The sequence below is a fragment of the Setaria viridis genome, chromosome 6, assembly GCF_005286985.2.
Source record: "Setaria viridis chromosome 6, Setaria_viridis_v4.0, whole genome shotgun sequence".
NCBI classification, from domain to species: domain Eukaryota; kingdom Viridiplantae; phylum Streptophyta; class Magnoliopsida; order Poales; family Poaceae; genus Setaria; species Setaria viridis.
In genome coordinates, this window is record NC_048268.2 from 4,899,184 (window position 1) to 5,140,053 (window position 240,870).

A 240,870-nucleotide genomic window follows, 5' to 3' on the forward strand; every position below is an offset into this window, starting at 1 on the left:
GCCGAGTGCTCAGATCTACGGCACTCGGCAAAGTTAAGTCGGGATTTTTTATTTGAAGCGAGGCCGAAGGGAGTGGGCCCGTGCAACTAGTTTGTCGAGTGCACCCAGAAAACACTCGGCAAACTACCATTTTTGCCGAGTGTTTTCTGGGTGCACTCGGCAAACGTTACATGAAATAACGTATTTTAGTGACCTTTTTCTAATATACTTGTTCAAAATCGTGTCAAAATCACTCAAAAATTGTTAAATTAGTTTTCTACCGATATTATTCCATTATTTCATGCAGTTATAGCTCAAATTCCATTTATATCTAATAAAAATCTATAATTGCATTTAATCAATAAAAAATATCAAACGCATCCGAAAAAATTCCAAATTTTGACATGAACCAATCTGTGTTGTATGTTGCCTATACAAAAAGATTTGAAGGCACTCCTTAATTCAAGTGTCACTTGGACACCAAATCTTATTGGCTCCTTTCTAACTTCTATGAATCCTTCCACGAGATTAGTCAGTTTCTAAGCATCATATGTCAGAAATTGGGCGAAACGTTCCCAATTTTTTACCACAGCCTACACACATAATATAATGACATCTTGACAAATCTTGTGATTTTCAGATTTCGTTTGGTTTTTTTACAATGTAACAACCATTGAACCACAGGTTCGTGGTCCTGTTTTTTAAAAACAATGTTCAAAATTTCTTTTCATTTTCTGGTTGAGACCTCAATCCGGTCTCCATAATATGAATATGATTTTTTCACTGATTTCAATCCATTATTTCAAGTACTTGCAGTTAAAATTTGACTTCAATCAAAAAATTCCTATTAATGCAAACAAAGCATTAAAAATCCCAAACAGACCCGAAAATAGACCAACTTTTAATATGTATAACCAAATGTCCTACGTGGGGAGTAGAAAAAGTGTGGAAGCTGTTGGAGGGAAAAAAAAAATTTTGCCGAGTGCCGACAAAAACACTCGGCGAAGTGTTGGGTTTGCCGAGTGCCTATGGGACGGCACTCGGCAATGTGTTGAGTTTGCCGAGTGTCTGGACGAGGCACTCGGCGAAGTTTTGAGTGTGCCGAGTGTGCGCGGTTGGCACTCGGCGAATCACACTTTGCCGAGTGTCGAACGGCAAGCACTCGGCAAAGGTCTAACGGCCGGCCCAACCTGGTACCGGACGACGCACGTGCGACGCACGCGCTGTTGATTTACCGAGTGTGTCTTCTTTGCCGAGTGTCGAGGAGTGGTTTGCCGAGTGCCTGTTTTTTGGCACTCGGCAAACCTCCTTTTTGCCGAGTGCCATATGTTCGCCGAGTGCCTCATTGTATACACTCGGCAAAGACGGTGTTTGCCGAGTGCCCGAAAAAATGCACTCGGCACACGTTTTACACTCGGCGAATTTACTGTTTCCGGTAGTGATGGTGGCTCCTAGCTCTGAGAGAGCTTTAGGAGCTAACATAGTATAGCATTGGATTTTCCCCCCTATTTTTTCATAGCTTAACTAAGAAGACATGCCCAACAATACCTAGTGACTCCTTTATTTGCAATGTCGTAGATAGAAAAACTGAGAAAGTTCATCAGTCCAGCAAAACAAGAAACACAAACGCAGAAGAAACAAAGTTTTATGGTTTTACAGTGAATAATACCTACCACAACTGTAAAAATATTTGGCGAAAAATACGAGGTTACCATATATAGGCCCTACTTGAGAGAAAAAGTTCAATCAACACGCCCGTTGCAACTAAACAAAATACTTGCCGCTACTGCTTAAGCTTGGTTGCCCAAGATAGGTGTAGCGAAATTGCAAGCTTGACAAGTCACAAAAATTTTCTACCGCGGGGGTTAATTATTTGTAACCTCACGCAGATATAAAAACTAAGAAGGTTCATCAGTCGAGCAGGAGTTCCAATAACATAGAAAAGCAGAGGAACTCACGTTCACCCCCGGCCCTTTCTCCAAGTTTCGCAGAAAACAGCACAAATTTCATGTAAATTTCACACAAAAGTTTTCAGGTGCCATCGCTTACCGTATTATATTAGGAACAATTCTCATATGGTAACTTCGTGGATGCTCCTACGCATCTCGGCGAGCGGTTGGCGATCCGACGGGCCACGTCGCGTCTCTCCAGGGACCGGCTCGATCCGACGGCGCGGAACCAGCCACCGAACCGGCGCGTTCCGTACGGGCCCAAGCGTATATCAACAACACATCGCAGGTCACGGGACGTAGCAGCGAACAACGAAGCCTTTTGTTTCTGTTCTCTACGTGCGTGAAGGATGGAGGAGGAGGAGGCCAGCGGCGACGCGTCCGGGAGCGGCGGCCAGGCGGCGCAGCAGGACAGCGTGCAGAGCGTCTCCGGCGTGACGGAGGCGGGCACCAGCGGCAATGCGGCGGCGGCGGCTGGGGAGAAGGCGCGGCGGCACGGCGGCGAGGACGACGGGCCGCTGACGGTGGTGGAGAAAGCGGTGGACGACGACGGCGACGTCGACTGGGAGGTGACCACGGCTGCCGGCCGCGACGATGCGGTGGCTTCCTCGCCGGTGAGGCGCACGGCGGCGAGGCTCGGGTGGCTGCTGCTAGGGTTTCTCGCCGGCGCTGCCGTGGCCGCCGCGGTGCTCTTCATGATGCGTCACGAGTCCCAGGTGACGTGCACGGTGGTCCCAACCTGAAGATGTACGACGTGTACCTTCAGGTGTGCTAACCTTGTTGATTGCTTAGTGGCAATTAAACACCAAAACATGTATGATGTTGTGATCAAATTCGAAACTGTTTTAGTAGATGCCTTTTTGCATGCTCAGTGATTTTACTTTGTGGGTCAGATGCATCCTTGTGTGAATTTGCTGCGCTTGAAACTAGAACATGCAAACATTTGTCAAATTCATCAGACTGGCAACAGGTTGACAATTGTCAATGGGTAGGAAACACCCCAGTAAAATGTGAGATCATCAGAAAGAATAAAGGTTATGGTAAACGTGACAAGAGTCGCAGCAGTTAGGCTTAAAAGCAAGTCTACCAAATCCAAAAAAAAAATCTCAGAGAAAGTATGAACCACCATAATGTACACAAATCAAAGCTTCTAGGAGGGGGGCTGCTGTTGTTACACGTTAGAACAGGCGCTCCGTTTAGGAGCGAAAACACAAGGGGCGGTATGCATATACCGCGTGTAGGTATCCTCTCATGGGAGTATAGCTCTGCTTACTGCTGGAGACTGCTGCACCCTACTATGTCCTCTTGAGGATGTAGCCGACGACGATGCCCAGCAGGCCCACGACGAGCAAGAAGGTGATGGAGAAACCGCCGCTGTTCTTGCTGCTCTCTTTCCGTAGAAGCTCCTGATTCAGAAACAGAATTTTACGAGTATGAGAAGACCAGATGATTAAGTTACCACACAAAATATGGTTAGTTATATTTCTTGTCTTTATGGCAGGGAATTTCTTGTTATCAGTGTAGTATTTTCTACGAATGCGAAACAAGTCATTCATTCAGATAACAGTAGATGTGTAGTTGCATGAATATTGGATCAGAGATATATTCCCTCCATAGCAGGGCCTTCCAAATTTTTATAGTCATCGCATGTTATTAAAGCACAAAATAATTAACCGACCAGAATAACAGATCACACACGGCTCAACACAGACCACTATAACTCACTGGATCTGCTTGATAAAATTATAAAATTCCCCCTCAAACGCAAATGGGCAATAGTAAGTCCCAGAGTTCTAAGAGTGCAGATCTTAGTTTCTTGAATCAAAATTGAGTAAATATCTAACAGGAGCATTCAGCTCAGCTTGCACAAAAAACTGGTGATATTGGCAATGTTCAGTTTTTAGGAACAAGAAAGATTTCACTTCAATAGTTTTCGATGTTTTTTCTTGTATGACATTGATGATTAGAGAAGCAAATGAAAACTATGCGATGGTAGCTGCAATGGACAATGCCACCTCAAGTAATCTTCGTCATGTAAGTGGAAACACAATAATGACAAGCTTAAAAAATTGTCACAAACTGCAATACTAATTCAGGACCACACATGTCTGGAGAACTTACCAGCTCTTGCCGTAACTTCTGGTTTTGCTGAATAGCAGACATCTTCTCCTCAGTTAACTTGGAGATCACAGAAGTTGCCTAGCAATCACGAACCAGAGTGAATTCGTCAAACCACAAATTTTCACAAAGTATGTTACAACTTAGAAACAAACTAACAGACAAATTAGGTACTGTATTTTCGCTTCTGCTGTCAGGAATCAAGAGACTAGACATGAAGAAGCAAAGACTGTTGAGATCAGACACGTTACATCTTCCGACTTGTTACTAATAAGATGAAGCAAATCATGTCAAAGAGCAACGATCATACACAGCAAGATGGTTCATGTGAATAAGGAATCATGAAGGTGTCGGGTTTTGAAAACTAGCATAGGATGCATTGCATATCCTACCTACCGTTAGACTAGAGCTATTTAGTTCCTGACTTCCTAAAAGTACAGAGTTCAGTGATAATGATGCTTATTATTTTCAACTATTCAAATTGGATACAAGAAAATCTCAGAAAACCATAAATTCGTTTTGGTTAGAAAATGTGATATAAATTTCATCTAATACTGCATTATTTAAGACCAAATCGTACGAGCAGCGGTGCAGGTAGTGTTTATGGTCCTAGATCTAAACATCAGAACAAGATCTAGTGGCCATGGCCACCTAATGAAACAAATAGGTTTCTTATAGTATCAGTGATATTGATGTTCATCAGGCATAATTCATAATCATTTGCAATTTGCAAGACAATATATGCCTCCAAATTTCAAAGGATCATCAACTACAGAGATTCATCATGGATGTGTAGATCAGTTCTGTAGATGACTTCATCTCCAATCTTTCTTTCTAATTAAATCATGAATTGTATGTATTAACTGGTTACTGGTTAGTCAGGGCAAGACTAAGAAGAGCATATCATATAACGTAAATACTATTGATGTGCAATTAACCAGATGATCTTGCAAGTTGCAAGCTTTTTAATTTAATAGCAGTGATTGTCAACACTGTTTTAAAGGCGACAAGGCAACCTTGGAAATCTTTGCACGCCTTATCGCCTAGGCGAAAAGGCGGACCGGTTTCCCAAGGCGAGCTGGGTCCGCCTGGACACCTAGGCGACGCCTTTAAAACACTGATTGTCAAATAAAGAGGCAACCATAAAGGTCAGGGAAAAGCTACCTCAGAGGACTTCTCCTTGGTTGTGTCAGCGGGTGATCTAGATACCTAAAATTTGCAAACTGATTAGAAATAGCAATTCACTAAACCATCAAATGAAAACCCTCAAAAGGCTGACAAAAAATCTGGATTAAACAAAAAATTGAGATAGATCAGTGTCTTACAGATTGTGACATCGCGGAATGATTGATTCCATTTTCGTGTGCAAATGAATGAGCAGAACTCCCTAGTTCAGAGTCTTCAGGGATTGGACTGGGCGTAGTTGTTGGCACATAGACCACACGCAGCTTGAATTCATCGACAACTTTCCCTGGCTCCTTATTGAACTGTTGTCATGAAAGCACATAGACATAAGACAACACGAGCAAGAAATGTATGCATGCAGCAACCTGGTGGAAATAAAACCAACCAAGAGTGCTAGAGTGCTTACCATTGCCGCATTAATGTCTTGTGCTGTTACTCCATTCTCAGCTGCAACACTTTGAACTAGGAACTTATCCTTGCACTGCATGTCTGGAGGAGGCTCCTTCTGCGCTTGCATTGTCACTAACAAGTAACAATGAACAAAATGTTAAGTACACACATACAAGTATAAATTTGAGTTAAGGTAAGCGGACCTCCTAGTACGAGGCTATTGTTTCATGATGCTATGGATTGGGAGCTACCTGTAACATCACAAGTCGACCCTGGTGATACAACACCGATATTAGGGCGCACACAGTACTGCTTTGGGTTGGTTGTTTTGACCTGCAAGTCATAGATGAGAAGTAAGTTTTACATTCTAATAGGGCAACCTATATGAGCGATCAAACAGTGACATTTGACAATAAATTACCTTGAATGCTACATAATGGTCAGTCTTATTGGTGAGTTGCATGGAGCATGAGCTCTGCTTCATTATTTCAACTGCATGTACAGGAAAGTTCAGGCACATCAAGAGTGGAATACATACTACCAGTTTAATCAGCAAAAATTCAATAGAAAGACACATCAAGAAGAATAAATACTAGCAGTGTAATCAGCAAAATATTCAATAGAAAGACCTAAGATGAACAGACTGAACAGACAAAACCACAGCTCCAGCAAGTGCTAAATTAACACATTGTGACGCAGTTCAAGCTCATAAGCAAGAACACACACATTTTCTTTACCGAAACGAACAACCACCAGATTGTTCAATCCAAAGCACTGAAAGCAGTGCCAAGATATGCAGGCAAATTTCATTTGACGCGACTGCATGAAAACAAACAGAACACGCCGATACGGTTACAAAGCAAGCCTTTTTGCAAGATCCCAAGCTCCCCGGAGCCAAAAGGCCCAAAACGATGGCTCACATACACAATGCGCATTGGAAGCGTGAATCAGGAAACGAACAAAATCTAACCCACTCAAACCCCAGTAGAGGAACAGATCGGTACACTAATAACCCCCAACCGCATGAGGAGCCTACTTGAAAGAAGACACTCTCCTCTTCTTCACAATTCTAAGCCCGAAGGCCACTCGACCAATCAAGCCGATCAGAACCAAAAGCCCATCCACGAAGCATCATGGAGCTCGTTTCCGTCCCCAGGATCCCAGCTTTCAACAAGATCCATAAGAAACAAACAGTCGCAGCAACTTCCCGACATGATCCAGACGACTCGATCTGGAGGCGAGATCTAGGAGGACTTACAGGGGAATGCGAGCTCGGAGGGCTGGATCTCGAGGAAACTCCCGCTCCCGCCGCTCATGGCTGCCTCCTTGCTTGCTCCCTGATCCAAGGATCCCTCCTCCTCTCCAAGGAACCGACCGAGCAAATCAAGAACTCGGCCACGAATCCGACCCTAAAAATGCTTTCTTTGGCTTCCCACGGAATCAAATGGGAGAAAGCCAAGAGTAATTCGGCGGCCGCTGATCGAGGGGAACGAGGGGAAACGAAATCCCCAAGAAATGAGCGAAAAGATGGGAGATTTCGGCCGCCCTCTCCTGTATCGCTGCAGTCCGGGGCATAAAAAGGTTGCACGAGAAATGCGTTTAGAAATGGGATCGTGCTCCCTGGATGAACTGGCCTGCAAATGACGGTTGTAACCTCGGTTGGTGGCAGCAGTCTGGGTGATGGTGAGTGTGCGAAGGGGAGGGTATAGATGTCAATGCGGCTGAGCTGGGCGAATCCGTGACGTGGTGGTTTTATGGCGTGCGCAGATGGCTGCCCAATGTGCAGGTACAGGTAGGAACAGGCATTTGCTTCACTGTGCTGCCTTCAATTGCATATGCATCATCATTTCATTTTGCTGTCTCGTTTCCAACCAATAGCAAATCACCTGATGCACGACTAGGTTCTTCTTTTTTTTTTATAGCTTCTACCTTGAGCTATTAAATCTAGATGAAAACAGTGGATTATTGCAGTATGGAACTTGTTTGTTTCAACTAGCGGATTGTAACAGAATATACAAACAACAATTCGCAATTATTAAGCTAAAACAAACAAGCTCGGTAATTGAGCATTTTATCCGAATAAAGAAAATATTGTTAAAAGATTCAATAAAGTTTATATAGCTTTTAGAAGCTAAGGCTGCCGTGGTTTGGGATCCCACCACTATCTCAATGGGCATGGTGCCTCTGGTGTTTGACACGTGACCTCCGTCCCAAATTATACGTCATTTCGATATTTTAAAGTTTATTGATTTTGTTATGCACCTATACATATTATATATCTGAACTTAGAAAAAATAAATAATTTATAATTTAGGAGTGCAGAAAAATGGGTTCGAAGGAAACCCACATAGATAGCATTCTATGATGTGAAAATGATTTGTTTGGAGCTTAATTATGCCTATATATACTAACTAATAAAAGTTAGTACTTGGTCTATTCCTTCGTACTAAAATGGTCGATGAATGGTTTGTAGGATCATTCTTCACAATACGGATAAGAAAAGCGAGCTCGGATCACTCTTTATAGTCTGAGGCTCAAAATACTCTTTAATATGACAGCCACTTTTTATGCATCGCGATTCCAAACCCTATAGACAGGAGGATAGATTCTTTTCTCGGGTGAATAAAGTGTTGTTTATATTACCAATATAATACATGCTCAGAATATGTACGATAAGAACAACAACCAATTTTGTATAGAGAAATTATAAAAAGAAAATTGTAACTTCAACGTGAATGCAAACTCGAGCAACACGCATTTAGTAAAACCCATTTAGCGGATTGCTCGAGTTCGCATTCAGGTTACTCAATTTTTAGCACTGGTGGGTACACTCGGAAGCTCCTATGTAACTTGTGGAAGCTGGTTAAGCTTCCTAACTTTAAAACCCATTAGGTCCAACTAAAAGTCTAAATATTTTATAGTATAGATTCAATATTTTTTGAAAACTAGATCAACATTTTCAAATGGTAGATTCAACATTTTCTAAAATACTTATCAACATTTTGTAAAAATATATACTACATTCAACATTTTTCACCTTCTATTTCAACATCCCAAAAGAACAGTTTCAACATTTTCCAAATCAATGATCAACATTTTCGAATTTTTATGTTTTGCTTCTTCCTCCTCATCTCCGGCGACAGCGGCGCAAGCCAGCAACACCATCGGACCGCACGCCGGTGAAGCACGTCGGCGGGCCTGCGGGCGGAGCATGGTGGTGGGACGGCACGAGCAGCGCCAGCGCTGAGGCACTAGGCGCGTGGAGCTCAGGCGACAAATGGCGCTTGGAGCCCATGCTGCACATGGCGTGTGGGAGCGGCGGTGCCCGGGCAGCAATAGTGGCTTACGCTCGACGACGGTGGCACGGTAGCGCACGGGGCCGATGGGGAGTCGGGGTAGTGCGGGCGTGCGCAGGTGCTGAGCCGGCGGTGGTGGCCAGGCATGGGGCGGAGGTGTGCACTGGAGGAAGTTAGGGTTAAGAAGGTGTGGAGATACATCCAACGGATAATATTACGGGCACGAATCTCAAACAATGGAAGCCATACAGGTTTTCCGGGTACACTCAGCCCATATCCAAATCGCAAATCACACGCACGAAAAGACAAATGGCCCAGCTGTGCAAGCCCATCTCGGCCCACCTGCGCTGCTATTAAATCGAGGAGCCCCAACTGCATCCCCAACCCCGCCGCCGCCGCCGGAGAAGCTCGAAGCTGAGCCGCTAGGGTTTATCGCCGCCGGCCAGATCACACGCCTAGGGTTTTGCCGGCACCGTTTGCGCGAGAGAGGAGAGGAGGAGAGCGAGGATGATACGGCGGACCCAGCGGACGCGGCGGGAGTACCTGTACACCAAGAGCCTCGAGGGCGCCGACCGTGTGCAGTTCGAGAAGAAGCGCCGCATCCGACAGGCGCTCGAGGAAGGCAAGCCCATCCCCACCGAGCTCCGCAACGAGGAGCACGAGCTGCGGAGGCAGATCGACCTCGAGGACCAGGAGCGTCAAGGTGCGTTGTTGTTCCCGTATCCCCCATCCCTTCCATGCCATTCCCACTCGAGCGAGTGGAATGCAGTGTTCCAGTTCGTTTGCTTGTAGGGAGATTTGTAGTCTTTTGTGTCTAGCTAGCTAATGATGCTGTTCCTCTGTTGTTTGTGGTTGGTGATTGGGTGCTGCAGTTCCGAAGAGCATCGTTGATAATGAGTACGCGACTGCCAACATCCGGGAGCCGAAGATAATGTTAACCACGTCTCGCAATCCCAGCTCGCCCCTGATTCAGTTTGTCAAGGTATGTTTTGTGTTACTGGATACAGATACTCTCTGGGACTTGAAAACTGTGCATTGCATTCAATTAATCGACCTTTTTGGTTCTATTTTTAGGAGCTGAAGGTTGTCTTTCCCAACTCACAAAGAATAAACCGTGGTGGTCAGGTATAGTAGTGTGGCATCAGCTACCAATTTACCATGATATCTTTCTTTTGTTCATCCATGTGCTTGTCATGCATTCTTTGCAAGAAGATATTCTTGTTGTCCATGGTGTTTAGTAGTGGTTACTAGTGAACAATTGAACATATTGCGTGCAGAATTCATTCGTTGTACTGTATAGTACTGTCTAGTTTTTGTTGTCTTAGTTATTGTTCTTTGCTTCTTAGTGTGCTGTTCATTCTTTTGGCAGGTTATATCAGAAATTGTTGAGTCTTGCCGATCACATGATATTACTGATCTTATTTTGGTCCATGAGCATCGTGGTAAACCTGATGGGTTGATCGTCTCTCATCTACCACATGGTCCAACTGCTTACTTTGGATTACTCAATGTGGTAAGTGTGCTTATCCTTTTTAGAGTTGTATGTTGAGCTGGTGTGGTGGTGCCTAGTGGCTAGTGCAAGTGCACAAAATGAGTGACCACACTTGGTTGTATCCTGAGGCTTTGCTTTTGTGTGCAGGTGACTCGGCATGACATTAAGGACAGGAAGGCAATGGGTAAAATGTCAGAAGCTTACCCCCATTTAGTACTGGACAACTTCTCAACCAAGGTATATACATTGTTTCATGTTAACAGTTATTATTTTGCCTTTATCATGGTGAGCTCTTCACTATGTGTGCTTGAAAAGTTAAACCAGCATTTCAGAGCAAGGTAAGCGACTTAAATAGCTAGGAAGTAGGATGAAAATGCTTAAGTGGGGGGCTACGACGGTGTTTTCTGTTGCATCTTATTTATTCTTATTGGCATGGATCCATGTCCATTACGGGGCATCCATACAGGAACTGGAGGCTGCCATGATGATACTTTCCAACCTGAGAACTTTCTCATCCCCCCCCCTGCCCCCCCCCCCCCCCCCCCCCCCCCCCCGTCCTCTCTCTCTCTCTCTCTGGGGATATATCGCTCTCATGCACGCGCACACACACACACACTCAGTACTCAATTGTGCTAGCATTGACAGCTTCTTGTTAAGTGTTCAGTGCTAGTATGATGATGTTGTTGTTGTAGTTGATGATATTCATTTGAATAATAAGATGCTGAGCTCCTCCAGTTCCATAGTCTACTGCTATTTCGTTTTTCCCTTGGACATGTTTTGCTGCTGTTCCCAAGCAAGTTTGCTGCTTTGTTTCATTTGGCTTTGTTGCACATTGGTTAATTTAACAATAGTTTCAGTCCAATATGTTGCTGCTCAAATAATGTTGAGCGCTACAGTTTTTGGTTTCCTTACTACTTTGTGTGGCTGCAATGATGGACTTCTCGTTAACCTGAGACATACTATGAGGATAGCATCTATCCATTCAAAACTATAACTGAGCAGCATCGATATTATTCAAATATACAGCATGCAGAACATTTTTGTAACCTCCTTTTTGTTCAATATGGGCCTTGCATCCTGGCATGTGCATGCGTATGTATAGTGTTGGAGGTTTCAATGATGTCTTTCTCGTTAACCTGAGCCATGTTCTTTCCATGAAAGACACTTGAATCCATTCATAACTCAAGACTGAGACCTCCACTCTCAATAGTTTGCTCTGTTTCCCTATTGTTATTATTTGGTCTTTTTTGGTGACTACAATGTTAGTTTCAGTTTTAAATCAAACACAATTGCTTGTGAATCTCCAAACAAGGTTGCAATGATGTTTGTCTGTTAACCTGAGATTGCATGATATTCGTTCTCGTTACAATGTTGGAGGTTGCAATGATGTCTTTCTCATTAACCTGAGACATTTATTCCATGAAAGACATTTAAATCCATAACTCAAGGCTGAGAACCTCCACTTTCGCGTTCCCCTTTTCCTTTCTTTTTTGGGTGGGGATGTGATTTGTTTTCTCCGTTCCGTTTCTTTCAGTTCAAGGTTTGACAAGATTCAATGTATAATTTGTGTAGAAGTTGGAGGTTGTGATGATGTTTTTCTCGTTAACCTGAGCTGTAGTGCTGTACTTACTATTGTGAAGATAGTCTTATTCCATTCAAACCTAATAAACTGAGCACCTCCACCTCCATTTGTTTCTTGATTTAGCTCGAAATGCTTCGCGTGATTTTATCGTTACTTTCTGCCTTCTTGGAAGCGCATGCAGAAATATCATATTTGACTCGTGAGCTTGAGTCATTCTGGATCCTGGTTCATTGCTACGCTAGGTACTACCTCTGTTCTCAAGTATATGTATGTTTAGGCGAAGATAGCTAGTTCATTTCTGAACTATATAACTTGTCCTAAATGTCATATATTTAAGAATGGAGGGAGTACTAGATTGGATGTAGGAAAAGTGGCTTGTTTTTCTGCACTTACGTCTTTCTGTTCTATGTCTAGCATTGCATGCCGTGCCTGCCTGCCATCTAACAGTTTGATAACCTGCTTTTTTTGGCAGATTGGTGAAAGGACTGCTACTATTCTGAAGCACCTCTTTCCTGTGCCAAAGCCAGATTCAAAGCGAATAATTACTTTTGCTAATAGAGATGACTACATTTCTTTCAGGTCCATATTTCACTAGTTTGATATAGAGTACTACTTAGTGGTGTGCTGTGCTTCATCAGAATGTTTTATGCACAAGACTGACAGAGCTCTTGCTATGTTATAATGCAAGGCATCATGTCTACGAGAAACCAGGTGGTCCCAAATCGATCGACCTGAAGGAGGTTGGCCCCCGATTTGAGCTGCGGCTGTACCAGGTGACAAACACATCTCCATCCAGTCATTACCAAGGCTTTCATCGGCATAATAATTTTTGCTGGTGCTAACATGTTTCTCTTGTCTGACAGATCAAACTAGGTACTGTGGAACAAGACGAAGCGCAGAGCGAGTTTGTGCTGCGGCCTTACATCAACACTGCCAAGAAGCAAAAGACGCTTGGCTCGTGAATTGAACTTAGCGTGGTTTAGTTGATAACCTGCACCGCACCTCAGTACAGCAATTTTTTGTTTTTGGCCCTTCAACCTTTACTGTAATAGTAACATCAATGCGTAGGATCATGTGTCCTGTGTTCTTCCCCCGATTTGGGCCCCCAGCGACTATAGCATCCAGTGAAGTATTCAAGATGAGTTGTTGGGTGAGATATGTGAAATTCCCTGGAATCACTCGTAGTCGTTATTAATAGTTGGGCTTATAATCTCTGACCTTGTTTTGTTGAGCGGTTATAGCCGTTTGCCCAGGTTACGCTCTTCCGTTGCCGCCATAGCAACTACGCTTTTTTTTTTCTTTCGCTGCCGCCTGGCTCGTTGGCCGTTGCTATTGCTACCACCATTGAGATAGTTTGTTACCGTAGCCTATGTTGGTTGGTATAATGGTATCTCACCAGAAAACTGGTTGTCGTCAGCAACGAAGCATGTGAGCCCAACGGCAACTGCCGGGATTCTGCCGACAAACTGGTTGTTCCGTCTAGGTGCATAAGGTTGCTGGACATCATGGCCGGGAGACTTCCAGTAAGCCTGTTATTCCTTAGGATCACCGTCGTATGCCGCCCCACGGTCCACAGAGCCCCTGGCAGTCTGGCACCTTGCCGGAGAGCTGAGTATCGCCTAGGAACAGTACGTCCAGAGTGGCGCAGTTGGCAAGGCCTACTGGGATGGAGCCGTTCAAGCGATCGCTCGAGGCTTCGAGCAGGTGGAGCTTGCCTCCGGCGCAGAGTCCCTCTGGGATCACACCAGTGAGCTCGTTGTCACGCACATGAACATAAAACAATCCTGGTGAGTGCTTCCCAAGCTCTGACGGTAGAGTGCCGGTAAACCTGTTATTGCTCAAACTCAACCATGTGAGGTTCTTCAAGTGCCCGAAGACTTCTGGGATGACTCCAGTAAGCTTGTTATCCGAGACGTCGATTTGGGTCAAGCTCATCGCAGCAAAGTCATCAACCATCATGTTTCCGATGAGGTTGTTGTGGTCCAGATACAAAATTTGCAAATTCCTGAGCCTCCAAACTCCGATAGGAATGCTTCCTGTCAATGAGTTTCTCGAGAGGACCAGTTCCTCCAACTCTGCCATGTTCACTAGGTAGCTTTGGAACTCGGCGACGAGGCTACAATTCCTTGCATGTAGGCTAACTAAGTTAGTCAGGTTCTTGAATGATGCTGGCAGCTCGCCTGCATCGAAAAGGTTGTCCGACAGCCACAATGCCGTAAGATAGGAAAGGTACCGGAGCCAGGATAGCGACGCAGGGATGGTGCCACTGAACTCATTGCCGCCGAGGTTCAGCGTGTGGAGGTTCGCCCTGAGGCCGTGGCCGATGTCATCGGGGAGCTCACCTCCGATGTGGTTCCAGGACAGGTCCAGGTACCAGAGTGATCTGCAGCGGTAGAGCGCTGTCGGGAATGCCCCGGTGAAGTGGTTGCTGTCCAGCTTGAGATGCCGAAGATTCCGGAGCATGGATAGCTATAGGGACGTCGGGATGGTGCCATTGAAGAAGTTGATGCTGAGGTCCAGCATGTGGAGGTTCACCCCGAGGCGGCGAGGCCGTAGCCGATGTCATCAGGGAGCTTGCCTCCGATGAAGTTCCAGGACAGGTTCAGGTACCGGAGCGACCTGCAGCCATAGAGCGCCGTCGGGAACGAGCCGTCGATGATGTTGTCGGAGACGTCGAGGTGCACGAGGCTGGAGAGGCCACCGATGGCATCCGGGATGGGCCCTATGATTTTGATGCGGGCGAGGTGGAGCCTAGTGACACGCCCAGCCAAGTCGCACCCGACGCACGGCCAGTGACAGTGCGAGCCGGCCGTGGCGGCGCTCCGATCCACGCGGTGGTGGTGCAGGATGCAGGCTACGATCACAATCACGAGGCAATAAGCGCGCTGGCGGCGAGGTGTCGCCATTGCTTGGACACTGATGCTGACGGGCTGGAGGTGGTTGGCTTAAAAAACGGAGGAGTCACTGTATACTGGCCGTGGTAATTGGGAGCCTGAGGGCCGGTCTACGGAGACTAGGAGACTGCAGGTCGGTCGCCGGAGACTTGGGACACTAATGGTTTGTCGGTCGTCATCGGAGACCTTTGTTTCTCCGACGGGCCCTAGAGCCTGAAAAAACAAGGCGACTTAAGTAGTTGTGGGCCTGTGGGCTGAGCGGCAGCTTGAGACACGGCTCTACTGGTGGCCACGGTGAGTACCAGCTACCCTCATGCCTTTGATCAGTTACCAGCGGTGGTGCTGGTACATGCCATTTTATTGCTGTCTGCAAAACATGTAAAATGATCCCACGTCATCTATGCACGAGAGTTTACTAGATTGGATCATACGAACTTAAAACTCGAGTTTGCTACTTTACTTTACTAGGGAGAGTAGATCTTGTTTTTCTACCCGTAGATTAGCCATCTTTCTATTCCGCCTTTGCAGAGCATTGCAACCTCTGTCTGCCTCTGCCATCTACAGAGCAGTCTGATAACCTGCTGTTTATTGCCAAAGACTGATTCAAAGCGAATGATTACTTTTGCTAATAGAGATAACTACATTTCTTTCAGGTCCATATTCCACTATGTAGTATTCCATGACTAGAAGATGTAGGGCGCTACTCTGCTGATGTGCTCTGCTTCAACAGAAGCTTTTATGCAAAAGACTGACGCAGCTGTTGCTATTTTATAATGCAATGCATCATGTCTACGAGAAACCAAGTGGCCCCGATTTGAGCTGCTGCTGTACCAGATGACACACACCTCCATGCCTCCATCTGTCATGATCAACAACGCTTAATAATTTTTGCTACTGCTAATACGTTGCTCTTGTCTGACAGATCAAACTACGAACCCTGTGGAAAGAAACGAAGCGCAAAGCGAGTTTGTGTTGTGCAGCCTTACATCAACACTTCCAAGAAGGACGACTAGAGACTCTTGGCGCGTGAATTTGAATTGAAGTGGTTTGGTTGATAACCTGCACTGCACCGCAGTATATCTTTTTTTTTGGGGGCCAGCTGTTATAGCATCCTGTGAAGTTTATAAGCTGTTTAGAGTTGAAGGCTTATTTGGGTGAGAGATGTGAAGTTTCTGAACTAGAGATTTATGATTTTGTAAATTTGTGAAATAAATCACTTGTATTCGTGATGAATTGATTGTTTAATACACATTAAAATAGGGGATAGCTTTGGCCAGGTTGAGTCGCTGTAGTAGCGGCATGCCGTAGGCCAGATTGGTGGGTATCTCACCAGAAAATAGGAGGTTCTCAGCACTCAAGTGCAAGAGCGCAAAGGCTACGGTTGGAATTCTGCCCACAAACTGGTTGTTCCTCCATTTCTTCGGCCGCGGTGGAGGCGGGAATAGAGTGCTGTGTCCTTGACGAGCTGTCTAAAGTAAACAAGTTTGGGATCGGTCATTTTCAGTTTGCGAGAGTGATGGTCTCTGTCGCCAGAGACTGGAACGCTGCAACTTACCACATGTGTCTTGTATGAGCAATTTGTCTCCACCCTAGTTAAACTAAAAGCCACAAGCGTAAGCCTTGGAACTCTTGAATCTGAGCCGAAGTTGGGAAGGGATAAACAATCCTTGATATCACATCCGAGGAGAGATGAGACAGTTCAGAGAGCCTCAAAGGAGAGTCAGAGTGGGAAACCAAGAAAAATGAGAACTACATTAATATATACAATACCACATAAATACACTATCAATACATATAACATATTTTGTTATGCTCGGCATCCCCACAGGAGGCGCAGGCAGCAGCCCCAGGCGCCTCAGGGGGACTAGCCCAGTTAGAATCTGATTAGGAGAAGAAAGAGATAGAGTTGGTTTAGGTCTTTATTTGGCCAGGGAGTAATCAGTTATGATTTGGGTGATATATAAATCCAATTGTACTAGGGGATTAATCAAGCAATAATATCGAAAGGGTATTGTTGCCCAGCTCTCCTCTCTCCCTCTCGCCTCCCAGCTGACACCATGCGACAGCACAGCGCCTCCCCGTCGCCCCTGTTTCAAGCAGAGAACTCTTGTCTCTCATCGCTACTTCCTGCGCAATAGGCCACGCTCTACCAATCAGGTATCAGTGATGCCAGGCGCCGATTCCTTGAAGGGGACAGCACCGCCGCTTCCGCCAGTACCCAGCCAGATGGGGGCGACTCCATCCTACTCGCCATTCAACGCCAATTGGCTGACATTTCCAAACAGCTAGCCGCCCAACACCTTCGCATCGCTGAGGTGGACAACTGCCTCACCGATTCTACCTCTCTTCAGATTGCTCGCCCGTTTGGCATGCCCAATGATGGCAGTCTGCCGCCGCCCACTCTCACCACTGCCGCTTCCGCTGTCGCTCCCACAAGTTATGTGCCTCCACCTACGTGTTCCCAGCAAGCCTCCATCTTGAACATCAAGTTCCCCCCTCATCATCACCTATGCCACACTTGCTGCCGCTGCCACTGCCACTGCCTTCCACCGTCAATCACCTTCCTATCCTAGGTCCATCGGTCGCCGAGGCGACCGTTCCTTGCTTCCACAAGCTGGAGTTTCCCACCTTCGATGGCAAGGAAGATCCCTTTGACTGGCTCAGTCGCTGCGAGCAGTTTTTTCACAGCCAACGCGCCTTGGAGGAGGATAAAGTCTGGCTGGCATCATATCACATGACGGGGATGGCCCAGACTTGGTAATTCATGTTGGAACGCGACTCTGGGCCTCCGTCGTGGTTGGATTTCAAGGAGCAACGCTTCGGTCCACCTTTTCGGAGCAATCCCTTGGGCGAGTTGGCGCGGCTGCAGTTCCGCTCCATGGTGGCTGAGTACCAAGAGTGCTTCCTCGCTCTTCTGTGCCACGCTGATCGTCTGGCGCTTCGTCAACAGGTGCAACTCGTCACGGCTGGCCTTCCAGAGTGGATTCGCATCGATGTTGAGCTCCAGAACCCCTGGGACCTGCAAGTGGCCATGTCCTTGGTCCGGGCTTATGAGTGTCGTTCCCTCGCACCGGAGGATTCTACACCGAGCTAGCCACCTCGCTTGTCAGGCTGGCCTTCCTTTCCCGCCCCAGCGGCTTCGCGCAGCACTGCCCTGACATCTACACCAGCAGCGTTGTCTCCTCTGCTGTAGGACGCCTCTGCCTCACCGCGCCCATTCCATCGGTTGTCCCCAGCCGAGCTCCTAGAATGCCGCAAGTAGGGCCTCTGCTATAACTGCGCGCCTCTTCTACATAGAGGTCGCAGACTACAACGATGAGGGAGGGACGGAGTTCCCTGATTAGGACACAGATGACGCCACGCCGATCATCTCCCTCCATGCATTCATGGGCATCTGGACCGAGGATACGATGCAGCTCCACATCGAGTACAAGGGCACGGTCTTGCGCGCCCTTCTCGACTCCGGCGCCACCCACAACTTTGTCAACAGTGCCGTCGCTTGTCACCTGGGCATGCCCATTCGTACATACGGGTCTGTGCGTTGGCATGGCTAACGGCGACAAGATTGCCTGTGAAGGTCGCGCCTAGGACGTTCCTGTCACCATCGGCATGGAAGCCTTCTTCATCAGCTACTACGCCATTCCATTGGGCTCCTTTGATGTGATTTTGGGAGTGGAATATCTCCGCACTTTGGGCCCGATCTTGTGGGACTTTGATAATCTATGTATGTCTTTCTGGCGTGGTGACCATCGGGTGTTTTGGAAAGGAATTGGATTTGCTCGGGATGACATTCAGGAGCCCGCGGTGCGTGCTGTCAGTGGCGTTGGTGCTGATTTGATGGATCGCCTGTTGCTGGAATTTGGCAACGTGTTTAATGAACCGTCGGGACTGCCTTCGACACGCGCCTATGATCATCATATCCACTTGTTGCCTAGCATAGCTCCGGTGGCAGTCCGGCCTTGCAGATACCCACAGCTTCAGAAGGATGAGTTAGAGAAGCAATGTCAGACGATGTTGGAACAGGGCATTATCCGCCCGAGCACCTCAGCATTTTTAGCGCCTGTTTTGCTTGTGAAGAAGCCCAATGCCACTTGGCGTTTTTGTGTGGATTATCGGACAATTAATTCAGTGACTGTCAAGGACAAGTTTCCTATTCCGGTGGTGGATGAGTTACTGTATGAGCTACGAGGTGCCCGTTTCTTCACCAAGCTGGACCTCCGTTCGGGCTATCATCAAGTCCGTGTCCATCGGACGACATTGAGAAGACGATGTTCCGTACACACCATGGTCACTTTGCATTCTTGGTGATGCTGTTCAGTTTGACCAACGCACCAGCGACCTTCCAAAGTCTCATGAATGAGGTGCTTCGGCCGTTTCTTCGCCACTTTGTTCTTGTGTTCTTTCACGACATCTTAATCTACAGTAATACTTGGGTGGAGCATTTGCAACATGTTCGTGCCGTCCTCGCCGCGCTCCGCGCCAACTTCCTATTTGCAAAGCGCTCAAAGTGTTCATTTGGAGCTACGTCCGTCACCTACCTTGGCCATGTCATCTCGGGGGACGGTGTGGCCATGGATGCGGACAAGGTGGCAGCCGTAACGACTTGGCCGACCCCACGGTCGGCTCGTGGCCTCCGCGGGTTCCTCGGCCTCGTGGGATATTATCGCAAATTCATCAAAGATTTTGGGATCATTGCCAAGCCATTGACTAAGCTGCTGCCCAAGGAGGGTTTTCTATGGTCAAATGAGGCCGAAACAGTCATGTCCGCATTGAAGAAGGCGTTGTCCACATCTCCTATTTTGCAACTGCCTGCATTTGACAAGGAGTTCCTGGTGGATTGTGATGCTTCAGGGTCTGGGTTTGGTGCTGTTTTGCACAGGGGACCGGGCCTATTGCATTTTTCAGCTGGCCGTTTGCTGCTCTTCACTTGAAAATTGCAGCATATGAGCGAGAATTGATTGGGTTGGTCCAAGCTGTGTGCCAACATTGGAGGCCTTATCTTTGGGACCGCCGCTTCACCATCTGCACCGACCATTACAGCCTCAAATACATGTTGGACCAGCGCCTCTCTACTATCCCTCAGCACCAATGGATCAACAAACTGTTTGGTTATGATTTTGCCATCGAGTACCGCCCAGGCCGTCTGAACACGGTGGTTGATGCATTGTCCCACCGGGATGCCCCAGAAACAGCGGTACAGGTGATTTTTGATCTGTCCTTTTAATTATTGGCTGACATCAAGTACGATACCGAAAAATTAGAGGAGTTGCATACAGCCTGCGAGGACATACTTGTTGGCCGGCTAGGTGATCCTTGGAGTGTACAGGATGGATTGGTTCTGTATGGTGGCCGCATCTTTCTTCCTAATGGGTCCGAGCATGCCCGCATGGTCATGAAGGGGTTCAGAAGACTCTCCAGCGGCTGCGCACTGATTTCCATATTCCCCATGACCGCCGCTTGGTCCGGGAGTTTGTTCGGTCCTGCTCCACTTGTCAACGAAACAAGATAGAAATATTACAGCCAGCAGGGCTATTGCAGCCACTAAAGGTCCCCTCGCGTGTTTGGGATGATATTGCCATGGATTTCGTCGAGGGGCTGCCCAAGGTGCACGGGAAGTCTGTCATCCTTACTGTTGTGGACAGATTCTCCAAATATGCGCATTTCATCACCCTAAGCCACCCATATACTGCTGCCTAGGTGGCCAAGGCATTTTTTGAGGAGATTGTCCGGCTGCATGGTTTCCGGAGTCCATCGTTAGTGATCGTGATCCTATTTTCACAAGTGCTATGCGGAAGAATTGTTCAGATTGGCCGGTGTGAAATTGAAGATGAGCATGGCATTTCATCCACAAACCGATAGGCAGTCCGAGGTGGTCAACAAGACGATTGCTATGTATCTTCGGTGCATCACCGGTGATCATCCTCAAGCGTGGGTTGCTTGGCTGCCTTGGGCAGAATACTGTTACAGCACGTCATTCCATTCAGCCCTTCGGACATCCCCGTTTCATGTGGTGTACGGTCGACCACCTCTGGTCATGGTACCGTATTCGCCAGGTACAGCAGCGCTACCCGCGGTGGAGGAATTGCTGCAGGAACGCGACATATTCATAGCTGAAGTCCATGATCGCTTGCTGCAAGTACAGGAATACTCCAAGCGCTACTACAATGACCATCACAGGGAGTTGGAGTTTGTTGTTGGTGATTGGGTATGGCTGCACCTTCTTCACCGCCAAGCCCTGTCCTTGGTTGATCGCCTGAAAGGCAAGTTGGGGCCCCAATATGCAGGGCCATTCCAGATTGTGGAGTGCATTGGAGAGGTTGCCTATCGGCTGCACCTTCCTGCTGGTGCCCAAATCCATGATGTGTTCCATGTCGGCCTCCTCAAGCGGTTCCATGGGGATCTGCCAGTACAGACGCCTCCACTTCCTGCATTGGAGAATGGCCATTTCCTCCCCTTGCCGGCAAAGGTCCTCCAAGCTCGGGTTCGGCACGACATTTGGGATGTTCGTGTTCAGTGGGCTGGCATGGATGAGAGTCAGGCTACTTGGAAACCACTGGCGCAATTCAAGGAGTCCTACCCGGAGTTTCAACTCGAGGACAAGCTGTTTGCCGAGGCGGGGAGAGATGTTATGGTCGGCATCCCCTACAGGAGGTGCATGCAGCAGCCCGAGGCGCCTCAGGGGGACTAGCTCAGTTAGAATTTGATTAGGATAAGAAAGAGATAGAGTTGGTTTAGGCTTTTGTTTGGCCGAGGAGTAATCAGTTAGGATTTTCCTGTTATAGGTGATATATAAACCCAATTGTACTAGGGGATTAATAAAGCAATAATATCGAAAAGGGTATTGTTGCCCAGCTCTCCTCTCTCCCTCTCGCCTCCCAGTTGACGCCGTGCGACAGCACAGCGCCTCCCCGTCACCCCTGTTTCAAGCAGAGACCTCCTGTCTCTCATCGCTACTTCCTGCGCAATAGGCCACACTCTACCATATTTCATGGTGGATAATGAAACTAAGGGGACTAAAATTTAATCTTCTCACATCGAATGTTTAGGCACTAATTAGGAATATTAAATATAGGTTAATTATAAAACCAATTGCACTGATGGAGGCTAATTCGCGAGACGAATCTATTAAGCCTAATTAATCTATGATTAGCACACATTTACTTAGCATCACATTGTCAAATCATGGACTAATTAGGCTTAATAGATTCATCTCGCGAATTAGCCTCCATCTGTGCAATTGGTTTTATAATTAGTCTATGTTTAATACTCTTAATTAGTATCTAAACATTCGATGTGATATGGAGTCCGTGGAACCAAACACCCTGTAGATGTTATTTTTTTAATAAAATTTATTAAAGTTAGATAAGTTTAACCAATAATTCGGAAAAGATGAAGTATAATAATGTTATAGACACCGCTGATATTACATCCAAAATATCACAACTTTATAAACCATTTTAGTACGTAAGCTTTAAAGTTTGTGCTTGACTCTGCCGGTCGATCAAGGAAATTTGACGATTGAGTTCACATTTTGGTCGGGATAATTTTTCCAATGGGCACAAGACTGAAACACGGCGACTAGACCAGTGGGAGACCTGACCGGCCAGTGCGTTCCAGCTAACTTGCACTCGCAGCTCAGGACCTGCCTTTTGAGTTGGATATCACGTAGGAGTGCATGCTGTACCATATGTGTCTGAATGTTTCTATCTTAAACTACATAAGATCTGAAAACATCTACTCCCTCCGTTTCAAATCGTAGGTCGTTTTGGATTTTCTAGATGCATATATGTTTGTATGCACCTAAACATCTATGAAACTTGAAAAGTCAAAACGACCTACAATTTAGTAGGATCCCTCCGTTTCAAATCGTAGGTCGTTTTGGATTTTCTAGATGCATATATGTTTGTATGCACCTAAACATCTATGAAACTTGAAAAGTCAAAACGACCTACAATTTAGTAGGATGGAGGGAGTAATTGCAACCATGCCAAATATGCTCAATAAGACAATAACCCATGATATTGCTTCCAAGGAATGATGGTTTAAGAGATTCTCAAGAAGAGCGTCAGCATGGAAAACCAGAGGAAATTGAGATGTTGGGATCTAGTAGTGATTACTTAGGAGTCTGATTTGCCACTGTTAAGACGACACAGGAAATGACATTGAGTCAGTTGCACAACCGTAAGATGCATGTAATTGATCAAGAATGCAAAGGGAAATTCACCAGATCGGGATGAAAGGAATTTATTTGCTAAGCTATGTCAGGTTCCTGTAAGTTTTCTGCCTTTTTTCTCTCTCTCTACAGAAGGTTCCTTTTTTCCAGTCCCGGCTGCAATTAGCAAAAACATTACATGGGCAGGCAGAATTTTGCCTAGCCGAGCAAGCAAATCTCTTCCATGAGGAAATGAAGGCCGGGTAGCCTGCTCAACAACAACAGATCCATGTTCAACACAAGTTACCAAAGAATGAAGATCAACATCCTTATTTGCATCGGGTCTATACTATACTAACAGGCTGGCAATGCCTCCATGGCCATCCATATCTGATACCATTCAGTTCATGATGACAATGCCGCCTTCTCCGATGCTCTATTCCTCGTGCAGTGCTCCCCTCTTCTTCTTTAACAAGAGGATGATGTGCTCCACAGCGAAGATGGTAGTGCCCCATCGTTTATAAATGGCGTGTCCAGATGGGTGCTGGCTGCTTGAACCTCTGCTACTGCAAGAACAGGCTGCTCATGTTTCAGTAAATTCCCCGAATATGTCAGGGCAACCGTCCCAGCGTCCCTTCTCTCTTGTTTCCCAGTATCCGCCTTTGTAGCGGTACGTCCCATCCTCGTTGTCTTGCTCGAACCACTGGGGCTTCCATCCATTGTCTTGAAGTTTCGTGGACTGCAACAGGAGGGCAAGTGATTTACGCAATTGGACAGACTTCTGTGAAATTTACTATGCAAGACCCTAACTGTGCCAAATTTTACAGCGAGAGGAGACATGTATGATACCATTCTTTGACGCCGTTCCAACCTCAACTTCTCAGCATTCGCCTTCTCATATTCGCCATTCTCTAGGTGGCGCTGATCTGGTCTCAACCGTGAATCAGTAGGTGGAAGTTTTTCCTATATCCAGGAATGGCCAAGCAATTAGGGCAAAAAACTTAATTATGGGACACTTGTATGACAATCACATTTATATCCATACCTGCAGCCCTGGAGTTAACTCATTCAATGTGATCGCGAATGAAGACAGATTGTATCGCGTCGGATTAGGAGCAGGTTTGTTCTTTTCCCACAATAGTGAGGCACCTTTCAGTTGATCAGCGCTTCTCACCTTGAAAGTATCAGAATTACTATAATACATGCTTTCATCCCACTTCCCGATTAAATACGAAGCTCTGTTCCCACCATTATCCTCTACAAAGCCTTGTACCTGTGGACAAAGTGCATGCAAAAGATAAACATAAATGCAGAGTGTATGAAAGACACAAACATAATACTAAAAGCAATTATGTCAGACATTAAAGAGGAGGATATAAGTCTATGTAACCTAAGTACATAACGAAATTTACTTCTGTGCAATGGCCAAAACCCCAGAAAATGTACAACCAGCAAAAGAACAAACCACTTGAGAAGATTGATGCCATGTTCTTAACATAAAGTCAAATGGATGCCAACTCCAACAACTGATATTGAGACCTCAGACAAGGAGTTTGAATTCTTGCAATAAAAACAGAAGTTTCTACAGTCACACTAGAGATTCTTCTTCACAACTATGCCTTTTGTTAAAGGTATAAAAAAATTGAAACCTAAAAACACAAGTGTGTATTTCCCTCAGTTTCTTTGGCAGATGTTGAACATGGCAATCATCCAGACTCTTTTTATGTAAATGCCAAAAGTACAAAAATGGTAATCAGTGAACCACATATTGGTCATAACTCATAAGGCAATGTACTGAAGAGGAAAACATGTGGGTTCCAGTTAACAGTAGTAATACTTGAGTTAACACTTAACAGTACAGAAGAAAGGAGTTAAGTGAAACATACTAGGTGAGGATTCCGGTCAAGAAGTGATGGCTCTTTGAATTTAAGTTTACATGAATACTGACGATTCCCTTTTATGTGCATGGTTCCATGGTGGCTGCAGTACAACTTCCCTAGAATGAGGTTGTGAATAGTTGTTGTAACCTGAAAAGACATTAGTATGTGAAAACAGAATTTAGTTATGGGAATAAATATATAACATCAATAAAAGATTTTGGCGTCCCTAGTTGTGCTACACACCTTGTTCCATTGGAAGATTTCACCATCGTCAAATTCTACAGTCAAAATGCCAACTGGTTCAACTTGAATTGACTGCCCCCAAAACTTGGATTTGAGATTGCTGTCGCCCCAGAATTTCCAACCCTTGCCTTCACAGTGGCAGGCAATCAGCATTGGATGATGACTAACCTATTGGTGGAAATGTTGAACAGCAACGTGATGAAATTAAAAGCCTCCAGTGCAAAGTATCACATAATAAGATGGATGATCAATACAAGGTAAACAGTAGCTTTTATTAGAAATCACATGACTTTGGATATGCATATATCAGCTTTCCATGATATGAACATAAAGAAAAAAAAAGGTGATAAAAACATCACTTTCTTTGTAACTATGAAAAAAGTTTCTCACTATTCCTTCCCTCAGAGACCGAGACACCTTGTTGAATAAGAAGAACAAAGAGTCCTTAACTAACCTTTTCTGCAAAAAACCGAACTCCTCTATCAGGGTAATCAGCTTCGTACGTCTCTCCTAACAATGGATTGAATGGTTTGCAAGGTCTTGCAACAGATGAAGCATAGCCAGAGACCGCAAAAGCAGCTACTTTGAGAATTCTCATGAGGCTGTTCCCCTAGATTTCAAATATATAAGATATAAATGAGCAAGATCCTTATAAGATAGTAACATACACAATATTAGAAGCATGACATATATTGATACACAGAACTGCAGCATTTCCCAAACTCACAAGTGATACTGAATTATTGATACATCATAACTGAACAAAACTAACATGTATCAAACTATAATACTGTGAAAACACCTTTCACTTTTGGAAGAGTATGATGCATCAAGAAGACTTATATGATATACCAGGCAGAAAATTTTTTATGGGTTCGGGCAGATATAACACATCTAGTTTTAGCATTCCTCACAATCACATTTGCAGATTGGATTTGTTGATTTGAACTGTGATGCGGTACTGAGCAAGTAAAGGGAAACAGATGAATGTCCTAAGTAAAGGGAAACAGATGAATGTCCTAGACATGCAATACCAAAGAAATGAAAGTGATCTTACCATTTTTCCGTATTGATAGGCCTGATCCAAGAGGTATGAATATTCCAAATCTTCAAAGCACTTTTGAAGGGATGAGAGAGGTTCATTGAAGTAGACTGGAAGGCAAACTCGTGTCAAATCCTTTCCAACACTATCTTTAATAATGGACCACAGGCTGATCCCTTTCTCTTTCTCAGTAGGCTCTGGTAGTCTAGTCCTTCGTCTAATTTGTGGTAACCTGTCACTAGAATCTTGTGTTTGGGTATCCACAACTTCCTGATCACTTAGCATGGTTGAAGATCTGTTGCCTGATTCTATGAAGTAGTCTACAGAATCAAAGAATGTAGATTCTTCTTCACAGATCAATTCACCTCCGTCGTTCTTTTCAAACTCATCAGATTCCGTTGTGCTATATTCTGGGAAAGAACAACCATTGTATCATTAACAAAATGCTAATTCTTAGGAAATAATGGTTGGAGTTCAAAATTACTCAGGATACTTGAAACAAAAACATGAGAAGATTGAAAGACAGGCACCAGTATGTGCTAAAATCATACCGCTAAAATTTCCGTGCCGAGAACTAGAAAAGTCATTCCTTGTCAACGCCTCCTGTGCTATACTTCCATCTTTACCTTCCTGCACAAATATGTGTGTAATACACTATGTAAAATTCCTGCAGGAAAAAGAGAGTAACCATTCAAGGAGTAACCTTTGCAAAATTGCGTAACTATTTCAACATGAGATCTACTCATTTGCAGGAATTTAACAACCCACAACATAAAAACTGTATTTTTACTTTCAGGCATTAAGTTGGTTCCTGCTACTTGTCACTTTTATACAAAGTCATGAACACATACAAAGAACGTATGCACCTGCTCTTACCTCAAAATGGTGTCTGCAGGACCCGAACAAGCTTAAGTAATCCTCATAACGTCGCTTCAGTTGCTTCCGGTAGCTTGAGAACTCAGAAAGTACAATCTGTTCACATTCCTGTATAAGATTCTCGTTCAGATCCTCCTGATGCATTCGATCTCGAAGCCTTGCAGTAGAAATCGAAACATCGCACTGCACGAAAGTTACTCTCCCACTGAGTGACCCGAGAGAATAAACACTTCTTGCCAGGATCAATGCTTCAATCCAGGCAACACGATCATCTTTCGAATCCGTCTTCAAGTGAAGCGTCTTTGTGGGGGAAAATATGTAGAATCTCCTATCGTCAGACTTACTCTCTCGAAATGCTGACACCTAGAAACATAGTAACTCATTAGCTGCCATATATTTGAAACTGGGTAGCCTTGCACATGAAAATGTCTAGGACTTTCCATGTGCAACATTATCCACCGGCATATGAAAAGCATACGCATACACAGATTAATATCCATAATATTAACAAGTAAGGCCCCAAAAAAAGAGGAAAAGACGAAAAAACATACTGGAATCTGTTCAAAAAAAGAGAGATTTAAGAACCTGGAATGATATTCCCCAAAAATTTCATCCAAATGAGTTCGTCCCTTCAATTTCAACTGAAGGGTCAGGGGAAAGGCAACAAAAATGAAATCTACCAATAGAAAATAAGGGGGCAAAGAAGGATCTCAAGAAACCAAGAAAACAGAGCCAAACTAAAACCTACCTCAATCAAACAACCTATGCTGTTGTTGCAGATCCACAGACCCCCATGATTCAATCTGACATAGACCACAGGCCCTCCGTTTTATTCCCTCTCCTAGGCTCCCTCTCTCTATGTGGCCACTTGGATGGACTGTACATGCTTTAATTCTTGGGACCCATGGGCAAAGGCCATGAAAAGACCCAGTGATAGTACTAACACTGGGAGTTCAACAGCTAGTAAAAGCCTTGTGGAAAAGCAACCCCTGGAGCAGTACAAATCAATAATGCAAATTCCAAAAGTATCCTCAGAGCATATCCTATCCTGTAATCACATTAAATAATTCAGCTTATCACATAGCATAGATCACGTACACATCCATATGGATGAATCCTATCATACAGCGTTTTTTGGGTTAAAAAAGTGTGCACAGTAATAAGACAGCGACTAACTGATAAACTTGGTTGTCCTAATCGATCTTGATCAATAGAATGGCAACAGAGTCCCCATCCTTTTCAGAAATGACAACAAGGTTTGGAATTTAGACAAAATCTGCCAAAGGATCAGGGCTTTACGTGCAAAGATGTGCCTGACCGCGTGACAGAGAAGGGTACGGCCCTTTTGGAAATACTAGTATCAGGCGATAAAAAGGAGGCCATTTGTTCGTTTATAGCTAAACTACTAGATTCTGCTAAATTTAGACAAGAAACGGTCTTAGGACCACTAATCAGGTGGTTAATCAGTTGATTAATTAACCCAGCCTGTTAATGCTAGCACCATTGAATGGATTAGAGGAGATGATGATCTGAGCAACAAAATGGACAGGATTGAATGATTTGTCACGGCAATGCACAGACAAGGAGAAGGATGGAATGGAATGAATGCGAGTATCCTGGCAAAAGGAAAATAGAAAAGAGAGGTCACGTCATTTCGATCCAGCAATGTGACGATGTCTCCCACCTACCATTCCATCATCATGAGGCAGAACTCGATTCCCCATGAAGGCAACGAGATGAATTCCCCATGAACATATTCAGAAATCACAACACGGGAAGAAGAAGAAAGCGCACAAATTCAACGGGAGTAATCGCGGTGAAAGGTTAAAGTTAGCCATGAATTGCATTCACCGAACGAGCACTCACAAATGTGCGGAGGAAACTGTTGAGAAAAGAGAGGACGAAATCGAGAAACGGAATCCGCCCCACCGGAAGGCCCGGATCACAAGAACCGGACGAGAGGGGGAGAGGGCGAGCACGGACCTTGAGGCTTACGACGCCGGCGGGCTTCTCGGTGCGGCGCGCGCCGCCGATCCTGGAGCCGATCAGCCTGACCTCCCCGTCCCCCTCCGCGGCGCCTGCGCCCGCGTCGGCCCGAATCTTGGAGTAGGACAGGACGCCGTCGCGGAGGGAGAACCAGCGCTCCCGCCACCCGCGGCCGTAGTTGGTCCACTTGTGCAGCACCCCCTCGACCGCCACCGCCGCCCCCGAAGCCGCGGCGGCGGCCACGGCGGGGTCCGGCGCCAGCGGCAGCGTCGGCGTGGCGTCCCCCGGCAGCGGCGGCGCGGCGGAGAGGCAGCACAGCGCGCTGTAGTGGTTGTGGTGGATTCCGTACCCGCGGCCGCTCCCACCGCGGCTGCTCATGCTCTGCGTCATCCCGCTACCGGCGCTCGACGGCGGCGGCGGCGGCGACGGCGAGGGGACGGCGGGGCGTGGGGGAGGGAAGGGACGCGGGGGAGAGACGCGAGTTTCGCTCGCCTCGCCACGCTTTATTTTTAGGAGCGGTTGGTCGCTATTTATCTGTGGGGCCCACTTCCCCCTGGGTGCTCTCCCTCTCCTGGTTACAAACAGACCGGGCTTTATTTGGGATCTTTTTGGGGTTTTTTTCCGGTTCTTTGTTCTGGCCTGGCCTCTGTCTACAAAACTGCAACGACCACCACATTGGCCCTTTAATCCACTAACTGATCCAGTCTGTCTGGGCTGATAAAAGGGTTAGTTTGTCATCTCATCACATCTCTTTGCATGATAAAGATTTTTTTTTTGCAAATCACATTGCATGATAAAGATTAGGAATTGTCTATATCAATATATGGTACCATGGATAGTGATTTATATATTTCAATCAGACATTAGATAATGTTAGGTTGGTGTGAGATCGTTGCACATGTTTATTTGGAAAAAAAATAGGTGACAATGAGATATTTTTTTGCAAATAATCGTTTTTAAACTATTTTTCAATATGTAGAATGTTTTGACAACAAATTAAATATAATCATCATGAGAGCTTGCTAATATAGGCCACCTAGTAATAGATATTTTATAAATTTACATACAAGGTATTCGCCACGACATCATGTAGATGTTTACATGTTTTGTGGATGTAAAGTGAGTTCTTTGCAATTATATTTGATTGGTTTTCTTGGAACCTAGTGTAAACATCTAATGGAGATTTAGTAGGTTGCGTGCACGTATAAATTTATTATTGTTGCTTTGTTTTTCATGACGCTTTGCTATCATATATGAATAGTTTTGCGACCTTTAGGTGAACTTTCTAGAGATAGGTCCACATAGCATCACAAACTTCACAGCTTCACACTCCCCATTTGCTTCCACTGACTTATTTTTAGCACCCATCACATCGAATGTTTAGATACTAATTAGGAGTATTAAACGTAGACTATTTACAAAACCCATTACATAAGTGGAGGTTAAACGGCGAGACGAATCTATTAAGCCTAATTAGTCCATGATTTGACAATATGCTGCTACAGTAAACATTTGCTAATGATGGATTAATTAGGCTTAATAGATTCGTCTCGCTGTTTAGCTTCCACTTATGTAATGGGTTTTCTAAATAGTCTACGTTTAATACTCCTAATTAGTATTTAAATATTCGATGTGACACGTGCTAAAAATAAGTCAGTGGACGCAAACGCCCCGAACATGAACTAAAAGTTTCTTCCTTTATTAGCTAGTGACACCCTCGAGCTGTAAAACCCCTTTCTTCAAAAAAAAACATAAACTGATTCAAGCATGGTCGTTTGAACAATGAGGACAAAAAGGACTATAGGTTCTTTACTCAGATATTAATACATTTCTATGTATTATGTAGTGTTTGTAATTTTATTGTTCATACAAGATAGAGGTAGACATTAAAATATGTTTTGTTTTGGACAATTTTAGTTTTATCATAACTTTATTTGTGGAAATGTTGGTTCTGAATACCGTGGTGCTATGGTTATATTATGTTTATAAGGTATGGTATGACTTGGCACGGTCTTCCAAATAACACTTTGACCATTTATTTATATTATATTATATTATTTATGGTTATAAACTTATAATCATTGTAAAGTATATTTGATTATGAATCCAACCATTTACATTAAATAAAAAATTAATAGTCAAGTTATTGGTCAAAGATTGCAAAGTTTGAATCTTGATATGCGTGTGCGCTTTATAAATAAAAATGGAGGGAGTATGTGCTATTTTGCCTATTTATGGGTCATAGTGCAGATCTTATTTTTCTTGGGAAATTTTGTCTTGTATACTTTTTTTTTCCTTGCAATGTACTTTCATTGGTATATCTTCTTACAACTAATACTTTAGAAAGGAGGCAAAAACAAAGGGAGTAGAAGTTATGTGTAAAGACATGAACCCTGTTTACCAGATGTAGGAGCACATGATGATGTCATAGGGATCAGGAGTGATTCACATGCTATGACTAGATTTAGTGGGCCTTAATGCATAGTTAAAGTGTACTGGTAGTGATTTAAAAAAGAAGAAGGATGTACCAGCTGATAGTCTATAGGCAGTAGCTAGTGGTGAGAGCAGCTTCCACTTAACCCTTTGGGTTTGTTTTGTGGTTGCAAGAAAGACAGTTGCTTCACTCCAGACGTGTGCTACCTAGGACACCATGTAGTGCCCACTTGCTAAACCATACATTATAATACATGTGAGCTCTAACAAAGTTAGCTACAGCTAAACTTGGAATTGAGAGGACCAATAGTATTATAATCAATAAAGTTAGGGGGTGTTTGATACTAGGTGCTAAACTTTAACAGTGTCACATCGGATGTTCGGATGCTAATTAGGAGGACTAAACATGATCTAATTATAAAACTAATTGCAGAACCCCTATGCTATTTCGTGAGACGAATCTATTAAGCCTAATTAATCCATCATTAGCAAATGGTTACTGTAGCGCTACATTATGAAATCATGGACTAATTAGGCTTAATAGATTCGTCTCATGAATTAGACTCCATCTGTGCAATTAGTTTTGTAATTAGCATATGTTTAATACTCCTAATTAGTATCCAAACATCCGATTGACATGTGCTAAACTTTAGCATGGGGTATCCAAACACCCCCTTAGCTGCAGCTTAGGATTATATATGAAATCCAAGACAAAAAAAAAAGAAAATGTTTCGCATATGAAACAAGGTTGAGTTTTTTATTGCTTCAAAATCTAGTTGTACTTCCTTAGAAGCCAAATATCAACTTTTGAAGGGCTTTAGTATAAATTGTGAAACAAGGCAACACACACCACTCAGTTTCTAATTCTGTTTCTTAGGTGTTGTTAGAAAATGAAGTCTTTGGTAGTTTTGCTTAGAAGATATCTTTTCGCTTTTCATCGGTCAAATCAAAATGTCAGGTCCACTAGCGGTGGCACGTGTGCGTGTCTGGTGTGCCCCGCTTGACCAGCAAGCCTCCTCTTCTAGGCTTAGGTGCCAGCAGGTACCCGTGCTTAGGAAACTATATATCTCTCACTGACAATGCGGACCCATGCTTGGGGGTCCCAATTGTTGGTGTCAGCTCAAGTTCTTGGTGATGGAGCAGTCAGTACTGTACATGGAAAATGCCCCGGTACACTTGGAATAGTTATACCACACCTTTAAAAGAAAAGAATAATCTAATACTAATAGTGATGTGGTATAGTCCACCTCATAATCTTATGAGTGATTGTCTCGTAAGAGAATACTAGTCTCTTTCCAATAACAAGGCTTATACGGACCAATGTAACTGGCGTTAGATTTGAATTCACAAGAACTCCCTGCTGTAATATATTTTTGCAGCGAATAAGCCCAAGTTTAAAACTCAAAAAGTGGAAGGAGAGAGTAGACATGGGAAAAATATGCAAATGAAGCGTCCACCCTTGTGCATTTACTGTAGGCTCTAGCTTGTTTCACATTACCATTTTCTTTACAATATAAAAAACAATTTGCAAAAATGCACTCTGAGGAGGTGTTTGTTTCCTTAGTCCCTCCTAAAATTTCTGTCACATCGAAGTTTAGATACTAATTAGGAGTGTTAAATATAGACTAATTACAAAACCAATTGTACAGATGGAGACTAATTTGCGAGACGAATCTATTAAGCCTAATTAGTCCATGATTTGACAATGTGATGCTACAGTAAACATGTGCTAATGATGGATTAATTAGACTTAATAGATTCGTCTCGTGAATTAGCCTCCATCTGTGTAATTAGTTTTATAATTAGTTCATATTTAGTCCTCCTAATTAGACTCCAAGTATTCGATGTGATATAAATTTTAGTCTGGACTAAAGATCCAAACACCCCAGCATGCTAATCAGTCTACCTAGGAAACAGTTGAGTCGGACCTGTCTCCCCATTCGCATCACTTCAACCATAGTACACGTTGCCTTTGGTTTGCAAGACGCGTGAACGTAGCACTATGACTGATTGGACGGCTGACAGTACTGCCACGTCACATGCACACGAGATCCTATCGGGGCGGTGTGTGGATCCCACGCTTGACTGCAGTTCCGAAGTGTCAATCTTTTTTTTTCCGAATCACTCCCGTATACGCTCTCGTCCCTGCAAATTCACGTACGCAACTCTACCCCTACAAGCACATTCGAACGATCGAGCTGGCAAATCCTAGAGATTGATGAAATCACCACTTGCGCCTCCTTGAGATTGAGGAAGTCATCATTAGCACCTCGCTGTCGACGGGCACGTCGCCTACCACTGAAAGAATAGCGCCGGTTAAATTCTGAAATAAATCTATAAAAATGAAAACACCCGTACCGAGTCGAGGACTCAAACCCTGGTGAGCAGGTTCCACTACAAGCTACGCTCAGTTCGCTCCAAAGTATCAATCTTGACAAGCCAAGCAATGTATAATAAATCTTACCGATGAATCTCTCAAATTGTACCATTTAAAAAACCACTATATTATGTTAATGTTTAATAGTTGTTCATAAACAATTTTTTTATTATGAGTCATTATTTCAGAAAAAAGTGAGTCTCTGGTAATATATGACGTTTAGGAGAGCCAAAGTTCAATCATCACATATTTAAGAATGGGTGTAGTATTAATTTAGCCATTGTAATATAGAAGTAACTTGCCGTAGTTAGGTGATTAAATATTTTATAATTACTATACGGGACATGGCCGTGCTACACATAAAAACTGTTCACTATTTGTGAGTGAATGGAGCGCAGTGTACAAATTACGAACTGATTAATGCTCTACAGGAGAATAGTTTTCGTCTTTACCTGCTTACAATATGAGAGAGTGATGAGTTTATTCTTATTTTATTCGGTCTTGGATCCAATCACAGCTTACATAATTAATTGGAGGATGGTACGGGTAACCAACCATTGAATTGGTGAACACGGAGTTAAGTAGTAGTCCTTGGCCCACGTGTCAAGAACATAAAATAAGTAGACAGGTAAATGTCAATTATTCACTTTAATGTTCTCTTTTTTCATGCATGTCTATGATCTCGCGAGTATATGTTTCGAAATGTGGCAAGTACCGATTCATAGAAAGAAAAAAAGAAGAAATTTGATGAGTACTCACTCCGTCCTAAATTACAATTCTTTTGACTTTATATATTTAGATGTATATCAAAAGTTATGTATTTAGAAAGGTAAAAAAAAATTATACCTACTATGAGAACTGAGAAGCGAGTGACAAACAATTCCCGCTATAGTGAGTCAAACGACACTCATGTTTTTCCAGCAATTTCACCGGTGGCTCCTAACTTGTGTGGAGTTCTAATTAAGATCCACATACTATAAACTTACACAGTTAATTACAGATAGACGAAGGCTGATTTAAACTAATTTGAACCTATTTGAAAACATGAGATGAGTTCCCAATAGAGTTTATGCATTTAAATGAGAATCCGAGACGAATCCGAGACAATCACCCATGAAATCAACCAGAGTACATTTTTTTTACAAACTCCTCTGCTGGTAGTGTTTCTTATGATGCAATCTGCCCACTCGGATTTGAATTCTCGATTTGATATGGGTGCTTACTTAATCTGCGTTATTTTTAGTCGGAAGGTTGTGTGCGTGTATTTAGGTGTCATGTGAACATTCGTGCCCTTATTGTGTTTTGTAAAAGAAAAGGAATAATTTTCTTCTTTCATTCAAATAAAAAGGTGTGTAAAATGGGGCCCGCTGGGGAGACAATGTGTGGGTGGCTGTGTTGGAAGCCTATCATGTCACCTTGGATCGACGCACCAGATGTTCCCTCCGCCCACATCAGCTCGGGGCACCGCGGCGCTTCGAGTCGAGCGATAAAGCCCCGCCATGGTACGGACTCCATCATTTTACTTGAATTTGTTACGTATTTGTTTATTTTCTCCATAGGATCCGAAGACTTCTCAAACATTTACCTACCCATCGTGTCTCAGAGTCTCACGTTCTCTTACCTTTAGCAAATCTTGCGTGCACTGTAGACGAGGTTCATATTGCAAGAAAGATGAGATAGATAATTCCTGGCAGTGACCCAGACATGCTCAATTTTTTTTTCTAAGGAACTACTTCCACATCTCGAGGTGAATGACCATAATGTAGGATTATAGTATATACTAAGATACGTACTGGAGTAATTAATGTGAAAAAGTATCCATTCAAATAGAGTAATTATATGAAAGAACATGGATTGAGGTATGAATCCAGATGAAAATTACATGGCTGCAAGGAAATTGAAAAGGTTGAGGGACCGAGCGGAGTTCTAAAAACCAAGGCGTTCCGGTGGTGGTGGTGGCTGGTGAGCTAGAGACAAAGGCCCTATTTGTTTCAGCTTTTTCGAGTAGCGATTTTCTGAAAATCTAGGCTCTGAAAAGCTGTTGTTCACAAAATCTGCTGGAAAGAGAAGCAGAGTGTTTGACAACCTGATTCTATATTAGAAGATTATCTGTGCTGAGTGTGTCGTGACTTGTATGCCCCTGAGGGTGATAATACCTTGTTTAGTTGCTAAAAAAGCAGAGAATGCAATAACTACATTAATGCTTGACATTACAGGTTCATTAATTTTTAATGAAGGCATCAATAGTCATTACTAGAGCCTATTATACTCCCTCCTCATATGTCGAAAATAACAAAAGCAACTACATGAGCAATCATGCTACCAAAGCCGCAGCAATGGAATCTCGCAAAACACCCATGTCATTGTCATCCGGCAAGGGCCGAGGTGGCGTCAGGCGGCGGAGGCCGAGGCTACACCGGCCACAAGGCCAGGCGGTGTCAGGAGGCCGAGGCCGCGTCGGCCAAGGGCCCTGGCGGTGCGCCGGCGCACGGGCCTCAAGGGGCAACGGCGAGGAGCGGGCTCAAGGGGGTGAAAGCGGCGGAATGGAGGAGCTGCTCGTCCCCGGGCGGCGGAATGGAGGAGCCGCTCATCCCTAGGGTGTGAGCGAACCCTATCCGGGTATTTATATGATGACAGTTTTCGTGTAAATACGTGTGAACTTCAAAGGAAAATTGGTAATTGATCCCGCAGAATCGGCGGGATTTTTTCCCGAGCGACGAGGCGGACGATTCCGCGGCCACAGTGTTTCGCTCGATGCTGAGGGAATCGATTCCCGTAGAAGCGAACCAAAATCAGATCATTTAGGATGGTTTGCTAGATTAAAATGACTAGAATCGCTCTAGAATCCTATCAAACACGCTCAAAATGTGGTCACAACGAATGTTTAGATTCTTACGGAATCCCTCTAGAATTGAGAAGAAACCTGTTTCCATCTTGTGAAATTCCTTCACCTATCAGAGAATACCAATCCATTCATATGGAACTGAGAATCAATCCAGAAGATCCTGTTTGGCAAAGCTTATTTATCTGCCTCTCCACAATAGCTGCCAAAAAAGTGAAGGTTCTGCCTTAGAAGTCAGAACAAACAAAATATATTCTTCACCAGTTTTCCAGCTTTTCCAATAAAATGGATTCTGCATCATCACAGAATGCGCCAAACAGGACCTTATGCTTTTTCACCCCTTTTTTCTTCCACTTTATTACGTGGATATTTTCTAATTCCTGTGATATAAGTTCCTGCGTTCCAAACATCCATTTCTATCAATTTTCTATGTTTTTCCTATCCTCTATTTTGCTACCACACTCACATTCCATTCCTACCTTTCTTCCCATTCCTATATTTTCTAATCCTTCGTTCCAAATAGGCCCTAAGCTGCCAAAAGTGAAGATTCTTCCTCAGAAGTCAGAACAAGCAAAATATATTCTTCAGCACCTTATCAGCTTTTTCCAATAAAATGGATTCTGCATCACCACAGAACGCGCCAAACAGGTTAAGCTTTTTCAACCCTTTTTTTTTCCCTCCCACTTCAGATCCTCCGTGGACCGTAGTGGTGGACTGATGGTACGGATGGCGCAGGTCTCAAGTCAAGTCTCAAGTACTCAACCTGTGCAGTTCTCTCGATGCACACAAAAGCATCGGCACTACGCATTCCAGTTGTTAATCCCTCTCGGACAGTCTCAGGGATGCATCAGCGCATGATGACGCATAAAAATGCAGGATTAGAGTACAAGACACCGTTGTTAGTTGCTGCTGGTGGAGTACTTAACTATAATTCGTGCGATATCATATCATATTTGTATCCTGCAGCACCAGCCGGGCGTGCACGTGAGGACGGACGGTAGCGCCGCTCGAGACTTGGAGCTATCCGGTGGTTTTCGCCGCAAGGCGCGGCCTTTGTCCGGCCGGCCGCCGGCAATCTCAAGGGTCAAGGGCCAAACAATGTTGCCGGGAGTAGCCTGGCACCCAAGATTCGCAAAGCTAACCAGCCGATCCAACAAGTTCTTCGAGCAAAGCCTGATTAACAAGCACAAACCAACCTCTAAACAGCTTTGATTAGCAAGCGCAAAGCAACATCTTCTAATTTCTAAACCCACTCACCTTCCACCAGTGGCGTCGCTTTAATCCCCTGGGCTAATCAATCACCCAGCACCACCGATCACCGACCGGTCCAGTCAATCAACAACGCATGCCATTGAGATAGAAAAACATGGGCGAAACATCACAGCTAATCCAGTGGGGGGGCCGGTTCGGTCAAACAGCATCATTGATAGCAACCCACAAGGAACACGCAGGTCACCCGACCTGGAATGTCTGTCACCGCAAAGTACCGGGGAGACGGCCAGTCAGCATGTGTCCTAATAACACCAGGATGGATTACATGTTTCGCAGGTCGGATCAGGGCTCCTGTCGGGGGAGAAGCAGATGAGGGGGCGGTTGTGGGGGAGCGTGTCGATGATCAGCCTCCGCGCGCCTCCCTCCTGGTTGCGTCGTGGAGGATGTCGATGTCCACGCCGTCCTGCGGGAGCAACACGTACCGCACCACCGAGCCCCTGATGAAGCAGTTCCGCACCGATAGCTGCCAGAAGGAAAACGAACAACCTTAACAGCATGATCAGCATCAATAATTTCCAGTACTACTTTCTACTACTAGATGTTTCCAAGAGATTGGTTGATCAATCGCAAGGGGCACACCAAACAGGTCACCACAAGAATTATATTCAACAGACAATAAGTTGTATGCTACCTGCAGAACATGGTATAGGATAGGAATATCTTAGTGTTGCTTAGCTTTGGAAATACTTCAGGCATATTCTATAGATGAAAGGCACACCTCAGCAATACAGTATACTACAAGTATACAACAAAAGAATACAGTTCCCAATATACACCCATCTGCAGAGATAAAACTGAGTTGAGTTCTGCATTCCACAAGCCAACACACCCTACGTTCCTATAACAGTGCCAACTGATAGATCCAACATAACAGACCCATGAGTTTGCATGCCAAAAAGAAAAGCCAGGACATATATCAACTTCACAGTGTTAGTTTAGCAACCACAAGCTGATTGAGCAGCAACCCACATGAGCATGGTTCTCATATAACAATATGCAGTTTTATCAGTAGCTTGCATTGCAATTAAATGGCTGACAAAATTCAAATGCAGGGTCACACTAATAAGACCTGAACTATCATGATGTAAAGGAGTCAAACCACTGCATCTCATATTCATTTCACACATGCAACTACATGAAGGGAACATTATTAATATAACTTACATGTATATGCATAAGACTTCATCACTAAGTTACTCGACAGGATGTGAGTTTTTACACAAGATAAGTCCAGTGAACATGAATGCTCCATTTTCTTCCATGTGCTGCATTTATGGCGCTATTATGTATGTCTGAATGTGGACACCATCCCTTACCCATGTACTGAGTTCCAACAGTAAAATTTCAAGGTCAGACTGCTACAGAGTGAAGAGCTTGTAACTACTAGTGCAAGGCTACCACAACAATGCTAGATCAGCACAAATTGATCAGATCGATCTACTCACATGAGAAAAGGAAAAGTCAAACGTATCAACCTTTTTTCTTTTTTTTGATACCTTAATATTACTTGTATTACCACGAAGAATAGAAAGGTATAGTCTATATCTTGTACTGGTGACTGTTCTATCTATATCTTACAGGGGAATTAAAAGGTTTTAGAATCTCATGTGCAAGCATTAGCAAACATTGCGAGAACATATTAACTTGTTTGCATGTCCATTGGCGAAGGGTTCATTGATCATTACATTCAGAATCAAGTGGATAGCCTTAGAGGATGAATTCAGAAGTTTAGACAACCAGAAATAGATGAGTCACCGACACAGCTAGCATGCCCCCACAATCTTCCTTCTATCTATCTTAACAACATTCAACAGAACTGAATTCATCGTATATATGATTATACGAGTACAGGCATTGCCATTGGATCTATCATACATATTTTCAATTCTGCAACTTTTGGACTATAGTTTAGGAACAGAACCTTTATATACAAACTAACAGAGTTTCGTAAATTTACAATGCAAAACAAGTAGACACATGCTAGACTAAATCATTCTACATATGAGGATATGAAGGTCCTGTACACAATGCAAAAGTTAACTATATATGAATTCTTCCATGGATTCGTGTTGATGTTATGTATGCATTAAATGCATGGACACTGAACACCACTATATTACCCAAGCAGAGTTCTGACGGTCAATAAAGGTAAGTCTTCTACAAGTCAACAGCAAAGCTATGCTATTAGACTAAGGCTGCCACAAGAATGCTAGATTAGAAATATGATGGTCTTGTACGCAGTACAACAGTTAAATAGATATGAATTCTTCCATGGACAAATTTGTGGTGTTGTTCTGTATGTCTGGAACCTGCAAACCATCAAATTACCCAAGCACTAAGCGTGCGTTTGGTTCCAGGGACGAAGTGGGATGGGACGGGACGATCCCACTTCGTCCCGCGTTTGGTTTGGAAACAGGTGGGACGGGGACATATCTACGAGGGAATATACCCTCCAGATGCGGGATGCCCCCGTCCCACCAAAACGAGCGGACGGGGGCATCCCACTTCGCCCCCGTCACATGTCGTCTGCCGCCGTCCGCCGGTATGCGTCGGACAAGACCGGCAGAGCTCCCCATCGTAGACCGGCGGCCACCGGCGGAGCTCGGGCGAGCCACCAGCGAAGGCGAGCCTGAGCTCCACAACCACCGAAGCTCCGCGGCGGCCGCGGGCCAGCTCCCCCACGGCCGGCACGTGCGAGCTGGAGAGTTGGAGCTACGCGGCCACCGCGAGGGCGAGCATGGGTGGCGGCCACAAGAGAGCGGAGGGGGCGAGCTTGGGTGGCGGCCACCAGAGGGCAGAGGGGGCGAGCTTGGGCGGCACGGGAGGCGGCCACCGAAGGGCGGAGGGGGCGAGCTTGGGCGGCACGGGAGGCGGCCACCGAAGGGCGGAGGGGGCGAGCTTGGGTGGCGGGGAGGCGACCACCGGATGGCGGAGGGGGTGAGTTTAGGTGGCGGCCACCGGAGGGCGGAGGGGGCGAGCTTGGGCGGCAGGGAGGCGCGGGAGCTTGACCGACAGAAGAAGAGATAAAGCCGTGTGGGGAAGAAGTAAAAATGAGAATGACATGTGGGAGTCCCACAACCGACAGGTGGGTCCCATACAATATTGTGCCTAACGGTGTGAAATGAGCATCCATACCATCCCTTTCGATCCCTCGTACTAAACAAAAAATTGGGATGATTCCATCCCTCTCAACCAAACACGAAACGTGACTGTTGGATCCCTAAAAACAGGGACGGGATCGTCTCATCCCACGTTGTCTCCAAACCAAACGCACCCTAAGTCATGCACAGTCAACCTTTAAGGTAAGTCTGTAAAGTCATGTGCACAACTATGCAATTAGTGTAAGGTTGCCACAAGAATGCTAAATTAACATCAAAACATCCCTTCTACCCTTTATTTGTACAACATAGGAACCTTCCACCACACTACCGAAGATGCTGGAAAAGTGTAAGAAACTGCTACTGCTATGGCCTTTGCCTGCAGTTCCCAATTCCCCTTAAGTCGATATTGGATGGCATAACCAACCAAGGAAAGAGCAGCAATCGAGTAGACTACAAACTCTAACCGATAAAATCAAGCTGAAAGGCATGAACCTGTACTAAGTACTGACATAGTATCAACTAGACACATCAGCAGGGCATACCATATGGGGATATTTGCCCTGGTCAACAACTCGAGTGTTCTCAAGTTTGATGTTGAGGTACTACCGTACTGTCAGCTGAGTGGAGCGCCCTGCGAATCACCAGGTGGTTTGGATGCCCTGACAACCTTCCATCTATCTATCTAAACATCGTTCTACTGATTTCGTCGTATATTAAATAGAGGCAATGCAATTGGATCCATCATATTTATTTCACTTATGCAATTTCTGGACCATGATTTAGGAACAGAACATTTATATATATATAAATGAGTTATGTAAAATTATGATACAAAGTTCATCGCAAAAACAGTCAGGCATATGCTAGAAGGGCTCATTAAGACTAAATCACTGAACATATGAGACTGAATATGTGAAGGTCTTGTACACAATGCAAAAGTCAATTAGAACGAATTCTCCATGGTAAATTCGTGGACACTGAACACCATCAAATTACCCAAGCACTGAGATCTACTCCCTCCATCCCAAAATATAAGGCGTGGTCAAACTTGGTACAGTCTCCAAAACTAACATTTGACTCTTAATATCTCCCATAATATAATATTTATAGTAACGAAATTATAGCCATATTACAGTACTTTTAAATATAAAATTAATGATATTATTTTTGTAAGACAGTTTTCATTATACAAGATTAATTGTTGGTAAGTTTGAATCTTAAATTACGCCTTGTATTTTGTGATGGAGGGAGTAACAGTCAATACCAAGGTAAGCATTCTACAAGTCAACAGCACGGCAATGCAATTAGACTATGGTTGCCACAAAAATTCTCAACTAGAAATATGAAGGTCCTATACCCAATACAGCAGTCAGTTAGATATTATTCCATGGACAATTTTGCAGTGTTGTTCCGTACGTGTGGACACAGGATACCATCAAATTACCCAAGCATTAAGTTCTGAACCGTCAGTCTTGAAGGTAAGCCTGATAAAGTCAAGAGCACAACTATGCAATTAGTGTAATGTTGCCACAAAATGCTAGATTACCAGCAACATGTCCCTTCTGGCATTTATTTGAACAGCATAGGAAGGTTCTACAACATTACCCAAGATGCTGGAAAAGTGGAAGTAACTGCTACTGCTTTGGCCTTTCCTGCAGTCCCCCAGTTCCCACTCCTTGTTCGGTTGCACAGGGGTTGGCAAAGATTGGCACGGAATGGAAAGGAATATGCTCAATTCCCTGCCAATCCCTCTTAATCCGTGGCAATCCACATCAAACCAAACAAGACCCAAACTCTTTAACTGATAACACTAGGCTGAAGCGCAAGAACCTGTACTGACATAGTACCAATTAGACACAGAAGCAGGGCCATACCATGTGAGGATACTTGTCCTGGTCAACAACTCGAGTGTTCTCGAGCTTGATGTTGAGGTACTGGTCAACCGAGTGGAGCGTCCCGCGAATCGCCAGGTCGTTCTTGAGTTCCACCGTCACCTCCTTCCCCACGAGCTCCTTGAAGTAGGAGAAGAACAACTGCAAAAGAAAAGAAAACGAGGAACCATCGATAAGGGCACGTAAGAGACACCAGGACCAGAGACGAACGATCTGCGTGCGCAACAGAGGAATCACCATGGCGGCGGCTTGAGGACTCTCGCGGCTGCCGGCTTAGCTGACCCCCTGAAAAAATAGCAAACAAGGCAACAAAATTAGCACCCAAATTAGCAAGGGCGCAAAGGCCGCCTCCTCCCCTCCCCACTTCCCTCCGTCGTTTGCTCAACGAGACGAGACAAACCAATCGCAAACTAATCCGCGTAAAATCATCAGATCTCGTAGGAAATAGGCATGGGGGGTTCAGCTAAACCCTAATTGTTTGGATTCGATTCCTCGTGCTAGCAAGACGTAAAATACTGAGGCTTACCAGAGAGGGAACGGCGGGAGAAGCCCAATACAGCCCGGATGGATCCCTGCTTCGCGCTGTAGGGAGAGGCCGGCGACGACGAGTAGGGCTCGAGGATTCCGGATGCGGGCGGCGCGTCTCGCTACGACGGAGAGGGGGCGGGCGGGCCTGTTCGGCGGCGGTGAGTGGAAAAGCGAGGGAGGAGGGGGGTTAGCCGGTTAGGGCTGGTGAGAGAGAAGGGTTTCTTTCCGGGGCCGTCTGGGTGTTCATGAGACTGCAAGCGGGGCCCGCTCGTCAGTTAGGAGGATGGTTTAGGGGAAATTATTATTTTCTTTAGCATTAATTAATAATTGATGATAATCTATCAGTTTATCTACTTAAAGTTTTGGTTTAGTATATATTATATAAGAAGTTTATTAAACCACATTTTTATTTTGTCCTGCGAGACCTACATTATTAGGATGTCATTGCTAGAAGGCAATTCTTTAGGAGATAATTCCTTATTTGACATTAGAAGATGACTTAATTTCTTCCTTGGTTCTGAAAATTTTTTTGTCCCTTATATGACAACGAGTTCTAACTTTCATTCTTTTTTGACATTTTCATCATTTTTGTTAGCTAAGTTGGACAAAATGACTATCGAATCACCTCCAGAAATTTATGAAACTTTTTGTAATGATAAAATAAATGAATATGAACCCCATATTCTTAAAATACATGTGTACCTTTATGATTTTAAAATTAAAATTCACCAAATTATGCTACTTTTATAAATTATCTGAATTTTAAAGGCACCAAAACAGTTATAAAAAATTTATAAAAATAACTAGTATTTCTCACGCCATATGCAACAACTTATTAAATTATTTTCTAGCATAAGTTATACGGATAATTATGAAGAACGGGAAGTTTGAGAAATATTAGAACCTCATAATTTTTTATGTAACTTATGGTGAAAAATAATTTTATAAGTGACTAAATCTCATCTACAGAAGCAACAATTCCACCGCTGACAAATCCACATTGGCAACGTACTCCTACCTATTCAGACTTCAGATGGAGTCCCCCTTTAGGAATCCTTCAGAGTTTACCTTTGATTTGGCACATTCCTTGAATTTGCATCCCAAAGGCGTGAGTCGGATAGTGGAAGAACTCTGATCTGATGATTCTTGACAGTTCACCGAATCAACAAATAGGTTTCTAGAAATTGGCATAGCGACCTGGACCTTCATGATTCCTTTCAAACATCGGCTTCGGCATATCGCAACCTACAGATGTGAGCTGATCCTGACAGTTTAGATTTGACCAGTCAAATCTTTGATGTTTCAACAGATTGTACACCTAATTAGTTTCTTTAGAGGGTGAAAGAAGACAACTATAACAAGGCCCAGCTCCATTCCAGGTGTAGACGTGCAGTACAGGATGGATTGGTCGAATTCGATTAACTAAGTAAACACAGTAAACAGATAAGCAATTCACTCGAGTCTGCCTAAGGCACCACCGGAAACAGTCAATTTGCTGAGTCTGCTTAAGGCACTACCGGAAACAGTCAATTTGCCGAGTCTGCTTAAGGCACTACCGGAAACAGTCAATTTGCCGAGTGCCAGGGAGTTTGTCGAGTGCAATCCTTCGAGCACTCGGCAAATAATTTCTTTGCCAAGTGCTACGCGAAAAATACTCGGCAAAATAATTGCACTCGGTAAACTCCCTATTTGCCGAGTGCTAAAAAAACACTCGGCAAATCTACATCGTTGCCGAGTGTCCCAGATCCGGCAAACAAGATCTTTTTTGAATTCAGAAAAGAAGAAAAAAAAATTGCCGAGTGCTAGATCTGGGACACTCGACAAAGCTTCTATCCTATATCAACTCCTGATCCACACCCTCTTCTCCCTCCTCCCTCCCCTCCTTCTCCTACCACCCCCTCCCTCCCACTATCCCCCGGCACCGCCACCCCCTCCCTCCCACCTCCCCCGCCGGCCCCCTCCTTCTCCCTCCCCTTCCTCCCTCCGCCGTCGGCCCCCTCCTTCTCCCTCCCCCTCCCCGTCCCCACCGGCGAGATCCGACGACCAGGCGAGGAGCGGCGATGAGATCCCGCCGGCTGCGCCCGGCCGCCCTTTCCCGCACCTCCCCACTATGTGCCAGGCTTCGGTGCTTCGGGCTCGAGCGGCGGTCAAATCCGAGCGGTAGCGACGACGGCTGAAGGGGAGGGGGCTCGGCGGCGGCTGGAGGGGAGGAGGCTCCGGCGACATCCAGATCCGGGCGGCGGCAGCAGCTCGAGGGGAGGGGGCTCGGCAGCTGCGCGCTCGGGGTGGATGGAGCTCAGGTGTAGAGAGGGCTCGGCCACCATGCAGCTCGAGGGGGCAAGACGAGCTCGTCGAAGGTGAGGCCGGCAGCAGACATGTAGGTGGTGGCAGCAGCAGGCGAGGTGGCTAGGTTTTTTTTATTTTTTTTAAAAAATCTTTGCCGAGTGTTAGTTTAGCACACGGCAAACTCTTTGCCGAGTGCTCAACAAAACACACTCAGCAAAGAGCTCTTCGCTGTTAAAATTTTTGCCGAATGCCCTTTGCTGAGTGTAACACTCAGCAAAGGGTTTACCGAGTGTTTTCGTGGCTTTGCCATGTGCCCTGGGCACACAGCAAAGCTCCTGTTCCCGGTAGTGAGGGCATTAGCATCATGTGTGTACATCAAAGTCAGATGAGTTGCAAAAATGCCAAAAAAAAATGTTGTATTGTTCAAACTGTTTCCACATGGCATTGTTGACATGGAATTAGGTATTATAGATCACTCCATCCTCTCATGGTAGACATTCAGGACATAGCTGTTGAGGAGGTCACCAAATGTCTTCGTGGAGAATTTTTGCACCACATGGTCCCGTGCTTGTTTACCCATCCTGAGCGCGAGGTCAGGGTCATTCACAAGTTTCAGCATGGCTTTTGAGAATTCTGCGGGGGATGGATCACACAGAAACCCTGTAACTTCATTCACAACTGTTTCCACTGGGCCACCGCTGTTGCATGCAATGACAGGCTTATGGGCCGCCATGGCTTCAAGAGGGACAATGCCGAAATGCTCATCCTGGATAAGTATCGGAAACAGGCTTTTTAAAAAAAAAATTCAAAAAAATGCTTAGCTTAGTCCTATCACAGCTAGATACTTACCTTTGGAGTGTACAAAACACAAAGGCAGTTGGAGAGAAGCTCATTTCTTTCAGACGTTGAGCACGACGTTACAAATTTAACCTGTCCAGATACCCCTTTAGTCACCGCCAATCTTTTGAGCTCCTCAAGGTAATCAACATTTTCCTTGAGACGCTTATCATAGCCACCTAAATGAGCACGGTAAGAAATCAGCATAGCCGATAATCTGGCATTGTTAACCCAAGATGGAGTAATATTGAGCCTGCAACTAAAACGAAAAGAATATATACACAGAAATCACCTGCTACTGTTAAAGTTGCATCTTGCAAAGCACCACCAGAACGGAGCAAAGCAAATGCTGAAATGGCTAGATCAAGATTCTTCTTCCTCTCAAATCTGTTAATCGATAGGAAATTCAACCTGTACAAAAGATGGTAGTTTATTTTAGCTGCACCTGAACATGATAAGTTGATGACATCTGCTTATGTATGCAAAAATTTGAATTAAGTGAAACCTAAGTCAGTTATATACAAGCATGAAGTTACTTATAAGCATGAGGTTCATGAAACTGCTCAACAGATACAGCTGGATATAGAACACCAGGCTCAATTCCTCTAGCATGTACGGCACGAAAGGTCCTTGCAAAGGTTGCTGCAGTGAACTTGCTGTTGACCAAAATCAAATCTGCCATACCTGATATATGTAAAGGAATAATCACTTACAATTAGAAAGCTGCTGGATGTCAAGATGTACAGTTAAGCAAAGGAAACGAAAACAAGCATAGTGATACGATTCTAGATGTGGAGGACTATACCAGTAGTGTACTCCTCAATCATGTCAATTGGCTTGCGGTATAACCTCCTAAGCATGGTAGTATGTTGTGCAAGCAAAAGATCAGGGAAATGACAATAGAACACTATCTGGAGATGCAACAAATAAACTGTTAACATGATAGAAGAAACTAGAGAGCACTAAGCATTCCGAACAAGAGATTGATACCTTGGATGATGCCTTTAGTTTGAGCAGTGGAATCACAACAGAAACTTGATCTACCAATATAACATCAAAGGAGGGCCACCAGAGTAGCACACAGAGCGCAACAAAAATGCATCGAAGATAAGCACAGACAGCATGAAAGCGGTAAAACACATGGCGGGGCAAGAAATCTCCATAAACAGTAACTGGAAAAGAACCTGGAAAACATGCAGAGGAAAACCATGTAAAAATTATATTGCATAAGCTACATTTTACCATACACATAATGTTGTAGTATTTGCCAGGATTAAGGAACTGAGTTTGCAAGGGAATGACTTCGGACTTAAACACCAGAATCCAGATCACAAAGTCCACAGTGTGTAAAAACAAGGAACATAGGAAGCTAATGGAAATATTAAATAAAATTACAGGGATAGGGTATCAGCAAAATAAGTGCAGAGGCTTACCAGAAACAGTCTCCTCAAAGCAACGGTTTTTATCATGATGTGATGTGAAAACATGAACATCATGTCCATGGGAAGCAAGCTCACAAGCCGCATCAACAATCAATCTCTCAGCACCACCTTCACAAAAAGATGATGAAAGTGTGGTCATAGTTTGGTTATACTGCAACTGCTGCGGCAAGAAGTTTACTGAAATTGTTCTTTAAACTTTCAAGTGTGTGCTGCCCATGCTTCATATCGGCAAAATTGCTTCCCGCGGCAAGCTAATTGAATTGCGTCACCACTCCACTAGAAGTATCAATTAGTACATATATGAAGCATAAGTGCAAAACTTAATCTTCCATCAACACAGTGAGACAACCAGCGTCCAGCGCTTGTGCAAAATTGAGAATCACCAAAATCTCTAAACCGGCTTTGCTCTCTTGCAGTAAAAGCCAAAAGTGTTTCTTCCTGGGAAGTGGCCCGATCTACAAAATAATTCTATCTAATGCGAGATCTTAGCCTCAAACTGGACAGCGCGAGTAGGAAACCGAGGATCAGGGGGCTCGACTGGGAGAAGGAGAGGGGGGGGGGGGGGGGGGGGGGGGCTTACCGATTCCTAGATCCGGATGGATGACGGCGACTTTAAGCTTTTTTGTCTTCGTCCCCGACGGCGACAAGACGCCGGCACCCCCTCCCGCCGCAGCCATCTCCTCTGTCCGACTAGCGCTGTCGTTGAGGACCAGGACCAGTGATTGCTGCACACACGAGAAAAAAAAAGGATAACGAAGAGCCTGGCCCAAGGGAATTAAGGGGATAGATCCAAATTTTTCTTCACCAGTTAATGGGCTTCTTTAGTGATGGCTACAGATTAGCTGTGTGGGCCAGTTAATCTTGCTTGCACTATGCCAGAATCAATGTAGTGTAGGCTTATTAGACAATACGAACATAGTTGAATCTTAAACAAATAAATTAACAATGTAGTGTAGGCTTACTTCATATTAATCTAGTAATCAAAATGGAGAATGTAAACTTTGAAGCAACATTTAACTCAGAACAAAGATGATAAACAGAGAAATAAGAAGAGAAGAGGTACCTGACAGTAGTGGTTGGCAGGCTGGAATGGCCAATCTAGTAGTCGTTCAGCTTAAACCAAGCATAACAGGTACATGCAACAAGAACTAACTATCATTTTTTATAAAATCAGACAATCAAAAGATATGCAAAGAAAAATGCAACAAGAACTAGCTCTCTCAATTGTTTGTGTTGTATCAGGATATCTTTTTTAAAAATAAATGAATGTAGGATTATATCTTGGTCTGTATCTGTACCTTAGCACTGCTTGCATACACACATCATGACATCAACAATAAAAAATATATATGACAGTAGTGAAAAAACTCACAACAGCAATACAACATAGGAGGCAGTACATGTTGCGTATCTCTAACGCAGCCAAGAACAAACAGGCCAGAAAATCTAGTTATCACTCAATTATACATCACTGCAATGCATTTCCCACTGACACATATTTGGCCATCAGAATTGAAGTATGCTAACAGATACAAAGCATCACAGGTACATGCAAAAAGAACTAACTACAGGATATAAAATGATTAAGCTGCTCTAAAACACTATATCTGCAATTAAACGCACGCAAAACCACTAACTTGACAGCACAACAGCAGGCTTCCTATGTATGCATTGCTCAGACAAGGTGGCCTAAATGTTCACACTAACTTGACGGTCACAACAGCAGAAGGATTCACATTCTGTAAACAAAGCAAAATCACAACGTGCTTGATCAGACTATCAACCACATATAAGCTTCTCAAAGACAATATATAAACAGTATCTCTAAAATAAACAGTATCTCTAAACTCAACAAGATAGGAGAAACGCTCTTTACCCAAACAAAGGGAAATAAGCTTGTAATGTATTTCAGGACAGTCATCTCTCCTGTGATTACTGAATTTCAGAACAGTAATGTATTTTACCATAAAAAAATGCAGAATCTGTTCAAAGTTGATAACTGTGGTGGATACATTCAGGTACTGGGGTAGTATGAACAAAATGGTGGAGACTTTCAGATGACAAATCCTCTTTCCAAGGAAAGGTAATAAACAGAGTGGCACTTTCTGTTTACATGGAGGGACTGACTTTCATGCTGTAATGGTTGGAATCAGGAAGGAGCTATCTCAGTTATCCGTAACAATCAGGCAATGAGGCAACCAACAAATTAGCATACATCAATTTTTTAAGCACCTGTGCAAATCCTTAGCATATATTCAGAATGGCAGATGGGTAAATGGCTTCAGAAGATATTCTTATTTATCATGGCTCAACCAAAGGATTCCAGAGAGTCAACAGTTTAAGCAAGAATAAAATCAATACCCTAAAATCAAATAATCTTGTGATCTTGCAACAGACAAGCCATGGCGAGGGGGAGATACCAGTAGTTCACACCCCCAATGCACATGAATTTCACAAGAATTCTGCAATTCGTCCATATCAGTGTGAAATTATTTCACCCAAATTAGCCCAACTGCACCGCAACAGAAACAAAATGCCACATTGTTTTGGACACTGGAATGATCTCTAAAATGAAAGTTTGACCATCAATTCCTCCTGCAGTATATTTGTAGAAAACAATAGAATAGATTTGCACCTGTGCCGCCTGGATCCGCCGCCGGGAGATGAATGGGCCGGAAAGGGGAGCACCAGAGTGGGGAGGACGGCCGCCGGCGACCAATCACCGGGCGGAGGTAGCACCGCCGCCAACCCCCTTTTGCGCCGCCGCCGGGAGAGGAGGGAGTCGGAGAGGACCGCCGCCGCCTGGAATCAACGCCGGGAGGAGAGGAAGCGGCCGGAGAGGGGCACCGCCGGTGGGGCGGCGAACCCTAGCGGTCCATCCCGTGCGCGCGCGTGTTCTGTCGCGGGGAGGGGGAGGAGGCCACGGGAATTTTGACGAACCGGTAAGCTCTCGCAACAGTGGGTAATAATGGGTAATTTTGATGAAAGCTGGGACTCCGCGGCCGGTAGAAGCACGGAAGGTGCTGCGAAAATTGAAAGTAGGAGGAGGGTGTGGTTTCCATCCCTTTGGGCCGCAGACGAATGGTTGGGCTGTACAGTTACATCTGCATATATCTTAAATTTAGATACAATCTTATCTTTACCTTCCTACCAACATTTGTGGATTTACATTGTCACGTGTGTTTGCAAAAAGTTGCTTTTGTATTTACATTCCTGGAGAAATCCTGCAAATAAAAAAGCCGTGCTTTTGGTAATTCTGTGATTGGATAAAGAAAATGAATAATGCTTTTGTGTCATTCGCAGTTACTTCTGTTGCAGCGTGGGGAAAAAATGTTGAATGATTTCTATCTTGGTTTTGCACTGTAGTCAGAAAAATTTTAGGGCATGATTGCATAAGGCATAAGGCAAATTAGCCAAAAGTTATATACTTTTGTTGGTTCAATATAGCTACAGTTTTCTTCTGGGCCTAAAAGGTGAAAATGGGTAAAAACAATAAGCATCCCAAAGCAAGATTTTTTTTTAACGAACCCCAAGCACTTTTTTTTTGTTTTTAAACGAGCCCAAAAGCACTTTCTGTTCTAGTGTTCTGCTCAGAGTTAGATATAAGGGGAAAAACAGACAAGGGACAAACACCTATAGCAGAAGTGCACAGTCTAATTGTGGCGGAACCACCTCGGATTAACTTGATTAAACAGGGTTGAGCCGCCTAACATGCGACACTCCTGCCTAAACCGAGTTAATACGAAGCGCCGTCGGATTTCATCCGATTTCACCACTTAAACAGGATCGCGTTCAGCAAACCCACCCAAAGGTGAGCGGTTACAGAGAATACAACAAGTCCACTGAGTTAAACAGTCTTACTCAAGAGTTCGGTCATAAAATTTTAACATTAGAGTTTTAAAACAAAAGAACAACAGAAAACACTAGCGGAAGACTTCGTCGGGGTCGGACATCCTGGGCGAGGCTAGCCAGAACATCACTGAGTCCTCTCCTCGCCGTCCGAGGAGGGGTCCCACTCGACCGTCCAGCCTGGCGGGAGCTGGGACGGCCAAGCGCCAACAAGGGAGGGGTCGGGAACTGCAACTTCACCTGAAAAACAGGAGCCACAACAAGGCTGAGCTACTAAGCTCAACAAGACTTAACCGGGGAGGAGCCAACTACTCTCCCAACTAGACATGCAAGGCTTCTTGGCTGAGGGGTTTGTTTTGCCAAAAGCACTAAGTAACCTATTTTCAAGTTTTAGCTTCGGTTCTAGATTTACTTACCAGTCTAAGTTGTGCAACCTATTCTAAGCAAACATCGAGCCAAACAAGTTATATATAAGACAACATCATTGCCATCATCAGATTCCTCATTTACTCAGGGTGACATAGCGATCAAGAAGTCTCAAACTGTGAGAGGCAGACGAATCGATTCGAGTTCTTTAACCATGCATGGTGAACCTAGCCCCACGACATCCGCGCACCCGGAGGTCGCTTCCTGTGTCGGCCTTCCCCATCGATCCCCTAACCCGTGTCGGGCCCATTTCCTTTGGTGCAAGGTTCCACAGGGAAACTCCGTTCCAAGAACAATGGGGCGACCGCTCACGTCTAGGTTCAATCAGGTACTAGGCTTCCTCATCCCATACTAAGTATGAGGCTAGTACTTTCAAACACTTGATCACGAACACCACCACTGTCGGGCCTTAGCAAGTTTTCATAGACAGACGGGCAACCATCCAACCACCAAAGAGTTACCAAACCCTGCCCATCCATCGTCCTTATAGTTGTAACAGGAGAGTAAACATGCAACTCCTACAACTCGCGAGTGACAGGAGATCACTCGGCTTTTACCGTCTCCTATTTAAGCAATGCAGCTACTCGGTCCAACAGCTAGTGTTCATATCAAGGGTTACTAAGTCATGCATCTAGGGTTTCACACAACTCCTATACGTAAAAGCACAAGATGCTATTCGGAAGGCATGTGCAAGTCTGGCAAAACACGTAGGTTGGTTCATGCGACCGGGGCTTGCCTGCAAACAAAGAGGGCGGAAACTGCTCGACTTCGGGGGCGGCTTCGACTTCAGCGGGCGGAAACTCGGCTACAGCTTCTTCTTCGGGCGCCGGGTGCAGCTCGTAGAAGCCGTCAGCGAGATGCAGCTCTACACGGATGCAATGCAAAGGTTAGCTTAAACGTTTTGATTTGACAGCAACACTGGCTCTCCTGAGCCCAGAAACTTGCGACAAAGAGCAGGAGTGGGAGACTGTTTTAAGAGAGCTGATGCTGATCAAGAGGTAAGGGTAGGAAGGAACTAGTGGTCTGATCCTTGAACTAGAGGATGTGATAACTGGGATCCTCAGACGTAGGCGCTGAAGGGTTCCCACGTTTTACACTTACACCCTCAAGTTTAAGAAAAGATCACAGCCAGGCCCTTGGGCGAGGTGGACAAGGGTCGGCAAAAAGACAGGGTCGGACGAGACGGAACTGGGGTCGGGCGGGTAGGAGGGGTCGGTCGAGGCGGACTTAGGGTCGGCACTCACCTTCTTCTTGAAAGGAAAGCTTGGGGTCGGGAAGAGGTAGACTCGGGCACTGAACTAAAGCTTTGAGCAAGGATTAAGGCCGGTGGTGCTCCGGCGGCGGTGCTTCTCGCAGATCGCAAGAGAGCTCTTGCACAGCACAAGGAGCACGCTGCTGGTGACTTGGATGAACTGAGAGGGAACTGGGAGAAGAACTTCTCAAGATTGGGCGGATGGCGCTAGGAGCTTGAGCAGAGAGCTAGAGGAAACTACGGGCAACAACAGCGGAGGGGACTCCGGCGACGGGCATTCCTTTTATAGCTGCGGGAGCAGAGGAACGGAAGCGTCGCGGAGAGAGAGAAAAGGGAAGCGGCGCGAAGGCCGGGGAGAAGCAATGGAGTGCTCTGTCGTGGCGGCGATTGAGCAAACCGGGCGGTGCAACAGAACTCCGGGGGTGACGCCAGCGATCATTGCGCTACTCCGTCAGAGCGGCGTAGGCGCGGGTAGACCGGTAGTTGAGATTTTGGCTGAAAGCGGGCGTCGCCGTGCGGAAGAGGTGATAGAAGCGACCGGTTAAACGGCGCTAGGATCGAGGGCGCACAGGTGGAGAGAGCAAGCGGACGCGGCGCGGGGGAGAGCGCGGAACAACAGATTGTCGGGCGGCGTCTGACAGAGCGGGGAAAGGGACTGTCGCGGCCGCGGTCGGGGTTGGCGGTGGGGGAATCGTCGTGTAGCGACGAACGGGCGGCGCAACTGTTGCTGGAAAGGACGGAAAAGACGGGCGACATCGGTCTTCGGGGCCGGGATCTGGTATCGTGATGATGGGCGCGGGGAGCGAGGCTCTGCAGATAGGGGTGCAGAGGGCTTCCGCTGCTATTGGGGAAAAAGGGCGCGGGAACCCACTCGGTCGCTTGCTGGAGACAAAACTGAGCGGTGGCGTCGGAGAAGGCGAGCCACGCGGCAGGAAGGCTCTGAGGCAGCCATGCAACTCGAGTGCGGCTGACGCGGGGGATCTGGAAAAAGGATCTCACGGGTCCACCTGGGAAAAGATCTGACGGTTGAGGAAGATTAACAGGATCCGACGGATGGCTGAACTCGCTGGGGTCGGGAAAAAGGAACGAAGCGGTCGGGGTCGGATCTCAGGGGTCGGAACTGGCGGAAGACTGAGCACTTAAGTGCGATCGACAGAACAACTGACGGAGGTTTAAGGGCTGAGATCAAACCTTAACTGGGAAAGATTAGGGGTCGGTCGTTACACTAATAAGATCAAAAATAGGAAGGGAAAAATACTGCACTGAAATACTATCTATTACCTAGATCAACAGAAGTTTGGACTAGGCGAGCATACCTTGGCGGCCTCTTCTCCAAGCACTCCTCACTTTGGGAGAGAGACGGCTTGATTAAAGACAGCCTGGCTGCCAGAGCCTCCTCAAATGGAACAGTCCCTGTCATTGCTCTGGCAACAAAAAGGCAATGTCAGATCTTATGACGATATTAACAAACCATGAATAAACGCACATGATGGGTCAGTTTCCGACTTTTTTTTTAAGATTCTCGCAAACAGGCTTCTAATGGAAACATTTCAAAATCTAGACCCTTACCTTAGCGATATCACGCTGACGCCAAGCTTACACGTCTCGACGTTAAAGGATTTGATGCCAAGGTCGTTGCGCCATCGGTGACGTGGGTGCTGACATGGCAGGGGGCTTGGCGCCAACATCGATGGTGCCAAGCTTGGCACCATAGATCTTGGCACCGTAGATCTTGGTGCCGAGCTGTTACCCTATAGCTCTTGGTGTTTCGAATGAAACAAGTATAATTATTCCGAGGAGCATTCAATAAACCACACTGTAGTTTAGCTGGTTAGGACGTGCGCATCTTATCCCAAAGGGGTTCAAACCCCAGCATTGACGCCGCCCAGTGCCCAAGCAAAAAAATTAAAAACTCTTAAAAAATGTAGCAAAAAAGATTCAATGCTGGGTTCGAACCAGACCTTTGGGATAAGATGCCCACATTGCAGTGTGGTTTGTTGCATGCTCCTTGGAATAATTATACATGTTTCATTCGAAACGCCAAGAGCTATGTGGTAACAGCTCGACGCCAAGATCTACGGCACCAAACTTGGCGCCATCGACGCTGGCACCAAGCCCCCTGCCATGTCAGCACCCACGTCACCGACGGTGCAACGACCTTGGCGCCAAACCCTCTGGCGCCGAGACGTGTAAGCTTGGTGCTAGCGTGGATGGCGCCAAGCTAAGGGTCCAGATTTTGAAATGTTTCCACCAAGGACCTATTTGCAAGAATCTTTAAAAAAAGAGCTAAAAAGCAAAAAAAAGTCAGTCAGTTTGGATCTAGTTCTAAACCCTGAGAACTTCTAGGGGGTTATATGAAAAAGAAATAAGACACAAGGAATAGACACTAGATTTCTTGTAGCTTCAGGGGTGGTAGCGCTCCGGTGGGGAGAAAATTGGCGACAGGGCCTGCAGCATGCGTGCGGCTCGACGAGGGTGTCCTTGTGGCTTCACCCTCTATGCCCCTGGGCGGCGAATCGGGCAGACGGAACTCGGGTGGCGGCTCTACTCTTCGCGGTGGCTTGGTTCTTTGTGCGCTCCGAGCTCAGACAGCGTGATTCGACGACGGCATGGGGTGGAGGAGTTGCCTGGGGACTTAGTGGTTCTTGTGCCAACGATAGCTTGCTCTACGCGTCTCTAGGGAGCTGGTCCAGGTGGCGGCGCTGTGTGAGAAAGGTGAGACGGCAGCGGCGCGGCAGAGGCACGGGCGAGGCGAGCAGCAAGATGGGGCACGGGCTCGGCCTCTGCTACTTATTGGGCGCACGGGGTACGAGGATGGTCGGCAGCGGTGCAGGCGTGACGTGCCCGGAGGCTGGAGAGAAGCTGCGATTGCGGGATGGGCTGGTGGATTAGGCCCAAGGGACCGACGGGCTGGAGCGGGTCGGGTTGGATGCGGCCCGGTACACAAGGATTTTAGGGTTTTTCTATATCCCGGAGTATAATTTCCAATGCATAAACAAGTTCAGATTATTCTAGATAATATTTTCAAAGCACAAAAAATATCAAAAAATTCCAAACGTTCTAGGAAAAATCCTAGAGACAATTTGGGATATGAGGAGTCCAAATAAAATATTTGAGCTCGTGAAATGATTCTAGAACCTTCCAAAAATTGGATTTAGCTCTAGAAAAAATGAGAATAAATTTCAAAAAATCCAAAAAAATTCTCAGAGAAACCTAATCACCATCTAAATGTATTTTAAAACCTTTGGACTTCAAAAAAACTCACACAAAACCATTTTATTTAATTCAGAAAGACAATCAACTGTTTTCCTATACTAAATTTCCTGTAAAGAAAATAAATATTTGGGAAAATTTTCAAAATATGGGAAAGGATGAAGTTAAGGAGCGACGGGCTGCGCGTAGGAGTCAGCATGCGACCTCGACACCCTCTCATTTTTCTCGTCCAATCCAATTATATACTGCAAAGTGTCCCTAAGAACAAAAGCGTGGCACAAACTGTGCAATGCAAGCAATCCGATTGGTATGGACGTCTGACTTGGTCATGATGTCAGCGAGGAAAAATTAAGTCTATTTTATTTAATTGCTTGTAACTCTCTTGTACGGTATCCATTTTTAAAACCGTTTGCACTATTATGTTTCTTATGATGAGATCTTCAAAATAAGATCAATGTTGAATATAGTTTAAAGTTGTTTTATGCTACTGTCACATGTATACTAGCAACTTATATATCAAGTATGTAGCAACTTATATTAAACAAACTAACCTACAGACTAATTGACAACTTATATATAGAGAAAATTTAACAAATTATGCAGAGACCATGTATCAACTTATTTATGAACTATGTAGCAACTTATGTTGCATGTCTAATATCATGATCAAATTTATATACAGACAAATGTAACAACTTAGGTAAAGGCTATGTACACAACTTATGTGCAGCTAAAATAACAACTCATGTAAAGATAACGTGGCAACTTATATAGATAATTCATGTAGGTGATGGCATCGGGTTCAAAATTATTCTTGTAGCAACTTATATGTAAAGCTTGTTTGGAGCTTTGAACGTAAGTTGCTACAAACTTAATATAGAAGCAGCTACTATACCGTAATATAAGTGCCACTGCGTAAAATTAATTGAAAACATATGCATCATAGATCTTGTTTCGTAGATCTCATTGTAACTAACAGACTGATGCGATCAGATTTGAAAACGAACACTCCATATGAAAATTATCGCATTTCAAAAATTCAAGCACAACAATAAAACATAAGTTGCTGTACATATCACTCCAGCTCACACGATACGTGCTTGTTAGCTGTTGCCTAAGTAGCCTATATATGCATCTCCAATTAGTTAAAGCCCACCTTAATAGCTCACGATACAACAACTCACACGTGGTCTCACAGGGTCGCGTGCTTGGCACTAGCGTGATCACACGCGCCGTAGCTTTTTCCTATAGGAAAATCATTATTTAATTGTTCTCTTTAATCACGTCCAATCATATCCTGAAATCCAAAAATTTCAGGGTGTGACAACAAGATCGTCTCTTCCAGCTGGCTCCCCACGAAAACATCAACATCAAGTCAAGAAATCGGAACAAATCCTGGTCCATCAAGCATTCAAGCCCACGCGAGTTTTTGGCTGGGCCAAATGGTGGTGGAGCCAATTATTTTTCCAACCGATTGAGCGGGAATCAAAGCTGCGAAAACCAAAAATTCCCCATCCAACTTCTTCTATCTCCCCGCCCAGATCCGTGCTTCGGCAGCCTTCCCTCGTGGTCCCTCCGCTCCTCACCATCCACCTCCACTGTTCCCTCCTTGGCCGCCCGCGGTCCCTTCTCGTCGCCCACCTCCGCCCAGTTCTCCTACGCCGACGAGTCACCCCTGGAAGGTGGCACCCGAACAGGCCCCGACCCTCCTCGCGCACCTGAAATAAGGTGAGATGTAGAATGCTTAGTATGAAGGCAAAATGACTGGGTTTCTTAGATTACTTCAATAGTTTGGTCATGTATTTGTGATCAGCTGTTGTCGCAGTTTTGTTTCTCTTCTTTTCCTAATTCATCTTGCTTTTGTGTCCAATATATTATCTTGCAAGAACTGTAAGATTGGTTGTTTTAATTGTTAATTTAATGTAGCGAGCGTCACATTATCGATGCATGCAAGAATTCTGATTTGAATGAAGGATGACCTGGCAGCAACTACTGTTTTTAACTGGCGCGGCGTTAGCACGCCTGCCATACTAGTATTATCATGGTCAGCATGTATCGTATCGTATGGCCACCTCGATCAGATCGCCTCGTCCATGCCCACTTTACGCTTTTATATCATCTGCCTTACTACGACTTGCGTACCTATACAATTCATTTTGTTTTTTTAAATCTTCACGACTTGATTTTTGGATAAATATTTTAATTCGAAGGTCGACATTTTTCGCAACGTCTTATAGCTGGCTACGTAGTTGAAATGGTGAATAATTATATTTTGGCGTGGTGCTACCTGCCATGTGGTAGTATAATAGAGTAGAAATCTCTAAGTTCGTCTGAGACGCCATAGCGTATGGTTTGCTATTCAAATTCAACCACGGCGCTAAATGTTGCAGTGCCATGAGAAAGGATCCATTTTTTTTTACAATTATTTCTTTTCAAAATTCAGAATGTGAAAGTTGTTATCGGCGATGTGCATGCATGGCAGCTGATGGGTACGGTGGGGTTGCGCCCCGGGCTGCCTGCATTGTCGTCTCGTGTTCGTCCCCGATTGCATAATTGCGTTGGGCCATTGGCCGCCGATCGCCTGCCGCCCGTGACCCGACCGATCGATCGCGCATCACCATCACGTACACGCATGCATGTACAGTGCGCTGCTCGTCAGCTTCCTTGGTCAGAGGCTTCGTTTGCTCGTCAGCTTCCTTGGCCAGAGGCTTCGTTTCTCCAGGCTGCAGCGGTGACGACATGGATTCATTCCGTGGCCATAAAAAGAGTGTTAGCGCCTCTTAGGCGTGATGCTTATAAACTCCGAAACCGTCGACTCCCTCGATCTCCTTTCTCATGCGATTCACCGTACCTTTCCCAACCGACGTGTGCGTCGTCGCTAGATCTGGACGTACTTGCTCTAGCTTTACCAACAATCTCTAATTCTACCCAGGTTCGTATTCATATGCTCTGATGACCACTTATCACGAACTTAAAGTTGGTCGACCACTTAAAAGAAGAACCGAGCAAAACCAAGGGATCTTTACCTTTCAACACATCATAACCATGTATAAAACCGGTGCCAAAAGACTGCATGGGGTACAAAATAAAAGTGGCAAGTAGACCTGACCATGAAGACTGTATAAGGCGTTGCAGTTGTAGGAGTCATGAACCTCGTGTAAAATTTTACTAAGACCACACAGTAGGGCAGTAGGCAGAAAATTCAAGTTCAATTTTTCTCTTGGCGCCTTTCAAAATTTATTTATTCCTATTCACATTCCCAGATTATTCGTCGGTTTCAGTGAGACATTTGTCCGTTGCGTGTTACATCCTAGAATTTAGAAGTAAAACTGAAAAGCAAAAGAAACCGTGTGCAATCATTAAAGCACGAGTTACTAAATTAATAGACCTTTCGAACCTATTACCGAAAACCTTTACAATATTGTCCATCTGGACCTTTACTAATTTTCATTTTTCTTCCGGTTAGCCGGCTGTTACTCTCTTCACTGTCAATGAAATAAGCACAATCTCGTACCGTTCGTAAAAAAAAATTCATGGCATAAGGAACTTTAGATTCATTTCATATATTTTCATGCAAAGCTTCAAATCAAGCATGGTCCAAAGCTCTTAAGCCTCGTCCCGCAGCAACACTTAGGTGATGTTTGGATACGAGGTGCTAAACTTTAGCAGGGTCACATCAGATGTTCAGATGCTAATTAGAAGGACTAAATATGAGCTAATTATAAAACTAATTGCACAGATGGAGTCTAATTCGCGAGACGAATCCATTAAGACTAATTAATCCATCATTAGCAAATGGTTATTGTAGTACCACATTGTCAAATCATGGACTAATTAGTCTTAATAGATTCATCTCGCGAATTAGACTTCATCTGTGCAATTAGTTTTGAAATTAGACTATGTTTAATACTCCTAATTAGTGTCCAAACATCCTATGATAGTTCCCAAACAACCCCTTAACCGCTACTCCATAGATAGTGATTATTTTTCCATATAAATAAGCAGCTTATAATCCTGAGAAAAGGACTAAACAACCATTTGCGACCATAATAAATTTGGGCAAACAAGCTACCATAGCATTATTATCGACTCATTCTCATCCCGGTCTCCTTCACTTTAAACATGTTATAAACTTATCCCAGACTGCCTCCAAGCATACTCAAACATGAAACTGCAAAAGCCTGCTAGATACCCAGTTCAGACTCTTTACATATTTGCTCCCTCCAAACAAACTCTTGAAACTCCAACAGTAGATGGTGATACAACAGCATTCGGTTTTCTTACACCATGAACTGATCAGAGCTGCTGTCGTTTGTCCTGTCAGGCTAAAGAGATGTGCACCGAAGGTGCATCAGACTACAAGAACTATAAAAATGCCGTTAGCCTTCTTTCTTTACAGCTCAAATCAGTGAACATACATGAACATATCAGGTAAACTGCTGAAGCACCGCGTTCTATGGAGACCTTAAACCTGCGGGTTCAGGGAGTAGAAGGCCCATCAGGCAGTTTTGTCTTCCTCTTCCTGCCAAGGATGGTTGCCTTTTGCAACCTCACACCACCAGCACGCCATTTCTTGAAAGCAGCCATTGATTCCCTAGCAGATTCAAACACTTGACGAAAACATAACGAGTCTGTCAGTGTATTACAGAATTTTTTTTTGTAGTTTGTTGACAATAGCAGGAGGACAAGTATAACATGAGATGCTTGCTTACCGCGAGTTTCTTCTTTGGTAAGGCGTGGTACAAACTTGGGCACTGTCATTGTGGAAGAACTGTGAGACTTGCTTAGAACCTCTTTGTACCGACTGGTGAATGCATAGCGCAAGAACATGCCAATGCTCTTGTCATTCACCCTGTAAATGTGAAAACACAGGAAAGTAGGCAAAAGTACTGAGACTTTTTTTTTGGGAGTGTAACACAATCTCCTTAACCATAAGGAGGCACTGATATCCCAATTGAAATGGCTCGTTGTGGGAATAAACTAGCCATTTTCATGTGACAACCAAATATGCACTAGTATTAACATTGAAGCCATGGGTCTCAACATTCTATAACAGTTTTAACATCCATAGGGCAACCTGACTAGGCATCCATGAATACCAGATTATGATAACATAGTTAAACATGTGTCCGTAAAAAGCTACATTACATCATGGGAAAGGGAACGACTGAAAATTGCTCGAGGTTTCAGACTGCCAGAATGACTTAAGCAGTATATATGGCGCATTTCAAAACTGTAAGTTACTATTAATAACTTTGGCAGGGATGTTTGTCAGGTTACGCTGAAATTTGGTACATACAATGGTAGTTGAACAGTAGACCAGTGGTATCAATCATAGAATCAGCAGTGAAGTAGTTTCAACATATAGAACCAACACTACAGAGGGACTGGTGGTAACGATGATAAAATCAGCAGTGAACCTTTTTCTGTCATATAGAATCGAACTGACAATGTATGTCTCTGAAGGGAAATGCATCAGGTAGCTAGGCAACTGAAATGGATATTCTAATATAAGTCAATTACTTTTCAATTCCAGGACCACGGGACATTGCTTTTGTAAGAATACAAGCAAACATGTCTTTTCGGGGGAATAGATTGATGTAATCATTGAAACACTCAAACATCATAGGGAACATAACATAGTATACTGTCATATAAAATACAGCCAAATGAGCTCTGATCCCACCAAAGTAGATCATTGTAAGCGCCCATAGGATGATCCTTAACCACAAAATTGCAACTTTTACAGTTAGCTTAACCTGTCTATATCAATGTTCATCATATGACAGTTGGTACGCATAGAGAATCTGAATATTCTGATTAGACAAGCCAAAAACTATTGGGTGCAAAATGATCATGTGTATTTCAAAACTAATTAGGTTACATTCAGTTTTGAACAGAGTACACTAATTAGAAGCATTAGATGTCAGTCTCAAACTTTGGAGAAGTAGACGCTATGACTGCATTGTCCTACTCATGAATTAACTGTTTTTCATTGCCTACACTTAAGTACCATGATTTTGTAAGAAAATACTAGTGAACATGTACTTTTCGGAAATGGATCGATGTAATTATTGAAACAATCTGACAACACCAATGTCCTAATTATTTTACCCAATCAGACACATGAGGATTGGTCAGCAATCAAGAGATAAGTAGATTGAAATGTTTCATAAGATAAGGGATTAGATTTGCATGTTGGTTAGACGTCTCAATGTATAAAGCTGCCCAGTGTGGTAGGTTTGCTGCTCCTCAAAGTTTCAGTCAGGTCAAAGCCTCCTGACTTCCTGTCATGGCTGGGTAGGAACACCAACATTGCAAGGAGGGTGATCCATCACCCTGAACACTCACTACCCAATCTGATTCAAGCCTAATAACCACTTTCTTCACTGATCCCTCCACCATGCCATATCATTTGTCTTTTCTTTTTCCTTAATGAAACACTTGAACAGTTCTGGACTTCGTGGCTTTGTTTCCCACTTCTCTTGATGAAACACGTGCCATGCATGTTCTCGACAATTGTCCTTTTCCTTCCCTTAATAAAGGGGACCTCAGGATCTTTTGTGGTTAGAAAAAAAAGGATGCAGCACACTGAGCTTGAAGTCACCGAGCTATTTTGAACAATCAAGAGTATAAAAGCAATATTTTTTCTGTGACAACAACAATGCTACTTGAACTTGAAACAGATCATCATGTTTCCAAGAATTCCTAAGGAATTTATAATGGAACTGATGGCCATAAGAACATTAAACATTGGAAGCAAAGATACTGAAAGCACATTTGTTCAGATCCTGCACTACCGACTAACCCAAAAGTCTAAGCTGATGATGAAAGGTAGCAATTCAATTGTACTTACGTCTAATCCACTTGTATTAACACAAATGCCATATTTATGTAATGCAAATGAATGGGTGTTCTAATAAGCATATTATAGAAACAGTTCAATGAAAGAAAGGAACCGAGTATTTCAAAAGAACATGCAAATAAACTGAGAAAACCATGAAATCTAATGGTATGTATTACTAGATTGGTGAAGAAACTTACAAAGGAACAATCTTGCATCCTAGCTCATAAAAGTAGGGGCAACGAACCCTCAAGTCCACACAGGCGGCATCGGCTTGGATCTCTTTTCGAGTTCTGCAGTATTATGATAAGAAATTGAGACAGTAGCATTCAAGTTTCTGAACAGAATACTGCAAAACCTGTGTTTCATACTCTAGTTTTCAATTGCCAAAACTCATCCATTCAGCAAAAATCAAATACTTGGGAGCCATATGAATATTCAGTATAGTTGCAAAAGGACTTCCCCTCACGAAGGAGCCATATGAACAAATTTGTTCATTGCTCCCTCCGTCCCAAGTTAGGTCGTTTTCACATTTCTAGGTTCATAGCTTTTGCTATTAATCTAGATATACACCATGTTTAGATACATAGTAAAAACTATGAATCTAGAAATGTCAAAACGACATACAATTTGGGATGAAGGGAGTAAGTAATAAAAGAAAGGTTTGCAAATATTATTGTTTAGTGTTTACTATGGAAAACTACAGTAGGCTGCAGTGGAGGCAAGAAAAGCCTGATCCTTTCATTTAGTTGTCAACATCAAATTCCATATATTTTTCTCAAAGAAGAAATACTCCATACAATTCCGTACTTTGCTGTTGCAAATATTGAAGGATTTCTGTGTATGCAGTAATGCAACAAAAGAGACTGAAGAACCTACTTCTGTGTGTAGCATGGAGGAGGATTCATTGACACAGCTTGTTCCAGAGACAGTAGCCCATGCGCAAGCCAAAACGGGAGGTCCACCTTGGCACCCTTCTCTACCTGAATATAGAAGGGGTAAGACTAAAATCCTCTTTTATAGTAGAGAAGCATTCCTATTAGTATTTTTGTAAAATTCGTCCACGATGAAAAGCATCAAATTCCCAGTTGGGGTTCATGACAAAAACTGCAGCCAGGCCAACAGGAATTAAGAATAGATACAGTATTCCAACCAGTTTAAACAAATCAAAGAATAGATAAGACACATCTCAGTCTCAGCTAACCATTATTCAGCAACTGCATAAATTCCCATTCAGGAACTATCAGGACATAATAAGAAATTGTTCCACATGTCTAAGCAGGTGTATATACCTAGCACAAGAAGCATCAACCCACAAAATTCAACGGGCAGACACTTACAAAGTTACTTTCAGCGCCAGGATCTAGCAGGCCAACACCATTTGCAGTTACTTGGAAAACAACTGAAATAGGCTGCAGGAAGAGCAGAAACATATACTCAGCACACATACACAAGCATCATGTAAGAAGAGAAGAAAAAAAAGCAGGTATTACCTCATCCTCCATGAGGATATCATCGATGTCGTAATAACCCGGCATCTGACCAAGAGTGCAGGATCACAACTACTTACTCCTAATTCTGCACCACCAATTTGGATGTTGTCAATGGCAATGGAAAGTAAATTAAACTGGATATACTGCAACGCGAACTTGCGGAAGAAAATATCACCTCGATTGGGCGAATCAGTTCGAAGGCTCACCTTTGCGTCAGCTATGAGTAATTTTGAGAGAATATTCCTCAAAATTTTCTGAGAGAAGCAAAACGAATTTCGAGGCTTACCTTCTATGCAGCACGGATACGGATACGTGGATATGGATATTTCTTAAACAACCCGATACGCGGATACGTTTTAACTATTTTTTTAATAAATAAATAACAATGCATATTAAATTGCAAAATAGATGTTCAAATTCAACATGGAGACATTTAAGGTCTATTACACTGAGAATAACATGATAGCAGGTTCTAATTTAGGAGAGGATGGGAGCCTGGGACTGCAATCAATCAATATAAACTCATATCCAGATTCTGGAGATTGGCCAATTATCATCACGTTACCTCCTACTTGCAATCTATATGGTACTATTCTCCAAGCAATTGTACTTGAACCAGTTAAGTATTGAAAAGAAAGGATAATCAACAACTGTGCAATAGCCAACATTATAAAGATCACACTGCCCCTGAACTTAATCCACCATCCATGCTTGCATGGGCCCTTATTCTGTAGACTATGGATTATACTTCCAAATTGCCTGGATACACTACACAGAAAATGTAAATCTCTATGCACTTTACGGATGCTATGCTACCATTACTGGGAGGAACTCACGGTTCACGGGAGGCCTGCACTACCACTATCAGAGGAAGTCACGCACCTGAACAGGGGCTGGGGCTCCTTACGCCGGAGGCCGACGGGAGTAATCACGGGCGGACGGAGGCCGACGGGAGGCAGCCTGCAGCCGGCGGGAGGCGGCCTCGCGGCCCGTGGCCGCGGGAGGCGGACGGCGGCTGGCAGGAGGCGGCCTCACGGACGGCGGCCAGCGGACGGCGGCCGACGAGAGGCGGAGGCGCTGCGTCAGCCGTCAGGTCGAGCGGGAGGATGCGGCGATGCGCTGCGTGAGGCGGCTGCGCGTGGGAGAGCCGACGCCCGACGGGTCACGGGAGTAGGGCAGGAGGTGGGATGTGCTGTGATGTTGGGCCGGCTGGGCCGAATCCAGGCGCGGAAACGTTTCCGATACGAAGTTTTCGGCCCATTTAATCGGGGATACGTGGATACGCCACGGATATGTATCCGGGGCGTATCCGTATCGGATACGTATCCAATACGGGATACGGTCCCCAGGTGGAGTATCCGTGTTTCGTAGCTTAGTTCAGGTGCGCGAGGAGGGTCGGGGCCCGTTCGGGTGCTGCCTTCCAGGGGCGACTCGTCGGCGTAGAAGAACCAGACGGAGGCGGGCGACGAGAAGGGACCACGGGTGGCAAAGGACGGAACGGTGGAGGTGGATGGTGTGAAGCGGAGGGACCACGAGGCAAGGCTGCCGGAGCACGAATCTGGGCGGGAAGATAGAAGCTAGATGGAGAATTTTTGGTTTTCGCGGCTTTGATTCCGGCTCAATCGGTTGGAAAAATAATCGGCCCCATAGCCATTTGGCCCAGCTAAAAACTCGCGTGGGCTTGAATGCTTGATGGACTAGGATTTGCTCCGATTTTCTGACTTGATGTTGATGTTTTCGTGGAGAGCCAGCTGGAAGAGACGATCTCGTTGTCACACCTTGAAATTTTTGGATTTCAGGATATGATTGGATGTGATTAAAAAGAACAATTAAACAATGATTTTCCAGAAAAAACTACGGCTCGTGTGGTCGCGCTGGTGCCAAGCACGCAACCCCGTGCGACCATGTGTGAGTTGTTGTATCGTGGGCTGATTAAGGTGGGCTTTAACTAATTGGAGATGCATATATAGGCTACTTAGGCAAAAGCTAACAAGCACGTATCGTGTGAGGTGGAGTGATATGTACAACAACTTGTGTTTTATTGTTATACTTGAATTTTTGAAATACGATAATTTTTATATGGAGTGTTCGTTTTCAAATCTGATCGCATCAGTATGTTAGTTACAATGAGATCTACGAAACAAGATCTATGATGCATATGTTTTCGATTAATTTTACGCAGTGGCAACTTATATTACAGTATAGTAGCTGCCTTTTGTAGCAACTTACGTTCAAACCTTCAACTCCAAACAAGCTTTACATATAAGTTGCTACACGAATAATTTTGAACCCGATGCCATCACCTACATGAATTATCTATATAAATTGCCACATTATCTTTACATGAGTTGTTATTTTAGCTGCACATAAGTTGTGTACATAGCCTTTAACTAAGTTGTTACATTTATCTGTATATAAATTTGATCACGACATTAGACATGCAATATAAGTTGCTACATAGTTCATAAATAAGTTGATACATGGTCTGTACATAATTTGTTAAATTTTCTCTATATATAAGTTGTCAATTAGTCCGTATGTTAGTTTGTTTAATATAAGTTGCTACATACTTGATATATAAGTTGCTAGTATACATACAATATTTGGTATTTCTGTCATTTAAATAAATTTATGTGTGCTTATCGAAACTAATTCTAAGTTGTATGTGTACCTCCAATAAAATTTGAAAAACTGCAGAAAATTTATATTTATGCTCATATGTGTACCTCCAACAAAATACCAGCTGATTCTAGATTAAAAGAAATACCAACTGTTCATGTGTTCTTCGTTCCAAATCTGTTGAGCCAATCACGTGCTGCCATCTCGTGGGCCGGCTCCTATTTTAAATAAGTAAAAGAGAAATCCCGTAGTGTGACGCGAATGGAGAAGTGGTACGGTGCAGTGGTGGTAATACTTGTGCCGCTTGAGCCCCAATTCCCAGGTTCGATTCCCCTTTGACACGAAAATATTCGAAAAAAAGGGTGATGGCCCGGCTTCGAACCGGTGACATCCGGCGAAAAGAGACCGGCGCCCGTAGGGTGAGGTTCCGTAGGCCTTCCTTGGCCCGGCGGAGGAGTCTCGTACACGCGCGCAAGCGCCAAGCGGCCTAGTGGGTGGACTCCAGTGAGGCAGCGACGGCAATGGGTCCTCCTCGGATGTCGATGTGGTCGTGCCGAAGGCCGAAAACGTTGAGGTGGTAGACTAATGATGATAATTCTAACAGACAGCGTGGCACTCTACCACGAAAACCGATTGTTTATTAAACATGGAAGAATTAATGAAGAACGCAGCAAAGTCTCCATGTTTACACTATCTCCTTAACTTCGATGTTTTCGCCAAGTTTTTGCTAAAAGCATGCAACGGAGGACTTGTCTGGTACGGAGCTGGGTTCGACAAGATTGTTTGTTTAGGCCATTATTGTGTTTTTATTTCAGATCAAATATGAATGTATAATAAGAGTAAAATGCACTAGAGTTCCATTAATTTATAGGTGTGACACTTAGGTCCATCGAAATGTATTTTTTAGTCCCTAAATTTTTTAAGCTGATAAATGATGCAGTGGCGCTGGCTAAATTTATTGCCTGCTTAAATCGATTCACCGATGCTTGATTGAATCCCGCGTCTCTGGAATGAAGACACGCAAGTGATTTGGTGTTCCTGTAGGATTCGTTGTTATGCATTTCTCAAATTGGATGTTTCGCATGCTACCGGCGAGATTTTATAAAAGGAAAGGAGAGGCCCTCAACAGAAATCCTCCCGAGTCATGCTCGTCGTGGTGGTCAATGGTGTCGTGATGGCCGACATGGTGGGTAAGAATGCCTGCTGCGCTTTGGATTGAGCGCTGCCGTCGTGGCCCGTGGTGGCGGCGCGTGGGCGAGCGTAGTGCGCACGCGCACTCGGTAGCAACGGCGCCACTACATGGACCTCGCGACTGACAATGGCCGGCGATTGAGGTGGCGTTGATGGAGCTCGCAGCTGAAGACGAAGGGCGGTCACGGCGCTCATGACGTGCTCGACCACCTGAGAGGGAGGAAAGAGAAAATATCCTGTCAGCCTTAGGTGGTCACGTGGAGGGTATGAACCTAGTTGACACGACATAAAAAAAACTATGGACCTAGTTGACACAACATAAAAAAAATGATGGACCTAAAAATGCACTTTTGAAACATATAGACCTTAAAAATATACTTTTGAAGTATATGTTGATGGACCTCTGATGCATTTTACTCTTCTAATAATATAGTTTGTGCGAACAATTGTTCCGATATCCGGTACGAGGACACGGACAACAAGAAGCAACAACAACTTTTATTATCACAAGCGGGCAAACGCCTAAGATGAAGATGCAAGGAAGACAGCACAGAACGATGGATCTAAGATCTTTGATCAAAATTTACACCTCAGCATTTCTTCAATTACCATCGAACGGTTCTCAGGTACACCATACATTCATCGATTCCTGGGTGAAATGAAACCACATGACCCAACACGATTCACGAGTCCAGCGAGATCCGCCACTCAACAAGTCATCTATATTTGAGATTAACTCGGTATAAATTGAATGTCCATCCGTTCTCAAACAAAGCTCAAATTCCTCAGCAAAATGCATACAGAACTTAACGCAACGGAACGGTGGCAAGTACACCAAGAACCAACAAAATAGGGGCCTACAAAGAAAATGCCGGGTGCTTCCTTCGTTCCAGGAGCAGGGGGGCTTTGAAAATCAAACACCGAGCTCTTCCTTTCCTAGCTGCAATTAGTGTCTGGTAGAAGGGCGGGAAGCTGGATCAAACTGGCTGGCACATGGCAACGTGTGCTCTCCTAGAATCTGAATTCTGGATCAACGTCCATCGCCCACCCAAACTTCGCAACAAGTGATTTGTTGAAAATCTGTCAGCAAAATCAGTATTCAGTAGGGAACAGGTTTCGTAACTGTGCCTTCTCAATAGGGAACTTAGAGAAGAATAAATGTTATCCCAAGAATATACCTTCTCTATAGGGACTTCATGGCGTTTGCACCATGCCACAGTAATTCTAGGATCAAGGTAGTTGATCTTTGACGTTCCAAGTGCAACTGTCTTCAGATCCTCTTTTGTCTTCTTCTCCATCTCCATCTTCTCAATCTTGGTTTCAATTGCTGCAATCTTCTTTTCAATCCTGCAAGTGGATTTTGTGATATTGTCGACCTGCTCTTCATTTATATATACAAAATAAAATAAAAGGTGTGACTGAGGTCTTACGCATCAGGGGCCAAGTTCCTCTTTTGCTTCCCTTCTTTATCATAGCCCAGAGGCTTTCCTTTCTTCGCTTTGCTCAAGTCAACTTTTAACTCATCTCTCTGGGCCTGGAGAAGAAAAAAAATTATGGAAAAGACTTCCAAGAAAAAGCCATGGTAGAAGCATGAGTTGATAACTTGAGGCAGAAAGCCAACCTTTAGATCATCAATCCTTTCATTCAGTCTGGTCATCTGGGACTCATGTGATTTTGACACACTACGTTGATGGTTACAGATTATGGCAACCTGAGAACATGAGAAATGAAAGTCTAGTGTCATGAAGAGTGATGATACAAGTACCCTTTTTTTCTTTATTAACTGATCATACCTCTTTGTTTGCTCGCTGATATACAGCGATTTTTTCAAGAAGAGTTCCATCTTCTGTTTCCTTGTGCAACTGTAATGACAGCAAACACACATATGTTAGCTCACAATATATCATCATAACATAACATGGTAGTCACATGAAAATAACATATCCACACAATCTTAACAGAATGTTAAAAATCATACAAGTGTTAAAAATTGAAGATATGGCAACCTATGTATAACACTGACCAACTACTTATTTGCAGCTAACTTGAGCTGCACAAACAGGTACAATTATAAACACTGATATTAGAAGAAAACAATAGAATAGATGCCCCTAAATTGTCTAGCAGAAAACAAAATCCAACATGTACTTCATACATCTCTATGCGTCTGTGCAAGCCTAAATAGTTCTAAATAATAGGGAAACCTGGTAGAATTCAACTTGGGTTCAACTTACAATGCCATCCAATGTAATAGAAGCATTATATGTACGGAACACTTTTGCAGTAAGCCCAGGCATTAGGTCCTTCAGGTGAGCGTTTAGCCTAGTTGTATCAAGCTGGTCAAAGAGATCTTTTCCTGGTTTCTTACCTACAAGACCAGAAGTATGAGGGCAGAGATAGCGGAGGTTTAAAACAAATGAAAAAGAAGAGGAGAATAGTAGAGAGATACCAGCACGGAAACCCTCAATTGCCTTGTACACAAGCTCTTCAACCTCTACGGTGTTAAAATATCTTATAGAATCTTTACCCAGAAAGTCAAACTGTAGCGCTCATGCAAAATTGTATATTCAGAAAGCATCAGAATTTAGTAGTCATATAATCATATTGAGAAAACATGCTGAATATTGAAGATCAATACCTGGATCTTATTTGGGGGCAAACAAGTAACATTATCAACCTTCAGCGTACAGCAACCAACAGTATCAGCTTCATCTTCATCCTGATAATGATTGAAAATAGTAAATAATACAAACTCATGTTGACGTACTTTGAAGGGAAAAGCCAAATAGTAATGCAACAAAATTATGGCAGAAAGATGTATGCCAAGGAAAAGATGTATGCAACAGAACTCATGTTGGCATACTTCAATGATGAAGCTAAAATAGTAATAATGCAACAAAATCATGTAAAATTGCAGTGGCCAAAGCACCTCAGCTAACCCTTCGTAAAGCAGCCTTTGATGCAAATTTTTATTTTTTACAATAGTTTGTTGATGCAGATGAGATATTGCATAAAATCAATCATACCTCTCTAAGCTGAATAAAAAAAGAAGCTATGCACAAATTTCACATGTAAGAAACCAAATTACCAACAGAGACATCACCAAATACATGCTTATATTATAGAATGAAAAGAGCATCACTCATGGCTACTGAACGCAGGTTCCAGTAGGATAATACCTTTTCATTGCCTGCCCTAAGGGCTAGTTTATCTATAAGGTATGTTGCCACAGCAATTTGCCTCTTTGCCACATCTTTGCTTCTGAAATCCTTCGTGTAGTTGTCACGAATGTCCTGTATGTAACCCTGCCAATGACACATCCAAAAAAAATTATATGTACAAGCAGATTCAAAACATACTTGGGACTAAAAGGCTTTGTTGTTGTTCAATCTGTTGCAGATTCAAAACCTTCATACATACAAAATCAAACTTCCTCACCTTTAATTTTCTGGACTTTTCATATTTCTCTTTGTCACTTTGCCCCTTAAGTGAGCTACTTGCTGCCAGGAAAACATACTTGAAGTCTTTTTGGCTAATTGGATCGTTCCAAAAGGCCAACCATGTTACAGTATTGTCATGTTTGACTTCTTTCCATCTGCAGAACACATGAACAATCAAAAACTGCTTGCTGGCAAGCAACCTGTTTGCAAACATAGTTTATACATAAAAGATTAGGGAAAATGGTACCTTTCTCCAGGTATCGGACACTCAGGGACTGGAGCATCTTCTCCGATATTTATTGTAATATCGCTTGGTTTAATGCGCCGTTTCAGTTTCCCCATCTGAAACATTGTAAACAAAGAGCCTAAACAAGAAGGCACTCACTTGAAACAGAAAAACATAGTACTTGCACATTTACTATATCTGCACCTTTGGATGTTCTCCACGTCCCCTGAATAACCCAGGTGGTTCTACTCTAAAATTGCCAACCTGATACAAATAAACGGTTTATCCAAGTAGAAATGTTGGTAAAACGCTCTTGAAATAGTAGAGGACATAAGATAATGGGACAAAAGCAACAGTCAACTATCGCTAAGGAAACTGATACATTAGCACACCGTTCTTCGAATCTGGTGCAAGAATCTAAGCATGGTCAATCAAACAATTCCTGACTAGTAAAAACAAGTATTGATCTAATAACAGAAGATGATAACTATCTGTAAATTAAGACTATGTCATCAGTGTATAAAAGAAGTTACCTTCTCCTTAACACCATCTACAACAGCCCACATGTACTTCTCCTCTTGCTTCAATTTCTCTTCTCGCAATGCTTTTTTCTCCTGTACGTAACAGTGATTTAATCACAATGTGGGGGCACTAATGTGACATGTGAACTTAGAATTTATTTTGCATAATAAGTCAGGAGTGCAGCTTTATCAAAACCAAATTCACAAGCAGTTACCTCTGTCGTCATCTGCTTCTTCTTCTCCTTCTCTCTAAGATGCCATTCATATATCGGGGTGAAATCACAAAGCTCGAATTTCTTAATAACATGGTTTTTACCAAGGAGTGTTCTCCAGTCAGTGAAAAAGTTCTCAATGAATGTTGGCTTGCCCGCGTAGTCTGTGTCTTTCATCACAGCAAACATTGTTGCAACCTGCAAAATAGAGTTAGAGAAGAGCAAATAAGAGGATGCATGGTTTGGATTTCGGAGCTCTACATCTGTTTGTAGACATATCAAAAGTTGGAAATAAAGCAAGAAAGATCATTAATATATCACCTCCTCTTGCTCTGGTGTAAGATCAACAGGTTGCCCATTGTAAAGCATTTTGACACCATGAGGCTTGTATGGTGGAGGGAAAATAACACCATTGTGCTCCAAGGTAGTCCATTTCTTTCCACCACCAGATCCAGGAGGGACCTTCATTGTCTTTGAGAACTGAGAATTTTTCATCATCTTTGTTTTCACTTTCCCTTTCATCTTCTTGATGCCCTTCTTCATAGAAGCAGGACTCTTCTTGACGACATTCTTTGCAGATGGCTTGCCTTTCGAAGACTCGCCAATTTTCAGCCTTTGTGCAAGAGGGGTGTTGTCATTGTCATCTGCCTTGATTTCTCTTTTAACACTTGCTGAAGCTGATACATTGGAAGGCTTTGCCTTCTTGAGAGCTAAACTTGTTTGATTACTGTTATCTAGAGGCCTTTTACCCAAATTTCGCGGGCCGTTTGAATCATTATTTAACCCCTTGCTGGAAGAAGTCAATTTTAGGTTTCCACTTCCAGAAACTTTTGAGAATCGGGCCGCCAATGGCTTTTCGTCCTCTGAATCTTCAGAGGCATTACCTCCACTTTTTGGAGCAGCATTAGTAGGCAACCTACTTGCCAATGGCTTATCATCGTCTGAATCTTCATCAGGCTGCTCAACTTTTGCAACAGCTTTCTGCAAAACAGGCCTACTCGCACAGTTGGAAGACATTTTGGATGAGTTGATCTTGAGACTCAATGGCTTATCATCATCTGAATCATCTGCTTTCTCATCAACTCTCTTTAACTTCTTCTCCTCAACCTTCTTCCTTAACCCAATCGGCACATCATCATCCGAATCATCAGAGTTCTCTTCTTTCACAAGAGGTCTTTTCAGTTTGCTCTTATCGTTGCTGTTACTCTTCGAACTATGCGCTGCCGAACTGTTTGGCTGGCCAGACCCAGAAGGGCGCTGGTTGGGGCTGGACGGCGGCGGCTTCATATGCATCGGCCTCGACACGCTGGCGCTCACCCCGTTCTTCTGCTGGTTCGGAGCCACATGCTTCTGGCTCCTGACAGGCACCCCAGCACCCCCTGACGATCCCTCCTGCTTGGAGGGGGTAGGCCTGCTGCTCTTCACGGAGTTGCTAGACCTCTTGAACGAAATCGGGCCGTCATCATCGTCATTGTCGAATAGAACAGGGTTGTTAGTGTTGACAACAGCCATTGCTCCCCTGCGGTGGCCTGCCACCACCGGATTACTAGGACCGAGTCAGCCACGCCTGCAGAAGGGCAAACACAGTTCATCCATATGAGAAAACCATCGGTGACTAAGAAGCCATTACACTGATACAATAACTTAGATGAAACAGAGAAAGCTATCAGAATATCACGACGTTCGTTGCACATCTTAGACCCCAAACCCACCCCGGAAATGAAATTAGTTTCCCCTGGTGCACAGAATCGCCACGAACGCCGAGGCAATCGCCTTGCACACAACCCCAATTTGGGTTATAAAACCAATTTGGATTAGAAAACATGCCACCCTCCCCCGATTGATGCCGCACTAAGATGAGCAGCAGCTGGCACGAGGCCAACACAACACAACCAACGCCCTCCCACGCCATCCCCGACCAGATCGGCGCGGTGCTCCGAGGAACACGCCCTCCTAGACTACCGGGACGGCGCAGCCATCCCCCGATCCACCGCCCACGGCCCCGTCGGCGAACCCGCGGGTCCCCGAGCACCGGGCGACGGTGAGGGGCGAGAGGGGAACGGAGAAGGAAGGAGAGGCGGGGATTGTCGAGGGACGCACCGGTCGAGGCAGGCCCGGCGCGGGTACGGATCCCCGCGGCGGCAGGCGGCGTCGGCGTCGGCGGCGGCGGCAGGACGGAGGACCCTCCGGCGAGCGAAGGCGGCGGGCGGGCGGGGACGAGCTAGGGTTAGGGCGCGCCCGCTTGCTTATCTATCACCTCTCGTCTCGTCTCGTCTCGCCCTGCTCTGCTCGGGCTCGCTCGTATTTCTATCCCCCACCCCCGCGCCGCGCCGCGCCGCGCCTCGCCTCGCCCTCGCCTCGTGTTTTTTCCCACGCCCTTCCTTCCTTTCTCGATGACCTCGGGGTTTTTTTTTTCGTTGTCCCGACCCCGGCCGGGACTCCCACGGCAGAGACAGGGAGGGGCGGACGGGCCCACCCGGCAGAGACACGGGCAAGGAGTGGGCCGGGGCTGGGCTGGGCCCGCCTGCAGCGAGACGAGGGCGTGGGGAGACCGGGAGAGCGGTGGAGGGGGCAAACCTGGTATAGAAGACGTGGGACCCGCGTGCAGCGACACGGAGGGGTCGTGCGCGTTGCGTGGCGTGCGTGCGTGGCTGGCTGGCTGGCGACCTCTTTGGATGGTGCACCGGAACCGGAAGGGCCCCACCGTGCCCCCATGTCAGTGGGCTGTTCGCGTAGCGGTTGTGGATGAGGATATGCGACGGGGGTGAAGGGGACAGCGGGTTTGCGTGGAAAGCATCTGGATGCGAGCCCGTAATTACGCTTCTCCCCCTCGGGAAATACGTTTCCGAAATCGGAAAGTGCGTGGAGGTCGTGTACGTCATGCCGTGCCTGTTAGGATGGAATTTGTATCGGCAGATCCGAATAGCACTTTTTACCGCATTTTAAATTGAATACGAATATGAATTCGAATATTTTTGAATACGAATATAAAATGAATGTCTCAAATTCAGATATACATCGGATATTTAGATAACATTTACCTATTTTATTTGTTGATGGTTTTTAATAACAAAACTTTTATACAAGTAGAGACTAAAGTATGAGTACTAGTGCAAATAAAAATCGCACATGAAAATATTACATTAATTAATAATTATTTGAAATAGTGCAATCTATGAAAAAATAATATATGGATAAATGTATATTTCAATAAATATAAATATTTATCAATGAATAATAAAAATCATATAAAAATGTTTTTATTAATAAATAGATAAACTAGAGTATTTAAAAATAAAATTAATAATCACATATATTTATTATTAAATTTAATGACATTAATAAAATTAGAGATAAGTTTTAAATAGTTTTATGGGTACAATATTAGTAATAATAAAATTAATATAATTAACTATTAGTTATAAAGATAAATTTTGAATAGTTTTAATGATATACTACCATTATTAATATTTTAAGTAACATTATTTATCATTAGTTATAGAGGTAACTAATAGTTTCATATGGTCGGATACGGATAGTGTCGGATATTTTCGAATACGAATGTGGAATCGGATAGAGAAAATTAAGAAAAACGAATTCAGATGTATCCATTTTAGTACCACATTAAATCCAGATACGAATACGGATATCCATATTTGTAGTTTTAGCGGATACGGATTCGGATGATTCGGATATCCATTTCCACATTTCCACCCCTCTACCTGTTCCGTAACCATAAGCTGATAAGTGTAAGTGCTAGGCCCTGTTGGGATGCTTGGATACGCTTCTCCTAGCCACGCTTTATTATAATCTAAATGAAGATTTTCTCACTTCTCGTGGTTCAAATCTCTGAAGCGGCTTACCACATAAGCGAGAATCGGTGGAAGTAAGCGAGAATCCTGCTAAATGTTTTGCTTATTTCCACCGATAAGCCGCTTATAAATGGAAACAAACAGGCCGTAGGTAGAGTGGTAAGTGGTCTAACCCCTTATCACTTCATCGGACTAGCCTTTTTAAGGCACGATTGGATCACGCTTAGCTTTCATTTATGAGTAACCATGTTATTAACACAACTTTGACATGAAACCATGATTTTTTTTAAAACACTTCGCGGACCCGAACGTGTTTATATCTAATGGACGCCGACTAGACGGGACACCATGTTAGTACATCTTGATGATGAAAAGTCACCATTGCATCTCGTTATTTGTTATGAACAAAAGTGCTTCCGATTGTAGATATGTAGTTTCGTGCTTAATTTGGGCGGCAGTAGGCCAATAGCATATAATTATGATAATTATGAAGGCTTCTAAAACAATAATTATGAAATTCATATATGCAGTTTTAGTTCAAGAAAGTTGTTTTGAAAAAAAGAGAGTGCGACATATATTTATGTTCTTCAAACACTCCTAAGGTTGGAACTCAAGGCGTAATGTATGCAGGAGAACACAAAGCACGATTTGCACGCTTCATCAACAATCAAAAGGAGAAGATTGCCGGCTCAAGTTATACCTTCCTTTACTTGTGACTAACTAAGGTAAGTAAAGTAAAATAAAGTGCGTAGATAGCATAATTAAAATGTGCTGATGCCTACAAAACCATAGGGTAGGTTCACTGTTTAAAAAATCTAAGGTGTTTTATTTTTCTTCAAGTCAAACCTTTCTGGAGTTACTTGAAAGATATATTAACATCTACCACGCAAGTAAATGCACTATAAAAAATATAATTGTAGAGTTAGTGGAATTAATTTAATATCTATAAATCTTGGTGCATTTTCCTACGAACTTAGTGCAACTTAGAGAAGTTCGACAACAAAACCCAAACACTAGACGTGTTGAAATGGAGGACTAACTCACACGTAACTCATGTCTTCAACCCATATGTCTTCAACCCATATGGTTGGTTTAATACGAGCCTTATTTTAGAATTTTGCACTTTATAATTGATTGGAGCTAGAGCAAACTTTTTACTAAGTATACTAAAATCAAATGCAGTAACCAACTATATCTTCGAAGAGAAACGACACTCAAAGACGTCAGTGCCAAAACGGACATAACTACAGTATGCCGCCAGAAACAAAATTGTTAAACCCAGTTGCAAACAAGACCAGCATCGATTGTATTTTAAGGCCCGTTTGGTTCCCTTTGCTTATTTTTAAGCAAGTGTCACATCAATGTTTAGATACTAATTAGGAGTACTAAACGTAGACTATTTACAAAACTCATTACATAAGTTGAGGCTAAACAGCGAGACGAATCTATTAAGCCTAATTAATCCATCATTAGCAAATGTTTACTGTAGCAACACATTGTCAAATCATGGACTAATTAGGCTTAATAGATTCGTCTCGCCGTTTAGCCTCCACTTATGTAATCGGTTTTGTAAATAGTCTACGTTTAATACTCCTAATTAGTATCTAAACATTTGACGTGACGGGTGCTTAAATTTAAGCATGGGAACCAAACGCCAAAGTCAATCGTCCCAAAAATTACCGTTTGTCCCAAAGTAAGAACGGGACAGAAGACAGTGGTGTCCACCAATCCAAGAGAGGGTCACAGAATGGATTATCCAAACCATTTTTTTAATCTTCTCGTGCAGCTTGCACACGTCACACTCATCGATCGCCCCCCTCGGTGTTATCGGAACCTCGGCGTAGGGATCGACAAACCCCATGGAGCTCCACCGATAAACAGGGTACAATTACCAATCTGCCCACTACCTTCCTCAAACTTGCATTTTTTTAGATTAAGAAAAAAAAACTTGAACTTCTATGCAGTTATCAGCAATTGCTCTAAGAAGAAATAAACTAGGAGCTGAAACAGGACAGTAAAATTGTCACTTGTATCATATGAATATTCACTGTTTTATTAGAAAGATAGAAAAGGTTTGATGTAAATAGAAGAAAATGTTTGGGCTCCAGCTATCTACTTGTTAGTTGTTATGTTTATGCGCACGAGGTATTCTTAATTGCTTCTCATCTCATTTTGAGGGTAAAACGTGAGCGACATCTGATGTAACTTAAGGCGTGATATGGTGAGTCAAGCTTTCTTTTGTATGAATAATTCGTATCTACCCAAGTTTTGAACAATATTTGGATGAACATGGTGAAAGTTCGTCCTTTTTTTAGTGCGAGAATTTCTTGAACTCAACGAAGGGCAGACTGGTCATTTCACAACGAATTAATTAATTCCCTCTGCCTCCTGATCCTAGCACTTCTTCTCTCCCTGTTCTGTTGTTCACTCCCAATCTTCGCTCACAGTCCACCGGCTCCGATCCCAACTCCCATGGCGCTCTCCGTCTCCGCGCCCACCTCCTCCTCCCTCCTCCCGCCCTCCCGTCAGGTACCGCATCCTCTCACCTTCTCTCCAACAAGCTCCCATTTGCGCAGTTCGTCCGCTCACCGCCGCCGTCAATTTGGTCCACTCCCCCGTTTCACCAGTTCTTGGTCACCGCTTCAGGTGGGCAGGTGGAGTCCATTGGCGAGGTCGGCTAAGCCTGTTCCTTTCAGCCTCCGGAGCTCGCCTCTGGCTGCGCGGGCCGCCGCCGGCAACGCACCCACTTCCCCCGTAGACGGTACTGCTGTTGGACCCCCCCTCTTGTTCCGCGGCGTCTTGTGTGATGCGTAGCCTTATTGATTCTTGATTCGCTCTGTTTGGGTGCAGAGATCGTCACCGAGCTCGATGCAGTGGCCGGCTTCAGCGAGATCGTACCGGACACCGTCGTGTTCGATGATTTCGAGAGGTAACCGTTGCTTCTGGCATTGCTCTTCTGTCTTGTACTCTTGTCCCGTTAGATTTGGGGCGGGTTGACCGAGGCTGCCACATTGTGCTGATGCGAACATTTGCAGGTTCGCACCCACGGCGGCCACGGCGAGCTCCTCGCTGCTGCTCGGGATCGCTGGGCTCCCGAATACCAAGTTCAAGGTGAGGAGCTGAGCTGCTGCAATCAAAATGTTCAGTTATTCAGTTAATCGTTGCTGGCATGGTAACTCTTCTGGATATTTGGTGGTTGTAGAGTGCGATAGATACTGCACTGGCAGATGGTGAGTGCAACGCATTGGATAAGCTCGAGGACAGGATGTCCTGTTACCTCACCAAGGTTTGCATACAGCATCTCGGTTTCGCTATTGCTACTGTGATAGTTAGGCGATGTGGGAGTTCTGTTAATCTGAGGAGCTGAACAGAGAAGAAATTTGGCAGGCCCTGGCAAACGTTGGCGCTGAACTGGCTCATCAAGTACCTGGACGTGTTTCGACTGAAATAGATGCTCGGTTGGCTTATGACACCCAGGGCATTATCCAGAGGGTATAAGCTTCTATTTTTTGTGTCCATGTTGCTTCAATGCAATGTGATGCATGTCCACAGTAGAATTATAGTTTGTGTGGAAGGTTATGTACAACATTCATTAGAACAAAGTGATTAAGAAGTTCCTTCTGGGAATGCCTGTATATCACCTTTCTTGGCATCTGACCTAGTTAGCAACCCGCAACTTGACACTCCAAATCTCTAATGTACAAAAACACAATAGTGATAACTGATAAGAAGACTATTTTGTTCCAGCATATTCTTTTATGTTACCAATGTCAGTGTTTTACATGCAGATGTGCACAACGATAGCTCAATACCATCGAGGTATAAAGAAATAATAGATGAAAGGTAGTGGGGAAGTGGGGATATATCAGCTGTATGATACTAGTAGGAGCATATGTATTAGTATTACTAATTTATTTAGATATTTGTGAAACACCTCTTGGTTATACCTTGATAAATAATTTTTCATTGAACAAGGACTTATCTGGCTCTGACAGGTTAAAGTTGGCAAGGAAAAAACAGCAACTAGTTGTTAACTTGATATGCAATGGTACAGTACAATATGGAGTTGTGACAGATTAATGGGACCATATTGGGAAAACAATTCTTCTGACATTTCAAATATGTACTTTTAGCTCCTGAGTGACCTATGAACACATTCTAGAACTATGTCATCAATTTTCAATTCTGCATTCCATTCATTGCTGCCATGCTCAGGTTGTCAACACCTCCTCCGTACTACTGTAGTAGTGATCAATGTTACTGATTTTTCTTTTCAGTTCCACACATTTATTGTATGAATCGACTTTAGTTGTGATGTTACAATTTAACTGAAATGCCCATTTATTGTTTAAAGTAATTGTCCCTAAACCTCAATATGTCGATACGAGCATGTTAAGATATTTGTTATCTGAGTAATTGCATTAGAAGGTTGGTCTTATCCATGTATGTGTTGCTGATGTTTGTGACTAAGCAGGGCTATTGGATATCCTTTGAGAAAACATATGTGCTTCTCAGTCACAGTTTCCTAAAAAATGGTATCTTTATATTTAGGTGCATGAACTGCTGAATCTGTACAACCAGCATGATGTCTTAACTGACCGCCTGCTATTCAAAATTCCTGCTACATGGCAAGTAAGTGTGCAATGTACTACTCTGTAAGTTCTGCTTGATTGTACCTGTTCTCTCTATAGATTTTGACTTCCAACTTGTTTACCATTAGGGCATAGAGGCCTCAAGGTTGCTTGAATCTGATGGAATTCAAACACATTTAACATTTGTATACAGGTAACAGACAAAACATTTTATATCATTTGCTCCTGATCCTATTACTTAATGGAAATAGCAGGGAACTGTATGGTTGTTTTATTGCCCACTTCCCAACATTTTTAGCTTGCAATATTTGGGTGTTTTGCGAACCCCCCCCCCCCCCCCCCCCCCCCCCCCCCCCCCCCTCTTTTTTTTAAGTGGAGAAGGAAAGCAAGCTACTGACAATTTGCTTATATTATTATGCTTTTACATTAGTACATGGAGGGGTATTCTGTTGAGTCTGTCTGGTGGATAATAATTATTCATCAGGCTTACTAGTAATCTGGAAGAACAAGTTTACTAGAGCACCTGCATTACAACTGCACTTGCTTCCTTGCATTTAGTTATTTATGTAAGATGAAAAATAACTTGGAGCTTATGTACACCTGTTTTTTTTCGTGGTTGATCATTCTTGCTCAGTTTCGCACAAGCAGCAGCGGCAGCACAAGCAGGTGCATCTGTTGTACAGATATTTGTGGGGCGGTTGCGGGTAATTTATCAAGTCAGTCTTTACCATGTCCTTGCGCTAAAACAATAATGTTATGCTAACCACAAACCACACAGGATTGGGCAAGGAATCACTCTGGTGACCCAGAAATAGATGAAGCTTTGAAGAAGGGAGAAGATGCTGGCCTTGCTTTGGTTAGCTTCAGTTCTTTTTATTGCTGCATAGTTTTATCAATATATAAGCTAGTGTCTAGAAACAGGATCTGCAATTTTACTGACTAGGAACGTCTTGGTACCTGTTATCGCTTTTAGTTTTTACAGTAGTTCTGTGTTTGCTGCCTGACTACTAAGCTAAAGGCCAAAGAAATAAAATTCGAAGTTCTTGTACCCAACTGTCAGCAAGTAATTTTGAGTTATCTTTGAATTGATTTTACCACTTTTCATATTTTTTAATCATTCCATCATTTGGTTCTTAATATCAGCAGATAAAACATGTTGGTTTGCCAGTTCCCTTACAGTAACGCGGTGTAAATGTGTAATTAAAAAGGGTAATATAAGTGGATAACTAATGACTCTTAATAAGGTAGTTGTCCACTTGTATATTATGGGTTTGTACTTAGGAATGAGCAGCACTACACTTACTTGAGAACTCATGGTAGCCCTTCAGATGCCAGTTTGCTCTCTCCATATTTGTTGACGACTTACATTTTCTGCTACTAAGCTAGAGTTTATAACTCCATATATTTGTGGGTTGTAATGCAGGCAGAGAAAGTATATGCCTATATTCACAGAAATGGGTACAAAACAAAGTTGATGGCTGCTGCCATACGGAACAGGCAGGATGTATTTAGCCTTCTGGGGTAATTTCTTATTACTTATTTTTGCTGGATATTAGGTACAAATTCACAAGTCATGGACGTTAACATGGAAATTAATGTTTCTTAAATGTAGGATTGATTACATCATTGCACCTCTGAAGATATTGCAGTCTCTGGAAGAATCTGTCACTGATCCTGATGTAAAGTACAGTTATGCCCCAAGGTTGACTCCTGCCCTTGGCAAGACGTACAACTTCACTGAAGAGGAGGTTTGTGCACTTATGGATCTTGTTCGAAATTCACACATCTGAACCGTTTAATTGGCAAACAACTTAATGATGATCAGTAATCATGCACTGTTAAGAATAAATAAGAACACCTTTTAGCATTCCACCTTATTGTTCCCTGTATTGTGAATGTGTGATGTTGTATTCAAATGGATATTATTCTTCTTCACTAGGCATGTGCATTTCCGGTAGACCAATATCGAGATAAAAGGTAGCAGAGAGCTTGGAGGCTGAGTTCTTTTTACATATCCCTAAAAAAATAATGTGATGTTTAACTTACAGCAGGCATAACTATGATTCAACAAACAACCTGAACTGCTTCTAAAGGAAAATAAAAGTCACTGATGAATAAAGCAAAGAAAAGGGAAACCAAACTGACTGTCCTCTGCAAAGAAATTAAACATTCGTTTTAGGATTCCTACAAGGACCTTTTGATCTTGTATTTGTACGCTGATCACATTTCCGGCAAATGATGTATGCAGCTTGTGAAGTGGGACCAGTTGAGTCTTGCAGCTGCTATGGGGCCCGCTGCTGAAGAATTACTTGCTTCTGGATTGGAGGGATATGTGAACCAAGCACGCCGTGTTGAGGAGCTCTTTGGGAAGATCTGGCCACCTCCGAACGTTTAAAACCGCCTTGCTGGGCCTCAGTTTCCAGTTCCAACAGAGAGTAATAACAACAGGCAAGAGAACACTTCTCCCGCCTGCACCGGTTCTCCAATGTGATTTACCTAGCAGTCTCAGAATGTTGTGTAACAAAAATATTACTTCTTTTGGATATGGTACGGGTACGACACGCCCCCAATGTTGCATTAGCCTGAGAATGTGTATTGAGCTTTTTGTGATTCAAATGATATGCTGGATTGATCAGAATTTGTCACCTGATATTCCCTGCAAATGCCCTAGCACTGGTGGCCAGAGTGCCCGCATCACCTGAGCTGAAATGACATGATTCCCTATATATGTCTGCTATCAAAAGTCACTATGCTGGCTGCCCAAGTTCCTATTTCCAGTGCAACTGGACAACTGATTTAAATGTACTATTCACTCTCAAAGACAACCTGAAGTTTCACATTGTATATAAACTTATCAGAAAAATTATCAGGTATTCAAATCCGATTTTTTAAGGGCATCAAGCATATTCAGCAACGTTTCAAAATCATTCGCCTAAGCTTGTACTCACATGATGGGTGATTTTACTTCGCCTGGTGATTGTTAGGTGTAGGTTAGAACCAGGTGTAAGTTAACCGACTGACTCTGGTCAAAGTTTGTAGAGTCAGGTCAGCCGGGCAAGGCCGGTGGTTCACGCTGAAGCAGTGGGCGAATTTGTTATGCAATGAACCGGTGGACGGAATAGGAGGGAAAAAATCTATCAAATTTAACCTTTCAGTTACTCATATTGCCACATCCATTTTCGTGAGTTTTGGGATTTTACAGCCTTAGATACTTGCTATACACGTCCTCTTCCTATGAATTAGTGAAATTCAACTCTCTCTCCGAGTTCTTGGATTTTGCAAACCCCCTCCTCTTTAAGAAGAAAGCTAGTATATTCCATCGGACCAAATATAAGTCATTTTAGGACATGGGCACAATATCCAATGTGACATTTGACTTTTTTTTAAAAAAGGTACTCCCTCCCGCAAAGAGTGTCCATTTAGTTTTGTCCTAAGTCAAACCATCGTATGTTTGACCAAGTTTATATAAAAAATATATTAAGATTTGTTATGAAATATATTTTCATAGCATACCTATTTAGTGTTATAAATATGGATACTCTTCATTATAAACTTGATCAAACTTAAGATAGTTTGACTTAGGACAAACCTAAATGGACACTCTTTGTGGAATGGAGGGAGTACCATTTTAAATAATTGGAGTTATACACACACTAGAGTATTTTTATGATGAATTAGTCACGTCAACATGTGTCATGAATCTATGTAACAATATATTGATGGGTCAAGTTAAAAAAGTTTGACCTGATAAAATTCTAAAACATAGGTTTAGAGTCAAAGTGAGTATATGGGAAAATATATCACGACATATGAATGTCGTGTCATGTACCTACAGATATAGCTTGGTTGTTACTGCCTTTGAAGTTTGAACAAGTGTGATGCTACTTTTTTTTTTCCTCGAACAACACTATAGTGAAATAGTATTCCGCAATCGTATAAATGACCGACTTATACCATGGATGTATGCTCTCTCGAAGATGGTAGCTATACTAGCTATAGTGATTAATGTTGACAACCGGAGGATCTTTGCAAAAAAAAAAAAAATTCACTGGATACTCATGTGGAAAACCCTAAATACATGCATTATTGCTCTATCTTTTGGCACAACAATTAATTCGAACCCACAATACAATATCTTTATTTTTTTATATTTTCAATAATTACTAGTTATCATTAGCCATAAATAATGTACCTTGGAAATTTTCTTTAGCTCGTTCATGTTGCGTTTTGAAAATGCCCCCATATTTTCAGGAAAATCAAGTACTTTTTGGAGAACATCTTACTTGTAGCTACAATCGGTTACAATCGGCTTCCTCAATTTGTACTGTTGTGACGTTGTGATGTTGGATTACTAATAAGTGGTCACATTACTAATAAGTCTAGATTCGTCTTTCGACAAGACAACAATAACAGCATATACTAGTATAATTCATATAACACAAATGTATGTTCATTTTAACTGATTTATACCACAAATGTATGTTGTGTACGTAACATACTCTTATACCATAAATTTACGCTTTGTCGTATTCACCTTAACACCAACTCCGCACATGTGGTACTCCAAGGTGGTGGCATCCGCGCTTAATCTTGAGTGTTGATACTCGTGTGGACGGCCCGTAACACACCCTGCTCTTATCTCTTGCCACAACAACTAATTCAAAATTTCAAAAAGCCTTAGCACTTGGTGTTTTGAAAATTGTTACCCTACTATATCTTTACCCATGAATAAAAGGCACATCCAAAACTTCCTTTTACTCTTTGATTTAGTGATTCTCTGCTAGAAGTACATCGCTTTTCTCTCTCATCTACTCTCCGTCCCCTCTTTTCCGCTTTTTATACCTCATCACAAAAACCCCACACGACAAGAGAGGCCAAAAACCCCTTCTGCCGAAGGCTCACACGACGCAGGACGAGAGGGGTTGGTAGAGGGCAAAGTGCACGCCGCATAGCGCAGCCAAGAGAGCCATCGATGGCGGCGGCGGCGATGGCGGCCGCCGTGGTGCTCGCGGCCGTCGTGGTGGCGGCGGCGGCGCAGGCGGAAGTCCGCTGGGAGGTGTCGTACCTCACGCTGGAGCCCCTTGGCCAAGCGCAGAAGGCGCGTCCTTGTTGCTACCGCGCCCTCTCTCTGTCTCCGTTCTTGTTCTCTGCTGTCTGAAAGATTTCGATTTCGACCGAAACAAAAGGCTTTTGATTTATCAGGCAAATTTCCGTGGTTTTCGCTCTTTTTTTTTCTACACCTTTTGTCACAAGAAATCTTCCGAAAAAATTCCATCTTCTTTAGATGTTTCGACGACTTTTGACGTTCGTTCGTTCGATCGGCGTGTGCTTTGTCTTAAAAATGCCTCCTTTATCCGCACGAGCAGTTTGCATCGCACGATCTCGTCGTGCATCGCTTCGCCATGGATTTCTTTGTCCTATGCAGCGGGCGCGCTCCTCCGAAGAACTGTTTTATAGGCCGTGATATGTGTTCTTCCGTTCTTGCAATCTGAAGAAACGATTTTTTTTCTCAATTTTTTATTTGGTTTTGGTGGTGCATGCCCAAAATATTTCTTGCCCTGTGTGCTCGCGTGAAAAGCTATCTTTTGCAATTCATTCTCAAGTCCAAACATTTCAAGTTTTTTGCAAACAATCAAGATGAGATCTTGTACTCTGTTTTTCTGACATGTTTGTTTCCACAATAGAAAATTTTGTTATGTGGTTTGGGGGCTGGAGATGCAATATTCTGAGGACTATATATGAAACATTCGTTTCTTCTTAATTTTTTCAGGTAATTGCGATAAACAACCAGTTCCCGGGCCCTCTCCTGAACGTGACGACGAACCAGAACGTGAGGGTGAACGTCCAAAACAACCTGGATGAGCCCCTCCTCATCACCTGGTACTCACCACTACTGATCCCTCTCTGATTACTTCATTTTGATGCAGCAGATATCATCTAATCCTATCATATACATAGTCCAACAATAGTTTCTTGGAATTTTTAATATGTCACATATGCATATTCTTTTTACCGGATTTTAAAAAAGGTAGCAGTGAATGTTATGAGTAAATTATGTTTATAGCCATATCTACAGTTTCCATCTGTGATGGATTTGTGGGTGGACCTTGAGCTGCACTTCCATTTCTGCAGTGCCTCTTGGCCTACCTATCAGGGAGATACGGTGCCTTGTGCATTTTAACCATGATGGAATTGTGATGTATATGCCTTGCGCATTTGAGACATTTATGGGCTTAATTGATCATGACTTATAGACATATCTCTGGGCAGCCATGTCATGTTCTTTCAGCAGATTTTCTCAAGTGCATGCAACTGGGCGTGATTCTCGGGCATCATTGCATTAACAACCTCATTACCCGTACCAAAATGTCATTGCTCTAAAGAAGTAACTAGTGATTGAAACAGTTCAACAAAATTTTGTTATGTTTGCATATCTGTGTTCTTGAATTACAACTGCCCCATATAAAATGTGCAGAACATCTTCTATTCATGCTGGGTTCTTTGATATTAGCACTATGAAACAACTTTTCATAAGTTCAATCATGCTTTAGACCAAGATTAAAATGCTTAATACATGAGGGTTTCTTTTGCAAATTCTTAACTTTTGTGACTGAACTAGCATTGGCGCCAATTTTCTTCTCCTCCTGTGGCAACGGAAGTGGTGTGCTCACTCTCTTTTCCATTGCAATGGCAGGGACGGAATCCAGATGAGGATGAACTCGTGGCAGGATGGCGTCTCCGGCACCAACTGCCCAATCCCTCCTGGATGGAACTGGACCTACCAGTTCCAGCTGAAGGACCAGATCGGCAGTTTCTTCTACTTCCCGTCGCTCGGCCTCCAGCGAGCTGCCGGCGGGTATGGCCCCATCACCATCAACAACCGCGCCACTGTGCCAGTCCCCTTTGGCCAGCCCGACGGTGACATCACCCTGTTCATTGGGGATTGGTACACCAACAGCCACATTGTAAGGACTTTGTAACTGTGTCAATGCAATTTAGGTGGTGTAGTATTTCAGAGGTAGCCAGGGGAAAGAATGAACTTTCTTGATCTTTGGCATAATGGTTTTTTTTATTATGCTGGCGCGTTGTGAATTTACACAGAAATACAACATATATATGCCTTGGTAATTGGTATTCCCTGCAGGATATTAGGCTAAACATTAGTGTTCATATGAGAATCTCATTTTTCTTACCTTACCTCACAACACATAAGTACTGTATCACACAGTATTTCACTGAAACTAGAACTGTACAGTACTGTACTTGGTACTTGACGTGGGATTTTGTTAGTCTTCATTTAATTTGAAAATTCTGTCTCATGCAGGAATTGAGGAACATGCTAGATGATGGCAAGGATCTAGGGGTACCAGATGCAATTCTGATCAATGGAAGGGCACCTTACAGATATGACACTACACTGGTTCCTGATGGCCTTCAGTATGAAACTGTTGGAGTTGAGCCAGGTTGATCACACTTTTGTTTGCTGATTCGCATCTCTATATGTGCAATATTTGCAAACTACAACATATGCGTGATGAATGATAGTAGTTATGTTTTTTTATTTTAATAAATGGTAGTAGTTATGTTTCAACTTGCTGTTAATTTGGTAGCTGCAAAAGGTTCTAGATTTTTTTCAGTCCTTAAATGTCAATTGGAAATCCACATGAGCTTCAGAAATCTCTAAATTGTTCTCATATACTCCCTTCGTTCTAAATTGTAGGCCGTTTTGACTTTTCTAGATTCATAGATATTATTATGCACCTAGATATAGTGATTTATGCACCTAATAAAGCTAAAACGACCTACAATTTGGAATGGAGGGAGTACATCTTAAATCGACCAATATTTATCAGCATTACTGTTTATCGGGTCATGAAGTCTGATGCTCTAAAACTGTGTGCGTGCGCCCGGAAGGCCCGGGTTGTAACTTTAAATTTTCTAATTCCTTCTTAATTTAAAGATACACAGTTCTCCTACGTATTCTCGAAAAAAGAAGTCTGATGCTCTGAATATTTGTAACAGGCAAGACATATCGCTTCCGTGTCCATAATGTTGGCATCTCAACTAGCCTCAACTTCAGGATCCAGAATCACAAAATGCTTCTGGTAGAGACTGAAGGAACCTACACCAATCAGCAGAACTACACCAACCTCGACATCCATGTGGGACAGTCCTACTCTTTCTTGGTGACCATGGACCAGAATGCAAGCACCGACTACTACATTGTAGCGAGCCCAAGGTTCATAAGCAATCCTCAATGGAGCCAGGTCACCGGTGTGGCCATCCTGCAGTACTCAAACTCCAAAGGCAAAGCTTCTGGCCCCCTCCCTGATGCTCCAAATGATTACTATGACAAGTACTACTCCATCAACCAGGCAAAGTCCATCAGGTCAGTGCATGAACAGATTCTGTTCTTGACCTGGGAATAACTTTTTTTTAGAAAAAACTTGAGTTGCAATGATTCTGATCTTTGTTTAGCATATCTGATTCTTGTGCTGTATTGCATTTGATATTTATATGTTCTCTATTAAGAGTCATTGCTATTGTTCTTTCAGAATGAACACGAGTGCTGGTGCTGCCCGTCCAAACCCGCAGGGATCATTCCATTACGGTTCGATCAACATCACTCAGACCTTTGTTCTCAAGAATGAGGCACCCTTGCGCATCAATGGAAAGCAGCGAAGAACGATCAACAGGATCTCATACTCTCCTCCTGAGACACCATTGAGGCTTGCTGACCTACACAACCTGACTGGAGTCTACACAACTGATTTCCCTGCAATGCCAAGCAACATGTCAGCAAGGGTAGCTTCTTCTGTGCTGAATGCATCCTACAAGGGCTTCCTCGAGATCATCTTCCAGAACAATGACACTGATATTCAGACCTACCATCTGGATGGTTACTCATTCTTTGTTGTTGGGTACGTGCTTAACCATCAGAATCTTCAGTTTTATCCAGTGCTTCATATCAGCTTGAACATCTCAAATGAACACCACCATGTTGTGAATTTCAGGATGGATTACGGCGAGTGGACACCAGACAGGAGGAATGAGTACAGCAGGTGGGATGCCATCTCTCGCTGCACCACTCAGGTACACAACTTCCTTAAGACCATCTGATCATGTGCCAAAAGTTCTTTACCTCACACAGATGTGCCTTTGGTCATTTTGAACAATGAAAACTCTGAACTTTGCTATGACAAACAGGTCTTCCCCGGAGGCTGGACTGCTGTCCTAATCTCACTTGACAATGTTGGTATCTGGAATCTGCGTGCCGAGAAGCTGGATAACTGGTACAGAGGGCAGGAGGTCTATGTGAAGGTTGCTGATCCGCTGGGGTACAATATCACTGAAATGATCATGCCGGATAACGTCCTGTACTGCGGTATACTGAAGGAGAGGCAAACGTACGTCTCAGTTGAATGTCTCTTCTCTGATGCAGTGATACATTCTGCTGTTCTTGACTCACATCCTGCTCTGAAAATCTTGCAGGCCACAGGTTCATGAGTCAAACAGCAAATCGTCAGCGCAAGCTGAGGCTGGATGGAGCAACAGCCTACTTGCGAGCGTGATGCTGGTTGTCGCAGCTGTGATCTTCAGTTGAATTTGTCCATTTTTTGGGTTATAGGTTTTGTCGAGGCAGAAATAGAACATTTACATTAAAATTTCAGCATAGGGAAATTTGTGGAGATAGGATCTGGTGGTGATTTTGAAGTTGTTAGATGTTGCAGAACAACTAGAAAAACTGTTTCTGAAAAGGCCTGGAATTTGATACTCGAAATGAGATTTCGACAGTTTACTCAATGTGTGTTTCGATTGATTGTATTGTATTTCTGCTCGCATTATGCATAAGCATCTGGCGTTGTTGTTTCTTTCCAAAATGTTTGAATCTGAACTTAATTTTGACGCTGACCACTTGCATGCAGGTAACCTCCAAGAATTCATTGCATCAAAAGTACCAAACTCACAATGATGCAGTATTGTGATTGTACATGAAATATTTTGCACCGATTAGTTTGTGTCAGTGGAATTGACACAGGTAGAGCGGGAATAAGTGAAATCGGTGTTATGATAGCTCGATCATGATCCAAATGTCAGTGGTCAAGTCTTCTGAGGACCAGGACCCGACATCGGAGGACAAAAGAGCAAACCACACCAACCAAACATTTGGAAGAGCTCGTCTGAGCAATAGATACAAGCCATCCAGTGACATTGTCAACAATTTAAAGAGAATTTACTGCCACCTGCCTAAACATGTTATTTCAAATGCTGCCGATCCATTCATACAGTAATTCCTCCTAAGCAATCTTTTGGGACACCACTGGTAAAAATTCTGTGGATCTGTACCTACATGTAAAACTACACTTCATCTGCTCGAAAAAGATGTGTCTCATTGGCTTGTCCTCCAGAAGAAAGCACAATATCAAAACTGTGGTACATTGACGAAGCGTCATAGCAATTCGTGCTTGAGTCCATTCAGGAAAATAGCCATGCCAATGTTGCTGTTTTTCAGTGCAGAAACAGACAGACAATGCCCCATCTGCTTCCTCCGTGGTGTTTAGTACTTTTGGTGGAAGGCTACATGCTGCATTTGTGGATACGATCAGTGCTAGGAGGTTCATCACCGATAATCCTTTGACTTGACTTTTTAGGGCTTGACCATGGTAAGAAGTTTACAACATCTACATAATAATACAATGTGAAGTCAGGTATCTACTAGCTTCCGGCAAATTGTCATCCCATCCCCAATAGGCACCTGCAGGACTCACAAAAAATAAAATGTCATTGTTAATAAATGTAGGATGCTGATATTGCAGTACTAGTAGAAAAAAAAAGGTGCAGGCATTTCAAAGATTCTCTTAAAGTTTGCAAGTAATAAACACATATGCAATGCACAAAATAACAAACATAGTACAAGGGTAGGGAGAAAGAGACCATGCTGATATCGACACGCTTATCCTCCAAAACTTTCTTATTGAAGTTTCTTATACTGATTGTCTTTCGGTCATCAACCTAAAAGAAGGTGGAAGTCAAGAGTTATATGATGCCTACTGTAACTGTGTAACGCATCTAGTATGTCACACCTCAATGGCATTCTAACATACCAGAGGATCAGCAACCCGTCCATACCAAAGGACATTGTCCATTACAATTAAACCACCAACTCTTACCTACAGCAGAAAAAAAATTGAAAAGGTTAATGCACAGAAAAACAAAAATGGCTATTATTGTGATGAAACTATAAACTTGTGGCAAGAAAACTAATAAAAAAGATAAGTTCTTCTAACAAAATCAGCAATATGATGATTAAAAGGAGAAAAGATTCTATGGGAACAAAGTAGAGTGAAAAACCTCATGTGTTTTCCAAAACCAAGGAGAAGAACCAAAAGTTTAAATCTTACTAGCTTTAGTAGAAGCTCAAAATACTCCTCGTACATTCGCTTATCAGCATCAACAAATGCAAAGTCATAACTAGAAAAAACGGTGAAAAAGGAAACATTTGTTAGAAATGTCAGAGGCTAACGTATATGGTGACATGTTATAAATATACCTGGAAGCTTCACCACAATCAAGCAATGATCTTAGAGAATCCGCAGCCAAAGCATGTTTCACATCAATCTAAGGAATTTGAACACATTTATCAAAATATAATATATAAAATGTGAAACATTATTACAATTATAGAGCAGCTCGAAATGCTAAATATTCAGCTTTAAGAGCATAGAGACCGGTTATTAACAGGGAAATATTGGTTAATGTTATTGAGGCTATATTTCTGGTAAAGATATATGTGAATATGCAATGCATCAAGAATTCTAATTTCATGACCTATATAGCATGTGGTGGTCAAAGAAAACTAAAACAAATATCAAATGATAAGAACAATGGAACAGATAACACAGAGAAAAGCAGTGAACTAGAAAAGATGTTTTTCTTCCATGCAAAAATTTCTTTGTACATGATCCCCTTGGCTGTTAGAACTTCAAATTCACACCAATAACAAGATTTCCAGCCTAACTTAGGCTCTAACTATTGTGCCAGGAAAAAAAGAGTCCTGAACCGACTTAAAAATCATGTACACTTACTACAGAAGTTTGGAACCAAGGATCATGAAGTGAATCATAAATCAGAAGGATTACCTTGTGTGCGACACCAGCACGTTGATAGTATTTTTTTGCAACTTCTAGACATCTCTCATCCCTTTCACAAGCAATCAAGCGACCAGATTCAGGGAGTGCTAGTGCTACAGCTAATGATGAATACCCCTATAGAAAGATGAAAAGAAATTCTCAGGCAAAGCTAACATGTTTTATAAATGGGTAAATCTATGCACTGAAACTACTTTTGCACAAGGCCTATAATACATTTTTCGTTCCAACACTTGGTGGTTAACACTACTGTTGCTTACAGGAGGAGTGAAAATATTACAAGACTACCATTTATTTTACTAGAAATACTTAGTGTACTACATCATATCACTTTGCAAGGGAAACATCATATACCAAGAAAATAATGGACTGTTTGGTACAAAATAGGTAGATTCAAATTGCAAGGTACTCAGTTCACATACAGTAAAGACGCCGACTTCAATGCAGCGCTGTGCCCCAAGAATCTGAACCAGCATTGCTAACAGCTGAGCCTGTGCAGGAGAAACCTACCAAGACAAAGAATCAGATTAGATACCCATTGGACACATAGGATTTTCGTTAAAAAAAGTATATGCAGAAACAACAATTGTATACCCAGGAAAATACAGTGTAAACTGTGAATGTACTCTTGTTATGTTCCAAGCAAAAGATCAGCACGCACCAAGGGAATGGCAAGAAAACGGCACTAGTTACAATAGCAGGCATTGAAAAGCAAGTCTACCTCTATCAGGCCTACCGTCCAAAAGCAGTACCTGAAGGGAACCTATACCACTAAAACTAAGTATAATACAAGTGTGTTCCCTGCATAATAAGAATGTAATGTGCACGCATGAACATGAAAGTTGAACCAAATGCCAGGCCTTATCATTGCACATTGGAGAGACGAAACAGGCATGGTCACCAATGTCTAGGAACAGCAAAAACAATGACGGACTAAGATGTTGGAACAGCATAGAGGGGATACAGACATACAGTTCAGGTACAATATACTGCGACGCACCTGCATCTGACTTCCCCTCATGGCAGCCGTCTCCTCGCGGAGCTCCCGGAGAACCTGAAACTATGAAGGATGAATCGCAATGCGGCAATCCGGTCGAAATGAACGGAAACGAGAGGCAGGGATGGGAGAGAGGCGCACGGGGTGCTCGCGGACGTTGGCGAGGAGGTAGTCGTATAGCGGCGGCGTCATCCCAAGCTGCTTCCGCCCGCGCCGCGCCTCCTCCACCGCCGCCGCTGCGGAGTGGTGCGAGCACAGGAGGCGCACGAGGCATGCCACAGCGCCGCGGCGGCGCGGAGAGCAGGAGGCGGCGGCGGGCGTGGCGGCGGAGGGTTCGCTCAGGGGTCGGAGGACGCCGAGCCGCCGCGTGGCCGCGGCCGCCGGCGCCAGCGGAGGAGGGAGAGGAAGAGCGGCGGCGAGGCGGGGCGACATGGCTGGTGGCCCACACGTCAGTCACCGCGCGCTCCGCCGTTTCAGGTTTCGCGGATAATGTGAAGCAGGGCTGCCAGACGAGGGCCCGGATGTCAGTGGCACAGTGCGGCGACTAGTGTGCCATCTGTGAAGTGTAACCAAGTTGGTTTGCAAATCTTGTTACTCCAGAAATTGGAGATGACAACAATTGTTTTGTTACATGTGGTTTTGTGAAATTAGGAATAAGTAACCAATGTGATTATTTTTAAATCTTAACTTACGTCATATAATATTGAAAATGCCCACGCATATTTTTAAAATAAAACAACGAGTCAACAAGGGCATGGCGACTCTAAAATTTGAATCAAAATAGTATGTCCGATTCATAATATCCACACGAAAGAGTAATTAATAAAATCATACACATTCACATCCATAGAAAACTAATGTATGAAGCAAGATATCTGAATCCAGAGGAGGAGAGACAATCCACATAATAAAATCACATCCATAGAAAACTAACGTACCAAGAAAGATGCCTGAATCCAAAGGAGAGAAGCATCGATTTGCAATCACATCTTTCTTTTAAGAACCATATGGAATCCATAGAAGTTTGAATGCCACAAAGCGTATCCTATTCATAAATTTCCACTCATGGAGTGGTAACTAGTAATGTAGTTGTTATAAATTGAAGGAAGACATATCCAATTACAGATGCATGTATTTATATACTTTGTCATAAATTGAAGATGTCCTATAAAAAGTCATGCCCCCTTTCATTGTGACCTGCACAATTTCGAAGAAGAGAAAAACTACAGACAAATCATAAAGTGTGGAGCATCCATCCTTATCCTTGCGGTGACCCATGTCACCGCCTTACTCTTTGCCACTGGTGAAGCTTGCGAGGGTGTTCGATCGATGTCCATCCCGGACGCGTGCATTGCGGCAGCGAGGATGGACTTACGCTTGCGCAGAAGGTGCTTGGAGATTCTACACTCACCAATCAACAGCAAGGTCTCGATGTATACGGTCATCGCAACCGAGGCGGCTGCGGATCTATGTAACATCATTTTGAGTACCATACATGTTCTGCTGCAGGGAGCATTACCAGGAAGATAATGTTGTCTGGTTGCTATGGCGACCATCTTAGGGCGCACTAGGCCATGGCCATTGTGGAGGGCCAACTACGACGCTGTGTGTTCGCACACCTCAGCGAGTCATACAGTGAAGCTATGGTGGCGATGGACCATTGCACAGCAAAGCTGGCCACAATCAGTCAGACACATTTGCGGCAAATGGTCGCGGGTGACAAAGAGAGGCTTATGCTCGCTTCCCGATTGGGAGCACTTGCGGCTAGTCATCCATGAATTTCATGTTTGGGAATAATGTTGTCGAGTGTTGATGTCTGTAATGTTTGCTATTTTCTAATAAGGGTTTGTTTGGCTAAACTCCCCGAAAATTAAAAAAAAGGTTGGAGAGGATCTAGACCTCTCTCGTCCGGTCATCCCTTTCACAAGAAATCAAGCAATGAGGTTCAGAGAGTGCTAGTGCTACAGCTTACCCCTACAAAAGATGAAAAGAATTTCTCATATAAAGCTAACATATTTTATAAATCGATAAATTTATGGACTAAAACTACTTCCGTTGTATCGAAATATTTGTTTTGCTGTTGATATTTTTTTTAACGTTCGACCATTCATCTTATTCAAAAGTGGAGCAAGAATCGTGCTGCAAAGTTTGGCCCCGTGCTCTCGAAATCGACGGTCCAAATGCTCACCGAAACTTCCAAATTTTGCTGCAAAGTTTCGTTCAGTAGATTCTGCGGAGGTCACGTTGGCTCTCGGCGGCCGGTGTCCCGCTGCACGGGCACAGCCGGAACGGGCTCGCTGTTTCACACAACGAGCGACGGCGAGCTGCTTCCTTCTATGCGCTGCAAATCGCCACAGGAAGTCCTCGGCGCCGGTCCAACTCTACAGGGCCATGGAGGCACGGTAGCTGCTCCGTCTTCGACTGCGCGGCAACTGGCTGTCCACGGCGGTCTCCCTCGACGGACTGCGACGCGCACGCGTAGCTCCGGAGAACCGCTGGGGACGAGGACTCGCCGCGCGCGCGCGCCGGCCGGGACCGCCAGCTGTTGAACGAGTCCTGCACGCGCTTGACGCGTGGCCGGATCGCGGCGCGTGGCCGGGCGTTCTGCGCCGGGACGTAGCGCGGTGAACGCCGCAAGTGTGTGATGGGCGGCCTTTGGCCGGACAGGATAGGAGCACGTGCCGCCTCGCTGGTCGGCTGGTGTGCAACGATGCCATCGATGGCCGCCGCCGGGTCAGGCCAGGGGCTGGACGGTGTTTCGTCTACCGTCCGGGGTGGACGGTAAATGAAATACCATCCACCCCATGGGCCTCTCCTGTCCGTTGGATCGGACTCGTGCGGCCTGGATGGACTGCAAGGACAAGGTAGCGAGGCCCTTCCGCCGGGCCTTCCTCGCGCGGCCGCTCCCCCTGGGCCCTGCCTGGGCCTTGGGCATCAGTTTTGGGCCAGAGGGCATTAATGGTCAGAATTTGCCAAATAGAATGGGCTCAACATTATGAGTATGACAATGTTACTTATACATCTTCCACTTTAAGATACGTGCGCAGGACATAATTAACGGATTCGATGCAGCGTGGGAGGCATATGTGCATGCAGCTGGGCGTGGGAGTGGGCCGTGGGCGCATGGCCGCATGCTGCGGGCTGCATGCCGTAGGAGCTAAGGAGCCTAGGAGGTCTGACTCTGACAGTGTGACAGGTTGTTGGTTGTTGGCATGAGGTTTGGTTTTCGAATTTTAAATTCACTTTTCTCTCTGACGATGCATCCAAATTTAATTCCGTTTGAATCATGATATCTGTTATAATTTTCTCTACAAAACGAGATCCAACATGATTATTCTAATTTGTTAATTGAACATCAACATTTTAATTGAGCTAATTCAACATTTACATATACTAACTCAACATTTTAGAACATTTTAGAAAATCTTGAGCTAGTTCATTCGAAATTTTGAAATAGATTTAAAATTGTTGAATCTAGTATTTAAAATGTTGAACATGCCATTTCAACATTACCGTATACTAGTTCATTCGAAATGTTGAACTAGATTTAAAAAATGTTGAATCTAGTATTAAAATGTTGAAATACTATTTCAACATACTATTTCAACATTACCGTATAAAAATGTTGAGCTAGTTTATTCGAAAATGTTGAACTGGATTTAAAAATATTGAATTTAATATTTAAAATGTTGAATAAATTAATATCGTATGTTCTCATATTCTTCTTAAAAATAAAAGTGAATATCATAAGAATATAACGAGGTTGTGGGAAAATACAAAGAAAAAGTTGCTAACATGATCACATCTACTAATGCGTTGGGTACTGCATGGGTCCCAGCGGTCCAGCACTCCACCTGGTAATTTTCGTTCAAGCAAAACAAACGGCGGACGAAAAAGAAAAAGCAAATAGCAGGTTTAGTTTGTGGGCTGGGCCGGTTAGTGGGCTGTTAATGGATTATAGATGTACATGCTGAGCCCCCGACAATGTTCCCTCTCACCGGACTCTGCTTTTCATTTGGTCGTGCCATGCCGCGCCGTCATCTGTTCGTACACGTCGTTTTTTTAGAATACGATGAACCACGCGTGTACTTCAAACGACAAACTCGTAGTTAACGAAGAGTGAAATTTTTAAACTTAAGCTCGGAATGTCATCTAGATCGCCAACCTCTAAATTTCGCTTTAGCAAAGAGACCTAACTCATGCAAAAGCAGTTACCTATCTAGCACTAGGAACTTATGAAAAGCATCTCTCTCTCTTTTTTTTATAATGTAGCCTGCGTTAAGATAAAATTGGAAGAGGACGTCTTCTCTCAAAAAGAAATGTAGCTTTTCTTTTCCTGCCTCGTGAATCTTATGTGTTGTGCGTAATGACAGGTCGGGGGTGACTGGATGAATTATTCTACGTAAAGCGCAGCACAGTCGTACAGGTACGCATGTCTGATGCCTCCATCGCCAATGGCGACGGTGATTCTTTTTTTAACCTAGGATCAGGAACCAGACGGTGATTGGGATTTGGACACTGTCAGACGACGTACAGCCTCCCCCGTTGACCGCAAATCATGAAATTAACTGAGATGGTGGGGGACATGTACTCCCTTCGTTCAAAAAAAAAATGTTAATTTAAACTCTAAAATTTATCCTATAAAGAGTGTCATTTTACTCCCTAGTAAACCCCATCTAATTAAAAAGCAGAATAGGCACTTTGGCCCTGAACTTTGCGCGGAGGTCAACTTCGTCCCTAAACTTTCAGATTGGTCAATTTAGTCCCTCAACTTTCATTTTTGAGTTAAACTCGTCCTTATGTTGATGTGGTGCTCTATGTTAGCATAAAACTAATGCAAAAAGTCTATTCTGCTCTTGGCTCATCCAGATCAAACATGTATATGCTCATACTCCCTTAATACATACACATAACAATATATTTTTTAAACTAACACAAAATATGGTTTCTAAAAAGTGTATTTTGTGTAAATTGGTCCAAAAATAAAAGTTGAGGGACTAAATTGGCCAATCTGAAAGTTGAGGGACGAAGTTGACTCTCTGTGTAAAGTTCAGGGACCAAGATGCCTATTTTGCCTAATTAAAACAATACTCACACTAATAAAAAAAACATATGGAGAAGCATGTAGAGCCAATCAAATGATCAATTGATGTTATTTCTTTAGTTCCAATGCACATGCATTTATTTATAATAAAAAATAATCAGACAGCACGACGATTTTGAATCACAATTAGTATTTGTTATTAGGGGTAATATAGATATTTCACATTCAATATTAATGTGTCTGAAATTTTCAAAATGGATCATCAAGCACCAGTAAATTCGGTCATATTGCTGTCACATCAGTCACTGAGACACATTTCCCTCTCCGATTACAAACCAATAACACATCATCACATATGGGTAAACTATGGGCACACCATGATTTAAAATATAGGTTAGTGGAGTCATACCAAACAACGACTCTACTTTCGATCTCACCAAAAGGTGGCTCACTTGATGTCCAACATTTATTGTAAATATCAAAATAAAGATGATGACATTCTTTTGAGGACATATTTTACTACTGCTCCATCCGTCCAAAATAAGTATTATTTTTTAACCTTCAATTTTTTTCCCACAAAGAGTATTCTTTTAACTCCTAGTGAGTCTATGTAGCTGAAGTAACACTCACACCAATAAAAAATTGTATAGAGAAGTATCGAACTGATGAAATGATCAATTGATGCTATGTCTCTAGCTCCAATGCATATGCATTTATTTAGGATCCAGATTAACGAAATAGATAGCACGGCCTTGAATCACAAATAGCATGAGTAATTAGGGATAATATGGTCATTTTTCACTACTAATAATATGTCTGAAATTTCTAAAAGAACACTTATTTCCGGACGGGGGAATATACATCTAGTGCTCGTAACAAATTCGATAATATGGGTCGATTCAGTCATTATATTGAGACACCGTTTACTACAAGGTCATCGGAAGATGCACGCTCATTTTTTATTTACCAGCAATAGAGGACGTATCAATTAACCGTTTACTTGAGCTTTAATTTCACCCTCCATCGCCACCGATCTCAACTATAGTAGCAGGCTAGTAGCTAATAGCTATGCTCACTGAATAAAATCATCTCCAATGGTATAAGTAAACTGATAGCTCATAGTCGATATGTGTTCTATTTACAAGACATCTTTCAAGAGTGTTGTGAGAGAGGTACGTAAAAATGCAAATGGGACTAGCTCTTCGCTCCACGCTAGTACGTACTTATTGCACTATATATTCAGTGGGAAAAAAAATGATCCAGCTAGTTCTAAACGAGAGTATTGGAGCCGTAAAGTTTGGCATGAAGTATTCATGCTGGTATGAAGTATCCCCCTCCCCCCCTCCCTACACTCAGTGCATAAACACAAGTTCACATATATGCATATATTACATTTACCATTATGAACACACGTATGGGTATCTTTGAGAAGAGACTGATGGGCATATTTTGGGATTGACATATTGCTATGGGCATCTCATTGCCAACGTGCACATCAACTACCATAATGCCATGAAGGCACAATTAGCAGAAAGTTGGTGACTCGAATCTGAATAGAAAAAGTTGAACTTGAACCTAATCAACTACTCCAAGTTCACTGACTAAGCATCTTCCCATTTCCATGTGCATCTAAACCTCATCGAAGTCACAATCTATCCCATTCGATCTCAGAACTAGGGGATCTGATACCCATGGCGAAGTAATATTCGGGCCACGCGTCAATTCATTTACCGCCAGGTGAGGAGCACAAGAGGAAGCATCTGTTTTCTTCCTCATGCGACGATGCCGTCACGCGTGCACAAGTGAGTTCATGCACGTACGTGTACGTCAGATGTTTGACAGGTGTTCAATTTTTTTGAAAAGAATTTAACTATATTCCAGAGAAATATCAGCAATGGCTACATCCTGTGAACTTTTGACCTATGATCACGAACCATATTAGTGACACCACGACGGCGATTGGATCTGGACACATTGAGACATACTTTACCAAAGAATTGAGGCAATACAATTATTTGGAAACTGTGGTTAGTGACTCTATAAACATCCCGAACGACGGTTTTGTACATTACAAAATATTTTGGCATGCATGAGTCGGATGATGCGCAGATTCAGACAAGGAAATAGAACTCGTTGATCAGTACAACTAACTTAAAATGCGAGCATCCATGCTAAGTTAATAAATTAGAGGCTCACAAACCAGGACGGGCAGAATCTAACAGCATAATTTCACCACAAGAAACCTAATCAGAATAAACTATAATTTCCGTGCGTACAAATTACTAACACTTAAGGACTAAAGGAAGTCCCAACCCATGATATCCATAGATAGTGTCAATACTGCCACATAAGCAAGACATCACTTTAGACTTTACAATATACAACCCATGATTTCTTAGTGTGGGTCCATAATAAATTCATCATCTCTACTTTCAACCAATCATATTTGTTCATCATCAAGTATGAAGATACCATCTTCCCAATGCAAGATTTCGCAATGTCTAGTGCATAGGTTCTCGTGTTGACACTAGTCTTGCATGAGACCCAGTTTCTTTCTTTTCCTGTTTTCTCTCATTTAATGTAGCGCCACGTAAGCTAAAATTACTATATAGTAATACAATTAATGTTACGAAAACCATCCTAATTGGAGGGTTGGGATTGTCCTAAGGCACGGCTCCTAGTTCACCAATTAAGCATCTTCCCATTAATCTACGTGCATATAATAAATCTCATCAAGTCAAAAATCTATCCCAGTCCGTCGTTAGCGTCGTTCTCGCAACAATCTGACCCCCCACGCGTCAAATCGATTGCGGTGAGATCAGGAGAAGCTGAAGAAGCATCTAGGGTTCGTCCTCATGCATGCGGTCATGACTTCACGCATGCATGCACAAAAGCGAATCCGTAAACGATGAACCACACACGCGAAAGTCAAACTGCATGGTGAATCAGATTTACTAGCCAGTGACGCCAGGATTTATATTTGCAAACAACACGGGTAATTAATTAATTACTCCATTTATTATATCGCTAGTAATTATTAAGTACTCCCTCCGTACCAGGAAAGGAAGTCGTCCTGAGCCTTGACACCATTTTCTCAAAGCATGTCGCTGACTTGGATGTGTTTGCCCCTGGAGAACGTTTTGGCTACCTGCTCGCCCACTTCGTTTCATGCGCCGTCCGTTCACTCGCTCGCTAATCGCTTGCCTCCCTTAATTGCGCGCACGCTCGCCTCCCTTGCTCTCCCGTAGCACGCTTGCCTCCTGTAGCACACGCTTGCCGCTCGCTTCTAGTTAGGGTTTAGATGTTCGCGCGCCTCTCTTCCTCGCCGCCCGGCTAGAGTTCGACGCCATGAAGGTCATTCGCGCCATGGAGGAGGCGCTGGAATCAGAGGTCGCGCCGGACTCGGAGATGACAATGGACTCAGAGATGGTGTTGGACTCTGTCAAGGTGGCGTCGGACTCCGTTGAGGTGGCGCCGGACTCCGTCGAGTCTCTGTGCGCTCGCTGCGGCACGTTCCACGCCAACGACGACGACGGAGAAGCCTGCTTCCAAGCTCACCGCCGCGCTCACAGGTGTGCCCTTTGTGGTCTTCTACATGAAGACTACGATTTGACAGCATGGATATTGCATGACATGGAAAAGTTTGATTGTGAGATGTACATTCCTGATGTGGAGAAGCTTGAAATGAATGGTGAAACCATAATTCTGCCTGAGCACGTTCAGAAGAAGTTGGACGAGCACATTGAGAAGATGAAGCAAGGCGCCATGGAAGATGCAAAGAAAGATTAGTAAGGTTACATGTCTCATTCATTTAACCTAAGATACATGCATCTCCTAATTTGCTTCTTCTAATTTGCTGCATAAACTAACTTGCATCTTCTAATTTGCAGGGAGACTAGCAATGGCTTCAGCTAGCAAGGAAGCTTCACATGAGATTTGCAATAGCAGCCGATCTTCTCTCTCTAGTTTTTCTTTTTGCATGTGAGGAATCTTGATGTTGTTGCATCCTTTAACCTTCATGGCTTCCTTCGAAACACTCTGAAGTGTTACAAAAATTCTGTTTGCTTTGCGCGGCGAATACTCCATAAATACCTACAAAACATGTGTTGAAAAAATAAATCAATGAGTAGATTAGTTGTTCAAGAAACAATGTAACAAGTGAACAATTGATCCATTTACCTGTTGCACGGCTGGAACTAGATCTTTAATTATTTTTGCATCCTTCTTGTATTGAATAGCTTAAATAGCTCTAAAAAACCCCAAGTCTAGAATGTTAAAATCCGGAGAATTGGGTGGTTGACAAATTAGCCGAATGTCAAACCCATCTTGCTTAGCAGCCTCACAAAAAAAATGATCATCCACTTTTAAATGAGAAGGTATTTGTATGAAAATTGGCTTGTTCACATCTTCTCTTGGCCATTTGGCTCGAATAGCAGGCAAAACTCTATTTACCATGAAATCTCTGATCACATCCCTTGTGATTGAAGTTATTGGCTTGATTACTTGCTCTCCACAAAGACGATTTTGACTTCTTATAGCATTTTCATAAGTGACAAGTGGAAAACAACCATTTTTCCCATCAAAAATACACTCTCCATTCCTAAACCTTGGCCGAGCACAAACACACAAAAACATGATCCTAGGGATGTAATTCTTGTTCTTACAAGTGCGATGTGGTTCATCTTCCTCGGGTAGCAAGTAGTATTTCTCAGATTTTTGAGAGAGGTAGAAGCATTTTTCATCGATGAACACAAAGTCCAAAAAATCCTTAAACCTTGGATCACCAACCAAACCTTGCTCAATCATGTCAACACACCACTTCAACCGAGTCTTCTTGTTGGCATCAGTGAGGTACGATTTGATGCTACTAGAGTGGCGCTTAAGCAAACCTTTTTCAAATACCTTTGTATCCTAGATTTGCTAATACCAAGTTTACTAGACACATCTTCTATGGTCATTCTTTGCTTGAGAGGAATATTGCGCAATTGTTCCAAATCAAGAGGGACTGCCTTACGACCACATCTACCCTTCTTTTGACTACGAACCACAACCAGAATGTTATGAGCAAGTTGGTTTTTACCTCGCTTCCCTAAGCGCTGAACTGATCGAATGTGTACTCCAAATTGATCAGCAACAATTCTTTTATCTTTCTTGCCTAGTGTCCCATTCTTACTTGTAGCCAACAATGCTTGGTACACTTATTTTGTGACTTCTTCTCTCATGTCCTTCCTTCGATGGTTTACTTCAATGGGAGCCTCAGCATCATGTTCTAGTAAAACAAAAAAAAAGAACATTCTTCTTGTTAGCCACGACTTACATAAAAAACAATCAAAAAAGGAATGAACAAACTGAAAAAAAAATTACCAGACAGGTTTTGTACATAATCGAAATCAACCATACCATATTCATCTAGTGTCAAGTTCAAATGAAATCCTATAAAAAAAAGGAAACAACAAACTCAGAAGAGGTGGAGCTCGAAGGAAACAACAAATTCAAAGACGGAAACACATTACCACTGTCGTTGTGATATTCCAATATTGGCTTGTTGAGATCGAAGGCAAAATTGCCGTTATCATCTTCTTCTAAGCAAACATTCAGATCAAAGCCACAATCTCTTAAATCAGCCATTGCATGCGGTAGATGGAAAGAGAAGAGGTGGAGAGAGGAAAGGAAGAGGTGCCAGGCACAGTGTAATCCAAACATCGGAGAAAAAAATAAGCCGTGCCTTTGATGAACAAGAGAAGAACAAGGAAGGAAGGGAACCAGACGATTAAGGAAGGGAACAAGCAAGATTCCATGCGTTTAAATACAACAAGCAGCGAGCACTCGAAGCGTCGGGTGTCCTGAGCATGGCGCGAGGCCAAAACTTTCAAAAACCAGCGCCATCACCAAGCAAACTCGAAAACTAACGCATGCAGCGAGCACTCCAAGCGTCGGGCATCCTGAGCACAGTGCCATGCATCCTTCTCTGCGCGCCAGTTTGAAAAAATTGAAAAAAACGCATGCAGCAAAAGTAGCAGCTCAGCGCGCGCGCCATGCGTTGCCGAAACAATGCCATGCAATACGCCGCGAGCCATGCAAAAATCACTCCTACCAACAAAAAATTGCATCCGCGAGGTATCAAACTTGGCACCATAGGATTGACACCTCATTGCACTAGCCGTTTGAGCTAGGGTACATTCTCATATGGAATGCACCCGCAACCGTCACTACGGGACACAGGTGGTATGCCGAGTGCCAGGGGCACTCGGCGAAACCCAAAATACTCTCGGCAACAAGTTCGCCGAGTGTTACACTCGGCATCTGGCACACGGTAAAATTCCCGCCGGCAAAGTAATTTCACCGAGTGTTTTTTGTTGGGCACTCGGCAAAAGCTTCGCCGAGTGCCCAGAAAACACTCGGCAAACCATTTTTTCGAGAAAAATAAAAAAAATGGCATGCCGACATCGTCGGCCGCACCACCAGCACCGCCGCCACCATCCACACCGCCGCCAGCCACCGCCACTGCCTCCCGCCACCACGCCATGAACCCCGCCGCTGCCAGCACCGGCTCGCCGCCACCACGCCCCCGCGCCAGCCACCACCACACGCCCCCGCCAGCCACCACCACACGCCGCTGCTTTGCTCTAGCCAGGCACCGCCGGAGCCTCGACCGTGCCGCCGATGGAGCCCTGGTGGTGGTATAGGAGGCCGCCGCCGCTCCCGAACAGTTCCGCGGCATCCCTCGGTGGGCTCCCCGGACGGTCGAGACGGAGTCCGCCGGATCCGGGGAGGGGCGCCGCCGGTGATGGAGGGGAGGGGTGGGGAAGCAGATCCGGGGGAGGGGCGCCGCGGGGAAGCAGATCCCGGGGGCGGCGCCGCCGGTGACAGAGGGGAGGGGCAGGGAAGAAGATCCGGTGGAGGGGCGCCGCGCGGAAGCAGATCCGGGGGCCGGGCGGCGGGCGGCGGTGGGGGGAGGGAGAGAGGAATAGGTGGGGGACGGGTGGGAGTAGTGACGGGGGGGGGGGGGAGAGAGGAAGACCGAGGGGGCCGGGTGCGGTGCGGCCGGGGACTTAAGTCCTTGGTGGTTGGGAAAAAAAAGTCGCCGAGTGTCCTAGGGGTGACACTCGGTGAAGGGTTGTTTGCCGAGTGTCTACCCTAGGACACTCGGCAAAGCTATTTTAAAAAAAATTTAAAAAATATCCAACAGTTTCAAAAAAATTATCAAAAATTTACATGAAATAATATATATTCTCTATTGACTATACAAAAAGTTTTGTAGTCAAATCAAAACTCGACCGTCATTTTGACTCCAAATCTTATGCAATCCTTCTCAACGTTACTATTCTTCATCTGAAATGCTTCAGTTTGTAAACATCGTACGTAACAAAATGTGTAAAACATTCTTAATTTTTTTCCCACAGCCTCCACCTATGATATCATCACATCATGACAAATCTCATGATTTTCAGACTTTGCTTGTTTTTATTATAATTTAAAAATACCACTGCCACACATTCATGGTCGTGTTTCCTGAACAAGATGTTCGAAATTTCTTGTCATTTCATGGGTCAGGTCTCAAATTGGACTGAATAACATGAATATCATATTTCTACTCATTTTATTCTATAATTTGAATCACTTGCGGTTCAAATTTGAATTATACCAAAAATTTTCTTGAAATACAATTAATTAAATAAATATAGCAAACAAATTCAAAAATATACTAAACTTTAACATTGAGTACCACATGTTGTATGCGTGGAGTAGAAAAAATTTCAAGGTGGAAAGAGGAAAAAAAATATTTTTTTGCCGAGTGTCGAAAAAAACACTCGGCAAACCCCCCTCTTTGCCGAGTGTCTTTTTTGACACTCGGCAAAACCCCCTCTTTGCCGAGTATTTTTTTTGACACTCGGCAAAGAGGGGGGTTTGCCAAGTGTTTTTTATTTGACACTCGGCAAAGCCCCGATTTGCCGAGTGTTTTTTGGCTTGGCACTCGGCAAAGAGCTTGTTTGCCGAGTGCTCGAAAAAAAACACTTGGCAAAAAAAATACACTCGGCAATTTTTAGCTTTCCCGTAGTGCGTATTTAATAGGAGCAGACAGAAAAAACTCTACGCTAATTAATCACTTTTTCTAGGCACAATCATGTCCTATACGACTTTCTTTTCGGGAGGGATTTTCGGGAGGGAGTAAGTAACAAGATAATTAATCTATTTCACCCTCTCATTAACTCACTGTCACCCATCTCTGCACTCAGAAAAGGTGGAGCTTGAAGGAAACAACAAATTCAAAGACGGAAACACATTACCACGGTCGTTGTGATCTTCCAATATTGGCTCGTTGAGATCGAAGGAAAAATTGTTGTTACCATCTTCTTGTAAGCGAACATTCAGATCAAAGTCACAATCTCTTGGATCAGCCATTGCATGCGGTAGATGGAAAGAGAAGAGGTGGAGAGAGGAAAGGTGGAGCACGGTATAGAAAGACACTGCTTAATCAGGCACGGTGTAATCCAAACATCGGAGAAAAAAATGAGCCATGCCTTCGATGAACAAGAGAAGAACAAGGAAGGAAGGGAACCAGGTGTTTAAGGAAGGGAGCAAGCAAGGTTCCATGCGTTTAAATACAACAAGCAGCGAGCACTCGAAGCGTCGGGTGTCCTGAGCACAACGCGAGGCCAAAACTTTCAAAAACCAGCACCGTCACCAAGCAAACTCGAAAACTAACGCATGCAGTGAGCACTCCAAGCATCAGGCGTCCTGAGCACAACGCCATGCATCCTCCTCTGCGTGCCAGTTTGAAAAAATTAAAAAAAAATGCATGCGAGGTATCAAACTCAGCACTACAGGACTGACGCCTCGCTGCACTAGCCGTTTGAGCTAGGGTACATTCTCGTATGGAATACACCCGCAACCGTATTTAATAGGGACAGATAGGAAAAACTCTACGCTAATTAATCACTTCTTGGTATGCACGATCATGTCCTAAATGATTTTCCTCCTGAATTCTTCTCAGGAGGGAGCGAGTAACAAGATAATTAATCAAACTCAGCACTACAGGACTGACGCCTCGCTGCACTAGCCGTTTGAGCAAGGGTACATTCTCGTATGGAATACACCCGCAACTGTATTTAATAGGGACAGATAGGAAAAACTCTACGCTAATTAATCACTTCTTGGTATGCACGAATCATGTCCTAAATAATTTTCCTCCTAAATTCTTCTCGGGAGGGAGTCGAGTAACAAGATAATTAATCTATTTCACCCTCTCACTGACTCACTGTCACCCATCTCTGCACTAACACAGTAGAAGTGGCTGATAGCTGTGCTCAGCTCACTGCAGTATAAAGCTCTGTGCCTTGGAGTAGTAGCTATCGACCGGGATCTCACCCTGTCACGGTCACCTACAGCACCGGCCGCTCCGGCTAGCCGGAGTTAGAGCTCAGCCACCATGCAGCGGGGCTCGTCGGAGCTGGACTACGCGCTGGTGCCGCTGGGCCTGGCGGTGATGCTGGGCTACCACCTGTGGCTGCTCCTCCGCATCCGGCGCCGCCCAGAGACCACCGTCATCGGCATCAACGCCATCAACCGCCGCATCTGGGTGCGCCACATCATGGAGGAGCCGTCGGGGAAGCACGCCGTGCTGGCGGTGCAGACGATGCGCAACAGCATCATGGCCTCCACCGTGCTCGCCTCCGTCGCCATCACGCTCAGCTCCCTCGTCGCCGCGCTCATGGCCAGCGGCGCCGCCCACGGCCTCTTCTCCGGCCGCCCCGGCGAGGCCGCCAGCTCCGGCCCCACCCTCGTCGTCGGCGCCGCCGGCGAGGCCGCGCTGACCCTCAAGTTCTTCGCGGTGCTCGTCTGCTTCCTCGTCGCCTTCCTCCTCAACGTGCAGTCCATCCGGTACTACAGCCACACGGGGCTCCTCGTCAACGTCCCGCTCGCCGCGCACCGCCGCCCGGCCAGCGCCGTCGGCTACGTCACGGGGACGCTCAACCGCGGGTTCTACTTCTGGTCCCTCGGCGTCCGCGCGTACTACTTCTCGTGCCCCGTCTTCCTCTGGCTCTTCGGGCCCATCCCCATGTGCGCATCCTGCGTCGCCATGGTCGCCGCGCTCTACTTCCTCGACGTCTACACGGAGTGGGACAAGGACGACGACGACGACGACGACGACGGCCACGGCCGGGAAAGGAAGACGGGCGCCAGCGGCAGGCTGGTGCCGCTAGAAGGCGTATGAAATTCGAGACAACAGAGTCCAGAGGCATCTTATTCTTCTTCTCTGCTTTCAGTTCAGACGACAAGATTTCCCATGCTTGTCACTCCTGAGGTGCAAGAGAGGATGATATGAATCCTGGCAAGAATTATAAATAATGGATTTCTCAGGGGCAAAACAAGAGGATTAGGATTCAATGTTCGTTGAATCCAGATCGTACTGTACTGTAGCAAATGAATTTGATCTTCTTGGTGTCTGTACTAAGGCCTTCTTGAGCCTTGTGCTACCATCCTAGGAGTCAGTGATGTCATCAGTGACGATACAAAGTCAACTTCAGGTGTCGTGTTTTATAGCAAATGGGGTTCTCAACCATCAGGATCTGATGGTATACGAATTAATGTATAAGTAGAGTAGTAGAAATTTGAGTCTGCAATGAAATGAACAAAGTACAGCCCAAGAATAATACTGTACGTGAATATAAACCAAAACAGGCGCGGCACTTGTCTTTTTATTTTTCTTTTTTTTAAAAAAAATGCACCAAAACTTTTGCCATCTTTTCGGAAAAAAAATATCAGACAACGGAGGATTCTCCCAATCGTCTGGATCTCGAATCACCTACCGATGAGAGAATGAGAAGGTTGATGGGCCGATGAGAGAATGAGAAGGCAGACGATCCGTTTTGGTTGTGTGGGCCGTGAGGTGGTTGATGGGCCGAGTCAATCCCATCTGAAGGAGTTCCAAGCCATCAAAACATACTCCAACAGTATCGAGTACTTTGAGCGGGAAACATATATACGTAGCTTCCGGAGCTTTTTTTTTCTTACCCAACTTCCAGTGTTTGAGATTCGTGCGTGCAATAGTATCCGTTGGATGCATCTCCTCTCTCCCCAGCCCTAGTCAACTCCCCCAGCCCGGTCCCGCCGCCACCACCACACCTGAGCTCGCCGCCGCCCCTGAGCTCGCGCGCCTCCACGCTGCCCCCAGCTCGCGCCGGCCGTGCGCCGACGCCGCCCCGGGGTGAAGTCCCTGCACGCCGCTGGCCACCTGCGCCGCCGCCCGTGGCGCGCCAGCCCGTGCGCCGCCACCGGCCCCCACGGGCGAGGCCCTGCGCGCCGCCTGCCCCAGGCTGAGGCTCTGCGCGCCGCTGGCCGCGTCGGCCGCGTGGGTGGTAGGGTTCCCAAGGTAAGAAAGAAAAAAAGGAAATGCTGAACCCAGTTTATCCAAATGTTGACAGAGACATTGAAAAATGTTGAATATTGTATTTTTTATAAAATGTTAAACTCTATTTTAAGAAATGTTGAATCTAATATTTTTGAATGTTGATCTAACTTTTAAAAAATATTGAGTCTGAAATGTTGAATCTGGTTAGTTGAAGGGTTGATTTGAATTTCTAACTGGGCCTAATGGGCTTTAAAGTTGGCAGTTCCACCAGCCATATAGGAGCCCCCCTAATTTGAGTCTCAGTTTTCAGTCACTTATTTGTCCAATTAAAATTTGACACGTCACAGATCCTATCGTCGAAAGACCAAAAGGAGCAGGAGACAAATGAGCGAGAATTTTTTTTTCAGTCGAAGCTTCAAGGACAGCGCAACAAAAATACTAACTGAAAATTTTTAAACAAAACAATCGGTATTTAGTGATGAGAGCACGTGGCAGGTCTCGCCCACAATCCAACAGCAGAACTAACGGGTAAATAGCGAGAAAAAAAAATAGGGTTTCATTACAGCCTCAGCTATAAACGCTGGAATAGACTAAGTCCCAATGCAAAGATACTCCACATTACAGCCTACCTCTACCCTCTAGCAAGTTCGTGAGGCATCATCTTGAAGCAGGATTATCCAGGTGGACACGTGAAGCCCCTTTCTATTCAGGGAATGAACTTCTGTGCATCAGATTCTATCCCAATCCCAAGTACCAGGGCTAAGATGGAGTGCCTCTGTATTACTGCAACTGCAAGTTCAAAGTCCTGCTAGCAGCATCTGTCCAGTGGTTCACCCTTGTTGCCTTTGAGAGTAAATAACTCCGCAACATTTCCATTGCCATTTTACACATTTTCACAGTGCGTTGCTGATATCTACTCTTTCTTTGCATCTTTTCAGTTCATGATTGATTAATCGGCCACCTCTTGCAGGTTGCAGCAACTTCTTGAAGCCAAAACAGACAAGACAGTTCAACAAATAACTGTTTAAATATCAGCAGGTGACAACACAGGCTGCAAATTAAATATGGAGAACCAAATTGTGATACTGCGGATGGTGCTGGGACTAAACAATCAACTCCGCAGTACCAAGATGTATATCTAACGCACTCATCCTTACAGGCCTTCAGTATATCTTATCCGTGATCTTTCAGCATCCTCCAACAGTCAATGGTAAGGTTCTGATGAATCTCACGGCCTGGAGGGCATAAGTTTCTTCCAAAGCAAAAGCACAAAGAAAAACATCAGGGCAAACTGCTCAAACCTCACATGTTGACTGCTGATGCTCCACATTTTTTTTCTTGTTGAAAGGATCAGATAGTGTTGCAAGTCCTATGGTGACACCAGTGTATGTCGGACATTGTTACCGAAAATGGCAGCCATGCTAGTTACGCCTTGTATCACCAGTAATCTCCACAAGAGCAGCTCCCACCTCTAAAGTGGTGGAAACGTGTAGTATCCCTAAGGATGATTTTTCGGTCCTCGATTTTGGAGATAAGCTTCGCTGCATTATGACAATCTCCACAAACCCTGAGGTTCTTGAAGATCCTCAAGGTCATCCCAGGGGGACTGCTAATCAGGCCAAAAGCGATAGCGAGCTTCTCGCTGTGCCTCATCAGCATTTGTGCCTTCAGACTCTCCTCAACATCATGCAGTGCAAAATCAAGATCAGGAACGTAACCCATTGCCTTCATCAGCTCCTCCAACCGGTCCAACTTGTCATGAATCAAATCAAGCTGAGGATGCAATCTGTCATTCGATCTGAACTCATGCCTCACACCCTTTATCTCGATCCAGCTATATCCAGGTGTTTTCACTACCGCATTATCTTTCATCCATCTCCTTACTCTTGAGACGTCAGCCCACCTATTTGCCATAGCATAAATATTTGCCAATTGCACATAGGCACCTGCGTTCCGCGGATCCTGTTCAATCAGCTTTCCACCAGCAAACTCGGCAAATTCCAAATTCTTATAAATTCTACAAGCGGTCAACAGGGTGCCATAGGCAGAAGGATGCGGCTCAAAAGGCATTGAGCGGATCATGCTGACAGCTCTCTCAAGGAGACCAGCTCGGCAGAGAAGATCCACCATACATGAGTAATGCTCAATTCGGGGTTCAATTCCATATATTTCCTGCATTGTTTCAAAGCACCGCATTCCATAATCGCACAATCCAGTGTGGATACAAGCTGTCAATACAGCCACAAAAGTAATCCAGTCTGGCACCACTCCTTCGTCCTTCATTTTTCCAAACAATTTAATAGCTTTCCTTCCATCCCCGTGCTGAGCACAGCCGGAAATCATGGTGTTCCATGCAACTACATCCCTCATGTGCATCTCATCGAACAGCTTGCAAGCATCGTCCAGATTGCCGCATTTGCAGTACATGCTGACAAGTGGCGTACCCACGGTCATACTCCTACTAAGAGGCAACTTCATGCACCACTGGTGTATCTGCCTCCCAAATTCAACTGCTGACAGGTTACTGCATGCAAGAAGCACGCTACTTAATGTTGATGCGTTTGGCTGCACAGTGGCGTTGTCAACCATGGTCTTGAACACCCTCAAAGCATCACCCGCTCGTGAATTCTTCACATATCCAGAGACCATGGCATTCCAAGAAACTAAGTTCCTCTCTGGCATTGCATCAAAGAATTCCGTGGCCTTCTCCACATTGCCGGCGTCCATGTACCCTGACACCATGGTAGTCCAGAGAATTGTATTTTTCTTCTCAGGGGCATTCCTAAACCACTCCTCCGCTGCACCCATATCTCCAGAGCACGCAAGTGCTGCAACCATTGCATTCCAGGAAACAGCATTCCTCACAGGCATGGCCTGGAACACGGTTTTGGCCTCCTCCAAGGCACCGTTCTTGGACAGCCCGGACACCATGGTGTTCCAGGACGTGACGTCCCGGACCGGCATCGCGGAGAAGAGCCTCCGCGCGCCATCCACGTCGCCGTTGGCGAAGTGGCAGGACAGGAGCGTGTTGTACGAGAAGGCGTCCGGGTGCGGTATTCGGTCGAACAGGTGGCGTGCGTCGGCGAGGCGGCCGGGCCCAGGCGCCCTGGCGTACCCCGCGAGGAGGCAGTTGTAGGTGGCCGTGGTCTTGAGCCGCGTCGACGCGAAGGCCTCCTTGGCGCCGGCGAGGTCCCCGCGGCGGATGGCCGCCGCAACGGCCGCGGTGGTGAGGCGGCGGGCGGCGGCCAGAATAGAAGGCCGCATGACCATTTTATGTTCATATCAGACTCGCACTAGGCTTGGAGGCTAGCATGGCAGGAGGTTGGAGATGGCGGCGTTAACGCCGATCGGCCGGAAGGACGGCGAGCTCGGCCGTCATCGTCGGCAGCCAGCGTCGCGGACGGTAGGAACCATCAGAATTCAGAACGACGTATCGATTTATTGTTGGGCTAGAAAGTAGTGGGCCGGAATTGGACTTTTAGGTCCATTTCTGGCTTTCCCCACACAAACGTATTTTTTTCTTCCTTTAGAGAATAAATATTTTCCTTAATAGGGATATCCCAATATCACTTTTACCGTTACGGGGAGAGTTGTTTTACAGTCTTTCAATAATCTCATCCCAATCTAATTGTCGTATTGGAAGAATCACGACTCCTCCTAAATATATTTAGGGAGAGTTAGGGTAAATTGTTGGAAAAAGTGAAAGGTAGAGGTGACTGCTGAAGTACTATTTTCTTATCAACCCTCCTAATATGGTAGTTGGATTAGGAAAAGGAAGACTGTTGGAGATACTCTGCAAAGCATTTTAAGATCTGTACTTAGATATGTTAAAAAAAATGCTCCAAAAGTTCAAAACAGTTTTATACACATTTAAGATTTTCTTAAAAAAGCTGACATGAATACAGTGGTTGGACTTTAGGGGAATGAAAATGTCGTACACAGAATCACAAGACTCTGCATTGCAAGTTTGCAACTAGATGCCCAATGCATAGTCTAAGGAAACTGAGAATATCAGATTCAGCTACCAGGTCATGAATCATTCATCACATATAGCTCATGTCACAGAAAAGCAATGCTAACCAGCAACCGCATTCAGTCAACGAAATTTGTAGCAGGAGCAACACATCGCACATTGGACTATTGGAGACATGTCACAGAGTAATGGCAGCACCAGACAAGATTACAGTTACCAAAGACTGAAAGAGAACGTCTACTCTAGGATATTCTCCAATCTACTTGTTTTAGACCCAAAAAAGAGGAACAGATAAATTAAGCTAGTTGAGCTTGCGCCCTCCAAGGTGAACACAGCCGTGGATTGACCATCTTCAGTAGAAGTAGCGTCTGGACTTGCCGGTGATGCTGATAGTTAGCTATCCCAAACCTGCACACACACAGATCAAGGGATCAACCACTTATTAAAAAGCACAAGAATCAGAAAACTCTCAGGAAGTATTTACTGGATGCGACAAGAACACAAACCTTGGCTTTTTTTCAGCGAGATGTATATCTATCTTCGACGTTTCAGTGCTTTCCACTGCTTCAGGACGTGCTGTATGGCTTCGGTAATGTTGGCCTTTCTATTCTCTTTGTTGTTCCAGAGTTCAGATACCACGTAGCTGCCGCTAGCGTTGTACTCATTGATCTCCAGCAAAGCTGTGGTCACAGCCTTGTAAACCTCTTCACCGAGCTGCTGCTTCAAACCCACCAGTTTCTCATCCTTGTCATCAATGACTTGCTGAAACATGACACATCACATTAGTGCTGCCAGATGATATGTTCTTCTTGGTATGATTGATTAACGCAGTTAAATTTGAGGTTTAAAATGTTATTAACCTACGCTTGAATCAGCTGACAACACTAGGAGGAAATATTGATCTTTCTAGCCAGAAAACTTTGAAGGAAGATAAAAGATGTGCATTCATTCCATTGGCCATACCTCTGCCGTTGGGCCTGTGGTCACTATCTTGAAAGGATGCCAATTAGGGTCCTTCAGTTGCTCTTGCCATGATGAGCAAAGTTTAGCTGCTTTCATGTCAGCATCGTCTCCATATCTTTGCTTGCAAGCCACAAGAAAGGGCTTCCCATCCAGTTCACCCATCCTCTTGATTCCAATGTTACTACGAGGACCTAATAATTCTGCCAAACCCTACAAGACATTCACACAAGCTCTCAGTCAGAGTCAAAGTACAGTCACACCAAGTTTGAAGGAACCAACATCTTAATACGATTAACTTTGAAGGAATCAGTGTCAAATAAGGTATATATCTGCAGATTTTTTCTGAAAATATACTGGCATATGACATTACCGAGATCAGCTCTTTCTTTGCATCTTGAATCTCATTATTGGTCATCCTTTCTTTAATAACAAGAGTTTGATTGAGAGATTCAAGATCTTCCATCTCCTCGATTCTTTCGTTCAGTTCTGCTGTCAGCTCCTCGGAACGTTTCTTCACATCAACACCCTCTCCCTCCATGTGTTTCACCACCTCCAGTTTGCCTTTAAGTTGTTCAATATCTAGCTCCAGCTTTTGCTTTTCATCCACCTGCCTTTCTAACTGCAAGATTTTGTTGAAAGCAGCCTCCTTCTCTTTCTGTTTATTACAATCCAAATCAACTTCTGCTGCATGAAAACTAAAAGAAAACTCAATATCAATAAGAAAAGGGACAGTGTACACACCTTGTGTTTCTCAAGGAGCTGTAGCGCACGTTCATCAGCTTTTTGTTGCTCAATTCGAGCCATGTTGAGGGAATCATTTTGGTCAGCATTCTGCAGGGAAATAAGGACCAAGACAAGTATCAGTAAGCATTTCATTACTGGCGAGATTGTGACTGCTATTCAGAAACTTTCTGAAATGTGAAGATATATAGAGATGCATCCATACCTTTTTTCTCTCTTCCTCCAATTTTCTTCTTTCCATGTCAGTTTGAGCAACTAATTCATTTAGTTGCCTGGATCTCCTTTGGATGTACCTCTCTTTCTCGACCAACTGTGTTCTCAGCTTATCAGTCTCTTGAAAAACTCTCTGTGTATGTTCACGAGCAGCAGACTGCATATTCCGCATTTCTGTGAAAAGCGTAAATAAAAAAAATACAATTTTAGAAGAAAAAAAATAGCGTAACATTCATACAGCTCTGGCAGGAGACCTTTTCAAAAGTAAAATTCAGCAAGTGTACCTTCGTTATAACGCTTGTGCAGCAAGTCACTTTCTTCCATGGCTCTTTGAAGGGAGAGATTCATTTGATTCCATTTGCACTCTAGCTCCTGCACGTACTTGCTTTGAGCAGACATCTGTTGTGTCAAATTAGCTATTAGATTGTCAGTTTTGCTCGACATCTCCTGTTCCAGATCAGACACTGTCTTCAGGTCACCATTTGCTGATAAGAACATACCAACTGGATCATCTGATTTGTAATCCTCCTCTCCCGCCAGCCATCCAAATACATAGTTTCCATGCCGCCTTGTCTCCTTCCAGTTCATTTTACCCAGGCGTTGTGACTTGAAAAAGTTCTGGAATGCTAGTGCATTCTTGAACCCAATCCAATCCTTGCTGAAGAGGACGATCCCACAACCAGTATACCCATTGGCACCATATACAGCAGTATATTGCAAGGGTTTGAAGTCAGCTAACTGCTTCATCAGTATGGCTCCACCCCCCTGAGTTTGTTCGGCCGGAACATTTGTGAGGATACCCATCCAGGGCCAAACAAACACTTCCTCATCTTTCACTGACTTTGGAGGGTTACTCAGCGCAATAGCCTGTAGTGGTGGCAATGTGGCTGCTGCATCAGCATGGTCCTCTTTGAGGAGTTTGGCCAGGGCCTGGTGATTTGCCTTAACCTTTGCAGCACGGTTGGATGCGCCAACCCCTACAGCATGCTGAAGCAGCTCATTGTAACGGTAGTCCTGCTTCTTCTTTCCCGGACAGAATGGGCACCTGAACCTGTCACTGCCCAGCCTTGCCACAAGTTTGCCGGACTTCAGGTTCAAGTATGACTTCTCAGAATAGTCATCAATGTCTGTTTCACTTAGTTCTGATGATTCGTCAGAGCTGCACTCCATTGCAGACCTAAGAGATACGGAAATCTACAGATCAGAACATTGCAGTGATCACTCAAGCAATAAGTGTTATTTCATTATTCAGTATGACTGAAATCTATATCAAGGGGCACTATAGTGGTATGCATATCACAATATTCAGACTTCAGACACACACAAAAAAAAACATACATCAGACAACAGTGGAAGAGGCACAACTGATAATAAACATGTACATTTGCATCAAACACTAAAGAGTGAGAGCCCTTTCTTTGTTCTGTAGCACTTAAATCTCAACAATGGTGTAAGCATTAACACTGGTGTGCGTATAACAATGTTCAACCACATCAATGGAAACATGAGCATGATTAACATCTACGTTACTGATGCAAGCATTAGCAGTGGTGCACAAATACAATGGTCAGACACGTCAGATGAAGTAATTAACACATGGATAGCAGAAGAACAGTGAAAGATGTATTTCCATGTAAATTAATGGCATAAGCATTGGCTGTTGTGCGCGTACACCATGTTCAGTCACATCAAAAGAACACATAGATGACAGAACAGTGCAAGAGGCATTTCTGAGCAGAACACATAAAAGTTGCATTTGGATCACATGACACATTCACAAATTATGGGGCTAGACAGTCTAATTCACATCAGGAAAAAAAGACCTATGTTTACAGCATAGCCTTTGAAGCAGTGGTGCACATATATAATGATCAGAGACATCAAAGGAACAAATTGATGGTAGAACAGCACAGGATGGCAAGATGCGTTTCTGGGTAGCACTAGAACATATAAAGTCGGATTTGCATCACCGCACACATTCTTAAAGCATGTCACTAGGGATTCTCTAGTTTCCACAGCAGGAAAGGCCTGTATTTTAAATTACAACCAAGCCTTGTAGCAACTGGTTTAGCATACAAACTAGGATGACCAAAAATTAAAGAGCACATACCACAGCATATCGTAACAAGAGCAATAATAATTACAAAGAAAAAAAATTCGTGGTTACACAAATTAGGCACTAGCCAAGAATCCCAAGAGGATGCTCTACTAATCACAGAGGACACCCAGCACACAAGTTCGGTATACCGGGCCCTCGACAACACCAAACAATGTGAGGCAATTGCGCAAACACCTTGCGCCCGTGGTCAAAGCAGCGGCATCTATGTGAAAGACCCGTCCCACTGTCCCAGGCAGGCAGGCAGGCAGGCTCCCCGGCACTGGGAGAGCACAAGGGAAACCTCCATCGGCACCACCGGACGATAGAGGGCGTCGGAGCGAGCTGGACGTGAAGCCGACGGCGGTGGTGACTGGCGAGGTGAGGGCACCGGAAAAAAGGCGAAGCGGGGAACAAATGGGCAAATGGAGCAAAAGCGGGGGGAAGTGGTCTGGACTGGGCCGGGAAGGAATGGCTTCCAGGCCCATCTACATGTGGGCTCCATGTTGGGCTGAAATCCGTCTCCGGATTCTCTCTGTTTCATGAATGCATCGACTGTGTACTACTACTACACGATTGCAATCGTGCCAAGAACTCAGGATGCAAGAACATCCAGCAGAATTTGTACGGGTAGATGGAAACGAGACAAGAACACAACAGATCCAAGTCAAAGCAAAGCACGATTCATTTAAAAAGAAAAAAAAGCAAAGCACGACGTAATTCGACGCGTCTACAAGATCCCATTCCCGTGAGATACACTGATATGCACGCATCAAGAAGAGAGGAGCAGAGAGAACAGGGAGGAGGGCGCTGCAGCAGCTGCTGCCGCACGTACCACATCTGGCGATCGTGGGCCATCGATCGATCCGATCTGCGCCGACGACGGGGCGGAGCGGAGAGGATGAGGGGGACGACGGCGACGCCTCCTAGATGAACCGCGCCGGCGATGTGCGAAATGTACCTAGCAGAGCCCTTCACCTGCAGATATAGCAGGGGAGCGGGGAGGGAGAGCAGTTAAACTAGCTGCTGGCTATTAATTAACCGTGGAGCGGAAATTAATTCCCCGAATCTTTTGCGATACGACGATGTGCGGTATGAGTAAAGAAGGAAAGTGCAGGTGGTAGTATTACACACTTTGCGAATTGTGTGTGATGAGATCAGAAGTGAGATGGGTTTGAGCAAAGAAACCCAGGCGAGCAGGAAACAGGGGAATAATAAGGTGCCAAAGAGAAAAGGAAAAAAGAACAGTCAAAACCCCGAAGCAAGCCGTTCTTGATTTCTGTCCCTTTTCCCCCCCTTGTAGCGTTAGATATCATCATCGTCACACCGATTTGTGGACGACGCATCTGACGCGCGTGAGCGATCGGAGGATGCACCGATGGAGCACGCATTTGCCATGGCGGCCCCCCCGAAGCGACATAATTAAATCGGGGAGAAACAAACAGACAGACAAAAAAGAAGGCAGCGCGGCGGAGACGATCGATCGATCGATCGATCCAAGTATAGGCAAAATCACTGGAGAAAAGGAGCAGATAGAGCAACGAAAAGGAGGAAGAAGAAAAAACGCTGCAGCATTTTTCTTGAGAAAAGAATGAAAGGAAGGAGGAGGAGGAGCTAGTAGTAGTCCCAGCCCATGGGAGCAAACAAAAGCAGCAGCAAGAAGTAGGCAAGAACCGAGCGGTGGCGATCATCATCAGTACGGAAGGAAGACGAGAAGAACCGAGCGCTTAATTGCGAGAAAACCCCACCACACACGCCGAAAGAAAAGTCGGAGCACATCGAGGGAAGGCCGGAAGGGGGATCGAACGCACGCCAGCACTCACCGAGAAGCGCTGCCGGCGGTATCGCTCGCTCTCTTCCTCCTCGTCCTCGTCCTCCCACTCCGCCGCCGCTTGCGATCGAGGCAGGGGACGGAGGAAGAGAGAAGCGGGGGGAGAGAGACGATGGGACGGTGCGGAGGAGAAGAGGGTTTTCTCTGGCGCCTGGCCTCCCTTTCCGTTCTTCGCCGCTTTATAGGCAGGCAGAGGCGGAGGGGCAGCCGGCCAGGCCAGCCAGCCAGCCAGCAAGCAGGCAGCGGCGGCTTCTCTGCCTGCGTGGGCCCAGGCGCGGCGCGAAAAGCGAGCAAGCGGCCAAGTGAAAAAGCGTTGGTGTACTTGGTGGCAGCGGCAGCGGGCATGTGATGGGCCCAGGGGGCGCGCGCGCGCGTGTTGCTGCGACGTTCCAGTTCCAGCTTGCGAAGAAGGCAGGGGGGGCGACGCGCGCGTGGTTGCCTGCCGCTGGGCGCTAGCTGTTGCTTTGGACCGCCCGGCCGGGGCAGCGGGACCGGGGGGTCGCGGTTGCACGAGGCGGGGGCGCTTCGTCTCCCTCGTGGCGTGGCTGCCCGCAGCGGCAGCGCAGACATTGGCACAAGCCGCACAATCACGCCACCACCACCAGACTAGGCTACCCGCTGTGGCCAGCCAGCGCCCAGCGGCCTCGTGAGGAGGAGCATGAGATACGCGCGTGAAATACGAGGCACACGGCTGCGTAAAGGTTATATATAATATTGCGAATGCATTGGAACAATAGGCGCCCATGGCCTAATGGATAAGGCGTCTGACTTCTAATCAGGCGATTGTGGGTTCGAGTCCCACTGGGCGTGAATGTTTTTTCCCTCTTTACTTCCCCCCATTTTCAAGTTGCTTATTTTTTCTAATAAAAAAAACCATTTTCCCTCCTTTTTGTTTAGCTAGCTGCATCCCTTTTCCTCCTCTGTTTTGCACCAACTGTGTCCGCGGGCGTTGCGAGAATCCTTATGCTTCTTCTAACCATACTTGGTATTGGGATGATTTCCCATTTCGAATTCTAGACCATCCAAACACTTTATTCAGAGCTATCAATACCAATTCCGAATTTTTGAGGCTCAATACCTACATCCAAAACAGAAAAACAGGCATGACCCCTCTGATGGGAGACTACCCAGCGGCAAGGGACAAAAAATAGGAACGGGAGGAATCAAAATGGTAGTGCCCGGTTATATCTCGAGTATCCAAGAACGCCACGTACAACGCGTCCTCGCAAAAAATTGGCAGCAGCAACATCCGTTACAAGTCACTATTCACTCAGCTATAAACAACAAATGAGAGATACATCAAGATTCTTGTTGTGCAAAATCATGGACGCCTCCGGCAGTCAAAGAGAAAACGGAACAAAATCGTCGGAGCCTCCAGAATCGCAGGATCATAGACGGGAACTGTACAGCAGCTCTTTTTATGTCAGGGCACGGGCCCCCTCCTCTCGCCTCAATGTGTTGGTCAAGCCATCTACTAGTAGGCTCAAAACCCGTTGGATTTGTTCCCGGCCTTGGCCGATTTCTGCTGCTGCTCCAGATCATGGCTGAAGGCAGCGTCCAAGGCCTGGAAAACAACACATGGTCAGTTGGCTTTGCCGCCATCTTGATGTCTTGATGGGAGAACACTCCACAGGAATATGGCACCCTTAAAACTGAGATTCAAAGTGAGAGGAATGTTTGAAGGACCTGAGTCATGGGCTTTACTAGCCGAGATATTTCATGCCTTACATCAGGCTGTGCTGATTCCTTTATTGCCTGCAAGGGACAAGTTGCACGAGTGGTGTGTTATTCTCAATTAACTATTTATCACCAAACTCTTTCAATGACATGTCCACGAGAATACATAGGAAATGAGATCAAAGGTAATTCAAATATAGACTCCCTTAAAGTGGCATGCATAAGGGGTTTTATTACAAATCTAAGCAGGGAAGAGGGAGGGAGACAGAGAATCGATGTGCTGAGAAAGATTTACCTGCAACTTTTGATATATCTGTGTCATTGCGTCCTTGACTCTTTGAACCTTCAAAACAAGTAAATGAACAACTAAGCAAATGGCACTACAAAGAAGTGCATATCTGCAGTGAAGCTTTGCTTTGCCACAAAAGAGTACAAGCAGGAATGCAGGATACAGCTTCTTTTCTGGATGTTTCAAGTGTTTAAGACAGTGTAACATAGATAACAGTCTTACTCAGTTAGCCTACCAAAACTGGTAACATTAACTACAGTAGGCACAAAACCTTCAAACCAGGGAATACCTAATCCACAGCTCCCCTATGGATAATATACTGTACAGCACAATGTTACAGTGTGCTATTTTTCAGTGATGGCATTCTTACCAAATCAATGCAGCATGCAAAATAAACTGAACTATTTAAGACAAACAGCAAAAACATGATGGATGACACTTCATCTAGTCCCATAAACCAGCTAAGTTTTGCCCTTATAATGTGAAATCAAGATTTCTTCACATCCTTGGAAGATGAAAATATAGCCGCAAAATAATTATAGGTAAAACTTAGCAGTTGGTACTAATTTCCACCGGAATACCATGCGGATTACACTGACGATGATGGGGTAGATATACCTTATTATAAAGGACTGTGCTTGTTATTGGATATGATGACCAGAAATGGCGCAGCAATTCCTGGATAGCCGTCCAATGCTGAGAAAAACAGATAGTTGAAATTCCATCAACACATACGTATCCATACATACAAAATGAATCCAGACGTGAATAGGTACAGCATCTCACATCCATAAGCTCGTCCCTCGTATGTTGAGGCACCCGACCAAGGAGACCCTCTTGAGGATTCTTGAGGTTAAGTCTCCTTGAACGTGAAATCCCTTCATTCAATTCATTAAGAACCTAGGCCCATACCATTTAGGTAGTTAGGATTTCCTGCTCATGCAATTTAATAGCTTAAGAATAGAGAAGCCACAGTAGCAGCAACACAACATCATGCAAATCATGCATATGTACAATTCAAGTCATCAAGTGTTTATAAGCTTAGAACAGACAACTGTTGTAAGAAATATGAAGTATGGACTTTACATATTAAGAAGTGTGATAGCAATAAGTTAAGATGAACTGATTCACTAAACGATAGATCTATTCCCATGAGGTGACTGTACGGACTTTATATGATATATTTAGGATTGGCAGAGCTCCAGCTCCTAGATCCATGCAGGATTAGGGTTTGTAGAATAAAATAAAGTGGTTTAAACATCTGGTGATGTGCAATTCAAAATGACCTCAATTTGCCAACAAGAACTTCTGGAGCTAGGAATGACCAACTCAAAAAAAAAAAATCGAGCTGGACCTCCGCCAAACAAACCCTTAGATGCTTCCTAATGCCTTGCACGTATCCTACAGTTAACTAACTCTGTTGATCACACCAACGGTAAACACCTTATTACCACTGGCTTTTGTCTGTTCCCAGTTGACTAGTAGATTCAGAGTGGCAACCATATTTGCAAGTGCCACAAGTTCTGCATGGTGGTGGAACTCTGAAACTCATAACTGATGGGGAACTGACAGAAGGATTTAAGTTGCCTTGCAGTATTCAAAGTACCATTATCCTGAGCTATGTCTCTGAATTCCTCTTGGTTTGACCACTACCTCTAACAATTTATTTAGCACTGAATCAGCTATTACAAAGAGTTCAATACGCTGAAAGTAAACTAAGAAAAAGTAAAAGAATAATCAAACTGTTCATAAAACTTTTACCTTAACAGCCATATCTGACTGAATAACTGTACAGTTCGACTTATTAACTTTAATCGAAGATATTTGATCCGTTAAATGATGGAACGCTTCTTCAGTGCTCAAGCTGCAATTACGGGATTTTCTTCCATCATTGCTCGCACCTAAAGATCTCAGAGCATTTGCTTGTTGGGAATCAAAATACTCTCTCGGATCCTAACAAGAAAAATGAAAGACAAATTAATACATTATTTCCTATTTTGGCATCCATATACTACTAAGCCATGAATACAAGCTTTACCTTTATACAAAGTGGTGCATAGGGAAGGCTTTGTGGAGCTTGCAGATCCTCTATCTCTGTCATTCTGGCCACCTTCAACAGTCTCTCATGACTAGTATCATCAACAGCAGAAGTGGAAGGTGGTTCTGCAGTTAATAATTCATCAGCACACAAGGTATTACATGTGAAAAAAGATTCGATTGAATTCCAATGCTATTTCTAACCCTTCTTGGACCTTGCAAGGGCTTCCGCTACACTCTTTGCATCAGTCAGCTCCACATCTACAACACAAACAAAACACAGTAGAATCGCTTATGGATTGAAAGATAGCATAAACAATCGGCACTTGGCAGTAAGAAAATGAAGAAATAGAATTGCAACATAACATAGGAATCTGCTCTAACAAGAAAGGGAAAGAATAGACACAACAGAAAGTCACAGAGCAACTACTACAAAAACACAGTTTGCAAAGCAAACAAATGGTTCAGGCTAGTTGATTTGTACAATCATGAAAGAGTTACAGTCAGAAAAAATGATTCAAATGGGTGGCAAACAAAATAACTGAAATCATATTACTCAGTTGCAGAAGTATTATCGATGTGTCTGGGAAATCATGAGAATGGTACCATCTCAAAGCCAACCACTGATGTCTGCTAACATCATAACGAGCTTGAGCAATCAATTGTATTTAAGAAGACAAAGTTACATAAGGAAGTTTTTTTTATTGGGTCTAAAGCTACCTGAAGCTATCCCTTCAAGAACAACAGCGGCATGGCGATTCAGCTCCTGAGACAGTGTTCTCCTGGCAAACTCACTGTCATTGTCAACTGTCTCTTTGCTGCCATCACGGAGAATCCCATGGTCCTGTGTATCCAAACACATAATTGATTGAGCAGTAGTTTCAACATAGGATAGGAAAGAGCAAGCAAATTTGCTCAATATGAGAAAGTTTAGAAACTGCATTTGTCTTATAGATACAAAGAAACGGTAATGCTACAGTACGGACATCTGGAATTTTAAAAAAATCGGACGCTCCGACATATGTTGCAATAGTTAAGCATCGATGTTGCAACTATTGTTTCTGCATGTTTCACAGTGGATGTTGCATGAAACATAGTGTTCATGTTGCGGTGGGAATTTTCTATCCTAGAGTCGAACGACGTAGTCATTTTTAAACATCATTTTTCATGTTGCAAATCGTGACCGCTGATGTTGCACTAGTTAATTTTCAATGTTTCGTCGGAGCGTCCAATCGAAAATTTTCCATCATACGTCCGGGAGCTAGCAGCACCGATAAAGAAAATAATGGGAGAAAGAAACACACCGGAAGATGGATATAATCATCTCCAGCATCTGCCTCCATGTCTAACGTTGGATCGACTTGTTTTATCTGCAACCAATAATTGAATCACTTCAAAAGTTGATAAAATCTGAAGTACAACTGCAATAGTTGATAAAACCACACCTTTAACTTTGCCTCCTTCACCAATATATCGTCATTCTTCAGGAAGACGGCTAATTCCTCATCTTCAGCAGCCTCAGCTGCTGCTGCTGCAGTGTTTTTTGTCCTAAGTAGATACTCAGCTCTACAGTACTTTCTCCAAAATTCTAGGTCTGTCATCTATCCACAGAAAATATAATAAAAATGAGAAGATGATTATAGACTAAAGCAGAATAAAGCACACTCCAATCACCACATCCATATTGAGGAGAAAGCTCACTCTGAAAAATCAGCATCAACTCACACAGCAACAGTAATGACACTAGGAACATTTTTATGCCTGAATTTCCTACAGTACATGCTATTATATTGATAATATAAATAGGTCTTACCTTTTTCGGAACGAAATCTAAAAATGCCCGACGAACAGCAGGCTTTTCAGCAAAAATCTGTAACATAAAAGGATAGATGGCGTTAACAACTTAGAAGAAGTGTATCTTTAAGACTTTTGCATTATCAATTCATTCCAAAATCCAGATACACAATCATGTAATTCAGCAGCTGCTTCCACACATGCCTCAGGTACAATAGTGTATTCTTGGGCAAATAGAGCCCAGTGCAGGTTGGGTTCAGAGCTATGGACTCACAATTTCGGATCAAGCACCTGGCTGGCAAGGGTGCAAGCACAATTTTCAGACTACTCCCTTTGATCACGTCTAGTTGACATGTGCCCAATGGAAATTATATTTCAAGAAGCAAAAATAACTTAATGAAGGATCATGGCATCATACATGAAAGCTATTAAGGAAGCAGAGGAGGTATAGATTGCAAACCGTTGAAAGCCTTTTAATAACAAAACTTTTCAGAAATTCCGTAACCCAGTGAAGTTTTTATTGTCCAGCATAGTGTAGGTGTAGCAAGTTTGCAATGATAACAGTCGAGGAAACAGAAAATGATGCTACCAAGCAGAATATAGGTATTGGTTCATGATAACGAGGCAACAGAGCAGAAAGGTCATACCTGATGTATCATCTCAGGTGTGAGATTGAAAGTAACCTTGTTTGTCTGTAATGCACAACGTATAAATAAACAACAGCCATCAGAAAATTCAATGTCTTAGAATAGAGCATTGCAAATACCATAACACAATATACAATATCCAGGTCTAAAATTATGGTATATGGCTACAACAATAGGATTTTTGTGACATACCCGACCATCAGCTGACGGCCTAACATCAGACATCGCAGTCTTGAAACCAGGCTTTTGTTTTGATGCTTTATTTGCTACATCATCAAGTAAATTCTGCAAAGATCATAACGAAATAATGGTTCAACTAAAGAAACATAAAGTTGTACTGCCAAAAAATTAATGTTGAGGTAACAATATACAGGATAAGTGAGTTTTACCTTTCTTGTTGCCCAAAATTCAGATTCTTGCAGAATATTTCCAAGAACAAACTTCTTATGTAATTTCTGCAATTCACTGTAAAGGAAACCAATACTCAACAAAACTGAGTAATAGAAGAACATTTTGCCTTTTGTTGGGTATGATAGTTTGCAGATTTTTATGCCCTATTTTCTCTAAAACTGGACTTTTAAAATTCCATATATGTAGCATGCTCCAGAAGAGAAACAATCGATAACAGTGGTCGAAGTAATTAAAATCAATTGTACGATAAAAAACAAGACAAATACCATCAGAATTATATGAAATAGTACAGGTAGAAGAAAAACTCTGTCCTTCATTTAAATCCTTTAAAAGATGCAATGCATATACACCAACCATTTCCAATATGGCACCATACTACCGGTATCAGCCTTCTGATGTGACACTGTTAACTGTTTGCAGCAAAGCTTACTTAAAATCAACAATAGAGACTAAAAGCTGAAACTCTAATACTTTCTTTATGTACAAGATCATAAGAAAAAATAAATCTATTTTTTATAAAAATAAAATCTTAAAGATCACTAATCAACCAAACACCTGAAAGAATGTATATGAGCTAAAGAAATTCTGCCAGATTAAAACTTGTGCTAGTAATATTCAGCTATCATCACAACTTCACATTCCAGATATCAAAAGAAATAGTGTGGGTACATCAAGTAATCACATTACCTATCTTCTCGCAACAGTTTCACACGTCGCTCCACTTCAGCAGCACTCAGCTGTTCCATACCAGCAGATGGAACTGAGATTTCAGGAGGCATGGTTGGTCGAGGGGGCATCCCTTGATGTTTGCCTAAAACCCTAGCTGTGAGGAAGATGTATTAAGTTATGAATGTGTCTTATTCAGCAATAGATGCATGAAACTTAATGTGGTAACTTTCAAGTGAGTCTGCCATATCGAACTTGTGATAGTGATCTTTAATAAATGGTTCCTTAATCTTTAATCTTTAATTTGGTATATTCCTTAAGAAATGGCTCTCAGTTATGTTATAGTGATCTTACTATTACTAGCATTAGCCAAATACTAGGTCTACAAGGAATGAGGTAGCTAGTTGGTTTATTATAATGCAAGTAACTGGTGTAGAAAATAAGTTTATTTGAGAAAACAACAAAGTATTTCACTGTTATGGCAGCATTCACTAACTACAAAATGAACATTACCTACAAAGTCTCGACATAGGTCGCGGTTACCAACATTGTCAAACTCAAACATGTAGCCTCCACCCTGAGAAAAATATGTAAGCATCTCACACTAACCTTAACCACAATAAAAAGAAAAGGCAAAAAATGCTATAAATTGCTCAAACCTTGTCAGAATCTTTTGAAAGATTCAACAATGCTGGTTTGTTACCATCTACCTTGTTGAACTTGTGACCTGGAGCACAGGGGAAGAAAAGCTGTAAAATTACCATGAATCGCATCCTCAACATACATAGAACAAACCCAACTGTTTCAGTATGCATGAAACTCTATCAGACTAAAATTGTTGTCTTAACTCTAGTTATCACCTATCTCAGGTTAAATCATTTAAAACGATCCAGCAGTAGATATGTTCTAGGTATGTGAAGATCAGTTCCACAGTTAACTAGGAATACTTAACTAGCTTGTATGCCAAATTACCAGCATAATAACAGAACTTCCATGGACGAAAAGAAGTGCATACCTTTGATACTTCGGAATTCGACATTTAGCTTCATTGCCGACCTAGGATCATTTGGGGTGAAAGTGAACTTATCATCGTTCTGCAATCAGAAGGACACGGAACCGATCACATTTGGACCCAACAAGGTGTTGCTGAGAAAGGAAACGGAGCAGGCGCAATGCAAAAGGTACTAAAAATAAACGGCAAGATCAAAAGACCACCATTCATACATCATACTTGAATTTGCGCCAACCTAACCAATGGTATAGCTCGAACCACAAATTAGCTTGGTTCATCCCTCCGCATCCGAATCTCTCGGGTGCGGAGCGTAACCCACAAAGCTGCCCCTATTCGGTGCCTCGGATTTCCTAGCGCTGATCAGCACAAACCCGCGGGCACCTCCAGCTCCACCGATCCAATCAGCGGCAAGTCTCCACCCAGCCCTCGATTCAATTTGCCGCGCCCTCCCGGAGGCCAACCGAAACCCTCGCCCGCAACAGCGGCGCATCCCAGAGGCTGCTAGTGCCCCCAGACGAACCGTGCGCGCACGCCAGGAGGAGAGGAGAGGGAGGGAGGGCCGCGCGGAGGGGGGAGAAGGGGAGGGGTGGGGAGGATAGGGTGGCACGCACCATGCGGAGGATCCCTGGGGTGCCGGGGTCCTTGAGAGTGGTCTTGTACTTGGCTCCGATCGTCAGCGACCCCATCGCCGCCACCGCCGCCGCCGCGGTGGCTCGCCTCGCCCCTCGGTCTCGCTCGCCGGCGTCGGAGTGGTGCGGAGAAAAGGGGTTAGCAAGCCTCCTAGAAGTAGAAGCAGGCTAGTGTGATTTCGGCGCGGTGGGCTGGGCCGTAGGCCCGTGATTCGGTCCATAAAGGCCCATTTGATCCGAGGAGGAGTAGGCCAGGCCCGTCTTCCTCCAGCCGTTGTCTCTCTCTTTGCATCGTCGTCTTCCTTTGTTCCTCGTGTGATCGTGTGGCGTCACGAACTGCGGCATTGATCGGGAGGGATATGGGGTTGAAGAAGGAGGAGCTGGACTACGTGCTGGTGCCGCTGGGTCTGGCGGTGATGGCGGTGTACCACGCGTGGCTGCTGCTCCGCGTCCGCCGCCGGCCGGCGACCACCGTCATCGGTGTCAACGCCATCAACCGCCGCATCTGGGTCCGTCACGTCATGGAGGTGGGATCCATTTCTTCTCCTTCCATTCAATTACTGTTTAATAATCTAATAAGTACATTAATCGCGCGCTCTTAAACTTCGGATCATATGCATATGAGTCCAGGCGCCCACATGATCCCATCGATGTGCATGCATTAATTTGCCTTTCCTTCTGTTTGATTGTTGATTAACCAAACCAAACAAACAAAATGCAACATGCATGCAATCCAAGAACTGATGAATTGGAGCGGAAATCGTCAGGGTTTATCGATGATAGTAATTAATTTGATTTTCTTTGCAGGAGCCGTCCGGGAAGCACGCGGTGCTGGCGGTGCAGACGATCCGCAACAACATCATGGCGTCAACACTACTCGCCTCGACGGCCATCACCCTCAGCTCCCTGATCGCCGTCCTCATGTCCAGCGGCGGCGGCGGCGGGAGCTCATCCACCACCGCCACCGCCTCCTCCAACGACGGCGGCCTCCTCCCGGGCGCGCCGCTGGTGTTGGGCGCGACGGGGGTGCCGGCACTGTCGGCCAAGTTCTTCGCGATCCTCGTCTGCTTCCTCCTCGCGTTCCTCCTCAACGTGCAGTCGATCCGGTACTACAGCCACGCGAGCTTGCTCGTGAACGTGCCGCTGGGCGCGTGGGACGACGGCCGCGGCCGGCGCCGCCTCCGGCCGGGGCGCGCCGCCGCCGTCGTGTACGTGACCGACGTGCTCAACCGCGGGAGCTACTTCTGGTCGCTGGGCGCGCGGGCATTCTACTTCTCGTGCCCCGTCTTCCTCTGGCTCTTCGGGCCAATCCCCATGCTCGTCGCCTGCGTCGCCATGGTCTGCGCGCTCTACTTCCTCGACGTGTGCAAGGACTGGAAGGAGGAGGAGGGAGGCGGCGGCGGCGGCGACGACGACGAGTGCGTTGGTGACGAGAGGGCAGCAGGACGGAAAGGGAAGGGTGCAGAGCAGCAGGTGTAGAGGCGTAGTAGGTGCTAGGCGTTAGATGATCACTGGCTAGTGATGAAGCCTGAGAGTGAGAAGATCTGATCGTTAGTTAGATGCATATGCTGTTTGGGATCGGAAGGCCTAATTTGAAATGCAAGAGGACCTCACACGATCATCGATCGGTTCTTTCTTTATTTGTCGATCAATGCAAACAAATTTGTAAAAATCTGAACATGTATAACGAACGGAACCACGTAAAAATGAATGATTATTTAGGCGAAATTGCAAATATCATCTACAACAATGCAAAAGCAAAATAGTTTCAATGATTTACAAACCACACCCACAAGTATTCGATGATGTTGCAAGATGTCTCACCTGAGTTTTTTTATTTATGTTTTTCCTAAGTCATCGAAATGAATGGTAGGATTTAATATGTACATGTTTCTTCTAAGTTATCGTAATGAATTGCGGATGTGTAATACTTTCCTAGTTCCAGCCTCTAGGTTCTCGTGCTACACAACATTCCAGCGAGGACACCATATCACCACACACACGCACACAGCACTTTAACACCTACATGCTCCTCCTACCGCAAGAAAAACAATGGTAACCATGGGTGGATCACGACGATGTGGATTTTGATAAATGAAATAGACGCTTACCAATATGAATGAGATAGGGACGAAGCAAAAAAATCATACAAAGAGGGGATCAACTAATAATATTTTATAATGCACAGACAAATAATAACCTCTAAATCAATTTATCATAGCAAATACAATACACATGGAGCATGAGAGGGTGAAAGGATCGTGTGATGCCTAGAGGGGTGTGAATAAGCTCGATCTGAACACCTGAAAATTCTTCGCAGCGGAATTAAATACGTCGGAACTTCTGATATTGTGCCGGAACTTCTGACAGAGTCGGAACTTCCGATAGAGTAAAAAATACTCTACAAAATTCAAATTTAAACAGGTTTATGCAGAATCTATTTGAATCATGTAAAATCTATTTGAATCAAAAGTTCAGCAAAGATGTCTAGAGACTACTGCAGGTGAACTTTGTAGAAGGAACTTCACGAGATAATAGATCGGCACAAAACAAGCTCTAGGTCAACTAGAAATGAAGAAAACAACAAGCACACGAGACCAAGAATTTGTTTACCGAAGTTCACTCTCACTAAGGAAGCTACGTCTCCATTGAGAAGCTCACAAAGAGCCTGGTCCTCACTAACCCTTTACCTCTCCCAATCAACCACAAAGGAGGATTGAGTTACTTACTATGAATCCATAAAGGATGGGGTGATACAAACGTTTCCGGACGCACCACACAAAGAGGGCGCTCAAACGGGCGACACCTAGAAGCAAGCTTCAAGAGTAACAAACGTGAATCGAAAACCGAAGATGCTTCAAGTGCTCTTAAGATGAACAAGCTTATCCTCACACTCAAAGAAGGAGTCTCACACCTTGAATCTTCCTCTCACCCAAACACTAGCTCAAATCTCTCAAGGATAGCTCAAGAAGGGATTTGGAAAAGTGTAGTGAAGCTCTTGGAGGTGTTTTGTTGGTGGGCAACCAACAACAACTAAAGGAGGAGGTGAAGGGGTATAAATACCCGACTCTCAAAAACTAGCCGTTACAGTGCTGTTAAGTAACTGTCGAAACTTCCGACTCTATTCAAATAAATTCGCTGAGCACCCCCTATCGGAAGTTACCCAAAACTTCCGACATGTGTTGGAACTTACGATCCTGCATCGGAACTTCCGACCCTCATAGAAAAAGTGAGAAAATAGCATGTGCAAGTGTGGTGGGTGGTGTCTTTCATAGGTGTTTAGCATCTCAAATAAGCACTTTGACAACTTCAAGCTAGTCATCTGTGTCCCCCTTAATAGTGAGGTGTTCCTATATTCAAATTCAAAAAAATAGAAATCATAAAAAGATCTTCTTTTAATGCTCCGACACCGTTCTTCAAATAATTTGTGGCCCTTCCTTGCACTTTTGCATCTCTTAAGATTTAAACCTGTCAATTTCTCGATAAAATCATTAGTTCTTTAATTATACATGTCATCAACACCAAAATTTACTTAGGGGGCCAAATACACTTTCAGAGGGGAGGGGGGTATATGGCCCCTCCCAACCACTAGTCCCCTATTAGCTCCATCCCTAATAGGAGAGCTAGCGTGACAAGAGGTAGGAGAACATGGGGAGCATACGGGGTGATCGGTGGTTAAGATTGACTGCCACTGCAACAAAGCGAAATGAGTCTCTCATCGTGATTGACTCTTGTAATGCATTGTTGGCAGAGGAGTGATGTTGTGAATTTTGAAATGTCTTAGCGGATCTAGTCCCCTCGCTGATCACCATCGTTGAATAGATCGGATCAGGGAAAGAGTTAGAGAGAGGGAGAGAGAAGAAAGGGGGCTCCGCAGGAAGAGGATTGTACTATGAGAGAAGCGTAGGGTCACTTAAGACACATTTTGTTTTAGCTAGATTTTGTGCACCATTGCTTATATATAATTTTCATAAGAAAACTATTATATTCCAACATCTATAACGATATTCTTCTAGACCAGCAAAACTAAATGCCATGAGTTTAGCTAATCTGAAGCGGTTGTGGAGTAACCCAGATACATTTGATCAGACAGTCCCACGACAAGCCAGCAGTGCACTAATAACGGTAGCGATGCCCGGCAACTGAATACTATGTTTCAATTTTCTCATTCATCTGCATGTTTCCTTTGACAAAGGACAGAGTTCACTTTTTTTCTCTTGCGTGATCGTCTTTAAGGCCGCGCGCAAGATCATGTGAGAAAAGAAAGCTTTGTTGCTTCATTTTATTAGTAACCCTTTAATTAAAGGTGTGAAACATACACCGACCATTTCTACGTGGCATCCGTCCCAGCTTTCTGATGTGTTACACCGTTTAATTTGCAGCAAAAGCTCATGAAAACAAAAAATAACGGCAGGCAAAGTAATAAAACGTGAAAAGGCTGAAACACTTTATTTGTCTACGAGACCCATGTTTACACCAAGAAAATTCTGCTTAAAAGTTGTGCTTCTTCAATTTCATCAAAACACAAACACACGACACCACACCACAAATGCACGCTCCCGTGACTAGAAGAAGGGGGGAATTTTCGATGCGATGGGCTAGGGCGTGGGCCAGGTTTGGTTTAGGCCAGCCCATCTTCACTCGAGCACATCTCCCTCCTCCTCCCTGTGCCGGGTATGTCACGCAGGCACGACGATGATCGAGGACTCGTATTATAGTCGTCTCGCCCGTCCTTCCCTCCATCCTCTTTATTTCTTTCCAATCAATCAATGGGTGCAAGTCGCACGCACGCATGTTTACTACTCCCATCCGTTACAAATTGCAGGTCGTTTTGACTTTTCTAGGTGCGTAGTTGTTGCTACGTACCAAGATATCTATGAATCTAAAAAAGTCAAAACGACCTGCAATTTGCAATGGAGGGAATACTTGAGAAAGCTTTGTTAATTTCTTTTGCGCTTAGTTCCTCCAACATAATCGATCACGAAATACCGCATTTTTTTTCATTGACAAGGACTAGCGCATTATTGTATTGCTAGATGCTAGACGCAGAGGTATACTCACTCGATCCCATGACGAACGACGTGCATGCATGTGCATGCTCGTACATTGTTTGTTTATTATATCGCGGTCCGTCCGGTTCCAAATTAATTGTTGCCGTGGGCATGAATCAGATGTCCAAATTATTATTGAAACACGAATTTAAAACGAAGCAGCCTCGGTGGCCTGGCCTCCTTGGCAGCCGTGGCGTCGTCGGCGAGAGGCCCTGACCTCGGGATCCGAGCCTGCCTGAGCTCGTCGCGTGGCCGCCGGAGTAAACTAATATAGCCCGCGCGGCCCACTTGTCCGACACTCCGCTCGCTGCTGGTGGGTGAGGCCAACCTTCTGACCGGATCGCCGACGTGCGGCCCACCACGCTGGCTGTAGCCTGCCAAGTGCCAACCGCAGCGCACCTCATGTTTTTTTTTTTCGAAACGTGCGCACCTCATGTCACCCTGCGAGTCTGCGGTATCTTTTTTCCCCCTCCGCTCTCGCTCGTGATCTTGAAGCGTCGTCCTCTTCCGCCCGCCCGCCTGTGTTAAGTTCTAATCCCTTCGTTTGAATCTAACATGTTTTTGCTTTATCCTATTCCTAGGTTAGTAAGTTCTTTCAAGTTATAAGTAAGAAACTTTAAAACTACTACAATTGCAAATTTGTGTTTTGTTAAATCCATCGTTCAGTATATTTTTCTATAGCATGGTTCGTTTGGTATTGGAAACGTTGGTACGATTCTTCTGTCAAACTCAGAACAAGTTTGTCTTAGAATAAATTGAACATATCTTGCATACTTTAAAGTAGAGGGACTATGATGCGGAATCATGCGGTTTTTCACCTGTTATTTTGGGCTTACGACGGTCGAGACTGGTCTCGCCACATCTTACAGCTAAAATTTATGGACAAAATTCTATAAACAGTCCTTTTTTTCCCCTTCAGAATAACACGACGTACTCCCAGCATCCTAAAATAAATGTCTGTTTAGGAAATTTCAGACACACAAGTAGTGATGAGAAAGGTCTATGTTGCCCCTAATAACTAATGCTAATTGTGATTGAAAATCGTGTTTTTCTGTTTAGTTTTCTGGATCCTAAATAAATGCACGTGCATTGAAACCAGAGAAATAATATCAATTGGTCATTTGGTTGGCTCCACGCGCTTGTCCATATGCTTTTTTTTTATTAAGGTGAGTGTTGTTTTAATTAAATGAGGTTTATTAGGAGGTAAAATGATATTTTTTGTGGGAGAAATTTTAGAGTCTAAATGGACATTCTTCGCAGGGTGGACGGAGTATGTTATTTCTACTCTCTACAGATTGACAAAATGGATGAAGAAATTAGAGAAATATAAAACGGATCATTCCTGAAATCACAGGCAGGCACTGGGAAAAGGGTGGCAGGAGTGGTCCAAGTTTTTTTTCCCAAAAGGGACAAAAATCTTGTCAATCTTGGTATCTCATCGCTTTTTCCTCCCAAAAAGTGCAGAGACCCCAAGCTTTGGCCCTTCCTGTGTCCTCGCTATAAATAAACAGCCTTCAAGAGAGGGGCCTGCCTTCTCTTTTCTTCTCCCGTTCATCCCCCCGCGTGCGCGCGCTCTCGCGGCGACGACTGGGCGACCTCAGCCGCCGCCCTGAACCACGTGCCCAGGTCCTCGTCAGGAATTTCGCCGGCGACGAGCACCCACCCACCAGGTACGCCCACCGCTTCTCTTCCCTTCCTGCCGTGCCGAAACCGAGCACCCAATCCCTAACACAAGCTATTTGGCTATTTGTGTTTTTTTTCCAGAAATATTATTTGGCTACCTATATTCGGATCTGATTAGTTACAATCGTACGCTGTATTATGAGTTTATGGCTACTAAAATCGATTTTTTTGCCAAAAATTATGTGCGCCCCTGCTCTGCTATAGGCAACAGTAGAGGTAAAAAGCCTTGGAATTTCATCCTTGTATGTGTCTGTACATGTTCATGGCCTCTTACGATATATTCATGAGCTTCGTGCTCTGTCTCCTTGTTCTTTTCCGATCATGTAATGGATGGAATTGCTACTCTGCTACTAGCAAGGTTGAAACTAAAAAGGCTCTGATTCTCTGAATTTTGCCCTCTGAGATGTGTTTTTTTTTTTGAAACCCTCTGAGATGTGTTTTTTTGCACATACTCGTAACCTCATATAATGTCTGGGTTTACCAATGAGCTTTGTGCTCTGTTTACTCGATCTTTCTCATTCATCTGCCCATGCTTACGCTTTTAAGTCAACCAGATCTGCAATTAAGCTAAGAAGCTTAAACTCTGGGCACATCCAGATTCCATTATGCTATGTCGGACAATATCTATTTGCCACTTGCATGCACGACTTGCTGCAAAGGTTCCCTCAACCCATGATTAGTTTACAATTTGGTGTTATCTTGTTTTTTATGGTATATAGATGTGACACGTTGAAGATACATTGATGGTTGATGAGCTGGACTTTAGCAATTGATGTGTACGTTACAGTGGCTTGTTCCGTTTCTGTTCCACCAACTATTCTCTTCAATCATACTTCTTTTGTCAATTGGATCAATGCAATTTTGTTGCGTTCCAAATTATGTGTTTTTTTTCCATCCATATTAATAGATAAACCAAATAGTTCTTATGCAATCAACTGTTCTATGTACTGATAGTTGCTTCAAATGCCGTTAAATGACAGAATGGGGAGCAGCGAGAAGACCGTCAGCACTTATGGTGAGTACACCTATGCTGAGCTGGAGAGGGAGCCCTACTGGCCCAGTGAGAAGTTGAGGATTTCCATTACTGGGGCTGGTGGTTTCATTGGATCCCACATTGCTCGCCGTCTGAAAAGCGAGGGCCATTACATCATCGCCTCTGACTGGAAGAAGAATGAGCACATGACTGAGGATATGTTCTGCCATGAGTTCCACCTTGTTGACCTCAGGGTCATGGACAACTGTCTGAAGGTTACCCAAGGCGTCGACCATGTATTCAATCTTGCTGCTGATATGGGTGGCATGGGGTTCATCCAGTCAAACCACTCTGTCATCATGTACAACAACACCATGATCAGTTTCAACATGCTTGAGGCTGCACGCATCAATGGTGTGAAGAGGTATGCCACTCCATTTTGTTATGTGGCTGGAGAGTGCTGCTATATATGAACAGAATTTCCTATGCATGTTAGTCTTTGGGAAGTTCTGGTTACAGTTTGAGCTGGCGGATTTTCCACTAGTATCCCAGTTCAGACCTGTATGCGGTCAAGTTGATAATGAGATTCACCAAACTAAAAAGGAAAAGAAACAGGGCACTTTGGGTCAATTAGAACTATTTCTGTTTTCTGCTGTCTTACTTTCAAGTGCGATGCCTGAACTTCGCATGATATTGTTCAACTCACTGACTAATATTTTGTATCTTTTGGGGTCTTGCAGGTTCTTCTATGCCTCGAGTGCGTGCATTTACCCAGAATTCAAGCAGCTTGAGACAAATGTGAGCCTGAAGGAATCTGATGCCTGGCCTGCTGAGGTGTGTTTATCTGAAATAAAGTGGCATTTTCTTTACTGTCAATCGGATGAGACATGGCTGAACACTGAAATTTTAATTTCCTTGGATCTGTTACCTTTCAGCCTCAAGATGCCTATGGCTTGGAGAAGCTTGCAACTGAGGAGCTCTGCAAGCACTACACCAAGGACTTTGGCATCGAGTGCCGTGTTGGCCGTTTCCACAACATCTATGGCCCCTTCGGAACATGGAAAGGTAAATCTACCATTCTCTGGTGATTGAGCCATACATTAGCTCGATTAATGAGGCGATAATTCAGTTTGTTTGTAACATTATCCTTCCAACAGGTGGCCGTGAGAAGGCACCGGCTGCCTTCTGCAGAAAGGCTCAGACATCTACCGAGAGGTTTGAGATGTGGGGCGATGGCCTCCAGACACGGTCCTTCACCTTCATTGACGAGTGCGTTGAGGGTGTCCTGAGGTATGCGGCTTCTTTTCATATCATCCGAATTCCAAACCAAACAATACTAGCCTGTCTAGAAGAAATGGGGAACGAACATGATCCATACCGATTATGTCCAGGCTGACCAAGTCAGACTTCCGCGAGCCGGTGAACATCGGGAGCGATGAGATGGTGAGCATGAACGAGATGGCCGAGATTGTCCTGAGCTTTGAGGATAGGAAGCTGCCCATCCACCACATCCCTGGTCCCGAGGGGGTCCGTGGGCGCAACTCTGACAACACCCTTATCAAGGAGAAGCTAGGCTGGGCCCCGACAATGAAGCTCAAGGCATGCCTGTCACTATCTTGCTAGATATTGTAGATATCTCTGCACAGATTGCAGTAATACACACATATGCCTAGAACTTGAAAGAGACGATTTCTGATGGAGCTGTAAATTTGTATGCAGGATGGGCTGAGGTTCACCTACTTCTGGATCAAGGAGCAGATCGAGAAGGAGAAGACGCAGGGTGTCGACATCGCGGCGTACGGGTCCTCCAAGGTGGTGTCGACGCAGGCGCCCGTGCAGCTGGGCTCCCTCCGCGCCGCCGACGGCAAGGAGGGCCTCTGAGGCCATGGACTGTGACTGATGGCTTGCTTGGTTCAGCACTGCATACACACGGAGTTGTTGGAAGATAGAGTTTTGGCAGCAACCATACCGTTTTGCCCCTTCTGAGATTGGAGACGATCTTGTTCTAGCATTCAGCGCCCCATTATAAATTTTGGTGCCATCTTGTTAATTGCATGTATGTGTTCACTTTCAGTCTTTCACCGTTGTACTCCTTTCATCCTCTGGACAATGATGGACAACAAAATTGAATCCCCTGTGCTTTACACTTTACTGTGCATGTTGTACAATAAAAATCCTGTTCTTTTCCATTGAAATGTGATAAGTCTCCTCAGAATTATTGCCACAAATTGTATTGCAGGCCGATAACGTACGACACGAGTCACACGACGGGATGGGAAGGCACTGTACTCGAGTTGCACAAGTCGCTGTAACACTAGCTGGCTGGTCCGGCTATCGTTGTTCACGACGAGCGACGCTGCTGGCACTGGGACCGCGTACTACATTCGGTTTCGGACGCCTGGACGTGTCCGGCTCTGGTCCAAACGAAACGGATATACACTACACGTACTCGCCTCCGTGTCCAAAATAGTACTCTACTCCCTCCGTAAAAGAAGAGGTCATCTCAACTCTTAAAATAAAGCTAGAAAAAATTGACTTGAAATAAAATTAAAACAACTTTACTACTGTAGTTTAGTATGGAGAGAGTATTGTTTTTACCTCCGAGTCCAAAATAGTTGGCAATTGGGAGTCATGCCATGCCATCAAGTATCAGCAGATTACCCACAAAAAAGAAATGAGATTTTCCTAATTTCCTTCCCATGAAAATAGCTAGTCAGGATACACACGAGCAGGCTAGATTAACTCTTGTATATGTATATACAGACAACAGAGGTTGAGCTTAATGGTCAATGCAATCGTGTATTGGATCTATCGTCTTTCTCAACTCTTATGTACAGCCTCGTAATCCATTCTCCGTATACTGGCCAAGCCACTCTCCTCCGCAGCTCGGCTCCTGACGTGTTGGGCTAGTTCGTTGCCTTTGAGGATTTCTGGTGCTGTTCCAAATCATAGCTGAAGGCAGCGTCCATGGCCTGAGTCATGGGCTTCACTAGCCGGGATATTTCGTGCCTTGCTTCAGGAGGTGCTGATTCCTTCATATCCTGCACAACAGAAACCGCGCATGATGGCACATCTTTTGCAAATGTCGATAACCCCGAGTCAACCAGTGTCGATAAGGATTTACCTGCAGCTTCTGATATATCTGTGCCATCGCGCCCTTCAACCTTTCGACCTTCAAAACAAGTTAACAGGCAACTAATTAGGCAGCTGACGGTCTGACGTTACAAAGAAATGCATGTCTTGCGAGCTCATGCATTGCAGTACTAAAAGAGTCAGGAAGAGATCGATCTAGGCTGGCAGCGATTGTTCAGTATTGCAGGGAGTTGTTAGTGGAGCTTGGTCAGGTAAAGATGTCCAAGGGAACGAGAGATCAAAACAAGATAGCTCATGAACTTGCACAACATGCTAGGCGTGTTAGTAGCTCGGCTGTGTGGCTTGCTGGTATTCCTAGTTGTATTGAGCATTTATTAGTTGATCCTTGTAACTCTGATACTAGTTAATCTATAAAGATCTCTTTTCCCTCGCAAAAAAAGAAGAAAAGAAATGCATGTCTTGCAAATACCGGTCAAGCAATCTGTGCCTAGCAATTCTGAAACGCTCCCGTCCTTTTTTTCTTCAATAAAGGATATTGTTACGTAGCAGCTTTATGGGTCAGCTAGCCTATTAGACTAACTTAGGTACAGCGGGAATGAAACCTTCAGCACATATTAACTTTCAATTCTCTTGTGGATGATACACTGAATAGCCAAAAAAATTAAAATATGTACTTATTCCAGCATAGTTTTCTTACCAAATCAACGCTTGTATGTAATGAGTTTGTTGAACAGAACATTTAAGAGCTGAAGATAAATAACATGGAGGATGTCCAATTAAAATACTGCATTTAGTCCTAAAAGTTGGAAACGGTACAGATCAGTAAACCATGCTAGTACCGCTATTTCACCAGTCTACAAATGAGGTTGCTCATTTCTCCTAGTACTAATATTAGTTAACGAGTTTTAGAATGTGATAATAGCAGTTGCAAAATGTTACCAGGAACAAAGGGTCTGCTGGCCTTACTAATTCCACCTATCAGCCACAAAGAAGTACAGACAAATATGAGAGAAAAATACCTTATCACAGAGGACTGCACTTGTGATTGGATATGATGACCAAAAATGACGCAACAGTTCCTGGATGTCTGTCCAATGCTGAGAAAAGAAACAGTTTACAGAAGTTGCATCAGTACACATACAAACGAGTTAAAATTCATATATATGAAATTTGAAATGGTAGTGAGAAGATTTTAGAATGACAGCACAAAATATATACAACCCAACAAAAAAAAGTAACTTCAGATAAAACCTGACAAAAACAATATCTAGGCAGAGCAGGTTGAACGTAAAATTATTCTACAGAGGCTCCCTCCGTCCTGTAATATAAGGTATCCAAGTGTTCAAAATTTATCCTCAAATACAAGGCATTGTAGGTACATTTGGATGATTGCCATTTAATTCTTTCTATAATTAACAAAATAAGGGTGGGTGATAGGTGGATTATTACTAAAAATAAGTTCGCAACTACCATTAATTCAGGGGTCATGCGTCTTTTGCTACTCCTACTAATATGTCCTAAAATCTCTAGGATGCCTTGTATTTGTGAGGAATAGCACTTGTATTCAGTATGGGGACTCTAGGCCCAAATATATACATGTACAGGTATTAGGAAATATGCACAGAACCCCTTATACAATGGGAAAAATACAAGAATACATAGACATCTAACACCCCCCTCAAACTCAAAGTGGATCCAGAACACTGAGTTTGGAGAGATAGAACTTGTGCTGAACTCTTGTCTATGCCTTAGTGAAGAAGTCTGCCAACTGAAACTCTGCAGGCACATACTGAAGAGTAATAACATCATCCTGTACTTGGGCTCGTGTGTAAGAAGCATCAACACCAATGTGCTTGGTAAGCTCATGCTTCACCGGATCACGAGCAATATTAATAGCTCCGGTACTGTCAGACAAAAGAGAAGTCGGCATAGAAACAGAAACACCAAAATCCTCAAGAAGCCATCGTAGCCAAGTAACCTCTGCTGTCACAAGAGCCATAGCCCGTAACTCAACCTCTGCACTCAAACGAGAAACTGCTGTCTGCTTCTTAATCTTCCAAGCAACAAGAGAACCACCAAGAAAAACACAATAAGCAGAAAGAGATCGACAATCGGAGGAATCACTAGCCCAAGTGGCATCAGAATAAGCCTGAGCTGTAAGGAGCTAGAGCGAGGAAAGAACAGACGGCGAGATATAGTTCCACGGAGATATCGCAGAACACGAAGAAGATGACTATAATGGAGCTGAGTAGGTGCTGCTGAAACAAACTGACTAAGAATATTTACGGAATAAGAAATGTCAGGTCGAGTAACACCAAGCTAGACAAGGCTCCCAACAATGTGGCGATAACAAGTGGGATCTGAAAGAGGCTCACCATCAGTAGCACGAAGATGAACGTTAAGTTCCATGGGAGTCTCAACTATGTGATGATCAGTAAGAGAAGCACGATCAAGAAGATCCTGAATGTACTTTTCTTGGGATAGATAGATGCCCTCGGGTGTGAAGAAACCTCAATCCTAAGAAAATAACCTAGGGGACCTAGATCGGACATAAGAAACTGCTCGTCGAGACGTGCCTTCACAAAGGCAATATACTAGGAGTCATCTCCAGTGATGATCATATCATCAACATAAAGGAGAAGAGTTCGACCATGAGAGGAAGTATGAACAAAAAGCGCAGGATCATGGGCGCTTGCAGAAAAGCCAGCAGCAGTGACTACAGAAGCAAAGCGCTGGAACCAAGCACGGGGAGCTTGCTTGAGGCCATAAAGAGAGCGGCGAAGACGACATACCATACTCTCAGGAACAGAATAGTCAGGTGGTGGCTTCATATAAACCTCATCACGAAGTTCACCATTAAGAAAAGCATTCTTCACATCAAGCTGAGATATCGACCACTCACGAACAGAAGCCATAGCAAGAAGAGTGCGAATAGTAGTCATGTGAGCCACAAGAGCAAATGTCTCATCGTAGTCACGACCATGCTCCTGCTGAAAACCACGTGCCACAAGACGATCCTTATAGCGCTCAAGAGAACCATCTGAATGGGTCTCAACCTTATAAACCCACTTACATGTGATAGGACGAACAAGTGAGGGAAGAGGTACAAGATCCCATGTGCTAGTGCGCTCAAGAGTAGCGAGCTCCTCTGCCATCCGCGTGCTGCCATTCCTGATGAGTAATGGCATCACAATAAGAAGTTGGCTCAGAAAGAACAACACCAGCATGAGGAAAACCATACCGGTTTGGAGGGTGAACTGAGAGACGATCGCGAAGAGCATATCGTGGAGAAGACACATCAGAATGTGGCTCATCAGGAGAAGACACATCAGAGGAAGATGGCTAGGCAGGAGGAGAAGAAACATCATAGGAAGATGGCTGAAGAACCCACCGAGTATGTACATAGAAATGAGTGACAGGTGGTTTGGTGTCATAAATAGTACCCTTAGGAACCTGTGGAGTGGAATCGGAAGAAGAAGGCTCCATAGATGAAGGGGACGCAGAAGAAGGCACTACAAGAGGCTCATCAAGAGCCGCAGAAGTAGGCACTAGGCGTGGAAAACGCATAGGGGCAATAGGAGGATCAGGAAATGTTAGAAAAGAAAGGGGCTCAATGAAAGATGCATGGGAAGCATCAGGAGAAGGACGAGAGTAGAAAGGATGAGACTCATCAAAAGTAACATCCCGAGAAATCCTCATCCAACGGCCAATAGGATCCCAACAACGATATCCCTTATGCTCAGCACTATATCCCAGAAAAACACACTCAACAGATTGAGTGGTTAGCTTGGTGCGCTCACGAGGTGTAAGAAGCACATAGCACACACATCCAAAGAGACGAAGGCTAGTATAGTCAGGCGGCTTGCCACAAAGACGCTCATATGGAATCCCACCCTGAAGAGCAGAAGAAGGCTGAATGTTAATCAAATAAGTAGCTGTAGAAACAGCTTCAGCCCAAAAATGCGGAGGAATAGAGGCAATCATCAGAGCACGAGTAGTCTCAAGCAAATGACGATGCTTGCGCTCCGCAACACCATTCTGAGCATGAGCACCAAGACAAGAGAACTGGGCAAGGGTGCCCTGCTTAGAAAGAAATTGACGAAGAGCTCCAGACAAATACTCCCCAACAAAATCAGCACGAAAAACCTTGATAGCAGTGTCAAACTAAGTACGGATCATGGTGGCAAAATTTTTATAGATAGATAAAGCTGATGTTTCATAAAATAGATCCATGTGTGGCAAGAAAAATTATCTATAAATATGATATAATATCGATGACCCCCTTTCAAAACGAATGGAGCCGGACCCCATACATCAGAATGAACAAGATCAAAAGGATGTTTTGACACCGACTCACTAGAATAATAAGGAAGCTGTAGCTGTTTTCCTAGTCGACAACCCTGACACTGATCCAAAGATACATCACCAGAAACTGACCCTAAAAGACCACGACGAACTAGCGTAGACAAACGTGAGCCACAAAGATGTCCTGGACGATGATGCCACTGAGCAAACGATGATGTAGATGACGTAGAAGAAGCGACTGAGCCCACAAGATTGGCAGAGGTAGCAGAAGGAAGACGAAGCCAGTCAAGCTCCCAAAGACGCTGAGAATCACGTGGACGAGGGCCAGTACCAACTAGGAGACCCGTGCTGCGATCCTAAATACAACAAGAGTCAGAATTAATGATAACACGACAATCATGATTAGTGAGCTGGCCAGCCGAGATAAGCTGCATGGTTAGTTTGGGAACATGAGAAACAACAACATGAAAAGAGGAAGACAAAAGAGTGCCTCGTCCTGCAACAGAGAGAGGCGATCCATCTGCGGTTTGAACAGTGATGGAAGAGATGGAGTACTAATGGAAGAAAGACTGGTATGATCAGGAGTCATATGAAAAGAAGCACCAAAATCTAGAATCCATGGAAAAGTACCTGAAGAAGAAGACTGAGAAGCAACAACAGAACCGGGCGGTGCAGAAGCCTGAGTAACAGAACCAACAGCTCCTGCGGGTGTAGAGGCAGCTAGGCGACGAAGCAACATGAGCGTCTCCTATGTCTCAGAACCAGCAGAACTCCGCTGAGAACCTCCAGTATCAGAATCACTAGCACCACTAGTACCCTGTGAAGAACGACCACCTTGGTGAGACTGAGCCTCACGAGACTGAGCCTTCTTCTTCCTGTAACAATATGCCTCCACATGGTTATCCCTGCCACACTAGTCACATTTAAGACCACCACCCCCTCTACTCTCAGAAGAAAGCACTACCGAAGAAGGCGCCATAGGTGGAGGAGCGGAGGCCTTGGAAGAAGAACGAGCAGCCAAGACTGAAGAAGACGAAGACTGCAACGGGCCAGCACTACAAAGACGTATCTCCTCATTACGAACAACAGCAAGAGCATCCATCAGAGAAATACAAGGCTCACAAGAAACCAGCTGAGCACGAAGCTACTCAAACTCATCACGAAGACAGGTCAAAAAATCATGGGTGCGCCTAGTCTCCAGAGCAACCTTCTGAGCCTTACAAGACTCACAAGTGCTAGGAGACAGTGGAGGACCAATAGAGTCAAGCCGACGCCACACTGCAGACATCTGAGCAAAGAACTCCTCAACTGTAGAGTCACCCTGTCGCAATAGTTGTTCTTGACGTAGAGCAACAATTTACGTAGACTGATCGGCGGGCTCATAACGCTGATGAAGAAAAGCCCACATCTGATGTGCATAATTAAAAGCAACAATATCTATAGAAAGACTCTCCTCCACACTAGCAGCAAGAACAACACCAGCACAAGCATCCTCATCCAACCAAGCCCTGGGTGCAACAAACTGAGAGTGATATGATGCCAGCTCATCCTCGAAATCATCAAGCAGCTTCTTCTGATTGGCCTTAGCAGCTGTAGCAGGAATAATTGGCCTGACAGGAGGTGTAGGAGGAGCTGCAGGACAGGTTAGATCACCCGTAAGAAATTCCCATAGACACAAACCACGCATGTGCAGACGCAGACGAGGAACCCAGTCGCGATAGTTGGTGCCATTGAAAAGCATCGGACATCGCATAACCTGCACACCACCGGACGGAGGAACTGAAGAAGATGACATCTCCAAACAACACAGTTGACGGCAAGAGCGCAAAGGAAGCGGCAATCAACGGCAAGAGCACAAAGGGAAAGCGGCAGGAGCTTTTTTTACTGACCTGCGCTACTGGTCCTCAACAGCCAACCGTGTACTGCAGAAACAAAGCAACGCACGAACAGAAGCAACAGAGAGTACGTAGAACAACAACAAATTTTTTTTCTTTTTTTCTTTCTTTTCTTTTTTTAATCAAACAGGTCTGCTACTCTAATTCCCCTTTGTACCAAAACCCTTTGTACCAAAGAATTGCTATGCACGAGCACACAGCTAAGCAGAGAGAGAACAGAGAGATGCAGACTTGACCAAACGAGATGGGAAGAGAGCAGCCGGACGGCGGGCAAACGGAGGAACCGCATAATTGATTCCATGATGGATGAATCAAGCTAGGGCAACGAGCTCCACGGCCGATCGTGCTTCATGGGCGATGGGAAGCTGCTCGGACCTGCGACCCGCGGGTCGGCAGCGGGAGAGAGCCGGCAACATGCGAACGAGGCGGAGAGCCGCACCAATCGATGGAGGAGCCGTGGGACAAGGTCGGCGAGGGGCACTGATAGAAAGAAGCGACGGACGGCGGAAGGAATCGATGATGTGCTCAAAACGAAGAGCAGGGGAAAATCGATCCAATGGGCTGGTGATCAGAGGCACGCAAGTGCAACATGCGGGGGGGGGGGGGGGGGGGTAGAATCACCTAGGGCAGATGAGAAGAAAATCTAAACCTTAGTTTGGCTCTGTACCATATTAGGAATAGCATTGTATTCAATATGGGGGCTCTAAGCCCAAATATATACATATACAAGTATTAGGAACTATGCACAAAACCCCTTATACAATGGGGAAAATACAAGAATACATATACACCTAACAGTATTTTAGGACGGAGGGAGTAGATAGGTACAGCATCTCACATCCACAAGTTCATCCCGTGTCTGGCAAGGCAGCTGACCAAGAAGATTCTCATGGGGATTTTTAAGGTTACGTCTTCTTGAATATGGAATCCCTTTGTTCAACTCACTAAAAACCTAGGCACAGTCCATTCAGGTAGTCAGATTTTCCTGGTCATGCAATTTGATAACTTAGAAAAGACATGGTAGAAAAATATGCATGTAAAATAAAAGATATTCAAATGATGACAATTCAACATAGTTGTAAAAGGTAGGATGAATGGATCTTAATCATGAACCATTGTTAAGTAAACAATGTACATCAAATTAATTCACTTAGGACAGGTCTTGTGATGTGGAGCATGAATTTCAAAGTAGTATATCAACATATTTAGCTCCTTCCCTAAGACATGCCACATTCCCACAGCTAACTATTGCTGGTGATCATGAAGGGATATAGAGTATGATACTGGAAGCACAACAGTTTAGCCATAATAAGAATAACTATTTGGTAAGTTCAGCAAGAGTAACTTATGCTAGTAAAACATGTTCTAACATAAGGAGATATCACCAAAGCCTAACAACATTAAGCATGAAACAAGTCCAAAAGGGGGAATAAATGGCTCTTGTTTTTATCTGGGTTGAACGCCTAAGATAAATTGTCTAGTTATCCCTGGCTTTTGGTTGTATCCAGTCTAGTGCAAGATGATCACCATGTTTGCAATGGTCCTTAGTCGTCCTATATCAAAATTCCATCAAAAGCTTTAATTAGTGACAAAAGGCTTGATAATTTTCCTTGCAGTATTCAAAATTATCCCTTCTCTAAACACTTGTTTGCACATTGATCTTGTTTTTTTTTCTCGAACATGCAGGAGAACTGCGTATAATTGTATTAATAGAAGAAGAAGAAGAGTTATATATAGACTCACACAAACACCCACAGAACACACACACACACACACCCCAACGCACCCAAACACACACACCAACACTCTTACAGACCAAAACACCTAATTGCCAGAAAGGGCAAAAGAAGGGCCTGACCACAAAAGAACCTGGGATTAACCCACTCCCCTGGCAGTGAGCTGAGAGAGGCCCTTAGCTCCTGCCATGCATTGATCTTGTTTTTTGGCCACTAGCCAAACGGTATTGTTCAGTCCCCACAAAATCTACTAACAAAAGAAAATAATAAGTTCGTACAGTGAAATTGTTTTACCTTAAGAGCCAGATTTGAATGAACAACATCACAGTTCAACCCATTAGCTTTTATAGAAGATACTTGATCAATCAAATGAAAGAATGCATCATCAGTGCTCAGGCTGCAGTTACAGGCTTCTTTTCCATCATTGCTGCCGTCTAAAGATCTCAGAGCATTTGCTTGCTGAGAATCAAAATACTCTTGAGGATTCTAATAAAAGAAAGAGAAGAATTCACAGGTATTCAGTATCCTGTTTTGCTTGAGATGTCTACTATTAAGACGTGAGCCCTGACCTTACCTTTATACAAAGTGGTGCATACAGGATATTTTGTGGGGCTTGCAGATCCTCTATATAAGTCATGCGGGCCACCTTTACCAACCTCTCATGATTAGCATCATCAGTATTATAACTAGAAGATGGTTCTGCAGTTAATAATCCATCAGCACAATGCCTTACAGATGAAAAAAGACTTAATGAACTGAACTATGGTTTCTATCCGACTAACCCTTCTTTAGCCTTGCAAGTGCCTCTGCTACAGTCTTTGTATCAGTTAATTTTATATCTGCGAGACAAATAAAACACGGCATAATCATCTTCTGAAGTGTCCTGGAACTAGCAGTAAGCAAATTGCAGAGATAGAAATGCCGTCCAATGTGGGATCAATGTTTAGGGAAACAAATACGAGCAGCTAGCACAAAAGTATAGTTTGCAACCAGCCAGCAGCTTGAACTTTGTAATAATTGTTTGTGTATAACTAATAAAGGATATTGATGGCAAGCAAAACAACTTTGACAGTTTTATATTCAAGAAATAATAGAATAAATATGAACATCCTTAAATTTTCTGATGCTAATCTGAGGCCATTCGCAATGCAAGTTTCACATGAATTTCATTCTCATGCTCAAGAAATGCACTGAGAATGGCCTGATAAGTCATATTGCTGATAACATTCTAACATACTCGAGAAACGAATTTTGAAGTATCAAAAGTTTTTTTTTGAAACTATATATCAATTATCAAACAATTAGAGGAGACATCATTGTTAGAGTATATCTTCCTGTCTTTATATTTCCCTGTTGTATAAGGGTTTTGGGGCCCAGAACCCTCATAATGAATGCAAGTGTTATTCATAACAGTCACGAAGTATTTTGGACTGTCTCAACAAATTCTACCTCGAGATCTCCCTTCAAGAACAACAGCCGCATGCTGATTCAGATCCTGAGACAACGTTCTCATGACAAATTCACTATCAGGATCAACTGTCTGTATACTTCCATCACGGAGAATCCTGTGGTCCTACATGCCCAAAAACGATACACGCTTCATGACACTAGGATAAAAATTGGCAAACTCGACATGAGAAACTATAAAACCACTTTAGTGAAGTTACAGGTACAAAGCCATGGTAGCAGTACCAACACACCAGAAGATGAATGTAATAATCTCCTGCATCTGCTTCCATGTCTAACGTTGGATCCACTTGTTTTATCTGCAGGTCAAGAATTGAATCACTAAAAAAGGTATCCTGAGAAACGAAACCAACGCATGGCAATGAAATATGCAGTGTTACAACAATTAGTTGCTAACATTGCACCTTGAACTTTGCCTCCTTGGCTACTACATCATCACTCTTCAGGGACACAGCTAGTACCTCATCTTCAGCAGCTTGAGCTGCTGCCAATGCAGTATTTTTTGTTCTGAGTAGATACTCAGCTTCACAGTATTTTGACCAAAAATGATCTTCTGACATCTATCCTCAAAATATGAAATTAGGTAAAAAGATGGAGTATACAGCAGAAATATAGGAAAATAAGAAATTGGTCACCACTTGCTCCCATATAACAATAATGACAAAACTAGTATAATTTAAGTTGGAACTTTCGTGAAGCATATGCTGACACACTGATAAAAAAAATTGGCATATCTTACCTTTTCCGGAACAAAATCCAAAAATGCCCGATGGACAGCAGGCTTTTCCACAAAAATCTGAAAACATCAAGGGATATATGACATGAAGTAAAAAGAAGTATTTGCTAAGCCTTTGTCAACATCACTTTATTCATAAATGCAGATAAGGAGCCCTGTAATTCAGCTTAACACTTGCTTTAGTCAAACCATGTGGCTCAGTTATACAGGCATAACCAAGTTCAGAGCTCGGATGGGCTTGCAATTTTGGGTCCTGGCATAACCAGGCTGGACTGGGTGCAAGCAAGCTTTTCCGCAGTCCAGCCCAGATGATCTAGTGTAACTTTTTTTTCTCAAACACGATGATCTAGTTTAACAGATACTCAGCAGAACGAAGCTACACTTGCAATAAGTTAATATAGCTTAACAAGGGAGGGTGCCATCCGATATCGCAGTTAAGAAGGAAGAAGATGGATTGTAGAGCCACACAAAGCTTTTTAAGTAGTTCATTGTTGAATCCCTTTGAATAACATAACATCCAACATCAATAAAATTGCTGTCATGCAGACCTGAATCTAGGTGACGTTTCAAGAAATTATTAGCAGAGAAGGTACCTGATGAATTATCTCCTTATTAACACTGAAAGTAACCCTGTTTGTCTGAAATTCACAAAGTCGAAATAAGCGGTTTGACTACCACCAGATCACCAAACTCAATGAAGAAAAACCAAATGATATCTCACTAACAAAATATGTGTCCACAACTATAAGATTTCAGTAACATACCTGACCATCAGCAGATGGCCTGAGATCTAGCATGGCACTCTTGAAACCTGGCCTTTGCTTTGATGCTTTATTTGCCTCCTCATCAATTAAATTCTGTAAAAGGCCATAAATAGATAATGGTTTGAAGACAAGGAAGTCAATAAACATAAAATCCACCACAATGTAGTTTTAAATGTAATTTATATACAGTTTATCAATAAGTATTACCTTTCGTGTTGCCCAAAATTCAGATTCTTGCAAAATCTTCCCAAGGACAAACTTCCTATGTAACTTCTGCAATTCTCTGTAATTTGAAACAGCACACAACATAGCTAAATAATACGAGAAAATGTTGTTTGCCATTTGCTGTGTATGATTATTTGAAGATTTGTCCGCATCATTTTCTCAAATACAAAATATACACATTTAAAAATATCATACACAATGGTTCTTATCGAAAAAGGAAAATGTATCTTGAACCATGTGCCTGAAGAGAATATTGTGTTGGTATTTCAAATAATCACATCACCTATTTTCTTGCAGCAATTTCATCCGCCGCTCCACTTCTGCAGCACTGAGTTGTTCCAAACCAGTTGAAGCAACTGATTCAGGAGGCACATTTGGTCTTGGGGGAATTGTCCCTTGATGTTGGCCTAAAACCCTGGCTGAAAAGGGCATATCATAAGTTATATGCACTATGCCGGAAAATAAATACATAGAACTCAATATGAAATTCTTCAAGTGAGTCAGGGGCGGGCCTGCCTTGATTCAAAGGTATTTAAGTGAATACACGTTATTTTTGGCAACATAATTTTCATATATAGTATATACCTTATATATGTATTAAAAATAAAAAATGACACAAAAACATGCATGCCAATCTCTCACTCTCTCGTACAGTTGAGTGCTTGGATGCCAAATGCTAAAATTTGGTCAAAATTTCTACTTCAAAAGCTATCTGTACAACCTGACATGTGAAACTTAATTCTTTGTTGAAATTTTGAATACCCTTGTCCAAATCCTGGACCCGCCCCTGAAGTGAGTGAGTACCATATCAAACTTGGCACATTTCAGGGATTTTAATCAGTTCTCATGCCATGGTTGTGATCAATTTGGTAAGACCATTTGGTAAATACATTGAAAATATTTTATGAAGCAGTTTGCTTAAAACTAAAACAGGCAAAATGGAAGTAATTAGTTGGTGCCAAATGCACCAATTTATGATATAGGGAATTGGCCATCGGCCACTAAAAAATTCATGTACTCTTTGACAGATAATAAAGTACATTTGTGTTCACTTACGTGGCCTATAGTTGACAGCTTCTTAAGAAAAGACTAGCTATATTAGGGGTCATTCACTAACTGCAGAATGAAAAATACCTATAAAGTCCCGGCATTGATCGCGATCAGCAACATTGTCAAACTCAAACATGTAGTCTCCGCCCTTAGAAGAAAGCATATGCATATCACATTATTGCCAATTCACAGTAAGAAAAGTACAGACAAGAGACAATGCCTATAAGCTGTTGACACCACACCTCGCCAGGGTCTCTGCAAAGCTTCAACAATGAACGTGCCTGTTTGCTACCAAACTTGTGACCTGCAGCGCAAGGGATGAAAAACCGCAAGATTACAATCAAACATATCCACATCATATACATGAAACCAGGTTAGCCCATTTTGAAATGATCCTGCAGCAGATTAGGCATAAGAACGTGAAATTCAGTTCTGCAGTAAATAACTTGAGAGTTGGATTGCTATTTGCCTGTTTACTAAATCAAAAGGCAAAAAAACGGTACTTCGACTGCACTGCGTGCCAATGCCGTCTTTGTGAAGTGAACCATCACTACAGGTGGATAAAGGGACGGTACATACATTTGATGCTTCGGAAATCGACATTGAGCTTCATCGCTGACCGAGTATCATTAGGGGTGAAAGTGAACTCATCCTCGTCCTGCAATTACGACGGCAAGGAGCATGTTACATGCGGACCCCCAAAGGCGCCAATCACATCACCCATGCCCACGCAGGCAGCAGCGAATCAACAGAACCGATGTTTTTTTTTTAAAAAAAAAAATTGAATCGCAAACTAGCAAAAGCCGCAGTCAAGCAGAGGGCAATTGAAGCAGGATCGCCGCACTTCCCCGGGTTTTCGATCCCCTACTCCGCACACCAATCCCTCCGATTCAACCAGCGGCGTGCCTCGATCTCCCCGTCCTCGGTGACTAAAAGGGAAGCGAAGGCCGCAGGAGAGGGCGAGAGGCGATAGGGTGGAGGGGAGGAAGACGGGCAGTCGGGCACGCACCATGCGGAGGACGCCCGGGGTGGCCTTGTACGTGGCCCCGATCGTCATCGACCCCATTGCCGCCGCCGCCGCCGCCTTGCAGTTCGCTGTCGCACTCGACGGCATCGGAGCCGACGGGGCGGACTGGTGGGAGAGATCGGTGGAGAGAATCAGGAGCCGCAGCACGAGAATCGCGGAGCCGCAGCACGAGAATCGAGCGCGCTAGCGCGAGCGATTTTTCGCCGCCACGCACGAAACGTGCCCGCGCTGCTGCTTCCGCGTGCGTGAGCCGTGAGAAGCGCTCCAAATTTGGTGACATCATCGTACGCAACAACGAAAATACCATAATTTTGAAATCTAGCATCAATTAAATTTTAATTGCACCGTCATATTTCTTACCATAAGATCTTTTAAAAAAATTATATCTGGATGATATTTTATCGAAAATATTTTTTACAAAACGAAAAAACTTTTTTTAGTGAAAACAACGTTTTCCAAGTATACAAGGAAAATGATCGATGTGTTAGGAGAAAAATGTTCCGCGGAGAAATATTTCAGCTCCATGGAAATGGTTTGTAAGAACATAGCGTCCAAATATATATAAATCTAGTCTTATTTTAAAAAGACAAGCGCGTTTTCAATTTAGATGCTCAAACTTGGTTTTCATGTTTTGAGATTTTATTACAAGTAGGTGATGTCAACAATTATGTTGTGGGTTTTCACTTTTTCATTTTGACGCGCACGGAACCAAACATATCTCCATCTATATTCCACACCGTCGGATCCACGATCCGGCGGCCCGCGGCCCACACCGGGCAGCGCACTAACTTTGGCGGCGCCGGCCGGCGACTGCTGCCGCGCGCGCCGCATCCCCGCCGCACCGCTACAGCGGGCTCCGGCGATGGAAGCAGCACCCCCTCTGTTTGCCGTAGGGAGCGGAGCCGTAGTCGGCCCCCGCGCTCGCTGCAAGAGCGACGACGGCGAGCCAGCCAGCCTCCGCCATTCAAGCAAGTCCTGCGCAATAGCTTGAGGAGTGGGGAGGAGGAAGGAAGCAAACAGGACGCGGATGGAGGCGCAATGAGCAATGAGCGGGTGAGTTTAAATTTCTTCGTCGATTTCCCGTTCCATCCCGTAGTTTCGGAAACTTCAGTTATCTTGATACGGTGTCAGAATGTCAGTTTAGTTGTACGCCTTTTTTTTTTTTTGACCGAGGATAGGCATACTGTTCTCGGTAAAATTTTCTGGTCAGTTTGATGTGGCTACAAGCTCTAATACCTTTCTCTCTTTAAAAATCATACCTTGTTTGCATGAATCTTTTGTATTTTTGCCATCTGTTAGTAACATTGTAACCCACCAATGTGTTCTTCGGCATTCCTTTTGTAGTTTCTGCTATGCAACTAATCAGTATCTTGGGTTCTGTCCTATTTTTTCCAAGCAGATAATGCATGCTATTATGCTAAGAGTAAGAATACAGGTGTCCTTGGCAAATTGGTGATTATATCCTGAAGAAAATTAAGGACCTAAATTGAAGAGCTGGGATGTGGAAAATTGCAGTTATCAATGATTTGATGTAACATACTAGCATGCAGTTAATGATCCTAAAATTGCTTTTTAGCACCATAGAATGTTATGTAGCCAACACTGTTTAGATATGATAGATCAATCCTCAACCAACTTATTTCTCACAAGCTAAACTGCAGTCTGCTTTTACATATCTCTAAGGGCATCAAATTCTTGCCAATGGTGTATTGGCCAAATTTCAGTAGGATCCTCTCCTATTATCCTCCAGATCTTGACTCAACATTTTCGCTTTACTTTTTGTGCGTCACATCTTGATATCAGTCTTTTACTCCTTTGCTATGCATACGGTACAGTTTGGAGTAAACACCATTGCTTGCTGAGACTAATGATTCATGGCTTCCCATCTCGACCACCTGGCCTTTATCCATCACAACGATCACATCTGCACTTGTGACTGTGGATATTCTATGTGCAATTGTGATGCTTGTGATCTTCCTTGACAGTTCCCCCTTGTTTTTCCACTCTTTTGTGCCCAGAGAACTCATCACAACCCTCTCAGATTCACTATCTAGAGCACTTGTCGCCTCATCTAGTAGCAGTATGGTGGGTCTCTTTAGTATAGTTCTTGCAATGGCGATCCTCTGCTTCTGACCTCCAGAAAGCTGGCTTCCTTTGTCCCCAACCATAGTGTCATACCCATTTGACAAGCCACTGATGAATTCATGGATGTTTGCTTCCATTGCAGCCTCAATTATTTCTGATTCTGACACACCTTCATTTCCATAACTGATGTTCTCTCTTATAGACATGTTAAACAAGATTGGCTCTTGCTGAACTAGTCCGATGTGCTTTCTCAGGTATCTCAAATTGTAGTCTCGGATGTCCTTACCATCCACGAGAACTTGTCCTTCGCAAGGATCGTAGAATCTTAGCAGAAGGGCCAGCACCGTGGATTTTCCTGAACCACTTGAGCCGACCAATGCAACCCTTTGTCCTGGTTCAATAGCTAGATTGAAGCCATCTAGTATGATCACTTCTGGTCTTGAGGGATAGCTGAAACTGACATCTTGAAACTCTACATCACCTGCTAATCTTTCTTCGGAGTGCAGTTTTGGAACATCAGGCACAATCTGCGTTTCTCTGTCGAGTATGTCAAGTGCAGGATCCAATATTGCAATCGCTGACAAGACCATAGGGATCAAGGACCATAGCTCTGTGATGGAAGATATTGTCATTGCAAATGCCTGATATGATCGCACACAATTTTTAAATGTTGCTAGGTCCTTATCAAGTAGCATAATGGTGAAACTCATTGCAATGGCATGTGTCGTATGCCACAAGAAGAGGGCAGTCCCTTGTACTGCACCATATTTGATGCTCTCTACCCTGCTTTTCCGCATTGGTTCTTGGAGTGATAAGTCTGCTTTTCTTAGTATTTCATCTTCCTGAACAAATGATGCCACAGTTCGAATGTTGCTAACAGCCTCTGAAGTAAGGGAAATTAGCTTCCGGTGAGATGTAGAGAAGTCAGTGGCAAAACCTTTTGCTGACCTGACTTGTACAAGGCCAGCAATGAAGTGGAATGGCATCAAAGTCCATGCAACTAGACCCATCCTCCAGTTCACAACTGTGCTCAATCCTGTGGCTATCAAAATTGAAGAGATACATTGAACAATGAGAGACATCCGATCAGATATGATGGTTTTAATCATGGAGGTGTCACCGACGATGCGTGAGTTTAGAAAGCCGACGCTGTTCTTTGGTTGTTCAAACCAACCTATTTCATTCCGAAGAATGACTGCATTCATTGCAGAGAGCTGATGTTACAATTCTTAACAAAAATCTATCATAATCTTCTTTGTTAATTGCAATTGTGAAAGGCACAAATTTATAATTGAGTGACAAACCTGAAAAGAGGGCCTCCCTTAGGTTATTTGTTGCCCTTTCACCAGCCAAGCCATATATATAGTGCTGGAAGATGTTACTGAAAAATGTGAGCAACCCGATAAGGAACAGAATTATCGAGTACTTGCTGACTATGCTCTTTGCGTCTGGTTCAAGGTATGCCATGCCAACTGTCATGATGTAGAAAGCAAATATAGGCCTCGAGATCCCAGAGATCGCTGCTGCTGTGGAGCCCAGCAGAACCTTCCCTGGGAGCAGTTTAAAAGTCCCAAGGAATATTCTATAGAAAGTGGATGTTCTCTTTCTGATCGGTTGCTTTGGTTGTTCGGTAAGGTCCAGTTTCTTCTCTTGTTCACTTGAAGTGAAAGATGGTTTGTTGTATGTTCCATATTCTGCTTCTTCATTTTCTTCTTTGACCTGACCAGTGAATCTGTTTTACCAATAAAAAAGCAAATGAATAAGATGTACTCCAGTTCCATGGGAACTAAGGTTAGATATCATAGATCTATTTGCAGGAAAACATATTTTCAGTACAGTGCCATGATGGATTCAATATATGAACATTTTATGATGTGAAAAGAAGTGGACAATCGATTGCATCTACCTTGTCTCGCTCTTCCCAGAATCCTTCTCTAGATTTTGCATACTGCATACACTTGAGTAGAATTTACTTTTCTCCAGCAGTTCTTCATGTGTTCCAGATTGTGCTACTCTTCCATTCTCCACATGAACAATCCTGTCTGCATTTATGATTGTTGAAATTCGGTGGGCAATCAAGATAACTGTCCTCCCTTGCATAGCTCTGTCAAGAGCTTCCTGAACTATCTTCTCTGATTCAGAATCAAGTGCACTTGTCGCTTCATCAAGAAGAAGAATTGGTGGATCTTTTAGAATAGCCCTTGCAATTGCTATTCTTTGTTTCTGACCTCCTGATAGTTGTACACCTCTTTCTCCCACCTGTAGAGGTTGTATCATGGAATCAATGATTGCTATTTTCCACTGTTGGTAACTAACTAAATTTTATGAAAATTATCTCCTTTATATGTAACATATTGCTGCTTTTATAGTTGATTTCTTGGTACTTATCTTCCTAGTTGACAACTGAAAGATGTTCCTTAATGCCAAACCTTTTTTTTCTTCGACTCGCCTAACTTAATTTTGGTGAGCTATGTAAATCTATTAACAATTTGATATCGTTTCATAGGAAAAAGAATGTGAGGTGTTGACTAGTCTTTGCTTAAGGAACATAAAAATCTTACCTCAGTTGAGTATTGGTTTGGAAGTTTGGATATAAAGGAGTGCACATTAGCTGTTCTTGCTGCTTCTGTTATCTCTTCATCAGTTGCATCCATTTTGCCAATTCTCAAGTTGTCCATGATGGTACCAGAAAATAGTGCTGGCTCTTGGGAGACTGAACCTATATTTCTCCGCAAGCATTTCAGATCAAGTTCTTTAATGTTTTGATTGTCAATGAGAACCACACCTGCATTTTATACCATGTTATTCACAGAAACTTTTTTTTTTAAAAAAAAGGAATTAGCAGAAGCGATATTTGAATGTTATATTCTATGAATCAGTTTCCTGTCCATTTCTTTTAATTCTTTTTGAAGTTTCATCCTGTCCTTGTTTACAATTTAATGTGCAAAGTATGCATGTAAAATTGCAACCTCAGGACTCTTGTCTTTCATAATGTCAAGAGTCAAGACATGACAAGTATATTAATTGAAGAGTACATCCGTCAACAATTGTTTCTGCAAAGATAGGGAGATGCTCAATAATCTTACCTGATGTGGGATCATAGAACCTTTGTACCAGAGAAATCACTGTGCTCTTCCCGCATCCACTGCTTCCCACAAGAGCTACAATATTGCCTGCCTGTATAGCCAGCGAGAAACCTTGGAGAACTGGATTATCCTCACGGGATGGATACATGAAGTGCACCTCTCGCATTTCTATATCTCCTGTGATCTTTTTCAAGATTTTTCCATTCGATTCGTAACTTATTGCTGGATTTCTTTTGATAACTTTAAATATTTCTTTCCCAGCGGCTTTTGCTTGGCTGAAGGCCTGAAGATCTGGTGCTGCGTTCGATATATATCTGAATCACAGACAACTTTGTAGAATTAATATCTTTTTTGAAGATTCTAATTCAGGATAATCATACCAATATGCTACATTGCTGGAAAGAGATTTCTCGGTATTACATTGCACCAGAGAGGACATTAATGACAGCCGCAATTGTTTCACCAGCTTTTGCTTTTCCTCCAGTCACAGCAGCTGCTCCAACCCAGATCACCAATGAATATGAACAGAATGTTGCAATCTGTAACATTCCCAAACCTAGACCTTTTGCCATTGCCTCTTTCTTGCTTAGCATATATTGATTATACATGCATTTGTTGAAGGATTTGATAGCTGAGTTTTCTCCAACAAATGAGAAGACAGTCTTTATATTTGCAAGAGTCTGTGCACAAATTTAACATATGATTACAAACTCAGTGTATTACATTGGAGGAGATCTTAATGGGCATGTAGGTACAACAAGTGTAGGCTTTGAGGCGGTTCATGGAGATTTTGGGTATGGTAGTAGGAATCAGGAGGGAGAGAAAGTCTTAGACTTTGCAGTAGCTTTTGACTTGATGATAGCGAACACTTTCTTAGGAAGAGACGGTCCCATTTAGTGACTTTTAGTAGTGGCCAACACTATAGCCAGATTGACTTTATCCTCACAAAAAGAGAGGATAAATGGGCATGCTTGGATTGCAAGGTGATACCAGGGGAATGTGTTGTTTCTCAACATAAGCTTGTGGTGGCGGACTTTCATTTTCAGATGCGTGCACGCAGGGATAAACAAGTCAAGATTGCAAGAACAAAGTGGTGGAAACTGAAAGAGGAGATGTCAGAGGTCTTTAAGGAAAGGGTAGTCAAAGAGGGCCCTTGGACGGAAGGAGTGGACGCAAACAACATGTGGGAGAAGATGGCAAACTGCATTCGGAAGGTGGCCTCGGAGGTACTTGGAGTGACCAAGGGGGGTAGAGGCGTAGATAAAGATACTTGGTGGTGGAATGAGGAAGTCCAAAGGACTATTGAGGAGAAGAAAGAATGCTATAGGCACTTGTTCCATGACAGGAGTGTGGACAACATAGAGAAATACAAGGAGGCAAAGAAGATCGTAAAGTGAGTTGTAAGTGTGGCAAAGGGTAGGGCGTATGAGGATCTTTACCAACGATTAGGTACGAAGGAAGGAGAGAAGGACATATATAGGATGGCTAAGGTTCGTGAGAGAAAGACGAGGAACTTCAACCAAGTTAAGTGCATTAAGGATGAAATGGAGAACATCTTGGTAAAGGAGGATGAGATCAAACATAGATGGCAAGAGTATTCTGACAAATTATTCAATTGTGAGAATGAGAACACAACCTTTCAGTTGAATGACTCTTTTGATGACACCATCAGGCACTTTGTGCGGAAGATCCAAGAAACTGATGTCAGAGAAGCGTTGAAAAGGATGAAAAGTGGTAAGGCGATGGGCCCGGATGGTATCCCAATTAAGGTGTGGAGATGCCTTGGGGATATAGCCATAGTATGGCTAACCAAGTTGTTCAGCCATATTTTTCGGTTGAACAAGATGCTGGAAGAGTGGAGAAGTATACTGGTACTAATATACAAGAATAAGGGAGATATTCAAAGTTGTACTAATTACTGAGGAATTAAGTTGATGAGCCATACTATGAAGCTATGGGAGAGAGTTATCGAGCATCGTTTGAGAAGGATAACACGGGTCTCTATGAACCAATTTGGTTTCATGCCTGGAAGGTCAATCATGGAAGCTATTTTCTTAATAAGACAAGTTATGGAGCGGTATAGGAAGAAGAGGAAAGACCTACACATGGTTTTCACTAACTTGGAGAAGGCGTATGACAAAATACCAAGGAATGTTATGTGGTGGGCTTTGGACAAACATAAAGTCCCAACAAAGCACGTTGGACTTATTAAGGACATGTACAACAATGTTGTAACTAGAGTCCGAACAAGTGATGTCGACAGATGACTTTCCGATTAGTATATGACTGCATCTAGGGTCTGCTTTGAGCCCTTATCTATTTGCCTTGGTGATGGATGAGGTAACAAGGGACATTCAAGGGGATATCCCTTGGTGTATGCTCTTCGTGGATGATGTAGTGCTAGTTGATGAAAGTCGAGCAGGAGTAAATAGAAAACTGGAGTTGTGGCGAGAGACCCTAGAGTCAAAAGGCTTTAGACTCAGCAGAACTAAAATTGAATATATGAGATGTGACTTTAGCACTAGTACACATGAGGAGGGAGATGTCAGTTTGGAAGGCCAAGTAGTGCCCAGAAAGGATACATTTCGATCAATGCTACAACGAGATGGGGATATTGCTGAGGATGTTAGTCATAGAATCAAAGCGGGGTGGATGAAGTGGCGTCAAGTATCAAGAATTTTATATGACAAGAGGGTACCATTGAAGCTAAAAGGCAAGTTTTATAGGACAGCGATTAGACCTGCAATGTTGTATGGTGCAGAATGTTGGCCTACAAAAAGACGACATGTCCAGTAAATAAGTGTTGCGGAAATGCGTATGTTGCGTTGGATTTGTGGTCATACGAGAAGGGATCGAGTCCGGAATGAGGATATACGTGATAGGTTATGGGTAGCACCAATTGAAGAAAAGTTTATCCAACACCGGCTGAGATGGTTTGGACATGTCCAACGAAAGCCTTCGGAGGCATCGGTGTGTAGTGGAACCCTAAGGCGTGACAGTAATGTGAAGAGAGGCAGAGGAAGACCAAAATTGACATGGGAAGAGACAATAAAAGGAGATTTGAAGGGATGGAATATACCTAAAGATTTAGCCCTGGATAATAAGAGTGCTTGGAAAATAGCTATTCATGTGCCCGAATCCTAATTTGTGGCTCTTGTTGGGTTTGAACTCTAGCCTATCCTAACTTGCTTGGGACTGAAAGGCTATGCCGTTGTTGTATTACAAACTCAGTGTAGTAAACCTAAGTAACTCTAATATGGCATTCATTTAGACAGGTACCTGTTCTACAACAGTGGTTGCTTCAGAGATGTAAGATATTCTTGCGAGGGACATGTCAATCATCATCTTCGCATATGTTGCTCCAACCATGAGGAGCATAGGTACAACTAGCAGAGAGAGCATGCCAACCTCCCAGCAGCATGCAAATGCAACAATGATAGCAACTACGAATGTGGAGAAGTTTGACATAAAGTGACCCATCTGAAGAAAGTAAGGAAGCTTTTTTAAGTTTTGTTACCATCAAGTATGTTTGGGTTAGTGAATCTTGCAGTGGGTATTCTAAAGGGAAAATTAATACCTTTTCACCAATTGCATCTTGTATTACACTCATGTGGTTGGTTGCTCCAGCAATGATGTTTGCAGTGGACAAGTCAGTATCGAAAGCTCCAATATCTTGACTGAGCACTGATCTCAGGTATGCCATCCGCATGCGTGCCATTTGCCTCTGACTTGTATACATCCAACATGCAATTTCTGCAGCAGGGCCACTGTGAGTTTGTGTAAGATTAGACAGTTCATTGGGAAATGACTTATGATTTTCGTATTGCTTTTGTTTCTCATGATGCAGTGTTCTCTTTGCTGCGTGTGTGGACAATCAGTTAGATAGCCTGTTACTGTATTCAAATATCAAATACACATTTTGGTCCTCTTATCTTTAGCCAATGAATGAGTTAAATACTGCATGATAAAATTGCGTTGACAAAAAAAGGATGAAACGACAACCAGCTTAAACAATTATATTTATAACTCCACTGCACGTCAAAGTAGTTCAACTGATCCAGCACTCCTCAACCCAAACACTAGCCTTAGCTTTTGTAAACTTGCTGAAGCTATGGCTCACATGCAAATAATGCATTAACCAGGCAAAATGTAGTTTAAGATAATTCAGGCTTCATGTCCTACCTAGTTTGACTGAGATTCACATGTTGTGCATCTTTATCTTTGAATAATTTAGCCCCAGAATGTTTTTAACGAATAGTTCTTTCAGGTTTTATGCATCCTATTGTTCTTCGTATATTTTCTCAAAGCACTCAGTGTTCTACATAGACACTCCATTCGATGACTTAAATAATTCTGTTGGTCTTCATATAGGCTTATACTTTTTTAAAAAAACTATACAGCGGGGAGACCCCCACTGTGGTAAGATATATCAGTAAGCAAAGAAAAAAATACTGTTCACAGACAAGTGTCCAAAGGGCACCGTAGCGCCCAAAAAAAAAAGTTAGAACTTAGGCTTATACTTGTCAGTTATATTAGTTCACTGAATTTTCAGATTTGCATAGGTTCCTTTAGATCTTCAGTATGCTTTATAGATGGCATAATTATCAGTCTGTTTTCTTTTGCTTACATTGTCAGTAATATAGCAAAATTAGAACTTAGGAGACTTCACTTACCAATCATTCCACCAGGAAGCGTAACAATTGCCAAGGCCCACATATATGGAATTAACTGCAAACAGGATCATTGGAAGTATTCACTGTTAGTGAAATAACAATAAACCATTCAGCAGAATCGAATGGCATTTAGTAGGGTAGCTTGAAAACAAATTAGATCGAAGGTAAGTAACCTTGTTGAGTTCATGGACTGTGGCCTCTTTATTGCCTATGTTGTTCCCAATCGCATCGACAGATTTCCCGAGTATGTAGTACGACAAAGCAGGCCCCATGCCGTGTATGAAGGACCCCATGGTCCCTGACACCATGAGTAGCCAATCTAGCGCATCAGCGTAGGAAAGTAGGCCAAGAAACGGAAACGGCTTGTCTTCAGCCTCCGTTTCTGGTGCCATCGATGCTGGTCCTGAGCTTTTCTTTCCATCTGCAATGTTGGGTACAGATGATTCAGTCGGCCTATCCTTCTCTTGGACAAGTGGCATTGCTTTTGCTGAATCTTGTGCTATTTTGCAAAAGATTTGCAGGCACAATGAGCTTTATAGTACTAATGTGTTTTTTATATGCACACTGACAACCATACAACTACAAAATTGCAGGACACTCCATTGGTACTATCAAGATTCACAATTAATTACTCCAGCTCCAGCCTGGGAAAAATACTTTATCTATTGCTCTATCTTAGCGGCTACCGTTCTTATTCACAACTCCTTTGCTGACATGATGCAGTATGTCAAGCCTGCGTATTCATGCTTATTCACAACTCCTTTGCTGACATGATGCAGCATGTCAAGCCTGCATATTCATGCTTACAAGTAAACTTTCCAGGCGATGTCTGCAACTTCAGTTACGCAGTAAAAGTCACTTCATTGGGAAACACTAAGCATGAATCTTTTGTTGTTGTAACCAAATTGTAGGGCATGAGGCAACTTTGTTTTCATCTACAGATTACAGTACTTTACGCCATCTACAAGTGTAATCCAGAGTAGCCATGACTTTTGTTACTGGAACCAGATCTTACTCTACATATTCCCTAGTCCTTCCAAATAACAAATAAAGACACCATCTATCTTCCTCGTATATATACACGATGCTTTGCTAAACATGTTTCGGCTGCATAAAAAACGAAATTTAGTCTAAGCAAGGTGCCCGGTAATAAGCAAGGTAGTTTCTGTTGCAAGTCTTGTTCTGTCCTCTAAAGCCATGTGCCTGCATGTTAGTGCTTGGAATTTTCACAGTACAGTCATCCTAATGCGTGCACCTATAAGCAACCTGTATCTTTTTAGTTTCATAATTATAAAATTTACTTATCTGTTTCTTATTTCATTGGAAATAAAACATCTCAGTTTTGTTATTCGCAGCCCATTGTACCGAATTTGGGTAGTCATATATTTCTTTTCTTGAACATGCAGTAGAGCTAAGGGCCTGTTTGTTTGACCTTCCTTCTAGCTTCTCAGCATGAAAAGCTAGAAGCTCAAACAAATAGCGAACTTCTCGTGCAGCTTCCAGAAAACTGGAAACCCAGAAAAGCTGAGTTTATATGGAAAGCTGGAAAGCTCAGTTTTGTGAGCTTTTCGTAACTTTTGGAGCTCAGAAAGCTAAACATATCTTTTAGAGGCTAGTGTTAGCTTTTTCAGAAAAAAAAAAGCCAGCATCAGCTTTTCAAAAAGCTCAAAAGCTGCAGCTCAAACAAACAGACCTAAGTGTCATTCAGTTGAGAAGAAAGAGTACCCAACTTTACAACACCACTCACTCAACGCACACCCACCGACAACCCAATGTTTTGGCATGCAATATTTAAGGTAGATCAGTTTTCTTGTTAAGGCAGTTTATTTCTTCCCATGTCATATTTTCCCTCCTGAAAAGTTATTTACAAAATTAGATTCTGCCAACGCCTTCAGCTGTTTCTTGGAGAGAGCTTAGTTCAATGGGTCCTCAACCCTTCAAAAATGACAACTAGTTGATAGACTGCATCAAGGGGAGCCAGCATAGTGCTGATTCCCTGTGCTCTTTTAAGTAACGTAGACCTAGATTCCATCGGTTGGCTAGTCTTGTATTGCGTACAAATGATAAGCTTTGACATGGCAGTGGAAACAGTGGGAAATCATTCTAGTACAATAGTTTTTTTAATCAAAGTGCAGTTTTTTTTTAATTCCTGGACTATGCGTCATCAATTAATGATGAGATAGCTATGTTATTGCAATTTGTGAACAGACAGCAAATGCATTTAAACAATGCTTAAGCTCCTAAAACTATTCTTGCTAGGTGTCTTTGGTTTTTGTCCACAATGGAACTTGACCAGCTTGCAGTTAATCCTTCATGTTGCTTTGCAAGTGGAATAACCTTGAGTAAACACCGTCAGCTGCGGATATCAACGTTTGATGATTACCAAGTTCAACCACCTTTCCTTTCTCCATCACAACTATCGTGTCTGCATTTATGACCGTGGACAATCTATGTGCAACTGTGATACTTGTAATCTTACTGGATTGATCATCTTTGTTTGTCCACTCCTTAGCGCCTAAAGAGCTTATTACCACCCTCTCAGATTCACCATCAAGTGCGCTAGTTGCCTCATCAAGAAGCAGAAGGGCAGGCCTCTTTAATAGAGTTCTTGCAATAGCAATCCGCTGTTTCTGCCCTCCTGAGAGCTGGCTCCCTTTCTCTCCAACAACGGTGTCATACCCTTCTGGCAAACCACTGATGAATTCATGAATGTTTGCCTCCATTGCAGCTTGGATTATTTCAGTCTCTGAAGTGCCTTCACTTCCATAGCTAATGTTATCTCTGATAGATATGTTAAACAGGATTGGTTCTTGTTGAACTAGCCCAATCTGCTTCCTTAGCCATCTGAGATTGTAGTCCCTTATATTCTTGTTGTCGATTAAAACTCTGCCTCTGTAAGGATCATAGAATCTCAGTATTAGAGCCAGTACAGAGGATTTTCCTGCACCACTTGGGCCAACCAAAGCTACTTTTTGACCAGGTTCAATAATTAGATTGAAGCCATCCAGAATGGTCACCTCTGGTCTTGATGGATAGTTGAAGTGCACATCTTGAAACTCAGTTCTCCCGACGAGCCAGCCTTTGCTTGGGTTTTCTGGTTTATCTGGCACAATTTGTGTCTCTCTGTCAAGAGTGTCAAATGTAGGATTCAGTATTGCAATTGCTGACATGACCATGGGAATGAGGGTCCATAACTCTGTGATGGAAGGTACTGTGAGTGAGAATATCTGGTATGATCTTATGCTGTTCTCAAATGAGGCTTGCTTCCTCTGGACCAAAACTGTGGTGTACCAAAGTGCCACTGCATGTGCAATATTCCAGAGGCAGAGCGAGATCCCTTGGATCACCCCATACTTCATGCTCTCAATCTTGGTCTTTTTCAAAGGTTCTCGCAGTGACAATTCTGCTTTCTTAATTATTTCATCTTCATAAACAAAGGATGCTACGGTTCGGATGTTGCTAGCCGCTTCTGAAGCAAGGGAGACAAGTTCCCGGTGAGCGATAGCAGAGTCACCATAGAATCCTTTGGCTGACTTGGCTTGAATAAGGCCACCAATGAAATGGCATGGCATGACTGCCCATGAAACTAAACCCATTCGCCAATTAACATACATGCTTACGATTGTTGCTATCAGAATTGAAGAGATGCATTGTACAATGACTGCCATCCTGTCTGATATGATGGTCTTGACTGTTGAGGTGTCACTGACAATGCGCGAGGTCAGAGACCCCACGCCATTCTTTGGTTTCTCAAACCAACCAATCTCATTCCGAAGAACAGCTGCATTGGAACAAAACAATTTCATATTGTCAGCAGCGAGAGGTATGTAATGTTGTCTGTTGTGAGACTTTGGGTAAATGATGAACAAATTCAAGGCTTTCATGTGACAGACATACCTGAAAAGAGGGCCTCCCTTAAGTTTTTCATTGCCTTTTCTCCAACGACACCATAAATATAGTGCTGCAAGATGTTACTGACCAGTGTGACCATCCCAGCTGTGAAGAATATCAAAGAATACTTGCTGACTTTTCTTTTTGCATCTGGATCATAATATGCCACACCAATTGTCATGATGAAGTAACCAAACAAGGGCTTTGAGATTCCAGAGATGGCTGCTGCTGAGGAGCCAAATAGAATCTTCAGAATGTCCTCTTTATGCAGTCCATACCAAAGTCTGAAGAAAGGGTGTATTTCCCTTACAATCTCTTTCTTCGGTTGCTTCGACTCCACTCTATCTAGTTTGTTCTTTGTTCCCTGCTTTGTAGAAGACTGCCTGATGTGTGCCTCACCAATTTGTTCCTCTATTACATTATCAGAAGTGCTGTTCAATCAATCAAACTAACAGTAAGTTCTATGAAGTAATCCTTCTTATATGTATTATCACTAAACTTCCTAGCATGGTCAAGTAAAGCTTTCCATTGGTTGCATTTAACGTTACCTTGCCACTTTCTTTTCAGCTTCCTTCTCTATATTTTGCATGCTGCATACATTGGAGTAGAATGTGCTTTTCTCAAGCAACTCGTGATGTGTCCCAGTTTGTGCCACTCTTCCATTCTCCACAACAACAATAGTGTCAGCATTTACAATTGTGGACATCCTGTGGGCTATCAAGATGACAGTTCTTCCGCGCATGGCTCTCTCAAGTGCATCTTGAACTAGCTTTTCTGATTCTGAATCAAGGGCACTTGTTGCTTCATCGAGAAGTAGGATTGGTGGATCCTTCAGCATTGCCCTTGCAATCGCTATTCTTTGTTTCTGGCCTCCCGATAACTGCACACCCCTTTCTCCTACCTGAACAAATTTAGTAGTTGTAAGTCCTAGCGGAAGTGAATTTTCTAGCTTTGCATGTCAAGTAATGTGGAAACATCTATGATTCATCTATGGGGATGGATTTTGACTTTCTGGAATTTAGAAGTTCTATTCTTAATGCAATGAATCAGTAGTCAAAACCGTAATCAGTTTCTTGGTTAAACACAATCACCCCAAGTATTTATAAATTGCGATAGTAAATGGAAAAGTACCTCTGTCAAGTACTCATTTGGTTGTTTGGATATGAATGAATGAACATTAGCTGTTGTTGCTGCTTCAATTATCTCTTCGTCACTTGCATCCATTTTACCAATCCTCAAATTGTCCTTTATGTTACCAGAAAATAGTGATGGTTCCTGAGATACTGAAGCTATATTTCTGCGCAGTGATTTCAGATCTAGTTTCTTGATACTGTGGCCGTCAATAAATATGTCACCTGCAGTATTAGGCCTTGTTACTTGACTGAAACGTGTTAATACCCCTTCACCTGACATTTACTAATGCTTCATAGAAGTACGATTAATAAACAACATATGGCCTTAGTTTTTTATTCAGAGTTTTACAGAGTCAAAAAATAGTATTGACTTAGGTCATGAATATAGTTGCAATAATCAGATGGTATAATCCTACCTGAAGTTGGATCATAGAACCTTTGAAGTAGTGAAATAACAGTGCTCTTCCCACATCCACTGCTTCCTACCAGAGCGATGACTTTTCCTGCAGGGATGGTCAATGAGAACCCTTGGAGAATTGGATTATCCTGGCGGGAAGGGTACGCGAAGTGCACCCTACGGAATTTGATCTCTCCATGGATCTTTTCTAGTACAGCTCCACCTTTGTCATAACTTATGGATGGCTTTCTCTTTATCACCTTGAAGACTTCTTTTCCTGCAGCTTTTGCCTGATTGAAGGTCTGAAGGTCTGGTGCAGCATAGGTAATCGATCTGAATCCATTTAGAGAAATCCATTAAGTCTAGAACTAGCAAATTAAAATAATGGATGGAAGCTTTGACAATGGATCTCAGTTTCTACAATGCTTTGTTCGAATTTCACTAAAAATATTTTAGTGCAACTGAACCAATCAGTGAGGTTGTGTGGTTATTACATTGCACCAAAGAGGATGCTCATGATGGCAGCTATCGTGCCACCTCCTGTTGCCTTGTTTTTGCTTACTGCAACTGCCCCAATCCAAACCATCAGTGCCCATGAACAAAAGGTCACTGCTTGGAACAATCCGAGTCCTATTCCCTTTATCATCGCTTCCTTCTTGCTTAGATTAAACTGATTTTCCATGCACCGTACAAAGGACTTCATGGCCCAGCTCTCTCCGACAAAGGAGAAGATGGTCTTTATATGTGACAAGGTCTGTAAACAAATGTATACTTGGATTATGAACATAACGAAGTGGGAGATCTTCTGTACTCTTAACATTTCTATCCATTCAGGACTTAAGGTATGGCTGTTAACTGATCTCACAATACCTGTTCTACAACTGATATTGCCTCTGAGATGATAGCATTGCGTGACAATGATATACCAATCATCTTTTTCGTGTATGTAGCCCCAATGACAAGGATCAAAGGAATGACCAGGAAGGAAAGCATCGCAACTTGCCAGCAGCTGATAAATGCAATTATGATGCCCGCAAAGAAGGTGGAGAAGCTTGCGACGAAATGACCCAGCTGCAGAAAAGTGAACTTATATGTAGGTTTGACCACAGAAATTCAGAAGCGTTGTGTTACTGCTCCATATGATTGTTAAATCCATTACCTTCTCTCCAATTGCGTCTTGTATGACACTCATGTGGTTGGTTACTCCCGTGATGATGGTTGCAGTGGTCAAGTCAGTGTCAAAGGCCCCTACCTCCTGGTTGAGGACTGATCTCAGAAATGCTAGCCGCATCCGTGCTAACTGTCTCTCACTTGAGTATATCCAGCAGGAGATCTCTGCAGTCAATTCATTGGAGAAAAGGTTAGCAATATTTCATCACTCAAACAATGCTATGCTGTTTGCTACTACTGGATCTCCTATTTCTTTTTTGTCGTAAATACAGCGAGGGAGGCTCCCACTGTGTAGGATTTTATTTAAATAAAAAGAACTAAAAGAGGGAAACTGTTCAAACTGCCCAAAGCAGTGAGAAAGCAGAGAGGGAGAGACAGCGGGGGAAGAGGGCTGTATACTGGATCTCCTATAGTTCTTGTTTCTGGATAAAAATATTATTTCTCATAAATCATTCTTCTGCGCATTACTGCACCATCACTGGACTTGCAGGGATATACTTTTATGTCATTGTGAATATAGGCGATGAATTTTCAACCACACTTCCATCAAAAGGAATTTCAAGCACACCTGTAAAAATCTCTCCTGAGTTTTATGGGCTAATTCTATGCATATCGAGTGAGCCGATCACTGAGCAATGTTGCAGTTCTATTTATATCCTAATTTCATAGAACCAGACCAAAAATCACAGGGATGTACTTATTTCAGAATGTGTTCAAGTCTATGAATCAATTTTCTCCTACAGTTTTTCTTTTTCAAAACATGAGGTGACATGCAAACACAGCACGCCATGCTAGGATATTTCGTCATCAAAGGGAACACCACATGCATCATGGAAGAAATGGAAGAACTCTTGAGCCTTGACTTACCAACCATTCCAGCAGGAAGAGTGGCTGCCGCCATGTACCACACATAGGGGACCACCTTCAATCAACAAGTAGAAAAGCTGACGCAAGTTAAAATCAATAGCAGACAAACATAATTAAGGTTCAAACTTCAAAGTACAACACAATGGGCACAGACTAATGATATGCATTCATAATAACGGTTTTAGCAAGTTCACCTTATACAAGGCATGGACCATGCCTTCTTGATCATTTATATTGGTTCCGAAGGCATCGAGTGCCTTCCCGAGAAGGAGATATCCAACTGGGAATGCTATGCCGTGGATGATAGACCCCATGGTTCCCAGGGCCATGAGGAGCCAATCTACCGTATCGGCATAGCAAAGCAGCCTAAAGAATGAAAATGTCTCCTCATCTGCACTAGCTTCTGGCGATACTGAAATTGTGCTTCTTCTTTCATCCATATCATCAGCATTAGATGATGAAATGGAGTGTTCTTCATAGTAGTTCATGGCCATTTTTTTCAGTGGCCTTTGTGATCCTTTTGCAGTAGAGAAGCATGGAAAAGAAGACACATAGATGGCATCAGTATTATAGGCATAGGTGTTGCATTCTGGGTATGACAGTTTACATGTAGATACTGACAACCATATCTCCCAAAATGGCCTCAAACAAGCGCTATAGGTACCCCCAAGGTTGAAAATAAAATGTCCTAAAGAAAGGTTGAAAATAAAATAGTCACAAATGATGTCATTTTAACATTAGTGTTAGTAAAGATCTAAGGTACCTGTTTTTTTCACAATAGTTTATGGCACTTTTGATAAAAATTGACACATTCATTTTTGTGTCACAAATCTAAATACCTTTTATGGTTATTAATTGTCAGAGTTTTAATATTTGCACCGCACAATTTTTTTATGACAATGAAAGTTGCATCAGAAAGTTAAATCATTGTCTTGGATCTCACTTTAAAGATCCCTTTTCCATTCCTGACCAATTAAATAAATTCCTTGCCACCTGGTATGCTAATGATGTTAAAGATGAAGAAGATCTGATCTGCATAATAGGTTAAGGAGTGCTTACATGACCAAGGCGGGTGTCGAGGAATAATTGGAGCATAATTTGAGCATATGCGTTTTGAGACTGCACATAAGACGCGCGGCTGTCCATTTCATATGTCATTGCAACCAGCCCTGAATGTTTGTCTGCACCTGGAAACACTTTCCTGATGCATTTCTTCCAAGAGGGAAACTTAAAAAAACGGTCAAACATTGCAATGTCCCTCCTTGTTGCCGGAAACCCATGCAACCATCTGGACCCTGGAGCATTCTTTTCCGGTTAATGACAATGCCAATGTGTTCTCTGAACTTTTGCTGAAACTTTGTCATCAGAATTGACGATGGCTAACAGTTTCAATGTGAACCTGTAAATGCATGGTGCAGGATGCTGCTGGCGACGCGGAGGCGCACCGACAGCTGATTGGTTCTTCAGGAGGATGTTTCTACCATAGATTCGAACTTTTTCTGAGGGTACCAAATCGGTTCATTCTCCAATTTCGGCACAATCACCTTTGAGTTTGCAGCTTTTCAGGTCTCAGGAGCTTGGAAGGTCAATTGGATGCTGGAAAGGAGACACTTTTATTTGGCTGGACCGCTGGAGTGCTTCTGTTGGATTCATCTGCTAACCTGATCAGCTTTGGAACGCGGCTCTCGGACGTGGCAGCAGCATATGCTACCGGTTTTTTCTGTTTGTTTGTTTGGAGCGCGTGCACGGGTACGGAGATCTAGTGTTGTCATCCTCATAATCCGAATCGTCGTGTAACTATCGTTCATGGGATAACCTGAAGAATATCCGGACATATATGCCACGAACACGCCAGGAATGACTCGTTCCTACGGCCTGTTTGTAAGATTCAGATATCTTCATGCATCTCGTATGTTTTGTTATTATGCCGATCGAGCTGACACATTCTTTACGCGCGCCCGTGTTCGATCAGCTCGGCAGATTTGGACCCTTTAATTAGCATGATCACTGAAGCCTTGTCTGGAACAGGAAAATGGATTTTGTACGACCATACATATATATTCACGTATGATCGCTAAGGCCTTGTTTGTAATGTTCATGAACTTCGTATAACCTGTGTTTGTGTCTTGCTGATGGAAACAACTCTCCTCGTAGGAATCGTCGAGCCCCGGTTTCCCCAAGGAATACGTGGTACGTGTGTACAGAAGTTGTTGTACAAATGCAAGAGACCGTGCCTTTGTTCTCCCAGCAGCTCGGAACTCGCTCACGTCAACGTTTTTGTCGCGCAAAGGCTGGTGCATTTGCATTACACTCTTGTGTCTTAATTGGGAGTGCACTTGCATATGTTTAAATAGGTGCATTAGGATTTATGCCACCGCCATTTTTTCATCTCCATCGCACTATGGGCCTGTTTGGTAGCACTCCACTTCAAATTTTTGAGTTTCACTCCACCAACTCCACTACATTGCAGCTCCACTCCACCAACTCAAAAAAAATACCAGAACTGTCCACATATTTGGCAAAATGCACAGATCCAGCTCCGGAAACAGAAGATCTTGCTGTGTAAAGTCCATTATACCCATGTGAATGGGTCCCACTTGTCAATCTCCTTTAATTTTCCCCTTCTTCTCCTTTGTTGATAGGGAAACGAAGGCCAGGAGCAGGGGCAGGTGGTGTGGCGGGCGGCGCGGCAAGCGGGGGCGGGCGGCGCGGTGGGCACGGCCGGCCACGGTGGAAGGCAGGGGCGGCGCAGCGGGCAGGGTGGGAGGGGCGATGGGAGGATTTTTTTTCGCGAACTGATAAGTTGTGTAACGAGCGATAATGGTGGATAAATACCCACCAACTCCACGAGGAGGTCTGTAAAGAGGTTTTTTGGAGCACCTCTTGAGGTACTCCACAAAAACGTGGATCTACCCCCCGCTCCACCTTTTTCCTGGAGCCGGAGTTGCTAGAGCTAGACGCGTTTGGCTGCGAAATTTTTGGAGTTAGTGAAGTGGAGCAATTTTTCGTGGAGTGGAGTGCTCCCAAACAGGCCTACGGTTGAAATGGATAAGGTGGGGAAGAAAACTTTGCCAAATTTGACTGTAATTTTCCTTTTGGGCACGGAGTTTTCTGTAGTGGTTCTTTTTCTCTTTAGTATAGGCGTGTTTTAATTTTTGAATGAAAAAAAATACAGTTGGATTTTAAGAGAGTCTTGCACAACTTGTGCGATGCATTTTGGAAGCCTGTTTGAAAAGCCGCCACTTTTCCAAACTGGGCCTCAAACAGTCCTTGGCTCTTTTATAGGGCCGGTAGCGACCCAGCAAAATCACTCTGGGCCACCATTATATCTCAACAACACGGCCTTTTAAATTGAGGTTTTTCGGCCGTGTGCGCCAGGCCAAGTTATGGGCCCTGCAGCGTCGAAGTCTCCAAACCAAAACCCTGCCGGCCGGAGCCCAACCAAACCGTCCACACGTGCGCTCCCCACTGATCCAGTCCAAACACGAGCCCGGAGCCCCGCAACCTCACCGGCGGCGGCGGTCGCGTCGCCGGCGGTGGCGGATGGCCTCCACCTCCACCTCTGGCGGCGGTGCGCGGCCGTGGCGCACAGCGCTGCTCACCCTGCGCGACGAGTCCCTCGCCTCGCCTTCCCCCACGGCGCTGCTCGCGCTCCTCCGCGGCGTCCTCCTCTCCCCCACCTCGCCCTCGCTCGCCGCGTCCGCCGCCGCGCTCTCCCCTCACGAGGTGCGGATCCTGATCTCCTTTGGCTCCGCCCCGCTGCGGCTCGGCTCGATCTCACTCGCTGTGGTGTCTCGCATGTGCAGGTGGGCTCGGATGTGGCGTTCCTCGCGGAGACCGCCGCCGCGGCGGCCTCTTGCCCCGGTGCCGACGACGCGCTGCGCGGCGTCGGCCATCTGGTAATGGTTCTATGTTTCCACTCGGCCGAGACTTGAGACGACATGGTGGACTATAATAACGATGCTTAGTTTATAACTGTGGACCATTCTCATCATTAGACTCTGTTCTCTGATGATCGGGCAGGACAATGTGGCTCGAATTCAGTTAGTTCTAGTTACAATTAGTTGGAGGCTTGAGGCCGCGGTTTTATCCATTCTGTTGTCACTTGCCATCAGCACTGCCTTTTTAGTCCCAAGCATACAGGGGTAGTCTACTGATAAATCCTATCAGTGTCAGATCTCTATGTTTTGAATAGCCTGTTAGTTCTAATAAATTTTAACCATACAGAAGTTAAACCTTTTTACATTCTGTCATGTTATTGTTAGTTTTGCAATTACATTCATTTTTGCTGAAACTCTGTGGACCAATTTTCTGAAAATTCTACTTATGCAGATTCATGATATCATGTGCAAAACAAATATGGAGATTGACTCTTCTGGTTGGCTTGCAATATTGAAGTTTCTTGATGCACTTGTGAAATGCTCGATTGAGGGAGCATGTGTGAAGGGCCTCTCTAGTAGGACAGCTGCACTGAATACAGCATCTGAATGTTTACAGATCCTCAGGTTAGCCTTTTGACTTTTATGAAATACTAGAGAAGCTGCCTTTTGTACTTGTGTCCTTTAGATTAAGAACAAATGACCTTTTTTGTTTGCTAATGGTTCATGTTCTGGCTGAACTTTCAATGACATAGAAATTTCTGATTCTTTGCTTCTATCAACACAAGGACCTACTTCTAACTATACTAGTATACCATATCCTTCCAAAAATGACTTAATAAATGATGAATTTTCTGTGATAGCCCACCCTGTTTGGCTAGAGCTCATCACTTGATTCCACATTAGCCATGCCTATTTGTGAAATTGCACTGCACTACCCATACTTGCCTGAGACTCCAGAACCCCATGAATACTTCCGATTTTGGCAGTTCCTTGATTTGATGCCAATTGCTTTCCGACCTGAGTTTCAGCAATTTGTTCGCTTGAATGAAATATTACAAAATTGGCAAGCGAATAAATGCCAGTGACTGCTTTGAATTTACAATTTTGTTTGCTGGAATGAAACATAAAAAAATTGATGTAATCTTAGTGCTGATATGAACATACTTACCTCCTTTGGAATGTATGATTCTTTAAACATAGGAATAAGAAAAACTCATGATTGGAGTGCTCTTGCATCCTGTGCCATATGGATTGGAAAACACAGGAAGCAGGAGGAATGGCCCCAGGGGGAGGGAAGTTAGCAATTCTTCAAAATTCCTATGGAACAAGTCATTCCATAGGACTTCTAGAAGTTCAAACTCGTGGCAAAGGGCTCCGTATGACATTTTCCTTTAGGATTTTATCCTATGAAATTCCTCCAATTTTTTTCCTTTGTTCCAAAGATGGCCTAAAACGGTGTCTTGTGATCATGTCGTGCTAGCTAATAATTTAATCAATAAAATTGATAGTGATAATCTGAACCACCCAGAAATGCAGTGTGTAATTGCAATGTTGGGCTACGATACTTAGGAAAGTATGGTGGTTGTAGTACAATTTTTATTATTTTGCAATTATTCTTGAAAATATACCTGCCTTTTTTGAACCGTATGTAGTGTTAAAGCTACTGTAATTAAATGATGCAATATCTGTACTCTAGCATCAATTCATACTTAATTGATTGAAATGTCATCAGGCATGCACAATCTTTGTATTGCTCCTAAATGTTTGCTTCTCTTGATGGCCAGGTTTTGGAGCCGGGATTATGGAAGAAGTATTTCGTTAACTGAAAATTCACATTCACTAGTTGTGCTCATCTCGATTGTATCATGCTTGCTAGCTGAACTGAACTTCTCTGATAAACCAAATGGCACTGGCATTTCTTCCCACGATTCTGGATCAGCGAATAATAAAATTTCCAATACATGGGATATGATAATATCTGCATTTTCCATCGTGGAAGATATATTATGTAAGATTGCATCAAGTATGACGGAAGATTTGTGGCAGTCTGTCATTGTGGTTAGTGCTTTTAGACCCTTTGGTTTCGCTGTTCTGCTTGGTGGTGTAACATGGGGCATTGACTGACCTAGCAAGTAGGCAGCAAGGATGTTAGCAGCAATCAGTGTAGTACACAACCACCATAGTGATTTAGAGCTTCCTCCATGATTGATCACCTACGCTTCGTCTGTCAGTTGACGATGTGTTTGATGCTGACACATCAAGGACTGGCTGATGCGCATTGCACATCTGTTCTGTTTGCTTGACTTGAGATTTTCTTTTCTGTCTGCGCACTAGTCTTTATTTTAACCCCAATCTCCATTTTTTTACCTTTTAGGTCTTGAGAAAAGTTATGGATTTTGTGACAGCAAGGAACCTTATTATAGAGAGTAGTGTCATGTCAAGGTTAGTACTTTGGTATTTTCATGGATTACAGATTACAGTTAACTGAATGGATGGTAATGTCAAAGCTCGCCAATTTTTCAGATTTTATACTTCCTTTCTTCATTGTCTACATTTGGTTCTTTCAGACCCCAAAGGACCACTTTCAGGGCATGTAAGTATAAAATAAATTTTAATTCTCATTCTAACAAATTTGGTACTTGTTTTCCTGATTGTAACAGTGTGCATAAAACTTTAAGGTTGCAGGGTTTGTGGCTAATCTGCAAATGTTTTTCGTATATGGGTTGAGATCAGCTTCGCCTCCTGCACTAGTTCCAAAACAAATCGGAACAGATTCAAAGCCTAGAGCTTCACATCGTGGACGATATAGACCACCTCATTTGCGGAACAAGGCTGGAAGAGAGAACGATTCACTAGAAGGTCCAAGTTCAGATAGTGAATATTCTCGATATGATTTAAGTTCATCAGATTCAGATCTGAGTGATAGTGATGGTTATGCAAAAAATGGAGACCGCTTCCGGAGTTCAAAGGCTAGATTAGCTGCCATCCTTTGTATACAGGTGTGTAGCTACACAGTATTCTGTTTCTGTAAATCACGTCTTCCTTCTTAATTTTGATTCATCCATTTTGATGTTGTTTCCTAGGCATCTGTACAGCTTAGATAACTCCATAGTGTATAGTGGAATTAAGATATAATTGAATGTGTCCTTCATAGTTACTATTTAGTGATGATTATTCTTTTTATTGTGGAATATGAATGGATGGTGGTACCCTTTAATGGGTAGCTACTGTTTTCAAAACACAAATTATCCCCCCTATTACATAACCTGGCCACTTCACTCCCCTATCAATTAGAAGAACTTATGATACGTTTTTAAGTTTACAAATTAAGTTAAACTTATAGAGCTAAAAAAATAATTATTTTACAGGAATATCTAGGAAGGGTACCTGCATGAGTTAATGAAGATATTTAAGTTCTGCTAATATCATCTTGAAGTTTGTGTCATATAGAATATCAGATATCGAATACAGCATCACATATTTCAACATATTCATACTGTTTAAGTAACCACCTCATCATCCTGTTCTCACCTTTTTAAGGATATCTGTCGTGCTGATCCAAAGTTACTTACTTCGCAATGGCCAGTACTTTTGCCCGAGAATGATGTTCTTCAACAAAGGTAAACTTTTCCACATTTTATAGCATTTCTCACACGGTCACATGTTACTGTCATCTAATGATACTTTCTGTTGCTTGTACAGGAAACATCAAGCAACTCTTATGACATGCTTGATCTTTGATCCTGTAACTAAGGTACAAGTCTGCAATTACCTACGCATATCTTGATTCTAAGTTTCTCAAATCTGCACAGCATCATCAATTTTATATTTTATACTAGTCTAATAATTGTTCTGCTTTTTTTTTAAAAAAAATCTGTGCTTACCTCATTGCCATGCCTATGTTACCACAGAGCAGTGTGACTATAGGTGTTTATTTGTCTTAATGCCACTATGAGTTGTATGTTCTAAGGAAAAAGGAAAATTAATGTACTAATCAAATTGATAACAACCTTACTTGATCCAAACTTTGCTTTGTACCCACCTTTATCTTGATCTCCACCCTCCTGACTAGATGTAGTACTGATTTATACAGGAAACTTACTTTGAATATTATTCCTCTGTTTTACTGAGTGTACAGGCAATGTAGAATTGCTCTATATGATAATATCATAATGCTACTTATTTTCCTCATCATCCTATTAGAAAGGTCTTGCAGATGTTTATGATAATGTACTGTCCTGAGTTCTGTATAACAGACCATACATGATTAATACTTTTCCATTCAGAAACTCATGTATGCTATTGGTATGGCCTGAATTAACTATGTGCAGGTACGTGTTGAGGCAGCATCAACCATTGCTACCATGCTGGAAGGGCAAGCGTTAGTTTTGACACAAGTTGCAGAGTACAAGGAGTCATCCAAGCGTGGATCTTTCACTGCACTATCTTGTTCACTTGGTCAAATCTTGATGCAACTGCATACAGGTAGGAGAGTTACTAACATTTCAGATTCCACTACCGCAATATCTGTAGACTTTTATGACCAACGAAGTTCACAGGTGATTATTGCTGTTTCAAATGGATATTCAAAGCATCTCAAAAAAAAGAAAGAAAGAAAAGCCAATAAGAAGAGTTGATTGCACCTTCTGTAGCTAGGCACATCCTCACATAGTGCAAGTTATCATGGTGGACTGACTGGTCTGGCTGCATGAGCCCAAGGAGCACTATGACAGCAGCAGGATTTTGTGCAATTCCTAAAGTTGTCAGGTCATAGCTTCTACACCTCAGGTCATTTAGATAGGGCTGTTAGTTAGCTGGAATGTTACTAGGTACCTAGGCCAAATGTTATATTGCATCTGTTAATGGTGGTTGGGTGGCTTTATAAATGTCAGCCGGTCATCTCTTTGGAATTAAGCAAAGAATTATCAGGAGAAACTTCCATCTGCTTCCCCTTGGGTCTAGTCGTTGCTGTCACCTTGGCGGTGTTTGATCTCAAGTGTCCCTGTGTTGGGTTCGTCATCTGCTTACCTACCCACTCTAATTCTTACCTTCCTGTCAGCCCCAATTTGGCCATGACACAAGCTAAAGCAGTTAACAGTGCATATCTCAAAGAAAAAAAAACATTTAACAGGGTCTTGAGACTCATGACTGTATCATAAGGGCATATTGCAAATATGGGGGATGCTACATCAAGCTTGCTCATGCCCAACCTCAGCACACAGTAAGCTCTGGTTGAAGGCTTCTGAAGATCTCCTATTTTCTTCTGAGCTTTTGAGGTCCTTGCATGTTCCAATCTCCGAGCAGCGACCATGGCCTTCTCTCCTGAGCTATAACCTGCTATGACTAGGCACAGTGGGCATATTAAATATCCTTTTGTTACAACAAGTTCCAGATACTTGTGTTCGTCACTCAAAAAAGATTGTGGCTCATCACACGAATATCCATCTAGAATAACTCTTTCCTATCACAATAACTAACGCTACCACTAATAACCTATTTAAGTTACCCATAACCTCATTTCCACAGCTCGGCTCCAAAGTTCCAGAGGTGTGTGTCCCTTTATTTTGGTGGAACTTATGTCATGTCATACTTGTTACAAATATGTTTCTTCAGCCCTTTCTCCTTTCCATGTACTTTGAAATAACCAGATTCCTCCACCTTGTAAAGAGATCTGTTCAAGTTTTGTGTTACATTTTTGCCCCTCCCTGATTGCAGGAGCACTATACTTGATACAACGTGAAACTCAAGCTACTTTGCTTGCGGCATTGTTCAGAGTTCTCATTCTTATGATATCTGCTACACCGTATGATCTTGACACCCTCGTGCTTCTATTTCCTTTACTTGTTGTATAATTGATAGTATGTTAGATGAACAGGTATGCTCGGATGCCAAAGGAGTTGTTGCCAACAGTTATTAAAGTCATGTGCAGTAGGTTACCAAACACACACTCAAATAAGAATGAACATTATGTCTTGCTGGTTAGTTCTCGATACTAATTCCTTTATTGAGGAACCAATGGTCTTGCGCCCCGTACCTTACATGAATGCACAACAGGTTAACGTTCTAAGTTGCTTGGAGGCAGCATTTTCAAAGGTGCTACCTACTTTGGATGTCTTTGCGGTTCTCACTCAAGATTGTGTTGCCGGTTAGCCCTTATAATCTTGAATTTTAAATAATTTCTTCCTTTTCCTTACTCGCTGTTATCAGCTACATACTGCTAAAGTCTAAGTTATTATCTTCTTATAAGGCCAGCAAACTATTCAAGTTCAAAAGGGTTTGAAAAAGTACCGAGATGTCACATTTTTTTTTGTATCAATATGAGATTTTCAGGGCCATCTCATGGTCAGCAAGAATCAAGTGTGATAGCTGTTCTTCTTCATTGCATAGAAGAGGAAATGCATTTCAGCATTAGATGTGGAGCTTTCCAGGCAAGTTTTCATTCTGATCCTTTTAATCTTAAATATTACTTTTGTCTGACAGACTTTACTGTTTACATATCATATACTTCTATTACTCAGTGATGCCCCCTCCCTCCCCCCTCCTCCTGGCTCCTTTGTTATATGCTTTTCCTGATTTTATTACGATTGGCGCTGTTGATAGTTAGATGTATACACATCTTGTGTAATTACTTACTAGTGTAGGGTGCTATTTGCACTTTGTACATCACCATATCTGCCCCTTTGGGCATGGTAATAGATGAGTTGCTCATTCCTAACATTGAGAACTATTGTCTCATCCTTGTAAGTTGTATGTTGGATATCATGTTCATATTTTTAATTCTAATAATGAGCTTTGAGGAAGGCTGAGCTTGGTCTTTATAACAGTAATGGTTTCTTCCAAACCCTTTCTTCTTCTTAATATAATGATACACAGCTCTCCTGTGTGTTCGAGAAAAAAAAAAGAAAAAAGTAATGGTTTCTTCTTTTCATGTTTGTACAGCATAGATGATGCATTTTCATTCAACCACCACCATTTGCATTAGCTGAAGAGGCATGTCTTTGTATAATGAATAAGAACATATGGACTACTTGTGATGTCACTATCATCACTTGAATGTTGCTACATATACATTTGGCTTTGTATGTTTGTGGGCTTTGGCCATCGGAATAAATTGCTTTGCACCCTCACCCTTGTTGTACATCTATATTGAATGCTCTTGCTTGTCATCCTTGGCCATTATTCATCCCTTTTTATGCGTGCTCAGGTGTTGAGATCAGCCGTTCACAATTACCCAAGTTGTGCAAACATGATCTGGGAAAAAATTCGAGACAATGTTCTTGATTTGTTGCAAATACAAAGCTTTGAAGACCAAAAGTTGGATGCTAACTTTGGGCCTCCTGGACCTAAAGAAGAATCATCTATCAAGGGAAGGTGTCTTGTGGCTGGAATAAAGGTAATGCTTTCTTTAAATGTTTTATGACCTTGTGGACAACATGGGATCACATTTTGATTCTGCTGCATTTCTGAACTTTAACCTTCCTCCTTGAAGGAGCATGATAAGTTGATAACTATGGGCTACTATCAACCTTTCTTCTGTCTTGAACATTTGCCTTTTATTTTCCTGTTGATCAATTTGCAACAATTTGTCTGCCTAACATGCATAATTTTATTTTTAAAATATCAATATGTATTGGATATAACATGTAAAGTTGGATTCATATGCAATCTTTTTGTCCTACATTAGACTTTTTTTTGCATTGTGTATCATGTGCTTAGATTATCCTATTGATATGTGGCCCACGAATATCCTGTCTCAGGTTCTTATGACCTTGGTTACTTGCTATATGTCAGCATTTACTAGTTTCTATTCTTTTCCATTTTTTATGAGTTGGGGTGTCATAATTGGCATATTGAATTTTTACCTTAAAACTTTCAACTTATGTGAGTAAACCATCCATTTTTAGTTATGAATGTACTTCGTTAAGTAGTCATTTGATCAGACAAAAGAAAAGAAAGAGAAAAGGACTATTCATTAGCATTTCTAGTTAAGATTTTTTTTTGCCCCCTCTTTGCCAGGTAATGGATGAGTGTCTGCGCGTTTCATCTGGATTCAAGGGAGCAGATGACATCAAAGAATATAGATTAATGGATATTCAGCATATTTCGGATTGTACCATAAACAAAGTTATTAAATCTGCACCCCACTTCGAAGTTGAAGTTGCTGGATCGTCACAAAATTGCACTTTGGATATTACACTTGGAACTAGCCGTTGGATTGAGGTGATAGAGACTCATCTCCCTCGCGGGTTATCCCATGACTCTGCTATGGTATTTTACCACGCTAGAACCTGTCTTCTGCATTCTCTTATGTTATCTGCAAAATAAACACCCATTTGATTTTATTTGTATCAATAGTCTATATTATTGGTCCTAAGTTCGTAATGTAATGAAGCCAACTACTGCATAATCATCATGACCATTTGTGATGAATCCGGACATAGCAAACTTTCTTTAAGTGTGCTGTCATGTTCAAAATTTCAGATTGTTGAGTGACATGACACAATACTGAGTGTATTGTAAACATATTATTGCATGGACCTCATGTAAATGCTTTTGTTTATAACTGGAGCTAGGGAATGTTCCTATCTGTTTGTGGTTTTCTTGGACTAAACTAAGTATCTGTTTATTTCTAGGTCAGGACGGCATCACTGACATGTTTTGCTGGCATGACTTCTGATGTTTTCTTCTCCCTGCCAGAAAATAAGAGAGACTATGTGACCACCACATCTGTATGTCTGGAGTCTCATTAGTTATTTCTGTATTCCGTTGTGTTTTCCTAGCCAGTTCAGAGACATGGTATTGATATTGTTCTTGTCTAGGTCCATGCAGCATTAAGTGATGCGGTTCCTAGTGTAAGATCAGCTGCATGTCGAGCTATTGGCATCATCGCATGTTTTCCTGAAATACTGGCTAGGTATTTTTCACAACTCTGCTTGCACTGCAGCCTCCCCTCAAAAATTGCTAAACTCAAGAATCAATATACTTTTATGAAGTTACTTAATAGTGGATGATGCACTGTTTCCTAATGCAGCCCTAGCCTACCTGGCAAGTTCATAGATGCCATTGAGTTTAATACACGGAACCCATCAGCTCCGGTATGATCTTTCACCCTCCCTCCCTACCTGTCTCCCTATACCCTAATATCTTACTGTAAATGTTAATATTTAGGTTCGTGTTACCGCTTCATGGGCTTTGGCAAATCTCTGCTCTTGCATTCGTTTTAAAGCATTGGAAGTGCATACAGATCCCTATGGAGGTACGTATTTCATATTGATGGTTACAATACATACACCAATAAAGCACGCTTACATGTTTTATATATATTTTTTATCAAGTGTAGGTGTACTGAACAAATCAAGCATATCTCTGTTGGTTGAAATTGCTTTGCGTCTGGCCAAAGATGTTGAAAAAGTAAGATTGCATTAGTGAATTGATGTACCTTTGTTTTTGTTTGTTCGCCGGCACACATGCCAGATTGCCACTTTTAGCTGTAAGCAACACAGAGATAATTGGATACACAGTGTTCATTGGTGAAATACGTAAAGAAAGCAAAGCTGCTTTTATATGCCGTGACAAGACTTGTTTTGATTTTGATTTTCATTCAGGTAAAATCGAACGCTGTTAGAGCTCTTGGTTATCTTTCAAGATTTATCAGATTCAATCACCAGGTTGATGCAATAAATGACCCAAGGTTGCATAACATTCTGTGTGCATCGATTGCCATTCCTTTTGCTGTTTACTCCAACTTATAATTTTTCTGGATTTTGATAACAGTGATTCAGGTTTTTATGGTGATCCTGTGTGGCTTGAAAGAATGGTACAGGCTTTGATTTCCTGTGTGACAACTGGGAACGTGAAGGTACTGCAAGAAATTGATTTGCTTATTAAAAATTTGAAATTGAAGTACTGAATGCCTTTTTATTGAGGGCCATCCTAATTTCCGAGCCACTTGCTTATGTTGAAACCAAGAAAAAATAATATGCAGTTTTATGTTCATGTTTCATCCTTATGAGGGATACCTCATTAAACAGGAAGTTCTAGGATTTGTCCCCATATTGTATTCTGCAAAAAATAAGCAAGAAATTTAAAATTTTACACAGTGAGAAAAGAAAAGTGAACATTTTTCTCTAATTTACGCGATGAATGTTGAGGTTATTCAGTTCCATAACTATTGCACTTTGACATGTCTGTCTAGGTCCAATGGAATGTTTGTCATGCTCTTAGCAACTTATTCATGAATGACTCCTTGAGACTTCAAGACATGCCCTGGTACGTATTTGCACACAACAAATTCCTGTTCATCCAATTGCTTAAGACAATGGTCTGTGTTTGTCCCTTGTTCAAGCATCGCATGTTTTTCTTATCTTTTGGAAGCATTTTGAATAAGTATATCTACCACATACTCCCAGAAATTGAGAACTATGTGAAAAGGAGTATTTTATAAAATTCTAAATCTAATAAAAGAAAACCTTCACCTGCGTCTTGCATTCTTCATCGATTCCTTTTTTATAGCAGTAGAACTAAATAGCTAGAACCTATTTTTTCTGACATTGTCAACCTTTACAATGGGAAGTCTCTCCATATGCCAATAGCATTTGAGGTTTTGTGCTAAATTGATGCTATTGAGTCTCCTTGTAGACTGTTTTCTCTAAAAATTCTGATTTTCCATATCATAGCATATTGGCACTAGTGGTCGCCTACTCGCCTATGGCATGGGTGCACAAGTCACATCAGAACACATGGCATGCTGCCTTGTGATTCACACTTACAATTGAACCTCATAGGCATTTAGTTTTCACATTGTTTCTTACGTTCTTAGTGTTTGTCTTATTTGTGATGCCTGCCGATCATGATAGTATATCTGTAAAAGCTCCAACATAACATGTATCTAGTGGTTCTGATCTTCAAGCATTATGTGTAACAGGGCATCAAGTGTTTATAGCATACTTCTACTGCTAATCCGCAACTCGAACAATTATAAGATAAAGATGCATGCAGGTGTTGCTTTGGCAGTGCCAGTATCAAGGCTTGGTTAGTCCCCTGACTTCTATTTTCCACCTTTGGTTATGATATGGATTGGCTGTAGATATGGGATAGCAGGAAGGAACCGGCTAGTCGCCCTCTCTGGAGGCTCTAACTGTTTTCAGGTTTTCTTCTTGCATGCAGATCACTTCGTAGATGCCCTCCTTTAATAGCCATATACCATGCTAAGCAACTACTACTAGATAACTCCTAAAGCGAACACACAAATCTAGCTAACTAAGATGATGTAGCAACCTAACGAACTAGTTGCAGAGGTAATGACATCCTGCTGCCTTGCCAGCTGCTGATTGCCTCACAGCTTCACTGTGGTGTCAGTGAATTGGCCCAAGACCCAATATATAACAGATTAACCATCTCACCAGTCCACCACAACCACAACAAAGCCCACCCCAACTTGCTTGGGGCTAATAGGCTCTGTTGTTACTGTTGTGTTTAAGTGTTGGCTTTCGAAGTTTTGAAAATACAATAACCATACCTGGATTAAAGCTTTGTTCTGTTAATTTTGAGATTCAGTATCTACCCACATTGTGTACTTTAAAACTTATTTCTTGATTGTTAGCATTCCAAAACTCAATTGTGATGGTGCCAAGTCTTCATTTTGTTGGATATTAGTATCCTGATCCTTGATCGAGCATATCCCACAACTAAATCCATTAAGCTGATGGAGCTTATCCTTTCTCTTCTTTACAGATTATGGTAGCTCATTTCCAGATGTTGTTCGAGGCCTTGTGCATGCTCTCGAGGCATTGTGCTCAAACAATTCATCATTACCTTCAAATTTCAAACAGAAAGGGAACCTTGAGAAGCAGGTCAGTGTCATCGATGCTTATATAGTGGCTTTGTTTGCACCAAAGCATCCTTATTTGGCAACATTGTTGAGGTCCTTACCCTGTTCTTTTTACAGCTTACATTTACTGCTCTTCATTTGCTTGGGTTCGTTTCGCCAAATGATGACCCAAGCCTGAAAGATTTTCTTATCAAGGTAAGGGTCTCCTTTTGAGCCTGTCTAGGTAACCGTTCTCTAGTTGGCTGATGGATCTATTAGTCTGTTATCCAAGCTAACCCGTTTGCCACCTGTGCAGAAAGCATCCTTTCTAGAAGACTGGCTTAAATCATTATGCACATCATTCAGTAACACCGAGCACCAGCCCTTACCAATGGAGGCCATAAATGAGGAGGATGGTTTCAGCCCAAATGTGACGCAGAAAGTTATGCTATCTTCCGCCGTTCAGTCCTTGCTTGGCATATATGCTGGTAGAAACCAGCAGGCTATCACCCAGAGATTTGAGCAACTGGCTGCAAGCCTCGTGAATGGTGAATAGTCGCCGTGGTCTCCACTCTCCATTAACAAGCAGCAAGGTATTGGTCGTCTACCCCTCGGATGGACAGCCCATCCAGCAATGGTTTCTTGAAGTCTCCCGAGTTAAGAGACAGCATGACTTTAATTCCAAATCCCATTAACTCCATCAAGATTTCGAGAGTACGAGTCGTCGGCAGTTGTTCTGGATCTTGGCCGTCCAGGAAAGCATAGTTTAGTCGATGCGTACTCGTGTGTATTTATTGTGAAATAGTTTTTTTTGGTTTTATTGCAGGTGGTCATGTTTCTACGCCTTCTGTAAAATAGTGACTCGACGTTTTTTGTTGTTGTAACATTACTACTGTGAATACGTGTAGCATTATGTATATAATGGACCTTTTTCCTGTTTATCTTGATCCAACGGGTATGATAGTCCAATGACAAATCATGAATGCCAGCCAAATTTGTTGAGTCTGTCGTTTGCGTAAGTGCTATCCTGGCCTAGAGTTTTCATCCAGTGACCAACCCTCATAAATGGCTTGAAGCTGCACTGTCCCATCTGTTCCAATGCTAACTCCATAACATTGCTGGACTGGGATGCCTGGTGCTATATTCGCATTCGCATGTTGCATTCTATACGCACTCTTAACTCCATCCCTGTTCGTCGTCAGTACATGCGTTGAGCACCTGTTTGACGGGCAAAAGGCGGTGGTTAATCGTGAACATGCGGCCAGTTGACGGCAATGGTGATGGCAACCTGTTTCTGTTTGTGTGCGCCTGTGAGTAAGCTGTGGACTTTTCATGGGCCTGTACGCCTTTGCTGCAGTGCAGGCTTTGACTGCCAGGGACCCGCTGCTTCCTGGCCCATTTCCTCTGCAGGTTCTGACTGATCCATTTCCCACTCCAGTTGCGCTCTGTTCTGCGTTGACTGGGTAGTTTCATTTACTTCATGTCTTGTTCACTGCTTGGGTACTGTCGGTTTTGTTGGCCAAATGGTAATAAATCTCTCATAAAACTTTAGAAATCTGCATATTCCCTCGCTCCCGCAAAGAGTGTTCTTCTGAACTTTAAATTTATCCCACAAAACTTTAAATTTATCCCACAAAAAACGTTCTTTTACCTCTTAGTAAATCTCATATAATTAAAGCAACACTCACACCAATAATAAAAAGCGTATGGAGAAGTGTATAGAGCCAATCAAATGATCAATTGATGTTATTTCTCTGGTTTCAATGCACGTGCATTTATTTAGAATCAAGAAAACTAAACATACATCACTATTTTCAATCACAACTAGTATTAGTTATTAGAGGCAATATAGACATTTCTCACCACTATATTGTGTCTGAAATTTTCTAAAAGTACACTCTTTGCGGGATGGAGGGAGTACGCTCTTTTTTCTAGTCCTTTCTCCCCTTGAAAAATGAAACCCGCTAACTTCTTGTGCACATTGCTGTTCTTCCTGAGAGCTTTGTTATCTCTACACATGCACTGCTGTTATCTCCCAGAACATCACAATCACTAAATGATAACTGAATGCTATCAATAGCCAACCAGTCTTTCTTACTTCTTCAGACTGATAGGATTGAGCACACAGGCTTTGCATCTGTATAAGCATGCAGAAACAGAGCCCTAAATGCAACGTTTCAATCCACATACACTACTATATACGCAGTAGTTATTGCCTCTCGCATAGCAAAATGGCAACAATCAATGGTTCACCAGCAGACAGCGTACATTCTACGACCACAACCACAGCCCAATTTGCACACATGAATACAACACGGAAGATGGTCCAGGCCCAACATCATCTTAAAAAGAGGCTACGTACGCTAGCACAAAAACGGGGGCAAATATTTACTACAAACGCTAGCCCAATAAATGGATTGCATGCTGCGTACTCCGTCTAGCAGGTACGTGTTTGCTCTCCGGCCAAATTTCATCTTTCCATAACTCCTTTGTGTTCTACAAAAGAGATGTTCAGTTCAGGTGATTCCGCCGAAACTATTTCGATATGCATATATCTCACAACATTACGGGCTTTCAGTTCAAGCATGGCATCGGAATGAGCTGATGATATTCCTCTTGATTCCTCTTCTTGTGAAGTAGTAGGAGTAAGTTTGCAGTAGTGTCCATCGGGTTCACTAACCAATGGCCAATCTTGATTTTTCTTATTAATGGAGTGTTAGTTACTTCCACGGCGTGTCAACCATTACTTGCAGCTAAAAAAGGTGCTGGTGGGTTGTACCACGTGACAAGGAAGTGAATTGACTTCTCCTCAGTTTATTAATTAATACTTCCTCCGTTCCAAATTGTAGGTCGTTCCAAATTTCAGATACATAATAATATCTATGAACCTAAAAAAACTAAAATGACTTACAATTTGGAACGGAGAGAGGGAGTAAAAAATAAAGTTCCCCTTTCCTTTCCTTGTACTGAAACTTCTTTTTCTGAAGCTGCAGTTTTTTTAACATGTTGCTGTCAATTGTGTGGTCACATGCATTTTTATTGGGTTTCACAGGAGGAAGTATCATCCATGCCATGGTGTTACCACCACGCCAGTAAACTCTAGCTGCTGGATCTGAACAGCAGACGATGGTCTGATGGATAACAAGAAGAGGCTGCAGGCAGCAGGTAGACAGGGCAAGAGCCACCACCATGAACCCGTGTCTGGTGGTGCCTCTATGGCCGCCGAAATATTAGCAGCTCCATTAATCCTCCACGTGTACTACACGCCAAGGCCCCTTAACCCATGCACGTTGCTGTGTCGTATAGTCTATAGTGTCAATTCGGCGAGCTGATGACAATGTTGCCGCTGGATCCCCGTCGGTTGGTCGAAGCATCAGGCGCCTGTTGGAGGCTCAACATTGAACAGCCGACACTACTGTTCGATCTTCAGCTGCCCAGTGCCCAGGCAGGATCCAGGATCCACAGCACAACGGTTGGTATGGTACTTGGTACGCTACGAACAAATACACCCAGCACGTATTATATGAACAAAAAAAAAATTGCCAGGACGGTTGGTGTCGATCTTTATAAGACGACTTGGACGCGTCGCTGTCGCGCGTACATGTATGTATACGTGCTACGTACGCCGCCCTGTGCAATCGCGTATGCGTTGTCTGCTGGTGTGTGTGTGGGTGCAAATGCACCTTTCCTTTCCGTGGCTCTCTACAGCAGGCCTGTGCTGGATTGTTTGTGATGGCTCAGTTTTGTGTTTTCGTTTCTGGCAGGTAGGTCTGGACTCTGGACACTGGTGGGCAGGTGTCAAATCAAGTTATCTTTTTAATCAACTGTTGATGATCATCCTTCATCCACAAGGGGAAGTGGTGCGTAGTTTCTATAGAAATTTCTGTCAAAATCTGCGTGTTTTCCAGAGATGTCCTTTTACAATGTTTATTTTACAGGTCTCGTCCACGCCAGCAAAATGATTCTACCTCTATTCTCCCCCCCCCCCCCCCCCCCCCCCCCCCCCCCCCCAAAAGGAACTACCTATATTCTTTTTGATTCGTTGTTTTTGGACTCGATATAAAGGGCCATCGACCATTATTTCAAATCGTTCTTATGCCATCAAATCTTGATACTCTTTCACTTTTACTGTCTACATCTCTAAGGACATATGAGATATATAGGACTGGACGCCGGACATTGGTGGCCAGATGTCAGATTAACGCATCTTTTTAGTTAACCGTTGATGATCATCCAGAAGGTGGGAATGGTGTGTACTTAGTTTCTATGGAAGTTTTTGTCAAAATCTGTGTGTTTCCAGACATGGCCTATATTCTTCTTCACTCGTGGTTTTGGATTCTCGATGAAAGTCGATACCAGGGGTTTTGACCATTTTTCTAAGCTTATGCGATTTAAAGTCACTGAACGTATGATAGTCAATTGAGGTTATTTCTCATAACGAGCACATATATCTCGCAACGGTGCTATCCTTGATGTTTACGATAAACACATTAGTTCGAAAAATAAACTAATTTGTTCTCCAAAATGATATATGTTTAGGAATGCCTTTAGGAACCGGGGAAACAGAATGAGACATGAACTGTAGAATAATGCTTGTTCACAAATGGGCCAGGGTGGTGGTGAGGTTGTTCACCTCCCTCCACACACTTTGCTGGGCGCTTATGCTCTCAAGTTTCAACCAAGTTCGTTGTCCATTTTGCCTTTATTCAATGGCAAACCTCCTGTCCAATTCTCGGAGAAGTAAACACAAGCGAAGCAACCCATGCTTCTTCACTTGCTTTCGGCAGTCCTGATGTTCGTCTCATCTGCTCACAGCACCACACACACACATGCGGCTACAAACCTACGACAATTATGTTTTGCAGAAAAATAGCTGCATGTGAAAAATAAGAAGAGCATCACGCTCGTATGGAAGTTCGATAGTCCAACATGTGGCACGCAACATTCGTACTCTGATGTGTTTGTTAATTTCTTTCCATCAATTTTGTCCCATACACGATTACTCGATAAAAATATGAAAAAAAACTGATATACGTAGATATTGTACCAAGCTGCTATAGATATTGTTAAATATTCTATTGATCCTGACTGTATAATCCATGTGTTGCTTAACTTGTGTTGCTTCAGTACGAAGCACAGAAATACACAGAAAATAGCTGCATAAACGACATTAATATTGGCACATAAAAAGCGAAGGCATCTCCTTGTATCCTTGCGTCCTGTTTGGTTTGCCCTTGCTAAACTTTAAGATTAGTTCTTTTTACTCCTTAAAATGATAAATAGGATGATTAAAAGTTGCTAAACTTTAGTCCCTAAGATTTAACCCTTTAGTCTCCAAGGAGTTGCTTATGGGGACTAAAAGATACTCTAGATACCCTGTACTCCTCATTAATGCCCGTTCGTGACCAGCTCCCCTCCCCCAGCACCCCACCCCCACCCCACCCCACCCATCCCGCAGCCGACCCTCGACGCCCCCGACCACCCGCCGGTCCCTGCTATCGCTCCCGCCCTCCCTAGCACCTGCCCCGCCGCCGACCCCTGCCGCCCCTAGCTCGCCAGCTGCTCGCCAGGCCGCCGTTCTGCCTTTGTGCCGCCTCCGTACTCTCGCGCCACCGCCCGCGCGTGTACTGCGTGTCCCTGCGTGGGGAGGCAGAGAAGGAAAAAGGCAGGGGCAGCAATGATTAGGGGCAAGTTGGTCATTGTTCAACTCATTTAATGTCCTTTAGTCACTAGATCAAAAAGGAAACTTTAGTCCCAGTCCCTGGAGATAAGCTATCCATTCTTACCAACACGGAAGATCGAAAAATACAAATGCCACGATGTCATAAAGTTTAAAGCTCTAAATCTTTTTTCCTTGATGACGTGCACGGCGCCATGCGCAGACACGACTTGAAAGGAAAATCACGAAAAGATACACATGTATGTGCATGTCATACCATGCCACCCACCCACTCACACCCCGCATTTCCAAACAACAAGCAACTGAAGCCCCTCCAAAAAGCCCTAAAATACAAACAAACCCCCTTTAAAAAAAGCAAGAACAAAAGCCAAAAATCCTACTCATCCACATCCAAATCTACATCTACATCCCCCGAATTAAAACAGCTTTTAAAAGGGCCCCAAATCTCATCACATTCACACACTCCATTAAACTAAGGAAGCTCAGCCCAAATCAAATCACCAACCCACCCTCCTCTCCTCCCCCTACCTCGCCGTGGGGCCCGCCCGTCAGCCTCCGCCGCTTGCCTCGCACCCCACAGCTCCCGCGGCCTCCCTCTATAGAGAGAGAGAGACTAGCCGCTCTAGAGAAAGAGAGGGGGAGGAGCGAGCAGAGGAGAGAGAGGGAGAGATGGGGGAGGAGGAGAGGAAGGGAGGAGGCGGCGAGGAGGAGGCCGCGGCCGCGGCGGCGCGCGTGGCGGAGCAGGCGCGGGAGCTGCAGGACGCGGCGGCGGCGCTGCTGACGCGGACGCGGGCCGAGGAGGAGGCCCTGCGCCACCGCGCCGCCGCGCTCCAGGCGGAGGTCCGGCGGCTGCGGAAGGCGGCCGCCGCCTCGCACGCCGACAGCGACAAGGTCCGTTGGCCGACGCGCACCCGCGCGCTCTGTTGTGTGTGTGCGTGCGTGCCCGCCTCCCGAGTCCCTTTGTGTCCGTGCGCGCGGCGGCGGCGGCGGCGGCGGCGGCGGCGTGTCTGCGGGCGGGGAGGATGGAGGAGATCGCCGCGGCGCGCCTAGGGCTCCGCGCGTTGCTGGCTTGGTTCCGCGTGCCGCGTCGGTGGGCGGTGGGTGGCGTGGGGGCGGTGGTGTTGGATCGCCGGGGAGATCTGCTCGTGTGGAGCTGTGATTTGGCCTGCTGTAATAGTGCCAGCTCTCGTAGTGCCAATGTACTGTGGCGTTTGTATGCCTGGGAGGGACCTTTCCGAGTCCTCGGATTCCTGAATCACTGCGTCATTTTGCTTGCCTGCCGCTGATTGATCGCCGCAATGCCCATTCTTTGCTCGTTTTGATGTGGGTCTGGTCTTGTGTCAGGTTGAGGAGGACTTGGATCGAGCGACGTGCCTCATCACCGACGGTGACGTCGCGTCGCTGCTCCCGAGCAAGACGCATGGTAATTTGAGTTGTTTTGAGCTTGATCTTTGTTCCTGGCTCTTGTCTTTTTTTTAGCTATTTTATTTATAATGTCCTGTACTACTCTTGGGTTTGCAGGCGCTTTTCTGAAGATGTTCTTGGGCCCAGTGAATTTGCGTGCAACAAGGAAAGAGGTGCAGCTCAAGGTGAAGGAGGAGTACAATAGCTACAGGGTATGTGTTAAAGTGTACTATTCATGGTATTCTGGGTGTCAAGTTGTGTTTTTAAAATGAGGAATTTTGGTGAAGCATAAGAAGTGTGCTTGAGGCTGATGTAGAGTTTTGAAATTTGGTTTGCTTCTTGATCGAATTATCTAGGAACAATGCTATATCTTTAATTGGCTCAAAGCTTCTACTAATTGAAAACATGTATGATCAAAATGTAAAAGTTTTTTTTACCATGAGACTGGTACGATATCGGAGTTAATTTGGGAAGCACAGAGAGTTGTTAAAGTTACAGGTCTGTGCTGCTCAACTGACAAAGTAGCTACTTATGATAATTCATTTGTATCTGACACCATTCAGTCAACATAGTGGTCGAACTTGAGAAAGTTGATCTACTAACTAATTTCAAAATGTCCAAGTAATGTACTCACATTTTCCTATGAAAATATGGCCGAGTAACTTGACTTATCTAAATTTACAGAAATGACTAATATAGCAACCCTCTTGACTCCCTCACTTTTCCTAGTGGGATGATGATGAGTTCAGCGATGTAACTCTAGCTTGTCTTGATTTATCCCATCCATCCATTTGCTGAAAAGCCTTGTTGGTTATACTATATATTTCAAGGTAAAGGTTGCGAGACTGATACTGAAATTAGCATCCTTAATGTGCAAAATGGAACGGGCAACATATTAGGAGAATATCGACTGATGATATTAATACTTTTCCATCAACTTATTTGGATTGTTCTATGCTTGAGCACCTTTAAGAACACAAATTAGGAACCATGAACTACATGCATCCTTTTAATCTGCTTATTCAGGAGGAGTTTTACTTAGCTATCAATTTTAGATCCATGGAGAAAAATATATAGATATAAATGCAGATTCGCAAGAAATCTTATTTTTGTTTGTGTCCCTCATTTCCAGGATAGAACTGCCTTACTGTTTCTTGGTTTTCCGGTGATTCTATTGTTTCTTCGACAATGGTTATGGAATGGATGCTTTCCAGCACTGCCAGTTCAGCTATACCAGGTACTGTCTAATGCTTGCTTGTGACAATGCAGCATCAGTTGAATGAATCCTATGATTCATGAAATGCTAAAAGACACTGATATCTCAACTTACCTTTTATAGGCTTGGTTGTTATTTCTGTATACAACTTTAGCTTTGCGTGAGAACATACTGCGAGTTAATGGAAGTGATATCCGTCCTTGGTAAGGACCACTGAAGCCCTAGCATTTAAGCTTATCTGAAGAAACTATGGATGTTGTAGCATGTGGGTTAAAGCTTGTAAATTAGTGCATGTGGCAAACTCTCTGTTTTTCAAGACCTATTTATCCACTATTCTGTTTAAGCTTTTTTTAATTGCTTTCAATATAAAGCAGGACCCAAGGTCTTTGGTCTAAAAATTCTGTCTTTTCTTGTTGTTTCGTCCTCTTAAGGTGGATACTCCATCACTATTGTGCCATGCTGATGGCTCTTGTAAGTCTGACATGGGAGATAAAGGGACAATCACAACCTGATTGTCCACGTAAACAGGTACGCAGTTTAGATCTTTTCATCATGTAATGTATGGAAATGCATTGCTTAATCTGTTTTTTCTTTTTGACAGAGAGGCGTGGAACTTTTTCTGTGCTGGGCCATTATGCAAGGATTTGTCATGATGTTGCAGAATAGATATCAGCGTCAAAGACTATATACTAGGATTGCTTTGGGGAAGGTAATATTCTAACAACAAGAAAGGAAAGAAAAATGAGCTATTTGTCTAGATTGTTACTCTGGTGATCTGATTCTTATTGTCTTGATGAAGTTTTACACAATTGCCATGATTGTGTTACTCATTGCATGACATTTGCCTGTGCAGTCATATACACATATGCTGATATTTGAATTTGTAACTGGAATTTTGCTTTGCCATCAGGCTAAAAGAATGGATGTCGTATGGGGAGAGACTGCCGGTGTTGAGGGTCAATTGTTGCTGTTGTGTCCTCTTCTTTTTCTCTTGCAGGTTTGCTTCCTTCCTATGGCTGCATGGTGAAACATGGCAGCACACAATTATCTACCTAAGCTCATATAAGATTATAAGTTGCCATTTTATTTTGGTTTTCTTATTTTACATGTAATTATCTAGTTAAGGTCATAGGATATAAGTTGCAAAATTTTGTTTTAGCTTTCCTATTTTAGTCATAAAATTGCCTTTGCATATTTTGTAGAAAACAGCTGATTTTTATGAAAATCTTTTTGATGACAGCACCAAGTGTTCTGTATCAAATAGCATTTTCACACAATTGACTGGCTTATGATTGCATCAATCTTGCACAAAGCTGTAATCTTCTCATAAGTCTATGGCCGCTGGAGTACTCATTTTATTTTCCTTTCTGTGTAGGGATTCGAGGGTTATGTTGGGTTTTTACTTCTTCGTACAGCTCATACTGGCGTCATCCCTGAGTGGCAGGTCAGAGACTTTAGCTGTTAATGCGACAAGGATTGCATGGTATTTGATCTGTGTTATAAGCTTTGTGTTCTTTCACAGGTTGTGGTCTGTGGGATCCTGCTGATTGCAATGGCGATTGGTAACTTTGCAAACACAGTTGACACCTTGATGGCTAAGTCCAGGTTCAAAGCAAAGATGAAGAAATCGAGGAGCAAACGGGATCTGGATACATGCCCCTCACCTACAGGTTCATCACCGACAGCCAAAGCTTGAAAAGGACAAGAGGAGAAGCATGAGCATCGCCCGCGTTTAACCAGGGCTTGTTACCGTTGTAAAGCATTAGTGTTTTTTGGCCATCAGCTCCTAATCCTGACTGTGTCAAAGCTTATCATACTCATGTAATCATCAGACAACTAGGTTGCTGATGGTCCTAGGCTGAAGGTGATCGAGAATAAACTCTTGGTGTTTGTTTATACTTGTCCTGAACATCGAGTGGGCTAGGTGTACTTAGGATTGTAAGACTTAGCAAAATTTTCCCGGTATAGTTGTCGTGAGACGTGTCACAATCAAACATGTGAAGTTGTATACAAGCTGTGACCTTGCTTATTCTCTCTTCGATATGGTGCGTGCTTCAATTGTTTTGAAATATTCCTGATATAGGTTTACTCCAACATTTTTCCGTGAAATATCTGTGGCAGCGGTGTATTGGTACTGGAAACACACGATGAAAATGGATGAACAGCCCTGATATCTTCCGCTGGCTATGTATCGGGGATAGATCCTCATTACCCGCAAGGAAGGAAGAAGATAGCTCTTCAGTTAGCTATGTGTCAGGGATAGATCCTCAGTACTTGCAAAGAAGGAAGAAGATAGCTATGTGTCGGGGATAGATCCTCAGTACCCGCAAGGAAGGAAGAAGACGGACTCGTACCATGTAATCCTACCAGGACTACTTCTTGTAACCGACTAGTAATCCCGCCCCCTGGAGTATATAAAGGAGGGTAGGGGTCCCTAGATCGGTAGGCCAAAGGCTCAAGACCTCCTAGAACCACAACAGAGGACCAAATTCTCAACACCAAACAATACCCAAGCGTAGGGTGCAATATATAACACTCTAAACACGACGTAGGGTATTATGCTACTCAAGTAGAACACGCCTCAATTTGTGAAAGCCTTAGATCTTCTGTCATGCCTAAACGCTAGGACGCGAGATAAAGATTTTTGTAGTAGTAGTGCCAGTACGCGTACACGAGATAAAAATCTCACACGCAGTGGCAATGGCTAAACAGGATGTGGGAGCCTAAACGTAATAGGCTAACTACTCCGAAAAAATATGGTCGAAATAAGAGTACGACACACAACATTTATATTATATTTATCACTGAATAAATTTCAGTAGTTCCAAATTCTACAAATATGCTACATAATATATGCATCTCTTTTTGCAGGTCAAGCTTCGGCGACGACTCTCCAGGATGCTCAGCGTACCTCCAATAGCAGAAGGCTCTGCTAGCTCCTAGGCTCGGGGGGCTAAGTGCCAATTACTACTCAGAATATCTCCAATGGCTAAGCTAGTTTCCAAGCTCGGGGGCTAAGCGCTAAATAACTACTCAACGTGGCTTCTACGGCACACATGGCGCATAGCTTGGGAGCTGGATGCCGCAAAATTACTAAAAAGATGACTAGCGTGAAGACTAAAGACCCTCGGATTGATTATTTAATCATTCCAAGGCTTGGGGGCTGATAAACTATACCCAATAGTTGATTTTTTTCAAGATGAAAGAAAACGATTCAAAATTTTATTGACTCTCAGTCTGATTCTTCGATTCAACCTAAGGTTCGGGGGCTACTCCATATGGAGTGCGACTTACGCCGTCCTCCATATCACATTCCAAAGATGAAGATTACAAAATCAAGACGATCAAGGATTTAAGCACACCATAACCGCTTTGAGGAATTTTGAAGATTCAACCAAACAAAGTACTCGAAAAGCACTAAACTACTCGGCAGGGATCTGAAAAGTACTCGAAGGCTGCTGCATTCGACTATGAAGTGCTCGGAGGCTTGTCGGGGATAGATCCCCAGTACCCGCAAGGAAGGAAGAAGACGGACTCCTACTAGGATTCTTCTGTAATCCTACTAGGACTCATACCATGTAATCCTACTAGAACTCCTTGTAACTGACTAGTAATCCCGCCCCCTGAGTATATAAAGGAGGGAAGGGGTCCCTAGATTGGTAGGCGAAGACCTCATAAAATCACAACAGAGGACCAAATCCTCAACACCAAACAATACTCAAGTGCAGGGCGCAATATACAACACTCCAAACAGGACGTAGGGTATTACGCTACTCTAGCGGCCTGAACCTGTATAAATTTGTGTCTTGTGTCCTCGCTTTTACCTTCAAGTTCCAGGTCTGACAATTCCCTACCAACCAATCTACTACCTCGGGATATCCCTCGGTAGGTTGCCGGGTACAAAACACCGACACCAGTGACGACAAGGTCGACGGCTGGTTCCTCGACAGTGGTGCCACACACCACATGACCGGGCGCCGGGAGTATTTCTCTGACCTTAACGTCGACGTACGTGGCTCCGTTAAGTTCGGCGACTCTTAGTATATTATACAAATCAAACTAGTATTTATACAATCACTATATATACAAAAATTTGTCCACTTCCTTCCTAGGATCCTCCCATCGTGGTGTTGCTCGGTGCGTCTAATGAACGTCCGTTGTAATGAAATTCTCCCTCTGAATTTATCACCTCGTCCACTAGGAAGATTATGAGACCTTCACATATTGCCCCTATTCTCTCCTTCTCCAAGAGGCTATGTTGAATATTCCACATCTATAATTTGGAAATATGTTAATGTTACACGAACAATTAAATATAATGAGCTAGAAAACAATCAATTGTTAATAGTTTTATTTTATGTACATTCATATCATGCTGCGTTAGCACCTTGGGTCCCACAAAATTGTGCAGGTACTCACAGACGTAGTATCCACATAGATTATTGCCTTGTTCCTGTCTCAAGCACTTTAGTGGGAAAAAAACAAGTTACGAAATGTTCGTGTTATAGAATCTACAAAATGTGTAAACTTTATACGTACTGGGAAGTCAAATCTGAATGAAAGTTTTTCTTTTAACGGACCATGATGTTTCTTAAGAAATATTTTCCATGTGCTGCGGATTAAAATAATGAATGATATAGAGTTAGGTGAAAATTTAGAAAACAAACTTTTGCATAGAGAAAAAGGTCCAGAATTATTACGAGTTTAGCATGTCTTGAATGTCTTGGTACTCCTTCGGTGGTTTCCTCAACAAATCGAACATAATGACGTGGCTTCTATCAATTATAATTATTAGGAGGATCCAGTCGAAACTGCATACGTGAATGTAACTAACATTAAGTAGGTAAGGGAAAAAAATAAAAATAGATGGTACCATCACTTACTCAAAGTTGTATGGCAGTTATATGTAACTCTTGTAATGTTGTTTGTCCAAGAATTGTATACCGCCTCCAATGTTTTCTTTGGCTGATCCCGTATCTGCTTTTGGTTAACGAGTGATGGATCCATGAAGCCAACATTGAAGTACGATTTTCTGCGGCACCTTTGAATTAGCATCCTACATAAAATGGAAGACGAAGTTAGTAGGGTGACGCACACACAAAAAATAATGATATGAGTCAAAATTTACATATAGATAAACAGACACTTATAGAACCAAGACGCTGATGAGAGAGACGTCAAGGGCATGCTGATGGTACACTTCATATATATCCTTGAATTCCATCCACAGGACTTTCCCACCGTCGCCGAAAAAATCTATGGGTTTAACCCGAAGACCGAACATGAGCCTCTCGTCGGTAGACTCCTTTATGTACCATTCACGGAATTCGTACATCTTCGTGGATAGCTTCCATACCAACTTAGGCCTTACTAGAGGCTTCGCTAGCTCAAAGGTCCATTTAGGTACAACTAGCTCTGGAGCTGGCAGATCAACTTGCCCTAGAACTTCAGCAAGAGACATACCTATTTCTTGCATAAATCCAACAACATGTATTTGTTGTTCTAAGGGTATTGCTGCTACAGTTTGAGCATCTTTATTTGGTATATCCCAGAGCCGGGGGACATCACGACTTGAAGATGACGCTCCTCACCTTTTTTTTCTTCTCATCAGCCTTAACTAAAGCCCAGTCGTAGTTCGATAGTAGAGTCTCCTTGGTTTGTTTTGACATGGCAATACATTTTTTTAACTTTGTTAGATCTACTTGCTTTGGCTCCATCTCCTTTACTATTTTTTGCTTCAGCGCATTTTCTGAAGAACTCCTTGCATTCTGCTTTGGATGCCTCCCGCAATTCCTCTTGAGTCATGTCGGCCGGTAGCTTCTCAGTGGGTTCAGGCTTCTTTGTTTTCTTCTTTTGCTGCCTTGGCTTGGAAGGTGGTGGTCGTGACTTCTTCAGAGGTGCTGCAGGTTCCTTGCTCGATGTGCGTCTTAGTTCCAACGACGGTGATCAGGTAGGATGCGATGGTCCCGGTGGTGGCGACGGTCCTGGAGCAGGATGTGCTGGAGATGACGGTCTTGAGCTTTGAGGAGATGGTCGCTGCGGGGGATCTACAGGGAGCAGTGATGCCTCCGTGCCGGGGATGATGATGTAGCATTTGCGCCATAGAATGATCCTGTGAAGCGCATCTCCTAGTATCCTTTCCCCGTCACCTCCCGGGAGGTCGAGCTCTAGGTCTTCATATTGACTATCAACAATTTTCTCTAGGCCGATGCTAGCATAGCCAGGTGGAATCTCCATGTTATGGCTTGTCTGCCCTGGCAGGATTGGTAAGGCACTCCCGTACGCCACCTGTACATATAACAGAAATAAAGATGTTATTAAACTCTCGAGGCATGGATTGATTGAGAAGATTGCATAAATTATGTATATGTATACCTTAATAGTGATGTTGTCGAATGGTCTATGCAGCTTACATGAGGTGCGTTGTGTGATGTCATCCATAGGGTACCGTTGGTCGTCCACGGGTAATCTTGGCATCTGCTCATCGGGAACCCCTGTGGAAGCACAGCTGCTTCGACGTTGAGAAGGGCTGACGATATTTGGATCCGACAGTGCTCCAGATTGGGCCATCTCGGTAACTGCCAGCGCCACTTGACGATTTATTTTCTCCAGCATTCTTACTTCTTGTGAATGCACTTTGGCTTCTAACATGCGCCGCCAACTCTTCTCTTGCTGTTCCTTTCTTCGCTTGCGACTTCTATACGAGTCGATGTCCCTTTGAAAAGCGTACTTCCACAGAACGACCCTGTACCCTTGGCAACGTCTTGGGTGCTCGGGATTCCCGAGTGCCAATATGAGCTCATCATTCTCTCTATCCACCTTCAACCTCCCAACTTTAGCATCTTCAATATTCTTGATAAGCCTTTAGCCTTTTAGCCTTCTGACGTATTGTTTCATTGAATATAAGTGTCCCATTCTCTTGGCTCAGGTTGCCTCCATGAGCGTAATACCAATTTTTTGATCGATCGGGCCAGTCAATAGTTGCTGGTACAATACCCCGATCGATTAGATCTTGTTCCATCTTGCGCCATTTAGGAATTGCAGTGTTGTAACCACCTCGCCCTAGACGATGATGGTACTCCTTCTTGCTAGCATTGGCAACGTTGACGCAAACCTTACTCGCACTGCCTTCGCTCGTCTTGTATTTGACAAATGAGTCTCAGTGGTCCCTTAACTTTTGGCCACTCATTGAAATCTGGAGTTCGACCCTTCTTGATAAAGTTGGCATCCAGCATCTTCTTGATTGTTTGGAAATGGGTTGCCGTCTTTTTTAGCGCCCACTCTTTCACATCTTTTTCTACGACACCTTCAGGAAGTGTGAAGTGTTTCTTGGCATCTACCCACAACATATCCTTTTGTATTGGTGGGAGTGCGTATGGATCAATTCTATAACCCTTCCATTCCCTGATGCTGATGGGCATGTTGTCCCTTATGATTGCCCCGATCTGACTCACATACTTTCTTGCCACATGTTCGGGAGCAATCGGCTTGCCCTCTTCTGTCACTTCCGTGATGTGAAGCCTTCCCTCCATTATCGTTGTACGACCTCGGGGATTATTTCGCTTTGTTGATCCCGAGAGCTAATAGTTCAAGATTCGTTAATTAGTACATAGTAATAATGAATATAAAACTATAGATAGGGTAAAATAATGGAAATGATATATATCTCGCCGGAACCTTCCGTCACGGCAAGGTTTTGTTCAGGCTTGGGCTCTTCATTGCCATCACCGGACATGTTGAGGAACATGTCCGCCTGGCTACCTTCTTCGTCGGTGTATGTTATGGGCACGTTGGAGCCACTACCACCAGCAATAATCTGCTCCATTAAATACCTTGCATTCTCTTCGTCTGCCCTCTCAACTACTTTAAACACACATAAAATCATAGATACATTAAGGTATAAACATGAAATCATAGAACAACCATGAAATAAAAGAAACTAATTGAAATATACACATGAAACTATACATTAAATTATATATACAACACCTCTAACAAATTTATTACATGAAATTTAGATGAATGTTACATGAAAACTTACAAGAAATTTAACATTAAAAAAATCACGCAATTATATACAACACCTCTTGTATATTGTCACAAAAAATATTCTTAAATTATATATACAACACCTCTACCAAATTTCTACCAAATTATACTAATTTTCTAAGAATTTCTACAAATTTCTACTAATTTTTGAAACATTTATACTAAATTATACTAATATCTAAAATTATACTAAATATATACTAAGCATTTATACTAAATTATATTAAGCATTTCTTCAAATTTCTACTAATTTTCAAAGCATTTATACTAAATTATACTAAGCATTTATACTAAATTATACAACATTTATACTAAATAATTATAAGCATTTCTACAAATTTCTACTAATTTCCGAAGAATTTATACTAAATTATAGTAATGTACTAAAAATTATACTAAATGTATACAAAATTATACTAAGCATTTATACTAATTTATACTAATTTTCTAAGCATTCCGACAAATTTCTACTAATTTTTGAATCATTTCTCCAAATTTTCTAAGCATTTCTACTAATTTTCTAAATAAAAAAGGGCCCTTGCGTCAGCAAGGGCCCCGGCGGGGGGGGGGGGGGGGGGGAGTGGGGTATGGCACCGCGGCGGCCCGTACTATCTCTGGCGGGGGTTTTGGTGGGGTGGGACGGCAGGCGACGACGGTCGGGGCGGGCAACGGTGGGGCGGCGGAGTCCAGCGCGGCAATGCGGACGGCGGCCGGGGCGGGCGATGGAGCGGCGGGCGATGAGGATGGTGGGCCGAAGCGACGGAGGATGGCGTGGTCGGGGCGGGCGACGTAAGCGGCGGGCCGGGGCGGGCGCGACAGAGGACGATGGCCGGGGCAGACGCGACGGTGGGCGGCGATGGCTGGGGCGCGAGCGATGTCGGGATGGCGATGGGGCGGGCGACAGCAGGGCGGCGGATGAAGGAGACGATGGTGCGGATCTTGAAATTGGCTAAGTGTTGGAACCGGGGGAAGGGAAGAAGAGGGGGCGCCTTTTAACCCCCTCCCCTCTTAGTCCCGAGTTGACTTTGCAATCGGGACTAAAGGCCCCCCTCTTTAGTCCCGGTTGCAATTGGTGCGTTTCGCGCGGGAGGCGAAAAAGGCTCTTTTTAGGATTTTTCATTTCCCACCTGTTTTCAAATAGATTTAATATATGTCTTCCACTGGTTTTTATGATGGAAAAAATAAGAACTTTGCATATTTTGAACATGCAAAAATATGTTAAATTAGTAAGTATATTTAAAATAAGTTTGAATCAGTCATTAATTCTATCCTAGTTGTTTTAGTATCTAAAATAATTATTTTAATGCATCACTATCATCAATAAATTATTCAATTAAATAATTTCAACGCACAAAAAATTCAGTTGATATATGTGGTTAATATTGTTTATATTGATCGAATAAATCTTCACCTCAACTAATTTAAACACACAAATTTATATATGTTTATAATATTCAATTGATGTATGTGAGAAATAGGCATATAAAGTTAATGTGATTATAATATTTAAGCCTTGCAAAAAATATTAGATAAATAAATTATTACAGAAATGAACATAAGTCTTCGTATTAGATAAAGAACTTGATCAATATTTGTATGTTCATAAAGATAAAAATAATTCACATGAAAATTACACCATTCAACATTCATAATAATCACTAAAGATACATATAAAGATTACACTCATAACAAGACAATAAAGATACATATGCACTAAAGATTACAGACACTGTATAGTGGACTTCACGTAGTCAATTATCCTAAAATAATGGTACAACATAGCAGAATGTTCGCCCTCCAAGCCATCTTTGCACTTAACTCAATATTCTCCGAAGTCTATCGAGAGTCACCTCCACTACCAGAAAACAATGACACAACAGAAGATCTTCGAATCCATGTACTCGGGCTGAATATCATAAATGAATCTTGAAATAATTGTCCAATTGTCTTTTGGATCAAGTGCCACATTCTTATAATAGAAGTGTAGTGGCACACACACGATAGCCCGTCCAGGCAAAAGATCTGTCCACTAAGCATGGCCCATGGTGGCAAGCTAAAACCAACCAAAAGTCGCTAGGTCAAGATTGTCGGTGTTTTAGACCGGCAACCCGCCTAGGGGGTACCCTAGGTGGTCTTTTATGCGGTAAGGGTCGTCGAGAATCAAGGAATCAATGGTGACGCAAGGAACACGATTTAAACAGGTTCGAGCCGCTAGATCGCGTAATACCCTACGTCCTGTGTGTTGGTTTGTATTGAGTTATGTTGAGATGTGTATGTCTGTTCGGGTCTTGTCTGAGGGGGGGGGGTCCCTGCCTGCCCTTATATACACGGGAGGGCAGGGTTACAAGTCTGAGTTCTAGTCGGGTACTATTACAGAGTTCTACTCGGTAATGGCCCGAATAGTTTTCCATAAACATACAAGACTAATCCGAGTAGGATACGCCCATCCTTGTTCTGATCTTGTCCGAGTACGTCCCTTGGTGGGCCGTCCAAGGCCTACTCGTGGACCTGGGGTGTATGCCCGACAAAGGTCAGTGAATAGATCTTTGCCTGAAGAGGATATTGGGCCAGCATACTTCTATTACGAGAATTAGGCTCCAAAAGGTGTTTGGAATACTATTTTAAGATTCTTTTATGATATTCAGCTCGAGTTTGTAGATTCGACGCTCTTCTGTTCTACCATTATTTTCTGGTTCTGGAGGAGCAGAGGTGACTCTCCATAAACTTCAGAGAAGATTGAGTTACGTGTAGAGAATAGCGTAAGCACATTTATGCCATGTGTAGACATTATTAACTAGGATTGGAGGAACGGAGGTGGTACATTCATTGCCAGTCCGTTTGCATCGTATTATGTGGAAAATGAACATATTATTGTTTATAATATTTAGTTCTTGCATTAAACATAAGATAAATAAATTATTGGTCAAAGAAATACATTTATTGTTAAATTACAGTGACATGAAAAATTGTAGCAATAACCAAATTCTATTTTGTTACACCTACAATTTATTTACCTTAATTTTATTGCAATGACTAAATATTAAAAACACATTTACTCTATTTTTTCTCATACCTAATATTGATCAAGTTTTTAACTAATACGAATCGTATATAAAAGCTATCCATCAAATTCTAGCTCAAAAACATGTATAAATAAAATCCTCTCCATTCTCCCACATTCTAAAAAACTCATTTTTCTCCCTCTCTAAAGCATAATAACAATAAATGAAGGGAGGATGAAGTAGCTAACCTTTGGATGAGCGAAATCCCCACGGAAATGAGGAAAAAAATTCGGACAGCACCTCTCCTAGGGTTGCTTCATCGCCATGGAGATGGAGAGGAGGCTAGTGGAGTGGAGTGGCTCGGGGTTGGAAATTTTAACCAGGACAAAATACAACCCCTTTTGTCCCGATTGGTGGTTTTGTCCTGGCTGGTAACTCCAACCGGGACAAAAGGTTTAATCCCGGCTGGTAACTCCAACCGGAACAATTGTGGCCTTCGGTGGCACGCCACTTTAGTCACGGGTCCAATATTAAACAGGACAAAAGGGGTAGATGGAATGTCAGTTCTCTACTAGTGTTAGATGCTCTTTATTAGATGCTTTGCTTAGCTTCTAAGCCACCTACCCATGGTTGGCCTATATGTACCTCAAACTGCTCCTTTGTGGCGGTGGCTAATGGAAAAGATCAATTTAGACCAACATTCCAATCTCAGCTCTGGAGCTTTGGTCTACCCCATGAAATCATCCTCCTAGTCTTGCTTGTCGAAATCAGCTGCTACATGTTGAGTAAGGTTAAGCTCGTCCGTGATTGCCCTTTGCAGTGCCATTCGGCTCTTCCACCTGGAGCAGTCAATGTGTATGATCTTATCGATTTTTTCCGACAGAGATGGTGGAGGATGCTCAGCTATAGCTCTAAGCACAGCTGAAGCACCCAGTCCATACCATCCGTCGAAGTAGATCACCTTGGGTGCATCATTGCTTGCATCCTCTAAGTAAGGAACTATTCTGTGTACCGCCGTCTGGACGTCGGACGCAAAAATCGTCTGCAATTTTTGTATACCAAATAACTAGTTAAGGTCTATCTCACCCTAGGAACGCAGTGGCCGTTATATAGCACTAGAGTAGAAGTTTTGATCAATCTTTGCTGCTGCTTCTTTCTTCTTCTTTGGTTGAAACTTATTAACATGTGCCCAAAAACAGATCAAAATAATTTTTAATTAATTGTTGTGCCGGTGACTAGAAATGTTTGCGCGCGAGATTTTAAGAATTTCAACAAGATCATGTTGGCGTATCAAATTGTGTAATCCTTGTGCAGGGGGCATCTAGCTCTGCCCATATATAGAACTAGATTTTATATGCGGTCATTATATCCGTGCCGGTGTGCAGGCTCTTAGACTGAGATCCATATATTCCTCATTAGATGCGTTTATCCAGTAACCCGCAACTACTCAATGTTTTTCCCAATATATAATAAAATGAAGGGGTTAGCCGGGTCTTTGGAACCCTAGACTAAAACCCATCTCCTTTGTGTTCATCATAGTTGTCATGGCGCCCTATCGAGGTGAGGCGAGTAGGTGACCCTGGGCACCAGGAGTCCAGGACACCTCGGCGACTAGCTAGTCGAGCTGTTTTTTCATGTGTAAATCAAAGAAAAAGAGAAATGAAAGATAAATGGGCTACCTTTTCTCGCTCAGCCCATTATGAACTATGCAGCTCAACAAGGCAACTACTGCAGCCAGTCATCTTCTACCTCTTAAGTCTCATTTGGCACTGCTGATTTTGTTCATAAAAATATGTGCTCGAACGTGGATGCTCACACCATCACAAGGAGTGCGATTTATGCTGAGTTTGGTAAGCAAGTTTGACCGTGTTTGTAATTCTTATAACTCTGTTGATGAATAAAGAGTTATGCCTAAAAAACCTCTTAGTCTAAAAACCTCTTAGGCCTCGTTTGGAACAGAGGATTTTCAAAGGAAAATCGTAGGAATCACAAAGCAGAGGAAAGGAAGCTAGACTGAGCGTTTGGAACGGAGGAAACGGCGATTTCTTTCCTCTGGAATACTGTAGAGGGATGCCTATTTCACAGGAATGGAAAAATCCACTCCAATCCCTTGTTTTCTCTTCCTTTGCGTTTGCCAGAGGCAAATCGAGCGATGAAGAGAGAGAATGAGGCAAAGCACCGCTCCAAGAACCTGGTTAATCACTTTGGTCGCCCCGTCATGGCTCTCCTATTGCGGCTGCCGCCATTGCTAGCTGTTCGAGGACGTGCTGCTTTCCCGGTGTCGGCCTGCTCCTCCCAAGCCGGCCGGCGTCGATCTACCCCTGCCAAGCCAGGTCTACATGCTGCTGCGTCGCTCGCACCTTTAGCTCTTCTCCCCCTCGCTGGGAACTGAGGCAGGCGTGCAGATAGGTCACAGAGGTAATATGCGGGCGAAAAGCATCATGTTGGCAGCTGACATCAACCGGTGTTTTTTTTTTAAAAAAAAACCTGGTTCCTCAAGCAATTTAGTTGAGCTGATGAAGGCAAGCTTTTAGGTTTTGTTTCCATGTTTTTTAAGCCACAGAATGTTGTGAAATGTTCCAAATCATGTATTTTATGGAAAATGGATGTGGAAAAAAATAAGATCAAGAAAAAATGTCTTGTTTCTAGCAAAAACAAAAAAAATCTCCCTTAGCTAGGTGTACTTCTTCACTGAAAGTGGCGAATTGTCAACAAACCAATCGCATACAAGTGTTAAACGTAGTGTTCCACCTTTATTTTTTTCATAGAAAAATTCGAAACTTTCACTAAACTGAATCAAAACAGACCGTATCTGTCAAAGGACGATCAAGTTTACGCAATTTTACTTCATACACTAGCCTTAAACCAATGTAATCTTTCTTGATCGTCAACGCTAAGAGAAATCAATAAAATTGCGGGAAACATATGGTGCAGAAAGGAGAGTTGATGAATCTCACCGTTTGCTATATTCCCTCCACCTTAGTCCGGACCGAGCATCCTGATGGGACTCTTTCTTTTCTTTTCTTTTCTTTTTTTGAAGCGCATCCCCACAGGACCACCACGCGACAAGGTTGTGAACAATATTTTTTTTTTACATAATTCACAGTACATAGTTGAAAACAGTAGTGGACGATAAATTCTTTTGCTTTCCATAAATAAACAATGGCAGTATTGCTCAACACAGCAGAACGACTGCCAGGGGGAGCTACTTTGAAGAACCGGGATGCCGACCAAGCAAACGGCCTTGTGCTGGAAGCAGCGAGCACTGCCATTCGGTTTTGCCCTCTCCGCGAAGAAGCTCCCCATCGACACCACAACCATTGTGAGTATTGCCAACCGGCCTAATCTTTACTTGTTTCACCTGCGAGCAATTGTTACAAAATCAAATACCACATATGAGTGGAAGGTAATTTACAAACCTCCCTCGGTTTGTAAATTGATTGAGGCAGTCAAGTATCCCCAAACACAAGAAAAACGTAGGCTAGTAAGTTTAAGGATGTCTAGAACTGGCATTGTAAACCTGGTTATACTAAGTGCTGCAAGGAGTGATGTGAAGAAATACGAGTCAGTCACAATACCTTGACATATTCCACATAAGGGAGTAGGAGATGCCAGCAAAGCTGATAGGCGATGAAGAAGCAAAATAGTTTGAGTCTGCCACTTCCACGGACAAGAATCAAGTCCAGACTGCCATCATCATGCTGAGCTTTCGGTGCAATAATTGGAGAAAGTAACCCCCGTGCAGGCTTGCAAAAGTGATTGCAGACAAAAATGCCAAGAAACTCCCCTTTCCTGGTAACCCAGCTATCTCCAATCCTACCATCAAGTTGTACACCTCCCGTAACCTTGCCATCATTAGAAAGTTGCTCATGACTTTTTTCCGTCGGTGATTTCAGCTCAGGATTTGTCCCAGGTGATAAAGGCAGATATTCCACCTCAAATCTGTATTGAGGTAATGAAAGGAACTTCAGAAGGCCAGCAGCAACATATCGGAAGGGACCAAGCTGCAGGCGGAAGTTTTCAGATAGTTGCAGAACTGGAAAGAAAAAGAACATGTTTTAAGCTATAAGTTGACTAAAACATAGCATATATGAATACGGGTAGAAGACAAGACGCATCACTTTCAGAACATCTGGAATTGTAGATTTGCAAGTAGTGTTATCAGTCGATAAGATGTAAGTAAGCAAGAAATACAAATAACAATGGTGGCATGCTTGATATCTGTAGTGCAAATTTTTAAGTCATTTATCTCTATTTCTTGAGAGTAGATCTCAAAAAAAAATTCTTGACAATACAACAGAAGTGATTATGGGAGTATTTCAATTACCCAGATATCGTACAAACCCGCATATCCCCTTCTAATCCTAATTTAGCTGTCAAGACCATGGCTCAAAGTTCTATTATTTATTGTTGTTCTTATCTCCAAGTCCTTTTCGAACCAGCCTCCTTGCCAAAATTAAGCAATGGTTAGACTCTAGAAATTCCGTTGTGTGGGAGCTTTCAGCACTGGGCACACCCTCCTTACCTCTCTATGTCCTGTAGTTTCAAACATCCCATGTAAAATCCCTTTTTTTCCTTGGTAAATGCTAACAATTAAGCCCAAACAACAATTATCATAATCTTGCTAGAGGCCATGCCTTACTTCAGATTATCTGGCAGTAACAAACATTCTATATAACTTCTAACCTAGATCGACAGAATTGGAACCTAGTTAAGAAATCAAGTGCATTACATCAGAATTAGACATCCGGAAGAATGAAAACTTACCATCAGCTACAAAACCATAGTAGGAAGCTGTCAAACCAAAATGAGTAACACCTGCTTGGATCCATTTTACAGCAAACACATCTATTGGTGTGAAACCGCCCTGCAATACGAATGACCTTACAAATTAGTATGTACTGTCAAGTTTGAAGATATCAGATATTCCCTTCGTTCCAAATTGTAGGTCGTTTTGGCATTTCTAGGTTCATAGATGTTGCTATACACCTAGATAGACACTATGTCTAGATATGTAGCAAAATGTATGAACCTAAAAAAAGCTATAACGACCTACATTTTGAAACAGAGAGAGTATGTCACTTCATGGTTGGACGACCTAGTTATGAAATAGTTGAACACAATATAACCAAATTACCTTAGCTAAAGCAATTGCAGCAGAAACAGGATCCTTGATGCCAAGAACAGTCCACACCAACGAATTATCAGAACCAGCAGGTATTATCCCAATGGGAAGTCGAATTGCCACTTCAAAATCATCTCTACCAAGTAAACCATTCAAAACCTGAATTGATACATAGAGGTATATCATTACAACAACAACAACAACAACATAGCCTTTCAATCCCAAGCAAGTTGGGGTAGGCTAGAGTTGAAACCCAACAAGAGCCACAAATCAGGGTTCGGGCACATGAATAGCTGCTTTCCAAGCACTCCTATCCAGGGCTAAATCTTTGGGTATATTCCATCCCTTCAAATCTCCTTTTATTGCCTCTTCCCATGTCAATTTTGGTCTGCCTCTGCCTCTCTTCACAATACTGTCACACCTTAGGGTTCCACTACGCACAAGTGCCTCCGGAGGCCTTCGTTGGACAAAACATTGGGGTGAGAGAGGCTCGAACTTTCGACCTCAGGATCACTCGCTTTAGCTATGAGACCTACGTGCTAGCCAACTGCACCACCACCCCTCTGGTATAGAGGTATATCATTAGCAAGATAAATAAATTTTAGACAGAAAAACAATCCAAAATGCTTCTACATATGTCCAGGGTGCAGTTATGTCCACCACCAGGCGAAGACTCAAAGAAGTGTCAGTGCTACATACTAGTCCAAATTACTACATGTAAATAACAACTTTTGGAGGTTGGCACTAACTATGAGCTCAAAATGGTAGCTTTTATGAGATCAACGAAAATAAACCCATCAAACACATACATGGCTTATATGTGTACTACATGAAAGTCCATAGGTGCAATAAAGCAAGGTATCCCAGTTCAGTTTCTATGAAGAAATAAACATAGGAACAGAGCTCACCTCATTTACAATTCCATCGCCACCAACACATACAATACCTGTAAACAAGAGAGAAGATAGCACATTGAATGGTGAAATAGAATGGAAACTTGCAATAAATGATATAAAATAGATATTACCATCAGGGAATTTTTTGAGGTCAACAGTAGAAGCAAGAACCTTTGCATGACCAGCATATGCTGTTTCGACAACTTCCATCATGAAGCCTGAAAGCTGCACCAGATCAAAATTCAACGCAAAAATATATAAATTACAGGTAAAGGTACTAAAGAAGCGTATTAGTGATCTTCTTCTAACACATATAGAATCTATTTTTCTCATGGTCTTGTCCATGCTGTGTATTTTACAGAACTAAATTGGTAACGATATTCATCTCATTGGATATGAAAGAAAATCAGATGAACAATTGAATACACCGTACATAAGTGTAAATGATAAATGGCAAGGTTTTGACTGAAAAGTTAGGAACATATTACCTTTAGTTTCGATTGCACTTTCTTGTAGAAAACATCCCGAGTGCTTCGAAATCCTGAATTAGGATTCAAGATGACAAGAACTTTACGAACAGCTCCCTGTCTTGTATTTGCTTGGTCTTGCAAAACACTGACAGCTAAGTAGTTGGGCACTTCTTCTCTGCATGAGGTACTAAGGTCTGATGAACAGTGCAGTATAAACTTCCTCTGGGTGAAAAATGAAGTGTTCCGCTGAGCTGATTTTCTTAATTTGTGAGGCAAAAGTGTCTGGTACGCTTGGAAACTTTGCAAACTAGTGTTATGAGAATGTTGATGGTAGTTTCTTGAACGACATGTATTGGAAGTGAAGCATCCATTAATAGAAGCACTACAGGAAACCTGCCATGATGATTACATAACATATGAGCAAAAGAGGTAAGGTACGTCCAATAACTTAGACAATATTAGTTAAAATCCGCAGAATATGAAGCAGATGGACGAAAATGGACAATAGTAAACAGATGATCTCTAAAGCGGTATTTTATACACACTTGCTAAGGATGAAAGCAAACAATTACATTGTACAAGCAACATATCCCTGAAATTTGGTAAGATGTTTGATAACTCAAATTCCAATGGATATCCCGAAATGTGTGCAATATCAGACTTGAAAAACAAATTTCTATGTCCTAAACGTCAATTAATCTTATGCTACATGATGAATTCACTTGCTGCATAAGATCTCAAACGCCTTCTAGCTTCTGCATTTTGACACCAAAAGGACAATAGATATTGCACAACAATGTACACGCAATATATCCCAAAGCTTGCAGCTCTATGCTCATAGGCTATTCACAGGGTAAAATTGAGATGTTCGTCCCACTCCTCATCCATCTCCTTCCCCCAACTTCAGAAAGCAAGAACCTTTCCCCTCGCGCTTTCACACAGCAACCAAATCGTATCGACGGCTACAGAAGTGGGCATGGCAAAACGAAGAAACAAGCAAGCAAAAACAAGGCGCAGACGAGAACGGCGGGGGAGAACTCACGGGAGATCGGACGAGGTTTCTCGAGCTCATGATCACTCCCGGCGCACGGCGGCGCCACAAGATCCGGCGACAGCCTTCCCCGCCTCTGCGCCTCCTCCTCCTCCTGTCGACGCCGCACGGAAGCGGGGCAAGCCGCCGCGAACGTGATCCGCGGCGAGGGCGGCGGCGGAGGCCCGGCGGCGGGGCCGGGGATTTGGGAGGGGAGGGGAAAGCGTGGGGTGCCAGGCCGTCTCTCAAATCTCAATCGAGCCCTTTGGTTTTTTGGTGCGAGATTTCATATTTCTATGGCCGTCTGATCATGATTATCGGCCGTTCGATCTGGAGAATTTTGCAGGTAGGTATCAAGGGCTTTTATTGCATACTGTGATCGTGACGGGCAACAAAACATTTATATCAATACCCATAGCTTTCAATAAAACAATAATAATGTGAAAGTAGCAAAAATATTAAATAAATATTTGATCTAAGAACATAGTTACTGAATTAAACAAATCTAAATAAGCCATTAAGGTTAAAAACAATTATAACATCAATAGAAACAGGAAGATCAGATAACATGCTACTGTACTTTGAGGTTATCCACAACTCACATACAAAACTGATAAAATCAATGAAGATTTTCTTGCCATTAGTGCAGGTGAATGGCACTATTTATTTATTTGGAAACAAGTATATTTATGTTAATCCTCCTAGTGATGTTACTTAGTAACTTAGAGATGGCTAGTTAAGATCATTGCTTCAGAGCCTAAGTTTAAGTTTCATCATCTTCAGCATTTGGCACTTTTTATAGAGTTACAGAGTTGCCATCTAGTTGCCCTTGGCACTGCGTACAATCTGCCGCATAGGGCACATCTCGAATCGAGCAGGTCTTCCCCAATGTCGATGAGTACGGCTGCCACCATCGATCTCCATCTCTGGCGCGTCCTCGCTACATCCTTGCTGACCTTCAGCACTGCAGGAACCCGGAGGAGGCGAACCATGCGAAGGGGGCAGCTATACGCACGAAAGCGGCGACGGCATGTGAGTAACCTCAGTTGTCGACCGCCTCCACGCCGGCCCCGCACAGTCCTCACCCACAGCCCTCTCTCTCGCTGGATAGCAAATCTCGGATGATTCAATGTTCTCTGTTCCTGTTCACAGATGTGCTCCTTGCAGTTCCTGATGGGTAAGATCTCCTATACATTGGTGGTAGCTAGGGTTCGTGATGGTTACGCGGTGAAGATCTATGCTTCATTGCTCCTTGCAGTTCCTGATGGGTGAGATCTCCTGTAGGTTTGTCGGTAGGCACTGCTATTGGTCGGTTCATTCTCATCCGTTGTACTGTAAAAAAGGTTAATTAAGTTTGGCAATCCATCATAAGAAATTCTCTGAATTAGTTGAACTTGCTACAGTACAAACATGTCATACACTTTGACGAAGTAATTTTTAGGTGGAATGTGTCTCTGTATTGTCATGAACCATTGCTGGTTTTTTGGTTGATAAACGGAATAGTTGGCAATTTGGAATTTAGTTCTGACTTTGTTCTGACGACAGTTATCCTAGGAGATGTACTGTTGGCTCTATGATTCTTATTCATAAGTTATCCTAGGAGGTGATGGTGGTTAATGTTTCTATAATTTTGGCTCCTTGTGAGGATTACATAGTGAATTAATGATTTGACATCGATGTTTCTGTAGTTTCAGCTACCTTGCTTTTGTTTAGTCAGAAGCTCCATCCAAGGGGATCAGATACTTCTACTCCTGGGATTGGGGCCCTTGGGTAACTTCTTGTCGCAGTTTAATCTATGCTTCTGCTCGTAGAAATTTTGACTAATTATTTTATTGTTTAACCCAATGAAAGCCATTTCCTCATGTTTTACATCTGGGCTTTATCTGGAATCTGAAATACACATCAATACGTAGATGAGTAGTTGTTCCAAACTAGGCTTGGGTTCTTCTGAACTTTGGTTGTCTTGTGGCGCTTCAACTTGAGAGGCTTCGGGCTGCTCACTCTCGGACACGACGATCAATTCATAAAGACCGGCGACTAACGGGTTATCTACATGGCAATGCATATGTATGAGTTAATTGAAAGGTGATGACACATGCATAACCTCAAGTTTAAAGAGTGCAGCAACTCAATCATACATGGTTCAAAGATCAAGTAGAGTATATAAATATAATGTTATCTACCAAAAAGAAACATGTTTAGGAATGAACTACGATGACAACATGCTAGAGGTTAAACAAAAGACACGTGCAAGTAACCATAATGATTTTGCTAGCAACTATTTTAGGGAGGAATATGTTACTGATAAAGAGCATAAAAAATTGTAAGCCAATAAATTCTAGCAGCAAGGAACTTGAATAAATAAACTAGCTTTCAACATGAACAAATATTCAGGAAGCTACTGTTGTATGGAGATCTTGATTTGTAATTGTCGAACCTCTTTGTGAGATCAATCTGTTAACTTTCATATCTTGATGATGTACTTTCATGAACGGCTAGCTAGTGCTACTTTGGGTTGCATCTTTGCTTTCCTAGAACAATCATCTTGCCGTGTTCTTTGTTCGATAGTTGAGTACCCGTATGTAGTGACTAGTATGTGGGAGGGAAAGTGTTGGGCTTGGTGGATACTTAGATCTATTTTGTTAACTCTTAGCGATTGCATCTGCAAGTGATCCTAGATCCCTAAGACAAGCGTTTTATCTATCTTGTGCACACCTTTATTCTCTCTACCTGCTTTGATCTAGATTGCTTAGATTAGTTAGATCAATCTTAGACACCAAGTGCTTTCAGTTACTTAGATTAATACCTAGTTAAGCATGCAAATCCACTTGTTCCACAGATTGGTAAATCTTAGGGGAGTACTCTGAGGGAAGAGCTACAACTGATCCGTGCGCTTGCGGTTAATAAATTGGCGTGTTAACTCCCGTCAACAAGCTTTTCTGACGCCGTTGCCGAGGAACAAGTCAATTTTGCTACATTCAACTTTATATTGATTTTTGACCTCTAACATCTAACCTTTTCTCTAGAAAAGAAAGTCTTTGTTTTTATTTTATTTTTTTGTCCAGATGGCTATGATCAATCAAAAGAAGGAGGAAGGGGAAAAGTCACTAAGGGATTATGCAATACCATTGACAAACCAATTCGACATGCAAAAATTCGACTCGATACTTGTAGCCACGCAATATGAATTGAATCAAGGAATCATCGAGACAGCTAAGAGTAACCCTTTCTAAGGACAGGAGATTGAAAATCCATACAAGCACATTGAGCGATTGATGATACTTTGCAACATGCTACAATAAGAGGGAGCTCCACCAGCTTGGTTCATATGGAATTTGTTCCTGTTTTCACTTGGAGGCGAAGGAAAACGATGGTATGCGGAAGCTTCTTTCGATGTGAAGGGTAATTGGGAGACATTGATGACAAAGTTTTGTGGAAGATTTTTCTCCGTAAGCAAAGTTCAAAACCTTCGAAAAAGGAAGTGATCAATTTTGTGCAAGGAGAAGATGAAGGAATAGATCAAGATTTAATAGATTACTTGAATAAGGACCAAAGCTTGGATTCTCAGATGATGTGTTGTTGCATAGATTCTATTTTGCGCTAATCCAAAAATGTTGGGAGTTCGTTCAAATGTGTGCAGGAGGAGATCTTATGGAGAAAACACTAAGGGAGGCTGCTCAACTATTACAGAAAATTAGCAGAGGTGCAGCTGTGAATAGAGAATGGGATAGCTATCAATCTTGGAGTACAAAATCAAGAAAATCAAGGACAAATACTTGCTGAAATTTTCAGAAGAGAACTCTAGAAAGATACAAAAGAAGAACATGTGGTGCAAAAAGAAGAAGGACCGGCACACAAGGAGGAGGAACCCACTCGACACATCAAGAACGGTAAACTAGAAACATATAAAGCCCGAAGTCTGGCCAATGCAAAGTCCCTGCGGGAGTTTGAACAAATAGATTGGGTGCCTATCGATTTCAGTGAAATATTTGATAAGCATAGACCATATCCAAATCAAAAGGGGTTGGTAAGAGCTGTAGAGACATATTTTCCACTAGAAAGACATAATGGGTATGTCCTTGACAAAGAAACAACTGGAGAAATAATTCAAAAGTTTTTCAGTGAAGAAGAAGTAAACCCAGATTATGTCACCGAAGTGAAAAGGATCATGAGAGTGAAGCTCGAATCATTGCCATTTGCTAGTCTGGCACAAGTTTATGCAATCGGTACCAATCAAGATGAAGGAGCATCATTGCCTACTACTCATATTAATTGCACAGCACTTTGCGACATAGGAGCTCATGTAAGTGTTATATCTTTGAATCTTTATGATAAGCTTTATAGTCGAACCTTGCAATTTGCTCCAACCCTGATCACATTAATCATGGGAGATGGTAGAACAACCAAACCTTTGGGTGCGCTTAGAGATTTAGATGTTGCTATCTTAGAAAAAGTTATACCAACTGATTTCTTTGTTATTGATGCTTGCCACAATGAACATGATGATATAATCCTTGGTAGGCCTTTTCTTAAGTTGGTTAACGCTGTGCTCGATGCTGGGAAGGGCAAAGTGACTATAAATCTTGATGATGCAAAATATACATATGATTTTCTACCTGCTTCTCGTCAAATTCTACCTCTATCTCCTGATAATGAGGAGGTAGAGAGTGTGCACTTTACGGAAAATTTCAGGGAACCTTTGCTGAGAGTCATGGAAAATAATGAGGATGGCCAAGATGATGAATTGGGAGAAGCGATGGAAGTATTGTCACCATAATATGGAACTATGGGTGAAGAAAAATTTGAAGACATCGGAAACTTGACACAACAAGAACCAAAAGCACCAGATGTCGAGCAAAAGCCATTGCCTAAGGGTTTAAAATATGAATATTTGGGAGACAACAAGACATATCCAGTTATTGTCCGTCACGAGCTAAGCCAAGAAGAAATTAAGAAGTTGCTGAATTTATTGAGAAAACATCGAAAGTTGATTGGATATACGATCAACAACTTGAAAGGAATCAGTCTGGCCTTCTGCACTCATCAGATATAATTGGAAGATCAATCTAAACATAGTTGTGGAGAATCAAAGAATGTTGAGCTATGCCATGCGTGATGTAGTGAAGAAAGAAGTGATCAAATTGCTTAACATCGGGATAATCTATCCGGTTACTCACAGTGAATGGGTGAGTCATGTGCATTGCGTGCCAAAGAAAGGAGGATTAACCATGGTAACAAATGAGAAGAATGAGCTAATTCCCTAGAGGATAGTGACAGGATGGAGGATGTGTATTGATTACCGGAAGATGAACAAGACAACAAGGAAGGATCATTTTCCTTTGCCGTTTATTGATGAAATGATTGAAAGGTTAGTGAAGCACTCTCACTTCTGCATTGTGGAGAAGTTGATCTAGTCCTGAATTGGGAAAAGTGCCACTTCATGGTGAAGCAAGGAATAGTGTTAGGGCACGCAATCTCGGAGAGAGGAATAGAAGTTGATAAGGCAAAGATTGAGACTGTAGAAAAGTTGCCTCCTCCAACAGACATCAAGTCATTAAGAAGCTTTCTTGGACACGCTGGATTCTACACGAGGTTTATCAAAGATTTTGTGAAGATAACAAAGCCATTGATGCAACTCCTGCAAAAAGATGTCAACTTTGAATTCAATGAAGACCGTCTCCATGCTTTCAGAACATTAAAACAATCACTTATCAGCGCACCTATCATTCAACCTCTGGATTGGAGTCTGTCTTTTGAGATAATGTGCGATGCAAGTGATTACGCCGTTGGAGCAGTTCTTGGACAAAGAAAAGAATGGAAGGTACACACAATTTACTATGCTAGCAAGACTTTAAATGAGACTCAAATTAATTATGCAACTACGGAGAAGAAATTGCTCGTAGTGGTATTCGCTTGTTAAAAATTCAGATCATACATTGTGAATTCTAAGGTGATCTTATACACTAACCATGCTACAATCAAGTATCTTTTGTCCAAGAAAAGATGCCAAACCATGTTTGATCCGCTGCATATTATTGTTACAAGAATTTGATGTGGAAATTAGAGATAAAAAGGGATCAGAAAATGTTGTGGTGGATCATTTGTCAAGAATGTATCAACAAGATAGCGGAAAAGAGCCTATTGAAGATTGAAGGAGAGATCATCATCTATATAGAATACTTGACAAAGATGATTGGATGAATGACATTATCATAGCAATAAAAAGAGCCCCTTTACATCATTTGGACAGGAATGAAAGAAGAAAGGTTATTGCTGAAAGCAAGAAATACTATTGATCTGCACCTTATTTATACAGATATGGAGCAGATGGAGTATTAAGAAGATGCATTCCAAGAAAGGAAAGAGAAGAGGTACTTAGAAAATACCATTCATTAGAATATGGAGGATATTATGGTCACTTCAGAAAATGCCATTTATCAGACTTGTTTGAAGACGAGCATGAGCTAAGTGTGGGGATTATTGATGCTCGTTATTTACACACTTTTAGTGTTGTTTAACTAGTATTTTCATGGTTATTCTTACACTAACCCGCCACTTGGTACGTGAAATAACCTCATTATTGCATACACGTATTTTGGAGCATGTTGTGTTTTGGCAGAAATACGACATAATCAAGGGGGTTTTCACAAGGAGCTAAATGAATATTTGGACATGGGTCGTCGAGGGGAGCCAGCACGAGGAAGGAGAGGACCAGGAGGGCCAGAAAGGGTCCAGGACGATCGGCCTAGCCCAATCCTAGGCCCGGTTGAGCCCCCATTTCTTCAGCGTGACGTCCACAACATCCTCGAGGGTTTTTTCACTAACATTGACCCAGAGCCTCCGCCTACAAGGGACTATAAATACAACCCCATTGGATCAAGGAAGAGAGAGACAGAGAGAGAGAGGAGATCACCATGAAAGCACCATCCACCACTGCCACAAGTAGGAAAAATGGAGAAAAGATCGGATCCAAAGGAGGCCACGCGAAGAGGAGCACCAGAGGAGGAAAAAAACCCCGGAGTCGATCGGCTCAAAGGTGCCCAGGCCGATCGGCTTGGGTCTTTCCTGGACCCGTTCGTCGTCGTCTTCGGTCCAGTTGATCTACAGGGCATCCTTTACCCTAAAATTTATCAACATGTGTAAGATCATGGGGTAAAGTCTCTGTTTATCCCCAGGGTTGTATGGAGATCTTGATTTGTAATTGCCGAACCTCTTTGTGAGATCAATCTGTTATCTTTCATATCTTGATGATGTACTTTCATGAATGGCTGGCCAACGCTGCTTTGGGTTGCATCTTTGCTTTCCTAGAACAATCATCTTGCCATATTCTTTGTTCGATAATTGAGTACCCCTGTGTAGTGACTAGTATGTGGGAGGGAAAGTGTTAGGCTTGATTCACATCCACTCATGATAACACTTAGATCTGTTTTGTTAACTCTTGGCGATTGCATTTGCAAGTGATCCTAGATCCCTAGGACAAGTGTTTTATCTATCTTGTGCATACCTTTACTCTTTCTACTTGCTTTGATTAGTTAGATCAATCTTATACACCAAGTGCTTTCGGTTACTTAGATTAATACCTAGTTAAGCGTGCAAATCCACTTGTTCTACGGATTGGTAAACCTTGGGGGAGTACTCTGAGGGAAGAGCTACAACTGATCCGTGTGCTTGCGGTTCACAAATTGGTGTGCTAACTACCGTGAACACGGGCCAGGTCGAAGTCGAGTACGTCGTGCGGACCCTAGCCACCTCTTCCCGTATCGCAGCGGTACCCAAGCTAGCCGCTCCCCTCCCACTCAATTGCTGCCGCTAAACCCCGCCGTGCCACTCACCGTTGATCGCTTCCCAGCTGCGGTGCTGCTTGCACACGCCCTCCCCCCAGGTGCCACCCTACTCTTCTCGAAGTTCTTGCTCGAGCCCTTAGCTCTCTTCAACCCCTTCACCCCATTAGCCACACCGCCGCTGGACTCTAGTGAACCGCCAACGCCACTCCGACCAACCCCGACCTGCCCATTTACCCCAATATGCGTGCCTAGCTCTCCTAGTCACTCCCATATCAGTATCATGACCCCAAACCCCCTCTAGTCGTGTCTTTCCTTCACCCTGTGCCGCCGCCTCCACTCCGGCGAGCTATGCCGGCCACCTTGGACCCCGATGAACTCCTAGACCTACCCCAATCGCTCTGTCATGACATCCCGAGCTCATAGAGCAACTTCTCACTCCAAGTGATAACCTGGAACGGCGAGCTCCCTTGCCTCGCTACCGCGCTTCGGCACCCATCTTGGGCAGCGCTCCCGCGTGGCGCGGACATGGCATCCACTCCAGCTCTGGTCCCACGTGTTGATCGCACATGCACGCAGCCCCATCGGCCTAGTCATCGCCCAGCTAGCCACCACACCCTCCATGCAGCTGGTCTAGTGGACCACCCACACATTCACGCACTGGTCCACGAGTCCATAGCCTCAGTCCACCGCATAGTAAAGCGCGGACGCGTCCCACTGGCCGCGCTGACTAGGGCCCACCTGTCAGTCATAACTGAGCTAAAAATGCCAGGTACACCAGGTATAGCATACACCAAATGTTATTCCGCCCATTTCTTTTATCTAAAAGTTCCACCAAAATTCCTAAAAATATTAGATAAATTTGCAAACCTTTCAAAACCATCCAAACCCTTTTTGCACATTAGTGAGATATTAAACCAAATAAAATCTTTTTCAACCAATAGGCAAATCCTATGAGTGTACACCAAAATCTCCCTTTCCAATTTTTTAGCTCCAAAAGTACTCGATAAATTCTCAAAAATACTAGAATATATTTTAAGCAATTTCGTAAGCTGACACCTCAAAACTTATGCCACGTACCCCTAGAACCAAGAAACCACCCCAAATAAACCCATAAGAATCCCATTACCTTTATATTAGAAACCATACAAAATTCCCCAAAATAGTTCCTAATACTTTGGAAAATTCTTATAGTATTCCTAGACCATATAATATAAGGTTTACCACTAAAATCACTCCCAAGCCATGTAACCGCACATAAAAACCCCCATAAAATATAAAGAAAAGCCTTTTCAACCATAAGATTTTAAACCATCCATTTCTTTGGAATCCTTCCTTGAACCCTCTCAATAAGCTTTGGATTACTATTGATTGATGATTGATCATATGTTTGTGTTTCTTTGACTAGTGCCTTAAGTCTCCCCAAGAAGACTGTGTTATAGCTCAAAGTTAGATATTCGCTTAAGGTTTTGAACTTCCCGACTGAAAAGCAAAGTAAGTCTTAACACCAACTCCTTGATCATGTTCTTTACCCCATGTTTGGTAATACTAAAATTAATCAACATAACAAATATGGAACCGCATGGTTTTATAACTATTTTCAAATATAAGGATAGCCATTCCCATAAAATAAGCCTATCCTTTCCCACCAAAAATCATAAGAATAGCCTTGATACCCAAGGCTTACTAGAGTTAGATGGCTTAGGACCACAATTACACATCCAAACCCTCTTTCGCAAAGCATACAAAAAGGTGTGAGTTTTCTTCAAAGAAGAAGGGGTAATAAAAGGTGACTTGCAACAAGTTAAGAGGGATACAAGGTAAGGTGGATAGCCTTGTGGGAAGCTCCTATCCAGAGGCTTATCTTGGTCACCTAAGGACCAGTTCATTGAGCAAGTTTTTCCGGTGTATATGTGCAACCATATGAACTAAAATGGTACAACCTTCAGGATTGCCTATTTATGTGAGGACTTAATTCGCAACAGATGGGCTAGAGCAGGACCTTCGCATAGCCTCAGGTTTAGTTCGCACGGGTTATTGGTTTAATGTTCGAGGACCTGTTGATCTTAACTTTCATTGTATGATGCATCTTTTCTCGGGAGAATGTCCGAGAGTGGATGAGGAATGGCCCTTGTTGAGACCCTAGTGTTATCCATGGATGGAGTTAGGGGATGTTGTCTGGAAATAGACGCCGATGGGTATGGGTCTTGTAGGGTAGCACCGCCAAAGGCCTTGTTATGGGCTATCCGATCGTATGGCTAAAGTGTACAGACTCTGCAGAGTTAATCAATCTATTCGAATAGCCGAGATTTACGGTCATGAACTCACATGGACAAAGCTCTCTTTGATTAATCTCACCTTTTTCTAACAAAATGGAATGTGAAGGGGCAGAGGTTGTGTCCATGATATAAGCATGACCCGATGGTCGCTTCAAATAAAATCTGGGAACTGGGAGGGGAGGTTTCATTTTCTCCTCCAGGGCCAAACAACAAATATATCCAAAAACTTATTTTCCTTCTGAAACACCCCAGTGGTACAACACTTTGCATAAAAAAGCCTTTCTACAAATAAATACTAGCCGTTCCTTGAGCTACCCTGCATGTTAATAACTTTGCTATGTTAAGATATTTGCTAAGTTCTTCTAACAAAAGTACTCAACCTTGCTTGTTTTTGCCAGATCTTATAGGAACCTTGTGTTCCACCCATAATAGCTGCTTGTTTATCCCTAGAAGGTGAGGTGACATCGCTTTAAAATCCTTCTATTTCTTTCCTTCTTACTTTAATTATCATTCCGATTAATGCTTATGCCAGCTACTGATCCAGGGACTAGCGCTGAATTGCATAAAGTGAGGACGCTCGAGGGGTGGTCCCCACAGGGGGAGAGGAAGATACACGGGGCCGCCGACTTCGGCACCGCCGCAGTCCTCCTGATCCGGACTGCGCGCCTTGCATCTTGAGTAAAAGGGCACCTGGATGGGTCGCAGTCCTCCTACCGCTTGAGGCTGTCCTAGGTTTGATGCCGACGATCAAGAGTTGGGTAGTGCACCAGGGGCACCAGCCGCCGAGCGATGGACCAGGACGGCGTGCCTGGTGAGCGGGCGACGGCAGCAGCAGGAAAAGGAAAAGGGTGACGGGAGGAGGTGCCGGCCGCCGGGCGATGGACCAGGACGGCGTGCTTGGCAGGCGGGCGGGCGGGGGCGGTAGCGGCAGGAAAAGGACGACGGGTGGAGGCACCGCGACGAGGAGAAAAGGGATGAGGGGGATCGTTGGATCGGGAAACAAAAGAAAATAGGAAGACGGGCGAGGCAGACAGAGGTACGGCGAAACATTGGAGGCCCGGATGTAAAAAAAGTCTCCTTCTCTTTTTTTAGTTGTAGAGATAGAGATGATCATGAACATCAACTAGTACTTATCTCAGAAAGGTGATGCTAATGATGTTCTTGCTGCAAAATGCATCTAAACAAATTAGTTAGATTTTCACTTGCAAAATAAATTATACTCTATTCGGCTGGCTGCTTTGTATCTAGCTGCTGCTGCTCGGCAGAGAGCAAGCAGCTGTAGCAGCACGCACCAGTAGGCAGCGGCAACAGCAGCCATGCACCAGCCGAATAGAGTAGAGAAAGAATATTATTTGTGGCTATGGTTTAAATTAGAGTGTAACCGACAAGCTAAAAAATAGGACAAATTAGAATAAAAACTCTATTTAGTTAGTGTTAGTTACATCCGTTCATGATGTATTTTATCACAGATAATGGTTACCAGATTGTGTGATCTCTTTCTTTCTTCTTCCTGCATCACCAGCTCATCGACATCTCAGCTCCTTCTCGTGTGCATCAGGTATTGTAACTTTCTACCTCTCTAGCTATCTTATTGTCTCCCATCGCTACCGCCACAACCTGTTCCTCCAAGCGTGTTTGAGATTTGATCTGAACATCATCGAAACACTAATTATTAGCGGACCATGCCTTTTCGACAGTTTCTTTACCTCAGTTTGTCAAGAATTCAAGATGAGTTCCCGGCTATACATTGTGTGCGATAAAGTTGTGGAAATCTAATTCTAAAGTTGTGAAAATAATTTTGTTTTCTTTTTAAAAGGGAAAGTCAAGCCTAGTGCTAACGCGGGTGCGGATTAGCCGCCGCTCGTGCCACAATGTTACCATATAAAAATTAAGTTTTCTATCAAGATTGCAAAATATAAAAGGGAAGTGAATTTTTTTTGAGAAAATAGTGGCACACAGTAATAGTATTAGGCCTGTTTGTTTATTTAGAAGCTCTTAAAATTCCTGTCACGTCGAATGTTTAGATACTAATTATGAGTATTAAATATAGATGAATTACAAAACCAATTGCATAGACGAAGGCTAATTTGCGAGACGAATCTATTAAGCCTAATTAGTTCATGATTTGACAATGTGATGCTACAGTAAATATGTGCTAATGATGGATTAATTAGGCTTAATAGATTCATCTCGGGAATTAGCCTTCATATGTGTAATTAGTTTTTTAATTAGCTCAGGTTTGATTCTCTTAATTAGCCTTCGAATATTCGATGTGACATAACATTTAGTCCGGACTAAAAATTCAAACACTCCATCGGTATGTCTAATTTTCCCATTTTAAAAAGAAAACAAAAGAGGAAAAGAAAGATACGGTATCACACCAATCATGCTTGGCCGGCTCGTCGCCGTCACGTCATCAGCACTCAGCGATGGCAGCACCTGCCTGCATCCCGTTTGTTTATCCCTCGCAGCTACGGCTACGCAAAGCTTTCCTTCCTTTCCTTCCCTTGCTTCCCCGGTCCGCACGAAACCTTCTCGAAGACGCCACAAATCCAAGCTCCCAACTCCCAACGCAATCCAGAATCCAGGCCTCATCAGATCCCCGCGTCCCTCTCCGAGGCTCCCATTGGGTTCCGCTTCCAGACCCGAGTCAACTCGTCGCGGCGCTGCTGCTCGAGGATCTCATCCCGGCGTGCCACTTCGCCGGTGGGCCGGCAGTATCCCAAGGTGAGCTTGCGGCTTCTCCGATTCTCTTTATCTGTTGTCAACCTGGTGTTGGTGCTTGTTCATCGGAGTAGGACGTGCAAGAACCATTCGATTCGAACTCGAGAGCTTGGTGGGCGGTCGGGTCGGGCGGTGTACGAATCCGTCGGGTTTGGAATAGCTTGTGATTCGGTTCAACGGGAGCTTCTTGGGTCTCTCGTAGCTCAGGTTTGGTGCTGCCCCTGGGCGAGTTCTTGCCGGTGGAATTGCTGGGCAGGACTTGGATTCTCTAGCGCAGTGTTGACCCCCCTGCACAGAGGGGCTGAGGGGGCAAAGAAATTTTCCCCTTTGTTGTTCAGTTGTTGAGCTGATCCAATTGCGGCCATCTGCGCGCCACATCGCTTTCAGCTAAAGAGCCTTAGCCCACAGGATTACCTTCCCAATTCTGTCAGTCGAAGAATTGTAAAACTAAAAGGAGTTTCTAACCTGATAGTTGGAAGATACTTTGGATTAGCGGAGTTATGGCCTCTGGGTGAACCTAAATAGTTATGGACTTAGGCGTGGAAGTGTCACAGGTTGCACACTATCTATTTGATCCCACTCATTCAGTTCCATTTCCATGTCACCTTGTTCTGATGGCATAATGCTTCGTCATGGATGCATCACATCCTATTTTGTGATGTCAAAAAATGCTGCTCTGTGCCATAAGCTTTTAGTGCTATGCTCCTGATTACTGGCATGCTACCAGGGACTGGCATTGTGTAGGTCGTTTTTACTGCAGCACAAAAGCTTTAGCCTTTTGGGGCTATATATCCCCCTTGTTGAGGATTTTTTTGGGTGAAAGCAGTAGGGTTAGCCCATACTGTGGTAAATATTATAAAATATGAAACAAAAATGGGAAAACTGTACATGACCTCAGGAGGCCATAAACAAAAAAAAGCCCAAGGAAACAAGCAGTAACTATGCTCCAAGCTATAAACATAGTTGAGGATATGTTAAACACTAACTGCTTCACAAATTTTATCACTTTATTTAGAAGGATGTTTCGTCATATATTAACATTACGTCAATGTGGTACATGGCTGGGTTAAAAATTATGGACCAACATCCCATACTTTGGAGAAAATCCGTTAATACACAAGTGGGTGCTTTTGTTGGTAAATGCAAATTGTAAAGTAGTAAATGTTATCTTTGCCCTCAAATCTCTTGTCTTGTGTACCTATATACCATAGTTTGTTCTATTTGAGTTCCAAACTGATATTAATCACTTGACCTGGCTTTTCCTGTAGATGGCTTCTTCGAATGGTGAGACTGAGCACCAATGGATAGAGAACATTAAGTCCGGAGGAGCAGTTCCTTGTCTAGCACCTGAAAGCTGCCCTAATGGCTGGGCTACTCCTCCCGGTGATTCATTCATGGTCAGAGGCCCAGAATATCTTACAAATAAGGTAAAAATACCAGGTGGAGAATCTCTTTTGAAGCCTCTTGGATTTGATTGGATCAAGGGACCAGCAAAAATCTGTGAGATCCTGAAAGACAAGAACCATCGTGTTAGGAAAGCCATCGATGAGGAGGTTTCACATGGTAAACAGCATTTTGTCTGGGCTTTCAACTTGCAACTGCCCAAGGATAACTACAGCGCAATATTCTACTTTGTATCACTGGAACCTGTGCCTGAAGGCTCGCTTATGGATCAATTCTTGAAAGGCGATGATGCTTTCCGGAAGTCCAGGCTTAAGTTAATCGCGAACATTGTTAAGGGGCCCTGGATTGTTCGAACTGCTGTGGGTGAACAAGCCATCTGTATATTGGGGAGAGCTCTCACATGCAAATATGTTCAAGGATCAAATTTCATTGAAGTTGATGTAGATATCGGGTCTTCTATAGTTGCAAATGCAATTGTGCATTTAGCATTTGGTTATATTACAACGCTAACTGTAGATTTAGCCTTTCTTATTGAGAGTCAAACCGAATCAGAGCTCCCTGAGAGACTTCTTGGAGCCGTAAGGTTCTCTGAGTTAAATCCAGGATCAGCTGGTCACTATGAAAGGCAGTCTGAAGAGCATCAGGAAAGCACTCAGTCTCGGTCAGTTGGATTTTGGCAGGGTTTCTGGTCAAACAACCAAGGCAACCCAACGGAGCCATCCCCTAGTTTACAGAATACTAATGGAAATTTGCACAAAGAAGAAGCAAATGAGAATGCTAAATGGTAAGTACGTAGCTAGTGTCTAGTAAATTGCTTTTAAATTGGAATATCTCTAGTTCACTTATTTTTAAAGAAAAGAAAGGAAGAAAGACTGTCTTTGAGTATTGATAAGTTTTGACGTGCCTCATGAGTCATGAACAGTCACTCACTTTCCTTCTCTTTACATTTTTCTATGTTATCTTGAGGAGGCTACTCAAGCATATGGCTGCACCACTGTGTTGGCATCATTCTTGTTATATTATTGAAATTTGAAAAAAAATGTTTTCCATGTCTGATGATGCTTTATCACGCGAAATGATGATATTTCACATGTGCTTCTCTCTTGCAGATATTATTCGGACCCCTACTAGAAAAGATCAAAACCATATCTTCATTGTTTGGGGGTCAATTTATCAGCTCATCACTCCTGTTACAATTCTTCAGTAGGATGATCAGTAGCAGTCTATCAGATAGTCCCAGGGCTTTGTTTCTGTGCCCCTCTCATCTGCTGTAAAAATTATACACTGGCGACAGACAAACTTGCACACTCTGTACATAAACTGAATGCCTCCTAAATGTTTTATTCTCTCATGGAAGAATTGTATGAAGTTCAGGGGAAAAAATGTTTCATTCTACAGAATATGGTATATCTGCATTTCAAAAAGCAAAAAGTTCAGAACACCTGATTCTTGTAAAGATGGAGAGGAACACATCTGGTGATGAAGTGTGATGAAAGCTGCATATCAAACTGATAGGCCACAGGAAAGGATGCAATAATCACTTACTACTATTGATCTGGTCTGACCTGTAAGCTAGAGTTATCATGTATCCTGTCCCGGCCTTTGCTTGGGCGACACATAGCTTACCATGGCGACACCTTAAATTTCATTAAACACATGATAAACATATGCGATTTGTGAACTTCCGGGGAAATTTGACGATCGAAATTTGTCTAGAAATTTCCGAAATGTCTGTTCCCTGCTTTGAATAGAATTGCGAACACTCTCCTCTCATTTTGGAGCAGGATGGAGCGCCCCCACACGAACCCCCCCTCCCCTGCCGCCGCCACCGCCGGCCCCCCGCCGCCGGTACCTTCCCCGGCCGTGCACGGGGCCCCTCAACCCAGCAAACAGCCTAGCCCCCCCCCCCTCAACCAACCGGCGCTCGGCGCTCCGTCCTCCCCCAATCCCACATCACCCCACTGCCTAGATGCGTTAGATCTGTCCTTTCCTCCAGCTCCGAGAAATCTCCCAATCCTGCCCGTGAGAACGACGCCTCCTGCCGTTCAGATGACCTCGTGTCCTGTACCGGCTCAGGCTAAGGGGGATGTTGTGTAGTTTGATGCAGCACAGCTTATGGACAAGGACCGAGAGGGAGCACAGGATATCCTAGTTTCTGGAGGTGCTGGATTTCCTGGTGTGAATCCTGACACCTTGATGGAGGGTTGCGATTTTGTGTGTCTTGAGGAGGCTACTCCACTGCCTGATGTTGAGGCAAGTCTGGAGCTGTTTGTTGATCCGAAGGGGGCTGCTATTGTTGAGGAGGCTACACAATTCCTCGATGTTGAGGCATGTAAGGAGTTGTTTGTTGATCCGAAAGGAGCTGCTATTGTTGTGTCCAGTAAATCACAGAAGGAGGACATTGCTGAAGATGATGTGCTTCAGGGTGTTGCTGCTGGTCTCGGAGTCACTGTATCTTTTGTTGGCTCCCTGAGTTTGAAGGTGGAACCACCTCTGTTGACTACTCCATATTTGAAAACTGTGTTGGGAAAGACTAGAACCAAGAAGGCAAATACAGAAGCAAATTCGGAGCCACAAAGGAAGAGCACTAGAATTGCTAATAAGCCTAAAACTAATTTGTCTATGGAGGCATAGGCAACCCAACTCCTGATGAAAAAGAGTGGCATGTGGGATGAGGATCCTGTGCCTAGTCATGCAGCACAGGAGAAGTTCACACACCAATTTGTTTCACCACTGAAGAATGTTGCAGTCAAGGGGTTTTGTGAAAATTTTGGTATTGGTGGAGCTGATGGTGCTGATCCCCTCAGTGCCATTGCTATTGAGGCTGAGGCCTACTGTCTTATGCTCCTACTTATTGTTGCTGTGTGTGTGTGTTTAGTTTTTCCCCATGAATCTGTCTTTTACCTATTTTAGTAGGTGGTGTTGTGGGTGCTTGCATTCATGTTGGAGGGATTGCACCCGACTTATGTTGTCTTTGGGTTTGGTGAGTAGTTTCCCTTCTCAGTGCTAGGGTTTGAGCTCCTTGGTCTACTATGAGTGAACAAAACTGTTGTATTTTCAACTGGAATGTGAGGGGTCTGAACAACCCGACTAGAAGAAAAGTGGTGAAGGATCTGGTCAGAGACAACTCTAGTACAATTGTGTGTCTGCAAGAAATGAAATTGGATTTCATTGACGACCAAATTGTCATGGAAACTTTAGGCCCGGAGTTTGTGGACCATTTTGTTTATCTGCCAGCTCAAAGCACCAGAGGTGGTGTCTTGCTAGCAGTGCATGCGGACTTTTTCAAGTTAGGGGACCCAATTCTGTAACTGCCAAGATATCTGCAACATCTACCATGGCCACTTGGTACTGTGGTATATGGACCACAAGAAGACAATGCCAAGCTTGCTTTTCTGCAGGAGATAAAAGAGATTCAGGTGATAGTTGAGGAAAAATGGCTGCTTATTGGTGATTTCAACATGATTTTACAAGCTCAAGACAAAAGCTTGAAGGCTACTGGGAGCTTTCAGTGCTGCAGTGCAGGATTTACAGCTAAAAGAGATTAACCTAAGAGGGAGAAAATTCACCTACTACTATTACTCACGCTAGGATTGACAGAGCTTTCTACACTTGTGATTGGGATATGATGCTCCCAAACTGTTTTCTGCAAGCTCTGTCTTCTGTGGTGTTTGATCACTGTCCTCTTTTGTTAATTGGGGAGATGCCAAGGAATAAATTTAGAGGCTTCAGATTTGAATCCTTCTGGCCGAAATTACCGGGCTACAGTGATGTTGTTAAAGAATCGTTCGAGAAAATGTTGTTAAAGATTCTTGGGACAAACCTGTGGCACCTGTGGCAATCTCAAATCCATTCATCAGATTGCACACTAGGGCGAGTTTAGGAGGGCTCCGGCTCCGGCTTTGCATGCTCACTGAGGCACGGAGAAGCCGGAGCTGCACCAAACGGTGGAGGAGCCGGAGCCGCTTTTGGGCATCTCGTGGAGGAGCCGAACCCCTTTTGGGGCTGCATGGAGGAGCTAGAAAAAGGGGCTCCGTGGCTCGGGCTCCGGCTCCGCGTGAGGAGCACGCATGGCAAACTAGCCCTAAAATGCAGAGGACAGGCAAGCATCTGAGACAGTGGTCGAGGTCTATGATTGGCCCCACAAAGCTCCTCATTGTTTTTTTTTTCTGAATACGCAGGAGAGCTGCGTATTTTTGTATTAAGAAGAAAAAAGTTTTTATACATTGTGGGCCTATCCTGGCGCACGCACACGGGTTTAGGTATGTTTTAGCTTACATTACACCACCACAACGACACAAAGCTCCTCATTGTAGCAGCCGGACAGCTTATTTAGATGTGGTGCAGGAATTCAGAGATCTCAATAACGAAGAAATCTTGCTTAGAAGGGACCTCAAGAATAGGTACTTGGCACTGACGGCAGTGGAGAAGCTATGAGCATGACAACAGTCACGGCTCACTTTTATTAGAGCAGGGGCTGCAAATTCTAGGCTTTTCTTCATGGCAGCTGATGGCAGAAGAAGAAAGAATTTCATTTAGTCCATCCAGACTCCTGATGGTATTAAGCATTCCTTGCTGGACAAAAAGAAGGCAGTCCATGACCACTTCAACCAATTGCTTGGGAATGTTGATAACAGGGAAAGGACCTTGAACTGGGCTAGGCTCAACATGCAACAACATAATCTGCAACAGCTGGAGGAACCTTTCTCTGAAGAAGAGGTGAAAGAAGTGATCATGCATATGCAATCTGAAAAGGCAGCTTTATTGATATTTTCTTCAAAACTACATGGGATATTATCAGGTGTGATCTGATGGCAGCGGCGAACTATTTTTTTGAACAGAGGCGTCAACACTTCAAGATACTCAATAATGCCCATATAGTTCTCATCCCAAAGGTTGCTGATGCTAAGAGAATTTCATGCTACAGGCCCATCAGTCTTACTAGCAGTGTGGCAAAACTCATTTCTAGGCTGCTGGCTAATACTTAACTCTTAATCCATCCTACTAATCCCTAACAACCTCATCAAACCCCTCTCACTAACAAACTCACGTGGACCTCCCCCTCCCCTCACCCACACGCACACACCTTTTTCCCACTGGGTGTCTCCCTCTCCCACGTTCTCCCCCTCCCCATAACTTCCTCTCCTTTTTCCTCTCTCCCCATCATATATCTCATATTAATTGAGAAACAAATAAATTCAATCAACATATACCGTATTTATTATGCTCTAAATAATATGTTATCTATTCTTAGAAAAAACATATAGCGTAAAACAAATATAATATCTACATCTCTCCTTTCTATCTATACATATCTCCTTCGGTTAAAAAATAATAAAACATATCGATCATATTTATCTCTTGGAAATACAAGAACTCTCTCACACTATGTATCTCTCTTTACATGTCCTACCTCCGTTTTTTAATATATGACATTTATGATAACAAATTTAGTTCATTTTGAACAAGATTTGTTGCCCTAAACGTTATATGTTTATGAACGGAGGGAGTACGTGATAAAAGAGATGATAGGGATCCGATCGGAAAATAGAGCATAATGCTAGGAAATAAATGTCCTAGAGCTTTCCGGTAGGATGCGCCATTCATCTTGATCACTATCTTGTGTAGTGCCATACATATGAAGTCCCACTATTTAGTTGTCCTTTCTGTCAGTTAGGCATCTGCTCATTTATGTAAGTTGATGCTATTGTCAATCTGTCATTTCCAGTTTTTCACTGAAAATAATACTAATGCGGAGCCATCAATTCAGCAATTTTAAAGGTGCACATTACCATTTCACTAATTGTGGATTGGTTCATGAAGCACTGTGGGCTTTGAGAATTGAGATTATGTTTTGGCCATGAATGAATATCAACTATTGTGATATTGTGATCATGATGTCTTATATACATCAATGGCCCAACCCAATCTCTTGTACCAAGAAAAAAAAAGATATTTAGTCATCAAAACTTTCTAATACCTTTAACAAGAATAATATGATAGCTAGATAGATAATACACGGAAACTAAATGTATAAGCCAATAAAGATTTTGAAACAATCTAAATCAATTGTTATTGAGATATACTCTTATAATGATAAAAAAAAAATATTAAAAGGACTAGCCCGTGCAATCGCACGGGCAACTCGGCTAGTTATCCAAAATGCTGTGTCTACCTTGTACATCCAGGTGTTTTGCTCGAAAGAATTAGAACTTTAAAAGTAAACATGGATTGGGGTTTCATTAATAATTTGTCTTTTGTAGCCGAAGGACAAACACGGACTGTTGAAGGAGACTGAGCAGGCGCCGGGCACCTATGCCGGCTGTTGACGAGGGCAGCAGCCAAGGCTACGGAGAGCTATCATCTGGGATCCTGTCTCTAGTGCTTGGTCATGAGGATAGCACAACCAGCAGGTGGGGGCGAGCAGCGAGATGCAGGAGCGACCGAGCATGGTGGGGCTCGATCAAGTAAGGGTCTCGGATTTCACGACACGGGTTTTAAAGTTTTCATTTAAAGATTTTTTTATAAAGGTTAATTTTTGTGTAAATTTTAAACTAAATTTACAAAGTTCCTCAGGTTTAAAATTTAGTAAATTTTGGAGCTCATGCTAATTCCCGAAAAATTCAATGAGATTTGTATTTTACCTATATTCAAAAATTCATAATTCAAAATTCTTTGAGCCTCACTAAATGAACTAGTCAAAATGGGTTCCATGTCCCTTGATCTACCTCTCTGAAAAATTTAACGATTTTTAGACCCAGTTAACTACCTTTTTCTTGCGCTAAGTAAAGTTGTCATGCATGGCTGACAGCAGACAAAGTCAAACTGGTTTCACGTCAGGGGGTGAGTTGCCTGATATTCAAGACCGAGTGTATAAGATGTCCGAGTTTTTAGTTGCGGGTAATGTGGACTCAGACAAGAGTTAGAGGTGCAAGTCTTCTTAGGCCCTGGCACTTGCATTTGCAAACCCCAGGTGCATTGGTGCCCGCTTTCAATCAAAACGGTTTTGAGATCGGGCCTTTTGAGATAGAGCAATTTGGATAAAAAAGATTGTCACGAATTTTGTTTCCAAGTTTTCCAATGTTATACCAGGTATATAACTGCCGTAGTGCAGTAAGTGCTTACTAACCCTGCTGGAAGAAACCATAGAACAGATGATTCGCGGTTCTACATATTGATTTGGATATACTGTAAAAACGCCCATATTTCTTCATTCTCAACAGGCTAATACTTCGTTCTTTGGATGTATTGTTCGCAGGTCGTCGTCCATGGCACTGACACTCCAGCCAATCAGCTCGAGCAGCAACAGAAACGGTGGTCTAAATACTCTCTCAAGGTCCTTGTGTTTGCGATCACCATGTTCTTCGCGACTTACCATGTGCCTGCATCAACATCATTGTCCACTTGGGAAATAGCTTTCAAGATCGCTATCGGATCTTTCTTCATTGCAGAAGCAGCACTCTCGATTCTGATGCCTTAGTCTACCTCTCGTGGTTTCTTCTAGAGTTAGTGTCATACCTCTTGCTTGTCTCGTTCAGCAAGTACTATGGCTACGCCATCCTCCCTGTGCCACTACCAATCGTCGCTGCTGTCCTGCAACTTAAATTTTGGCCTGGAGTTATGCAACAAATAAGGACCAACAATGAAGCTAACCAAAATGCCGATGTCGAGAATGCTGATCAAGATCACAATCCCGATGTCGATGAGAGTCATCATTTTGACAGTATATTTGAATTGTCAGGAAACATTGTCAACTGTGCGGTGGCATCATCACCGTAATCTAGGCAACAAATAAGGACCAACAATGAAGCTACCATTGAACACCCCCTATAACTCTCGGGCTCTATCTGATGATGGTCACAACTGTGAGAACTGTGGTTCTCACTCCCCATGTCAGGTACCTGGCCATATTGCTGAAAATCCTGCTGGTGATCACGCTTATCACTGCCTTGATCCATCGTGTTAGTGGCTCAAACGATTCAAGTGTTTAAACAGACTTAATTGCTTCTTTTCAGTTGACAAAGCCAATTTACTAGCCTCACTCAAATGTGATACTCTTGATTATTATTTTAAAATTCCTAAGATACATCATGTTTTTCTATAAACTATTGTATGTGTTGTTACTTGTTACGATTCAGTCATTGTGCAAAAATATAGGAATTATTGCTCTTTTATGACGCCATGCATATATGTCTATGGCATTGCAAGTTTCAAGACATCTTCCAAAACTGCAAACCACATAATAAACTAGGAACCAAAACAGAGTAGATGAGACACCAACGGCATAACCGGACACACTCAGGAACAGGACAAAGACCGTCACCGGCCGGTGTCACCACACCGGCGGCGAGCCCAGTCACATCCAGGGAAGCAGCAGCCACTAGCCAGTCCCACGACTGGAAGGCCCTGGCGCTCGCCTTTCCAACCTCTGCAAGCGAAACGTTCGAGTCCTCGCCAGCAACACAAACTGAACACATTCGTTGATTTGCATGATCTGTCGTTTTGGCCATGCTTACGTTAAAAGCACAAGTAGCTGCAGTGGATTCCCAGCTTAGATTTCATGGTCTCTCTGTAAGAATTCAGTTGTTTGGCCTGAACGAGGGGGCCAGGAGAGATAGTGTTAGGACTATGTTAGAATCTTCTCACTGTACTGTTGCCTGCTTACAAGAGACTAAAACTCAACACTTGTCAAGGCAACGTCTCCATTCGTTGATTTGCATGGCAAGTAATCTCTACTTGCCTGCTGATGGAGTTAAAGGTGGCATCCTCGTCTTGTTGGATAACTCGCTTGTAGATTTAGCACAACCTTCCTTAGCTCTTTATTCCATCTCGGCAGATGTTCTTCTCATACAGAGCAACCAGTACTTCAGACTTTCAGTGGTATACGGGCCGTCAGAAGATGGGGGGAAACCAGCCTTCCTACTGAAATACAAGACATCAGATCACCTCAAGGGACACCGTGGGTTATCCTTGATGATTTCAATCTCATCTACGAGGCCAAAGATAAGAGCAATAACAACCTGAACCGTCGTCTCATGGGGCAGTTCTAAGCAGTTCTAAATTCATGTGAGCTTAAAGAAATTCCTCTCCAAAATAGGAAGTTCACCTGGAGCGAGGGACAGTCCGACGCTTAGCAAATTAGACCGCTTTTTTTGCACGCAGGAGTGGGACCTCATGTTCTCGTTGCATACCCTGCAAGCTCTCTCCTCGTCCATGTCCGATCATTGCCCCCCTGCTGCTAGCAAGTACGGCCGGACCACGCCGGCCGCCGATGTTCCGGTTTGAGAATTTTTGGCCACTCATTCCAGGTTTCATGCCAATTGTTCAAGATGCCTGGGCGCAACAACAACATCACACAAATCCCATGCACCGGCTTGCTGCATGCCTTCGTAGCACTGCTAAGGAATTGAGGAAATGGAGCAAATCAATTATTAGTGATGTAGCTTTACAACTTGCTCTAGCCAATGAGGTTATTTTGCAACTCGACATTGCGCAAGAGAATCGTCCACTCTCGGTGGATGAACAAGATCTTAGAAGAAAGCTAAAAATCCGAGTCCTAGGTCTTGCGGCCGTAGACAAAGCAAGAAAACGTCAAGCTTCTAGAATCACTTGGCTTAAAGTTGGAGATGCAAGTTGAAGGACCGGAACGGCAACCGGAGGGGTTGAATGAGTGCCTTTAAAATTCTTCTCGGAGAATAAGGTCTATGTCCTAATTGTCACTCAAAAACACACCTCGCGTCAATTCGTCAAGACGACACAAGTTAACTCATGATAAGCTCACCCTAGGAAAGATTTGACACGCTTAAGACATAGCGGGAGCAAAGCATAAAGTGACTCCAACAAGCTTGCACAAACGAGATTAAGTAAGACCACTGCTAATTACTTACTCAACTAAGCATGCAAGGAAAATGGATTAATTTAAAGAGCTAAGCATGATTATCAAATAAGAGTTCAAATTAAGTAGCTAAAGCAAGTAACATTAATTAACTAACTAATTGCAAGAATTAACGAAAAAAACGAGCTCACAGTGCTACCGTAGATGAAGCTGGGCCTGCTGCTCCTGTCTCTCTTGACCGGCCTGCTGTGAAGCCACGGCCTGCTTTGCGCCAGCCTGGGCTGCCTGCTTCGCCTCTCCTGCTCGTGGGCCTGCACACTGCTGGGCTGGATGGACCTGCTCTCGCTTCACTGGGCCGCTGGATGCGCTGGCTTGGCCCGCTTCCCCCGCTCTTTTTGGTCCACCTCGCTGATGCCCGGCCTGCTTCCCACGCAGTGGCCTGCTGCCCACCGTAGGCGCAGGTGCGGCCTGCTGGCCTGGCGCGCGTGCGGCCTGCTCGCTCGCTGCGCTGCGCTGGCCAGCGCCTCGCGTGCTGTGCGCGTGCGCCTCCTCCACGCGATGTCTCCTGCATGAACAGAGAAGAACAGAGCCAAGCCAAGGAACAAAGCAAGAACTCGAAACTTCAACTTCAAAATCCTCCCTCAAAACTCAATGATTCGGGACAAAACTTGAGACATAGATGCACAACCCCAAGGGCTAATAGATCTATGGAAAAAATCTCGAAAAGCTCAAGTATTCATCGCGAATTTTAGAGAAAACCGAAACCCTACACGAAAAACACGATTTGACAAATTCGTGAGGAATTTGAAAGGGGATCACATTAAAGATGCTTACAAGGATTCTAGTAACATTTTCCCCCAACAAATCTCACAGGATTTGAGCTCAAACATGAAGAACGAAAAATCCCCAAAAATAGCTCTGAAAATACTAAAAAAGAAAAACGGGAGAAATAAAAGATTTAGCCACGGATTTTAACCACAAATTCGACTAAATCACAAGGATAACATGACTAGCCTCCTCCTTTCATCCTCCTCTAAGATGGAGAAATTAAGAGAAAAGAGCTATCACCCTCTCATCTCCCTCCTCTCCTCTCACTAACCGCAAACCAGCCAATTCTAGTATATATAGTCCCTGGTTGATGACAAAAATACCCCTATAGCTCTTCAAGGCTGCCGATGTCGAACAACCGACTTTTTCTACCCCGCCTTCCTCGTAGTACTGGATACGGGGTGCCAAAGGCCACGTCAGATGGCAGGACGGCCTCTGAGCCGTACACCATAAAGAAAGGGGTATACTGGTAGCTCGACTTTTCTATGTTCGTAGGCCTAGATAACATGGGGTAGCTCGTGTAGCCACTTAGTGGCGTTTTTGGACACGTCGTCGAAGATGTGAAACTTTAGGGACTGGAGTACCATCCTGTTCGCACGTTCGATCTGACCATTGCAGCACTCGTGCGCTAGTGAGGAATAGTACACGTCGATGAGGTTATCCTGATAGAAATCCCAGAACTCGGAGCTTGTGAATTGTGTGCCAAGGTCAGTTATGATCCTGTTTGCCACTCCAAAGCTGTGCATAATTTCCTCCATGAACTGAGCGGCTTTAACCAACTCGATACTGGTGACAGCCTTGACCTCAATCTACTTGGTGCGTTTGTCAACTGCCACGAAGATGTGTGTGTAGCCGCCCGGAGCGGTCTTGAAGGGTCCGACCATGTCTAGCCCCCAGCATGCGAAGGGCTAGGATGGTGGGATGGTGCGCAGGGCCTGAGCCGGTAGATGTTGTTGCTTGAAGAAGAATTGACACCTTTTGCACCTTTGGACGAGCCCCATCGCGTTGGCTATCGTTGTTGGCCAGTAGAAACTAGAGAGAAAGGTTTTGCCAACCAAAATTCCTGAGACGGCATAGTTGCCACATGTTCTCGAGTGGATTTCATGCTGGAGTTCAATGCCCTTGCTACATAGAATGCACTTCATCAGGATCCCTATAGATGCAGCTTTCCTGTAGAGCTCCTTGTCGATGACAACATAGTTTGCACTACGTCGAGCTAATTTTTCATGCTCTATCTTGTCCTCTGGAGCCATCTGGTTGGTGATCAAGGCTATGAATAGGGTGCGCTAGTCTTCTTCTGCCTCAATCATCATGACATTAGTGGGTTTTGGGTCAGTCGGAGCCTGAACGCGACATCGTTGACCTGGTCCGGGTCCAGAATTTTGATGGAAGGTTTTAAGAGATCTTGTACAAATATGCCGGCCGGGACCTGCGCGTGTTTGGAGCCGAGCTTGAACAGGATATCGATGGTGACGTTGTGTCCCTGTGGACATGATGGAACTCAAGGCCGTCAATGTGGGCCTCAAGCTTGTGGATTTACATGCAATAAGCATCCATGGATTCCTTGGTGCAGTCCCAATTTTTATTGACTTGCTCGATGAAAACCTTGGAGTCGCCATAAGAAAGGTTGCATTTGATTCCCAGAGAAACAACGATGCATTGGTTATGGATGAGGGCTTCGTACTCAACGCCATTATTGGTGGCCTTGTAGTGGATCTAGAGCACATAATTGAGCTACTCGCCTTTGGGGGATATGAATAGAACCCGCTTGTTTGCTCCTTCGAGGTTGAGGGAGCCATCAAAGTACATGGTCCAGTGTTTTGGCCTCTCTAGGGAAGACGGATTTTGGATCTCCGTCCACACAG

General features: G+C 43.3%; 24 protein-coding genes, 2 long non-coding RNA genes and 1 other non-coding gene across 45 annotated transcripts; 11 read left to right on the top strand and 16 right to left on the bottom strand.

The window, feature by feature from the left end:
- Positions 1-2,906: 2,906 nt before the first annotated feature.
- Positions 2,907-7,259, bottom strand: LOC117861181 (vesicle-associated protein 1-3). The gene is made up of 8 exons (XM_034744697.2): positions 6,880-7,259; positions 6,043-6,113; positions 5,873-5,954; positions 5,638-5,753; positions 5,372-5,533; positions 5,211-5,255; positions 4,050-4,127; positions 2,907-3,334 (listed from the first exon to the last, which is right to left on the bottom strand). Exons 1-8 carry the CDS (start codon positions 6,935-6,937, stop codon positions 3,224-3,226), a joined length of 723 nt encoding a protein of 240 aa, XP_034600588.1. The 5' UTR covers positions 6,938-7,259; the 3' UTR covers positions 2,907-3,223.
- Positions 7,260-9,290: 2,031 nt separating this feature from the next.
- Positions 9,291-13,149, top strand: LOC117861473 (uncharacterized). Its single transcript, XM_034745038.2, has 8 exons — positions 9,291-9,620; positions 9,790-9,899; positions 9,992-10,042; positions 10,287-10,430; positions 10,557-10,646; positions 12,464-12,570; positions 12,680-12,764; positions 12,855-13,149. Exons 1-8 carry the CDS (start codon positions 9,425-9,427, stop codon positions 12,951-12,953), a joined length of 882 nt encoding a protein of 293 aa, XP_034600929.1. The 5' UTR covers positions 9,291-9,424; the 3' UTR covers positions 12,954-13,149.
- Positions 13,150-13,283: 134 nt separating this feature from the next.
- Positions 13,284-14,977, bottom strand: LOC117861665 (uncharacterized). Its single transcript, XM_034745234.2, is given in 3 exon segments — positions 13,284-13,471; positions 13,474-13,570; positions 13,573-14,977. Coding segments are annotated over 3 exon segments (1,092 nt in total). The 5' UTR covers positions 14,455-14,977; the 3' UTR covers positions 13,284-13,358.
- An 8,127-nt stretch (positions 14,978-23,104) lies between these two features.
- Positions 23,105-29,538, bottom strand: LOC117861027 (oxysterol-binding protein-related protein 2A). 2 transcript variants are annotated; one of them, XM_072294448.1, is made up of 11 exons: positions 27,827-27,895; positions 27,664-27,719; positions 27,079-27,441; positions 26,754-26,832; positions 26,218-26,612; positions 25,615-25,770; positions 25,161-25,328; positions 24,924-25,064; positions 24,083-24,310; positions 23,887-24,000; positions 23,105-23,776 (listed from the first exon to the last, which is right to left on the bottom strand). In XM_072294448.1, exons 3-11 carry the CDS (start codon positions 27,220-27,222, stop codon positions 23,621-23,623), a joined length of 1,581 nt encoding a protein of 526 aa, XP_072150549.1. In that variant the 5' UTR covers positions 27,223-27,441; positions 27,664-27,719; positions 27,827-27,895; the 3' UTR covers positions 23,105-23,620. The 2 variants fall into 2 exon arrangements, with proteins under 2 accessions (XP_072150549.1, XP_034600375.1); XM_034744484.2 differs by lacking the exons at positions 27,664-27,719; positions 27,827-27,895 and adding an exon at positions 29,062-29,538.
- An 8,583-nt stretch (positions 29,539-38,121) lies between these two features.
- On the bottom strand, positions 38,122-43,719 carry LOC117859918 (sm-like protein LSM2). Its single transcript, XM_034743115.2, has 4 exons — positions 43,508-43,719; positions 43,219-43,266; positions 42,964-43,122; positions 38,122-38,451 (listed from the first exon to the last, which is right to left on the bottom strand). Exons 2-4 carry the CDS (start codon positions 43,219-43,221, stop codon positions 38,332-38,334), a joined length of 282 nt encoding a protein of 93 aa, XP_034599006.1. The 5' UTR covers positions 43,222-43,266; positions 43,508-43,719; the 3' UTR covers positions 38,122-38,331.
- A 2,462-nt stretch (positions 43,720-46,181) lies between these two features.
- Positions 46,182-51,029, bottom strand: LOC117859917 (uncharacterized). 2 transcript variants are annotated; one of them, XM_034743114.2, is made up of 10 exons: positions 50,710-51,029; positions 49,138-49,187; positions 48,655-48,799; positions 48,066-48,182; positions 47,623-47,816; positions 47,438-47,543; positions 47,169-47,316; positions 46,925-47,043; positions 46,645-46,811; positions 46,182-46,561 (listed from the first exon to the last, which is right to left on the bottom strand). In XM_034743114.2, the coding sequence occupies exons 3-10, from the start codon at positions 48,749-48,751 to the stop codon at positions 46,268-46,270; spliced, it is 1,242 nt and encodes a 413-aa protein (XP_034599005.1). In that variant the 5' UTR covers positions 48,752-48,799; positions 49,138-49,187; positions 50,710-51,029; the 3' UTR covers positions 46,182-46,267. The 2 variants fall into 2 exon arrangements, with proteins under 2 accessions (XP_034599005.1, XP_072150528.1); XM_072294427.1 differs by having other exon boundaries at positions 49,138-49,222.
- Positions 51,030-60,868: 9,839 nt separating this feature from the next.
- On the bottom strand, positions 60,869-66,302 carry LOC117860728 (DNA replication complex GINS protein PSF3). Of its 4 annotated transcripts, none has more exons than XM_034744099.2 (7): positions 66,034-66,302; positions 65,152-65,236; positions 64,999-65,070; positions 64,538-64,641; positions 63,859-63,951; positions 61,527-61,666; positions 60,869-61,445 (listed from the first exon to the last, which is right to left on the bottom strand). In XM_034744099.2, exons 2-7 carry the CDS (start codon positions 65,194-65,196, stop codon positions 61,294-61,296), a joined length of 606 nt encoding a protein of 201 aa, XP_034599990.1. In that variant the 5' UTR covers positions 65,197-65,236; positions 66,034-66,302; the 3' UTR covers positions 60,869-61,293. The 4 variants fall into 4 exon arrangements, with proteins under 4 accessions (XP_034599990.1, XP_034599992.1, XP_034599989.1 ...); XM_034744101.1 differs by lacking the exon at positions 66,034-66,302 and adding an exon at positions 65,327-66,027; XM_034744098.1 differs by lacking the exon at positions 66,034-66,302 and having other exon boundaries at positions 65,152-66,027.
- A 3,359-nt stretch (positions 66,303-69,661) lies between these two features.
- Positions 69,662-75,704, bottom strand: LOC117860545 (DNA topoisomerase 1 beta). Its single transcript, XM_034743859.2, has 16 exons — positions 75,461-75,704; positions 73,682-74,927; positions 73,364-73,558; positions 73,161-73,241; positions 72,832-72,891; positions 72,649-72,743; positions 72,400-72,556; positions 72,141-72,266; positions 71,600-71,680; positions 71,411-71,501; positions 71,196-71,329; positions 70,755-70,823; positions 70,583-70,672; positions 70,392-70,495; positions 70,140-70,308; positions 69,662-70,041 (listed from the first exon to the last, which is right to left on the bottom strand). The coding sequence occupies exons 2-16, from the start codon at positions 74,870-74,872 to the stop codon at positions 69,973-69,975; spliced, it is 2,712 nt and encodes a 903-aa protein (XP_034599750.1). The 5' UTR covers positions 74,873-74,927; positions 75,461-75,704; the 3' UTR covers positions 69,662-69,972.
- Positions 75,705-79,550: 3,846 nt separating this feature from the next.
- On the top strand, positions 79,551-84,427 carry LOC117861379 (uncharacterized). Of its 2 annotated transcripts, none has more exons than XM_034744918.2 (13): positions 79,551-79,701; positions 79,819-79,933; positions 80,023-80,101; positions 80,208-80,283; positions 80,375-80,458; positions 80,560-80,664; positions 81,724-81,804; positions 81,893-81,957; positions 82,399-82,480; positions 82,543-82,620; positions 83,188-83,285; positions 83,377-83,512; positions 84,013-84,427. In XM_034744918.2, exons 1-13 carry the CDS (start codon positions 79,645-79,647, stop codon positions 84,157-84,159), a joined length of 1,203 nt encoding a protein of 400 aa, XP_034600809.1. In that variant the 5' UTR covers positions 79,551-79,644; the 3' UTR covers positions 84,160-84,427. The 2 variants fall into 2 exon arrangements, with proteins under 2 accessions (XP_034600809.1, XP_034600810.1); XM_034744919.2 differs by having other exon boundaries at positions 82,399-82,468.
- Positions 84,428-86,645: 2,218 nt separating this feature from the next.
- Positions 86,646-91,568, top strand: LOC117859646 (monocopper oxidase-like protein SKU5). The gene is made up of 9 exons (XM_034742809.2): positions 86,646-86,862; positions 87,535-87,644; positions 88,459-88,729; positions 89,089-89,227; positions 89,787-90,153; positions 90,320-90,685; positions 90,779-90,857; positions 90,972-91,171; positions 91,257-91,568. The coding sequence occupies exons 1-9, from the start codon at positions 86,737-86,739 to the stop codon at positions 91,366-91,368; spliced, it is 1,770 nt and encodes a 589-aa protein (XP_034598700.1). The 5' UTR covers positions 86,646-86,736; the 3' UTR covers positions 91,369-91,568.
- A 343-nt stretch (positions 91,569-91,911) lies between these two features.
- LOC117859647 (uncharacterized) lies at positions 91,912-95,374 on the bottom strand. 2 transcript variants are annotated; one of them, XM_034742810.2, is made up of 9 exons: positions 95,052-95,374; positions 94,914-94,973; positions 94,336-94,419; positions 93,905-94,030; positions 93,316-93,383; positions 93,167-93,236; positions 92,870-92,935; positions 92,700-92,777; positions 91,912-92,520 (listed from the first exon to the last, which is right to left on the bottom strand). In XM_034742810.2, exons 1-9 carry the CDS (start codon positions 95,340-95,342, stop codon positions 92,470-92,472), a joined length of 894 nt encoding a protein of 297 aa, XP_034598701.1. In that variant the 5' UTR covers positions 95,343-95,374; the 3' UTR covers positions 91,912-92,469. The 2 variants fall into 2 exon arrangements, with proteins under 2 accessions (XP_034598701.1, XP_034598702.1); XM_034742811.2 differs by having other exon boundaries at positions 94,914-94,967; positions 95,052-95,373.
- A 13,943-nt stretch (positions 95,375-109,317) lies between these two features.
- Positions 109,318-110,429, top strand: LOC117861593 (uncharacterized). Its single transcript, XM_034745168.2, has one exon. The coding sequence runs from the start codon at positions 109,385-109,387 to the stop codon at positions 110,168-110,170; it is 786 nt and encodes a 261-aa protein (XP_034601059.1). The 5' UTR covers positions 109,318-109,384; the 3' UTR covers positions 110,171-110,429.
- Positions 110,430-111,801: 1,372 nt separating this feature from the next.
- LOC117861666 (pentatricopeptide repeat-containing protein At4g16835, mitochondrial) lies at positions 111,802-114,779 on the bottom strand. Its single transcript, XM_034745235.2, has one exon. The coding sequence runs from the start codon at positions 114,575-114,577 to the stop codon at positions 112,745-112,747; it is 1,833 nt and encodes a 610-aa protein (XP_034601126.2). The 5' UTR covers positions 114,578-114,779; the 3' UTR covers positions 111,802-112,744.
- Positions 114,780-115,301: 522 nt separating this feature from the next.
- Positions 115,302-121,282, bottom strand: LOC117859934 (factor of DNA methylation 1). Of its 2 annotated transcripts, XM_034743130.2 has the most exons (9): positions 121,116-121,282; positions 120,128-120,270; positions 117,482-118,374; positions 117,190-117,371; positions 116,985-117,074; positions 116,614-116,898; positions 116,244-116,453; positions 115,787-116,042; positions 115,302-115,688 (listed from the first exon to the last, which is right to left on the bottom strand). In XM_034743130.2, the coding sequence occupies exons 2-8, from the start codon at positions 120,148-120,150 to the stop codon at positions 115,815-115,817; spliced, it is 1,911 nt and encodes a 636-aa protein (XP_034599021.1). In that variant the 5' UTR covers positions 120,151-120,270; positions 121,116-121,282; the 3' UTR covers positions 115,302-115,688; positions 115,787-115,814. The 2 variants fall into 2 exon arrangements, with proteins under 2 accessions (XP_034599021.1, XP_034599020.1); XM_034743129.2 differs by lacking the exons at positions 120,128-120,270; positions 121,116-121,282 and adding an exon at positions 119,491-119,795.
- Positions 121,283-121,860: 578 nt separating this feature from the next.
- On the top strand, positions 121,861-121,933 carry TRNAR-UCU (transfer RNA arginine (anticodon UCU)). The gene has a single exon. It is a non-coding gene; the product is annotated as a tRNA-Arg (tRNA).
- Positions 121,934-122,283: 350 nt separating this feature from the next.
- On the bottom strand, positions 122,284-130,428 carry LOC117861326 (general transcription and DNA repair factor IIH subunit TFB1-1). 2 transcript variants are annotated; one of them, XM_034744859.2, is made up of 20 exons: positions 130,268-130,427; positions 129,660-129,738; positions 129,304-129,371; positions 129,158-129,221; positions 128,666-128,801; positions 127,957-128,032; positions 127,760-127,852; positions 127,568-127,612; positions 126,940-126,996; positions 126,572-126,727; positions 126,431-126,496; positions 125,847-125,970; positions 125,331-125,387; positions 125,128-125,252; positions 124,851-125,042; positions 123,876-123,989; positions 123,708-123,785; positions 123,096-123,143; positions 122,810-122,878; positions 122,284-122,687 (listed from the first exon to the last, which is right to left on the bottom strand). In XM_034744859.2, exons 1-20 carry the CDS (start codon positions 130,340-130,342, stop codon positions 122,607-122,609), a joined length of 1,803 nt encoding a protein of 600 aa, XP_034600750.1. In that variant the 5' UTR covers positions 130,343-130,427; the 3' UTR covers positions 122,284-122,606. The 2 variants fall into 2 exon arrangements, with proteins under 2 accessions (XP_034600750.1, XP_034600751.1); XM_034744860.2 differs by lacking the exons at positions 122,284-122,687; positions 122,810-122,878; positions 123,096-123,143; positions 123,708-123,785 and having other exon boundaries at positions 123,882-124,022; positions 130,268-130,428.
- A 67-nt stretch (positions 130,429-130,495) lies between these two features.
- Positions 130,496-131,764, top strand: LOC117861667 (uncharacterized). Its single transcript, XM_034745236.2, has 2 exons — positions 130,496-130,812; positions 131,093-131,764. The coding sequence occupies exons 1-2, from the start codon at positions 130,645-130,647 to the stop codon at positions 131,762-131,764; spliced, it is 840 nt and encodes a 279-aa protein (XP_034601127.1). The 5' UTR covers positions 130,496-130,644.
- A 5,082-nt stretch (positions 131,765-136,846) lies between these two features.
- On the top strand, positions 136,847-140,143 carry LOC117860607 (GDP-mannose 3,5-epimerase 1). Its single transcript, XM_034743941.2, has 7 exons — positions 136,847-137,006; positions 138,000-138,416; positions 138,733-138,826; positions 138,928-139,057; positions 139,150-139,282; positions 139,384-139,591; positions 139,712-140,143. The coding sequence occupies exons 2-7, from the start codon at positions 138,001-138,003 to the stop codon at positions 139,871-139,873; spliced, it is 1,143 nt and encodes a 380-aa protein (XP_034599832.1). The 5' UTR covers positions 136,847-137,006; position 138,000; the 3' UTR covers positions 139,874-140,143.
- Positions 138,461-138,932, bottom strand: LOC117860608 (uncharacterized). Its single transcript, XR_004641526.2, has 2 exons — positions 138,654-138,932; positions 138,461-138,551 (listed from the first exon to the last, which is right to left on the bottom strand). It is a non-coding gene; the product is annotated as an uncharacterized lncRNA (long non-coding RNA).
- Positions 140,144-140,528: 385 nt separating the features above from the next.
- Positions 140,529-154,555, bottom strand: LOC117860606 (general transcription and DNA repair factor IIH subunit TFB1-1). Of its 9 annotated transcripts, none has more exons than XM_034743936.2 (19): positions 154,273-154,554; positions 153,843-153,921; positions 153,506-153,567; positions 153,348-153,411; positions 152,497-152,632; positions 152,196-152,271; positions 151,989-152,081; positions 151,818-151,862; positions 151,228-151,284; positions 150,893-151,048; positions 150,689-150,787; positions 150,471-150,594; positions 149,804-149,860; positions 149,596-149,720; positions 149,316-149,507; positions 148,124-148,237; positions 142,105-142,182; positions 141,117-141,164; positions 140,529-141,033 (listed from the first exon to the last, which is right to left on the bottom strand). In XM_034743936.2, exons 1-19 carry the CDS (start codon positions 154,375-154,377, stop codon positions 140,899-140,901), a joined length of 1,845 nt encoding a protein of 614 aa, XP_034599827.1. In that variant the 5' UTR covers positions 154,378-154,554; the 3' UTR covers positions 140,529-140,898. The 9 variants fall into 9 exon arrangements, 7 of the variants coding, with proteins under 7 accessions (XP_034599827.1, XP_034599828.1, XP_034599829.1 ...); XM_034743937.2 differs by having other exon boundaries at positions 150,722-150,787; positions 154,273-154,553; XR_004641524.2 differs by having other exon boundaries at positions 140,942-141,033; positions 148,114-148,237.
- Positions 154,556-155,712: 1,157 nt separating this feature from the next.
- Positions 155,713-157,603, bottom strand: LOC117862031 (ABC transporter B family member 14). Its single transcript, XM_034745540.1, has one exon. The coding sequence runs from the start codon at positions 157,578-157,580 to the stop codon at positions 156,090-156,092; it is 1,491 nt and encodes a 496-aa protein (XP_034601431.1). The 5' UTR covers positions 157,581-157,603; the 3' UTR covers positions 155,713-156,089.
- Positions 157,604-166,179: 8,576 nt separating this feature from the next.
- LOC117862030 (ABC transporter B family member 19) lies at positions 166,180-172,223 on the bottom strand. The gene is made up of 10 exons (XM_034745539.2): positions 171,787-172,223; positions 171,593-171,647; positions 170,715-170,890; positions 170,426-170,626; positions 170,050-170,309; positions 169,575-169,888; positions 169,157-169,380; positions 168,574-168,926; positions 168,032-168,456; positions 166,180-167,915 (listed from the first exon to the last, which is right to left on the bottom strand). The coding sequence occupies exons 1-10, from the start codon at positions 172,084-172,086 to the stop codon at positions 166,438-166,440; spliced, it is 3,786 nt and encodes a 1,261-aa protein (XP_034601430.1). The 5' UTR covers positions 172,087-172,223; the 3' UTR covers positions 166,180-166,437.
- Positions 170,307-173,517, top strand: LOC117862033 (uncharacterized). The gene is made up of 2 exons (XR_011898510.1): positions 170,307-170,648; positions 170,780-173,517. It is a non-coding gene; the product is annotated as an uncharacterized lncRNA (long non-coding RNA).
- A 1,528-nt stretch (positions 173,518-175,045) lies between these two features.
- Positions 175,046-188,223, top strand: LOC117860556 (uncharacterized). 2 transcript variants are annotated; one of them, XM_034743872.2, is made up of 28 exons: positions 175,048-175,318; positions 175,399-175,491; positions 175,925-176,097; positions 177,258-177,531; positions 177,848-177,915; positions 177,997-178,066; positions 178,152-178,472; positions 179,014-179,093; positions 179,176-179,227; positions 179,805-179,958; positions 181,189-181,276; positions 181,349-181,451; positions 181,528-181,618; positions 181,804-181,901; positions 182,678-182,866; positions 183,490-183,741; positions 184,107-184,202; positions 184,293-184,387; positions 184,505-184,568; positions 184,642-184,729; positions 184,814-184,884; positions 185,079-185,164; positions 185,248-185,332; positions 185,669-185,742; positions 186,398-186,504; positions 187,207-187,325; positions 187,421-187,498; positions 187,599-188,223. In XM_034743872.2, the coding sequence occupies exons 1-28, from the start codon at positions 175,136-175,138 to the stop codon at positions 187,836-187,838; spliced, it is 3,492 nt and encodes a 1,163-aa protein (XP_034599763.1). In that variant the 5' UTR covers positions 175,048-175,135; the 3' UTR covers positions 187,839-188,223. The 2 variants fall into 2 exon arrangements, 1 of the variants encoding a protein (XP_034599763.1); XR_004641515.2 differs by lacking the exons at positions 187,421-187,498; positions 187,599-188,223 and having other exon boundaries at positions 175,046-175,318; positions 186,398-186,620.
- A 5,279-nt stretch (positions 188,224-193,502) lies between these two features.
- LOC117861566 (uncharacterized) lies at positions 193,503-197,611 on the top strand. The gene is made up of 10 exons (XM_034745137.2): positions 193,503-193,853; positions 194,307-194,385; positions 194,484-194,578; positions 195,499-195,603; positions 195,706-195,785; positions 196,014-196,110; positions 196,184-196,291; positions 196,493-196,579; positions 196,958-197,026; positions 197,105-197,611. The coding sequence occupies exons 1-10, from the start codon at positions 193,632-193,634 to the stop codon at positions 197,276-197,278; spliced, it is 1,116 nt and encodes a 371-aa protein (XP_034601028.1). The 5' UTR covers positions 193,503-193,631; the 3' UTR covers positions 197,279-197,611.
- An 11,965-nt stretch (positions 197,612-209,576) lies between these two features.
- LOC117861419 (sphingoid long-chain bases kinase 1) lies at positions 209,577-214,413 on the bottom strand. Its single transcript, XM_034744977.2, has 8 exons — positions 214,167-214,413; positions 213,143-213,517; positions 212,786-212,879; positions 212,667-212,704; positions 211,771-211,917; positions 211,401-211,500; positions 210,212-210,669; positions 209,577-209,994 (listed from the first exon to the last, which is right to left on the bottom strand). The coding sequence occupies exons 1-8, from the start codon at positions 214,194-214,196 to the stop codon at positions 209,839-209,841; spliced, it is 1,398 nt and encodes a 465-aa protein (XP_034600868.1). The 5' UTR covers positions 214,197-214,413; the 3' UTR covers positions 209,577-209,838.
- Positions 214,414-226,665: 12,252 nt separating this feature from the next.
- LOC117861516 (protein ENHANCED DISEASE RESISTANCE 2-like) lies at positions 226,666-229,693 on the top strand. Its single transcript, XM_034745087.2, has 3 exons — positions 226,666-226,941; positions 228,207-229,126; positions 229,452-229,693. Coding segments are annotated over exons 2-3 (921 nt in total). The 5' UTR covers positions 226,666-226,941; the 3' UTR covers positions 229,453-229,693.
- The last annotated feature ends 11,177 nt before the right edge of the window (positions 229,694-240,870 follow it).

Excerpts from the sequence above, each read along its gene's own strand:
- LOC117860545 (XM_034743859.2), bottom strand. The coding sequence starts at position 74,872 with ATGGCTGTTGTCAACACTAACAACCCTGTTCTATTCGACAATGACGAT. Across the intron at positions 72,744-72,831 it reads GACGTGGAGAACATCCAAAG|ATGGGGAAACTGAAACGGCG; the intron begins GTGCAGATATAG and ends ACAATGTTTCAG. Across the intron at positions 71,681-72,140 it reads TTAGGGCAGGCAATGAAAAG|GATGAAGATGAAGCTGATAC; the intron begins GTATTATCCTAC and ends AATCATTATCAG.
- LOC117861593 (XM_034745168.2), top strand. The coding sequence starts at position 109,385 with ATGCAGCGGGGCTCGTCGGAGCTGGACTACGCGCTGGTGCCGCTGGGC.
- LOC117860606 (XM_034743936.2), bottom strand. The coding sequence starts at position 154,377 with ATGCCGTCGAGTGCGACAGCGAACTGCAAGGCGGCGGCGGCGGCGGCA. Across the intron at positions 151,863-151,988 it reads GGCCATCTGCTGATGGTCAG|ACAAACAGGGTTACTTTCAG; the intron begins GTATGTTACTGA and ends TGTGAATTTCAG. Across the intron at positions 150,595-150,688 it reads GCTACCATGGCTTTGTACCT|GACCACAGGATTCTCCGTGA; the intron begins GTAACTTCACTA and ends TTGGGCATGTAG.
- LOC117861666 (XM_034745235.2), bottom strand. The coding sequence starts at position 114,577 with ATGGTCATGCGGCCTTCTATTCTGGCCGCCGCCCGCCGCCTCACCACC.
- LOC117859934 (XM_034743129.2), bottom strand. The coding sequence starts at position 119,780 with ATGGGCCTGGAAGCCATTCCTTCCCGGCCCAGTCCAGACCACTTCCCC. Across the intron at positions 117,075-117,189 it reads TGGAGGAAGAGAGAAAAAAG|AATGCTGACCAAAATGATTC; the intron begins GTATGGATGCAT and ends ATTTCCCTGCAG. Across the intron at positions 116,043-116,243 it reads CCACAGGCCCAACGGCAGAG|CAAGTCATTGATGACAAGGA; the intron begins GTATGGCCAATG and ends GTCATGTTTCAG.
- LOC117859646 (XM_034742809.2), top strand. The coding sequence starts at position 86,737 with ATGGCGGCGGCGGCGATGGCGGCCGCCGTGGTGCTCGCGGCCGTCGTG. Across the intron at positions 87,645-88,458 it reads GAGCCCCTCCTCATCACCTG|GGACGGAATCCAGATGAGGA; the intron begins GTACTCACCACT and ends TTGCAATGGCAG. Across the intron at positions 91,172-91,256 it reads ATACTGAAGGAGAGGCAAAC|GCCACAGGTTCATGAGTCAA; the intron begins GTACGTCTCAGT and ends AAAATCTTGCAG.
- LOC117861667 (XM_034745236.2), top strand. The coding sequence starts at position 130,645 with ATGGGGTTGAAGAAGGAGGAGCTGGACTACGTGCTGGTGCCGCTGGGT. Across the intron at positions 130,813-131,092 it reads GGGTCCGTCACGTCATGGAG|GAGCCGTCCGGGAAGCACGC; the intron begins GTGGGATCCATT and ends TTTTCTTTGCAG.
- LOC117861419 (XM_034744977.2), bottom strand. The coding sequence starts at position 214,196 with ATGAGCTCGAGAAACCTCGTCCGATCTCCC. Across the intron at positions 213,518-214,166 it reads GAAACCTCGTCCGATCTCCC|GTTTCCTGTAGTGCTTCTAT; the intron begins GTGAGTTCTCCC and ends TCATCATGGCAG. Across the intron at positions 211,918-212,666 it reads GCGATGGAATTGTAAATGAG|GTTTTGAATGGTTTACTTGG; the intron begins GTGAGCTCTGTT and ends GTATCAATTCAG.
- LOC117860556 (XM_034743872.2), top strand. The coding sequence starts at position 175,136 with ATGGCCTCCACCTCCACCTCTGGCGGCGGTGCGCGGCCGTGGCGCACA. Across the intron at positions 175,492-175,924 it reads TGCGCGGCGTCGGCCATCTG|ATTCATGATATCATGTGCAA; the intron begins GTAATGGTTCTA and ends CTACTTATGCAG. Across the intron at positions 177,916-177,996 it reads GAGAGTAGTGTCATGTCAAG|ATTTTATACTTCCTTTCTTC; the intron begins GTTAGTACTTTG and ends CCAATTTTTCAG.
- LOC117861379 (XM_034744918.2), top strand. The coding sequence starts at position 79,645 with ATGGCGCTCTCCGTCTCCGCGCCCACCTCCTCCTCCCTCCTCCCGCCC. Across the intron at positions 79,702-79,818 it reads TCCTCCCGCCCTCCCGTCAG|GTGGGCAGGTGGAGTCCATT; the intron begins GTACCGCATCCT and ends TCACCGCTTCAG. Across the intron at positions 80,284-80,374 it reads TCCCGAATACCAAGTTCAAG|AGTGCGATAGATACTGCACT; the intron begins GTGAGGAGCTGA and ends TGGTGGTTGTAG.
- LOC117861566 (XM_034745137.2), top strand. The coding sequence starts at position 193,632 with ATGGGGGAGGAGGAGAGGAAGGGAGGAGGCGGCGAGGAGGAGGCCGCG. Across the intron at positions 194,386-194,483 it reads GCTCCCGAGCAAGACGCATG|GCGCTTTTCTGAAGATGTTC; the intron begins GTAATTTGAGTT and ends TTGGGTTTGCAG. Across the intron at positions 195,604-195,705 it reads TGCCAGTTCAGCTATACCAG|GCTTGGTTGTTATTTCTGTA; the intron begins GTACTGTCTAAT and ends TACCTTTTATAG.
- LOC117862030 (XM_034745539.2), bottom strand. The coding sequence starts at position 172,086 with ATGGCCATGAACTACTATGAAGAACACTCCATTTCATCATCTAATGCT. Across the intron at positions 170,891-171,592 it reads TCTTCCTGCTGGAATGGTTG|AGATCTCCTGCTGGATATAC; the intron begins GTAAGTCAAGGC and ends AATTGACTGCAG. Across the intron at positions 170,310-170,425 it reads CAATATCAGTTGTAGAACAG|ACCTTGTCACATATAAAGAC; the intron begins GTATTGTGAGAT and ends ATTTGTTTACAG.
- LOC117861516 (XM_034745087.2), top strand. The coding sequence starts at position 228,207 with ATGGCTTCTTCGAATGGTGAGACTGAGCACCAATGGATAGAGAACATT.
- LOC117860607 (XM_034743941.2), top strand. The coding sequence starts at position 138,001 with ATGGGGAGCAGCGAGAAGACCGTCAGCACTTATGGTGAGTACACCTAT. Across the intron at positions 138,827-138,927 it reads CTGATGCCTGGCCTGCTGAG|CCTCAAGATGCCTATGGCTT; the intron begins GTGTGTTTATCT and ends GTTACCTTTCAG. Across the intron at positions 139,592-139,711 it reads CCCCGACAATGAAGCTCAAG|GATGGGCTGAGGTTCACCTA; the intron begins GCATGCCTGTCA and ends ATTTGTATGCAG.
- LOC117861181 (XM_034744697.2), bottom strand. The coding sequence starts at position 6,937 with ATGAGCGGCGGGAGCGGGAGTTTCCTCGAGATCCAGCCCTCCGAGCTC. Across the intron at positions 6,114-6,879 it reads CTCCGAGCTCGCATTCCCCT|TTGAAATAATGAAGCAGAGC; the intron begins GTAAGTCCTCCT and ends CTGTACATGCAG. Across the intron at positions 5,754-5,872 it reads GTCGACTTGTGATGTTACAG|TGACAATGCAAGCGCAGAAG; the intron begins GTAGCTCCCAAT and ends GTTACTTGTTAG.
- LOC117859647 (XM_034742810.2), bottom strand. The coding sequence starts at position 95,342 with ATGTCGCCCCGCCTCGCCGCCGCTCTTCCTCTCCCTCCTCCGCTGGCG. Across the intron at positions 94,031-94,335 it reads TTGAAGTCGGCGTCTTTACT|GGGTATTCATCATTAGCTGT; the intron begins GTATGTGAACTG and ends ATCTTTCTATAG. Across the intron at positions 92,936-93,166 it reads TTGAGCTTCTACTAAAGCTA|GTAAGAGTTGGTGGTTTAAT; the intron begins GTAAGATTTAAA and ends TTTCTGCTGTAG.
- LOC117861027 (XM_034744484.2), bottom strand. The coding sequence starts at position 29,454 with ATGACGCAGAGCATGAGCAGCCGCGGTGGGAGCGGCCGCGGGTACGGA. Across the intron at positions 27,442-29,061 it reads CCGGCGTCGTAAGCCTCAAG|GTGTCAGCATTTCGAGAGAG; the intron begins GTCCGTGCTCGC and ends CTATGTTTCTAG. Across the intron at positions 25,065-25,160 it reads AAATCTTCCAATGGAACAAG|GTTACAACAACTATTCACAA; the intron begins GTGTGTAGCACA and ends ATGTCTTTTCAG.
- LOC117859917 (XM_034743114.2), bottom strand. The coding sequence starts at position 48,751 with ATGGCTGCGGCGGGAGGGGGTGCCGGCGTCTTGTCGCCGTCGGGGACG. Across the intron at positions 48,183-48,654 it reads CCATCCGGATCTAGGAATCG|GTGGTGCTGAGAGATTGATT; the intron begins GTAAGCCCCCCC and ends CTTTTTGTGAAG. Across the intron at positions 47,044-47,168 it reads CATGAACCTCATGCTTATAA|GTTGAATTTCCTATCGATTA; the intron begins GTAACTTCATGC and ends TCTTTTGTACAG.
- LOC117862031 (XM_034745540.1), bottom strand. The coding sequence starts at position 157,580 with ATGAATGCAGTCATTCTTCGGAATGAAATAGGTTGGTTTGAACAACCA.
- LOC117859918 (XM_034743115.2), bottom strand. Across the intron at positions 38,452-42,963 it reads AGGACAAGTATCCTCACATG|CTATCGGTGCGGAACTGCTT; the intron begins GTATGGCCCTGC and ends TCCTTCTGGCAG.
- LOC117860728 (XM_034744099.2), bottom strand. The coding sequence starts at position 65,196 with ATGCCGGGTTATTACGACATCGATGATATCCTCATGGAGGATGAG. Across the intron at positions 65,071-65,151 it reads ATATCCTCATGGAGGATGAG|CCTATTTCAGTTGTTTTCCA; the intron begins GTAATACCTGCT and ends CTCTTCCTGCAG. Across the intron at positions 64,642-64,998 it reads CTGGCGCTGAAAGTAACTTT|GTAGAGAAGGGTGCCAAGGT; the intron begins GTAAGTGTCTGC and ends TTCTATATTCAG.
- LOC117861326 (XM_034744859.2), bottom strand. The coding sequence starts at position 130,342 with ATGGGGTCGCTGACGATCGGAGCCAAGTACAAGACCACTCTCAAGGAC. Across the intron at positions 128,033-128,665 it reads AAACTGTTGCGAGAAGATAG|TGAATTGCAGAAATTACATA; the intron begins GTAATGTGATTA and ends TTTCCTTTACAG. Across the intron at positions 122,879-123,095 it reads AGATATATCAAAAGTTGCAG|GCAATAAAGGAATCAGCACA; the intron begins GTAAATCTTTCT and ends TGTCCCTTGCAG.
- LOC117861473 (XM_034745038.2), top strand. The coding sequence starts at position 9,425 with ATGATACGGCGGACCCAGCGGACGCGGCGGGAGTACCTGTACACCAAG. Across the intron at positions 10,043-10,286 it reads GAATAAACCGTGGTGGTCAG|GTTATATCAGAAATTGTTGA; the intron begins GTATAGTAGTGT and ends TTCTTTTGGCAG. Across the intron at positions 12,571-12,679 it reads GATGACTACATTTCTTTCAG|GCATCATGTCTACGAGAAAC; the intron begins GTCCATATTTCA and ends TTATAATGCAAG.